Genomic DNA, 288,358 nt, shown 5'->3' with positions numbered 1-288,358 from the left:
ATTTATCAGGATAAAACTACTTTATGCTGTCAATGTTTGAAATGACTTTAGTGGCCTTAGTACAATAGTATTGCATTATAAAAACCAGACACTGCCATTATTTTCCCGTCAGGATGTCATAGACAGTTCAAAATGTTTTATCATAGTTTACATGGCTCATAAACCTTATCTTTTATTTGACATTGCAGGTGTGCTGTTAATAGAATGCAGAAAACCCCTTAAGAAGCTTAAAGAAAATAATTAATTAGCATTTAGATAAAAGAGCTCACTAAGAAACATTTTAAACAGAAAATAAGCTGATTATTTTATAGGTAATAGTAAGCAGTTCTGGAAAAGAACTAAATGGAATGAATAAAAAGTGGAAGGAATTGAAATTATCTGAAGACACATAAGGAAATATTGCAAAATTCTAGAATTACTGAATAAGTGTATATGTCATCATTTGAAATTTGACCATCTTATAATTTTGTGCTCGTTATATCTCATTATTTTGCTTACAAAATGTGTACATGCACAGGTTTCGTAAGCCATTAGACAATCTATCCTTTCCTTTTTCAAGGTGTTAAGACAGAGAAAAAAGCAAGAAATAGGCTGAGATCCCACACTGTTTTGTACCATAGCCTCAAGTGAATAAATGCAAGGATTGTGCATGAAGGATCCAAACACTCATAAAAAAGATTCATGGTGATATTCTTAGAAGAAATTAATAAAACCTAAGAGAACTTACCAGAAAAATGTCCTGAAGATGATTTTATTTCAGTAATTGTTGTATTTTAAATGCTTTCATTTTCTTTTGTGATGTCTTTCATCTTACTTACAGTTATTATTACTCATAAAATATGATATTTTGGTCCAGAAGGCTGTAACTGTAAATGAGACATAATATTCTCATCTAGGAGAGATAAGGGGATTCAAATCTCCTGCTTCACCATGTAAGCTGATTACCACAGAGGTCAGAAAGCTAGTTTCCACTTCCTTTAAGTGCCAGCTGTGATATTTAATGTAACCAACCAGACACCCTTTTTTCTTTTTTACAGTCCCAGCCTCTGATTGGCAGCCTGTCTCAGTGGTTTGTAAGAGGGATTAGGAATTCCGTGCTTTGACAGTTGTGTTAGGGCTTGAGGGTGAGTCTGTGAGGAGTGACCACAAACATCTTTTAGTGTTTATTGGAGATCTACTGTGTGCCAGGTCCTGTGCCTCAACAATGAACAAGATAAATGAGCTCTCAGAACTCAAAGAGCCTGCAGGAGCAACAGGAAACAAGGCTTATTAGTTCATTCTCACGCTGCTAATAAAAACATACCTGAGACTGGGTAATTTATAAAGGAATGAAGTTTAAGTAACTCACAGTTCAGCATGACTAGAAAGGCCTCAGGAAACTTACAATCATGGTGGAAGGGGAAGCAAACACGTCCTTCTTCATATGGTGGCAGGGAGAAGAAGAATGAGTGACCAGCCTAGGGGGAAGCCCCTTATAAAACCATCAGATCTGCTGAGAACTCACTCACTATCACGAGAATAACATGAGAGTAACCTCCCCCATGATTCAATTATCTCTACCTGGTCCCTCCCATGACACATGGGGATTGGGAACTATAATTCAAGATGATATTTGGGTGGGGACATAGCCAAACCACATCATTCTGCCCCTGGCCCCTCCCAAATCTCATATCCTCACATTCATTAATTCACACTCATTAATTCAATACAAATGGAGTAAGTGTAGGTATAAATATAACAGCATAGAACGGAGACCTGCTGTGAATGATGTGAACAACACACTTACGCTTCACAGTCTCTCAGGCTGGAAGAACTTGGCATCTGCAGAGCAGAGAGGAAGCCAGTGGAATTGGGGCACAGATGGGGTTGTCAAAAGGGTCAGATCATGCAGGGCCTTGAAGGCAAAAGAAGGAGTTTGGATTTTATTCAAATGCAGTGGAGGGCCATAAAAGGGTTACGTGGGAGGAACGGTTGCATTTTAAGAATAAGATGACAACTGTGCGCTGCTCCCTTGGTGGAAGAGTGGCCGCACATCACAGAGGACTGGCTGGAGTGTGTCCACCTGGGTCAGGGGTTCATCCTTAGTGGAAGAGTGGTCACACATCACAGTGGACTGGCTGGAGTGTGTGCTCCTGGGTCCAGGGCTCATTTGGCTGATAACTAGCTATGTGACCTAGAACAAGTCATTGACTCTCTTTCTCCCTTATTTTACTTGTTTTCAAATGGGGATAGGAGAGGCAGAGTAAAAGAAAGGGAGTAAATGGGAGAGAGGAAAGAAAAAAAATAAAACAATACTTACAGATGGAAATTTCAGATAGTAAATTGGAAAAGAAAATCCCAAAACTAAGAATTTAGTAATACAATCCTTTAGGCAAAAAGGAGTCATCTCACTTCACTCTTTGGAAAAGCCCCAGACAGGACACATGGAAAAGAATCTAGAAATGTATCAGGATCATTGCCTTTGGTTAAGAATCAATATCAGGGTCTTAGGGAAGAAAAATTCAAGATTTCTGCCAGAATTCTCTCTATATCATTCAGATTTCATCGTATGTAAGTATATACACAATAGAAATTCACTGTACACCCATTCTATCTGTAAATATATTGAAATGCTCTCACACAGATTGGCAAATAATTGCTTCCCAGTCCTCCAAGACCAATCCTCATCACTCTGGCTGTTCATTAGTGTCTTATGGCTGCTGTAACAAATCACCAACTTAATGGCTTAAAATAATACAAATGTGTGATTTCACAGTTATGCAGGTCAGAAGTCTGAAATAGGTCCTTGTAAGCTAAAATCAAACTGCTGCTAGTCTTTCTGGAGGCTCTGACAGGCAATTCCTTTCCTTGTGTTTTCCAGATTGTAAAAGCTGCCCACATCCCTTAGCTCCTGGCCTCTTCCTTCTTTAAGCCAGCAATGTAGCATTCTCAAATCTCTCTGCTGCTCTGACACTTCCACTTCCCTCTTAGAAAGACCTTCATGATCCCACTGGGCCCACCCAGATAATCCAGGACAATCTCGCCATCTCAAAATCCTTAATTTAATCACATCTTCAAAGTCCCTCTTGCTAGGTAAGGTGGCATGTTCACAGGTTCCAGGGATTAAGATGCAGATATCTTTGGGGACCATTATTCTGTCTAGCACAGTGGTTACACACTTTAAATATTGTATTTGAGTATATACAATAAACTACATAGAATTCTCATAAAAGTTTGTCACAGTCAAAAGGTGAAATACGAAAGGAAAGAATCTGAGTCATATAGAAAAAAACATTAAAAGTAGGTCCATGTCTCAAGAACTTTCTGGAACACTATAGACCTTTAATTCCCTCCTCTACTTTAATAGTTACCAGTACCAAATGGATGAAATAGTTCAAAGGAGAAAAGAGTTGGGACAAGACAGAAAAGAGGAAGAAAGAATGGAAGTATCACTTGTAAGTCCCAATCTTCTGTCAGTACTCCAGAGAAGAGGATGGAGGATATAGATCCTGGCAAGGACAAGAAGAGATTCCAGAATCTATCCAAATGATCCCAGCGAGGACAAGAAAACACTCCAGAAACTGATAGTGAGTTTGTATTAGGTAATCACTAAACCTTACAGAGTCAACTGTCTCCTAATCTAGAATATTAAAGGAAAAGAATGTGGAAAAATAATGATCAAAGAAATTAATAACAGTTTGAATGTCCTCTGCAATTAAATGCCCATGGGACTGATTTGATGAGGTCTGGAGATAGTTAATCTAACATAGTTTATCACCTCTTGGAGGGCAGTGAGTTCCCTGCTGAGACTCATCATATTTGATGGGTCTTTGTATATCAAACAGTGGTGTGTGTGTAATGGGAGTAAATATCCTGAAATAAAATCCAGGAGCCACCATCAAATGGTAGCTTCATGAGGCAGTCTTGGGCACACCACTGATTCCCAGCACCTAGAACAGTATCAGGGAAATAGCAATTTCCCAATAACTCTGTGTTGAATGAATGAATAAAGGAAAATGAAGGTATGAAAGGGTTGGCATGAACAATAGTTTTTGGTCTAAACAATGAACATTTAAGTGTTCATTTTAATAACTAGAAAATGCTAGAAACCAATACTGAATTCAGTGTATTGGCATTGTGATACACTGTATCAAATCCTAAGTGATCCAAAGAATTTAAAAGCCTATATTCCTGTCTGTAAATACGATTTCCAAGATTTAGCAAATAAAAATATAGAATTTCCAGTTAAATTTGAATGTCAGGTCTACAATGAATAAGTTTTTAGTGTAAGTTTGTCTCAAATACTGCATGGCAACCTATCTATAATGTCATATTGTATTGTATTTTAGATAAATTATAATTTCATAAAGATACTAGCTTTGTAATGATGGCATTCTTAAGGAAGATAAAAGAGGTGCTTTCACTAGCTTGCGTTCAAGGTGGGGGTATGAGAAGGTGGAGACCTGCTGTGTTGTATTGTGCTGTTTTAAAAGCATGCTTTTCTGTGAGCCAGGGCCCACGGAGGAAGAACTGAAATTTAGCTTCTCATAAATTCTGCAGAGCTACCAGGGAACAGTAATCAGCAAGGATAAAATCTGCAGGGAAGGTCAGTGAGGCAGGTAAGAGCTGCTGCATCCATATTACCTAAAACACACAAAACTCCACAAAACAGGACTAGAAAAGCAAGCAAGGGTGGAAGGCAAGAATCATCCCATGACAGTAGTGTTAGATTGCCTGTAGGAAAAAACAAAAAAACCCTTGTCAGCCCCAACAGCTACTTTAATTGTATGTGCATGTTGTACTAGCTTAGTCAGTAAAACAAGAGTTGAGCATGTTCTATGTACTTTATGGTCTCTCTTCATAATATCCTGCTGTTGTCAAAGTAATTCACTATTTTTCCTAGGAAAGGCATGGTGTTGCTGTGTTCATTTGTGCCTGATCCAAAGAACCAGGATTGTTGCTTTTTTCTTCTATTAGGCATTTACATGCTACCTGGTTGTTAGGCCTGAAAATACCAGATGGAGCTTGGAAGCAGAGCAGACACTGTTGTCATAGAAACGAGATGCTATCCCAACTCTACACAGCTGCCATCTTTTTTTTTTTTTTCTTTTTTTCACCATGAGGAGTTCTGATAGGAGCAAATGCTGATAAAACATAGAGATTCCCAATCCCCAAACCCCCACCACTCATACATCCCACCCACCTTGGAATGCAGGCACCATGAGTACATCCCTCAGCTTATTGAGAACCTAAAACTATAGGAAAATGATTTGATTTCCAGGTCTTTTGGTCAGAGTGTCACAGGTAAGCCCATGCTTTGACATCATCTTCTTCCCTTAAACTGCAATGATGTATTTATCCTGTCCCAAGATAGACAATATCCTTTGTAGCCAGGGAAGCCTCAGCTTTGACATTGCTGGAAATGCAATCTAAGTGTTTGTAATCACTGTGCAATGTCAGTACTCAGCAGGAGAGAGGGGAATGGCCTCTTCTGAATCTCCGAATTCTCCACAGTGGCTAGCAGAATGCTGATCACACAGGAGGGGTATGATGAATTCTGTGGCTTGATGTTCAAACTTGAAGGATGCAGTTATTGGCCATGGTCCCACACTGCTGCCCTGCCTCTTCTGGTAGCTGTGGGGCATTCCCAAGGGAGTGTTACACGGAGGGGAAGTGCTCAACACAAATGGCAAGAGGGGGCAGTAAAATTTCCAGCAGGCAATGCTGCTTTTGTGTCCCTCCACAGTTGGAAACAGGTTAAATTCTAGGGCCTTAAAGTTCTGGCTTGAAGAAATGTGTTTAGCAATAAAGGGATATTAAAATTGACATGGTTTTGGCAATGGTTCTTGTCTTAGATTCCTATTGTTGTTGTCACAAACTGCTACACACTTAGGGGCTTAAAACAAGACACATTTATTCTCTTATAGTTCTAAAGGTCAGAAGTTCAAAATCAGTTTCACTGGGCTGACGTCAAGGTATTAGCAGGGCTGCTTCCTTCTGGGGGCTCTGGAAGTGAATCTTTTTCCTTGCATTTTCCTACTCTCAAGTCCACCTATATCCATTGGCTCATGGACTCTTCCTCTATCTTCAAAGTCAGCTTCATAGCATCCTGCATCTATCATCACTTTACCTTCTTCTTCCACAGTCAAATCTTTCTCTGCCTCCCTCTTGTACACTTTGATTACATTTAGGGCCTACCCAGATAATCCAGGATAACCCCTCCATCCCAAGATTCTTCATGTAATCACATCTGCAACCTCCCTTTTGCCATGTTAGGTATTTTGCCATTCACAGCTTCCAGGAATTAGAACACAGATATCTTTGGAGACCATTGTTCAACCTACAACAGTTCCCAAACTTGGATGATCACCGCTCGGAAAGTTTTTCAGAATTAGATTGCCCAGCCCCGCACTAGATTAGTCCTATCAGAATTTCTTGGGAGGATGGGGGACCTGGGAATCTCTGTTTGTAAGACTCTCCCAGGAGATTCTGTTGAAAACCTTTGTTAAGAGCTTTTTCAGGCTCCTTCCCAAACAGGTGCAGTGATGATTTAGTGACACTGATTTTGTTCTGTGTATCATGTTCAGGGTCAGTGAATGTGTAGGGGAGGTTTTGAAAAGGCATTTATTGGGAGGTCATACAGTCATCCTCTGAGGTTTACAACACTCCCACAGAACAGCTTTGGCAAATGACTGCAGTCACGTGAACTGAGCCTAGCAACCCTTCAATTTAATGGTAAGGATACCAAAATTGTTTGCTAATGCCTCCCTAGACCATCAACCATATGAAATATGTATCTTGATAGCTGGGATCAGCTGGCATTTCTTTTCCTCATGGAGACTTTTCCATATACTGCCTTGGACCATTCTTCTCCTTCGTAGATGATTCCCCATCACTCTCAGAGCCCTTGAAGTTGCCTATTTTGCCTACTTCAAGAAAAATGACTGTGGCAGAGGAAAAATCCCATATAGTATCTTTAGAAAAACTGTAAATATTTTATCATTTCTTACTAAACATACATTATTTACTCTGTAATGTAAATATTTTATGACCTGCAACTGGCAATTTTGGAATATATTGGTATGTTTGGAGAATTGCGGTTCAGTTAAAAATCCTACACCACCCACCCAGCTCATATTTAAATTACACAACTCTTTAAAAAGCATTTAACTCTCAGAATTAGGGGAGTAATAAGATCTATTTTTCAAAGAAGGCTTAAGGACCAAACTCAGACCTGAGACAGCACATTTGTGTGAAAAAGAAAGTTGGAACTGCAACAGCCTGGGACTTCCATCCTCTGTGGGATAACAAGATACAATTACCCATGCCTAAGTGTCTAATTTCATCGAGTGACGAGAAGGGGCAAACATGCCCATAACCAACTCATTAGAGTTTCGCCATACACAAAAAGGAAGAAAAGCTTCCCCAGCTTTAGGAAAAGCACGTGGAGTTGTACATAGGACAAGAAAATTCTTTCATTAAATAAAATGGCTACGTATCAGAACATTTAAACCAGGTTTTCAAGTATAGACCTCAACTGTTTGGAGAATTTTTTTCTGTTTTAATTCCAGTGACTCTCTAATACCGAGGTCATAGAAGCTGCCATCATTCTAAATTACAGCCCATTTCAGAGGTTGGCTATAATCCAAGAGGTTGCATTATTCCAAATTGCCTGTCAAAAACTGTCAAAACACTGCCATTATCCAAAAGTAGTCCTTTTAAATAATTTTCTAACTCTTTTCCCTGAAACTTTACTGGCATTGAGCTTTAATATCATAGCTTATAGGCATAGTAAGTGAAAGCCTCTCAAATGAGAAATGGCAAAACAACAACAACAACAACAAAAACCCATATTCTAGGCATATAACAACATACAAAATTCTAGGTGGAAAATTGAGTCAAATTTGCAGATGCTTTCTGCCCCCAGAGCAATAGCCATTGCTAATCTACATGTGAAATGGTAACTAAAGAATTAAGAAAATATGAGTCCTAGCAGTATTACTGATTTTTCACATTTAACATGTGGAAAGAATTCTATAGTCGCTAGAGTCCATATTTTTTCTTTTTGTTCTTTCCTTCTATACCAAATGTATAATGAAAAATGTTTTACCTCACAGTTTACTGATGTCTATTTTCTTCATTTTATTTATTTATTTTTTTTAATAATACAAATATATTTTATTTGAAATAAACAAAAATGCATACACAGCTCAATGGGTCACCTGGAAACAAACTGTTGCTTGACTGTATTACTGAGCAGAAACAAAACGGAAGCACAAACACCTTTCTTTTTTGACATGTATCTGGAGATAGGTAGGAAGACACTACTTGGTTTTTTAAAAAACTGACCTTCCCTTAAGGCCTGGTCATAGAAGTGTAAACAATGTAAATGAATCCACCATTACCAGTTGTCATATCGTATCTATGTCACCTGTGTATTCTGAGATTACACACATACCTGCCAATATACCTGGGAAAGGTTATTTTATCACAGTTACACTTGAGTTCTTGGCAGGCAGGACTGAGGAAGAGTAATTTGAAATAAGTTTTACATCCTATTTAGAAGAAATCACTAGTATTTCCTTAAATAACAGGTTACAATAGAAAGATACTGCCTGGAAGTTATCCTTTTCACTTTGGTTCATTTTTAGTTTTTGTTTATGATTTACATAGCTGTTTAATTCATTTGCTTATAGTACAATCCTGCCATAAAGTATTAAAGCACAAGATACCTATTATTCCTTCAACATCTGCATTTTTCAAGTTTTATACTCTACATCCACAGTACGTCAGCAGTTCTTGAATGTTTAAAAAAATAAATGGGTAAAATGCTTCTAAAAATGCAGATGTCTATAACTACAATGGTACTAAGATGGGAGGGAGACAATGAGAGAAGGGATAAAAGCAACATGTTCATGTGCAGGGAATGTGGTTCAAGTCTTTGGATTTAAAAACAAGTTCCCCAGAGAAGCTGGCACTTCCTTTGCCCTCCAAAAAGGACCTGAAAAGTCCCAATCCAAACTTTGGAAAATTACAGTTATGAGATGCAGTAAATGATGATCAAAGCAGTCAGAGGGAGAAGGATGAATGTGTCTTCCATTTAGCTAGAGATTGTAGCATAGCCTCTTTAGGTGTTGGTGGATCAGTAAAAACCACTGAAGTACCAGAAGTGCTTGGAAGGATAGGGGTAGAAAGTAATGATCATAATACCTTGTCTAAATCAGTAGCAGGCTTCATGGCTAGGAAACTTTAGTAAAATGTTATTAGGATAGATTGCTCTCTCACCAACATTAAATGTGGCAGAATTAACCAAAAAAAAAAAAAAAAAAAAAAGAGAAAAAAAAAGATTTACACGTAGATATAGCAATAACAGAAAATTACAAGGCAGAAAACACAAAAGAATCAAGATAACGCTACAGGTTCAACAGTATTTCATGAGGCTAGAAAACCGGTTAACTTTGAAAGCCCTAGCAAAATATCACTCTTGTTTATAAATCACTTATTTATCATATGACCACACGTTGAATCCTTGTCTTTCCACATACTGAAGAATCCTACATTCAGCCTTTAAGCATTCTGCATTTCTTTGCCAATCTTGTAGCTGAGTATCTTGTTCCAGTCGATTTTGGTGCGGGTAACTGGAAGCTGCCGGCGCAAGGCCTTGAATGTGGTATCTGACATTGTTTGATAGTTTTCACTAATTGCTGTCTGATACTCATTTTCTGCATTCTCCATGATTTTAATAAACTCCTTGGCAGTTTGGGCTTCATTTGAAACAGTTAGTGAATCCTGTACATCCTTATGACTAACCAACTGAACATTGCCATCTTCATAATAGTGAACCTGAATCTTAAGCACTCCAACCACCTGGGCTGTAGGTGGTGTGATGGTGAACTTCCACTCTGATCTCCAACGACCATTCCAGAAGTTTTTAGGCTGAAACTGGTGGCTTTCAATACATGCAATAATAGTCTGTTGCCCATCGATAGTTTTAGCATAAACAGTACAGAAGCCGTTGGAATAATGGTCTTTCACATAAGCTCTTAAAGCACTGTCACAGGATTCTCTCCAAGATTTCAGACCTCCATCTACTTCTTCTGGCTGGGGATCACTTGCTTCTTTCCGTAAGTGATCAAATTTAAAGGAAATTTTGTTTCTTGGATCTAAAAATCTGCTATTACCCAGGTCACCGTGCTCTGTAATTAAGACCTGATCTTCATATCCTTCTATCTTCACAGGCGTGAACTGATCCATGTTATACTGGGCAAATGCATGTGCTGCCCCTTCCCTGAGGAGATTGTCATTATTAAGTAGTAGCCGAACATCATTGAATACTTCATTAAATTCCCCTGGGGGTGCATGAGTGATGAATTTAGCAGCTATGCGTACCTTCTCCTCATCCGACACACGATCATCGAAGTCGGCCATCTTGGGCTGTTCTCTTCTTCATTTTATAAATGAAGAAATTGACACCTGGACAGCTGCCTGATTTCTCCAAGGCTTCATGGTGAATCTGAACCAAAATCCTGCACTCTTTTTCCCCAGCTTTATTGGTATATATTAGACAAACAAAAATTGTATATATTTAAGGTGAACAACCTGATAATGGTGCTCACATTTGATAATGTGACATGATTACCACAATCAAGCTTATTGACACATCCATCACTTTCCATAGGCACCTTTTGCATATGTGTGGTCTGAACACTTAAGATCTACTCTCAAAGCAAATATTAATTATATAATACAGTGTTATTAACTGTAGTCACTGTGCTGCACATTAGATTTCCCAAATTTATTCATCCTGCACAACTGAAATTTTGTACCCTTTGACTATCATCTTCCATTTCTGAAATGCCCAGCCAACTGGCAACTACCATTCTACCCTGCTTTTATGATTTTTGACTTTTTCAGATTCCGTATTTAAGTAAGATCATGTGGTATTTGTTTTTCAACCTTTGGCTTATTTCACTTAACATAATGTCCATCAGATTCATGCATATTGACACAAATGGTAAGATTTCCTCCTTTTTAAGACAGAATAATATTCCATTTGTATATATTCTTTACCCATTCATCCGTTGTTGGACACTTAGGTTGTTTTCATGTCTTGAATATTGTGAATAATACTGCAAAGAACATACTGTGAATCGGTACAGACATTATGGAAAACAGTGTGGATGGATCCTTAAAAAATTAAAAATAGAATTACCATATGATCCAGCAATCCCACTTCTGGGTATATATCCAAAGGAAATGAGATCAGTATCTTCCAGAGATTCTTGCACTCCTTGTACTCTTTTTAATATGCATTCCAGCTCTCTTTTTGACTTGGAAATTCATCTCCTTTATCTTATCTTTTTTACATCAGACTTAACTCCAGAATTTTATGCTACCTGGATTAGAAACACCTCCCTCAAAAAGAGAAATTGCTGCCACCTACATTTTCTCAAATATAGACCTTGATGTTAAAACTTCAATTCTACAAAGAATTTCAGCAACTACTCCACTTAAGACAATTTATCTTCCAAACAGTATAAGATAACAAATATTATAAAGAGGCTGCTCTTATTTTGAGGCATTACAATTCAAACAACAAATTAGGAAATCAACAGGATCATTCAGTCCTACAATCATTGTGACAGTTGTAATTTCCAACAACTAGTTTTCAGAAGAAATAGAACTCAAAGAAAATGCATATCTTCCAAATTCCAACAAAGAGATATGTAGAAATACTTTTTTAGACTATCAGTAGTTTATTTATAAAGAAAAATTAATGCACGGGTGAAGTCTTTTCACATAAAGACAGTGCTTTGAACAAATGTAGCATAAAGATGTTTCAAAATAGAACTGCAGCTTCTGAGGATACTAGTAATATATGTAATGGTGCTTGATGTCATTAGCAAGCAACTCAAACTCTTCAGCTACCGTAAAATACAAATCACAATCAGCACATTCTCAGGAGCGGTAGATCTGCCTGACCCGACTTCTACTCTGCAGTTTACAATTTTGCTTTAATTCATAAGAAAGAAATTCTTATCACCTCTAAATTGTGCAACTGGGTTCCCAAAAGATCACACTTAAGTCCAATTTCCATGTTCCATGTTGTTCTATGCCTACAACAATCTCTACGACTTGGAAAATGTTAAATCACTGACAAGCCATAATTAACTCGTTATCGATGAAGACAACCCCATGATCTTCCAGTGAAAGATGTAAAATTCTAAGAAATCCCCTTCCCAAAGAGTATTTCATTGAATAATTGTGGTTCTTTACCATCCTGTTATTAAAAAGGTATCAGGCTAAAATATCTGAACTTGAGAAAAATTACATAAAGAAATATTTTCTGAGATGTGCCTTAAAGAATGCCTAATATTCCTCAAGAGTGTCATATTTTCTTTAAAAACAAAAACAGTGATTCCATGTGAAAACAAGTTGGGAAGCTGCATTCTTTAGTCCCCCTGGGGACTCACAATGCACATTGGTTTATTAAAGGTTCTGAGACATCCTGCAATCAAGAAACCTGATTCATTCCGTTTAATATGATCTTCCCAAATTGATTTGGCCACAAAGCCCTTTATTTCATGAAGCATCCTTAACCATGTTTGGATCAACGATGTTCTGCAAAATATGATTAGTTGTTCAAACCCTGGTCTGGATTTCTGTTTAGGCTGCTACTGAGGCCTTGGTCACAGGCCATTTAGCTTCCCTGTGGCCAAAAGTTCCAAAATGTGGGATTCTGGTCTAGGCTAGTATTCTGCTAAACTGTTGGCCATCATAGGGACAGACCATGAGTGCATGTCACTATTTTACAGATCAGGAAACTGAGGTTCTAATTTGCTGAAACGCAGCAGTGACAGAACTGGTTCTAGACTCAAAAGCCCCCACTTTTTAATGGGCCTTTTCTGAACTGAGAAGCCTAAAAGTATACAGCATCTTTGTCCATTTAGAAAAATGCCCTCAATTTCACAATTTTAAGGAAGATGAGAACTCAGCGTAATCACAGCCAAGACTATTGTAATGTCACATGGAAAACTGACCTAAGAAACCAGTATTTAACTATGAATAGAAATCACGGGTTTTACTCATTGTGCATAGTCACCCTTACTTGACTTTGTAAAATTGAATATATCTTTTACGATTTTCCAGTCAAGTATTTTTCCTCAAATTTTATTGTGAATACAAATCATAACATGATCCATTCTATTATTCCAACTTTATGCTCCTCTTTTTCTAAACTGTAACTTCCTTTATACTTAATGTTCATTTGGAATGATAGATAAATAGAAGGATCCATATTTTGCAACAATTCAGATGTTTCAATAAATCACAGTCAACACATCCCTTTAGTGTATATATCCAGCAAAGAGTGAATTTAAATGGCAGGTATGTGAACAAAGTCATGGAGAATTCTGCCCACAGTGTGCACAGTCCTAAGTGCTTCCTTCCAAGTATTTATTTTAATTTTATATCTCTAATCAGGCATACCTAATTCCCTGTATAGTAAATGAGATAAATTACGAATATTTTGGAAGAATTAGATATAAAAATAAGGTTCAGGAAGGTTTATTTACTAGGCAGCTTACTGAAAATTGTCATGACTCCTGTTTCTACCTAAATTCACATGTTAGCTCATTTGTAATAAATAAATTGCAAGTCAAAAGCCCAAAGGGCAAATATAGTTTAAGGACATGCAGCACTGAATTATGTACTTAATTTTGTACTTACTTCTTATGTGCAACATAAAAGGAATGTTCACACTTAGTTTTGAACTATAGACACCACCACTGTTACCCACACTACACTTCAGAAGGAAGCTTAGACTTCCTTCTTCTTTTTTTTTTTTTTTTTTTTTTTTTTTTTTTTTTTTTTTTTTGAGACGGAGTCTCGCTGTGTCGCCTGGGCTGGAGTGCAGTGGCCAGATCTCAGCTCACTGCAAGCTCCGCTGCCTCCCGGGTTCACGCCATTCTCTCGCCTCAGCCTCCCAAGTAGCTGGGACTACAGGCGCCCGCCACCTCGCCCAGCTAGTTTTTTTTTTTTGTATTTTTTAGTAGAGACGGAGTTTCACCATGTTAGCCAGGATGGTCTCGATCTCCTGACCTTGTGATCCACCCGTCTCGGCCTCCCAAAGTGCTGGGATTACAGGCTTGAGCCACCGCGCCCGGCCAGACTTCCTTCTTCTTATAAAGAGAATACAAAACTCAAGGCCAATGTCAAACATTAGCTAATTCTCAAACTTAACGCCCAGAAGATGATGTGTTATATCTGAGGTACATTTTCAGACACCAGAAGTTCTGCCATGGGGTAGGGAAAAGGTCTGTGTCATGGCCTTTTGGACCAAGTGTTAACATCATATTAGGACTTCTTCCCTTCTTCCTTTTCTCTTAACAATCAAACTCTTGTGGTGCCAAATGGCCAAGGTTTTTAGGGAAGGGAGACCAATGCCTCCCCGGCTTTTTTCTCTGTAAATAACAGGAGGGCCCAAATCACTGGCAGTCATTCTTTGGATCTTGGATGGTATCCAACACGGATCAATGTCATAATAACGTCCCCGAATGATGTTAATATCAACACTTTGGTGAAGGAACAAAAATGGTGAAGATGGGATCAATGGTATCAGATTATAATCTTGAGATAATGTCTGCTCTGTGGTTAGTACCAATGCTGGAACAATTTTTTTGTACAGGCAAATGTTGTTTTACTGCACTTCACTTTACTGGGTTTCCCAGATATTGTGCTTTTTACAAAATGAAGGTTTGTGGCAACCCTGCATTAAGCAATTTTACTGGTGTCATTTTTCTAACACCACAGGCTCACTTCATGTCTCTGTGTCATATTTTGGTAATTCTTGCAATATCTCAAACTGTTAAATTATTATATGGTGATCTGTGACCAGTAATTTTTGGTGTTACTACTATAATTGTTTGGGGGCACCATGACTAATGCCTATATAAAATAGTGAACTTAAGCTATCAATATTGTGTATGTTCCAACTGCTCCAACCACCAAGTAGTCCCCTGTCCCTCTTCCCCTCCTCAGGCCTCCCAATTCCTCGAGACACAGTAATATTAACATTAGGCCAACTGATAACCCTACAATGGCTTCTAAGTGTTCAAGCGAAAGGAAGAATCTCACATATCCCACTTTAAATACAAAGCTAGAAATGATTAAGAGTTTTGAGAAAGCCATGCCAAAAGCTAAGGTAAGCCAAAAGCCAGATCTCTTGCACCAAACAGTTAGCTAAGTTGTGAATGCAAAGGAAAAGTTCTTGAAGGAAGTTAAAAATGCTACTCCAGTGAAGGCTTGAATGATAAAAATGCAAAAAACAAACAAAAATGCATAAAAATGCAAAAACAAACAAAAAACAAAACAAGGTTTTCTTGCTGATGTAGAGAAAGCTTCAGCGGTCTGGATAGAAGATCAAACCAGAAACAACATTCCATTAAGCCAAAGTCTAACCCAGGACAAGACCCTAACTCTCTCCAATTCTGTGAAGGCTAAGACAGGTGAGAAAGCTGCAGGAAAATAGTTTGAAGGTAGCAGAGTTTGGTTCATGAGGTTTAAGGAAAGAAGCCATCTCCATAACAGAAAAGCGCAAGGTGAAGTGCTGATGGAGAGGCTGCAGCAAGTTATCCAGAAGATCTAGCTAAGATAACTGATGAAAGTGGCCACATTAATCAACTGATTTTCGATGTAGACAAAACAGCCTTATATGGGAAGCAGATGCCATCTAGAACTTTCATAGCTATGGAGGAAAAGTCAATACCTGACTTTAAAACTTCAAAGGACAGGTTGATTCTTATTAACACAGCTGGCCACTTTAAGTTGAAGCCAATGCTTACTCACCATTCCAAAAATTCTAGGCCCCTCAAGAATTGTGCTAAAGTTACTCAGCTTGTGCTCTTAAAATGGAAAAACAAAGCCTAGATGACGGCATATCTGTTTACAATATGGTTTACTGAATATTTTAAGCCCAATGTTGAAATCTACTCCTCAGGAAAAAAAGATTCTTTTCAAAGTATTACCGCTCATTTGCAATGCACCTTAATATCCAAGAGCCCTGATGGAGATGTACAAGGAGATGAATGTTGTTTTCATGCCTGATAACAAAACATCTATTCTGTAGTCTACAGATCAAGGAGTAATTTTGACTCTCAAGTCTTAACTGATCGAGAGATACATTTTATAAAGTTATAGCTGCCACAGAGAGTGATTCCTCTGATGGATCTGGGCAAAGTAAATTGAAAACCTTCTGGATTGGTTCCAAGTCTTTGCTATTGTGAATAGCGCCACAGTAAACATACGTGTACATGTGTCTTTATAGTAGCATGATTTATAACCCTTTGGGTGTATACCCAATAATGGGATCACTGGGTCAAATGGTATTTCTAGTTCTAGATCCTTGAGGAATTGCCACACTGTCTTCCGCAATGGTTGAACTAGTTTACAGTCCTACCAACAGTGTAAAAGTGTTCCTATTTCTCCACATCCTCTCTAGCATCTGTTGTTTCCTGACTTTTTAATGATTGCCATTCTAACTGGTGTGAGATGGTATCTCATTGTGGTTTTGATTTGCATTTCTCTGATGGCCAGTGATGACGAGCATTTTTTCATGTGTCTGTTGGCTGTATGCATGTCTTCTTTTGAGAAATGTCTATTCATATCCTTTGCCCACTTTTTGATGGGGTTGTTTTTTTCTCGTAAATTTGTTTAAGTTATTTGTAGATTCTGGATATTAGCCCTTTGTCAGATGGGTAGATTGCAAAAATTTTCTCCCATTCTATAGGCTGCCTGTTCACTCTGATGGTAGTTTCTTTTGCTGTGCAGAAGCTCTTTAGTTTAATTGGATCCCATTTGTCTATTTTGGCTTTTGTTGCCATTGCTTTTGGTGTCAGTGATAGACTGGATTAAGAAAATGTGGCACATATACACCAAGGAATATTATGCAGCCATAAAAAAGGATGAGTTCACGTCATTTGTAGGGACATGGATGAAGCTGGAAACCATCATTTTCAGCAAACTATCACAAGGACAGAATACCGAACAGCGCGTGTTCTCACTCATAGGTGAGAACTGAACAACGAGAACACTTGGACACAGGGTGGGGAACATCACACATCAGGGCCTGTTGTGGGGTTGGGGGAGGTGGAAGGGATAGCATTAAGAGAAATACCTAATGTAAATGATGAGTTGATGGATGCAGCACGCCAACATGGCACATGTATACATATGTAACAAACCTGCACGTTGTGCACATGTACCCTAAAACTTAAAGTATAATAATAAAAAAAAAGATAAAAGAAAACCTTCTGGAAAGGATTCACCATTCTAGATGCCACTGAGGACATTTGTGATTCATGGGAGGAGAAAATATCAACGGTAACAAGAGTTTAGAATAAGTTGATTCCAACATTCATGGATGACTTGGAGGGATCCAAGACTTTAGTGGAAGGAGTTACTATGGATATTGTGGGAAAAGTAAATGAAGTAGAATTAGAAGTGAAGCCTGAAGATGGGACTGAATTGCTGCAATCTCATGAGAAAACTTGAACGGATGAGGGTTGCTTCGTATGCATGAGCAAAGAAAGTGCTTTCTTGAGATAAAGTCTACTCCTGGTAAAAATTCCATGAACATCGTTGAAACAGCAGCAAAAGATGTAGCAGAATATTCCATAAACTTAGTTGTTCAAGCAGAGGCAGAGATTGAGAGGATTGATTCCAATTTTGAAAAAAGTTCTACTGTAGGTAAAATGCTACCAAACAGTACAACGTGCTACAGAGAAATCTTTCCTGAAAGGAAGAGTCAATTGATGCACCAAAGTTCATTGCTGTCATATTTTAAGAAATTGTTCCAGCCACCCCAGTCTTCAGCAGCTACCACCCTGATCATTCAGCAGCCATCAACATTGGAGAAAGACCAATCAGTAAAAAGATTTTGACTCACTGAAGGCTCAGATAATTGTTAGCATTTTTTAGCAATAAAGTATTTTTAAATTAAGGCACTTAAATTTTTTAGACATAATACTATTGCACGCTTAATAGACTACAGAATAGTATAAACATACCTTTTTTTTTTTTTTTTTTTTTTTTTGCGATGGAGTCTCACTGTCTCACCCAGGCCAGAGTACAGTGGCTCACTGCAACCTCTGCCTCCTGGGTTCAAGCTATTCTCCTGCCTCAGTCTCCCAAGTAGCTGGGACTACAGACATGTGCCACCATATCTGGCTAATTTTTGTATTTTTAGTAGAGATGGGATTTCACCATGTTAGCCAGGCTGGTCTTCAACTCCTGACCTCAGGTGATCCACCTGCTAAACATAACTTTCATATGCACTAGGCAACCAAAAAAAAAAAATTAATGTAACTTGCTTTATTGTGGTGTTCTGGAACGGAATCTGCAATATCTCAGATGTATGCATGCATGCCATTGCTCTGCTGATTTTAAGATAAAATTGTGGGCCAGGAACTGTGTGTAAATCATTTTTGTATGGATTATTCCTTTCAATCCTCAAAACAACTCTACGCTGTAGGCACTGTCATTTTAAAACTGAGATTTAAAGAGGTGAAGAGACTGTCCAAAGTTGAACAGTTCAGAAATCATAGGTCTGAAACGTAAACTGAGTTCCACTTGGTATCTCTTCATTTGCAGTGCATTTTGTGGACTTTAAGCTGGAATTTCTCCCTCCGTCATGTTTCTACATGCCTTTCTACCAATGTCTTGTTTCATATAAATTTATAGTCTCTTTCTTGCAAGACAAAAATTTAATGTTATTTAATCTTCAAATCTTATTCAAATCTTATTGCATGCTAACAAGCTTCCTGGACATTTGGGGAGATAGGATAATGGAGAAGAGTGTATGGGGAACAATTCTTGGAGTTGCACTTCATTTTGATTCTGATTTTGATGTTAGTGTGTGTGTGTGTGCATGTGTGTGTGTGTGTGTATATATATATACACACACATATATATACATGTATACACATTTTTTTTTTTTGAGACAGAGCCTCACTTTGTCGCCCAGGCTAGAGTGCAGTGGCGCTGATCTTGGCTCACTGCAACCTCCACCTCCCCTGTTCAAGCGATTTGCCTGCCTCAGCCTCCTGAGTAGCTGGGACTACAGGGGCATGCCACCACACCTGGCTAATTTTTGTATTTTTAATAGAGACAGGGTTTCACCATGTTGGCCAGGCTGGTCTTGAACTCCTGACATCAGGTGATCCACCTGCCTTGGCCCCCCATAGTGCTGGGATTACAGGCATGAACCACTACACCTGGCCCATGCTAGTATACTCGTGAAAAAATATTTGAATAATTACATCATCCTACTCCAAGTATTTACTAAGCTTTCACAAAGCAGCAAATGCGTATATACATATGGTTCTTGCTCAATGAACTTGCTATCTCAAGTCAAACTCCCCTCTACCATAAAAAAAGGAACAGGGAAGAATGAATTGAGAGACAAAGACAGAGAAAGATGAGAAAGCTTTTGTTTTCCTTTCTCGTAAAATCTAGTTTTCCCAGTTGAATTCAGGTGCTGTGGTTTTTCTCCATTCTGTCTAAAAAATAATTTTTCTATCACTTAATATTGTGTGGTCTCTGGAATCAAGACTCTTTCTCTTACAAAAGTGCAGCAGTGGCCAGATTTCCACAGCCAGGCAAAAAGGAAAGATTGAGACAGTTTTCTCAATAATTGCTTCAATCCTCCCACTGGTCTTGGAAACTTGGCCAGCAACTACTAAAAAGATGTGGGATTGATTTTCACCCCTCCTTTTTGTTACTGTTTCCTCTGCCTGAAATGCTGTTCTCCTGCTTCTAAGTTGTCACACTCCCTCTCATTCTTCAGGTCATATGCCACCTCCTCTGGGAACTTTCACTGGTGCCCCGCAATCCCACTTTCCTGATGGTGTTCATTCCCTCCACCCCTGGAAAAATGAATCACTCCTCTCTCTGCTCCCTTAACACTTTGTTAGACCATTCTCATAGCACTAATCACATTGTGTGGTAGTTAGCAATTTGCTTTTCTGTGCTTTTCCCCTACATCTGTGAATTTTCTGTGCAGGGATTTTTTGTTCATTTGTTTGTTTGAGATGGAGTCTCGCTCTGTCACCCAGGCTGGAGTGCAGTAGTATGATCTCGGCTCACTGCAACCTCCACTGCCCAGGTTTAAGCAATTCTCCCGCCTCAGCCTCCCGAGTAGCTGGGATTACAGGCACATACCACCATGCCCGGCTAATTTTTGTATTTTTAGGAGAGATGGGGTTTCACCATGTCGGCCAGGATGGTCTCAAACTCCTGACCTCGTGATCCACCTGCCTCAGCCTCTGTGAGTGTTGGGATTACAGGTGTGAGCCACCGCACCTGGCCAGGAATTTTTTTTTAAAAAATTCATGAATATGTACCCATATTGCCTGGTACATAGAGATGCTCAGTGCATCTTTATTTGATGAGGTTTGCACCAGAATTGCCATATTCACTACCTTAGCCAGATTCCAAGGTAAGAGAATTTTCCCCATGCTGAAGCCTCCTCTCCTGTCCTGCCATAACCACCGGCTTCACTACCCCAAAGCTGGGTGCCCTGTCCACATGTTGAAGTCTAGGTACACATGCAAGTTTGAGCAAAGTATTACTGGTGACGTTGGATCTAATGCCACAGCATGAGGAAGAAACAAGCCTTCCTTTCCCCATTTAGCTCCTAGAGAGGGTTTCCAGATTTGACTCATTTCAACTGATTTTATGGCCCTCAGCTAGGCCAGAAAACTAGACTCAGGGAAAATCACATAAAAGAGTAAGTCCTGATTCTTCCCAATGGTTTCAGTAGTTGAGGTAGAGTTTGTTTCTTGTTTGTGTAAGGTAGAACACTTCCTTTTGAGCATTGCTCCCCTTACCCTAATTGTGTGTGTAATTGGTGAGGCTGTCTATCAAAGCAGACTCTATTTCCCATGGAGATGAGCATGTCCTAGGCCTACTAGAATATTCCACCTTGCCAGGCATAGTGATTGGCCAGAGTTAGGGATACTCAATCAGGGCCAGTGGGTGTAATGCCTTGAAATTTGATATAAATTGGGAGGGGCCCGGGAAAAAGACAGACAGACAGAGACAGAGACTGTTACCTAGTGAAATCATAAGTGCAGGACCACAAGCCTATGAGCTAGGCCAAGGAGGGGATGGAGTTGGGAGCATGTGTGTTGGGAGGAAGAAGGGGATAGGAGACAGTACCTGTTACTGGGAAAGAGAGTCCAAAGGAGTCTTCCGGACTCCAGTGTATAGATCAACATAAAGTCAGTTGTAAAGATTGTTTTAAACCAGTTAACCCTTGCTGGAAATGCCTGAAGATAAAACTTTCCTCCAGATCTGCACCAGCTCTCAGCAGCCCTGCCTGTCAAGTGTTCTCCACATGGCTACAGCCAGTTTGGGAATGAATCCCTTACAGAGGAAGCACAGCAGAGAGATGGGAAGAAACAGACACATTCCTGATGACATCATCTGAACCCCTAGATCCAGCCTAACTTGCACTTTCTGATAAGCTGCTACAATAAATTATCTTTTTGGCCTGAGCTGGTCTGAGTTTGGTTTCTGTCGCTTGCAACTAGAAAAGTTCTGACCAATAGATCTTTTCTAATACACAAATATGCTTCTTATTTCCAGGTGTTGGAAGGAGCACTTCAAGTACAATGATGCAGGATTGCTGACTTAATTTTGATGCTGTACTCAACTGTTACTTGTGGGAAGACGTTACCTAAGAACGATTTTGAAGGAGTGGGCAGGTTGAGAGAGCTCAGATTCACACTCTGTTAGAGAACATGTCTCACCTATACATCAGAAGTTAGTCCCCGAGAAAACTTCTTGCCTGCATAAATACAGTCTTGGTCCCTCAAGAGTGATTTCTCTGGCCTGCTAGGATTTCCATTAAGGGATGTCACTGACTATTGATTTTGCCCAAATGTGCACTTCTTCTAATGCAAAGTGAGTTTATATTCTGGCTGAACATCTTGGTACTTTTCAAACTACAATAAAGGTGCCTGGTAAAAAAGGTTTGAAGTTAATGAGATTTCATTTAGTTTGCATTGTATTTTCTATAATCTAAAAAAACCCACCCCCAAACCTTAATAATTTAAAATGACCATTGACCAGTCAAATAGTCCCCATATTTTCAATTTTCCTGTAATATATCATGTCTCTGTTGAAGTGGACTATTATAGCTGCCTGAAAAAGTATTGTTTGATGTCTGTAAGCACAGTCAGCAATCAATAATTTGAAATTTGTACCATTTGTACCTTTAAGTCCTGGCACATCATTTTTTATTTCATTCAATCTGCTTACTGTTGAAGAAAAAGAATTTTGAACTATTGCCACAAAGCACATTTATGTGTGAAACAGAGTTCATTTATACAGCAGGAAGTATATCATTTTGACGTTTATTTGCAATATTAATTGTATATATTGATTTCATTTTTTCAGAAATTGTAAATTTATTATAAATACTACCACTGATGACCTTATTTTGGTGACACTCTTCTTCTGCAGAACTTGAAAAGATTTGACATCTTCATGGCTTTTTAAATTCAGAAAGACAACATATGCTGTAATATTAAATTAAAATTCCGTAATCGGTTGTTAGTTCAAGGACAAACTTCAGCAGGAAGTGCATTTTTTTTCAGTGCTGCCTCTTAGCTGTTAGATGAAGAATGAATGACCTTTCATGATCAGCTCATATTTACTTGTCTCTCTAACTCATTTCTCGTGTGTGATCTTAGCCTAAATATAAATATAGTGTGGAAAGTTATCTTTAGCCATTTCTAAGTATCACCAGTGTTTTTAGTTGGTAATCATAAGAGCAGCCTGTGATTACTTTCAAAACCTTTCTCTGCCCTCATCAAATATACCATCCTCTCCACAAACACACAGGGATAGTATTAAAAAACAAAAACAAAAACAAAAAAAGTCCCTCTTCCCTACAGGTTTGGGGTTTGAAATAACTGAGTACTCTCAGTAATGAACCCTTACAAAGGAGAGCTGAGTTTAGCATGCCCAAGGGAAAAGGAAGGTCAAAGAGTTGCCACCCAAGAATCCTGGGAGCTTCTGCAAAGAAAGGAAGGAAGACTTTAGACTCTTCATGAGGGATGAGATTTCTCAGGCTTTTCAAAGGGATACAGGATTTAGGCTGGGCAGGCCAGCTCGTCCCTAATAATTGCTGCCTAAAAGACAGGAACACCCTTCTGAAAGGATGACTACACTTCGGGACAGAGAGAGTGAGAGAGAGAAAGGTAGTCTGGAGTCTGTTCTTTCACTGACTCAAAGGTACAGTTCAATTACTTTACTTTGCAGACGTCATTTTAAAAAGTCACATTGAGCAATTTAGTGTTCACATTTTTATTGAGGACCTAGTGTATAATGGTATGATAGACATGTGAAAGGGACATTTAAGTTGGGTCTTGAAGGATGGGTAAATACAGATGGAGAAAAGAACGTGAAGCAAAGGGAATAACATAGACGAAAGGTAGAAACATAGATAGATATACAGGAAGCATTGGAGTGAGTAGTCCAGTACATGTGCATATAAGATATATGGAGTGGAGAAGTTGAAGGAAGGACTGGAAAAGCATGTTGGAGCCAATCAGAATTTGAACTTTCCTCTACAGACAACCAGAAGCCACTGAATGTTCTCTGGTAGGAAAGCCAGAATCCTAGGTCGAATCTAGGAAGGTCATCCCCGCAATGAGGGTAGGGGCTGACTGGAGGGAAAAGGGCAGGAGGAAGGGAGTGAGAGCCTGATTGGAGTGGGCAGGTGGAACGAAAAGAAAGGGGGCAATAAAGGAGGAGTGGTAGAAGTTAAACTGTCAGGCTCAGCAGCTGCCTGCGTGGAGGATGCAGAAGACACAAGAGGGTAATAAAAGGACGGCCGGAGGCAATGAATTTGATTCTGGACATGACGACTTAAAGTTTCTGGTGTGATATTTACAAGAGTCTGGCAGACAGCTGGAAATTTAGGCCTGGACCTTGGAAGAGAAGATGGAGAGAAGATAAAGATCTGGGAGTCAACTACGAAGAGGTGTGAGTTGAAGCCATCAAAATGGATGAGATCATCAAGAAAAAACCATATGGAGGGAGGACAGAGGTTGAACACACAGGAAGCTGAACCAGGAAGGAAACAAGAGAAAAAAAAAAAAAAAAGAAGTACTTTGAAAGGATAGAGCATGCCAGAGAAATGCTATGTAATGATCAGGACTCAGAGAATAAAAACATGAGGAGGTAGAGGGGCCAAGATTTGAGTCCAGGCTGTCTGGCTCCAAAGTCTTTAAACATTACACTATGCCGTGTCTCTAAGAAAGAGCTCCATAAATGACACTGCTAGTAATGTTCTTATAAATAATACAGAAAAAGAGGACAGGCCTGGGAAAGGGAGGTGGGAGGACAGGGAACAGTTTTACCTACTTCTCAGTTTGACCTAAGGGCAGCCCATAACCCAGCTGTTGGCCAGCCTAGCTGTAATGTAACCTTTTTTGAGTCTCTGCCTCTTGTCAAATGTAAAGATTGGATCTGTCACTGGCTAGGTGCGGCGGCTCATGCCTGTAATCCCAGCACTTTGGGAGGCCAAGGTGGGCAGATCACCTGAGGTCAGGAGTTTGAGACCAGCCTGGTCAACATGGCTAAACCCCGTCTCTACTAAAAATACAAAAATTAGCTGGGCGTGCCTCTGTAGTCCCAGCTACTTGGGATGCTGAGGCAGGAGAATCACTTGAACCCTGGAGGCAGAGGTTGCAGTGAGCCAAGATCACACTACTGCACTCCAGCCTGGATGACAGAGTGAGACTCCGTCTCAGAAAAAAAATGAATAAATAAATAAATAAACAAAGATTGGATCTGTTGATTGCTAAGGTCTCTTTCAGCGTAAGTTGAGGGATAATATTAGAACCTACCTCATAAGATTGAATAAAATAAATATACAAACTACTTAACAAAGTATGTGAACACAATACACACTCAATAGATAGTGGTAGCTGTTTTTACCATATAGTTGAACTCTCTGATGTTTTTGGTAGTTAACAGTGTTTGTCCTATACAAATAGCAACCGCATAAGGTTCAACTTACAACTAATATGATAATTAGAATATTAGATCGAACCATATGAAACTGCCATTTGGGAGATCAAAAATGGTCAAGTGTTGGCAATTTCATGTGGTTCAAATTAATCAAAACAATATGTTCTTGGCAACATTGAATTAATCCAAAGGGCTGAATAATTAACAATTGTTATATTGGGCAATCACTTCACACGGGCAATTGTTTGCTTCACAAATTAGAAGGCTCTCCCTAATTATGTGTTGTACAATAATTTGCATAATATCATCGCACTCCATTCCACAAACAGTTATGAAGCTTCCCCATTGTGCCAGGTATGGAGTGATGAATAAGAGACCAGATGCCTGCCACAGCATGGACTTGCTTCAGAGCAGAGCGCTCTGGTGACTGAATCTGCACCTCAGGTTGTGTCCATTTAGAAACAAGAAATCACTGGAAGTAGATTGCTGCACATGATCATTTTCTTATGTTGGTAATTTCCAGATTTTTTTAAAAATTCAGTTTTTAGCAGAGCCATTGACATACCAGGAGTGATATATGAGGGAGCATCAGACAGTGGAGAGAAGTTGTTGTCTTGCTGGCTTTAGTCCTGGTTCTATAATATGCAGCCCAGAACAAGGTGAAATGAAGCCTTTGCACTCGATTTTGATTTTCCAACATACACTGTAAGCCCACTCTGTCCAGACTTCTCGAGTCAGCCCCATAAGAAGACAGGATTTAAAAATGTATATAGCATTATACTCACCAGAAACAATATAGTTTAAGTTACAGTACATCAGCCAAATTTCATTTTTGCATTTGGGGAGAATCAGAGGACTTTACAAACTCATCTCTCTGTATTTCCAAGTCTTCTCTCTTGACTACTTAGCATCTCCCTTGACTTTGCTATTTCTGCTTCCCCTAGTTTACAGAGAATTTGGCTTCACCTGAAGTTTCTCTAAAAGTAAGTGTTCCGATTAAATGTAGGCCAAAAAACCGGGAATCACTGGGTCATAGAGGAAAAAGTTCCAGGAAGTCAGTTCCCACGAATCTGTAGAAATAAACAGATTCAAAATTTTTCTTGAATTCCTTCCCATGAAAGCCAGTGAAGCAAGTAACTGGGACATGATTTAGCTCTCAGAAATGGTGGATGGGAGATAAGCAGGTATATGTGAGCTTCAACATAAACAACTTTGGTTGCAAGAATTTTTCTCCCCAAAATGACCAAATATGAAATTATTTTCAAAAAGGTTATTCCAGAAGAAGATGTTTCAAAGTCACTGAAAATAATAGAAGGCTCATCTTTTGTTTTACTGACTGCTTTGTTTTAAGTCACGCTCTTTATCTGGAATAGAAGGGAAAGAAAGAGTCTTTCAAATTTAAGTTAAAACTTCCTCCTTCCTTTTCCTCCGCATCCCTTGTCTTCTACCCTCTTCCTCTTTCCTTACCTACCCTTGAAGAAAGCACTGATTAGGTGTCAATCTGAGTCACTGGGCTCGTCAATGCACAAACTACAAAAAATGTCTACTAGCCTTCTTGGATTCCATAGCCCACACCAAGCAGTCACTTTATTCCAAGCAGCACAGGGTACTCAACTTCTCTCTGCCTGATATTTAATCTGGTTTACCCTTCCAGATCGGAGTATTCACACTTCTGAGAGGGGCTTTTTCTGAAGAATGAATGACAAGCTTCTCGAAGCTTTTTGAAACTCCTTTCCTTTGAAAATAAAGTAAATGTTTTATTTTCAGTATTTTGTTTTTATATTAAATCATTATTTTGCTACCTACTTGGTGTGACACAGAAGTGTGTTTATTTTAAGCAAATGGTAACTCATGTTTGCTTCTTTCCAAATTGTTCTTCCATGAATCATGTTCATTTATTTGTCCAATCATTGAATGTTTATTGGGTATCTATTTTATTATGGAGTGTTTGGTACATGATATATTGTGAGTTATTCAATGCTGGAGGTTACTCAGTGCTAATGCTGAGAGCTATTCAAAGACAAAGATTAAGAAATGGTTCCTACCTTCAAGAAACTTGTACTCTGATAAGGTAAAATAATAATTTTAATACAAGGTAGACTATGATATCAGCTATGTTAAGTGATGTAAATATTCAGAAAAGTGTTCTCCCGAATTTCTTTGAGACCTCTGCAGTCTAAACCTTTTATCTTTGACGTGTGCTTTAAAATTATGTATCATTAGACATTCTTTTCATAATATCAGGCTTTTAAAAAGTAATTTAGTCATAAATGACTTCCTCTATCTTCCCTCTCAAAGAACCACAGCTTTCTATCAATGTGTCAAGATAACTCTTACAGCTTTGATGAACTTTGGTAAATATGCAAGTCATCCTTAAACGTGGAAACCCAGAAATCAATGGTAGCAAAAGGATAGATTAACAGTTGAAATAAAGAATGCCTTAAAAACTCAGCAATGATCACCAATGATAAATTCCATCACCTAGAACTGAGGAAAAAAAATTATCATGTCATCAGCTCAGGAGCCTGCAAATAAGTGTGTAAGCATTAATTCTTTGGTGTTCTCAGGGATCAGCATAGAGAAAAATTATCGACAAATGATATATGTGGATTTTGTAAAAACAGTTAACAAAATTACATAGCACAACAATTCCTATAAGTTTTCAACACCTAGCACATCACCTGACTCACTGGAAGTAAATGGATAAATGGACACGTGATATTTCTTATACCTAACAAGGTGCCTGACATATAGGAGACACTTAGCACATAATTGTTAAGAGTGATTGATTAGTGACACTTGTTTTAATTATTCAACTAAGTTATGACACCTATCTGCAAACCTCGGTGCTGATGAATGTTCCTGTGGCAATTCCAACATCTCAGTATTTCAGGTGAAGTTCAAAATCCACATTTTCAGGTTTCCAGGATCAGTGATGTTACCTCCCCTAACTTGGGCAACTTCTACACATGCTTTGAGACTCAATTTCAATGGCAATTTCTCAGAGAGACTTTCCCTGACCCTTAGATCATCATTGATCAAAGTCTGTCTCGTGACCCACCTGTACAAGATTCGCCTGGGTTATTGGTAAAAGCGCAGATTCCTCAACAAAAGAATCTGACATCAGAGTGAACAGACAACCTACAGAATGGGAGAAAATATTTGCAATGTATCAACCTGAGAAAGGTCTGATGGCCAGACATGATGGCTCATGCCTGTAATCCCAGCACTTTGGGAGGCCGAGGCAGGTGGATCACAAGATCAGGAGATTGAGACCATCCTGGCTAACATGGTGAAACCCTGTCTCTACTAAAAATACAAAAAATTAGCTGGGCGTGGTGGCAGATGCCTGTAGTCCCAGCTACTCGAGGGACTGAGGCAAGAGAATGGTGTGAACCCAGGAGGCGGAGCTTGCAGTGAGCCGAGATCGCACCACTGCACTCCAGCCTGGGCAACAGAGCCAGACTCCATCTCAAAAAAAAAAAAAAAAAAAAAAAAAAAAAAAAAAAAAAAAAAAAAGGTCTGATATCCAGAATCTACAAGGAACTTAAACAAATTTACAAGAAAAAAACAACCCCACTAAAAAGTGGGGAAAGGACATGATCAGACACTTCTCAAAAGAAGACCTTTACACACTCAACAAACATGTGAGCAAAAACTCAACATCACTGATCATTAGAGAAATGTAAAGCAAAACCACAGTGAGATACCATCTTACATCCATCAGAATGGCAATTATTAAAAAGTCAAGAAACAACAGATGCTGGCAAGGCTGTGGAGAAATAGGAACACTTTCACACTGTTGGTGGGAATGTAAATTAGTTCAACCGTTGTAGAAGACAGTGTGGTTCATTCCTCAAAGACCTAGAACCAGAAACACCACTTGACCCAGCAATTCCATTACTGGGTATATATCCAAAGGAATACAAATTGTCGTACCATGAAGACACATGCATGCATATGTTCATTGCAACACTATTCACAATAGCAAAGACATAGAATGAACCTAAATGCCCATCAGTGATAGACTGGATAAAGAAAATGTGATACATATACACCATAAAATACTATGCAGCCATAAAAAAGAATGAGATTATGCCCTTTGCAGGGACATGGATGGAGCTGGAGGCCATTATCCTTAGCAAATTAACGTGGGAACAGAAAACCAAATGCCGCATGTTCTCACTTGTAAGTGGGAGCTAAATGATGAGAACATAGGAACACAAAGAGGGGAACGACACACACTAGGGCCTGAGGGGTGGGGTTGCAGGGGTAGGGAGAGCATCAGGATAAACAGCTAATGCATAGTGGGCTTAATACCTAAGTGATGGGTTGATAGGTGCCACAAACCATAATGGCACACGTTTGTCTATGCAACAAACCTGCACATCCTGCACATGTAACCCAGAACTTAAAATAAAATTTAAGAAATTCCTAAAAAAGAAAAACAAAGTGTAGATTCCCACTTGAACTGGTATTTCTACACCCTTGTTCGTAGCAGCGTTATTCACAGCAGTGCACATCAAGAGATGAATGGATAAAACGTGGCATATACATACAATTGAATATTATCCAGCCTTAAAAAGGAAGGAAATTCTGATACATGCTACAACCTGGATGAACCTTGAGACATTATGCTGCTGGCAGGCATGGAGATGGGGAGCTTTATGGTGTTTCAGATTCCGAAGAAGTTTCAGAAGATCTGGAAAAAGGTTCTAGAGATGGCTGGTGCTGATGGCTGCACAACAATGTGAGTGTACTTAATGCTGTTGAATTGTACACTTAAAAATGTCTATGGGGTAAATTTTTTGTTATCTATACTTCACCACAATTTTGAAAAGTACAGACTCCTGGCCACCCAAGCCTAGATAATCAGAAAACCAAAAGAGAGAGAGAGAAAGAGAGAGAGAGAGAGAGAGAGAGAGAGATAGAGAAGGAGACAGGGAAGCAGGAAGGGAGAGGGAGAGAAGTGGGAGAGAGAAAGGTAAGGGAGGGAGAAAGAGAGAGAGAAGGAGGGAGAGAGAGGGGGAGGAGGAAGGGAGAGGGAGAGAGAGAAGGAAGGAGGAAGGTAGAGAGAGGGAGAGAGAGAAGGAAGAAGGAATGGAGAGAGAGAGAGGGAGAGAGAGAGAGAGACAGAGAGAGAGAGAGAGAGAGAAATGTAGCAGGTAGGGACGCAGGTAGAACCTGCAAGCTCTCCGAGTGACTCTAGTATAAAAATGTGAGGACATTGATACGTACCACATTAGATCCCCCCTGCTTTATACCTGCACAGCAATCTACACGTTTACTTTGTAATCATGCTTGTAATTCAACTGTAAGTTCCATGAGGGCAGGGGCTCTGGCTGCCTTGTTCAGCATTTTATACCCAATATTTAGTACAATACCTGGCTCAGAGTGGCACTCTTTATATATTTTTTGAATTATTTAATTTGAACATAAATCTCATTTTTATTTACAAAATAAATATAATAGTTGTCTTGAATGCTTGATACGAAGACTTGAGACACTGCACATAAAAGACCTTCCACTGTGCTTGACTCATAGTAAGTGTTTAATCACTAGAAGCTTGATTATTATTAGTAGTAGAAGGAGGAATAAAATTATTCACAGTTTAGACCAGGAGTTACAGACATAGATGCCCATAGGCTCCAAGCAGTTTATGTAATTGCATTGAGCATGCTGGCTTTATATTATCCAATATGAAGTGGTGGGGGCTGTGGTGGACTAAACTTTTATTCACCATATAAAGGAGACTACCACTACTTAGCCTATCAGTACTGTATGAGTACTCGGGCCCCGAGTTACCGGATCTTCTGATTTTTCAAGAGAAGCTGGAAATATGAATTTTATCTAAACATTTCTGATCTATGTAAATTGCCTTTAAAGAGAACTATGTAAGCTATTTAAAGGTTTTGAAAGCTCTGTGCAAACCAAACAAAACACATTTGTCCATGGCTGAGAGTTTGTAGCCTCTCATTTATCCCAAGGCTCAGAGCTTTCCAGGTTCCTGGGATAGACTCTCCTTCTACCAAAAATGGAACTGAAATGTCTACCTTGATTGAACTCATTGCACTTTTGAGTTTGAGAGACCATCTAGTTCAAACCAATCAAAACAATAGGGTGCTAATAGTGTCCTTACAACTGATCTGTCAATAAGTTCAGGGTGGTGGGGCTGGGGGCCCAGGACAGATGCCTGTGGATGCTCACAGCTGCGTTGACATTGCCAACCAACCTGAAAGGTAGAACAGTAGTGGAGGATCATGTTGTACGCTCTTGTTTAATCGTGTTCCACTAGATTTCTTGGTGTGCTACTTACTCACTGCCTTTGCAATTAGGTTATCTATACCTAGGAGGACAGAATTCTTTCCAGCAGCTAGGGGGCTCTAGCAGTCCACCTTTCAGACACAAATTTGCTAGAATTTGCAAGTCTAAACATGAATTACTCTTTTTTCATTGTTATCTCTAAATATTACTAGATTAATATAATCTAAACATTTTTCAAAATTCCCATACAAAATTACTGATCTTCTTGGGCAAAAATTATTCTCTTTATTTCATCTTTTTTCTCCTTTTTATTAAAAGTTATTTTCTATATACAATTAAGCTTCTTGGCTTTATGTCCAAAGTGTTCTAAAAATCTAAATTAGAAAGTAAATTTCTACTCATGGGGGAAATTATTGACATGCCTGGTAATCATACTAAGCATTTAGGTTGGTGTATATATATATATATATATATATATATATATATACACTCAATCTCCCGGGCTCAAGCAATTCTCCTGCCTCAGCCTCTCAAGTAGCTGGGATTACAGGCACCTGCCACCGCAACTGGCCTATTTTTGTATTTTTAGTAGAGATGGGGTTTCACCATATTAGCCAGGCTGGTCTCGAACTCCTGACCTCAAATGTGCCTTAGCCTCCCAAAGTGCTGGAATTCCAGGCGTGAGCCACCATGCCCAGCTAGGTTGATATATTTTAACCCAATATATATCTAGCACACTTAGGGAAAAACTGTTCATTGATACTAATATAATAACAAGCAAAATAAATTCTCGCTCCATAAAAATTATATAATTTGACCACTTAAAACCAGAGCAGTGTTTCAGCTTTTTGGGATGTTCAACAGAAGATGTAAGTGGAGCATCTGAAAATGTATCTGCTTGCCACTCCTGCTATTTTTTCTGACATTTCCACTGTCAAGACATTTAAAAGTAATAATTTCACTTTAATTCCCAGTTTCTCTTTCTCATGCCCTCCATTCTGCTCTAGGACATGTTTTGAAAGCACTTAGAGGCACTTAATGGACAGATTTAGCAAAATCTTCATCCTGTTTCCACAGCTCAGTCGCATACAAAAGACTGAATAAACTCTTTCCTCCTCCCGCCTTCATCCCCTAAAAGTATTGATTGTGGTCAAGGGGAGAGGCAGAGGGAGGGAGATTTCCCTTGTGTCAAAGCTACACCAAAAAAAAAAAAAAAAAAAAAAATTGTGTTGTTGTTGAATCAGTTCTTTTCAGATGCAAAATGCCCACTTCCGGTTTCTTATCAGCCACTTTAGTGTAGGATTGGCAATAACGTTACTTAAACAAGTACCCGCACGTATTTTCAGTTTCCTGAATATCTCAAACATCACTGTTTCCCAAGTATACTGACTTCAGGAAAATAGAAAATGGATTTTATTCCAAACCCTTTTTTCCAATTTGCAAGCCCAAGAGAGTTTCAGGGAAACGCAATCCACATGTTTCTGACCATTTCTACTCAAACATCTAAAGTTTTTTGTTGGTGTTGGTGTTAATGAAAGTGATTTGATGCTACAAAGCTTCTAAAATAAATATTGGTTATGCCCCCATTTTTCTCTAAGAAATAAGTTTATTTGGATAAGATTAAGTTAATATGAATCCCTTAAAATCTGACTTTGTCTTTAAATTAAAAAATCATGGCCAGGCACGCTGACTCATGCCTCTAATCCCAGCACTTTGGGAGGCCCAGATGGGTGGATCACGAGGTCAAGAGATTGAGATCATCCTGGCCAACATGGTGAAGCCCCATCTCTACTAAAAATACAAAACATTAGCTGGGCGTGGTGGTGCATGCCTGTAGTCCCAGCTACTTGGGAGGCTGAGGAAGGAGGATCATTTGAACCTAGGAGGCGAAGGTTGCAGTGAGCCAAGATCATGCCACCGCACTCCAGCCCAGAGACAGAGGGAGACTCTGTCAAAAAAAAAAAAAAAAAAAATCATTTCGGTAAGGGTGGGTTCTAAACTCACTTCTAAATATATCATGTTATCTAGCCCCTCATCTATTTTTATCATTTTCTTTACTACATTCTTTCAAGTCCTTTTTATATAGTAAATCATTCATTCATTCAACAGACACAAATGCCTACCTGTCCCAGGCTGTGCTAAGTGCTGGGGATACAAGAACATGGTAGACTTGTTCCCTGCCTTCATGGACGCAGAGTCCAGCAGAGAAGAAAGAGATTGCACAAGGGTTTGTACATCTGATGAGAGAATGCCAGGATAATAGAGAAGGCTTTCCAGAGGAAGTATCCTGTGTGCAGCAACTCTCAGCCAAGCAAAACAGGGACCATGTCAAAAGCTAGACCAAGGGAACAGCAGGTGCAAAGCTCTGGAGTGGAACACAAAGAAGGTCAATAGGACTGGAGCTTAAGAAAGTGAGCAGGGAGGGGAGCAGGATGAGGCTGGGGAAGACCATGCAAGACCCCGTTTGCCCATCTGCCTCTTAGAAGTCATAGCACACTCAAGGCCACTAATGGGGACAAAACAGGATCCTTCCAGCCTGACACATCTCCAGACTAGCCCTCCGTGAGCATTTCACCCAAACACAGAGTCTGTACTATGTTAATGTACATCCCCAAATCACCAGCAAGGCAAAGCAAAGGCCCCTCCTCTGAGATTCTTTTAATTATATGGGGATATAGAGATAGAGCTTTATTATATATACCTATATATACATAGATGCATATCTTAGGTTGGTGCAAAAGTAATTAAACCGCACTTAATTGTGCCCCAAGCTAAGCTAATACATGGCTATGAATGTGTGTGTGCATCTTTGCATTTTCTACTTTTCAGGCTGAGCCTTCCTCCTTCGCTGAGGCCATTACTTTGGCTCAGGCTTTCTTTTCTTCCCTCCGCCAGGTGTTAAAATGACCTCTCAGTCTTCCTGCCTCCAGTCTCTCAACTCTTCAATCTCCAAGCTGCTGCCTTATTTCATAATGCCATTTCCCTCTTAGAAATCCCTGAGAAGTCCTGGTGAATCTCTGATGAATCTGCTTTGGCCAGAGTACAGAATCCAGAGTAGTTTCTGGCCCAAACCAACCTCAGTGGCCTACCTCCCACCCCTCCTCTTCCCACCTTTCCCCACCTCCCCAACCCTGTACTGCAGCGCCCCCAGCCACATGGACTTTTCTGTCTTCATCTGATGGAGGATCTCTGGTTCTATGCTGTGAAACGCTGGTTCCATGAGATGTTAATGGTAGTTAGGCCAGCCCCCAATAGTCAAATGTGTTGGGAAAATATAATAAAATTTAATTGTATCACCCCTAATTTATATGTTGAAATCTTAACCCCCAGTAGCTCCGAATGTGACCTTATTCCGAAATGGGTCTTTACAGAGGACATCAAGTTAAAATGAGGTCATTAGGGTGGGCCCAGATCCAATACTGACTGGTGTTCTTACAAAAAGGAAAAGTGGGACATCGACACACACACACACACACACACACACACACACACACACACGGAAAAGCCCAGGTAAACATGAAGGCAGAGATCAGAGTGATCATCTACAAACCAAGGAACACTAAAGATTGCCAGCAATCCACCAGGAGAGAGGCATGGAATAGATTCTCCCTCACAGCCCTCAGAAGGAACCAACTCTGCCAACACTGGCCTCCAGAACGGAAACAGTAAATTTCTGCCCAGTTTATGGCACTTTGCTAGGGCAGCCCTGGGAAACGAATACATAGTTAAACACGTTATTTCAGTGCAAGACTTTACAGAGTGTGTACTAAGCTCATGTGCCCTAAATCTCCAAGAGAGGGGACAGAGCATCCCAAACCTATTTGACAACAACATCCCCTCCCCGCTTGCATCTCACAAGGATGATTATTCTAAAGAACAGACTTTGGGAAGTACTGACCCAGGACTCTGAACTCAGCTAAGGGTTAAGGACTAGAACGTGCAGGGACGGAATGAGTAAATAGGTTCACCCGAAGTTGTGAATAACTGACAGCCATTTAACCTTCCCGGGACATTCTCCTCCACAAAGCGAATCTATAATGGGTAGATTTTAGGCCCTCTGGAAAGGTAAGTGAATAATTCCCAGCAGAGACAAAGTTAGCATCTGAGGCAGTAAGATGTTCCATTCTTTTATCTCTAAGTATCACCATGACTTGGCATCAGTTTTATAATTTACAGGACCCAGTGCAAAGTGAAAATTCAGGACCATTTGTTCATAGCTTATTAAGAATTTCAAAATGGTGACAGCAGAGCATGAAACCAAGCTCAGGGACCTTCTAAGCGTGGGATGCTGTGTGACTGCACAGGTCTCACGTTTATAAAGCCAGCTACACCTTGGTCAGTCCAATATAATCCTTTACAATCGTACACCGCTGTCTATTTATTTTATGAACTATATTAAGAACATTTCTGCGTTGGGTGCCCCAAGACCACCCCAAGATTTGATGATTCTCTGGGAGGACTCATGGGAGTTGGTGTATAGTTGTATTGATGGCTATGATTTATTATAAGGAAAGGAGCAAAACAAGCTCCGCAGAGGAAAAGGCTCATGGAGCAAGGTCCAGGGGAAACCAGGTGCACGCTTCCAAGAGTCCTCCCAGAGAGGAGTCACACAGAGCATGCTTAATTCCCCCAGCGAGGAGTTTTGACAACATGTAAAATGTTATCTACCGAGGACGCTCATCAGGGATTCAGTGTCCAGGCTTTCCACTGGTGGCTGGTCATAGAGTCACCCTGTGCCTGGCATGTGTCCAAATTCTAATTGTGCTCCTCAGTGTTTACACTAACAGGAAATAGCCAGTTCAGGCCCAAAACAGCTTCTCTGACACTTTCTTCCGCTCAGGCTCAGTGGATGCACTCAATCAATTCAGATTTCTTCTGTTCAACAATTTAAGGTGATTCTTCTAGAAGCTTGTAAAAGATGATACACAAGGGCATTTCAGTTATTTGGCAAGGAAACCTTTCTATCTCTGCTTCTAGAATATACTTTGTCACGAAGTGGAAGTCAGTGTTCAATGCACCTTTATTAGAAGTGTTACCTTGAAGCATTCGAGTGCTGAGAGACGTGGCTCTTGCACACCAATCCAAGCCTGACCACTAGTTTCCAGAAATGAGTCTCTTTCAAGGAGCTCAGAGCTCATCCACTCTAGAGCATCATGTATGATGGTGTTGCAGCCCTTTCTCCTTCCAACAAAGGGGCTAGAAGCTCGTTCATGCTAAAGTACCATTAACCAAAAATGTTTCTGCATTAATTGTCCCAAGGATGATTATGTTTTGGCAGGTGACACTAATTATACGGAAGCTTTAAAGATAGACCCTCAGCCTGCAAGGTAGGGAGTCATTTTGGTGGGACAATCATTGGGTAAGCCACTCAACGGACATTCACTGTGGAACTGGAAGCACTCAACAGAAGTCTGAGTTAAGTCCATTGAAAGGCTGTAATTGACTTGACATTCTAAATTATGTTTTAGTCTTCACTGTAATTACAGTGAGAATAACTCAGGTTAAGTCAAATATCTACTAATATTTTGGAGAGGCAAGGAGGGAAAGGGTCTGTGATAACTCTCTAAATTATCCAGATCTCTATTTATATAGATCATGTTTGGTTTTGATCAATCCATATGTATAAGTTTCCTACCTTAGACTTTCATGAAGACAGAAGTTATACAATTCACCAATAATTTTTCCAAAGATAAATTATGACTTATTTAACATTTATCAATCCAATGTGCTAGCTAGTGCATATAGAATATAAAAACTTGGCTTTTGCTTTACAGGATATTGAGACTCCTGGACATACAGTGTGGCACACAGAAAGGGACCTTGGACTTGGAATTTGGCTCCTTGACTAAGAAGCTGGGTGGCTTTGGGCAAGTAAGTAGACAACTCTGGGCTTCAGTTTCCTCATCTGCTCAATGAAGAAAGTAACCTCTCCTTCATCACAGAGTAGGAATAAAGATCAATAATGTAATTGGATTCATATGAAAGTGATTGATAAACTATAAGTCATCTGTGTGTGTGTATGTGTGGGTGGGTGGGTGGGTGTGGGGGGTATGCATGCTTAAAGAATAAGGGAAAACTGCATTTAAGAAAACCAGCACATTTAATAAATGATGGCAATAACCCAGCCCCATTATGGGGAGCAGTTACTGTCATTGTCTAGATCACTGATGGCACAATTAACTTAATTAATACATACCTCTGTGGCAAGTCTGCTGAAATAACACTTTTCCTTTTAACATACCCCAGCCTTGCCAGCAAGGAATCTCCGAGTCATGCATCTTCCAAGGAGAGAGGCCTGTGTGTCAAATGGCTTTTAGCTGGTATGCAGAAAACTGAATTCCAGAATATCCACATCATTAGCAGCTCAAATTACTTGGAGAAATATTAGAAGCCTCACCAAAGTCTTGTAGAAAAGGGCAAAGACCAATGCATCCTCAAGCAGAGGTGTGTCTGGGTAGACGGGCTTCCTCCCCACGAGGAAGTCATTCTCACCAAATCCAGAGTGACTTCCCACAGAGAGAGCATCCTCTTCTGCATAAGATTGTGATGAAGGAGGGTGGAGCATTTGATCTGCCTGGTGTTGAGAGGGTTTTTAACAAGTGAGCATGAGTCTGTGTCTAGGTGAAGAGCATGAGTCTGTGTCTAGGTGAAGAGCATGCCTGTAGATTGCAGCTTTGCCATAGCATGGACTCCTGCTGATCACCTTGGTTGAGTACTGTTTAGGGCTGGAATGGGGAGGCCTGGGATAAAGAGATGTACCCCTTCTATTTCAGAGACCTTCAATTTCGTTTAGCTCTCAGGAATGTTTCTCCTACTCTGTTACTGTCTCTTTTCCCCTTCTCTCAATGACATGACTCCATTTCATTTTCTACCTTTCTTCTTATCTGCTCTGACTTTTATTTTTATTTCTACTCATGTTGACAATTATTCCTACACTTCTTTACAACATGGTTTGACTATTTCAGATGTGCAGCTCATCTCCCTAGTGAAATTACACTTTCCTTCAGAGTCAATATTCTTCTGTATTTCCCATAGCAGTCTAACAGAGGGCTGGTCCATGATAGATATTCAATAAATAATTGTTTTTTGAATTTATTTTCCTTTACTTCTCTTTCATTAGAATTTGGGTATATGAGCTCTACAAAGACTGTCTGGATGTATTGAAGACCCAATATAATACTGGCTTAAATATGACAAGTTTATTTGTCTCTCACATTATAGTATGTGATGCAAGGCCCTGGGCAGGCAGACAGCTGTACTCCAGGCAGTCATTCTGGGACTCAGGCCTCTTGTATCTTGTTGCTCTGCCATCCCTGGTGTGTAGTTCTTGCATGCCTGGTCCAGCGCAGCACAAAGATGCAGGATGGTGGGAATATGTAGAGGGAGGGCACCTCCTCAGAGCTTCTTTGCATCCTTTCTGCCACATCTGATTCATCAGATCTGGCCACGTGACCATAACTGGCTGCAGTGGAGGATGGGAAATGTAGCCTTAATACTGGGTGGCAAATGTTTAAATAAAACATCAGAGTACCATTAATAAAATGCAGTAGCTTTCGAAATTTTAAAACCAAGATTCATAATAAAAAATGTATTTTACCTAATGACCCAATACAAGCACCATGAACACATAGAAAACTTTTATGAAACAATACTTACCACTACTTTAAGTGATGCATTCAATATTTTTATTATTAATTAATTAATTTATTTGAGACAGAGTCTCTCTTCGTTGCGGGTTGGAGTGCAGTGGCACCATCTTGGCTCATTGCAACCTCTGCTTCCTGGGTTCAAGTGATTCTCATGCCTCAGCCTCTTGAGTAGCTGGGATTACAGGTGCCTGCCACCATGCCTGGTTAATTTTTGTATATTTAGTAGAAATGGGGTTTCACCATGTCAGCCAGGCTGGTCTCAAACTCCTGGCCTCAAGTGATCCACCCACCTTGACCTCCCAAAATGCTGGGATTACAGGCATGGGTCACCATACTCTGCCAACATTTAACATTTTTATAGTTTATAAAATAAATGTTGTTTGTGACTAACGAATGGGGGGTGCCTGCAATTTGACGGGTGCTACTACAGAAGGATGAAAGAGGAATTCAAGAGAGTAACTAGGAGTCTCCACCATGGAGAAGGAAGTACTTGAGCATAGGCAAAATAATTTACCTGAATTCCTTGCAGTGCACATCACAGTATTAGACACTGGATAGATACAAGAAAATAGTCAACCAAAGCAATCAGTCCATAAATCAAACAATCAACGAAATATTACACGGCAGAGGTGTAGTCTTTACTGATACTTCAGACACACACAAAAAAAGAAGGCCAGAGGGGCCTTTACAAAGAGATCCTCTAGGGGTGTGAGCAGAAGAAATTCTGCTTGTCTCTTAATATGAGTTGTGTGTAGAAAAAATACGCACAAAAACATCCATCCCATTGATCCTTCTGTACTTTAAGCTTAACAGATAATTCAGATCAAAACCAAATGGATGTAATTTTAATTCTTTGTCATGGCCTCAAATTTATGAGCTGTGTCAAGGGAAACCTCATATATGTATTGTGATAGTGTATCTCCTAGACTTTCCTAATTTGCTTTTGTGCTAGAGCAATCTATATAACAGATTTGTCATTCCTTCCATAGACTTCAAACTTGAGGAAAACCTCATATTTCTGTGATGTTTTTCCTTGACAGTTTCAACTGACTTTTGTCAGATTTTTGACAGTAGAAAATAAAACCAACAACTCTAAGAACATTATACCACATTTGTTTTCAGAGGAATAGTTTTGGAGTTTGGAGGAGTTTGAAATGACTTCTAAATGATGTCACAATTGATGCTTTAAAACAGGCCCCAATCTTTTGTGCTACAAGCACCACTGGCTTAATTAGTTCTGGTGGGGGCATCGTCATTAACTGCGAGTTAATTGTGTTAGTGCGCTCATACTATAGCGCTTCCAGAGGTTTTGGTTTTGGTAAACAGTGCATTTCCATGGCATTTCTTGAAAGATGCTGGGGTAAGTGGCATAACAAGAACAGTGCTGCGTTACAGAGCCTTCATTGTTGCAGAGGGGCCTCGGGTCACTTATCCCCACGTCTTTGGTGATCTCTGCTTCTTCTCTTGCTTCATCAGCGATGGGAGAGGCCCCATCCCACCACTCAGAACAAACGTGCATCAATAGAAATCAGAGGTTGCTGCTGTCTTCGAGGCTACTAAAAGGCTTCTGAAGAAGTGAGTCAGTGTTTTCAGTCTTGTTTTCATTCCACGTCCCAAAGCTCATCCGGATTGGCATCTGTGTTTGCTGCCTCCAGAGAGAGAGAGGCTAATTACTGGACAAAGCTGGGGATTAAGCTTCCCTCTTGCCCTTATGAAGGAACAATCCCATTGGAACAAGGTTTAGGGCTTATTAGGAGAGTGGTGGAGAGAAAAGATGTTTTCTCCGTGCAGGCGTTCTCCATCCTTACTGGATAAAGAAGACTGAAATGTACAGGGCTTTTAATCCAACACCTTTGGCAATCACGAGAAAAGCCTTCCAAGTCCCCCGAAGATGGGGTATCTTTTGCCATATATTCAGGCAATAAGACATGACAGGCACTTTATTTCATCAGGGCTACACACCTTGAATGCATTTTGTGGCATAAGGCCAAAGTACAAATGACTTCAACTCTCACGAAATGCAATATCCTTCCACAAAGGCATTAAAATCATTGCACTGGCTTATTAGTATAAGAAATAAAAATTACTTGAAAACTAAGGAGGAAGAAAGATTTCCTAAGATAGGTTCCCGGGGGTCAGGTGCCCAGATTGCCAATAAGAAACTTCCATTCGCAAATAATGCTCAAAAGACACTCCTTAATATAGTCAGCCTGGAAAAGGGCTCTGAAATCTGAGAGCAACTGGTTCTCCTTGCATTGCCAAAGGGCAAATGTCAAAGCATAGCATTAGAAGGTGAGATCTGTGTCAGCACATAGACCCACAAACCAGCTTTCTGCGTGTAGACAGTTCCTATTTTCTCATTTCTCCTAAAATATTGCAAGAGGGTTCGTGTGTTTATAAAAGAATTTTTAATACTTTGGGATCAATTTGCCTTTTAAAAATTTGCCTTTTTGAATGAATGCTCCAGGGTAGTCATAATCTAGCCCTTCTAAATCCCTGCCTCCCAGCCAGAAAGAGGCACATTTCTAGATGATTAGAGAACTTCAGGTGGGAACCTTACTCTGCTTCTGGCTTTATGCCTTAAAATATGACCTAAGGCAAGCTATCATTTCCCAGAAATGAAATATGTCATATGTTGCTATTAAAGTGAACCTGAAAAAGAGCATTCTATTACAATAATGGGTTTTGTTTAAAAAAATTCAAATGTCAAATCCCCAAAGGAATAATACATATTTGATACTATTATTAGAACAGCAATACCAGTAATTGTATGAGGTACTTACATTTTGCATTGTTCATCCAGTAAAGGGATTTTATGTAAACCTTTCAGTAAAATTATTGTGTCAGAGGAAAATGAGGAACAGCATCAGTGATTATTCATGCAATCGATATACATTTACTGGGGGTGACTGTGTCTTGGTTATCAGTCTAAATATTGGGGATGAAAAAAAAAAAGACTAGGACAGTTTCCTGCCTTCAAGGAGCACACATTCCAGATGTGGAGACAGATGCAGCAACTAATTACAATGCAATGTTATGATAGATATGGCAGAGACTTCGATGAGGCCATGGAGTATACTACAGGGAACTATGAATTCTGACCAAAGAGGCCTGTATTATCCTAGTGTCCTGTTTGAGCTGAGCTGAACCTTGAAATATCAGGATGAAGCATGCATTAGGCAGATGGAAATGAATGGGCAAAGGTATAGCAGTCAACAACGTCATGGTACACTTAGGGACTGGTGAGTGGTTTTTTTTGTAACTACAGTGGTAAATCTGTCAAGCTGTCTGATGTCAAACGTTGAACGTTCATGGACTAGAATGAGTTAAAAAAATCTGAACGCTTTTTGAGCAGTAGAATTTTACAAAATGAAGAGCCAAGGAAAGCAATGAAAGAAAGAGACAAAATGCTGCATGGAATAAAACTGTCATTCTCATCCTGACTCATCTGTTAACTTAGGAAAATACACTTACATCAAGAAATGCCAGAAAATTGCTCACTTCACGTGCTTACGGGTAGATTGAACCCAATTTTGTGGCATTAAAACCAATTTTCTGCTGAGAAAACATGTCACAGAGGATTACATGAACCTTTATAATTATTAATAATATTTGATACTTTGATGTCACCTTTCATCCTGAGATCAGTGCCATACACACAGAAACAGATAAGCTCCAAGGAAACAGAGATGATATTAATACATTAAGTCACAATGCTTTTCTCTCTTCCATATTCCAAGGGCTTTCTGGCCGTGTGTTTCTCTCACCTTTGGAAGTTAGTGGATGTAGGCCGGGCGTGGTGGCTCACGCCTATAATCCCAGCACTTTGGGAGGCTGAGGTGGGGGGATCACGAGGTCAGGAGTTTGAGACCAGCCTGGCCAACATAGTGAAACTCCGTCTCTACTAAAAATACAAAAAAATAAGCTGGGTGTGGTGGTGGGTGCCTGTAATCCCAGCTATTTAGGAGGGGCTGAGACAGGAGAATCCCTTGAACCCAGGAGGTGGAGGTTGCAGTGAGCTGAGATCACGCCACTGCACTCCAGCCCAGGCGACAGTTTAAGACTCTGTCTCAAAAAAAAAAAAAAAAAAAAAAAAAAGTTACTGGATGTAGTTATAAAGCAGTGATTTTTTTATTTTTGTTTTTATTAGCTCCTACTACAAGAAGTCTTAGGCTGCAGTACAGGCCACATCTTTCTGTTCACAGCTTTCCTTGGAAGATCAGCTTTTGACATATTGGTTCTCCTACTCCTTGGCTTCTTTGCCTGCTGATCTCATCCTGACATACCAGAAGTGGGGTGTGTCTTCATGGATTCTTTGACTTCCACAAGAGACTAAGAAGGCATCATCATCTTTGTCAACATCATCATCATCATCATCATCATCGTTATCATTATCCTTCCAACTACAACCCCCACTACTGCTGCTGCTTATGAAGTAAGCACTCTATGCACTATTCTACTATTATAAAAAATTTATATATATATATATCACATTAACTAATTCCACACCAACATTATAGGGTAGTGCTGTCCACTATAGCTTGCTGCAATGATGGGAGTGTTCTATATCTGTGTTGTCCAATATGGTAGCCACCAGCCACATGTAGCTATTGAGCACTTGAAATACGGTTAATGCGACTGAGGAACCGCATTTTTCTTTTATTTAATTTTAATTAATTTCATTGACATAGCCACATGGCTAGTGACTATTGTATTGGAAAACACAGTTATAGCCTCTGGGGGTTATTGTTATCTTTTTAAAAACAAAGCTCTGTTTTCATCAGTAGCACGAACTTAATAAGGACTAGTGTGAGTGAATGGTTCAGAAATATGTTATTGAAGCTAAAAATACAGATGCTCCTTGACTTCCAATGAGGCTTATGCCCTGATAAACTCATCATAAGTTGAAAATATCACAGGTCAAAAATGTATTTAATATACCTTAAACTACCAAGCCTCACAGCCTAGCCTAGCTTACCTTAAACATGCTCAAAACACTTACAGTAGCCTACAGTTGGGGAAAATTATCTAACATGAAGCTAATTTATAGTAAAGTGTTGACTATCTCATGTAACTTATTCAATACTGAACTGAAAGTGAAAAACAGAATGATTTTATGGTCCACAATCAAAATATGGTTTCTACTGAATGTATATGGTTTTTGCACCACAGTAAAGTCTAAAAATATAAGTAGAAGCATCATAAATTGGAGGTCATCTGTATTTTAAAAAGAAGTCCCATATTCTACATTTGGAGAGCTTTTAGTTCACCCTTCCCCGACCCTATTAAAATTTGATTCAAAAGAATTCTGTGGAATATATAGAGTAACATAAATTCATTTCTAAACCAAGAACATTTACAAAAGATGTGGATGATGTCTTAAACCTCATTGTAGTCCAACTATCCCAAGTAGCCAGCACCGGTAAGGACTAGTCCCTCTATTGAAAATTGAGATTCCAATTACTGATTTTCCAAAAGAAGACATTCTCTTCCACTTAAGAAATGGTACAATGAAAGAGGGTTTTCTGTTTCTGGTGACCAGGGAGAAACGGAGTCTTCACACAAAGTCTTAGTTCATATTCAGCCCTCCTTTCCCTGAAACCACATCCCCAGGATTTATCTGGTTTGTTCGTGGAAATATGGGAAAACACTTTAAGGAGAAGAAACTGATCAGATGACTTAATTACATTTCTGCTTAGTCCACCCTGTAACTTAGACTGTTAGAGAGAACTTAAGTAGCCCTTGGTTTGAACCATCTGTCGCGAAAATGTGACATATGTTTGCTTTGTTTACTCAACAACCAAGTGTAAACTGATACACTGAACTAGAGGAACCCTGAATGGTGTGGCTATGGGTGTGTGTGTATTGGAGGAGGGGTGTCTAATGAGGGCGTCCGTCTCCTCATACCTACCCCGGAGGAACACGCGTACAGCACAAGAGGAGTGCGGATCCGTAGGATGTCCTCCGGATTTGGGGCGCGCCCCGAGAGGCAGACCCTCTTTGGCGACTCCACACAATGTGCAGCCTGCCTGCAAGCAGCCGCTGCAGCCTAGGGGCGCGCCTGGCTGATGTGTGGTTGAATGGAGAGCGGCCCAATCCTCCTCCTTCCTCCTCTTCTCCTCGCCCTGACACCCGGGCCTCAAACTTCAAAGCCCGTGCCCTTTTCAATTAACCCCCCTCGATCAAAATGAGCCATTCTTTTCTGTCCTCTGCGGCGGCCCATTGTCTGGCGTGATAGGTTTGCTGATTTGACAGCTGGGCGCACACAGATTTGATTCAAACTCGGTCTCCCCGAGAGATGAACTTGGACATCAGCAAAGATCCCGAGCACTGCGGGCTGGCTCCTAGAACAGTCTCCGGACCCAGTGTAGACTTCGGTGCCCCGGGCGCCCCCCGGCGTGCGGGAAGGGGAGTGTGTGTCAGAGGTGGGGGGCGGGGAGTGAGCAGCACAACTGGGAACGAGGGCTGTGTACATGTTAGGCTTTTTTAGGCTTTCTTTCTTTCTTTCTTTCTTTCTTTTTTTTTTTTTTATTCACTCTCCAAACAGCCAAGATGGAGGTCAGCTTATAAATTTCCTAAAGCCAGGTCTGGTCGGGTTTAAATGCAGTGGGTTGGGGGCTCCGCTTTTGTCTCCTTGTCGGAGCTCGAGGAGAGAGGTAGAGACTGCGTGTGCATGTGTGCGTGTGAGTGTGAGTGTGCACGCGCTGGCATGGACGAACGGGTGGGCGCATCCCAGGATCGCCGCTCCGGCGTCCTGGGTCTGAGTGTGTCTTCTACGCACCAAGTCTTGAATCACAGCCACTAGTGACGTGGGGGGAAAACTTTGCGTTCCAAAGAAGGGTCTGGCTCGATTGCCCTAAGAAGAAAGAGCCCTTGTGCCCGTATGTGTGTGTGTGTGTGTGTGTGTCAGAGAGAGAGAGAGAGAGAGAGAGAGAGAGAGAGAGAGAGAGAGAGAGAGAGAGAGAAAGTGTCTGGCAGCACCCGCGGCCGGCTGCAGAACGCTGCGTGTCCTGTGCGCGCGTGCGGTCCGTCCGCGGGTCTCACCACAAGCGAGCGTATGCAGCTGCGGCTGCCTGGAGGGCGAGCTTTGGAGGGGGCTGGAGCTGCGCGGCAGCGGGAGCAGGAACAGGCCGAGGGTCCGCTGGCCAGAAGAAATCTGGCCTCGGAACACGCCATTCCCCGCGCCACTTCCAATAACCACTAACATCCCTAATGAGCATCCGAGCCAAGGGCTCTGCTCGGAAATCGTCCTGGTCCAACTCGGCCCTTGGAGCTCTAGAAGATTGCCGCATCTATTTTTTTTTTCTTTCTTTTTCTTTTTTTTCCTAGGGCAGATAAAGTGAGCCCGGAAAGGGAAGGAGGGGGCGGGGACACCATTCCCCCCGAAAGAATAAATAAGTAAATAAACTGGCTCCTCGCCGCAGCTGGACGCGGTCGGTTGAGTCCAGGTTGGTGGCATTTGGAGCTTTTTTCGTTCTGTTTGGGAACCATTGCCGCTTCCTGTCCCTCTTCCCCACTCCTTCTTCCTCCCTCCCCCGGCCACCTCTTTCCGTTCTGCGGGCGTCTCCCAACTTTGGGGCCCGGGGGGCGCTCGGTGGCGCCGGGCTGCACCTGCCGGGGCGCGCGGGGACTGCGGGCCGGCGCGCTGGCCCTGGGCGGGGGTGCGGAAGCGCCCGAGTCCGGGCACCGGGCGAGGGTGTGAGAGGTGCGGACACTCAGGAGGGAGCCGAGGACACGCGGTGGGCAGGGGCGCAAGAACTGGGTTTCAGCCCCAGTCGGGACATCGTTTCCCCCTGGCTTGGCGGCCTCTGGAGGGAGAGGAGTCCCGGGGAGAGGGAGGGCGGCGACAGGGGCTAGGGATTGGCGATCTGAGTGGGGAGGGCAGGCGGCTGAGGGAGCTCGGTGGCTGACGGAGGAGGGGGAGGCCAACTTCCCGGGAGAAGGGGCTCTTTCGGCGCCAGGGCTGGCTGGGGAGCTGCCGCCGCTGCCACCGAGGGCTCGTATTCCAGGCAGCGGCCGGCTCAGCTCGCGGCGCTCGGAAAGTACCGTTTATTTATTTATTTGCTTGCGTTCAGCCTCTCGGGTTGAACCCAACAGACACCCCCTTGGACTTTAGGAACCCTCTTCAGACCTCTCCAGCCCTCACCCCCATTCCCGTGTCAGCGGCCCCTGGAATACACGCACATGCACCCCGACCCGGGTGGGGGTGGGTCTTCACCCTGGCGTTGGAAAGTCTCCAAAGGCGAGAACGGGGGAGGGGAGAGGGGCTGTGGGGGGAGTCTGCGGCGCTCTCCACTCTCGTCTCAAAGTGCGCCCTCCCTTCCAGGTTGGGTCGGACCTGAACCCCTAAAAGCAGAACCGCCTCCCGCCCTCGCCAGCCTGGAGCTGAGTCGCCGGCGGCGGTGGCGGCTGCCAGACCCGGAGTTTCCTCTTTAACTGGATGGAGCTGAACTTTGGGCGGCCAGAGCAGCACAGCTGTCCGGGGATCGCTGCATGCTGAGCTCCCTCGGCAAGACCCAGCGGCGGCTCAGGATTTTTTTTGCGGGGGGGGCGGGGACCAGCCCCGCGCCGGCACCATGTTCCTGGCGACCCTGTACTTCGCGCTGCCACTCTTGGGTAAGTCGAGGCCCGCCGCGGGCTTTCTTACCCGCTGAGTCTTTCCTAGGGTCGTTTGCAGCAGCCCACTCCGCCCCCCGCACCAAAATTGGGGCGCGGGTGCGGTGGATGTGGGAGGAAGAAGTTTGGTTTTGGGGAAGGGGATCGCGAATCCCCGGGTTAGGGAGGCGGTGGCGGTGCGGCGCTGCCCGAAGCTTTTCGGGCTTGGTTTGGATTTCCTGTGGTTTTTAATGACCCAGCTTGGCGGGGGACTAAGGAGCCCTCCAGCCCAGGGCCCTGCAACCCCAGAGAGTCTCCGGCAGCTCGCGCAGCCGCGGTGGGCAGGTGGAGTTGGGGAGCATTGGGGCCGGGAGACCAAACTTGGAAGAGAAAAGTTTTTCCCGAGTAGCTTCTGGGCGTTCTCCGCCCGGCCGACCGCTGACCACGGCAGGCCTGCCCCGCGCCCAGCGCGCGCCGGGCGCCTAGTCCGCCGCCGCGCTACTCCTCGGAAAGACCCTGAGTTTTAGTCGGGAGGAGCGGGTGGCTGGAGCCGGGGGTGGCCCAGGAGCCCGGGTGGTCGCTCAGGCCAGGATGCCGCGGGGCGGAGGGCCGACGTGCACGGTGGGCAGCGCAGGCTCTGGAGCAATCCCTTAAAGCCCGCGGGCTGAGCCTGCGCCACCCTTCCCTACCGGCCCGGAAGGGAGAGGAGCTGGAGTTCCAGGGGGCGGGAAAATGGACTCCCGGATGGTCGAGAGGTGGACCAGCTCGCTGCCTGAGCAGGACGCCCCCGAAGGCTGGTCAAGCATCCCTGACCTGGGCGCGCGCCCTCGCCCGGATCAGGGGCGTCCCGGGTCCCCGCCCGCCGCACTCAGGCTCCCTCCCCTCTACCCCGCAGACTTGCTCCTGTCGGCCAAAGTGAGCGGCGGAGACCGCCTGGACTGCGTGAAAGCCAGTGATCAGTGCCTGAAGGAGCAGAGCTGCAGCACCAAGTACCGCACGCTGAGGCAGTGTGTGGCGGGCAAGGAGACCAACTTTAGCCTGGCATCCGGCCTTGAGGCCAAGGATGAGTGCCGCAGCGCCATGGAGGCCCTGAAGCAGAAGTCGCTCTACAACTGCCGCTGCAAGCGGGGTATGAAGAAAGAGAAGAACTGTCTGCGCATTTACTGGAGCATGTACCAGAGCCTGCAGGGTACGCCCGGAACCTCCCCACACCACCCCGCGTCCCTCCCCGAAGGCAGGCGGGCCCTTCGTCCCCCGGCCAGCTGATCTCATCCTAAACTCACTTCTCCCCAGCTGCGGAATGAGGACCTTTCATTGGCCCCCAGGGACAACAGCAGCTGGTGTTTGCTGGGCTGACCAGCATTGTTGAGCCTGGTTGTTGGAAAACCCATGAGGAAGTCGGGGGCGCGGCGGGGGGCACCCCTGGGACCCCACTGACCTCTCTGAAACCTGGTCAGAGCATGGGAGGAGGATCCCACTCAAGGACCCCAAGGAACCCACAACTTCTTTCCAAGGAGAGCCAGCCTGGAGCTTTCGGTGGCCTCAGAATAATAATAGGAAGGCTTGCCCTGCATCTGGTCTGGACTTTCCCCCTGTCTTGTTCCCTTTAGTCTGCTCTGACCTAAGATAAAGCATTGTAAAAGGTCCAGGAAAATCCATTCTACCTTCACCCTCCCCACCAAACGTGATCAAAGGCAGATGTGTGAAAAACCGTTTGTCATCTTACATTAGCTGAGTCTTGAACCAGCTGGTGTGGTTCAACCTTGGTTATCACAGAAGTAGCTCAGGGAGAGAAAGAACCACTTGTCACAACCATCCAGTCCAATGGGAATGTTTTGGTCCTCGTAAGCCAGAGGGGGCTCATGTTTGTAAACCTAACACAAACACCTTGTGTGTTCATTCTCGACTGAGACTCACACTGGAGATTTGTATTATACAGATTTGACCTGTCAGCAGCCACTTCCTCCAGAGTCTATTAATGAAAACCTGTTTCAGAGGTGGGCTGTTTAATAGTCATGGTACCTGCTTTCCAACCATATGCCAAGTTTTGGGAGCAAGCAGAAATGTGGGTCTTTCCTGGGTCACCTTTCTTCCATTGGCTCCTGGAGGCAAGCAGGGCTCGTGACGTCATCGGCTCCAGCTTTCCTCTCTGATTTCTATTCCTTTGCAAAGAGTGGGAGAGTTTTCTGGCAAGATCGGGCTGGGTTGTTCTCCAATGTTTTCATGGCACTCTGGGGAGAACAAGGACAACAAAAGCAGAGGGAATGAAAAGAAATCACCATAGAGTAAGAGATGCATTTGAAATCTTTCAAAGTTTCAGCATCTTTTTGTTGCACAATCATAACGTAATTAGAATTCAGATTCAGCAGCAAAAACCTGCTTGAAATATATGATTTTCATATCTGAGCCCAGTCTTTCTGTTGTTTTTAGGAAATGATCTGCTGGAGGATTCCCCATATGAACCAGTTAACAGCAGATTGTCAGATATATTCCGGGTGGTCCCATTCATATCAGGTAAGCAGATTCATAGTTCCACGCCGATGCTTTTGTGTGCTTGAATTCATTGGCTTGCATTCTCTTTGGCTCTCAAAGAGCGTATAAGTAGATAGTTGAATGGCACAGTGTTTCTGGGAAATTAGAAATAGGATGATGATAATGAAGAGGCAGAATGCCTAGAGATGATTGTATGACTTGAAAGTAATTCTAAATGAAGTAATGTGGTGTGGTGATTTGGAAGAGGTTCGAGGGAGGTGACTTGGTTGAGTTTTTTTTTTTTTCCACATTAAAATATGATTGGCCATCTCTTGCAAAGGGAGTGCCACTTCTGTCTGTAGGTGGCAATCGTATTCTCTTTTGCTGCATACCTTACATAGTGCCTCCCTGGAAATGGGATCTGTTCAGATTATGCCACTTACTTTACAAGAGGCCTGAAGATAATCTTAGATTGTTGAAAAATTTAGGATGATTCTCTTGTCTGCCTTTGATTTAAAAGATTAAGCTCTGCCATTTGTTAACAATTCTTTCGCTTCTATTTTTTCCTGAGCAAGTGTGTGCATTTATGAGAGAATGTACTCCTGCCCCAACGGCCCTTTGAAATGTAGTCTCGCTTCCCATGGTTTGTTTTGTCTCTCTTTGCAGTTCTATGTGTGGTTTGGAAATGAACTTCGTTTTAGAATTAAGTTTTTCATAACATCTGCATTCAGACAGCCCATAAATAAGCAAGGCAGTAATTTATCTTTATGACATACAGATTCCAGACTAATGTTATCTTTATTTATTTACAGTTTAGACATTTTCTCAAGTATATATAGTCACCACAAATTATATGTCTCTCAGTGGTTAAACGTGATGGTTAATGTTGAATTTGATTCTATGAGATTATGGTTTGTAACTGGTGAGAGTGTCCTGGTGTTCTAAATGTTGTGTGTGTGTGTGTGTGTGTGTGTGTGTGTTTTGTTTTGTTTTGTTTTGTTTTTTGCAGAAAAGCCACAGGATCAAGGGAGTGTATAAATACTGATATTTTATTTAGGTGTATTATACATGCATTCATCCATTCACCAAACATCCATTGAGCCCCTACTATGTTCTAGCTATTGCGGTTTGGGCAGTGAGCCAGTCTTTACCTTGCTCTCATGAATCTTAGAGATAGACAGGAACTGGCATTTATCAAGCCTTATTATTTGCCAAGCGCTGTATTAACAGTGTTATATCATTAATTTATATAATCATCAAGTGCTTCTTAGGTATTAATGTTTCCATTTTATAGATGATTAAATTGAGGCATAGTGAAGTTAGGAAACCAGCGCCAAATCACGAAAGTCTTAAATGGTAGAACCAGAATTGAAACTTGGATTTCTTTGATTCTAAGCTTTTGTAACATCTACCCTTTGCCACTCAGAGTGTGGTTTTTATACCGGCATCATTGACATTGCCAGGGAATTCATTAGAAATACGGGATCTCATTTTAACTACTGAATCAGAATACACATTTTAACAAGATCCCTGGGCTGGGTGCTTCATATGCACATGAAGCTTGAGAAGCATTCCTCTACATCATTCTGTCTTTTCCTTCAGAGGAAAAGTGTGTGTGTGTGTGTGTGTGTGTGTGTGTGTGTGTGAGAGAGAGAGAGAGAGAGAGAGAGAGAGAGAGAGAGAGAGAGAGAGTCTGTTTTGGCTAAGATATAAGGATACAAGTTTAGTATAAGAGGAATTCAAATGTTTCTCTGTGTAATGCCAATAATTTCCACTCCGTGTCACTTCTAGTGCTTTCTGTCCCTTTGATCCAGCCAGGACAGTGTTTTAAGCAGTGGAGAGGAGATGTACAGACAAACGTATGTGACCACCTAAGCTCTCCTGGGAGCAGATCTGTAGAAACTAGGATGCAGTGTGGCCAGTGGAGTGCCAGACGCAAATCTGACCTTCATCCTGCTTTTGAGGGACAATGCCTCTTACCTACTGTCTGCCCTGTGGACTCCTCAGTCTTTGTACTGATCCCTTGGAAGGGTATGAACCTCTCCATGGTCACTGATAGTGAGGAAGCAGGCAAGGAAGAAGGGCCATTGGGTTTTAATTTCAGAATTTCTACGAGCAACGGGTTTTTGTTTGTTTGTTTCTTGCACTGCCGCCCAGGGCCCAGGCTGGAGTGCAGTGCCATGATCTCGGCGCACTGCTACCTTTGCCTCCCGGGTTCAAGTGATTCTCCTGCCTCAGCCTCCCGAGTGGCTGGATTGCAAGCGCCTGCCACCATGTCTGGATAATTTTTGTACGTTTAGTAGAGAAATACATGTCACCATGTTGGCCAGGCTGGTCTTGAACACCTGACCTCAAGAGATTCGCCCGCCTCGGCTTCCCAAAGTGCTGGGATTATAGGTGTGTGCCACCATGCCTGGCCACAATGGGGTTTTTATTATTTTTTTTTAAACTTTTTTTTTAGAGACAGGGTCTTGATCTGTTGCCCAGGCTAGAGTGTGGTGGCTTGATCACAGGTCACTGCTGCCCCGAACTCCTGGGCTCAAGCGATCCTCCTATCTTAGTCTCCCGAGTAGCTAGGACTACAGGTGTGCCACTACACTGGCTAGCAATTGAGTTTTTTAACACTCATTTTCCCTCTCAGAGTTGCTCTTTCATTTGTATAATGAAGCAATTGGAGTAAATAATCTCTAATCGTTACAGTCCGTGGATCTGAGAAAAGGTTGGGCTCATCTCTAGAATTCTTCCACAGTTCTCTTACGTCACCTTCTCCAGCCTTGCAATCATTTCAACTCTTAAGGAGGCATGGTCATTCTCAGATACCACAGGTTTGTCTGAATTTATGAGTATTGGACATTCTTCTGCATGGGCCGAGTTTCACTTATGCATTCCTTGGATCCCATTCGCAGGCCAGGTTTGTTTTCACAGAAAGTATGATCTGGAGTTTGTGAGCCCTTCCTGCCTAGAACCCAGAAATCATAATGAATCAGCCAGAGCCAGAAAGGCCTTGTCTAGAGCTCCATTTTCTATCTCAAGGGCATTGGCTTTAGGTTCCAGCACTAATGAGCTTTGACCTCGGACAGTGACTGTGCTCCTTAAGTGGGATAGTAAAGCCAAATGGAACCTCGAGAGGCTTTAAGTCATTGAATAATGCATATTATCCAGTTTGGCCTTTGCAGGATGGAAAAAGATGGAGGAACAGGACGATAAATATTGCTTTTCACGGTTTGAATCTGAGCTTTCTAGAACATCCCTTCTGTCTTGAAAATTTGTCTGAGGAAACCAGGACAACAGTGTCTCTGCTTTTCACAGATATGGTAGCAATCAGAGTTTCCATATTTGGATATCTTTGCCCAACATGAAGAACGTGTTTATCCACATACACTAAGGGTGAGCTGAATCTTCCCAAGGAACAAGACATGTTTGACATTCTTGTGTTTCCATTTTCCTTGGATTCCTCAAACCCACGGTCATTTAAGCCATTGTTTGCTTGCTAACCACATGAAAGGCCTTGCTGATGTATTATCAGTGGTCTGTTGGGAATAAGCAGGAGAACAAAAATAAGGTGGAATCTAAAAACTGTCCTCTCTGTTTTGAAGCTTGAAATGCAGAAGGGAAACCAAGTAGCCACGTCAGGAGAGAACTGCAGAGGGAGGGTGGAGGGCAGCTTTCCAGAAACCTGAGAGCGGAAGCCTTTGGCCTCTGGGGCATGATTAAGGGCTTGAGGAGGTGTGTTTCCTGTGGGGTGAGGCTAGTGTGGGTTTTAGGGGCCTGGAACATGAAGTGAGCAGGAGGACACACAGGAAAAAGTAAGCCAGTGCAAGAGAATGTCGGAGGAGAGTCAGGAACACAGAAGCGTCCTGGGATCCCAGAGGGCAGAGCTGTGTGGGCGCTCAGGGGCTCAGAGGCAGAAGCTAGTATACACAATGCACTGTTTAGCATCTGCGTCTCTCTCAGCCAAGCTCTCTGCTCTTGCACCTCTGTTCTGCCCTTGCTTTTCTTCCTCAGAAAAGTTCAAGACACAGCAAGAAGTAAATAGGGATTTGAAAGGATAATGAACCAATTGGCAATTTTTTTTTTTTTTTTTTTTTTTGGACTCTCTGGAGTGGAAGAGCAAAGCAGTGAGAAATTTTGAAAGTACAGTGAGTGCTAAGAAAAGCCTGAGGATGGGGATCAGAGGGAGGACAGAAGCACCTCTTTGGCAGCAAGGTTTAAAACTATTGATTGGGAGACTGGATTTTTGTAGAGAAGTCAGGAGATGCCAGGCCTTCCTTAAAATGCAAGTTAATGATATTGCATGCAAGAATCAAGTGAATAGATTGTAGGGAAAGAGTAATGTTAGGTTTTGAACATTCTGATTTTCTGGAAGAAAAAGTCCCAGCTTCTGGCACTCATCATTTTCCTACCAAGTCCTAGGAGTGACTTTGACCTTCCTGGGAAGCCTTAGGATCTCCAGATTGGTTCCCAAGTAATTGGAAGTGGTTTGCTCCAGGATGAGATGTGCCTAAACTCTCTTTTGAGTCTTGCCTCTTTTTTTCTGAGTGATTCTGTGACTAATTAGCCATGTTTAGCATTTCTGTTCAAATGCACCATCATATTTAAGTCATTATTTTTAAAAAAGTTATTACACAGTTTACATGTTGGAGAAGAGCCTTGTAACATCACCTGCTTTCTTGTCAGGTCATAACGAGAGAAAGCCTTGTAAATATCAGCTACTAGGGGTCCTGGTGGTCCTTTTCTTGCCACTCAGCTGTCTAATCCTGGTTGCTATACTTGAGAACCCCCATTCATTTCCTGTTATTTACTCTGGCATATGGTAAACTCCTTAGTGGGCCAGTGGAGTCCCTGCTCTCCATCTTGAAGCCCCACACCCGCCTCCACTCAAGCTCACTGAGCTGAACAATTCCCCAAGTATTTCATGTACATTCACTTTCCTGTGCCTTTGCACATGGCCTTGCCTTTACTTAGAAAACTTCTATCAGTTCTTTAAAACCAAGATCAGATTTCACCTCTGAAGGTGTTTGCTGGAGTCCCCCCAAACAGGCAATTCCACTCAGGACTCCCTCATGCTCCGTCGTGCTCTTGCCTTTATGGTAGCCATTAATCACAGCATATCGAGAGGACTTATTTATGTGTCTGTTTTTCCCACTGGAAAGTCGGAGACTTGCTTGTTATGCCGGGTGTCAACTCAGCACCATGCATCCTTCTTGATCCTAAGCCAGCATTCTGTCAATCACGAGTGGTTGAATGTTAGAGAAGAAGGGTCCCTAGAGATCTAGTCCAGCACTCTGTTTTATAGACTTGAAGCTCAGAGAGGGGAGGGGATTGGACAGGGTCACAGTGCTTGAGGGTAGGCTTGGGGACCTTTGCCAGGTCATGGCACTGGTGTAGGGGGAGCCAGCGTTGGCTCCTTTCTGTCTGCATACTCTCTGGACAAGCCTCATTTATTCTGGAGACCTCAGCCACCACTTACATCGATGACTCAGAGCCTTCCTTCCTAGTGCAGCCTCTCCTGAGCACTAAACCAGCATTTCCAGCTGAGTCCTGGACGACTCCATCTGGCGGTGTATCAGTTAACTCAAACTTAGCATGTCCAGAATGGATCTCAACATCTCTCCTTTGCTCCTTATACTCCCTCTTCCTGGATCTCCAGTTTTATTTAATAGCATTATTGTCTTCCTAGTGATCTGCACTATAAGTTGTGGAGTCATCTCCGTCCTTTCCACTGTCTTCAACCCCTCAGTCTGACCCATCACCAAGCCCTGCTGAAATTACCTGCTGTCTTTTGAATTGCTCCTTTCTTTCCACATCATGGATATAACTGTCTTATCTCTCATTTGAACTCGGCATGGGCTTTTCCAACTGACTTCCCTAGCTTCTCCCAGTCCAACCTGACCTCCTCATTTCCAGGTCTTGTGCACCTTGGTGACTTCCAGGAACACTCTGGCTTCAGTCTTCCTTCATTCCTTTACTAACTGGCTTTTGATCTCACCCCAGCCACCATGTATCATAGACAAGACAGGTTGAGCAGCTGCCGTTCTACCAGCACTCTGGGCAGCTTCATCCCTCCATATCTTTGCACCTGCCATTGCTGGGAGAAAGAACGCATGCTCTGGAGTTCCACCAACCTGGGTGAATGAATCCCAGCTCTGCCACTCACCTTATCTTGAGCTCACTGTGCCTCAGGTTCCATGGGTGTAAAATGGGATGATGATAATGCCTACTGTATAGGTTCTTGTGGATTAAAGATGCCATATGTCAAATATCCAGTATAGTGCCTGAAACATACTTGGTCCTCAATAAATCTTAGTCCTTTTTAAAGCTACGCTAAGGCGATGTGGCTTGCTCCTGACTCAAGATTGGGACTCTTTTCAGCAGACCACATTGCCTCATCAGAGAACGATGATTCTATGTCTTGCAAACGGTAGCAAACCTGAGCCTTCAGGAAATGAAAAATCTATCCTCTATCCAAAAGGCCCTAGAGCCAAGTCCTGTCTCTTAATCACCCGGCCTGAGGCTTAGCTACCCTGTGGGGAAGGTCTTCCTTATTCCTGTACCGAATCTCTCCTTTTCCCTTGGACCCCTGTCCTTATGCCCTGTGGTTGAAAGTGAGTTGGTTGCAGCTGGAGATCACCTGGGGTGGGAGCTTTTCCTGTGCTTAAGGATTCTTGTGATCAGCCTTCCCTTCCAAGCTTGGCTGATTCCTATTCCTCTAACCTCTCCCCATAAATCTTCTTTCCAGTACCCCTCATAGCGGCAAGAATTACTGCTCCCTGAGAAGGGCATGCCTTAAACCTGGGAGATGCTTCTGTCTGCAAAGGCTCTGCTAAGTACACTTACATTTCACTTTCACAGACCACTACTTTTGGTTTTTATTCTCTCCCTCTCCTGCCCCTCAGCAATCCATTTTTATTGTAGAACAGTAGGAAATTGCAAACAGGTAAAAAAGGAAAAGAAATTTTAATCACCCAGCGTCCTACCACCCCAAAATAACCGCTGTAAACATGCTAATGGGAGCCTTTTCCAATTTTTGCTATATATGTAAATATGCATAGATATGTATGTACATACATGCATACATACATATATGTTTTTTACAAAAATGGTGTCATAATTTACATCTACTCTCTGATTACCTGCTTATGATCTGAAAAACCTATGTCTTTCTGTCTCACTGACCAGTTCCTAAAGGCAATATTTTATTATTTAGATTAAATGTCAACCTCAAGAAGGTCCATGAATAAAGGAGTAGGACAAGCTAGTATCTGTACACTTGTGGCAAAGACCCGAATGTTCCAGTGGAGGCTGTGAAGGTACAGACAGTTAAATATTTTGCATAGAGTCACTGTAGGTCCTGTTACCAGAAGAAGGGAGATAAAACATCAGTGAGTGACAGGTAATTGCGTGAACTGAAGATTGTTACAAGGTGCAAATTATTTATAGCCAGTATGTCTGTCCTCATTCCTTCTTCTTACTCCTCTGAAGTATTTCTTTTTGCCATCTCTCAATTTTTCTGCTGTCGAAGCTTGTTCTTTCCAAGGGATGTCCTTTTTGTTTTTGTTCTCTGGGACACAGTAGCAAATTCTCAAGAGGACGTATCAAATTGGGGCTTGTTTGGTAAAAGAGTATGGATCCAGCAGTCAGGAGATCTGTGTTCTGCTTCCAGCATCATTTACCCCTAACTAGCTGGGTGACCTTGGGCCAGTGTCTGCAGGTCCTGCGAGTCATCTGCTCCTTTTGTAATTTGAGGGCAGGGGCCTAGAGTGAACTTTAACATATTAGGTTGGTGCAAAAGTAATTACTGTTTTTACCATTACTTTTAATATTTTCCTTCCTTTTTGAAGAGCCTGTATATTGAATCTTGTGTAGATATTCAGTTAACTATTCTGGAACTATTTTTCTTTCTAGCATTTTATTCATGCCAAGAAAACTTGGGATCTTGGCATATGTTTTTCATGTTAATAACCTTTATAGAATATGATTTATTCAATGTATACCTTACTTTGAACTAGAATGGCATCTTATTTGAATACATGGAAGAAGATAAAGTACAAAAGATAATAAATGGAGAAAATGGAGAAAAGCGAAAATGAGAGTAGAAAAGAGAAAATGAAGCCAGGAGTGAGCTCAGTACACAAATGCATGCTACAAGATTATATTTCAATAAATTAAATGATCGGAAGTGCCGCGTTTGTTTCACAAAGGGATAAATAAAATCACTGGATTTGTAGATGCAGTAGGACGTCTGGAGGTCATCCTAGTCCTGTCCCCTTATTTTACTGATAAGAAAGCAGAATTCCATAAATTGATAGGGCAATGGAACATAAATTGTCTAGAATAGTGATGACAAGTAAAATTAGGTGTGCGTTTGCTTTTAAATGGGTCTTTGAAACTCTCCATATCTTGGCATTTCCCCACCTAGTTCAGTTGTCTTTCACCTCTTCAAATCTGTGGCCCCCGCTTAGGATACAACACTTTTTTTTCTTTGTTTCTTTTAGCTTGAGAGCCACAGTCTTTGACTTTAGTTAAGGAGGTAGTTGTCCATTGTTTTGGAACAAGCGTTAATTAATAGGTCTCTGGCAACAAGAACTAGTGGCTGGAATGTTAATTTTCATATTTCTTGGCACCCTTCAGGGTTGTCTGTAAGGAAAAGTGAGAAATTATTTGTTGCTTTAAGCCCTGTCAGACCTCAGATTTTTTTTTTTAAAGATAATCTTTCATTCAGAGTTTTTTGTTAAAGGAGCTAACCACTTCCTGTAATTTAGAGACTCAACTAGCTGGGTCAGTGATGACAATGAATGGGTAATTTGCATAAGGGGCTAATTTATTGTGTCTCCTGGGCATTTCTTTCATCTCTCTTTCCATTCTAATTAATGTTCTAAGAGGGTCTATCGCCATATCAGAAATTAGGGGTGAAAGTAGCTATTGTTAACCTTTATTATTATGATTTTTTATCTTCTGTAATCTTTTAACCATTTTCTTTTCATATCCAGGATTTACATAGACAGGGCTGTGGGGTATACAGAGAGATTTTAGGGGTGTTCTCTTTTACAATCTTTCTTCAAATAGTAGGCTGTTGTAAAAATAAAAATGACTCAGGATAGCTCTCCAGCCACAGGAGGATTTGCAAACCATATAGAAGTATGCAGCCATGGTGGCAGAATTGTTTCTAAATACAAGCTCTCAAAAACATCTTTATAAACAGGTATGCAGACACACAGGCATACATACATTTGTATATTTGCCTGCTTACATGTGCATGTTTTTATAGTGTGTGTTAAGTGTGGATATGATAAAAAATTTTGCCTCAAAAAGATCTTCTTTGACACATGTTTCAGTTGGTCCTGGCTGTGACAAAGGCAGCTGTGTGTGCGAGTGTGACACAGCTGAGGAAAGGCAAGAGAACAAGCAATTTCTTCGAAAATCAATTGCAATTTACTCCTACTAAATTGACCGAGGGTCTGTCCCATCCACGCATTAGCATATGACAGACTTTTAATCATTTGGTCAAGTGGCCTATTTTTGGTCAAACTGCAGTTCCTTTTGGAACTCTGCCCATCCCAGAACCGTGTATTCTCCTCATTGAATCCTCAGTCTCTTGAAAGGGGAGATGAGTGAGCAAAGAGGAATCCCGCTGGGGAAGCCCCTACCCTGGTCCCCTTACCGTGCTGTGTGTCCTGCAAGCTGCCCTTTCACAGACTTACATTCTTCTGGTCCTCCACCATGCTAAAAGGTACGTATTGTGCCCTCTGATTTCTGAGGAGGAAAGCTGGGATCAGAGAGGTTGAGTAACTTTCTTAAGGCCACATAGCTGATACGTGGAAGAGCTCAGATTCACTTCTTGTTCCTGTGACTCCAAAACCTGTGCTCTTTCTACTGTTAGGTGATGAAATTTTAAGCACAGACCAGGATCCCTTATTTAGAAGGAGCTATCTACTCCCTTTTCTCCGTCCTTAGTTCCCAGCTTTCTCCTCAGTCTTCCACCCTAAAACACTGTTTGACAAAGGGCCTTTAAAGTTGCAATATACACCACTACCTGTTATTTTAATATTTGGGCCTGCAGTCTGATGGGTTATTAATTGACAACCAAAATCCAGAGCACGTCTGCTATTAAAACCATTCCTGCGGAACTGCAGAAATATTAACCAAAGAAGCAATTTCTGGATTGTATCTTTTTTCATTTCAGCATGAGATGGAAGGCTTCGAAAGTGGAGCAGAATGCCTAGGGCCATTTTTTTTTGTCATGTTGTCGTATAAACAGCATTACACAGTGATAAAAAAAAAAAGGAATACATAGTTTAGTCCCACTTTAAGGTGACCTAATGTGCTATTCATTTGTCTTCCACCATGCTGGTGCCACTTTCCTCTAGGTCCCTGTGAACTGTGTAAGAAGCACCATGCTGGCTGTGATTTCTGTTGCCCTTTGCACATGATCGTTTTGTGTACGGTTAATAATGTATGAAAATAAGTATTGATTGCATTCTTTGTGGGAGAAGGCCAGCAGGTTTCTTAAAGCCCATGTTTATGAAATGTTTCATTGATTCCTGTTGCTACGAGATTTGAATAAAACACTTGATGAGGAAGATACCAGGAGATCCCTGAATTCCGGAGAGTTCTCAATGGAACCACTATATATATTCTTCTAAGTTTGGGAATGGCAAGTGGCATTTGAATGGGAAAAGAAGCGATCAGGCTGAACATACTCCCAATTCGAAATAGTTGCCTTCCCCATGATACTTAAAGAGAAGTAAAAATAATAATTACAGCAGCTGTGAGTTGCAGCGAGCTAGGTGTTTTATGTGTCATAACTTGCTTAAGCCTTGTTCAGTAGAGGTACTCTTAGCCCCACTTGGTTGGTGGATAAGGGAACTGGGGCTCAAGTGAGAAACTTGTCTTGAGGGCACACACCTAAGAAGTGGTAGAGCCAGCATTCTTGTCCAGGAAGCCTGGCTTCAGAACTCATGCAGTAGCACCTATTTGCATGTATATAACATGCATGGGAGAAATAGCCCATGAAAATATCCTATGAAAGTGAAGTGCACGAACTGCATAAAGGATTATTAGATATTTTTTACTGAGTGATATGTATGTGGGTATATGATGCATATAATATGTATAACATGTTACGTTATGTATGTTACATATATGTTATATATACATTACATATTATATATGTTACATATATATTTATATTTATTTTGGAATGAAGAGAAGAAGAGGTAAGTTTTTATAGTCTCTATCAGTTTTCAGTTTTTCAGTATCACAGAATTTCATTTCTGCCAAATTCATTCATCAGATATTTATTGAGAACTTACTATGAGCACAGTGGGAGGCCCAGGTGATTCAGAGGTAAATAGGAATTGTCCTCTAAGAATTCCCTTTTTTGCTTTAGAGATAGATATAAACAAGATAAATTATGATGAATGAGTAGAACCCTGTAGAAAGCTCACATGTGGCCCTAAGATGGGAATAATGGACTGGATGGTGTTGTGGGTCAGAGAAGCCTTGCAAAAGGGGACTTTTCAGCTGGCTTTTATGGAATGGATAGGAGCGTGGTGAGTAGAGCTGACTGGTGAGAGCATTCCAGGCAGAGGCAACAGCCTGGGCAAAGGCACAGTGTGTCCAGGGTTTGCCGTGGCTTGAGCAGCAGGTATGAGGAGTGGTGGGAGAAGAGCTGAGCAGAGAGGCAGGTTTGTCACACTCAGGGGCTTGGCCTTTGCCATAGAAGATAGGAAAGGAAGATGGCTAACTTGTCTCAGCATTGCTGAAATTTTTAGATTGAATCACATGAAATTGCCATTTTAGTAGGTCAACATGGTAGAATAGCAACAATTTCAGACAGTTCAACTTAATATAGTTTTGTGTCATAAAAGCACACGCAGGGGCTCTGGATGCTTCTAGACCAGAGAAGGACATAAGACCTGCTGTGGGTGAGTAACCCCTCCTCATAGAAGGTACCTTCTGGGAAAACAAAAAATGAGGCCAGGAGCACTGTGCTATTAGCCTCAGCTCCAGGTGGAAATGGAGCAAGAGCAAGTGTGGGTCAAGTTCAAGCTCCTCCCTTCCGGATGCACCTTCTTGAGGAGAAAGCATGCACAGGCTCGGAAGGCAAAGGCCAAGTGCACAGAGCCCACCATTTAGGTGCCGATGGCAGCGAGGACAGAGGAGCAGGAGTCCCTGAGGCAGGCTGGCTGCGTCTCCCTGGGTGGTCCTGGGAAGGTGTGGTGGGGGCGAGGTGGGGGAGTACAGGTAAACAGAAAGACAGCAGAGCAGACAGGGGCCAGGAGGAATCAATCTAGGAAGCTGGGTCATCCTGAAGGGCCTTGGCTGCTAGGAGGCGTTTTGGCTTGTGGTAGGAGAAAGGTGGTCTCTGACAACGGTTCATTGGGACCCTGCGGATGCTGAGTGGCATGGCTGGCGTTAGGAGGCCTCCCCTGGTGGACAGTGGGGATGTGCACAGTATGGGTCCCTGAGAAGATGGCTCCCATCTGCCTTTCTGCAGGGTCCCAGCCTCAACCCCAGCACTGCCCTTTGTCCTGGGCTCAGGGCGGACTTCTGCTCTCTCACTTGGGAGCGGTGGCCCAGGTGTGGGTGCCTGGCTCCCTAGGCAGTGTCGTCCTCCTGCCTGGGAGGGATGGTGCTGTCCAGCCTTTCCTGGACCTCTGGAAACCTGCTGGCACCCGTTTGGAGGACTTGAGGTATGGGCTTGTTTATTCATCTATTTTGTATTTACTGTTTTCTTCCTCTGACTCTCCAGTCTTCTGCCTCGCCTAGCTGTTTACTGTGCCAAATTCTCAACTGGATTCAGAACATTTCGCAAGAGAATGTCTCAATGAAAACTCAAGGGTTCTAAATAAAGGGAGTTGTGTTAATTGAAAGCAGTGCCCACTCACCCCAGGGAGCACCTGCTCCAGGGGAGAGGATGGGGAGGAAGGGAGGGAGGGCTGGGAGTGCCTATGCAGCCCAGAGAACTGGCTCCTGAGAAGCTACTGAACCCTCTCTGTGTGTCCTACCCTGCGCCCATGCTGTGTTATGACATTGTTTTGATGACCGATGACATCAATGGGGCTGGGGTGGGAAGAGGTGGTGCTGCCCTTTTCAGCTGCTGATGATCCCTGGGAGGAAGGGCAACACGTTCCTAGGTCAGGACCTACCGGGCTAACCCTCTGCATTCATCCCAGAGATAGGGCTGGGAATGGGGAGGGGCAGGGGAGGAGGTCCTGATGATCCCAAAAAATATTGTGCTGCAGAATAGCACAGTGGCAGGGAGCAAAAGCCTTGGAATTAAGCGCACTCGGGTTTGAATTCCATGTTCCAGCACCTGGTAGCTGTGAGACCACAGGTAAATACTTACAAAGTTCTAGGTCCTGTATGTGTAAATGGAGCTAATAATAGTATCCAGTTCATAGGGTTGCTTGAAGTAACACTTAGGGAATGTTTCGTTCGTTTTTGGCCCTCCTGAACTGTGCAGGAAACAGGGGTGGGCGGGTGGGGTGACTGCCAGCGCCTTCCTTTCCTATGCATTCTCACTCCCTTTCTCCTCCTCCCTCAATTTATTAGCATGAAACAGGAATAGTGGATGATTTGAGTGCATGCAGATCTCTTCTGCTCTGAAAAGAAAAGAAACACCAATAGCCATACCCGAAATTACAATTACCAGTCAGTCCAAAACATTGGTTTTCTACTCTACGCCTAAGCAGTAACTCAGGTTTTTTGCAAACTTACTGTGCGCCAGAGAATGTGCTAGCTGCTGGGGAGATGGTGGTGAGCCAGAAAGTGCAGAGTGCAATGCCATGTAAAGGAAGGGGAGAAGGAGAGAGGAAGAGAACTAGGATGCAGGAAGGAAAGTTCTGGAAGGGGATGGCAGAGAACTAGGATGCAGGAAGGAAAGTTCTGGAAGGGGATGGCAGAGAACTAGGATGCAGGAAGGAAAGTTCTGGAAGGGGATGGCAGAGACCAGAATGCGGGGATGTGGGGAGTGGATTCCAGGTGAGCTAACCCATCAGTGGGAAAGGAAAGGTCGTGTACCCAGCCAGCACAGAAAATTAATACTGAATATGCTAGCCCTGTGTTGAGTGGATGTGAACATGGTGGAAACCTAGTGTTTTTTTTTCTGATGATTCTCAAGAATGTTTAAAAAATGCAATGTTTGCAAACAAAGTAGAAACAGTTGAAGCATTGTTTTCTATTAGCAGTATAAGGTTCACTGGCTATGGGTATTTTTTCCTTCTTGCTTTCCAAATTGTAATTTTAAAAGATGAGGCATTTCATATTCAAGAATTTCCTTTGTCTGAAATAAATTATTCATTTCTACTCAGTTTCAGAAACAATGAACATAATACTTAATGCATCACAATTAAGCGGGTGTAGCTTCATATAAAATTATGTTCCATGCATTTTGGTGGCAAATAGAGCAGCATACCCTATATCTTGTCGACATTTGTTCCTCATAAGCAAAATATAAAGAAGCTGAAGCCCAGAAATGTGTTTTCTTTCCTCTCATGGTGGAGGAGGGGGTAACTTTAGACCCAGGCAGCCTTGTTTTTGACATTCCACAGCTGTTGGTGGCTTTGTCAGTCTGCAGAGAAAGTGAACTTACTGCAACTATCTTGTGCATGGGGTCAGGTGAGGGTCAGAATTCTTGAGCACCACACATTTATCTCAGTCTTCTTTGTCTGGGTTTGAGATCTCTCTAGAATCCTCTTGTGGAAGGGCATTGCCTGGAAATGACTTCCTTTGGGGTTTGGTGGCAGCTGTTTTTTTGAATACTGGCTGGTCATGTGGCAGTTTTCTGAGGATCTGGCCCTGAGATATTCTTCCTGTGACAAGGTTCCTCTTTAGGAAAATAGGCATTGCCAGCAAGGATCAAGATGTCCATGGACGTCCACTTTAGACTTGAAGATTTAGCTGTTCTGGTTCCCAGGAGCATTTTTTGGGATGCCTCCGACTCAAGTTGCAGCCCTGAGGTCAGAGTGACAGCTGGCTCTGGTTGCCAAAGGGCAGTTGTCAAAGAACATTAATTGTGAAATGTGTGCTGGGCTCCCATCAGTAGGGTAGGGGATTCCTTCCCTTCTTTCCTTCCTTCCTTCCTTCCTTCCTTCCTTCCTTCCTTCCTTCCTTCCTTCCTTCCTTCCTTCCTTCCTCCCTCCCTCCCTCCCTCCCTCCCTCCCTCCCTCCCTCCCTCCCTCCCTCCCTCCCTCCTTCCTTCCTTCCTTCCTTCCTTCCTTCCTTCCTTCCTTCCTTCCAGTCAGGGTCTCACTATGTTGCTCAGGATGGTCTCAAACTTCTGTCTCAAGCAATCCTCCTGCCTTGTCCTCTCAAAGTGTTGGGATTATAGGCATAAGCCACCATGCCTAAACAGGAGATGCTTTCATAGGCTATTTCTTTTTTCTTTTCTTTTTTTTTTTTAATTTATTTTTTGTTTGTTTTGTTTTAAGACAGTCTCTCTTTGTTGCCTAGGCTGGAATGCAATGGTACGATCTTGGCTCACTGCAGCCTCTGCCTCCAAGGTTCACGAAATTCTCCTGCTTCAGCCTCCCGAGTAGCTGGGATTACAGGCACCTGCCACCACGCCTAGCTCATTTTTTTTTTATTTTTAGTAGAGACGGGTTTCACCATGTTGGCCAGGCTGGTCTCGAACTCCTGACCTCAGGTGATCTGCCTGCCTTGGCCTCCCAAAGTACTGGGATTACAGGCATGAGCCATTGCACCCAGTCTCGTAGGCTATTTCATTTAATCTTCACAAAAGCCTGAGTGTTAGCCTTGAGTGTGCATGAGGGGCATTATTCACATTTTGCATAAGAGGAAACCAAAACTCGGAGAAGTCCAGTGACCTGCCTAAGGCTACATAGCTAGTTGGTGGCAAATCCTGAATTCGAGCCAAGTTTGTTCAGCTGCAAAGGCCTAGCCCCTTGCATGCTATCCCCCTTGTTGCTGTTTTGATTGTCAAGAACAAAAGTAGCTAGATGCAAGATGGATCCTCAGCTACCTCTGGTCTAAGCACCATTTGTATTTGAATAGCAAAAAAAATTACCTGTTTTTTATTTTAGAGAGGCTTAGGAAGAAGGCCCCGGACTTGGCCAGAAGTTTTCCTGGATGCCTCTCTGTCCTTGACCCCGGTTTCTTTCTTTCTTCTTTTATTTTTTTCACTTATGAGACAGAGTCTCACTCTCTCGCCCAGGCTGCAGTGCAGTGGTGCGATCTTGGCTCACTGTAACCTCAGCCTCCCAGGTTCACGCGATTCTCCTGCTCAGCCTCCCGAGTAGCTGGGACTACAGGCATGCACCCCTATGCCTGGCTAATTTTTGTGTTTTTAGTACAGATGGGGTTTCACTATGTTGGCCGGGCTGTTTTTGAACTCCTGACCTCAAATGATCCACCCATCTCGGCTTCCTAAAGTGCTGGGTTTACAGGCCTCAGCCACCGCAACTGGTCTTGACCCTGATTTCTGTCCGGTGCCTGCCCTGGCTGGCTGGACTCACTGCAGAGCCCTCCAGGGATCCTGGCACTCTGTGCTTCTACCTAGGTGCCCATGACGTCCAGTTCTGCAGTTTCTGTGGCATCTGTTGCTCTGTTATTTCCTGTGTGGCAGAGGCCTCCGGGGAATTTGTGGATGAACTCTGATTTTTGTGAAGACCTCGTTTCGAACAGGTCTAGCCAGCTGCGTGCTAGGTAGTCCCATCTAGATATCCTGGCCATAACTCAAACATGGTCTGTATTGAGCTTGCCTTCTCTTTTAATCTTGTGGACTGAGGAAGAGGCACATTAGAACCTTAGAGAGATATTTTTATATTGCGGGAGGCGGGGGGAGCAGTGCTATAGTAGAAAGGATGTAGATTTGGAGTCAGACTAAGTTTGCATCCTGACTTCATCCTTTCATAACTTAAGGAGGTTGTTTAATATCTTTAAGCCTCAGTTTCCTGATTGGTAAAATGTAGACAGTATCCGCCGTACCGTGTCATTGTTAGGACTGGATCTGTGTTATGAGACAGCGTGTTGAAGCCTATCACCCAATCACCGTGATAGAAGTTGTTAGTTGAAGACAAGACTCTGTTTACTGGCCTTGAGAGATCGCACTGCACCTGGGAAGGGCAGGTGGTCCGTGTGCTGGTCCTTCCAGCTTTCCAGGGCAGAAGTGGTGAGGGTGCGTTTCAGACTTCGTGGCTGCTCTCTGGAGACTGCTCAGTACATTTGTACTTGCCACCTGAGATGCATGACCACTGATAGCCTGGCTTGCCTATAAGACAAAGCAGCCCCATCATGCTGCAATAGGCACCAGCTGTATACCTCACTTGGTATCACCTGCAGCCTTGCCTTAGGGTTACTACATTTTCCCACATTTCTTGCAGCCTGGTGGAGCTGAGGCAGATGCACCTGAGCGTGAGGGCAGCCATTGACCTGTTCCTCCACGTGCTTACCCTTCATTAAGAGAAAGTGCAGTCGACGTAGATAGAAACAGCCCCTCAGAAATGGCTCTCATGCAGATCCGGCTTGCTGCTCGTGTTGTGGGCGAGCCTTGGAGACTGAGGGAAGGTGAAGTGCTTGTGAGTTCCTAGGCAGAGTGAGTACCCTGCGTTGGATGTAGAATTTTCCTATTAAGAGCAGAACAAAGCAGGTTTTTAGATAAGCACTCTGACGTGGGCCAGAAATGCACGGCAAATATTTACCCTAGATGTAAAACACTCACAAAGTCAAATGTTGTTTAGAAAACCCTAAAATAGAAAATTTATGCTCAGGGTTTTATATTTGGTAACTGTAAAAAAAAAAAAAAAAAAAGGTATATTGTTGTCTGTGTCCTCTAAGCTGGCTTTTACAACATGGAATAACGACAAAGCCTCCTTTGCCCACCCTCCTGCCCATTTTTGCTCCTCTGCCCTTACTCAGTCAGCCTCATGACTGCATTTCCAGCCCCTTCTCAGATGCGTACCTCCTCCGCCCATCCAGGTGACTGTGGCGTGTTTTGCTTGGTAAGCCCTGGTTGTGGGCCTGGCACCATTTCACCTACTTCTCTTGAAATTGAGCATGGGATGCTGGAATTGACAGATTTGCCTCCCCACCAGCTCCCAGGTATAAAGGAACTCTACTGGCTGAAGTGTTTAAACACCTAGAAGGCTGACATTTGACTTGAGATATTCTTTGTATGTGTCAGACACCTGAGTTAGACTCTCTGAATGTCCCATTATACGTTTTTTGCTAGACTCTTCTGTTCCTCTCTGGCAAAGCACAGTGTTTGGACCATACCAGTGGTTCTAATGTGTGAGGCAACCTCACACATTTTGTGCATCAGTGTCTCGTGGGGGAGGTGTATGATATTCTGAGACATCCACCCCCACCCTTACCCCAGGTGTGCTGTCTTAGGTGAAAACTGCTGTGCTATGGTGGATGATTTGCCCAGGAATTTTCTGGCTCTGACCTGCCATGTGCTCCTCGGAGCTTGGTCAAGGATCTTTGGATGACTTCTTCCTTCAGTCCTGGGGACATTGGCATGGGCAGGATGAACTCATGAAACTTATGGTCTAGTAGAGGAGACATATGAATTAAAATGCACGTGTTTTGATGGCAGTCAGTACTCTGAAGAAGAAAACTGACCAATATGATAGGGAAGGGAACAGAGGGGAGAAGGGGACCCTTTTTACACATGGAAGTCAGAATGTGCCTCTCTGAGAAGGTGACTTTGAGCTGGGACCTAAATGACAAGGGGGAACTGGCCATTCTGAGCACTGCTGAAGAGCATTGTGGCAGAGCTCCAAGGACCCCAGGTGGACCAAGCCTGGTACATTCCCCAGAAACAGGGGGCTAATAAGGTGGGAGCCTGGTCACTTTTTACCAGTGATTATCTCCTGCTGCTGCCCTGCGCAGGGGCCAGTAATATGACCAGGCCACCACCAGGGCTCAGGAGGGAGCTATGGCCAGGGGACACCAGGAAGCTTCAAAGCGATGGCACCTGCTTTTTGGGTAGTGGGGCTCATGAACTGTACCCAGAAAAGTATCTGTGGCTGTGTTTCACTATCCTAGAATTCTGAGACATGAGTGAAACAGCCGTCTGAACTGGAGACTTTGTGCTCGAGTGTGACTTGGAGGAGCCAGCTTTGCCCTGTTGTACTTCAGATGTTCACTTTGAAATGTAATCCTTAAATGATAGCTCTCCTCTAGTGCTGGGCTCATGTTTTGTATTGATTTATCTCATTCTTTTAAAAATATAACACAAAGCAAGATAATTATAGAATCCTGATGTTGGAAGAGTCTTTTGTGATCATCAAGTTCATCATCAAATCCTTACTTGATGGATGGATAACAGAATTAAAGACCAGAATGGTTGAGGGCTGTGCTAGGAGACAAAATGGGGTGGAAGCGGGGACCCAGCACCCTGGGTCCTCTCTCCTTGGTTGACATATGTAGTGTCCATGTAGGACAGGCCTGAAGAATGGCGACGCCCCAGGAGATGAAGGCAATCCATGCACACATCTGTATTATCATTGGAGAAATTCTTAAAGAATCAGGTCCTTGCCCACTTTTCTGGCCTCATCGAGCCCCATTTCCCACGAAGGATCGTAGATCTGAAGACAGTCTGCCTTTCTGCTCCCTGGTACACACATCTCGCTTGTTCTGCCTCGAAGCCTTTGCTCTTGCCTTCCCCTGTCATCTGGAATGTTCTCCATGATCTTCAGTTAGCTGGCTCCTCCTTGTCATTTTCAACCCAGAGGTCTTCCATAAAAAGAAGACCACTTTGCTAAATATCACTCCCTCCTTGTTCATTCTTTATTACATTTTCCTGTTTCATTATCTGCACAGACCCTACCACTGTCCTCAGCTATTTTGTAGACTTACTTCTGTCGTGTGCCTGTTTCTTTAACTAATGTTAGGTTGCGTGCAAGCCAAGGACCCCATCTGGCTTGTTCAATTCTCTGTACCTGGGTAGTTTTCCCAAGAAAACTATGTAGTGGGTGCTAAGTAGATATTTGTTGAATAAATGAATGAATGAATGAACAAATACATAGTAAGTGGGAGCTAGGTAAGTAGAGGATGCTTACTAAATAGCCACTTGGTGCCCAGCACTTAGCTGAAGCAGGGCAGAGGTGTACAGGTCATGACATGAGGGAGCCTACGGTCTTGCCAGGGAGGTGCATCTGTCAGGAGCCTTTCTTTCATGAAGGACAGAAAACTCATCTCAAGCATACTTGGATGATAAAATTTGTCAGCACTTAGGACTTATCAGAAGGCCAGAAGTAGGACAGGATTCTGGCATATTGCTGTCACCAGGACCATGCCTCCTGGACTTCCAGTTCTTGGATGTGCTCTTTGTGTTGGGGCGACATCTGCAGCGCCAACATAGTAGGACCTCCCAACAGTGCCACACTTGTCTCTTGTGTTCAGTAACGGACCCAAGCAATTGCAGGCCTCACAGCCTCATATACATCATCCTGGACTCAGTACTTGGCTGTAGAATGGCGACCAAAGTCAGATTGGCCCCTCCCCCCATGGAGCTTATAGTCTAGCAGAGGGGAGAGACACAAATACTTAGAAAATCCAAGTGTAAAAAGTGATCCCAAAGAGAAACAGGTGATGCTCTGAGCACCAGTGTTAAGGCTTAGGGTGGGAAGAATGTTCCAGCAAAGGAAAGGCCAAGGTTGTGTGGGGTGAGGGAGCAGGCCAGAGTGGCCAGTGTGAGATGAGACTGGACGTGTCATCTCGAGCTGGCTAGGAACTGGGGGAAGGAGTGGGACCATGTGGCAGCCCTGGAACTGGCCTGCAGACTCAGCCTGGATGCCTAAATCTTGGAATTCACCGTGGCAGGAATTGCAGGGTGTGCATGGTTTTCTCAGCCCACTGTCGTCATTGTCACATTTGAGAAGGACCAACTACACCCATCTGGGGAAAAGAGGCCCCTGGAGCATTAGTGCTGGTATGCTAGAGATTTAATTCGCTGCTTTTCGAACAGACCCCGTGCTCTTAGGCCAGTCCTTAAACTGCCCACCCCACCCCGCAGCCTCAGTTTTCTCTGCTGTGAACTGGGGTTATGGACTTGTTGGCAGGCCTACAGGAGCTGACACATAACAAAATGCTTTGCAAACTCCACAGTTCTAAAGCAAGTCACTTTTGGTTGTTTTGACTTTCCTTCAACTGTGGGAAGAGAATGGATTCAAGACAATTAGAAACAATGAACCCTAGCACTTTGGAGCTGGAAGGAGCCTGAGGAACCTTCTAGTGAAAGTTGTGGGGCCTGTTGGAGATTTGAAGTTGTCTGGAGATCAGCTGCTTCTCCTCCCCTGAGCATCCCCTTCATGTCCCTTAAGGGTCCAGGGAAAGGAACAGCACTCCCTTTCCTGTCTGATTGCCTTAATTAAGCCTGGCATGGTGGAGGTGCAGCTCAGGTCTAGTGGGTGCAGGCCTCTATGAGACTTGGCCCAGCCTCATAGCAAGTGGCAGGCCAAGCCCCATGAGCCTGAGATCTCCAGCTCTGAGGCTGCTCCCTTGCTGTCCCCTTTTGCCCTTGCCACACCCAGGCCACATTCTAGAAGAAGTTCAGGGCCACAGATCTGGTCGGATTCAGCCTGTGGAACACAAAGTCAGCTCCCCAGTTGGCGGGGAATTACCGTCTCATGTCAAATATCCGAAAAGTCAAGAGGACAGCAAACCCCTGTGTACCCACCACCCAGAATGAACCAATGTAACTATTTGCCTTTTAAAACCATATCATTTAAAAAAGAAACTATTACAGGGAAAGTTGAAGTCTACTTAAAGTATCATTGCGTAAGTGATTCATTCTACAAGTATTTTCAGAGTGCCTTCTGTGGGCCAAGTATATTGGAGATACGATGGGGAACCAGCCATTAAAAGCCTTTGTCCTCAAGGAGTCTGCATTCTGTCTAGGGGGAGACAGATGATACATCAATATATAATGAAGGCAAATAGAGGAGGGTGGGGAGTAGAGAGTGATGGGAGTGGGTACTATTTTAGATAGAGGAAGTCTTCTCTGCTGAGACATTTGAGACAGTGAAATCAAGGTCCCAAGCTTGTGAAGTCTGGGAAAGAGCCTCTGAGATGGAGGGACCAGTCAGTGCCCAGCCTCAGACGTGGAAAGAGGCTGGTGAGTCCAAGGAGCAAGCTGAGCAGTGGAAATGCACCCTGGTAAGTGAGGGCTGGGAGAGCCAGCCAGGGGCTCCAGCACATGGCCGCAGGGCCTTAAAGACCACGGGATAAGGACTCTGGTGTTTGTTCCAAAACTGATGAAGGACTCTTTGAAGGACTGGGGGGGTTTTGAAGAAGATAATGTCATAATCTCACTTATGTTTCAGAAGAATCTCTTAACTGTAAATAGGCAAGAGGAGAAACAGAAAAAGAAGTATGTTGTAGCATCAACTCCAGAACTGATAGGGGCTTGCACTTGGGTTAGTGATGAGAAGCAGTTGGATTCAAGGGACCCACATGTTGTACTGATGAATTGGAGACAGGGAGTGAGAGAAGGAGAGAAGCCAGGGATGGCTTCTAGGAATTTTGATGTTGTCATTCACCTGGGTGAATGACAGTGCCATTTTCTGAGATGGGGCAGGGGTGGGGGGCCAGTGCTATTTTTGCATACAGCGGTGCAGACTTAGAGTTCCATTTTGGACACATTAAAATACTTTTTGTAAATCTGAACATCTTTGCCTCTGCAGAGCTGTTCGTGCTATCCCCATTTTTATGTTTTACCATATGTACTTGCATGAACAATATTCCACTCTTGATGGGCATTCCTTGTTTTTGAAATTACAAATAATACTGTTGTTTTTATTCTGGTTTCTCTGTGCATATCAAGGAAATTGATAATTAGAAATAGGACTCCTGAGTTATGAGGCATGCACGTTTTATTTTTTATTTTTTGGTAACAGCTTTATTGAGATATAATTCACATACTATACAAGGGGATATGCATTTTCCCCTCATTTTTAAATCCTTCAAAATTCACTTTTGTTTTTAAGTAGTCAAGGCATCTTTTAATTTACTAATTGCTATTTGGCTTTTGATTTACTATTTTAGTTTATTAGCCTATTTCTTTGCTTATGCCTCCGTGTTGAGTGTCCTTTTTGCTGATGCATATCTTTTAATAGTCCATTCAATGTCTATGCATGGTAATTACTGTCTTTTTTTTTTCCTTTTCATTTTTTTCTAATTACTAGACTATATTTTTAGAACAGTTTCAAATCTACAGAAAAATTGAGCAGATAGTACAAAGTATTCGCATATACCCTCTGCCCCCAAAATTTCTCCTATTATTATTAGTATTATTATTATTGAGATGGAGTCTGGCTCTTGTTGCCCAGGCTGGAGTGCAATGGTGCAACCTCGTCTCACTGCAACTTCTGCCTCCTGGGTTCAAGCGATTCTCCTGCCTCAGCCTTCTGAGTAGCTGGGATTACAGGCAGCTGCCACCATGCCTGGTTAACTTTTTGTACTTTTTAGTAGAGACAGGTTTCACTATGTTGGCCAGGCTGGTCTCAAAGTCCTGACCTCATGATCTGCCCGCCTCAGCCTCCCAAAGTGCTGGGATGACAGGAGTGAGCCACCATGCCCAGTTTCTCCTATTAGTGTGGTGCATTTGTTACAATTAATGAGTCATTGATACATTATCATTAACCAAAGTTCATAGTTTACAGTAGTGTTGCCTCTTTATGTTAAACAGTTCTATGAGTTTTGACAAATGTACAGTGCCATGTATCCACCATCACAGTATCACACAGAAGAGTGTCACTGCCCTAAAACCGCCTGGGCTTTCCCTATTTATCCCTCCTCTTCTAAGCCTCTGGCAGCCACTGATCTTTTTACTGTCTCCATAGTTTTCTTTTTCCAGAATGTGATATGGTTGGAATCACAGAGCCCTGAGGACTGGTTTCTTTCACCTAGTAATGTGCACTTAAGTTTCCTCTGTCTTTTTGTGGCTTCTTAGTTCACTTCTTTCAACTGCTGAATAATCGTGTTCCATCATATAGATGGAACACACTTTGTTTATACATTCGCTTACTGAAGGATGTCTTCTTTCCAGTTTTGGCTGTTGTCCGTTTTGTTATGAATAAAGCTATAAACATTTGTGTTCTGTTTTTTGTGTGGACCTAACTTTTCAACTCAGTTGGGTAAGTACCTAGGAGTGTGATTTCTGGATCATATTTAAAGTCTATATTTAGCTTTGTAAAAACTGTCCAAACTGTCTTGCAAAGTGGCTGTACCATTTTGCATTCCCAGTAGCTTTAAGGGAAAGTCCTTGGTCTCGGTGCCCTCATCAGCATTTGGTATTGTCAGGCTTTTGGATTTTAGCCATTCTAATAGGTGTGTGGGGTATCTCATGGTTGTTTTTATTTTACTTTGTAAGTCCCTCATGGCATATGGTGTGGAATATCTTTTCATATGCTTATTTGCCATCTGTGTATCTTCTTTGGTGAGATGTCTGCTCAGATCTCTTACTCATTTTAAAAATTGAGTTGTTTTCTTATTGTCACATTTTAAGAGTTCTTTGTATATTTTGGATACAAACTCATTTTCAGATATGTATTTCACTGGGTCTTTTCAGGTTGAAAACGTCTTCATTTGGTCTTCATTCTTGAATAATTATTTACTTGGGTATAATATTCTAGTTTGGCAATTATTTTCTTTTAGCATTTTTATAATATTATTCCACTGCCAGCTGGCATCTGTAGTTGCTGATAGAGTCTAGAATGTCTAACTATTGTTTCTTGAAGCTCTCTTTTTAGCTTTCTTTCTCATACTTTAAGGTTTCCCTGTTGGCTTTTGATTACTAATTTCATTGGTATTTAGGTGTGATTTTTAAAAACATTCCTCATTTTTGGCATTAGGTATGATTTTATTTCTCCTATGTGAATACATGTATTTTTGTTTAGTTCTGGAAAATTTTGCAGTTATCCTCTTCTAATACTTCTCTGTTCTTTCACTTCTCTTCCTTTTGAACTTCTATCAGACAAAGCTTCTTCCTCTTTCCTCTATTTCACTCAACTTTGGAATCCTATTTTCAGTTTCCTTATTTCTCTGACATACATTTGGGATCAGGTGTGTTCAAGTCTTTCCTCCTAGTCATTAATTCTCTCTCCTTCTATGTTTTGTTGAACCCATATATTGAGTTTTTAAAATTTTAATGCCTATATATCTTAGTTTTAGAATTCCTATATATTTTGATATATAGGATTATATATATTAAATTATTAAAAATTATTATATATTAAATTATATAAAATTAAATCAAATCATTAAAATTAAATTAGATTAATTATTATAATTATTAAAATTATATATTATATATTACAATTTTTCTTCTTTTTGATGAGATGAGTTCTTATAGTTTCTATTGCTTCTCTATCTCACTGGAAATATTTACTATAAGGCATTTTTTCAGATCAATCTTTAATAAATCTGTAATAGATCAATGGATCTGTAATAGATCAATCTGAAATATTCTCCCATATCTTGTTCATGTAGGCTCTGTCATGACTGTTTTTTTCTGTGTGTTTTGTTATTTCAACTATAAGTTCATCTTTAGTAACGGTGATTTTCTCTAGTAGTCCTACATAGGATCTTTAAGGCAAACTTATGCAGTCATCTATATTTTCTTTGCTGGGCCTTACAGGTTTCATGGATGCTGGGCCATTTTTAAGTTAATTCCTCACTCCATGGAGGAATATCTTTGGGACTCCACTCGTACAAGATTCATGTTTCTTTCTGTTTCTTGTCCCCAGACCAGTGAGTAGAGATATTCTGAGCCTATTTTCAAGATATGTCTCTTCTGGGCTGCTGGTTTTACGCAGGGAGCTCTGTGAGAGTTTCCTTGACCAAGGCCTGTGGCTGTAGTGGCTGCTCTCTCAAGGCCTTGTCACAGTGGTTCTCAAGACAGTCTGTAGGTTGGAATCAACTGGAAGCTTTAGTGCCCTGATACCTGGACCCCACCCCCAGACATATTTTTTTAAAGCTTCTTGGTGATTCTAAATGTGCAGCCCAGGTTGAAAAGTGTTGCCTTATAGACACGTGCCCAGTTTCCCATTTTTTTTCTTTAAAAACAAACAAACAAACAAAAAAACAAAACCCCTTTTTGTTATATCACATTTACTATTCTATTTTTTCTTTTCTTTTTCTTTTTTTGGGGGGCAGGGTTGGGGGAAGATTGTCTATATACGTGTATCATTTCAGGTTACCATACTGACCAGAAATGAGAAGTACCAAATTCTAACCAGCATGCTTAGATAAAAGGATTCGAACAGAAGGTTTCTAGATGCCTTCTTGGGTTATTGAATTCTTCCTGTGATTTGTAATTTCTCTGTAAAAGATAACTCTTTTTTTTTGGCATCCTCCCTCCCCACTTCATTTCTTTCAGCATGGGTGCTTATCAAATATCTTTAATTAAAATGAATTTATAGTTTGGGGCTGCATTTGAGTTAGTGGCATTCTCTGCTTCTCCTTTGTGATACAAATATTTGAATATATTCTACAGCTGGGGAATATATTAAAAAATAAGTTAAATTTGAGACGCATAAATGTAGTAAGATTTTAAATGCAATGTAAGAAATGACGTAGATATTTTCCTTGGTGGGGATAAAGTAGATCGTTCAAAAGTGACGCTGAAAGGAAGTGATATTTGGAAGGGAGATAGTTTTTCCAGCTGATTTAAGAAAACAGATGGGTATATTAATTTGCTTGACTGTAGTAGTAATTTCACTATGTTTATGCATATCAAAACAACATGTTGTGCACCTTAAATATAAAAAAGAAAGAAAACATATTTGATGGAAATGTGGTTTCTGAAGCCAAAAGGGGCCAGTTTGGGTAAGGACTCTGTTATTAAAAATTCTGTTTTTGGCCAGGCGCGGTGGCTTATGCCTGTAATCCCAGCACTTTGGGAGGCCGAGGTGGGCAGATCACCTGAGGTCAGGAGTTCAAGACCAGCCTGGCCAACATAGTGAAACCCCATCTCTACTAAAATTACAAAAATTAGCCAGGTGTGGCGGTGGGTGCCTGTAGTCCCAGCTACTTGGGAGGCTGAGGCAGGAGAATTGCTTGAACTCAGAGTCAGAGGTTACAGTGAGCTAAGACTGTACAACTGCACTCCAGCCTGGGCAACACACCGAGACTCTGTCTCAAAAAACAAACAAATACACACACACACACACACACACACACACACACACACACACACACGTTTTTATGGATACCTTCTCAAAATCAAAATAGGACAGTTTTAAGGAAATCATTTAGTGTATATTGTTTAGCTTTTTGGGAACAAATTATCATTACCCGCTTATGTGACTTTTTATAGAATGTTGTGTTTAAAAAGAAGTTATCTCTGCTTATGGTCACATTTTCAAAATAGGCTTCCAAAAATTTAAACTTGAAGCCAGTCTATGCTGAGTTACATCTGCACGTAATTGTAACCATAGACACTTGTCTCCCTAAGTATGCGCATCTGCAAATAATTGTGCTTTCAATTGCCAACGCACAGGGTTTTAGACTGTGTCTAAACAAGAATAGTGGAGAGATGAAGCAGTTATCTGAATAATTCAAGCCGAAAAATAAGAATGCCCCCATATCATATCTTCAATTTTCTGGGTATTTCAGTTGAGGGGATGTTTTGATTAAAATCATCTGGGTAACTGCCTGAGTTTTCTACTTCAGTTTGTATGTGTAAACACAGCTGTTTTATGATTGACAACTTTTTTTTTTTAATAGCTCCCTTTTGGAAATGGCCATTTTTTCAAGCTCACAACTCTTGTTTAGGGTTTGTCAGCTCACTTTCGGGATCCTTGGCTACTATGTGCTGCCTTCCAGTGAGAATGGCTGGGCAGCGAGTTGATTCTCCTGTTTTTAGTGTTGAAACTTCCTTCTGGATCTAGTGATATTTCTAGCTAGCCTGCAGAACAAATACAACAGTAGTCAGCCAGTGCAGCCCAATCCTGTACATAACAACAAAAGCGTCAGTCTCCACCTGTGTCTGAAAATCACAAGGAGCATGGCAAATGCTTCCATGTTTAGAAAAATACCCAATTTGACCATCCTATCAGTTCTAGATGAACCCGTTTCCTGCCAAAGTGGAACTTCAGCCAATGCATTTTATTTCCATTCCCAAACTCATCTGCATCATGTGGCAATACGTATTAATGCCCATCGAGCTGCCACTTGGATCAGGTGAGGATGCTCATGTCGGGAAGGAAGACATTGCAGAGACAGTCAGCTGAGAGGCTTCTGAGACCATGCATTTTCATGTCAGGATGAACGAAGCAGCACACAAACTAAAATTGTGTGGTTGAGATTTGTTTTGACAGGTTCGGTTCTCCAAGGCCTCTCTGTTTTCTCACTTGCTTCCAGGAAATTTGAAATGCTTGCAAGATAGTTGGACGAAAGTATGGGGACCATGAACCTCTTGGTGACAGGTTCTTGGACACGTGTAAATTGGTTTTCTCCCCATGTTGTTGGTTTTAAAAGTTCTGGCAAAAGACACTATCACTTCAATATCTGAGAGTACTGGCTTGCAAAAACACACATGTTTTAGAAATCTAATGTATTATGAAATTCTAAATTATCCAGTATGTGAAAATACGTGAATCTTAAATAAGGGCTTGTTTTTGAGGATTGAGATTCGTCTATTATGTACTTTAGTACAGTGGTTGAGAACTTAAGGTCTGCAGCAGATGATTTGGTTTCAGATGTCAACTCTGCAAGCCTCAGTTTCATTCTCTGTAAAATGGGACGATCGTAACTATAGCTACCTGTTAGGATTGTTTTGAAGATTAAAATTCTTAGCATCATCCCTCACAAAGAGTGTGCACCCTGTGTGTTAGCTGCTATTCATTCGTTTATTCCTTTCAGTCTGCAGATGTTTGTCGAGGCAGCCCACTCTATGCCAAGCACTGTGTGGAATGCCAGGTGGCTAAGATGCAGACGGTTTCGTTTTCCTCCTTCATCAAGCAGTTGAGGGGCGGGTGAATGGGCTAAAGAGTTAACTGTGGGCCGGGCGCGGTGGCTCAAGCCTGTAATCCCAGCACTTTGGGAGGCCGAGACGGGCGGATCACGAGGTCAGGAGATCGAGACCATCCTGGCTAACACGGTGAAACCCCGTCTCTACTAAAAAATACAAAAAACTAGCCGGGCGAGGTGGCGGGCGCCTGTAGTCCCAGCTACTCGGGAGGCTGAGGCAGGAGAATGGCGTAAACCCAGGAGGCGGAGCTTGCAGTGAGCTGAGATCCGGCCACTGCACTCCAGCCTGGGCGGCAGAGCGAGACTCCGTCTCAAAAAAAAAAAAAAAAAAAAAAAAAAAAAAAGAGTTAACTGTGATGCCATGTTGGAGGGCAGATCATGCCGGAGTTCTTTAGACATAATTCTTTCTAGTCATTTCCCACATATTTAAGGGCCTTCGTTTCACTCTGCCCAAGTAAAAAGTTCAAAATGATTCATTTTCTCTTTAGATGCTTTGGTTTTTGAGAAATGGTAGGACTCACACCCTTCAAAAGAAATCCATTTCTAGAAAATCCTTCTTTGCGAATGTGATTTTGTTATAGCTTATGAGAAAGAAAACAGTCAGTGGGTGCCAAGGATTCGGTCTTAATTTTCACTGCATAGGGAGATGGGTGGAGAGCCAGCTGAGCTACAGGAAGGATGATGCTAGGATGACGTTCAGCCATGGAGCACGGTGATAAGAGGTCTTCTCCTCCAGCAAGAACCCAAGCCATGGAGTAGTTGGGTCACCATAATGGGGGTAGGAGGCCGGTACCTTAGGTCAGCCTGTGGAACAACAGTGGTGGCTTTGTCCTGAAGATTTAAGATTATACCAGCTGCTTCCTAAATTAGCTCAACGGTCACTTGAATTTTCTTGGTGGCTTGATGAACCAGATATGGAATTTGAAAATGCAATGATTTCCGTTTTTTAAAATAATACATCGTAGAGAAATCGACGAACACCTGCTTGTAGATATCCTTTCTCCCTCTGTGAATTGCTGTGCTTTCCTGGATCCAGTTAAGCTCCGAGGGACATGTTGTGTGACCTTTCAGTCTGATGAACCTCGACTCGTGTAACAAGGATCCATGTTAACAGGGTGCTATTGTGAACATGTTCAAAACTGTTTTGATAGTTTTGCTCAAATTTAACTCTCAAATATTTTGGTAAATCCTAGGAGACTCAGCTATCAGCTTAAGGCTTTTGTTGTTACGTTTTTTAAAAACCCAAGTATAAATTATCTTTTAATGAAGATCAGCAACCTCCTTTTGTTGAAGATGATACGTGTTTATCACAAGATAAATAATAATTTTAATTATTACTGTGGCATGGGAAACTACTTTTTAAAAAGAATTTCATTCTAAATATATGACAGACAAAATTAGTGTTTAGGAAGTACTAAAAGGAATTTATTGTTAAGTTACGTTTGTATCTTCCATTTTCTCTGGCTTTCTTTATTTAATTGTATGTTATTATTTTGGACCTCCTAATATTTACTGTGGGTAGAATAACAATAACTCATTAGATTCGCTGCCTCTGCATGAGATCAATAACAAAATTTCCATTATTTATTTTCCCAAAAGACCTTTAGACACTGCAGTTCCAGCATGGTATAAAGGAAAGGGATTTTATAGTGATTTACTTTAAAAAGGTTTTTACTTCTGATATATATCCGGCAACGCCCTGTGGGAATTTCACTGTGATAATAATAATTATAAAACAAAACTGTCAAGGAGTTGTTCCATCGTGATCTGTATTTTGACTATATATGAGAAATACAAGTTGTGCAATGCCTAACAGTGTTTAGACACCGGCTTTGAACAGAATTTATCAATATGATATGTTAGGAAGAACCATAAATATAAACATTTTAAACGGAAACCCACAAATGAAGATGAGATGTTTGTTCGTTAGTTGGCTAGCTGATGCCTTTTTCTCTGTCTCTGGTCACCTTGGTAAAAATGCATGTTCTGATTTGCTTCCAATACAACTGGACATGGCTGATGATACTCTTGCTTTGAGATTTCTATTTCACATATTTCAGTGTGAACCCAGTCAAGGGAACTGAAAAACATACAAGCTTTAAAATGTTCTCACTTAAGGGCAATTGCAAATGCTAGGCTAATCCTATAGCTCATAAGCCAGCCTTCTACATGGGCAAAAATTATAGATTTTTTTTGGCATCGTAGCATTTTAAAAAAATGACCATTTGTTTTACATGTCAATAGTTGAAAGTTAAACATGGAGGAAGAGATTTAAATATTCTCTCTTGGAGAAATCTGTAATGTCCTATAGATTTTAGATTAAATGGATTAGATTGGAATAATTGCAGAGGACATTATTCCTTCATTGAGCAGATTATAACCAATTAAGTCATAATTCTGAGCCCTTGTTAAATAAATATTGCTTATTATCCATCATGACAGCAAAACATCAGAGGAAAGACGGGTGTGCATTTTCCGATCAGTCCCTTGCTCTCCAGAAATTCCATATATATGGAACATTCACAGACAATGTGGACAAGGAATAGTGTATATTGCATGTGTAAATATATGTGACATGCACATTCTGCGTTGTTTTACATCTGGCCCTTTGGAAGGCAGGCCTTCCATGTGTTTTGAGGGTCTTGCAGGCTGAATGCAGATAGTAAAGTTTGCAATGTTCTTCTAACACTTAGAAGTCAGATGAAGTAAACCTTTCTGATACCTTGAGAGGTCACTGGGAGGTTACCTGGCAGACGGCATTCCCCAGGGCCTGCCACATTGAAAGACATGGCTTTCCTGTTGTCAAACGCTGCACCTTCCTGGCAGCTGCGCACAAAAGAGCCTGTGAAGAAATCAGCTGGGTTTGCATGCACTTAATGTTGTATATAATTCCGGTGTTAAATTTATTGGAAGACTGAGCCTAATGTAAAACACAGAGTAAAAACGAGGCTCTGTGTGTCAGCTTTACAGCGCATTTGGAAGGAGTTGAAGGTTTTCAAGATGTCTGCTTGGTTGAGGAAGAGCTGTGCCGCAAGCACCCAAGAAAGGAGTGAAAGTTGGCTGTCTCATCAGCGCTGATGCTCAGCTTGGATGTGTCCCTGTGATGCCTGGAGGTGGAAGCACAGGTGTTGTTTGCCCCAGGAACCCTTTTCCCCACTTCCTCGTGACCTTTTTGCGCAGAGCTTTGGTGCTTTTGGCCAGCAAAGGCAAAGCTTGCATACATTCTAGGATGTCCTTTATCCAGGGCTTAGCTGGGATTAAGTAAGTATGGGGAATCAGGCAGGACCCAGGTCTTTGCAGGATGCTGAATGGCTGAAAACTTCTTTGTTCTACTGCTCTGATAATACACAGGGGGTAGGTGCCTGTGGATGTAGCTAACTAGAGAGGAAGAACAGGAAGTATAGAAGAAAGACAGCAGAGTCGTTCTTCTTGATTTTTTTTTTTTTTTTTTTTTGGTGTTTAGTTTATTGGTTCATTAATCTATTCAAGTATGTACTCAGTGTCTGCTGCATAACAGGCATCGTGCCAGGCAGTAAATATAGCAAATTGCTTAAGAGCTTTGGTTGGAATCTAACCAACTTCAACCATAATCTTTCCTCTGCCACATAGCAGCTGTGTGACTTTGCACAAGACACTTAACCTCTCTGAGGCTCATTTTTCTCATCTGTAAACTACAGTAACAGAAGAATCCATGTGTTCATCATCAAGAGATGTGGTTAAATGTTTTATGGTTCAACCACAGAGCAGAATACTACAAAGCTGTATAAAGGTATGAGCTAGCTGTCTATGTAAAGACCTTCAAGATAAGTGAACATCTCAAAGTGCAGAGCAGTTCGTATAGCTTGCTACCTTTTGTAAATAAAAAGATGCTTGCATATACCCAAAGAAACTATGGATGGATTCATAAGACACTAATAATAATTGTAATTGTATGTGAAGGCAGTGTGGAAACTTGGCGTATGTATAGTACATGTACTACATGTAGTGCATATACATATATTACTTCTTGTAAAATAATAATAGTACAGTTTTGCAAGTTTGTGGTGAGGGTTCAATGCGATAATGCACTTTAAGTTCTGATTTGAAGGCCTGGCCCAAAATAAGCAGGCAGGTTACATTTTTGCTATTATTGTTGCCCTGGTAGTATTGAAACAAAGTTGCATATAAGAAGTAATCTTTTCCTGTTTAGTGGAGAAGACAAATAATCGCATGATCTCACCAAGACCGTTGCAGAGGAAGGTACAAAATGCTAAGGGAGCCCAGACGAGGTTGTACCCCAGCTTTTAGGGGTAAGACAGGAAATCGTTCTGTGAGGTGGTAAACTTCCATTCTCCTTCTTCAACTCCATTCTTGGTTAAATAAATATGTTATTTAATCCTAACAGTTGCCCCTTCCCTCATATGAGAGACACATGGTATATGTTTAATTTGTATATACATTAGGGGTTTATTCAATATTTTTCATCAGTTGTCTGCTTCTAATCTTTTTTTTTTTTTTTTTTTCTGGGTCTGTTTTTTCTCAGATTGCCTGCTTCCTGGGAGGCAGGGACCATATTCATTTAGTTCTTATTCACAGTGTTTTGTTCTTTCTGGGTGATTTTTATAAATATGGAACTTTTCTCCTTTTGCATCTGAGAAAGTCCTGGCAGCCTTTTTGAGCATGGAGGGGAAATTTTCCACCTCAGGCACCTTTCTCTGCTGAAAGGGGGCTGTTGTTTCCAGTTCTGTGGTTCCTGGCAGAGGCAGTGTCTTCAGGGCTTATAGGAAGTGATTTGGGCAGAGCAGAGTTGGCGAGGCATGCAGGTCCCCCTTGGGCACCATGGGTTGGGGTTGTTATCCTCAGAGGGCAGTAGGGGTTGTCCATGTTCGTGGCCAGTTGGTTATGTGCTTGTAGCAATCGCCAAAGCAAAGGTGAATTTTGGTCAGAACAGAGGTGGCACCTTTGTTGTTCTCATCCTTGAATTCTTCTCCTGTCATTGTTTCGAGGGCAGTGACAAAGCTCACAGAGATAGGCTGTGTCTTAATCTGTGTCGGCTGCCATAGCAAAGTACCATAAACTGGGTGGCTAAGACAATGGAAAATTATTTCTCATAGTTTTGGAGGCTGGAAGTCCAAGATCAGTGTGCCTGCAAGGTGAATTTCATTCTGAGGCCTTTCCTACAGGATGGGAGCCACCATCTTGCTGTGTGCTCACATGACCTCTTCTTCATGTGGAAGATGACAAATAAGTCAAGCTGTCTGGTATCTTCTTATAAGGGCACTAATCCAATCTTGACGACCGTACCCTTATGACCCCATCTAACTCGAATTACCACCCAAAGGCTCCACTTCCAAATACCATCACATTGGGGTTAGGGCTTCAACATATGACTTAAAAGGCGAACATAGATCTCCAGTCTGTAACAGGAGGGATGTGGATTTGCCAGCTTTAGGGAGGGGCAGTTGCTGGAGCTGAATTATGGTGGACCATTCCCCACACTCTCAACCCAGTGTGAGACAGTAACAGGCAGAATCTTCCAGAGGTTGGGGGTGGGTAATGGTGATGGGTGGTGATGGTGGGTGATTTCTTGGTGCTTAGAGGGGCAGCAGCTTTGCTGCAGGACTTTAGTAAGGCATTTGGATATCCAATCAAATATTGTCAACACCGTTTTATTCCTTGTTAGGCAAAGAGGGAATAGGCACCTCAAGATTCGCTTCCTGTGAAAAGAAACTCATGAGTCAGAAAACCAAACTTTAACAGCCTAAAAATACTGTAGCTAACCATAAGTTTCGGGCAAGCCACAGTGGCCATTTTAGCCACATGTGTCTTCCCTCTACCTGGCCTTGGCAAACCCGTTTCAGGGATATCACTGGATTTGGTTGCTCGCCGAGAGAGGCATAGATATTCCTGACTCAGTCGATCTAGTGCCGCATTAGTCCATTCTCACAGTGCTAATAAAAACATACCTGCGACTGGGTAATTTATAAAGGAAAGAAATTTAATTGACTCACAGTTTGGTATGGCTGGGGAGGCTTCAGGAAACTTACAATCATGGCAGAAGCGGAAGCAAATACGTTCTTCACATGGCGACAGCAAGGAGAAGGGCCAAACTAAAGGGGGAAAAGACCCTTATAAAACCATCAGATCTCGTGAGAACTCACTCACTATCATGAGAATAGCATGAGGGAACCCCCCCCCACCCATGATTAAATTACCTCCCATTGGGTCCCTCCCATGAAATGTGGGGATTATGGGAACTACAATTCAAGATGAGATTCGAGTGGAGACACAGCCAAACCATATCTCACATATTGAGAGTGTCCCGGTTCTCCAGATTAGTGGCACAGGTCTATGTTCCACCCCAGAGCTCTCTCCAGTAGCCCTGAGTAGTACATTTTTTGTATATACGTAATGTAATTTACATTATAGAATGTTCATATATTCTAGAGAAACATTAAGAGGCCAAGTAGTGCTGCCCAAGGCCACGGAATGATCCACCAGAGGGCCATGACTAGGTTTACAGCCCCACGTCTATGATGAATGGGCTAAATTGGATCCAAATGAATGGACCTTCTTTGAGTGAGGTCTCTTTTGCTGTGTATCCTAAGTTGAAGCTATATCCTATGGATTCAGAAACACCTGTTCCAGGTGAAAAATACTGGCTGCATTTTAGGATTCTAGACCCTGTTTCACCTCACCAGCTGGAGCTGGTTTCTTCTTTACACTTGTTCCTTCATTTCACTGGATCCTCAGGATGCTGTCCAGTCAAGAGTAGGTTTGACCCAAGCCAGATGAGAATTGAATAGGTTTCCACATCTAGTTTTTCCAGGGACTTTAGAAGTTGCACTGAAGGGGAAAAAAAGGCAAAGCTATTATAGGTGTTTTCCTTAAAAAGGTAACAACAACAACAACAACAAAGACAGTTGAATAGCTGAGCTCTGTTCTGGTTTAGCACAAAAAGCCTGCATTTATCAGAGTTGTAAACATAAGTACGGTTCAGCCTTCTCCCAAAGAGTAGAGAGAATTTAAAATGCTCATTCAACCCGGGGGCTGAGGAAAGAGGAAAAAGGAACCATATCCAAAAATGAATTGATATGCAGCTGTCTGTTCCTGATATCCCTGGCAAGAGGCATCAATTATAGTAAATGACAGTCTTCCCCAAAGCCATGTTCAGTGGAGTCTAAGGAAAATAATTTTTTCCCCTTTTATATAAGATGGGCCTTTAGACATAATTTGTATTGGGGGGAAACATCAAGTGTGTTTGTTAAAAGAAATCAGGCAAAGTATTTAGATCGCCCAGTTTTGAAAGAGTAAGCCAGTTGAGCAGAATAGATGACCTTGAACGAGGAAGATCCTGATAGATGGGGAGCACCTGATGAGTCACAGCACTGTCGGGGCCATGGGCTGTGGGTGCTCAAAACAAGGTGACTTGCATCCAGGCTGGATCAGGCCAGGCTGCAGTAGTATCAGCCCAGGGTGTCTGTGCAGGAAATCATAAACTCGATTGCTCTGAGATGCTGGGAATTAATCCTGAGAACTCCCTAAGGCAGGGAATCCTTATATTTTAATATGCTTACACATTTCCAAGTGTACTCAGAAAGCTGATTAACTCAATTAAAAATAAGTTTGTTTTTTTTTTTTTTTGAGATGGAGTCTCACTCTGTCACCCAGGCTGGGGTGCCATGGTGCGATCTTGGCTCACCGCAACCTCTGCTTCTCAGGTTCAAGGGATGCTCCTGCCTCAGCCTCCTGAGTGGCTGGGATTACAGGTGTGCACCACCATGCCCAGCTAATTTTGTATATTTTAAGTAGAGACAGGGTTTCGCCATGTTGGCCAGGCTGATCTCGAACTCCTGACCTCAAGTGATCTGCCCATCTCGGCCTCCTAAACTGCTGGGATTACAGACATGAGCCACTGCTCCTGGCCCAAGCATACTTTTTAAATAATAAGAAAGAAGTAAAGGTGGCTTGTTAGAATCCTGATTTAGGCCTGAACTTAAAATAACTTGTTCTTTGGCCTGAACTAGCAATCTATATTTAATTAAAGGTCAGAGATCTCTGTGCCCCCCATTAAGGGTTCCCAAAACAGAAAAACCATGAGAAGTGGGCTTCCCTGCAGTTATCTCTGAATGGACTTATCAAAGACGGGGCCTCAGCCCGGCGACAGTGCTTAGCTGGAGACCCTGGCAAGATCTGAGGCTTTGGAGCCCTGGAATTGGAGGTTATCACATAACCTGTTCTGATTACCTTTTAACACCTCTGAGGAGTTTAATGATTAAAATACGTTCCACTTCAGAAAACTTCAGAACAAGCTGTAAAAAGTAATTCGCAATTCTCCTTTTCTCTCTATCTATGCCGAATGTGGTGTTTAATTACCCCATAATAGCTTTTTGTTCTGGCGATTTGTTACAAAAATAGACAAGTCCTTTATCATCATTAAACACCAGGATTAGTTTTGTGTGTGTGTGTTAGGATTCATTCAAATGTCTTAAAAGGTTCAAAGAAAAATGGCCAAGAACTTTTTTTAGGTATAAAAATGTAAACACAATGCCTTGATATTTACAATAAATGGATTCATTCAAATGATGTCTATTTAAAGAGAAGTCGAGGCACTAAAATATTCGTCCTTTAAGATCACCCAACTGCTATCTGAGACAAGATTCTGGAGGGATGCCAACTTACACCCTATAACGGTACATTCCTTGGGAGGATGAAATCACTGGTGTTTTTGCTCACATTAATTCTGCATAGTATGGAATATGTTTACTTTTTAACATGTTTGTTTTAGTAGGTTGCAGAGTCCAACTATCCAGGTATGGATGGTTTGACATAAAAGGGCGGCACTCTTGCCTAAAATTCTCACCAGTCTGAATTATCAGATTATTTGTTGGAGAGAAGAGAATATAAGCCATCGAGGAAGAAGAAGATGGTCAGTGTGCCTTCTCCTTTCTTTCTCTCTTGTTCGCCCTCTCCATACTGGGGTCTTAATTTGATCCCAGAATAACATCTACTTGTTCAACTCTAGACAGGGCCATATTTTAAGGAAATTCTTCTGCCATAGCCCCTATTTGCCGAAGGAAGTGCAGTTGATTCACAACTTGGTTGAAATCGTTTTAAATAAGCTTGTGTGCCCAGGTCTTGATTTAGGGTGTTGTGGAAATGTGAAGTAATGCCTGTCACAGAGCATTAGCTTTTATATTGTAGTTAGAATTTAAATTTATGGTGTATTACAACAGATTATTTTTCTTCACTAAGCAGGTGAGTCCAGAAAAGGCTAGCAGCTGTTTTCAGTTAAAGCAGAAGACAAAGGTCTAGAATTTGGGAAAAGGAAAAGGAGAATGCTTTTTAAGAATGGAAAGCATTGTTTAATCTAAATCTAATGTAGAATTCAGAAAATAAAAGCTTTACCTTGGATTTACCTAACATAGGCACACTTCAAAAAATGCTTTGTATCGATTATATAATTTGAATTCAAAATTAGATTCAAGTAATTTTAGGAATACTTATCCCCATGCCTTATATAATATGAGGTCATTTTTCTGTCTTGTATATAAATTTATGACTTTTAATTATAATATTTTGGAGGAAGATATGATTTGAGCCACTATTTAGTTTAACCTTATCGTGTAAGACATGAGGAAACTGAGGCTCAGGAAATTCATATAACTGAATTCATGTCACGGAGCCAGCCTAGAAACCCAGGTTGTCTGTCAGACCTGGCTGACTCCTGGGACAAAGTCGTTAGGACAGGTCTTGTGCCCGGTTGGTCATCTACTTGTGGACCCATCTGCCTCTGCCAATCCCTGCGTCTTTTTCAGGCATTGGCTTAAAGCCCAGCTGTGAACACTTCACTTCTCTGCTAAGAAGTGTTCATGACCCCTCATGCCATGAATTCAAAATACATAGTAATGTTTTTTAAATAAAAAATAAAAATCCCAACTTTCCTTAACATGATATTCAAAGTCCTTTTCCCCATCAGTAAGCTAGCCCTGTCCTACCCACCTTTTCAGACTCCTCCTCATTCTCTTCTCTCCTAAGAACACTGGGCTGCTCCATCCATCTGGAGATATTCCGTCTTTCTACAGCCCCATATTTTCCTTCTGCTTCTACTTTGAGTGTTCCTTCTCTCTGACTTATTGAAATAATTGCTATGGCTGCTACTTGTTTCCATAACAGTTTACTCATTGATAGCTTTGATAAAGCACTTATTCTTTTTCTTGTGTTAAATTGTGTGTGTGTGTGTGTGTGTGTGTCCACATGTGCCTAGTTTCTTTAATAGAAGGGGGCGCTGGCCTGTTTGTATGTATGGCCTCTGTCTAATAGTTGCTCAATAAATACTTTCAGAGTTGAAACCAGTCTTGTTTATATCATCAAGAACTCTTCCCTCCACTATCTGGAAAAGCTAGATTTCTACTGAGAATTGACTTGTAACAGCCTTTATATATGTGGGTGTCTTCACTGTAGCATGTTTCCAGGAACTTACGAGGAGCAAATAATTTCCATCTTGGAAAGCCACTCAACATAATGAGAAGAGCGTGGCCTTTGGCATGAGAGAGACTAATTTGGAATCCAGCTCCTTCATTTGCTAGTCACTGTGATCTTAAACAAGTTGTCAGCATCAGTTTTCTCAGCTCTAAAATGAGATAACAGTACTCATCTTTCAGGGATAGCATAAGAATTACATCAGAAAAATACACAGGAGGTGCTTGGAATAGAGGAGCCACTAAGACCATCACGATGTATCAGGTATCCTTTTTTTAGGAACCATACTTTAGACAGATTTCCAAGTCCTCAGGTACCCTGTTTCCTTTTTGATGATGCCCTTTGGGTTGATGAGATTAAACACTGCTGTGACCTTCAGAAAGTGGCCAAATGGGTGGGCGATTACACTCTTGGATGGATGCTTTCGTAAAATAGAGAAGGGTAAAAAGAAGCTCCTTGGAAAGCTTGAATCAAAGACACAGCAAGGATTTGCTCAGGTAACAACCCAGGGAAACCCATGGAGAAGGCAGCTCCCCAAGGTGTGCCTGGTAGGAATACACCATCCTGCAGAGCAGCCTCCTTTCCAACACGACTGCCCGTACCAAGTGAGAGCTGGTTAAAATAAACTATTGTCTCATCTGTCAGGTAAAAGGAAGGAGAAGGAGGCCCAGCCATCCCTCCCACCACCCAGCCTTCCATCATTGACTGAGTCCCAACAGTGTAACATATTTGCTTAAAATGTGGATGTATCAGGGGAAGGGCAGCTCTACAGCTGACTGTCCATATGAAAGCATCGTAAGTCTGTTTTTAACCTTGCAGGGGAGCCACCTCCTCATCTTCATGTGCTCCAAATACCTGTTCTTCACAGAACATCATGCTGCTCCTAAGGAGGGGTGGAAAGGGTTGCACTCTTAGGAATAAGATTCTGGGAACACCACCCTTCTTTTCTCTAATCTCTTTCCACTTGAGAAGAGTTCTCTCTCATGCTATTGTTGGCATTGGGTGAGCCCCAGATGAAGGAGGGCTGAGGATTCTGTAGGGCCTACAAGAACAAACATAATTTCGATGATCCAGTGCTTTGATGCAATTTGTACTTGCAATCTCATCTTAGACTGGGTCATTCTATAGAAATACTTGAGTTTTCTTTTGGATAAAATTGATTAGTTACGCTGGCTGTTTTTCTGTGTAATCACTTTCCTTGTCACTTGCCCTCATTGCCTGGCCACCCCACTGTTTGGTTGTATATAACCAGTGTATTAATTTCCTACTGCTTCTGCAACAAATTACCCTAAATGTAGTAGCCTAACCAATACGAATTTATTAGTGTACAGTTTTGTAGGCCATAGGTCCAACATGGGTCTCACTGGACTAAACTCAAGGAGTCAGGAGGACTGTGTTACTTTTGGAGGCCCTGATAGAGAATCTGTCTTCTTGCCTTTTCCATTTTCTAGAGGCCCACTTGACTTTTTTTCTTTCTTCCTTTTTTTTTGAGACAGAGTCTTGGTCTGTCACCAAGGTTGGAGTGCAGTGACACTATCTTGGCTCACTGAAACCTGTATCTCCCAGGTTCAAGCAATTCTCTGCCTCAGCCTCCCAAGCAACTGGGATTACAGGCGCCTGCCACCACGCCTGGCTATTTTTTGTATTTTTAGTAGAGACGGGGTTTCACCATCTTGGCCAGGCTGGTCTTGAACTCCTGACCTCATGATCCACCCATCTTGGCCACCCAAAGTGCTGGGATTACAGGCGTGAGCCGCTGCGCCTGGCCCCACCTGCCTTTCTTGACTTGTGGCTTCCCTACCCATCTTCAAAGTCAGCAACACAGCATCTCTCTGCCCCTTTTTTCACCATTATAACTCTTTGGGGGAAGATTCTCCAACTTTAGGGATTCATGTAATTAGGCTGGGCCCACCTGAATAATATAGGAAAACATCCTCATCTCCAGATCCTTAATTTAATCATATCTGCAAAGTCTCATTTGCCATGTAAAGTAACCTCTTCACAGATTCCAGGGATTAGAACATGGGCATCTTGGGCAGGGGGCATTGGTCTGTGCACCATAGCCAGAAATAGAGAGTAGGTTGGACCTCCTGACCAACTGTTGGAGCAATCCTGGCTGTCTTCCTAGGCATCTCCAGCTGCAAGATGATGAAGACACCTTTAAACTTCTTTATCAGAGGCCTCTGGACTTTTGGTGGTTTGCAATGACATTTTCATCATAATTCCCTTAACTTTCTAAATCACACCATGTGGGCTTGCGAAGCCGGCCAATTGCTTACTGACTACCAGGCCCGGGAGATAATGGGAGTGGTGGGAGGAGAGTGGAAAATGAGGGCTTTGATTACCCAGGCCCTGAACAAGTCCATCTAGAAATAGTCATGTTCCAGCCAGTTCTTTTGAAATGCGAAGTCAGGTACATTTTGTAACAACTGCTATAATTTGAAGATGCCTCAAGCCATAGACTGGCTCCAGAAATGAGCTTTGTTCTTTATAGCACACTTTGCCCAAAACATAGGCACTTTAAAATTACTTGATAGCCTCTAACTGAGGAACATTCCAGAGGGCAGAGATTGTGGCATATTCATCTTTGGATATGCCCAGTACAGAGCAGGTTGCATGGCCCATTCTAAGTGCCAGAACAAGCGTGATACTTGGTACACTCTCATTTATGAGCACGTGGAGGAAATGGATCTGATGTGACAGGAGATGAAATTAAGCTGTGTTTCCCACCTGGACCCACTGTGTGCCCAGAAGAGATTAAGGACTCCTGGATATCTTGTCTCTGTTTCCATAATACACAGAACAGAGATGAGCCAATGAGACTGCCTTCTACTTCAGTTTACTGGAGATGCTGAACAAAAGTAGATACAGGAATTTAAGATTGTCTCGTTTGAGAAGGCAGGATGCTGGTTTATATAAATCACTCTAATCTTCTATTCCTGCAGCACCCAGCAGGGAATAGTGTTTGTGGAAGGAAATAATGACAGTATAGCTCTGTGCTTATTAAAGGCGTTAGCTTTGGGATCAGGCAAACTCAAATTTGAATCATGGCTGTGCCACTTGCCAGTACTGTGACTCTGGCCACATTACTTCACCTCCACTTCTTTCTTAACTCCAAAGAGTAAGTTTGAAAAAGGCAGTAAACATAGTTCCTTGGGCATTGGCTGGCTACTGAAGCAACCAGACAGTTTGGTAGGGGTTCTTGGCTCAGCTACTTAATGATAACTATTTGATCCCTAGAGCCTACCACATCTAAGGTCCATTTCTGTTTCCTCTCTTTGGGTACAGACATACCTGTGGATTCTTTATAAAGTTCCAGCTGGGCCAGAGGTTTAGAGCTTGCTGCTGTCCTATAGGTCCTATTTGCCATGCCCTGGACATGTGGCTCAAAGAGTAATTTAGAGCAGGGGTTTCCAACCCTGGACAGTAGGAACCAGGCTGCACAGCAGGAGGTGAGTAGCAGGGCAAGTGAATGAAGCTTCATCTGTATTTACAGCTGCTCCTCATTGCTTACATTACCACCTGAGCTCCACCACCTGTCAGATTAGAGGCAGCATTAGATTCTCATAGGAGGGCAAACCCTTTTGTGAACTGCACATGAGAGGGATCCATGTTGCATGCTCCTTATGAGAATCTTAATACCTGATGATCTGTCACTCTTTCCTATCACTCCCAGGTAGGACCCAGTAATTGCAGGAAAACAAGGTCAGGGCTCCCACTGGTTCTAGAATACATTATGGTGAGTTGTATAATTATTTCATTATGTATTACAATGTAGTAATAATAGAAATAAAGTGCACAATAAATGTAATGCACTATGTCATCCAGAACCACTCCCCATACACACTCACATACACCCCCTGCATGTGGAAAAACTGTCTTCCATGAAACCGGTCCTTGGTGCCAAAAAGGTCGGGGACTGCCGATCTAGAGAAGGAGAAGCAAAAGCCCCTCTGAACAATACAGAGCTCACAAATGTGGAGCTAAACGGGGAAGCCCTCACGGTGACACGCAAGGCCCCTTCTCGATGAAATCCCTTTTAGAAGAACTTTCCTTTCTGTGAATAGTGGTTTATCATCTCAGCCTCATCTTTCATCATTTTCAAAAGGCAACCCTTTGATCACGACTCTTCGAGAGTGCAGTTGACGTTTTCTGGGCCTGGCTTATTTGGGAAACATTTGTGCTTTGTAAAGACTTGGGGCATGCCAGTATTTAAAAGGCCATACCGACCATCTTCCACCCTAGTTCAAGGATCCAGTTGGCAGAGGGCAGCAAACAAGGGACCGTTTGTACCTCCGTAATCACAGAGCAGAGGGCATTTTATAACTGCTGAGTGGACTTCAAAGTTAATTACCACTGAGAAGTCTGAATAAAATACCCCTCTAAAACCTTGGGGATCAAGAAAATTTCATTTCTTTATTTTTAAAAATCAGTACTAGATCTGAAAGTACTTTAAAGGTCAGTACTAGACCAACACCGTCCAATAGAAATGTATGGTGAGTCACATCTGTAATTGGACATTTTCCAGTACCATGTTCAAAAAATAGCAACAGCACAGGTGAAATTAGTTTTAATGATAATATTTAATTTCGGGTGGGTACAGTGACTCACCCCTGTAATCCCAGCACTTTGGGAGGCTGAGGCAGGTGGATCACTTGAAGCCAGGAGTTCGAGACCAGGCTGGCCAACATGGTGAAATCCCATTTCTACTAAAAATACAAAATGAGCCGGGTGTTGTGGTGGGTGCCTGTAGTCCCAGCTACTTGGGAGGCTGAGGCAGGAGAACCGCTTGAACTCAGGAGGCAGAGGCTGCAGTGAGCCGAGATCACACCACTGCATTCCAGCCTGGACAAGAGAGCAAGACTCCATCTCAAAAAAATAAAATAAATAAAAAATTTCACCCAGATCATTTAAAGTATCATTTTCCTTTTTGTTTTTTTGTTTTTTTTTTTTTTTGAGATGGACTCTTGCTCTGTCACCAGGCTGAGCGCGGTGGCGCGATCTTGGCTCACTGCAACCTCCCCCTGCCGGGTTCAAGCAGTTCTCCTGCCTCAGCCTCCCAAGTAGCGGGGACTATAAGCGCACACCACCACGCCCAGCTACTTTTTGTATTTTTAGTAGAGACGGTGTTTCACCATGTTGGCCAGGATGGTCTCAATCTCATGATCTCATGATCCGCCTGCCTCGGCCTCCCAAAGTGCTGGGATTACAGGCATGAGCCACCACGCCTGGCCCCAAAATATTATTTTAGCATGTAATTTAATATAAAAAAATTATGAACAAGCAATTTTACCTTTTTTGGTGACCCAAGTTTTGAAATCTGGTGTCGGAGTTTTACTTAGATCATATTACAATTCCCACTCACCACTTTTCAAGGGCTTAGTGGGCACATGTGGCTGGGGGCTACTGTATTGAACAGCACAGATGTCCATAGAGGCACCAGACTGTGACCCCTGAGGAGAGGAGATGCTGTCTTTCATCTGAGCATAGTTTTCTCTAGCTATAGTGTCTAGCATCTGAGTGTGGTTCTTCAGATGTGTTCATAGGATGAAAAGCTGGATGCATTTGTGAGACTGGCTTGCCTAGCTGTATTTAAAGTGTACAGTTAAATGGATTTGAGTATATTCAGAGTTTTATATTCAGCATACAGTCAATTGTGGAGTGTTTTCATTACCTCCTTAAAAATCTGGCACATCCTTAGCTGTCACCCCCTCATCCCCTCCACCTCTAGGCAACCATTACTCTATTTCCTGTCTCTTGATTTACCAATTCTGAATATTTCATGTAAGTGGAACCATATTGTAATATGTAGTCTTTGTGTCTGGCTTCTTTCACTTAGGATCGTGATTTCAAGGTTCATCCATGTTGTAGCACATATCAATACTTCATGTCTTCTCGTTGTCAAATATTATTTCATTGTGTGGATGTGCTACATTTTATTTATCCATTTGTCAGTTGATGGAAATTTGTATTATTTCCACTTTTTGGTTATTACGGCTTATGCTTCTATGAACTCTTGTGTACAGATTTTTGCACAGACATGTTTTCATTTCTCTGGGGTATATACCCAGGAGTGGAATTGCTGGATCGTATGATAAACTCTATTCGTAACTATTTGAGGACCTGCCAGACTGTTTTCCAAAGTGGCTATACCATTTGACATTCCCATCAGCAGTGTATGTGCTTCCAGTTTCTCTACATAATCACCAGCACTTGTTATTATCTTTTTGAGTATAGCCATCTCTTCGTTTGTGCTGCTGTAAGAAACTACCAAGGCTAGGCAATTTATAAAGAACAGAATCTCTGTTCTTTCAGCTCTGGAGGCTGAGAAGTCCAAGATCGAGGTGCCAGCATGTTCGATTGCCTAGTGAGGAATGCTCTGTTTCCAAGATGGCACCTTGCTGCCATATTCTCTTGAGGGAAGGAACGCTGTGTCAACTGTGATGCTTGAAGAAGTATATGTAGAAAGAACAATTAACATTTTTTTAAGCTCTGTAAGATGCTGGAATCCCTTTTTATTTTCAGGGAATTTCTGGCAAGCCTGCCACCTAAATTCTTCATGAAAATGACATTTACATTTCATGATTGTGTTGAGCCAGTGAATGATATCATACAGATTTAAAAGAATCTTAAACTGCCAAATGAACTTTCCCTTCTGTGTTGCAGAGGCACTCAGTGGGGTATGAGCTGTGGTGATCACATTTACTGCTTGTTGACTGTTCTTCCCAAGGAGGGAAACGTTTTTGCTGGTGGTCCTCCCTGTGTGCAACTGGGGAGGTTTTTGCAAGGTGTTCTCAGCTCTCTGGTTACTCTCATTTCTGAAATGTTTGACTTCAATGTAGAGGAGCCCAGCCCAGTATGCGGTCCTGCCATGCACAGTCATGACATGGGACGAGGGAGAGGGAGGAGCCACATAGGCTACTTAAGCCTGTAAGTGGGTGACTCTAGAAATTGTACTACCTTCTGGCAGAAAGGCCTGTGCTCTGAAAGATTCGTGAAATACCTGTAGTTTACATTTAATAACTTGCTTACAACTACTTCTGAAAAATACTAGCACTTACGTGATATCGAGTGTAGGGTAATATGTCTGGTTTTAGTGCTTGTTCACATGGTAAACATTGATCCTGCTTCCAGAGAAACAAATATGACTAGGAGAATATGAATGTTCTATTGCTAGAGATGTTCTCTCACATTTTTTTCGTGGACGATATCATTCCTACAGCTGGGGGGCTAGTAGGCAGAGGGAGGAGGCTGTGATATTTTGCTGCACACCTCTGATTTTTTATTTTTGAGTTTTAGAATCCAGGCAAGTATAGTCATTCCTCGGTATCCACAGGAGATTGATTCCTGGACCCCTTATATAAAATGGTGTGGGATTTGCATTTAATTACTTGTGTATGCGCCTCGTCCTGTATACAGTTAATTTAAACTGTAGGTTACCTGTAATACATGATACAATATAAATACTATGTAAATGTTGTTATAGTTTATTGTTTTAGTTTGTATTATTTTTTATTGTAGTATTATTAATTTTACTTTTTATTTTTTCAAATATTTTCAATCAGTGGTTGGTTGAATCTGTGGATGCAAAACCTGTGGATATAGAGGTCTGACTGTATATTTTATTCATCATGACAAGCGCAGTTGCCAGCATGCCAAATAATTTGGTTGATCTTGATGATATCCTGCAACTTGATTTCTTATAAATCTCTGTCCAATTGCCTGCTTCTGTGAAGTGCCTTCTATGTGTCAGGCACTATGTCAAGTCTTTATTAACTTGATTTCCTGTAATCTTCACAACAGCCCCATATCACTATTGCCCCACTGTGGAGATGTTGAGGCTCAGAACAGAAAGATTGCTTTCCCAGTGGCAGATCCAGGGTCAAAATACAATCCCTGACTGGGCACGGTGTTTCACGCCTATAATCCCAGCACTTTGGGAGCCTCAGGGGGGCGGATCACCTGAGGTCAGGAGTTCGTGACCAGCCTGGCCAACATGGTGAAACCCCCTCTCTACTAAAAATAGAAAAATTAGCTGGGCATGGTGGTGGGCACCTGTAATCTCAGCTACTTTGGAGGCTGAGGCAGGAGAATAGCTTGAATCTGGAAGAGGGAGGTTGCAGTGAGCCGAGATCATGCCACTGCACTCCAGCCTGGGTGACAGGGCAAAAAAAAAATAAGAAGAAGAAGAAGAAAAGAAAGCCCTCTGGCTGCTGCACTCATATGTGCATTGCCTGCACTGCATTACCTCCCACCTGGCTCTTTCCCCTTCTACCGCCTCTCACACCCTCCTTTTCGTAAACCCAAGTAGGATGGCCCTGGATCAGGGCAGCTGCACAGATCTTTGTAGCTCGGTCATATTTCCTTGTATTGTATTGTTCTCTTCTTCCTCACTCTCTTCTTGGAATTCTCATTTTTTAGTCCAGGGAGACATCCTTTCCCCATGTCCTTACCTTACCTTAGCAATTGCCATAAACCTATTGAAACAGTTGCAATCTTTTAGAAAGAGAATTTGTAAAGTTTTAAAAAGTTAATGTGTATCTAGGCAGTTTCTGCAATGGGACCCGAAATCCACAGAGAATAAAGTTACAGAAAAAAAAAAATGTGGTTGGGGATCTAGAAACATGGAGATTATTGTATTAAAAGTATTATGAACACAGGCCAGGTGTGGTGATTCACACCTGTAATCCCAGCACTTTGGGAGGCCAGGGTGGGCAGATCACCTGAGGTCAGGAGTTTGAGACCAGCCTGGCCAACATAGTGAAACCACATCTCTGCTAAAATTACAAAAATTAGCTGGGCATGGTGGTACATGCCTGTAATGCCAGCTACTTGGGAGGTTGAGGCATGAGAATTTCTTGAACCTGGGAGACAGAGGTTGCAGTGAGCCGAGGTCGAACCCCTGCACTCCAGCCCAGGCAACAGAATGAGACTCTGCCTTAAAAAAAGGTATTGGGCAACCCGCTCGGGTCCCCTTCCATGCTGTGGAAGCTTCGTCCTTTTGCTCTTCGCAATAAATCTTGCTGCTGCTCACTCTTTGGTTCCGCATCTCCTTAAAAAAAAAAAAAGAAAAAAATAGGTATTATGAACATGAATTTGCTTCTCTGCCTGGGGTGTCTTAGAAGGGATGAGGCATATTTATTTGTTCCTTCTTCCTTCCACACATCTATCAATGGTGTATTCATTGAGAGACAGTGTAGCAAAGTGGTTAAGAGTTTGGATTCTGAAGCCAGACTGCTTGGGTTGAATTTCAGCTCACTTGCTTCCCTTTGACCTTTGGCGACTTTAGTTAACCTTTGTGGACCTATATGTGTGTGTGTGTGTGTGTGTGTGTGTGTGTGTATGTGTTTTTTTGAGATGGAGTCTCACTCTGTCGCCCAGGCTGGAGTGCAGTGGCTTGGTCTCGGCTCACTGCAAGCTCCGCCTCCCGGGTTCACGCCATTCTCCTGCCTCAGCCTCTTGAGTAGCTGGGACTACAGGCACCTGCCACCATGCCCGGCTAATTTTTTTTTTGCATTTTTTAGTACAGACGGGATTTCACTGTGTTAGCCAGGATGGTCTCGATCTCCTGACCTCGTGATCCACCTGCCTTGGCCTCCCAAAGTGCTGGGATTACAGGCAGGAGCCACTGCGCCCAGCCGGGCCTGTGTTTCTTTATCTGTAAAAGGAGGATAATGAGAATAGCTACCTTTTACGGTGATTGAGAGGATTCAGGCAGTCTATGTAAAACTACTTAAAATACTACCTGATGTACAGAAAAGTCTGAAAATATATTAGTTATTATTAATGTTAATATGGACTTTTATGCTCTAATATTCTGCCCTGGGCTTTGGGACTACAATGGACAGAATGTCCCTGACATCATGGTCCTTTCAGCTTAGGTGGAGAGAAAGAGAAAGAAAATAACAGGTGTATATTAGGGCACCAAGGAGATGTACAGTAGATATGGGAGCATATAGCAGGGAGTTCTAATGAAAGGTCCTGGTAGTGTTCATTATAGAACTTTAGAACTGGAAAAGATTGCAGCTATTTTCTTGTCAGCTGCTCCTTTGAAACTCAGAGTGCTTAAATGATTTAAGTTCATTCAGGTGATTTATAGTAGAGCCAGGCCAGAACCTGTACCTCCTGAAACTGAGGTCAAGCTAGAGTGTATTACATCATCAAAGCCCCTCCTAGAAATCTTGGGCCCATTTCATGATGATCAACAATGCTTGATTTTAGAGCAGCTTCTCAGAATTCAAACTTGCATTGTCTCTGGCTCCTGGGAGCTGTCCTGATGGTTATTTATGCCAAGCATCAAGTAATAATGATAATCATTGTCTTCTGTTTACTTTAAAGTTGTCCATCCTGATAATGGTTGGTTACCCAGTTTCCAAAATTCAAACTGGATGTTTACAAATGGCCAGCAGAATAAATCTCTCTCTTTACCAGGTGATCATTATCAGGAGAGATTTATTCTGCTGGCCATTTGTAAACATCCAGTTTGAATTTTGGAAACTGGGTAACCAACCTGATTAAAACCTGGATCACGCAGAGCTGGCTGAGGAATACATGTCGATAAAATGTATCATTTGACTTGGAAATGGAGATGAAAAAGCATCTTTCAGGAAGTGTATGTTGGGTGGGCAGGTTGGGGGATTAAAACCTGATTCAAGAAGGTGATAGAACCTTAAAGGTTTCAGATGGCTTATAATTTAACTGTAATGGGAAAAATACTTTACCACTGAGATAATATCTTGGAATAAATTTGAAATCACAGGCTGTATTATGGATGTGTTTGTGGGTGTATGTGAATTGCAAAGAATGAAATTTTTTTGTGAATGTAATTTAGCATGCGTAAGATGACAAATAAGCTATATGCAGTAAGAGTCCATTTAATACAATGTGTGTAATTTTAAACTTAAAATCGTCATGCTTTAGAACTGGAAGGGACCTTAGAGATCATCTAGTAGGAATCATTTTGCAAATAGAAGAACCGGAATCCCAGGGAAGGTGAGTGGCTTTGCCTGCACTGCAAACTAGAATGCAGATGTTTAGACAACTGCATTTGGAGACTTTTTACAATGTAAAGCTTGATGTCCAGGGGCTCACTTTTAGTATTTTAGCAGTATTAGTTTTATGTCATTGCTAATCACAGCCATAATGTAATTTCTTCTGGAAGATGGGCCATCTCTTCAGCCCTTTGCATATATGGATACTTAATACAAATACTTTTTGTGACTCCTAATTAATACTCCAATTAATATCTAATGATAGAAGTTTAGGAAAATTAAAGCAATGTTACTTGTCAACTTCTTTTGTTTAGGCTCTTAATGTGGCTTCTTCTGATTTCTCAGCTGATGCAAAAGAATTCAGAGGAGGTCATGTGTGCTGCTCTTTTCATAGGAAAACACTGGTTGCTAGAGGGATCAATTTTAACATAGTTTCATATCATAGAGATTTTAATAATGCAGTCTAAAATATTTGTACATGAATTCATTAAGCCCAGATTAGTCTTATTATAATTACTCAAAAAGTAATTCAATTTAAGAGAAAACATTTTAAATGGATATAAAATACACTGTGAGCTGGGAAGCCACACTGTTCTACTTTATCAGCTCTATAAAGTACTAGCAGACTTGAACATAACTTTCATAGTATACAGAATGCAATCATAAAAAGTATTATTCCTAAATCTATTTTTTTATGTTCTTTCAGTAGTTAAGAGCTTTATTCCTCTGTGCTAGGAATGAGATATACTAGGGATAGGATGTCGTAAACATGGTAGGGGCTTACCAGCTCGTGTCTCTTGCACTGCCTTTCCAAGTCAGCGCAGGTTGATGGGTTACAAGCATACAGCCCAAGATTGATGTTGGTAGTACATTCCCTAGTAAATGTAGCGCGAAGATTCTTTGAGGCTTTTTTAAATATTTTTTTCTTATCCACAAATAAAAGACATTTACTGAGCACTCGGTGCCTTCAGAGGTACAACAGTGACAGGCAAAGTATTGGTCTTCATTTCTAATATGATAAAAGGTGAAGGGAGGCCAGAAGCAAGGAAAATGGGAGAACTTTCTCCAGCCTACATCCAAAACCAGGTAGAGAAGAAAAGGCAGAGTGAGATAAAAGATCTTGCAGCATTAAAGAGCGGTTGTCGTTTTTGGCTTAGAGAGCTGGAGATGCGGAGCAAGGCCTTCCGGTTAGTCCTTAAAGCTATTACCAAGGCTCACTGGGGCTCTGTTCAGTTTGAGCAACCTTAGTGTGCCTGGAGGAAGCAGGAGGGTCATGAATATTGGCCGTGTGGCTACATGGTTGCCTGAGCTGTCTGGCTTTGGAGACACAGAAAACTAATCACAGCCCCGATGTGGTGCCACTGAGGCTGAGCGGGGACTCTGGAGGAGCTCTGGACTCTGGCCATGCTCCCGGAGAGACAGACCTGCACCTGGGCAGGAAGGGGCTCTGCTTCAGTGGTTTGTTGTGCTCAAACTTTATTTAATAAAACAATGGAACCCTTTTCTCAGGCAAATTCTCCATAGAACCCCGTTATAGGGAACAGAACAGCTCTGAGTGCTGCCAATTCAGCTGCCCCCATACAGTTCCTACCTCTTTTGACCCTTACCCACCAGGGAGTGTGGCTTGAGATGCTGATCAAAGCCCGGGACAGGGCTAGCTGAACCCCCTAAATGGTATCTTGAGAAACAAAGACAAGTCCAGAGGAGACGGGCAATGTTAAAGGAATGAGTGGTACCCAAAACAAAGGTCAGGCCTTGGGTTTCTGGCCCCTCTGGGTTCTAACCACAACTCCTTAGATTGCTGGTGTTTGAAGGTAGGATGTCATTGGATCACTGATGTCAGGGCTTAAAAATAATTCATTCATAGGTAATATCTGAGAATTGATTTGGGGCTTCTGAGTGGCATATAGCTACAAGATGACAAGAAGGAATTAGAAGGATCATTTTATTTTCATAAATTTTCCTCTCATGATTCCTTTACAGTCCTATGCAAGTCACAGAGGTTTTTCAAATAGTAGACAACCATTAATGTTTTTTGAATAATAATACTATAATTTATAGAAGACTTTCTGGGTGCCAGTCATCCTGTTCTCTTATAGGCAATCTCTCATTCAGTCTCCATGGCAAATTCTGTCTCCACAAAAATTACCTATTGTTACTGGCATGTTGCTGATGAAAAAAATCGAGGCTTGAGGAGATAAAATAATTTGCCCAAGATCGCACAGGCGGACATAGGACCAGCTCTGACATCAGAACCTGAGTTTTTATGACCCTGTTTCTATTGCTTATTGTTACAACATTGACTTTCACCTATTGAACATGCAGCATAAACCAACCACCATGTGCTAAGTGCTTTACATATATGCTTTTGACTGTCCTCGTAGGCATTCTGCAAGATCAATTTTATTATCCTCATTCTACAAGTGAGGAAATGAAGAATCATAGAATTTAAATAGCTAGTCCAGTGTGGCTAGGATGCTGACCTTTTCCAGGATTGAACGAATATTATTTGACTACAAAGTACTTGTGCTCTGTGCTGATTAAATTATCCCACTTGATCCTCATGATATTCCTATGGTAGGGAAAAAGCTCTTCACTACTGTTGCCATTTTATAGATAGGAACGTAACTACAACATGTTGAGTGATTACTCCGGGTGTCCATTTGGTAAGGGGTTGGGACTTGATCCCAGATCATTAAGATCCAGTGGCCATAATCCTGTGGTGCCACAGCACTGGATCAAATAAGGACTCATCCTGTCACCTTTGGAGAGCCCACCTGCAGGTTTGGACCTGAGCTTTGTCAATTGAAAACAGAACTTCCCTGGAGTGCCACGGGTACTCAACAAGTAGGGAGGCATTGATGGGCCACACTTTTCAACATAAAAAGGAAAAATTCACTCCATTCACAGAGATTTGCAGAAGAAATGTACCGACTGAATTCTCATTACTCTTCGTGTCTACGTACAGAGCTTGGTGGTTTTTTAAACTTGGTGAGGGGGACAGCTCAGCTGATTGTGAAACTGACTTTGGTTAATGGTGAACTGACTCCATCAAGAAAGCCGCGTTCATTCCAGCTGTTTCCTTCCTCGGCCCTGGTTAGTTGGGTCCCAGTAAAATTCGCAGCGCTTTACTGTAAAAGCACTTGTACTTGAAAGAGAATTTTCTTTCTGTAGCTCAAACCACAGGAGGACTCGCAAGACAGCTGTCTCCCCAGGTGAGACTTCTTAAATGGGAGTTAAGTGCATGCATTTCAAGAAACTAAACTCTCCTCATCTATAATTTAACCTAGAAAAGAAAGCAAAATTGAGAGTAGTATGATTACATTGTTTGAGAACTAGTAACTTTACCTCCCCCAGTTTTATGGAAGTCATGCTCGGTTTCACTGTTTGCCATACCTTTAATACTGTGGGGTGTGGGCTAAGTGTGATATTGTAATAATAGTGAGAGTTTCTCTAACCATAGTTATGGACTATGGCTTGAAATAGTAAATGATTCCTGGCAGACTGAATGGGTAATAAGACTGCCATCCAGTGCTCCTCATAAAACAAAGCAATAGATAAATAAAGCAGAGCCAACTTACTTAACCTGCGTGGCTCTGTGCACTGCTAATTATTAACCCAGGCACAAGAGAGGGGTTCACCCAGAGTGTAGTTAAGTCATTTTTAATCGAGGTAAACACTAGTCATGTGGATGAGTAGCACTCAAGAAAGTTTTAATCAGCAACATTTAGGAATCACCCAGCCTAATTGCCATAACTTATTAATAATAATAAATGATCAAGTCTTTTTATGGCCCCTGTCTCTGGAGGACTCAGTGCATTAAAGACCTCTAGGGTGTGAATCTCTTAGTAGCTGTGGGGAAGGGGCGAGTACCCTTGATGCTCATTCCTAACTGAAGAAATTGGACAGCAGGGCTAAGAAAGGCAATCTGAGTTCCTTCTTTCTTATTTTCTTCCTCCCACATCTGAATCACCAACTTATACACGCCCTTTCATCTATCTATAGGACCAGAATGGCTCCAGGGGCCAGTGGGGCTGGGGAGGCGGGGCAGGCGGAAGAACAGGCTTTCCTTTGTCCACGTGAATGATTGGGGTTGGGGTTTTCTCCCTTGGGAAGTGAGTAAGAGCAGAGCTTTGTCTGAAGGAGTTCATTTCCTCTGTACCAGTGTCCCTGGTGTCCTTTGGGCTCAACCTGATTCTGGCTAGAGCAGCCACTGGCAATTCCCCACTCCATACTGGTGTGATTTCCAACTCCTGCAAGAGCAGAAAAGATGGTCCTGAGTCTTATTCTCAGAGTAATTCTCCACAGCAGCGGATGGAATGGGAAAACATTTGTTGTATATCTAACTTTACCTTCTCACCACGATAGGGGTATTAGAATATGCCTGGGTTTTCAACAAGGAAACTCGAGCTCAGCAAGTGTAATGGATGGACTCCTGACTTTGTGGTTGGTTAGATTGAAAGAAGAATATCACACTCAAATTTGAGGTCTTTTGATTTTTGTAAGTGACTACTCCCTATAGTTTAGGAGATGGGGGTGGTGGACAGGAACACCAGTGTAGCGAATGGTAAGAATATTTCAATGGCTGATATCCTTTGACATCCACAGTTTGGGAGAGGAAGTTAAAATATAGCCAACAGCACAAAAACCACCACCTTCTCCTTTATTTCCCGTTTGTCTGCCCATGAATCATGTGTGCATGAGCCAGGATTGCCATTTCATTCTGGAAAAGTGAAATTTTAAAGAAGGTACCCAAACTATTATTAGAACAAAAAGATAATAAGAATGGAGTGATTTATACCTCAGACAACGAAAGACATAAACTTTGAGTGTTAAGTTCCAAGATAATTCATGTGCAAAATTGTTGCAATATTCATACTAATGTTTATTAAAATTTACAGTTGAATAAAACAGTGTAAAATGTAAACAAAGCTGAAAAAGAGTTTTTGGAAAAATCTAAAATAGTTACCGTGAGTTTTTAGAATAGAAGATATGAATAGTTACTCCATGTATATTTGTCTGCTAAAGCGTGAAATATACAATGGAATTGGACAGAATAAGGTCACTAAATCCCTCCCTGAATTTCCATCCTCCCTGTCCACTGATACTTTTCAGTGATTCAGATCAGTACTGAATTTTGAAGGAAGTGCTCCTTGTCAAAACCACGCAGAGGAGGTTGAGGATTCTGGACGGACGTCGAGACTGAATCCGTATTTCAAAGACTAATCTTATTTCACTAATGTTTTCAGGGTTGGAAATTTTTGTCTGTATTCATTAGAGGGGAATGATAAATCTCTAATTTGTACTTTGCTAATAATAGTCATGAGCTTTTGTGCTTCATTAAGGTTAAATGAATCTCATGTAGTCCTGGCTCAGTCTTTAACTCCATGTGTGATCTGGAGAAAAATCTCTGAATTGTCGGGGACTCAGTTTCCTCATCTGTAAAATGAGGAGGTTGGATCAGATGAGTGCTAAGACAGACCAGCCCTCTTTCCCTCCCTCGTAGGTGGGAGCTTGTCATGCCCAGGCGGGTAGGATCCACAAAGGTGTTTAGGAGACATTGCTCTTATCCTCAGGAGCTCATGGTCTATAGAAATAACTCATTATAATAAGAGCTATAATTGCAACATGCACAAATTACTCCAGGGGCACAGAAGCGGAAACAGTGAATTCCCTCTCTGTGGGAATAAACTTCACAGTGGCTGTGACATTTGAAGGCTGAGTAGGAGGGCTCCTCCAGGTGTGCTGGCTGGTCAGAGGGTGGGTGGTGCAGACTATGGGTTCCAGGAAGCAAGTGCCTGTGAAAGTGGTATATTTAGGGAGCTGCACATGATTCTCACAGTCTCTGGGCAGTGGCATCCCACAGACTGCTGGATCAGAATTTGTACTAATGATGAATTACTGAGTTTAGAGACTACTGTACAGTGTATATCAATTAGAGCAGAGTCAAGGTTTCCTGTAGTGGCACTGATAGGACCCATTTACATCCCAGTTGGCTTTGTTGAGTGTAAAAGAAATGGTGGTGTTTTTGCCAATTCCCTGGGAATTATGAGCCTGCAATCTGTTTTACCTGCACCACAACCACTGGCCTCAGTGTGCCCTTGGGAGTATGAACAACTCCCTGTGGGGTCACGTGTGCCCAAGTGGAGTGAAAACTGCCACCATAGATCTTCTCTTCTTGCAGGCTGTTAACCTACAAGGTGCATGTCTCAGCCACACCACTGATGGACCCTTGGTTCTTTGTGACTATGTAGGAGCTGATGTTTCTGGTAATGACAGAGCAAAATTAGATGTTGATGATTATAGTTCCTACTTAATTGTTAAGATGAAAATAACATTAGCTTTAAAATTTGGGTTGTAAATGTAAGGCATGTTCATTGCTAAAAATTAATACAGAAATGCTTGCATAAAATGTAAAAAAGGTAACCCTAAATTCCATCTCCTGAAAATAATCAATATTTCTGTGACCATTGTCACAGATCTCTCTTCATACAGGTACATAAATGGGCTCAGGATTATATGTGCCATTTTGCTATCTAATATTTTCATTCAAAATAATCAAGGTCTTTAAATAGCCATTTAAATATACAACCATGTCATCTGAGATCACTTGGACTCGGGAAGGGGAACATCACACACTGGGGCATATCATGGGGAGGGGGGAGGGGGGAGGGATTGCATCGGGGAGTTATACATGATATAAATGATGAATTGATGGGTGCTGACGAGTTGATGGGTGCAGCACACCAACATGGCACAAATATACATATGTAACAAACCTGTACGTTATGCACATGTACCCTAGAACTTAAAGTATAATAAAAATAAATAAATAATAGCCATTTAAAACAGCTGCACAATAATCCATTGTGTGAGATATATTATATTTGGCTTGATTCCTTATTGCCAGACAATCAGGCAATATCCAGTGTCTTGCCAGTATAAACAATGTCATAAGGAACATTCATGTAGATTTCTTTTATATATTTTGTTATTTCATTAGATTAAAGTCCTAGGAGTGGTATTGTTGGGCCAAGGAGTGCATATTTAATATTTTTTATATACCATCAAACTATCTTCTAGAAGTTTCATTCCTTTTTACAGTCCTACCATCAGAGCAGGAACTGGCTTATGTCTGAGTAGTGCTGTCTGTATCTCTGCTGGTGTTCTTTTGTCTTTAAGTTACTGAGTGAGAAAGCATGAGCAAATGAGAGTACTTTTGGAGTGAGTGGGAGGTGGTATAAACAGGGTGAACCTGAATCCACGTGGGAGATGTCAAAAAGTACTTGGCATTTGTACATATGTTTATCAAAAGATATGTACGGAAATGTTCATCACAATTCCTAATTTCCAAACGTTGAGAACAACCCAATATCCACCAACAGTCAAGTGGAGAAATAAACTGTAGTATAACCCCACAGTGAAATACCACATGGCAGTGAGAATGAATGAGCTACCATGTGCTACGGTATGGATGACTCCAAAAGAAGCCAAGAAAAGAATTCATGTTGTATCATTCCATTTACATAAAATTCAAAACCAGGCCATTGAATTTCTTGTGGGGTGGTAGTTAGTGACTGCTTGTTTATTTTTTTAACTAGAGAGAGAGAGAGAGAGAGAGAGAGTGTGTGTGTGTGTGTGTGTGTATGTGTATGTGTGTTGAGATGGAATTTCGCTCTTGTTCCCCAGGCTGGAGTGCAATGGCGTGATCTTGGCTCACTGCAACCTCCGCCTCCTGGGTTCAAGTGATTCTCCTGCCTCAGCCTCCCAAGTAGCTGGGATTACAGGCACCCACCACCACGCCTGGCTAATTTTTGTATTTTTAGTAGAGATGGGGTTTCACCATGTTGGCCATACTGATCTCAAACTCCTGACCTCAGGTGATCCTCCTGCCTCAGCCTCCCAAAGTGCTGGGATTACAGGCATGAGCCACCGTGCCTGGCCCTAGATTTGTGTTTCCTGGTGTCAGTGTAATTGGCATTTAGGGTATTTGGTAGCTTCTCAATATTTGCTGGAAAAAATACATTAATTTTTTTTAACTTTTCTAACAGACTTGTTCCTCTATGGTGTTGAATGAGTTACTTAACTTTCTGGAGCCTCAGTTTCCCCATCTATAAAATGAGAACTATAATAAAACTTACTTTATAAGATTGTTGTGAAAGTAATATCAATATAAATAATAGCTGCTGATTTTTCTATGTTTACTATGTACTGGGCATAGGTCTAAGCTCTTAAAATGTATGTCATCATTTGTTTAATTTTTCCCATACTTAGATCTATTTTGTGGTTTAGGGAACTGTAAGTCACAGAGTTAGTAAGTGTGAGGCCAGGACTGAAATGCAAGCAGTCTCATTCCAGAGCTTGAGCTCTTAAGCACTGTCTCCTGAATTGAAGGAAATATGCATAGAGTGCTTAGCAAAGTCAGCATATGTTATCATCATACTGTGACTTTCAACATTGTTACTAATATTTTTTCTCCTCTCTTTCTCCCCTCTCCCCTCCCCTATTTTTCTTCTCTCCTGGCAGATGTTTTTCAGCAAGGTAAGTTCACTGTTTCCTGCCTGCGTTTTCACTGGCTGTGTGCTCTTTGGGGAATATGGGTGTGGTCTGTGTGCAGAGGGTTATAGGGCTTCTCATTCTATGGACACGTCATGTGGGACCTCAGGGACACCGTGAGGACAGTGGCTTAAAGTGCCATCAACCTCCCTGGGCCTCTGCTGTCCAACCTCTGCTTCTTCCTCTGCACCATGCTTTGGGGTAGGATGTAGACTGGACAGCTGGGCAGGGACACTTGGAGAGGGGTCTGTGGCTGGGCCCCGGAAGGAGGGAGGGATGCTGTGGGCGTGGTGAGGACTGAGATTCTGGAGGGGAGTCTGGGGGAAGGCCCCTGTCCGTTGGGGCTCCTGCATCTGGGTCAGCTGCTGCTCCCTGTAGCAGAGCCAGTGGAGATTTCTTTGCCAAGCAAACATGCCACTGTTGTAGAGGTGTGGCAAGGCCATGGCTGGCTGGCCACCTCATGCCTTTCAACCTCACCAACTGGGTCTGTGACTGAGATAGTGTCACCCAGGTGAGGGTGTACAGTGTCGTCTGTTTTACTGGGCAAGGTCATGTGCTCTGAAGAGCTGGAGGTGAAATCCTAACCCCACACTGGCCCATGTTTTAATCCCCACTTAGGATGCAGAGCAGTTGTGCTCTGGGATGCAGCAGGAGACTCATGGATCATGGCCTCCTCGGACCTTCTGGATATACGTCAAGGGGGAATTGCCTTTTTAATCACAGCTTGACACTACTGGGTAAAAGTAGCAGGATATCACTGTTTGTAGTCAAGCTGGGAAATATGTTGGTAGCACACATCTGCTGTGTCTTTCTGGAATCTAAGGCTGGCTTAGAATAAAAGAGACTGGTTTAAAAATATACCCAGGCATTCCATAAATAGCTTCCAAATAATCTTACAGGCTTGGTATTTTCACAACTGTTATTTCACCCCAAACATGCAGCATGTGTTATGGAGAATATCTGCTTTCTCTGATAGAACTGCAGTTGTGGATAACAATGAGGGTACTGTTGTATTGTCTTTTAAGAGTCTGGAGTCATAGACTTACTTTTATAAATAATTCATAAATCCCAACAAGCTATAAGTAATAAGTTCCATTTGGCTAGAGACTAAGAGATGAGCAAAATTGAAAAGGTGTCGTGACTGTTCGTGTAATGAAAGTGCTGCTGTCAGGGCCTGTTGCTGCAGTGAGTTTTCTTCCTTGACAAACTGGGGGGTCGGTGGGGCACTCTAGGCAGATCATGTTTTTTCTGTGAACTAGAATGTAAGCAACCCCACGCTGGATTGCATGTTTCCTCTTGAAACACGAAACATTTGAGTTTGGAAAGTCTTTCTGGAACATGTGTGTTGAGGCTTCTGGAGAATGGGGAGAGGAGAGGCTGGTGTCAGATCTGGCTTTTCTATACACAATGGTGAGCGTTCATGGTGGTTGTAATTGGCAGAAAAAAAAATGGCTTACCAGACTGCCTCTGTCAAGTTTGCCTTCTTTTTTAATCAGTCATGCCATTCGATTGATGGGATTTGCCTGTCAGTAACAATGATATGCAGAGCAAAAGTTATAATCATCTACAAATCACCGGCTATGGAGACTTCATAACAACTGCCAGAGATGGAAGCTGCCAGCTACCCATTGCTCTGTGTGTCGGTGGGCAGCAGCTCCCTTATAAGGTATTACTCCGATTTCAAAGGGAAGGAACTGAACTTGCTTTTGTGCATTATTTACATGGCTCGGGCCGTATTGGACCATTTCATATGGAGACATTCTCTAAAATAATGGCAAAGAGCTCGCCTGCTGGTGCCCCCTCCTTACCTTTGTTTCTGGCCATCCTGTTTATGAAAATATTGCTCCGTAAAATGTTCAGCCGGTGACAGTCACATCAGCTCTGTGTCTTACAGGCGGAATCTAAAACCGTGATCTCCACAAGGTCTTCTGTGGTTGAAACTCAGGGCCAGAATTGTACCATTAAGTTGAAATATGGGGATGATGAATTGTGCTGGAAATCCACAAGCAGAAAATGACTTAGCTTCAAATGAACAGATGCCACTGCGTTGTCTGAGGCCCATGCACACAATAGCAACATTGAGTGGCCCTGCCTTCCTGGACACGCCATGGGCATCCAGGCCCTGCTTGCTTTGACGTGGCCAAGGAGTCACGGGCAGTTGGGGGAAACACTGCTTGATAAATGTGTGCTTCTGGCAGTGAGGGAGGGAGGACTCTGCCCAGTGGAGTCCCTGCTTATTTGGGCTGCTGTGCACTGTGGCAGGCAGAAGAGGGAAGCAGGCTTGCAGCTGACAACATCAGACGTTCTCAGAGGAAACAGCAGTTATTTCCTCTGGATTGCATTATCTTATATTTCACTACAGATCAATCTTGTTATAGTAGGTGACAGCACAGCAGTTACTGCTGGGTTTTCTCTGCTGTAGCTGTGGCATGTGCACGTGAGAATGTGCTTCTACCCTGCTCTCATGCCATTTTATAGCTTCTTTCTGTTCTTTCATCTGTAAATGCCACTTGCTGTGACGTTGAGACCATAGAGTCTGAGGACGGTCAAGGACCAGCAGGCCTGCAGCTGGGCCTTTCTACATACGAGTTCCGGGGCCACGGGGCCATGTTTTCAAGGAGCCTTAATTGACCTACATTCCCTGTTGTCCACAGAGACGTTGGGTGGCTCTCAGGAATTCCAAAGTGCCATAGAATTGCTCTTCACAACTTCAAATGCAATTGAAAATTCAATATGTGCATGCGTGTCTAGAGTCTTGAGTTTTAGAGCACTTTAATACCAATCGTTTACTAATGATGAAGTCAGGACCACACAGACACACATGCACGCCTCATTTGAAGTTACTGAAGCACCTTTTGAATGCTCATCCGTTGCCTCAACCTTGATTCTGAAATCGAACAGAAACTGAGCAAGCTGCTTGGAAATCACAGCAGTACCACTCAGCAGAGCATTTTAAAGTGTAAGTGGGCATAGTATAAAGATTTCACCATTTAGTTAATCCTCCCTGCACTGCCAGCTGAAGTCCCTTAAAGACTCTGAGCCCAGGGAAGCATAACCTTTCCTCCTCCCTTGTTCTCATCTGGATCCAGAATCTTGTTAATGGAGAGATTTTTCTTCTGGCTTCAGTAATTTGCGATACCCCTCAAACACAGGGCATGACATGTTTATTCTGCAGCTGGTACATATGTGCAGGGCACTTTCTAGACTTTGAGAATAAGTGAATAAGACAGCACAGGGTCCTGTTTTCAGAGAACTTATAGTCTAGCTTGAGGGACATTCTGCAGCCAAGTTTACAAATAAACTTGGTAAATTCAAACAGGGATGAATGAAGAAAATATCTCAGGGTGATGTGCTAGTGGCTACCGGGGCCACTGCAGGAGGAGTGGCCAGAGAATGACAAGTAGCGCCAGTTATTGAAGTATCTTGGTGAAGGACAGAAGGATTTACAAGATAGGAACACCCGATGTTCCAGGCTCAGAAGAAAGCCTGGGGTGTGTCTGGAGCTCGCCAGTGAAGGAGAAAGTTGTGTGAAATGAACAATGAGAACAGGGCAGGCATCTGGGGGGCTGAGAGAAAGGGAGTCAGAGATGAGTTTTAAGCAGGAGAATGGCATGATCTTATTCACATTTAAAAATGACCACTCTGGATGCTGTGAAAACGCAAAAAACGGTACACGAGAAATACAAATCAGGACCAGGGCTGAGTGCTGAGTGGGAGGCTCTAACTGCCTTGCTCCGTGAGTCTCTGCGCTCTCAGGCGGTGGGAACGGGTAGCCCCATTCCCAGCCAGCTCACCTCTGCTGAGTGCCCACTTTCTGCTCGCTTTGCCTCAAAAGGGTCTTGTGCCCATGACTTACATCTGCTCTCCTTAAGGCTGGCAAATTATGCTCATCAAGACATCATTAAAATATTCCTATATGTATCTTCAGATTTTAAATAGCCACTTTTCTGCAATACATACATACATGTGTGTATCATGTGTATTACATGCATATGAGGTAAAAAATATATATATATACCATATATTTTTTAGCCTCAGCTGAGTATAATGCAGAGGAAAGACACCAATTCCAAGGTCTCCAGGACCATTGGCAACAAAGAAAGGGGTTTTTTGCGGGGCTGTAGCACCGCATGCCCATTTGCCATGGGCAGCTACTCCCCAGCCCTGCCGAGTGAGGCAGGAATTTGGACCCATGATTGCCACATAGCCAGGATTTTCAAGAGAAGCCAGGAATCTGGAATGGTGTGCCAAACCTTACAATGTTTAAGCTTTTAATTAAAGGTTAAACAAACAAAGTGAACTCATCTATGGCCAGAATGGCTTCTGATCTCAGATTGGTGGCTGGTGATGAGGAAACCTCAGTTTTTCTCCAGCAGGGTTGCTGCATTTGCAGGGGGAGTTTGGGCTAGGTGCTTTGGCCTCTGGCCTCAGTTTTCTCATCTGTAAAATGAGAGAATTGAAGAGATCCTGTTTGTCTTTCTGTAGATGCTCTATCTTGAGAAGTTTTAAGTGGACTTGAGTTAATAGAGTACAGAAATATCCCTTGTGCAGGTTTTGGCTCTACACTAGATAACCTGGGTAAAAGCGGAGGCTTCCCTCATGGTGGTGAATTAAGGTTAAAAGAATGTGGTTTCAGAAGTATAACCTGTTCACGTGGCCATTTTGAAACATCAGCTCTTTCTCACATGGGTAAATACTGGAATCCACAGTGGACGGCATTGTTTTATTAATTTGAAGAGAACAATAAATCATAGTTTGGTTTCTGGCAGCCGAGCGCCAAGCCTGTTAATTGTTGGGGTGGGCTTGTGGTGACAGGCCCACTGCCATTTATCAGGAGCTTGACTTGAGCTCTTTTGCATATTTCAAACTTACGGGTCAAACTGCTGGGCCTTCGTCTTAGGTTTACTCGTCACTTCTGAAAACCCATCTATCATTATAAAGGTACAACCCCTCAGCCATGCATTATGCTCCCGCTGATAATGTTTTACATTATGAAGGATTGTTTTCTTTATGAGTGCGGGATTTGAGTGAATAAATGAAATCTGTTGTTATCACTTCCAGGTAAACATTCCAAGTTGTTATGTGATGGCAAACTAGGAAATGAGAAAAATGCATGAGCACTTTTATGGTGGAAAGTGGTTGGTTCCCCAGTCACGCTCCTCTGTGCAAATGTTTCAATAGAATCAGTAGAATATTCGAAGTCATGTAGGAAATGCATCCATCTTTCCGGCACAAACGGAACAACATTACCATTTAATTTTGCATAGATTCACTTTGTGTGTGTGTGTGTGTGTGTGTGTGTGTGTGTGTGTGTGTGTGTGATGTATGAGGAAAATGATAACCGGATTTAAATAATCACATTCTCTGAGATGTTGTATCACATTCCATGGGGGCTGTGTGAGGCTGCCTCTTCCCTGCCAGGTGACCTCGGGGTGGAGCTTTCCTTGTCGCAGATTCATTGTGTGCCCACTGCCATCTGAGGGCATAAGTTTGGGGTGAGGTTTTAGAGGGTCTCCTACCACTAACTTGTCTTCCAAAATTCCTAATCAGGAAAGAAGGAAACTTTTAGATTTTTTAGTCGAGGTGGTGTCTATAAAAGAAGAGCAGTTTGTCCTTTAAAAACACACACACACACACACACACACACGCATACATATATATGTGTATATATATTTTTTCCTGAGGCAAAGTCTAGTTCTGTCGCCAGGCTGGAGTGCAGTGGTGTGATCTTGGCTCACTGCAACCTCTGCCTCCCAGGTTCAAGTGATTCTCCTGCCTCAGCCTCCCGAGTAGCTGGGATTACAGGCACGCGCCGCTATGCCCAGCTATATTGTATTTTTACTAGAGATGGGGTTTCACCTTGTTGGCGAGATGATCTTGATCTCCTGACTTTGTGATCCACTCACCTTGGCCTCCTAAAGTGATGGGATTACAGGTGTGAGTCACCGTGCCCAGCCCCTTTTAAAAATTTTGTTGGGATAATAATAATGCTAGTATTTGTGTGCCCCTGTATTCCAGACATTGAGCTAAGTATTTTGCACATGTTTCCTCACTGAATCTACCCCCAAACTTTGTAAGGAACGGTCATGTGCTGCATAACAATAGTTCCGTCAATGACAGCCTAAATGATGGTGGTCCCATAAGATTATAATATTGGATTTTTGCTATGCCTTTTCTATGTTTATGTATACGTAGATTCTTATCATTGTGTTACAATTGCCTGCAATATTCAGTGCAGTAACATGCTGTACAGGTATGTAGTCTAGGAGCGATACACTATGCCATATAGCCTCGGTGTGGAGTAGGCAACACGTCCTAGGTTTGTATAGGTATACTCTGACATTTGCACAAATGAGATCATTGCCTGATGAGGCATTTCTCAGATCATATCCCCATCATTAGGTGACACATGATTACAGTTTTAACTGATAATCCAATTTCACAGAGGAGAAAACAAAGGCACAGTATAGAATTGACCTAATGATGGTTAGAGAACTAGTGAGTGGTAGAGCCAGGATTAATATTTTTTTTCTTTTTTTTTTTTTTTTTTTTTGAGATAGAGTCTCTCTGTGTCACCCAGGCTAGGGTACAGTGGCACCATCTTGGCTCACTGCAAGCTCCACCTCCCGGGTTCATGCCATTCTCCTGCCTCAGTCGCCTGAGTAGCTGGGACTACAGGCACCCGCCACCATGCCTGGCTAATTATTTGTATTTTTAGTAGAGATGAGGTTTCACCGTGTTAGCCAGGATGGTCTCGATCTCCTGACCTCATGATCTGCCTGCCTTGGCCTCCCAAAGTGCTGGGATTACAGGCGTGAGCAACTGCACCTGGCCAGGATTATTTTTTAATTGTTAGGCTTTATTTCACAGAAAAGCTTGAAAGATATAAAAAATTATGAAGATAGTACAGTGTGTTTTCATATACCTGGTACTCAGTTTCCCCTCTCATTAGCATCTTACGTTTGTCTGGTGTATTTGTTAAAATACGGATACTTTATTACTAAGGTCCATAGTTTATTCAGCTCCTCTGAGTTTTTTATTCTGATATCCTTTTTTCTATTCTGAAATCCCATCCAGGATCCCACCATCACATTTAGTTATCATGTCTCCTTAGGTTTCTCTTGGCTGTGACAGTGACTTAGTCCCTTCCTGCTGCTATAACAAAATCCCAGGTAGACTGGATAATTTATAAATAACAGAAATGCATTACTCACAGCTCTGGAGGCTGGGAAGTTCAAGATTAAGGTGCCAGCAGATGTGGTGTCTGGTGAGGGCTTGTTCTCCGCTTCATGGATGGCACCTTCTAGCTGTGTCCTCACATGGCAAAAGGGCAAAATGGTGGCCCCAAACCTCTTTTAAAGGGCACTAACCCCATTTGTGAGGGCAGAGCCCTTATACCTCATCATCTCCTAAAAACCCCTCCTATTAATACTATCACACTAGGGATTAACTTTCAACATGTGAAAGGGGTAGGAGGAGCCTAACATTCAGACCACAGTAGACAGTTTCTTAGACGTTCCTTGATTTGGAATGACCTTGAGAGTTTTAAGGAGTACTGGTCAGGTATATTGTAGGTGCTCCTCTCTTGGAATTAGTCCAATTTTTTTTTTTTTTTTTTTTTTAAGAGACAAGGTCTCTGTTGTCCAGGCTGGAGTGCAGTGGTGCAACCATAGCTCGCTGCAACCTTCAACTCCTGGGTTCAAGTGATCCTCCTGCCTCAGCCTCGTGAGTAGCTGGGACTACAGGCATGCACCACCATGCCTGGCTAAATTTTAAACACTTTTTTGTAGAGACAGAGGTCTCGCTGTCACTCAGGCTGGAGTACAGTGTGTGATCATAGCTCACTGCAAACTTCAACTCCTGGCTTCAAGAGATTCTCCCACTTCAGCCTCCCAAAGTGTTAGGATTACAAGCCTGAGCCACCGCACCTGGCCTGATGTTTTTCTTATTGGTTAGACTGGGTTATGGGTCTTTGTGAGGAATATCACAGAGGCAAAGCGCCATTTTCATCACATCCTATCAAGGGCACATACTATCAGTGTGATTTATGGCAGCTGATGTTGATCTTGATCACTTGGCTAAAATAGTGTGTGTCAAGTTTCACCACTGGTGTGGTTACATTCCTCCTCCTTTCCATACTATACACTTTGGAAGGAAATCTAGGCACAGCCTACCTTTAAGGAGTGGGGAGTTATGTTCTACCTCATTGAGGGTCGCGTATCTACATAAATTATTCTTCTGCATTGGAGACTTGCCTCTTATCCCTCATGTATTAATTATTCAATAACTTACATCAATATGAACTCATAGATATTTACATTATGCTTTGAGTTCTAATCTATTACTATTTTATTTTGTTGCTCAAATTGTTCCCGCTTTGGCCACTTGGAGCTCTTTCAGCTGGCTTCTATGCCCCTTTGACATATTCCTTAACAAAAGTAACTTTTTGAGCACTTCTATAATACTTATGGCACTAGAAGATGCTCCAGGCTCATCATTTATTTTTCCCACCGCAATCCCACAATCAATAGGATTGTACAATCATTTCTCCAAGGAGTTATGGTTCTGATCATTGAAGAATCATACAAGAAACCAAGATCTGGGTGTTAGGTGTGCTTATTGCTACCGGGGTGTCCTTTCTTTTAGGCCCTCCTAGCTGACAGAGCAAATAAGTAGATGCATGTACACCGACCTGTGTAAATACACATATCTGTAAATATGTATATATATAACCAGGTATATAAATATTAAATTAAGCATGAGTTCCTCTTGATGTGTTCAACTCTAACCCATTACCACATGGAACATTCTAGCCTCCTCTAATATGGTTATTTGTAAACTCCCACTCCCACGGTAAGTCATCTGGACCAGGATTTTGACTTCGGGTCAGTCTACCTGGGTTCAGTCTGCTTTCTTGACACCTAGAGAAGGGCTTTCATCTACCCACAGTGGGACAGAATCACAGATCCTTGACCCTTTCCGAGGCCAGACCTGACTGCTCAGAAGTAGAAGTACAAGTTTATCGCATGCCCTTCTGCTTCTACGCCAGACCCAGGCTTATTCTCAGGACTTCTCAGCCAATTCTAGCTTTGCTAGCTTCTCAGTGGGTTTGCCTTTTTTTTTTTTTTTTTTTTTTTTTTGAGACGGAGTCTCACTCTGTCGCCCAGGCTGGAGTACAGTGGCCGGATCTCAGCTCACTGCAAGCTCCGCCTCCCGGGTTCACGCCATTCTCCTGCCTCAGCCTCCCGAGTAGCTGGGACTACAGGCGCCCGCCAGGTCGTCCAGCTAGTTTTTTTGTATTTTTAGTAGAGATGGGGTTTCACCATGTTAGCCAGGATGGTCTTGATCTCCTGACCTCGTGATCCGCCCGTCTCGGCCTCCCAAAGTGCTGGGATTACAGGCTTGAGCCACCGCGCCTGGCCGGGTTTGCCTTATCTAGAGCAGAGGCCAATTGCATAGTGTCTTGTTTCTGTGCAAAGTCATTTGTACTTTTCCCGTAGCCTAGGCAAGCCAGGGACAAAACAACAGAACTGTTTATAATACTCCAGCTGTTGAGTGCTTAAACCCTCTGTACCTTCCCTAATTGATTGAGTGCTTAAACCCTCTGTACCTTTTTCTCAATTGAGATTGTTGCTCTCTGGGAACCATGATAGAGCCATCTTTTAAGTCTCTGAGTTTGCCCTGGGGCTAGATTATGAGGCTTCTGGGAATTTGCTTGGGCAGGAGGGTGGTTGTATGCATGATTGGTTGAGCATGTTTGTCTGTTTGGACTGGCACCCATGTGTCAACTTCCCCCAGCTGCCTCTCTCTGATGCCCCTTCCCAGATGCCTGTGCTGGTGCACAGTCCTCTCCAGCCAGAGCTGTTATTATTTGGAGACCTGCTGTGAAGGCTGCATCTATCAGCCGGCTGACACGGGTGCCTGTGGAGATATGTGGAGCCTATTTTCTGATTCTTTCTGCTGCCTCTGGTGCACCTGGTTCCCTTCAGCCCAGCAGTCAGAAAGTGGGGGCTTCTTGGACCCCTGATGTCTGGGAGCCCCACTTGCATTGTTTTTGGAGCCTGGCTTGCTGGAAGTCACAGAGAATTACAAACAATTGTAGTTGATTCATGCGAATTTTTTGTTTGTGGCTGAAGTGATCTTTTGTAATGAATTTTGGGAGTCGATAGAAATGTGTTCTTTACACTTGACAGTAGGTTTGGTAATATGCTCTGCTGATGGCTGGGTGTGACCACTCATTGACAAGTGGCTTTCTTCTAGGGGATACTGGGCCTGGGCCGGACCTCCTCCAGCCCTAATACCTGCCTTCATTTCTAGCACTCCTCCCCCACCTCACCCCATTCATCTCCATAAGGCTTGGCCAGATTGATCCCTGTTCTTCAAAATGCTCATCCACGCCTGCTCCTATGCCTTTGGATGGATTGGTTGCTCTACCTGGAGTTCTTTTACCTCTTTTCAACACCCCATCCTCAGAAAAGTAGCCAGAGTCTGCCATTAATGGGGCTGGCTCAGCTGGGGATATAACATGATTTGGATTTGTGTCCTCCCCTTAATCTCAAATCTCATATCAAACTGGAGGAGGGGCCTGGTGGGAGGTGATTAGATCATGAGGGTGAATTTCCCCACTGCTGCTCTCATGATAGTGAGTAAGTTCTCACGAGGTGTAATGGTTTAAAAGTGTGTGGCACGTCCCCCTTAGCTCCCTTTCTCTCCTGCTCCGCCATGGTAAGACGTGCTTGCTTCCCTTTCCACTATGACTATAAGTTTCCTAAGGCCTCCCAACCATGTTTCCTGTTCAGCCTGTGAGTCAATGAAAGTCTTTTCTTCATAAATTACCCAGTCTCAGTTAGTTCTTTATAGCAGTGTGAGAATGGACGAATACAAGATGCTTGTCTCTGGTGTGTGTGGGGAGAGCATACTCTCATTTCCACACGGTTCTCTAATGTCTTACTATGACCATATTCACAGCCACTGTGACATTTTCCTTTGAAATCTTTGAGAAGGTGCCACCCAATGCCCCTTATAGATATACTGCTGCTTTTGCTTATTCTTCAAAACTCAGCCCAAATCCTTTCTGCTGGAAGTCAGGTTGCCTCTGACTCACCCCACCCCCCAAGTGGGAGTTCTGCCCACCCCTCTGTTAGCACTTTTCTCCCACTCTCAGAATGATCTGTCTGCACATCTGGATTCCCACACCAGATTGAGCTCCTAGAGATGATGGATCTTGTCTTTTATTTTGAATCCCTGGCACCCAGTGCAGTGCTGAGCACATAGTAGGGGCTCAATAGATGTCTGATGAACGAAAGTGGAAAAGTTGACAAAGTTTGGAGGAATCAGTGTTTTGTGTGGGCTGAGTGTATGCACATGCTGCTTGTGCATTTGTATTTGATAGCCTAGGTTCTTTTATGAGGGTGAGGCAGAACTCTGGTAGTATAATCGATGATCATGTTGACAGTGAATCCAAATCTTATCTTATTCTTGAATCTAAAAATCTTTCTCCATTTTATTCCCTCACTACCATTTTTTGGAGTGGGTGGCAGAGGTGAGGGGGGCGGGGACAGTGTTTGGACCTAGAATGAATCAGCAAGTATTTACTTTCCCAGGTTTGTACAAGACATGAGCAGGGACTCCAGGGGACTTAGCAGATACTGCCTCTGTTTTGTAAGCACCAACAGTTTCACTGGAGACCCAAGGCTGGTTGGTCTGTGGGTGCCGTCCTCTTCCAGTGCAGGAGGAAGCTTTACAGATAGGTGACCCTGAAGGAGAGACTACTACAAGAATGGTTTGGGAGATGGTTTTGAAGGAAGCTGAATGTCTAATTGGGCAGGATAAGGGCAACCCCGGGGAGCAGGAGGTGGGAGGAGGACAGTCTGAACGGAGGTGGAGACCAAAACAAGTACAGTGTTGTGTTTATGGGATGTTGAGAGGGCAGCAAACCTGGCAGACTCTGGGTTAGGATTGGATGGAGCCAGTTATGGAGCCTTTGTGTTTACTGTGTTTAATGTGTTTACTGCAAAAAAAAAAAAAAAAAAAACCCTCTCTTTTCTTCTGCCCCCTAACACTCTCAGTATGATTGAAGAGATTTTTGTCTACCAAGTGAGTAGTATTGGCTATTGAGTTTTCCCGTTTATATTACTCATTTTTATTACTCCTTTAGTTACTCACGGACTACCAGTCAGTGACTCAGCACTCCCAATCAGCATGAGTATCATACTCCTGAGTTGATGAAATTCCACCTCCTTAAGAGGGAAACAAATGATATTTTAGATAGCTTGAACAATGATTTTCTTGGTTATTTGAAAACCTAGGCAGCAGAGTTTAGACTTGTTCTAGAAAGCCCAAGGAAGTCATTGCAGCTCTTTAAACAGAGAAATAGCATGCACTGTCAGCACACCATAAAACTGTCCATATTGTATGTGGGGTGGTAGAAGATAATGGTTGTTTCTGCTGACTAACTGACTTAGTGTGTGCCAGGCATGTCAATGAGCGCTCCACATACATTAACTCACTTTCTCCCCAAAATGACCCTGGTATAAACTAAATGTTTTTATTTTCCCCAGAGTCATATGTTAAAATACTAACCCCAATGTGTGCATTAGAAAGTGGGGCCTTTGGGTATAATTAGGTCATAGGGTAGAGCTCTCATGAATGGGATTAGCACCCTTATAAAAAAAGAGTAGAGAGCTTCAGCTTTCTGCTCTTTGCCATGTGAGGACACAGGAAGAAAGCCGCCATCTGCAAGCCAGGAAGAGAGTCCTTGCCAAGATCCCCACCCTATTGGCACCAGGATCTTGGACTTCCAATCTCCAGAACTGTGAGAAATAAATATTAGTTGCTAAATAAATCTTTGTGGTTTCAGATATTTTGCTACAGCAGATCAAGCTGACTAAGAGAATCCCCGTAGGAGTTACATACTCACTAATCTCCATTTCCATCCCCAGGTCTCAGATGCTGAAATAGATTCCCAAAACTTAAGTAGAAGTTAAGAAGTCAAACTTTGCAGAAGGTCTTACAGCTAGTGAAGGACTGAATCTGAGTTCAGACCCAGAAAATTGGTCTGAATTCTTTATGACTACATTACACAGTCATCTTGGAGGGGACCAGTAAGCTGAGTGGTGCTTGCCACTGGATCAAGATAGACAGTGCCATAATCGGGTCAGAGATCTCACCCAGACCCCAGAGAAATGAAAGCATGTGTCTAAGAAGGAGACTTGTACATGAATCTTCATAGCAGCTTTATTCATAATAGCCTCAAACTGGAAAAAGTCCAGGTGTCCATCAGTAGGAGAAAGGACAAACTGTGATACTCATCAAATGGAACACTACTCAACTATAAAAAGGAACAAAGGTTGCACACAACATGATGAATTTCAGAAACATTACACTCAGTGAAGGCAGTCCTTCGCAAAAGGGGGCAACATTCTATATGGTTCCATTTATGTGAAATTCTTAAAACTAAACTATGATGAAAAAACTCAACATTGTTTGCTTCTGGGGAAGTGAAAGTAGAGATTGACTTGAAAGGCAAGAGGGAATCTTGTGGGATGGTGGTAGTGTTCTCTATCTTAGTAGGGTTTTGGCTATAGAGGTGTATACATTTGTCAAAACTCAGCGAACATACACTTAAGATTTGTGCATTTCACTGTATGTAAATTTCACTTTAAAAGGAAAAAAATGAAACAAATACCAACCCTGGTCAATGATGTGTTAACTGAAATGTTTAGGGACAAGTATACTGGTATCTGCCATTTACTTTGAAATGCATATGAAATAAGATGTATTTATATTTACTGCTGGATGGATAGAGAGGTGGATGGATGGATACCTTTGTGGTAAAGCAAGTATAGAACAACATTAGTGGTAGAGTCTGGGGGTAGGAGTATGAGTGTTCATTGTAATAGTCATTCAACTTTGCTACATATTTGAAAACTTTATAGTAAAATGTTGAGGAAAAAGAGATCCCATCCAGTTGGAGTCCTCTAGATAAAGAGAAATTATGTGGCCTCCATAGGCATAAATGCAGAGGTCTGTCAGAGGTGGACTACCTCAGAGGAGGAGGCAGGTTTGGGGTCTGGCTGCAGAGCATCAGGCGAGAAGAAAGCTTGGGGCCAAAATGCCTGAGGGATGGCTGCAGAGTAGGCTCTGGACTTAGATGCTGCAGTTACTTAGGAAGCTATAATAAAGGATCACAAAAGAGGCGGTGTAAAGCAACAGAAATCTATTCCCTCTCTGTCCTAGAAATTGGGAGTCTGAAATCAAGGTGTCAGCAGGCCGTGCTCTCTCTGAAGGCTCTAGGAGAGGATCTGTCCTGGCCACTTACAGCTCCTGGGGATTCTCAGCAGTCCGTAGTATTCCCTGGCCTGTAGCTGCATCACTCCCATCTCTGCCTCTGTCATCACGTGGTCTTTGTCTCTGCATGTCTCTGAATGTCTTCTCCTTTTCTTATGAGGACACTAGTCATTTGGGATTTAGAGCTTACCCTAATCCATCGTGATCTCATTTTAACTTAATTACCTCTGCAAAGACCCTATTTCCAAATAGGATCACATTCTGAGGTTCGAGGGGACAAGAATTTTGGGAAAGAACTCTTCAACCACTACAGATGGATGACCAGCCAATGTGGGTGGCCCAGAATAAAAGAGAAGCATCAAGGGAGGACTGGGGCAAGAAAGAGAGTCCAGGGCTGGCAGATAGGGAAGACGCCCTAAGGAAGGTAGAAAAGGAAACCAGGTTACATTTGGCAACAGAAGGAAACCAGGGCTTGGAAGAGAGGAAAACAAGGCGACTATCTTTACGGGAAAGGGCTGTGTCTCAACCTGGGCCTCTCTATCCATTTATCTCCTGCGTATCTTAAAGAATTAAAATGTAAATCTCGGAAATTAAATCCATGGGTACAGTGTAAATAGAGGAGGCTTTTACAGAACAGACAAAGCTGTTCTTTTTCCTCATTAAACAGCCATGGGTGGGAAAGCACGTCTGTATGCACAGGTTTTATTTGAGATGGATTAAGGTTCGTGATGAGTGAATCTCTGAAGGATTGCAGGTGCAGTTCTCATAAGCCCGCAAAAGTTCAGCTCCTTATCTGAGGCTTATCCAAACCTGACGAAACCTTTTAGGCCAGCATGGAGGTTTGGGACCTCCAGCAGCTGAAAGTTAATATCCTGCATCAGGAAACCACCTGTATTGTGTGGGGGCGTGGGGGAGAGACGTCTATAAATTAATGCAGACTCTGATCAGAAGCCTGCTGTGGTTTGGGGCTTCCTAGGCTTGGACCACCCACTCTCTTTGGTGGATGGATTACAAGTTCAGCCCTTTTAGCCCTTGCGGAGGAGGAGTTAATGCATCCTAGTTCTTGGGATCTTTTACCACATTTAGTTCTCACATCAGCTTATAGGATCTGGCCCCATGACCCACCGCTGCTGCCACGGCACTGGCCTTCCTGCAGTGTGACTCCCTCACCTGCTCACTCACTTCCATGGGCCTCCATCTGGTCCCTGGGACCTGTTGTCCAAGCCCACGTGTGCCTCAGCACTCTGGAACAATCCACGTGTAGCTGGTCACTCTTCATTAGGCAGTCACCTCCTCAGAGATGCTTGCTGTGGCCATCGTGGCTAAAGTATACCCTCAACACACTGCCCCGAAACTCCACCCCATGTTCCTGTTTAATTTCTTTGCAGCACTTCTAGTGGGTTTAGTTGTGTCCCCCGCAAAATTCACGTCCACCTGGAACCTCAGAATGTGACCTCATTTGGAAATAGGGTTAGTTCAATGTCTTACTTCATCTGGAACTCTGTGTGTGCGTGCATATATTATATATGTAATACATATACAGATATACACACATACATATGCAGATACACATGTGCACACATATATATAAATGATATACACATAAACAATATATACACATACATTCCAAACTATGATAAAATACCATAAATTGGGTAGCTTATAAACAACTGAGCTTTATTTCTGACAGTTCTAGAGGCTGGGAGGTCCAAGATCAAGGTGCTGGCAGATTCCGTGTTTGGTGAGGGCTTAATTTCTGGTTCATAGGTGGCACCTTCTAGCTGTGTTCTTATATGCTCAAAGGGGTAAAGCAGATCTCTGGTGCCTTTGTGTAGCCCTAAGGGCCCTAATCTCATTCCTGAAGGCTCTGCTTCCATGACTTAATCACCTCCCAAAGCCCCCACCTCCTAATACTATTGCCTTGGTCATTAGGTTTCAACCTGTGAACTTTGGGAAGACACCAACATTCAGACCCTAGCAATGAAGGATCTTGAGAGAAAATCATCCAGGATTTAGGATAGGCCACAAATCCAATGACTGGTTGTTCTTTTAAGAGGAGAGGATATGGAGAGAAGGCCACATGAAAACAGAGGCAAAGACTGGAGATGTACTGCCACCAGAAGCAGGAAGAAGCAAAGAAGAGTGATTTCTTAGAACCTTCAGAGAAACCTTCAGCATAGCCCTTAATTTTGATCTTCTGAACTCCAGAACTGTGAAAAAAACATATAAATATATATATATTTAGATATTGAGATATAAATTATACTATATATTTATATATATTTATTTATATATATATATATACACACATTTTTTTTTTGAGATGGAGTCTCGCATCATCACCCTGACTGGAGTGCAGTGGCACGGTCTTGGCTCACTGCAACCTTCATCTCCCAGGTTCAAGCGATTCTCCTGCCTCAGCCTCCCTAGTAGCTGAGATTACAGGCGCCTGCCACCACATCCAGCTAATTTTTTGTATTTTTAGTAGAGACGAGGTTTCACTATGTTGGCCAGGCTGGTCTTGAACTCCTGACCTTATGATCCACTTGGGTCAGCCTCCCAAAGTACTGGGATTACAGGCATGAGCCACTGTGCCTGGCCTTTTTTTCTTTGAGACATCAAATTTGTAGTAATTTGTTGCAGTAGTCCTAGTAAGCAAATACAGTACTCAATACTGTCTGAAATTACTTTTCATTTTTTGGTTTACTTGTTCCTTGCTAGAATACAAGCTACAGAAGAGCAGGGCCCTGGCTGTGATATTCATCCCCATATTGCAGTGTCTAGAACAGGGCCAGGTATTATTGAATCAGGTGTATTGAACCTTATGAGTGTTCAGTAAGTAATTGTCAAAATAATTAACCTTGTGAGATAGGACTGGTTGTCTTCATCTCTAGTTGATGAAACATACATTAAGAGAAGTTTAGTAACTCACCCCAAATCAAATGTTTGGCAGAATCAGGATTCAAACTCAGACTTTCTGTTCTTAGGTTTCACTGAGTAGGGTTTGCAAGTTTGGGCCTGAGCTGAATTGCTGGGAACCAGGCAGGAAAATTTGAGTGCCCAAATGATGGTCTCTCTTACCTTTCCCTGACATAGCAATCAGTTTTCCCTCTACAACAGGAGTTGGAGATCCCCGGGCCATGGACTGGTACTGGTCTGTGGCCAGTTAGAAACCAGGTTGCACAGTAGGAGGTGAGTGACCGGCAAAGGAGCATTACCACCAGAGCATCACCTCCTGTCAGATGAGCACTGGCATTAGATTCTTATAGGAGCATGAACCCTGTTGTGAACTGCACATGTGAGGGATCTAGGTTGCATGCTCCTTATGAGAATTGTCTGATTATCTGAGGTGGAACAGTTTCATCCTTAAGCAATACCCCTGCCCCTTCCATGGGACAGTTGTCTTCCATGAAACCTATCTCTGGTGCCAAAAAGGTTGGTGACCACTGCTCTCAAGAATGTTAAGCAAATATTAAAAGGCCGTGAGTTTGAAGGACACAGAATTCGCAGTCTGGCATGCTGTGTGTCTCAGTCTGGCTGTGAAAGTATAACAAAAGAGATAATATTAAGTTAGCAGGGCAATTTAAAACAAAAGGAGTTCTTTGTAAAAGTATTAAAGAAAGCTCAGTGGGGGAAGTTTTTCCTATGCTTGGCCATGAAGGAAAAGGAAACAGTACTTTAGTGCAGGGGTTGGCAACCTATGGCCTAAATGTTGACCACCTATTTTTATAAATAAAGTTTTATCGAAACACAACCACACCCATTCATTTACATATTGTTTCTGGCTACTTTTGCACTACTGTGGCAGAGTTGAATGATTTCCACAAAGACTGACCGGCCTGCGAGATGAACGCTGAAAACATTTATTACCTGGCTCTTTACAGAAAATGCCAGGGAAACATCTCTTGTTCCTTGTCTGACTTCTTTCCTGTGTCTTCATAGCAGGTTTTTAATCAGAAGTCATAAAGAGTGGAAATTTCAGAAATGGTTCTCAGTCTGTGTAGGGAATTAAGATGAAGATATTGATGATGAAATGAGCTGACCAATGGCTCAAAGGTGCTCCTAAATGCTGGTGTGTCTTCTTAATTCAGGCATGTAGCAAACACTTATTGATGCCCTGCTATGTGTGAATCAGTAGGCCAAGGGTTGAATCACCAAAAAAAGTTAAAGTTGCTCAGTGTGTTTGTTTCTTTTCTAATTACTGAACATCGGTAATCCATATATGTAGGGTAATTCTAGATCAACCAGAATACTTAATCATTCAGAAACCTAGCTCTTGATCTAGCTAAATATTGTATACTTAGTTGCATGTTGACAAAATCTATACGAGAAATTTTAATTAACCTTTCAAATTCCCTTTCGATTTCTTCAGGATAAATTAGAAAACACAGAGTGTCTACTGGGTTCGTCTGCAGACAGGGGTAGTTTATATTTGACCCAGCAAGGTGAGGGTGGGGGTCAAGAATGATTCATTGGAAATGGCTTTGTTTGCTTGACTATCTGGTGGGGAATAATTCATGGGTTATTTTTAGATATTCTGTTCTTATTTATCAGTCCACTTTGGCAACATTGATTTACCGAAGAGACTCAATTTGTAAATAGTAAAACAAACTCACGGGATATTTAGAAACTACTTTCTGCATATTCAGCAGGTCAAGAAACTGAAAATTATTAGTAATTCACCAGCTATCCTGAGGCTCCTCATTTAAGGTTTTATCCTGAGACACCTTTTTATAGAAGGTTGACTCTCCTTGGCTCAGGTCCAGTGCTGGCACAGGTAATTTGGGGAGGCAGGGTGGTCTGTAAGCAGGTCTAGATGCAAGAGTACCCCCTTCATGGTTGGGTTAGAGAGGGTCTGCATCCCTCTGTCTGTCTTCTCAGGTAACAGGACACAGAATTTTCCCAACAAAAGCAGGATTTGTGTCTCTTAGGATACTGGTTCTTCTCTGCTGGCTACATCAGAAAATACAACACAGATGTGATTGATGGTGAGGGATTAGTGACATTTCCGTGAACTTGGGACTTGATGAAACCCTTTATCTTTTATTCCCAAAGTGTAGTTTTGTTCATCTCACCTCCCCAAAGTGTGTTTGGTTTTATTTCCCTTTGAATGGTAAAGGATATGTTAATAGATTTTTAAGAATCAACTCAAAAAACCCCAAAGTCTTAAAAACACTTTCTGTTTTTTTTCCTTCCCAAACTTTAATAGCCCCTGGAGTGGGTGTGGAGGTGGCAGGAGTCTTTTGTATTTTCCAAACCTGCTGTTTGTAGAAGTGGCTGTTATGACTGCAGCAACATAATTGCTCTTAAAATGCCTCAATAAAAAAAAAAAAAATCTATTTTTATTTTGTAATCTTGAGGCTCCTTGGCTTCCATTTTTCCAGGCCACTTTAGTAACTTCTGAAAATTAGCCTGACAAACACAGTTTCCCAGCTTGACCAAGGAACAGTTGTTTGTTGAGGGGGTTGGCTGTGTGTGTGGAGGGGTCTGGGAGAGATGGAGGGGGTAGGAGTTATACAAAGGTGGTGGGGATTTGAGTCCTAGATGGCAGCTGTTTCTGCCTTCGTTTGACCACTTCAAAGGAAGCATAAAGTATAGAAAATGCACTTTCCAACACTCCCCCGGGACTGCCTCTGTTTCCCCAGCCTTGGCTGAAAATGGAAGGGAATCATCTCTGATTCCTGTTCTATCCTTGGTGCCCATAACTGCTTGCAGGGCTAGCCGGGTGGGGTTTCCAGTACTGTGGAGGGTCCAGCCCCACACTCCCATGGAATTGTCTTTGCTTTTCTGAAACCATGCTTTTAAGAGGATGTGCTCAGGGTGACACCAGATGGGCAGGAGCTGGTCAACTTTGAGATAGGGGATTGCTACAGGGGCGAAGGTGCTCCAGGCAGCCTCTTTCAATTCTCAGAGTCTGCAGTTTGACTCTGTGGATTCAGCCTCCAAACAAAGCGAGTTCTGTGTTTGCCTTGGACGATTCATTCACCCTTCACCAGGCCATGAATTGTGTTGATGTGATTTGGAATGACCCTGAAAGTGGGGGCTTTTGGGGGGAACCATTCAGATGGGTTTTCTGGAGCTGGTGGTGATGCTGAGGGCAGGTCCACGGAATGCCCTTAACACCTGGGGTTCCCTAGCAGCCTATGCTACCTGCTTTCTGCAGGCAAACGGCCTCATATGCACACATGTGCACACCCAACCAGCAAACCTAAACTCTTAGTCTTTGGTAGGAATGAAGATTTATTTGTGTGCATTCAGGTAGATACTCCTGGCCCATAGGGACAAGGAATGGGGGTGCCCATGCAAAGCTTGCATTGATATCAGAGCAGGCAAAAAGCCCCAAACTACTAAGAAATTAAATTACTCCTTAAGTCACAGACAAGGACAAAAGAAATGATTCATTTAGACTATGTAGTGTTAGGCACCTCCTAACCTTTTTTTTTTTTTTTTTTTTTTTTTTTAAGACGAAGTCTTGCTTTTGTCCCCGAGGCTGGAGTGCAATGGCACGATCTCAGCTTACTGCAACCGCCGCCTCCTGGGTTCAAGCGATTCTTGTGCCTCAGCCTTCAGAGTAGCTGGGATTATAGGTGGCTCCACCATGCCTGGCTAATTTTTTTATTTTTAGTAGAGACAGGGTTTTACCACGTTAGCCAGGCTGGTCTTGAACTCCTGACCTCAGGTGATCTGCCTGCCTCTGCCTCCCAAAGTGCTGGGATTACAGGCATGAGCCACCGCACCTGGCCACCTAACCTAGCTTTAACTGAAAACTAACTCAACTTGCTCACACTGCCCTGATCCCTGAATAACTAGGCCTTTATTTTTCTTTTACATGCTTTAGCTCACTTTAAGATGTTTTGAGGATATTTGGAGACTTGAGGAGACAGTCTAGTTAAAAGCTTGTGCTTTTTTGCCCCTGGCAATTTGTAAGTTGCCCTTTCTTGTAGACAGAAAAGGTAGAGTTACAATTAAGTCAGTCCATGTGATGCTGTACTATGTACAGCGTCAGTTTTTCACAATGTGCTGAAAAGTTTATTGCCTGGTGACAAAAAAGCCACTCTGATTTCATTTTCAAAAGTTGAATTTAAAACTCAGAATCTACTTTCTTTATAATTATGCTTCTTATTTGGCAACATATGGTGAAAATGTATATGGCCTATCAATGTGAAAGAACAGAGCCGAGGCTCTAGCCTTTTATGGTGATTACATCTACCTGTATGGGGGCTTTATGTACTTACAATTTGAATCATTTATAGATGCACGCTCAACAGAGTTCTAGCATAACTAGTACTGTGGGGTTTTTTTGCTGACTAAATGATAGGCAAAGCAATTTTCAACAAATATCTCCCAGTAGGCTGTCATCATAGAAGGCTTGTAATATTGCTTTTTAACCTTAGCATTGGCAGCTATTCAGAAATTATTGCATTGATACCAAACTGCCTTGCACCAGGCAGTTGCCCTTTTCTCCATGGGAACCCAGTGAACTCTCAAGTAGGTGCCTGCTCCCCTCCCCTTGGGCTGTCTTGTTTTTTATTTCAGGAAGATCTTTTACCTGTTCTTGTTCAGCTGTAGGTAGCCAAGCACATTGGAAGTTTAAAAATACAGCAAAATAATTCTCTGGATTGTGTTATTATGCCTTTAATGCATTCAATTAACATTTGGAGCTTTGTCACCAAATAAACAGTGCCCATTGGTGCACAAAGAGAAAAGGAAGAGCTTTGTTTCCTACCCCTCTTAGACAAAGACAGATCTAACTTTCTTCTCTCTTTCTCCTTCTCTTTTCCTTTCTTTCACTTTCAGAACCTCTTGAAATGGCTTTGAGGAATTGGTAGATCATGAGTCTGTGGTTTTGGGAAGAATTTGTTGAGACTTCTGGGAAAGTACTTGAATATCCTGGAGTTTTCCCAAAGGGGAGGTGGAGTGGAGGGTGGGATCCTGGCAACATTCTTCAGGCTTCTGCAGGATCTTTAGTTTCTGGGCCTGCATCTTTAGGGGAGCTCTGGGGAAGGCCATGTACCCAGGCTCCCCTTCCTTCTCCTGTCTGTAGAGCACTGGCTTGGGATGGAGGCCGACTTCTTGAGAGCCCATTGCTCTTTGTGAATTTCAGCAAGTGGAGTCCATTGATCCACTCTCATGTCCAGGTAGTGAGAGGAGCCATCTAGTGACTACCGACCTCTAGAAGTTTGATTTCAAACACCCTCTAAGTGTTGAGTACACCTGCTCTGTGCCATGTTGAGCACCAAGCACTTGAAAGGTTTGGCTTTATGAGTGCAGGGGAGTTGCCAGCAGTTGACACAGGGCTTATTGAAGAGAAGCACAGTCAATGTGTTGAATGAATAATGGCTTCTCATTCGGTAGGAGAATGCTGTTGTGTCCAGTGCCATGTTGGCTACAGGCTTGGCTCATGAAGCATTCCCCAGCTGCATCCCAGTTGATGTTCTTTGGTTTTCTCCTGAGTTCTGGTCCCCCTCTCTGCCTCGTCTGGGGCTCTCATCAGGCTGGAAATGCCTCCCTAGGGAGCATTTGTCTTCTCATAGAGAGCTTTGACCATCTTCACCTTCATCAGGAAAAGAGACCTTAAAAAAAAAAACCCTGGCCTAATGCATTTGCCTTGACCTTCTATAATGATGAGTGTTATAAATGGAGAAGTAGATAACTATTATATATTGATGGTTTAAAGAAAATTCTGTCTTTGGCTAAGAAAAAAAGTGTTGTACTGGATAACACTGGAAATATAAACTGTAATAGAAAATCAAACTCAAAGCATTGAATAAAATTGTAGAAGTCAGTGGTTCTCAACCTCCTTCTCTTATTTCCATTGCTTAAAAGATATTTCATTCAATAATATGAATGCATGAATGAATTTCAGAACCTGTTTATGTAATAATTCTGCTATGATGTAATAATTCTGCTATGATGGACACTTAAAGAGAATTAAACTTGAGGTAGTTCATTTATCTAGTGACAAATGTAAATGTTGCACCGAAGTGTGAAACGTGTTTGGAGCGTAGCTGGAGTGAAGGTGGTGGGGGAATCAGAAAAGGAGGGAAGAAGGGATGAGTGTCACTTCTCTAAGACAGGTGGGAAGAGAAACATACATGAAGACACCAAAGAGCATGCTGGGGCTCAGGGGACGTTATTCCTTGGGTAAACAGGATGTGTTGGTCAAGGAAGTTCCTTGGAAATAGTATTTCTTGAGTTACGATTTGAATGAACAAAGGCACTGTGGCATTAGGTGCCACCTGATAAGATCTACCCCCTCAAAACAGTTGCCCTCTGTAGGGGAAGAAGATGTATTCCACCTTTAAGTCTATGAAGAGGCATAACCACTTTTCAGCCTGCAGGTAATTCATTATCTGGACCAAGGAGCATGCTGCAATCACTTGTCTACTTTTTTTTTTTTTTTTTAAGAGACAAGGTCTCCCTGTGTTGGCCAAGATGGCCTGGAACTCCTGGCCTCAAGCAATCCTCCTGCCTCAGCCTCCCAAAGTGTTAGAATTGCAGTTGTGAGCCACCATGCCTGCCCCCGACCCTTATTTTTCTTAAATTGTGGTAATAAATACTGTAGAGAACATAACATTTACACATTTACTTTTTTTTTTTTTTGGACAGAGTCTCACTCTATCACTCAGACTGGAGTGCAGTGGTCCTATCTCGGCTCACTGCAACCTCTGCCTCCCAGGTTCAGGTGATTCTCATGTCTCAGCCTCCCATGTAGCTGGGATTACAGGCATGCACCACCATGCCCGGCTAAGTTTTTTGTATTTTTAGCAGGGTTTCACCATGTTGGCCAAGTTGGTCTCAAACTCCTTACCTCAAATGATCTGCTTACCTAGGCCTCCCAAAGTGTTGGGATTACAGGTGTGAGCCACTGTGCCTGGCCCAACACTGACCGTTTTAATACGTTTGTGAGTGGACAATCAGTGGCATTAAGTATATTCACATTGTTGTGCAGTCATCACCACCATCCATCTCCAGGACTTTGTCATCATCCTAAACTGAAACTCTGTACCCATTGAACAGAGAGTCCTCATTCTCCCCTCCACCCAAAAGCTGGCAACCACTGTTCTACTTTCTAGCTCCATGAATTGGACTGTTCTAAATACCTTTTCTAAGTAGAATGATAAACAATTTGTCCTTTTATGTCCAGCCTGTTCCACTATCGCCCACCTTTTTGAAGACAGGTTTATCACAGATAAAGAGACTGCATACCAGGGAGCAGGGATGCAGGTCCTCATTCCTCTGAACCCTCAGATCCCATGGGCACCTCTGCATGGGGCTGACTCCCCATCCCATACGTCTCAGCTTAAATACTGCAGAGAGGTCCCTCCCCCAACCATTCCATCTGAACAAGTCCTCTTCTGCTGGCCCCTACGTCCTACTTGTTCCCTTTCATTTCCTCTGTCCCAGTATGTATTATATATAGGGTTATGGTTTTCTCCTGATGGGCTGACTGGGCAACCAGATTATAAGATCTGAGAGGCCTGGGATGTCTACTGTCCAGATTCATATCTGCCAGTTACACTCAGTACTTACCACCCAGTCAGTGCTCAGTAAGTACTTGCAGGGCGTGAGGAGGGGTGAAGAACGCATCTCTGTCTCCAGCCCTGGCCAGGGCTCTGCTTTGGGGACCTCAGAGGTCAACGCAAACTTACTGCTGCCTTTTTTACTAGAATCCTCGCTGCCTTCATCTAGATTTTCCATGGCAAATGTTGAGATTTCAACAGTTAGATTTCAACTGCTCCCCTTTCGTAGCCTGACAAGGGTCTGGATGCTTTCTTTGTGCCCATCTGTGGATGGGTGCTCAGGGAAGGTAAATGAATTTTAATATTAACCTAAAGAAAACACAGTTAAAGCTAAAACCTGCTATAGAAAAGTCAGCCCTTGCATTCTTGGGCTAGATAAAATGGCTTTTGGGTGAGTTCCGTCATTGGATTATCCATGCCACTAACTCGTAGATTATCATGTTAATTTGACTTTATTAATATTAAAAATAAGATACCAGTTCTCAGGCCTGGAGAATTAGAACATAACTCCTTGAATAAGGCTGATGTCTTAGACTGTTAATTTTAGAAGGGATGTCACTGAGCACCTCATCCAACTTATTGTATGAAGAAAATTGCAGGCAGGTGACATCAGGGGCCACACAGGGTCCTCCAGAGATGCTGGTCGAGCAGACACTGGAGCCTAGGGCTCCAGCCTCATGACCTCAAATGGACATTTTTGAATGAAAAAATAATAGACAAATATGAAATATTCACAGAATATTTGCATTCAGGAGGAGTTAAGCCTTTTTCCAGACTACTTGGTGCTTTTATTAACTAATGCAAGTATTGCAGTCATCATTTTTTCTACTTTGTTGCCTTTAAAACCCTGTTTTCCATTCAAATGTAATACTTTGACCATTTAAATAGCACAGTTATCTGAACACAACTGTGAAAACCTCACGTTACTCCTTCATTGAATTTTAACATTAAAATTCCCAGGACCATTAGTGGTTCTTGAAAAAGGGACAGAGACGTGACCCTGTGCGAGCAGGTTGCCTTCCAGTGGTCACCATAACAGCGTGGAGGGGCACTAGCTTGAGCTGAGGTGCAAGAAACACTTGAAGTTTGCTTAAAGCTCACAAGGGCTGGGGTATGAATTGCAGTGAAAATTGTTCCATTTCTCTGGGGAAAAAGTCCTAATCCTTATAAATGCAGTACTCTCATTTGTCAAGAGAACCTTATTTCTTTTATGTTATGTTCACCTGAAATACAATAGGAGTTTGCTTGTGATTAATTAAGCAGATGATAAATGGCACTTAAAATGAACAGTCAGCACCTCCTGCTACCCCCCACGTTTAGACAGAGTACAGAGGTAATTGGATGGGAAACAGTATGGCATTTAAACATGGGCTGGTTTTGTTTTTGTTTGTTTTGTTTTTTTAAGAGCCTTTCCTCTGCCTTATACACGTAAAGAAAGAAGGGCCTTTCAGAATTGTGTAATGTCACAGACATATGTGGAAACCAATCATTGTGCCTGCCCCATGCCCTCATTTTGTAATTGTGTCTGCTCAATTGACTGTTGGCAAAACTTTGCTTAGTGGCACATCAGTCGTTAGGAGCTGCCACCACCTCTGCGTGAAGTAATGTGGCTTTTCTCTCTTGTCACTTAGTTCCTTGGGGAGGTTGCATCAGGGAGTTACATTTCATCACTGGTGAAACACAAGCCTGTTTGGAAAAGGCAAGGTTGTCTGGGACTGTGCTAACCACATTAACCCTCAGAAGCACCTCTCCTTCCCGGGGACTGTCACTGGCACAGCGAAGCCTGGTGCCCTCTCCGTGAGTGCTGGGGGCTCTCCTCCCTGTACTGCCACTCTGGGCCCTGCACTCAGGGTCTGGGCAAGCTGTACAATAGCTGCCACAGGCTGCTCCTGTATTCCAAAGCTCTGGGAAGGAATTCCCCTGGGTTCTTGCTCTCCCACCTACTACCCCCAACCTCCCAAAAAAGAATAAAGTAAAATAAAATTTAAAAGATAGAAAGGGCAGCTTTCCTGGAAGTATACCAGACTCCCTGTCTGGATATCAACTTGGGGTGCACCAGAGTCCATGCCTAGATATCAATCCAGTCCTGTGGGACATTGTGAGCAGCACCATTATAATTAAAACAGCGACAATAATAATGGCACCTAGCCTTTATTGCCCTGCTGGTGTTCCGCAGACTCTGAGATTAGAATTCCTGTGCAAATGATTTATTAAGGAAGCGCTGCCTGAAGAAACTAATAACGGAGTTGGGGTGGGGAGCAGGGCAGGGAGGGGGAGAAGCCACGCATGGGAGCAGATTCAAATGAGGCCCTGTCTGATCCCAGGAGGGGCTCCAGAGCATAAATAATCCCCGAGATGTGTCCTGCCCAGATGCAAAGAGCTGGGCTTCTGAATCCAACACTAGTCAGTCACTGGTTAATGGGGCACCTGGCCTCAGTGGGGAGTGGGAGTGTTAACAGGCTGGGCAGCTTGGTGCCAGGGGTGCTCCTTTGAGGGCCACAGGTGCAGGCTCTGAGCAGCAACAAGCACAGAAGCTGGTGAGTGGGTTCAAAGGAGGTCCGCCAGGATGGGGTGCTGTCTTATGTATCATCACAATTAATGTGGGTGGCACTATTAATAGCCTGTCTTACAGATCATCAGCCTAGCACCTCTGTGCATCAAATACACAGCTCCTCCAAAGCCTGGAGATTTCATAAACCAGGCGAGGAAACTGAGGCTGTGAGAGGTTAGGTAAGGCATCCAAGATCACAAAGTTAGGAAGTAGCAGAGCTGGGATTTAAGTCCAGGTCCTCTCTCCTCTCAGTCGCTCTCTGTCTGCTTCCCTTACCGACGCATTCTCATACCACGGTGCTGTATGTTATGCTGCATAGTTACAGCCCTTCACTTGAACAAGGTTCTTTCCTTACATTCAGAACAGCTACACTCTGCAGACTTTAAAAGCCTCAAGAAAAATATAGATATTTTTTGATGGAAAACACACAAAAAAAGCTTGTATTTTGAGGCGCAGAGGTGCTGGATTATGATCACGCCTCTGGAGCTACATGAGGGCCTAGAAAAGGCCTGTGTCCTGCACTGCCTGCAGATGGACTGTGTCTCCCTTGGTGAGAGCTGTCCCACCAGGGAGACTCTACCCCGGGTTCTGGTTAAACAGCCAGAAACATCGGTGACCAATGTGACCGATTTTCCCGGGACATCCTCCTTTGAGAACTGGAACTAGCCTTGTGTCCAGGCAGAGAAATTGCCCTGAGACAGGCCCCAGCTCTCTGCTGTGACCCTCTGATGAGACATGAAATAGAGCCTGAGCAGCTGGCTGGGAGGCCCACCTGTAGTGCCACCTCCTCTTGAGGTCAGAGCCTGGTGAGCGAAGCAGCTTTTTCTGGTGGCCAGATGTCACCCCCGGCCTGTTGGGAGTTGGTTTGGGGCTGTACACAGGGCCACAGGTCCCTGCCAGGCCTCATGAAGGAAGATGTGTTGCTCCTCTGGGGAAGCACAGTCACTGGTCATTAGCATGGAGAATGAGGGAATCTCTGGGAACTGGGGACACTGATGGATGCTGGCATGTGGGCCCAGGGATAAGGTTGTCATCTGCCCTCCTCCAAGCTGCGTGAACCTCTCCATTGGCAGCTGGCCAGGAGGTGACTGGCCTGGGCAGCCCATGACATTTGAGGGCTCCCCTATGCCATCTGGGGGCTTTGGTGGGCAGCTCCTCCGATGCCTGGAAATTTCATGAACCAGTTACTGGAGGGTCAGGAAAACTGCCTGTCTGAGTCAGTCTTTACAGTGTAGGGAGAATCACAGGGTCTGTTACTATGCATTTCATGAACAATTGGGCTGTCACAAAAACAAATAACTTTCTTAGAAGACTTCCAGAAGAAGTGGGTACCACATTTTGTGAAAATGTTCCATGCAGCCTCGGGAAGCACTTCCAGCAGCCAGTGCCCTGGAGTGCTCCCAAGCAGTGCTGTGTAGGGTAGCTGGCCTGAGGCAGTGACCTTCACCTAGTAAATTCCAAGGGAGGCAGTGGAGTGATTCATCTGGGGAACTGGAGACCTGTCCCAGGTCCTGATAATGAGACTGAAGCATATCCCTGGGGATAACGAGAGGAACCAAACACTCTCTCAGCCTTCAGGAGCTTAGATGGAAGTTGGGATTGGTAAGTGGGCAGAGATGCTGTCCTGCCTGCCCTGTTACAGAGGAGCCTGGGAGCAAGGTGCTAAGTGTAAGAGTAGGTGAGCGAGCAAGAGGCAGAGAAGGAAGAGGAAGCAAAAGAAGAGAGAGGACCAAGTGTGCCAGCCTGCCAGAGCCCAGGGCCTTTCTGGAGAGGAGAGGGCTGGGGAAAGGGAGAACCAGCGGTGCTGTTCTCTACCCTCCCTGTGCCATGCCTTGGTCTTCATCCATCAGGCTCTGTCCTCTTGGTGCCTAAAACTACTCTGGGGTGCGAGTGGGGCCATGATTTCAGGCTACCCAGGTTTCACATTCACATAACTTGCCCTTGATTTTGAGGAAGTGAACCTCTGTGAGCCTGCAATTCCCCGTGGAATGGATATAATAGAGGGAAGCTCATGGGGCTGTGGAGATGATTCCCTGGCAAACACATTTAAAGTCTCAGTGAGGATAGGCTTTTAGAATTGGGTTGGACCCATTGTGGTAAGCTCCCTGAATGGGAGTTGATTTCCAGTGCGAGGTACTGTCTGTACTCACCAAGTCTTGTCTGACTGAGGAGAGTCAACCTTGAACCCCAGGCCCAGCAGCAAAACAACTTTCCTCGTGTTTCTGAAGAGCACTGAGGAAGGATGAAAGGAAATTGATCAACACATGCTGTACTTGTTCCCTATGAAGAAAATAATGCATGTTTCCCTTCAATACTCAAGACTTGGGAAAAGTCAAGAAGGCAAAGAGAAATGAAGAGGGCAAAATGTGTCTGTCCAGCCATTTAGGAAGGCTCTTGAGCAGCCTTGATTCCGAAAGGTTGGTTACACTGTGCCAGGTCATGACAGACACCTGGGCTGCCTTTGGCTGGATGGATGCATAGGGGAAACCAGCATCTGGAGATGTCTTCCTGGAGTGCTTAGCTCTGGCTGATACTTGAAAGTGGATGTCATTGTTTGATACCTTAGTGACTGTAACTTTCAGACCTGGGCTTTGTTTACTTCCTGCTGCCCATCTAAGAATGGACCTGGGCATCTCTTGGAACTGGCAAAGAGAGTCAGGTTCCTTGCATTTATCTCCCTTTCTGATATTTGGGAATGGGATGAGCTGGATTTCTAGCGCTCCTAGAAATCTGACATGAAGCAGATGGCAGTTTGTTGACACCTGTGTTACTGAGCTACTTTTGGGTCATTTCTGATTTAGGAGATGGGAACAGTTTGATCTGGTTGGAACCAGTCTTAGCATCTAGGGAGCTCCTGAATGTAGTTCGGTGAATGTTACTCGCCATAGTATCAAGGGCTCTCCAGATCTGCTCATTCTGCAACTTTCACAAGTGTTTGTTTAGGCTTTTGACTTCTGGGGGTTGCGGGTGTGGAAGAGGGTGATTACAAAAAGAGTGAGGTTCAGTCCAAGCTCTGCCACTGAAAACATTTGCTCTTAACTAAATATACAATCCATGTGGTTTCTGCACAAAATATAGTTCCAGCAAGTTAGCTGTTGTGTTAATTGCTATTATTGCAATCATTAGGTCAGTTAGTCATTCCCCTTGGCTTATGGAATATCATCATTGCAGTAACAAGGGACAGTCCTTTTCATTGGTTTATCTGGATTTTTCTCCCTGCACTCCCCATTTCTGCCCTCCCCGCCTTTGCCCTCCACATCTCTGACCTCCCCACCAACCCCAGACCCCAGTTACATGTGTTAAATCTGTGTTCTTTAATATATATGCATCCTTCAGCAAGATACTCATGTGCCCATCTTTTAAAAAATGCAAATGATATTTCACTACAGAGCTTGCTTAGTTTCTTTCCATTTTTACTCAAAAAAAAAAAAAAAAATCAACTTGGCTGGCGGCAGTGGCTCACGCCTGTAATCCCAGCACTTTGGGAGGCCGAGGCGGGTGGATCACGAGGTCAGGAGATCGAGACCATCCTGTCTAACATGGTGGAACCCTGTCTCTATTAAAAATACAAAAAATTAGCAAGGCGTGGTGGCGGGTGCCTGTAGTCCCAGCTACTCAGGAGGCTGAGGCAGGAGAATGGCGTGAACCTGGGAGGTGGAACTTGCAGTGAGCCGAAATAGTGCCACTGCACTCTAGCCTGGGTGACAGAGCAAGACTCCATTTCAAAAAAAAAAAAAAAAAAAAAAGAACAACTCATATTTTTGTGTATTTAGCTAGCTCACTGCCTCTGCTTCAGAATGTTTCTGATAAATTCTTAAAAGAAAAAATGAATAGCTCGTTGAGATATTATTGTGGCCACTTTATAGATAACTAAACTAAGAAGCTCAGTCCTCCAGCATGAGGACACATGTTGAGATGGATGGCAGAGCTGGGCCTTCCTCCTGTCTCCTGGCCCAGCGCCCTTTCCATTGTGAGGCTGGCAGTGGTGACTTGTGTCTGTAAGAGTCTGGCCTTCGTGGTCCTATGGGTGCATCGTTTTCAACTCCTTGGGCCAGAGGCTGAGTGCCTGGGCTCTTGGCCTCTCCTTGCTCCATTCTCTCAGTCTGCACACGTGACTGCCTGCAAGCATTTCTGCCCCCATTTCCTGATCTCTGCTTCTCGACAAGAGATAGCAGTACCTCCCACACACTAGGGCAGAAAGTAATAGCACAAGCACTTTATGATACCTATAGGCATTAGAATAATAACATCCGGCTGGGCGCGGTGGCTCACGCCTGTAATCCCAGCACTTTGGGAGGGTGAGACAGACGGATCAGGAGGTCAGGAGATCGAGACCATCCTGGCCAACATGGTGAAACCCCGTCTCTACTAAAAATACAAAAAAAAATTAGCCGGGCGTAGTGGTGGGTGCCTGTAGTTCCAGCTACTCAGGAGGCTGAGGCAGGAGAATGGCGTGAACCCGGGAGGCAGAGCTTGCAATGAGCCAAGATCGTGCCATTGCACTCCAGCCCGGGTGACTGAGCGAGACTCTGTCTCAAAAAAAAAAAAAAAAAAAAAAAAAAAAAGTAATAGTAACATCCTTGTACGTGGGTTCCCAGAAATGGAGTCCAGTAGGCTTATTTCAGCTCATTATTGTCATCTACCTCAAGAGCTTCATCAAAATTGACTCTCTACCAGGAACAACATTATTTATGGACTATAACTTCGTGGGGTGATTTAGAAGGACAGAAACGATTGGGCTTCTGAACCCAATCCCTTTTCTTGCTAAAATTATGGATCCATAAAAGGCTTATAGAAAGTATTCAGAAATAGAACAAAGATCTCAAGAAAAGGATGCTTTCTAGAAAAAGAGACTGCAGACACAGCTTATGGAAGGGTCTAGAAAGAACGTTATTTGGAGGGGTGGTGGAAACCCAGAGGGGATGGAACGTCCAAATGGAATGAACTCCGACCCCAGATTCAAAACCCAAACAGAGCACTTAAAAAGAAACCATGAAAGAAAGGGATAGAAGCAACCTAGAGAGGGGCCAATGATTGGCCATGGGTGGGTGTAGAATCTAGGAAGTGAGGATAGGATAATTAGCTGTAGAGAGAAAAGTTACGAAGTTGGTGACAGAATTGGTAGTGACTGAATATTGAGTGAAGGTTGATACATAACTTTAATTATATCATTCTGTTATTTGTTACTCTGTTACCATCCTTTTTATTTAGTAACTGAATAATGAGCAAGAGAGTTGATATTGATGAAGACCTTCAAGGCACAATATTTATCATGGGACCCAACTTCCTTGGAATATGTGTCAGGGAGCATAGATTCACAAAAGAAAATTTTATATTTGTGAGGACAGTATAAGTATTTGGCTTTTATTTATGTCCTCACATGCTACACAAATAGGTTTTCTGTCCAGTGTGCCAGAATTTATGCTGCAGAGTCTTATTACAATATTGTAAATTGAGCTATGTATGAATTTTCCTTTGGTAATACCATTATTTTTTCTGAGTGTTCACCTCAGCCAGGCACTTTAAAACCTTTGAGTCAAAAAGGTGGTGTCTGAATTAAGTATGTATTTGTTCAGAAAGAAATATTTGCTGACTGGCAGGGTTTGGAATAATGGTTATTAAAGAATCTAATTCATTTGACAAATTGTGGATTGCCAGAGATACAAAATTCTCAGTGTGGGAAACGAAATATCTCCTTTGCCGGGTCTTGCTCGGTGAGTGACACCAAGAATCCCTGTTTCATTTCCAGGGCATGGTGTGCAAGGCCAACCTCTCTGGGCTAATGACCCTGGAAACTCTAGAATTTGCACCTTGCCTTTCTGTAGGCACAAAACGTGCACCTCTATGTATAGCATCTGCTCGCTTCCAAACCCCTGCTGACTCTTCTGAACCTTCAGGAATGGGACAGTTCACCTCTAGCCACCATTTAGAGGTTTTCCTAATGCTGTCTTTGTGTGGAGTGTCCTTTCCAAGCCCTCTCTTCCTACCAAAAACCCATTTATCATTCTATGCCCAAAGCACATCTCTGTGTCCTAAACCATTCAACCCAAAAGGCCCACCATATCTTCTGTCCCCAGTGTCCAGCTCAGGTGTCTGTGTAAGCAAAAGGCAGTATATTGAGGTGGTGAAGAGCATGGATTCTGCAACCAGAACGCCCAGGTTTAAATCTTGGCACTACCACTTACCAGCTACGAGACCTTGGGCCTGTCACTTCATCTCCATACTTCAGTTTTCTTATTGTAGTAAGACTCTGCAGCATAAATTCTGGCACACGGGACAGAAAACCTATTTGAGTGCTGCGTGAGGACATAAATAAAAGCCAGATACTTATACTGTCCTCACAAATGTAACATTTTCTTTTTTTTTTTTTTTTTTTTTTTTTTTTGAGGCAGACACTCACTCTGTCGCCGGGGCTGGAGTGCAGTGGCCGGATCTCAGCTCACTGCAAGCTCCGCCTCCCGGGTTTACGCCATTCTCCTGCCTCAGCCTCCCGAGTAGCTGGGACTACAGGCGCCCGCCACTTCGCCCGGCTAGTTTTTTTGTATTTTTTTTTTAGTAGAGACGGGGTTTCACCGTGTTAGCCAGGATGGTCTCGATCTCCTGACCTCGTGATCCGCCCGTCTCGGCCTCCCAAAGTGCTGGGATTACAGGCTTGAGCCACCGCGCCCGGCCAAATGTAACATTTTCTTTTGTGAATCTATGCTCCCTGACAATAGTGATGAAAATAGTGATGAAAGTACTTACTTCATAGGGTTTGTATGAAGAGTTAATTAGTTACCATTTTGAAGGTGCTTAGATCAGTGCCTTCCAGACAGCAGGATTAATATATGAATTAAAATCCAGAGCATATAGCCATTTGGTGCTGAGGCTGTGATTGGCTGGGTTTTGGGTTGTATTTGGTCTTCTCATCTGGACTGTAAGTTGCTGAAGGACTGGCCAGCCTTTGCTTCTGCTGTGTAACTTCCTCTGCATGAACACTACACTGTGTGCATTGGCAGTCAGTAACGAGGGGAGCAGAAGGGATCCAACCAGGTAGCAGGTACCTGGCTTGGGGAGAGCTTCAGGCTCCTGAAGCAAGTGCTGTCCACCACAGGACAGAGTGCTTCGATGCATACCAGGGCTTCAGAGGACTGACTGACATTCTTCTCTTAGTGCCCTGGAGAAGATGATCCCATCAGAGAAGGACCCTAAAAGAGAATGAGAGAGAAGGCCCTCAGTCTGCAGAAGAGATCAGATGGTATTTTTCGGTTACAGTACTGCTCTTCCTTCTGGAGTATGTTTCTCCAGCCTCGCTCAGGGCTCCCTTGGTTTGAGTGTATTTGCCGACGCTGGTGAAGACACACACCGTGGGTGACCCCAGTCAGATCAGAGTGGGGATTCATCTCTGCCCTCTTCTGGGCGTCTACTGCAGTGTTCACCTCTCCTAGAACTCTTAGTGAAGTTGTTCATTGGGCATGAATGTGTTTTCTGCACCCAATTTTGAAAGCTTAGATTGCATCCCTAGACTGCTGCATTCAATTTTTGAAGGGGTGCACTCGCTGACTACCTACTCTGTAACACACGGAGAAGTGTAACTCAGCCTGTTCTCAAGAAGCTTGACATCTGGCCAAGAGACAATCAAATAACAATAAACTCAAGACATAGTTAATTAACAGCACAAGACAGTACAGACAGGACATACCATAGGAGTTTGAGGGGAGTAAAAGTCCCCCCTGACCCCTTGTGGGCTGGTATGCTCCAGGGAAGGGCTCTTGGCACAGCCAGGATCCTTGTGTTTAGGGGATGCAAAACAAATAGTTTGTAATTCAGCTTTATTTGAAAACTTTCCAGTTTCCCAGTTGGGAAGGAGCCAAGCCCAGACAAGATCTGCATGCAGTTCAACCTTAGGAACACGACAGGCGAACTGTCCTCTGCTTTCAAAGTGTGCGTTTTATACATCTAAGTTTATATGTCAACTGCGCATACTCAGAGAAATATACCAAAGTCTAGATTTTGAAAATGCAACTGTAACAGTAACTGTTGGATTCTGCCATTAGTGGATATGGCAGAATTAGCTCAGGGGTCTGCGGTCTCTAGGGGGTTTTCTTCTGGCTTTGAGTAGGTACCATGACCCTGGCTCTTTGGTGGACAGTTTCATGGCACATTCACTTTCCATCTCAGGTGTTGGGACACTTGGCTTTGTCCTCAGTGGGCCAAAGTGTGCAAGTGTGTACCCTTCTTTGTCAGTAGAGAGAAATAGCAGGGAGGGGGCAAGTTGTGTGTCATTAAGTTATAGGGATATTTCTCGGATATTCAGGAAGTACTTTTATGTTTCTTCTGCATGTATTTCATTTTCCCAGCTAATTGCCATTTCCTGGTCCTTTGGAGAATGGGAGTGGAGAATTTGTGCCTCCTTTCCCCATTCTTCATACTATCATCTACTGCCAGGGTTTCAATTACCCACCCGTGTTATGACAACAGCCAACACTAGCCAAGACCCTCCTCCCAAGGTCCAGGTCCTTATTTCTAAAGCTTCTCCCTGAGCCTCCTAGGCTCATGAGCACCGCTAACCCCAAGGCCTGCCCTGTTGCTGTGTTTCCTATTGCAGATGGTGATGCTACCTTGTCCTGAGCCTGTTCTGCCATTCCTGTGTCTGTTCTCTTAGCCCAGGGCCTCATTATTTTGCCTAGACCATTGCATGAGCCTCCTGATAGGCCATTTTCTCTCTGTCTGCCACATCCTTCTTCTACACCGTCACTCAGGTCACCTTTCTAATTCATAGATGTGCTCCTGTCATTGTCTAGTCAGAGGACCCTGGATGACTCCTCATTGTCTGAGAAGGAAGCCTGCATTTCTTTTTTTTTCTTTTTTCTTTTTTTTTTTTTTGAGACGGAGTCTCGCTCTGCTGCCCAGGCTGGAGTGCAGTGGCGCGATCTCAGCTCACTGCAAGCTCCGCCTCCCGGGTTCACACCTTTCTCCTGCCTCAGCCTCCCGAGTAGCTGGGACTACAGGCGCCCACCACTACGCCCAGCTAATTTTTTTGTATTTTTAGTAGAGACAGGGTTTCACTGTGTTAGCCAGGATGGTCCCGATCTCCTGACCTTGTGATCCGCCCACCTCAGCCTCCCAAAATGCTGGGATTACAGGCATGAGCCACCGTGCCTGGCCGGAAGCCTGCATTTCTTATCAGAGCCTGTGATATTCATCATAGTCAGGCCTCCACCTTTCTTTCGAGCCTCATTTTCTGCCCCATCCTCTGTGTTCTAGACACACCTGACTTTTTACCTGGCCCTAAACAAGTTAGGTAAATTACAGCCTCTCTGTTTTTGTTCCCACTGTCCATTGGTCTCTGTCTCCCTTGTTTACCTAATGAAAGCCAGTTCATTCTTCAAGACCAGCTTAAAAGTTTCTTCTCTGTGAAGTCATGTGCCTGGACCACCGCTCCACTACAGCATCTGCTACTGCCACATTACATGGTGATCCCTTGCTTGTCTATTTGTTCATGGAAGTTAACTTCCTGAGGACTATCACAGAGTCTTATCTTTTTAAATCCAATGCCTTGTCCATGGTAGGCCCAACATTGCTGGTGGTGAAGGAAGGAAGGAAGGAAGGAAGGAAGGAAGGAAGGAAGGAAGGAAGGAAGGAAGGAAGGAAGGGAGGGAGGGAGGGAGGGAGGGAGGGAGGGAGGGAGGGAGGGAGGGAAGGAAGGAAGGAGGGAAAGAAGGAATGAAGTTCGAGAAGGAGGGAAGGAAGGAAGGAGGGAAAGAAGGAAGGAAGGAAGGAGAAGGAGGGAAGGAAGGAAGAGGGGAAGGGAGGGAGGGAGAAAGGGGTGTGTTAGGCCATTCTTGTGTTGCTATAAAAAATATGTGAGACTGGGGAATTTATAAAGAAAAGAAATGTGCACGGTTCTGGTGTCTGTACAGGAAGCATGGTGCTAGGCATCTGCTCGGCTTCTGTGAGGCCTCAGGAAGCTTTCAATCATGGTAGAAGGTAAAGGGAGAGTGGCATTTGACATGGTAAGAGCCAGAGCAAGAGATGGAGTGGTGGTGCCCCACACTCTTAAGCAACCAGATCTCCCGAGAACACCATTGCAAGGACAGCAACACCAAGCCATGAGGGATCTGTCCCGTGACCCAAACGCCTCCCACCAGGCTGCACCTCCAGCATGGGGATTACATCTCAACATGGGATTTGGAGGGTACGTCCAGACTATGTCAAGGAGTGAAAGATGGAAGAAGGGAATAAGGGATTGCCTTTGAGAGTCCTGAAATGTTCATGCAGGCACTTCTGCTCCATCTTCCCAAGGTCTAAACATGTCACATAATTTTTTCAGAGCACTAACACATAGTAGGCTCTTAGTAAATATTGGCAGATTGACACATGCTTGTGAAAAATGTCACAAATGTGACATTTATAGCTTTAAAATCCGTGGGCTATAAAAGCATAGGTTGATACTCTTTCTGCTGATAAATTAACATTTCTGTTTGTCATCTTCTCCAAATGATACTGCATTTGCTGCATTGTGGTGGAAACAGTCAGCCTGCATCAGACATTAGTAGCCCCTATTTTTTTTTTTTTTTCATCCACTTAGGAAAAAGCTGAAGACAGATCATTTGGTAACCAGCTGGGAACTCCATCTCACATGCGGGTCTGTTTTTCGACTTCATGCTTAGGCCCTGCAAAGTTCAAGTGGGTAGGTCCCTTTGGAAAATAAGGCAATACACATAAAAGGAGAATAACCAAGACTTTCATTTCCTCCTGAATTTGAAAAGCAGTGCAGCTGAATGCTTGTTTCCTTTTATTACCATATTGACATTTACATTTTGTAACTATGGTCATGGAGTAGTCCCTTGGTGAGGGGTGGGAGGTCACCCTTTCCCCAGGATAGGACAATGCCAAACGAAGGGACCCTGGCGATGGTAGAGGTCTGGGCTAGCTACCTTACCGATTTTTCTGAAACTTTGAATGTAGCTCTTGAAGCAAAGCTAGCAAGGAAATTCTGGATGAGGTTCCCAGGCAAGGATTGTAACGAGTATAAAATCAACTAACATTAATCTCATCCTTTAGTGATCTATGCATGGTAATCTAACATTGCATTTTTTTCCCCTGCGTCTTCTGTCGTTGGCGGAAGGCAGCCTGCTGAGCTCCTGCTTGCTCAGGCTTCCTGATAAATGTCAAGCCATCTCTTGGAGCTGGGATGTAGTTAGACAGCTAAGAAGTCACATATTTCCTCTAAGTCATCCTCTTTCCCAAGGATATGGCACCGTGTTGAGGGTAAAGCATTCCACACTAGGCACAGAACAAACACTATTAACCTGAAGGAAAGCTGACATTTCTGCCGGCTGCTGCAGTGTTGGTATTTTATTTGCTTCCCTTGGGGCCTGACTGCATCCTTCCTCTTCCTGGTGATGTGCCTGGGTGAAGCTTAAATGCCACGTACAGGATTTCTAACAGGTTGCGGAAGAAAGAAGCCCCAACACATGGGGTGTGCCTGAGTGAGATTTCATTTTGAGTCCTAGGATAGAGGGAGCGAGGATTGTGCACCTGCCCCTTTAAATTGATTAGGACAGCGCATTTGCAGGCAGGATCCATGATGGGGCCTTTCTCATCAGTTATAAGGAACGGTGGTGCAAATCTTTTGGAAAAAATGCAATAAATCCATAGCTCACTCAGAGCCAATTCTATATTATATTTTGCTTTCAACGTTGAGAGAGAAAAATCATGTTTTAAAGCTTATTAAAATGTTACCCATATAGATAGTTTTTAAAGATAATTTATATTAGCACTGGTGCATAACCTTTTAAATTAATAATTCAGAGCTGTGACTAGAGGTTTCAGTAATCTCTAGTAGTATATTATCTGACTGTTCCACTGAGAAATTAGCACTTATGGACTAAGGTATAAAATTGAAAAATCTAACCCATTTGGTAGTCTGTTCTCAGCTACGAGAGCCTTCTTAAATGAAAGCCTATTAGTGTGAGAATTCTGATTTCTAGAATCAAATCTGTTTTAGGTCATTATGGAGTTTTATAAAGAAAGGCCTCTGCTGCCTAACAACACATTGAAGTCTTAAAAGTAGGCAGGCTATTGATTTTTGGCAAGAGTTTTACTGCCCCAGACGCTGAAGAATGATTCTCGTGACTAAAATTTATAGGTTATTAAGGAGAAGAATGCAGGGAAAAGACTAGTTGGAAGATTCACAAAATTAGCTCATTTTGTCCGTTAGATTCCACTTAGCACTCTTTTCTGAAATATAGACATATCTGAAGCTGAAAAGTGTTACTTGGTTACATGGCAAATTTATATAGACCAAAAATATACTGGAATCATATTTTAGCCCACAAGGACACAATCACTTTTTGGTAGGTTTGCAGAGAAAGGGAAAAGCAATTTTTTTTTTTTTTGAGAAGGCCTAATTGGTTGAAAAGATCAGGGTTGGCAGACCTAGCCACTGACTGACTTTTTTTTTTTTTTTTTGGAAATGGAGTTTCACAGTTGTTGCCCAGGCTGGAGTGCAATAGCGCGATCTCGGCTCACCGCAGCCTCCGTCTCCCGGGTTCAAGCAATTCTCCTGCCTCAGCCTCCCAAGTAGCTGGGATTACGGGCATGCACCACCATGCCCAGCTAGTTTTGTATTCTTAGTAGAGACAGGGTTTCTCCATGTTGGTCAGGCTGGTCTCAAACTCCCGACCTCAGGTGATCTGCCTGCCTTGGCCTCCCAAAGTGCTGGGATGATAGGTGTGAACCACTGCACCAGCCAATTGACTTTTTTTACTTGGGGGAAAAAAACCTGTTCAGCCCAACTAAATAGATATATGTCAGAAAACTTTCTCTAGTTAGGGTTGGTATTTAAGGCAGCGGTTCTGTTCTGTTTTGTTTTAAATCAGTTTCTAGGCCTCCATTTAGAATAGAGGAGCCGTTCTGAATACCTTTGGAGTCATGGTCTATCTTGTGCCCTTAAAAACAATGAATAGTTATTGGAAAGGGATATGGTGAAAGCAGTAGGTATACTCTTCATCATATATGGGTTAAAATATGAAGTGTACCATATGCCAGAGGCAATGTTGTATAGGAGAAATGGCAGAACTAGGAAAATTAGAAGGGGGCATATTGCCTAAGCCCCCTTGTGCAGGTGTAACACTGGATACTTTGTGCCTCATGTGTCTCATCTGTCAAACGGAAGCCACGTCATACCCCCATCAAGCCTCCATTCAGCAGAGCCTTAGGACTGTCATCCAGCCTCTCCCATACAGGGTTGGCAGACAGCATGAGCTCAGCCACCAGGAAAAGCAGTGGTCCCACAGCACTGGTCCCCAGGTTCTGAGGTGTGCCCAGCATCCACGGCTGCTCAGGTGAGGACGAGATGGAATCATCTACGTGGAAGTGCTTTTAAATGTGTATTGATGTAAGAAACTTAACATACAGCAATTTCCAATTTAAAAAAGAAATACTTGCATTCAATACCAGGCTCATAGAATATATTCCACAAATGTGTGTGTTATGACAGGAGAATTTCTGTATCCAGATTATTGTTGTCTCCTTTAAAGCAGACCTCTGCTCGAAGGGTCATTCAGGATGATTTCACGTCAGTTTTATATTCTCATACCTCTGAGTGTCTGCAGCAGTCTCGCGCTCTTGGCTTCTGACTATGCATTTTCTTAGACCTACCTCCTCATGACTGCCAGAGATGTTCCAAAGTGCAAACTGAGCCAGCAGGTCTGTCCCCACTGTGAGGTGCTGGGACGTGGGCACCCTCAGGTGGTGACTGACCCATTCTGTGAGGTTAAGGCCCCCACACCTCAGCCTGGATACACAGCCCTGTATCTGCTGAGTCCTGCTGACCCTCCACCTTCCCCTTACACATGCCCATCCGCCAGCCAGCCGGAGCTACTAGAATGCCCCACACGTGCCCTGCCTGGCTGCCTCCTGCATTCATTCCCTTCAACCTGGCCCTCCTTCTCTGAACCCTCTGCCCCCCAACCCGTTCTTCCTTCAAGAAGGGACTCAAGTGCCATTTCCTCTTAGAAGCCTTTGCATCCCCTCTTCCGACTGAATCTAGAGTTCCTCCTCATCTCCCACTGACAACTTTACTATTTGACAGACTAATTTTTAGTCTCTATGTCTGCCTTCCTTAATGTACTCTGAACCTATTGAGAATAGGGTTCCTGGGCCCTCCTTGCTCGCCCACACCACTTCAATGGGGAACAGATCATAGGCTCTTGGTAAACATTTCCCGAGTAGGTGGGCAGATGGATGGGTGGGTATGTGTAAGCTCCCTTGTCTTACCTCTAATGTCTAGTGTGTCAGTTGTCGTGAGCGAACAGCACAGCAGAGGGATTAGGAATTGTATATTCTATTAATATTCTTAAGTAATCCTGGCTCCTGCTTGTCTTCCAGCAAAGCTCCAAAGGCTTTGTAAAGATGATAGAATTGGGAACGTTTAATCGGGTCTCATCTTCTGAAGAGTTCTCAGGACTGAGGGTAAACACAGTGGAAGGACTTGACGTGTATCCTCGGGACAAGGGAAACATTCAGAATGGAGCTTTGGGGATCCGAGTGATTACAGGAGAGGGAAGAAGAAAAACCACTAAGCTGGGCATTCAATGATTACATCGGGGCTAAACAGAGTTCCTTTGCTGAGCCTCCCTCTGCTGATACCACACTGATACCAGCAGAGTGACCTCTCATGAGGACCCTTCTTTAATTGTGAGCAGGAGTGACTCAGTAGGTAGAAGCCTTCAGAACCTCAGGGACCATGGGAGATGGCAGGTGAAACCGATGACTCCTTGAGCAGAAGGAAAATTCAAGGAAAGCCACTGCCAAGATGTGCTTGTGTCTCAGCAGCTGCTAACAGTCACCATCATTCCAGCTGTGTGTGTGTGCTGTTTCAGGAAGCTTAATAAATCTGGTGATTTAATTACACTAAATTACTTAATCAGAGAAATTTTATGCTACAAATTATTACTTTAATAAACCAGAGAGAATAAAGAAAAATTTCTTGAATATCTTTGCCAAATCAGTCTAGGCATCCATTTTCAATTTAATAACTAATAGCAGAGGAGATTGAAATAGATGTTATTACAGATTTTTACAAGGCAAAATATATTTAAGCAGGATCAGAAGGTTAATTAAAATTATAGTTGGGTCTTGTCATTACCAAGCTACTCTTTTTCTTTGGTATGGTTGCTTCGAGTGTAGCATCTGTTTGATAAAAATGCTTAAAATGGAATCCTCATTTAAAAGAGAATTATACTCCGTATTATTTCTGAGCCTGATCTCATGTACCTACGTCGGAAATAAATGCATAATTAACCCTTTTTCATGATAAATTAACATTCATTTTCCTAGGATTAGTCGGAAATAGCATAATCCAGGGCAGGGTTTGCTTTCATTCTAACAGTCCCCTAGGACCTCTAACACTCTTAAAGGATTAGTAAAGCCTGTGATTCATTGTGTGTCTATGTACATGAAAATAGGATGCAGTTCCTGACTGTCAGAGAGAGAGGTTTTCCTAATTGACAGCTTTTATAAGTAAATGTAGAAAGATTAGCTTGCAAATACTGTGAGGGTGACTTTGGAGACCTGGCTGGGATGTGTTAGCAAAAGGATGTGTCCTGTGAATATTGAAAATTCCAAATGCATTCTACCAGGATTTTTAGACAGGAGGTTACAGCAGCTGTTGAAATCAAGTCCCCTAGAGAACAGATAAGCTTTCAGGGGAAGTTCTTTGTCTGGTCTAAACTCTTGGGGTTTTCTTGCTTATCTGAGCCCACTTTTATGAACCAGTAGGTTTACATTTACATAAACAGTGTGGGTTATTTTATTTGATTTATTAAGATCAGGTTAAAAAAAAAGCGGAGGCCTATCGGAGAACTGAATCTGAGCTTCCCTGAGTTTTTAATTCAAAATTCCCAAAGCCTTAATGAATGTGAATAAATTTCCATGAAAAGTCATGGGGTAGGGAGCCTGTATTTTAAATGCTCAAAGGGGAAAAAGGAGTCCAAAGAGACTTCTGCTCCATTACTCAGTAACAAATAGGGTATAGGTTTCCTTTGGTTTGGTCCAAAACACAGAAATTTAGAAGAGCAAATTGAAACACCATCTGTTAAGTAGGTACGATACCCGGTCGTATTCCAGGCATTTTACATGAATTATCTCAATAGAGAACTTGAAAGTAAAGAGAAGATATTTGTGAGCAGTGTAACCCAGAGAGAGAATGGAGTTGACTGCCCCACTTCCTTTTCAATGCCACACAACTAGTAGAAGATTAAAACATGTTAAGAATTCTCCTTGGATTTGTGCTTTTAGTTGAATTCCTATCAAGACAGGCTCAGCATCACATAGCAGATAACTGTGGTGGTGACTCTCTTCCTGTCCTAAACTTCGATGTTGCTCATAGGAGGCCTTTGATTAGCAATTGAGACAGGAGAGCTCCCTTGACCCTCTGGTGGGACTTGCAACAGAGGTGGCTCCTTTGCTCAGCTGCTTACGTGTGCTCAAACCCCTTATGGTGGGTGGTGCATGCAGGTGAGTGGGTGCAGGAACTGGGGCGAGTGCCTTTGGGCCCCGGCAGGAACAAACCCCTGTACGAGCCCACGGCAATGTCTAGGGGTTGCCAGCAACCTCTGGAGCCCCAGAGGGTGTGTTTTCTAATCAGTGCTCTTTTAGCATGTGCTGTCTGTGGATGGCTAAGTGTTAAACAGCTCAGTGGAGGGTCACTGTGACAGCTTCTTGCAACTGCACCTGGGTCCTTGTCCAGGCCCAAGAGGAATGAGGTCACATGGACTTAAAGGATGGTGAATGTGGAGATTTTATTGAGTGGTGGAAGTGACTTTCAGTGGGATGGGGAGTTGGAAAGGGGATGGAGTGGGAAGATAATCTTTCCTGGAGTTTGGCTGGGGACAGAACTCTTCTCCACCTGACCTTGGCCAAACTCTGTGACCGTAGTCTCTGCCGTCCAGCTGCCTCTTCTCCTCTTGACATTTGGACACTTCTTCTCTTCTCTCCTTTTCTGCCACAGCACTCTGCTCCTCTGCCAGTGGAGCTTTCGGTTTTTATGGGCACAGGATATGGGCCATGGTGGGCCAAAAATCAATATTCGGGGAGAAAACAGGGATGTGAAGTTCTCGTTTAGGGCTGCAGGTCCAGCTTGAGGGTGGAGCCCTCGCCAGGGACCCCACCATCTTCTACCTGGTATTTCCCTGCCTCCTGTTCATATCAAAATGATTAGGATCAGCTTTGGGGGAAGGTACTTTTTAGTTTATGTTTTAACAGTTAAGATCTAGCATAGCCTTTGGAAGGCAAAAAGTGAACTCTATTCATCAAGGCAGGGGATCTTGATGTTCTTAGGGGCACTGGTTGAGTTTGTCAGATTCGTGTCTCATAAAGACAGTGGTCCCTCTTGGCAAATGGCCCTGGAGTTAGTCCTGTGTCCTGGAGTTGGAGGCATCCTCCCTCAGGGGTGATGAGGGAAATCAGTGGGAGGTGACCGAGGGGATGGGGCCCAGCCCACCGCCCTTGCTGCAGAGAAACTTCCCAGGGGCAAGGTATACTTAACTGCCCTATCTGGAACCCATGTCTAAATATCACTAAGGGTTTTGTTTTCAAAGAGAAGCTATTAAAGTTATCTGAAGTACTGAGAAATTGTTTATAGAGCAGAGTTCATTGTGGGTTTTATATGTGAAAGAAAAGCTGGTATGAGTATAATCTGCATGCTGGATGCAGATGGCTTCAAGAAATGGTTGGATCAAATAAAACTAATGATGAATAAAACAACCCTAGCAGCAGACAATACATATGAAATATTCAGCAGAGCCCACGGCCTCTGCTGGACAGATGGTGAGAAGGGGAAGCTCTTTGGGGGCCCTAAAAGAATTTCTTGTTCAGCCCCCCAAGACTGGCCCTTCCTCCCCACTGCCCATGATCCACCTGAAGGGAGCTTGAGCATTCAGTTCAACAGACCAGCACGATACCCTTCCTCCTGTTGCCTGATGAGCAAGTGGAGTGAGTCCAGGCCTGCAGAGTGACACAACAGCAGGTAGACAGTTGCAGAAGGAAATAGCCCACCCAGAAGGACTCTGGGCCAGGACCACCCAGCATGGGAACTGGTTTACACATGCTGTGGAAACTCTGTTTTGATCCCATGGGAAACTGCAGGAGACGATTTTTCCCTGCCTTGCTCAATCTTCTTTTGAACCCTATCTTAATGGTAACGTGGTAGCGGGACGGGGCAACTCTTTCAGAAGGCAAACCCCAGGAAGGCAGACATTTCTGCTTTGTCTGTGTAATTCACTGCCCTATTCCAAGAACCTAGAGCAGTGCCTTGTACTTAGTAGGTCCTCAATAAATAATTGTTGAATGACAATCACACTTGCCTGTCTGACATAAAAAAAAAAAAAAAAAATTCACTGGTTTTTGAAGGTTTGAATCACTGACTCTTATTTATGTATTATTTATTATTTTAATAGGATACAAGTGGTTTGGGGTTGCATTGATGAACGTTATAGCAGTGAATCCTGAGATTTTAGTGCACCCATCACCGAAGCACCGAAGCAGTGTACGCTGTACCCAATATGTTGTTTATATCCCTCACCCTCCTCCCAACCTTCCCCACCAAGTCCCCAAAGTCCATTATATGGACTCTTAACAATTTAAGATTTCATGAATCAGGAGTGGATTTTGCACTTGACATGAAGCCTGACTCTCATGAGTATTTCATAGCAGTGCTTCTCTGAGGATCATGGATGTAAAGCAGCATTCCTCAGGTTGTGTCCTGGTCACTTAGAATGCTTGATAAAAATGTTCTCTCCTGGGATCCTCCCTAGACCTGCAACTTGAGAGTATCTAAGGTTGGAGCCCGGGGACCTCTATTTTAAAAGTCAGGCCCTCTGGAGTATTCTGCACATTAAAACTGAGAGTTTTGGTCTTTGGCTTGTGCCAAGTGAGAGTCTAATGCAGAAACTGGGAAGGAAAAAAAAGGACTTTGGTTACAACTAATTTTGAAAAGGAACTAATTTGGCCTTCTGCAGACATTACATACCAGGCATTGGGCCCAATCCACAGGGATTTTAACAGGATTGAGACAGTCTTCACCCTCCATAAGCTTAGGATCTGGCCAGAGAGAGATGAAACTAGGGATCACCACCAAGGAGAAAGTAGGAGGCTTATGCCAGACCATATGTTAGAGTTGTTCCAAGGAGAAAATGTGAAGGGGCAAAGCGAAGGCCTCTTGGAGCCCCACCTGCAATGCTGGGTAGGATTTAAATCATTGGTGATGGGAGGATAAGGTTGAGTCCTGGGAAGTATTCATTTGGGAAAGGCTTTTGGAGCCATTGGCAAATTAGGAAAACCTTGAAAGTCTGATGTTGGGGAGGAAGTTCTTCTGCTATTTAAAGGTCAAAGAAAATATGGCTTGAGAAGACACAGTTGAATTTGAGATTAAGAAGATTGTTGGGATCCTTCAAGGGAGGGAATTCCATGTTTTGGCTGGAATCAGAGTTTAAGGAGTAGGAGGAGCTGGCAGGGGAGGAAAGGAGACTGAAGTGCACTGGAGCCTCCTCCCTTCCTGTCTCTAGGGTGTGATAGAAGACACTTGGCAGTGGGATGGCAGTCACAGTAAGACTGAGGCTCAGGGTCACATAGTAGAGGCTGCGGGGGCCAGGGGAAGGTGTTTTTAGGAAAAGGAGATCCGAATGTGTTTATGCCCAGAAGAAACCATTTTGGACAGAGATTTGATGAAGAGGCAAGAGAGAAGAAAAGTGGTGCCACGGAACGGTTGTAGACCCAGGAGCAGTGGTGTAGTTGATTTAAATAGCCACAAGATAAATTAGTTCAGCCAATGTGGAAGACAGTGCAGTGACTCCTCAAACAACTAAAGACAAAAATACCATTTGACTCAACATTCCCACTACTGGGTATGTACCCAAAGGAATATAAATCATTCTCCCATAGACACATGCATGTTTATGTTCACTGCAGCACTATTCACAATAGCAAAGACATGGAATCAACCCAGATGCCCATCAATGATAGACTGGATAAAGAAAATGTTGTACACATACACCATGGAATATTATGCACCCATAAACAAGACTGCGATCACGTCCTTTGAAGGGGCATGGATGGAGCTGGAGGCCATTATCCTTGGTAAACGAATGCAGGAACAGAAAACCAAATACCGCATGTTCTCACTTGTAAGTGGGAGACACATAGAGGGGAACAACACACAATGGGACCTTTTAGAGGGTGGAGGGTGAGAAGAGGGAGAAGATCAGAAAAAATAACCAATAGGTACTAGGCTTAATACCTGGGTGATGAAATAATCTGTACAACAAACCCCCATGACACAAGTTTATCTGTGTAACAAACATCCACTTGTACCCTTGAACTTAAAAGTAAAAAACAGAATAAAATAAAAATACATCACCACAAGGTCCTGTTTTCCTCTCCTTGCTACCCCCTCTCTCTGTCTCTCTCTTTCCCTCATGAGAGAGAATGTGAGTTTCTCTCTTGTGAGTGTGTGTGTGTGTGTGTGTGTGAGAGAGAGAGAGAGAGAGAGAGAGAGAGAGAGAGAGAGCGCGCGAAAGAGAGAGAAACAGAGACACCAAGGCAGAACAACTAGAAACCTCATACGTACACAGTGAGGGCCAGGGTTTCTTGAGCTTTGAGAGTAATCACAATTCACCAGGTTGATTTCTGATTGGAAGTGATTTCAGGGACCAAGGGAAATGCTGTTTATGGCTGTGATTGGGTAGCTGATCTACATTATTATGTGAGAGAAGAGGAAGTAAGTTTCATGTGAGTTATAGCCTGGCCCTGTGCTTGAATAAGAGTTTTTCCCTTGGGACAGCCTCAGTTTTATAAGGAGAGAAATGGACCCAACCTTTCAAACATATGGAAGTGACTTCTTATTATCCACAATACGGGGAGGATAGTTGAAAGATGGAGACAACATGTCGCCACACAGTCTCCATGTGTGGCTGCTGTTTTGAGCATTCCTGAGCTGCGTTTGGGGACTAGGACGTGTTAAAGGCAGAATGAAACTTAAGATAGAATTGCTGAAGACACTGAGTTTCTGCTTGATTCAAAATTCACCTCAGACTCCGAGATTTCAGGACCCAAAACTCTTAGAAGCTCCATGTTTCCAGAGAATACAAAGTCTGAAGGATAGTTCTAAAATCCAGTAACACATTATTAAGAACTGTCTATCCCTTGCAAGGTGGAATGAGAAGGCACAATATTGGAAAGGAGTGCTGGTTACATACTTAAAAAGAGCAACAGTTATTATGAAAAACTTATTTTAAAAATCGTATAAATGGTTTCACAGGTGGAGGACAGAATGCCTGCAATACTTTGCAGTGACCTCTCTGAGTAGAAAGAAAATAGGAAAATGAGGGCCGGCTTCAGAGGGATGGCAGGGTCTGGTAGGGCTTAAATTCCACTAAAGGCAACACTGGGTTGCTGCTAAAGTGAAGTAAAGACCTTATTTTTCAAGTGCAAATCATATGTGACTTTAATAGTATGAATTCTGTCAAGTAGTCCATAGAATAAATTTGCACACAGTTTAACATAACACAAGTATATTAAATAGGATCTGGCATTAAAAGACCCAACACTGAATGAGAATCCGAAAATAAATGCCCACGTTCTCTCCAAAAGACTGTTCACCCTGAGGCTTTGGGCATTAATTTAGCTGAATGAGGAAGCCACTGGGGCAGCTGCCCGGAGCTTATTTGATTTGTGAATAAACAATGCCTTCATTTCAAATGCTGTTCACTCTTACCCAAACCAAAGCAGGACCAAGAGCACAAAAGAGACTAATTGGTTACACAAAAACTGAAAAGCAAAACAATATGAGATTTTGGAGGTTAGTGTTGGATTGTTGTTGTTGTTTTTTTTTTTTTTTTTTTTTTTTTTGTTAGGAAAATGCAGAACTTGTCTAGTACTGCTAATTTTTAAACCCAGTGAATGGTAGGATGCCACAGGTTATGTCTTGCTGTTAGTTCATACAGAACATTGAGACATCCAGCAATGAGGAGTTGGGGTGTGAAGGCCATCCGGTAAAGTCTAGTCTGTGGGCTTGTCAGCTTGAGTTAGCCAGCATTCCATCTGTGGCAAGCAGGGCCTGTGTGACATTGGAGAAGGACTGAGAAGAGTGGCCGTCCTTTGCTGGTTCCCTTAGGGATCTCCTGACCTACTGCTGCCACAGGCCTCTTTGGGAGTGGGAATGGTGTCAGCACAAAGGAAGCACCAAGGGGTTCGATGGGAGCATTTATGAAGCATATCCAGCAAGGACTTCCTGACATTGCACAATGTCTGGTGGCATCCCATGTCTAACATCTCCCTGGTGCTGGGACAGACAGATCAAACTCGGGGACACAGACCTTTGGAGGTTCACTCAAGTTAGAACCCCTCAATGAGTGGAGCAATGGGGAAGAAATGTGTGGCCAGCATTGGTGGAGAGTGTGACCTTATGGCTCATCCAGATCCCCTCCCTCGGTGGCTCACAGACTTACCGTGTGCATTCCACTCTGAAAAGGGAAGCTAAAGACCAGGCTGTGCGAGCGGGGACTGTGTGCTCTGGGTCTGTGGCCCTGCTGCAGGTCACCCCATGCTGGTGGAGTGACCGCAGCACAGCCCGCGGGGATGGTAGCCTTGTGGGAAAGGCGAAGGTATGCTTCCAATGAGCAAATTGTATTTATTCATGAATTTGCATGAATTTCAAGATGCTGCTTGGAGTTTGCACTTAGCAACTGACAGCCCAAGAAGAAATGGGCCTTGAAGGCACCACGGGGATGCTGGAAATCTGAGTCTGTGGATAAATTGTTTCCCAACAACGTCTTCAATGGGTTGAGAACAAATGGCTTGTTTGCAATGTCGAGCTATGCTTTGGCTTCTGGTGTTTCTTGAGCAAGTGCCTGGCATGTGAGCACTTGGTGTGGACAGGAATGAGGAAGAAAATGTTGGCATGAGCACCCATGAGTCTTTTTCCTCCCCAAATCATGTGTGTTAATGGAGCATGGGGTTATGCCCTACCCATAGATTTTTATGGTATTTTCTTTCCTTAGAGCCAGAGAATAACTAGAGGTGTGTAGTGACCTTCTTTATGAACAGATTCCTCTTATGGGTCATTACATCGATTTTCCTCATCCAGGCCTGGGGTGATTAAGAGCGAGGCAGGTGGCCTTTCCCACACTGTGGACCAGGGGTCGCCTGCCAGCAGCAGCATGTGACATTACAATGGTCAGCAGCACATGTGACTGTTACAGAGAATGAGGTGTCGTCTCCCCATCCTGTTTCGCATGCAGGTATATGTTCAGACAGGCGACTGAGAGCCCAAATCTGTCCTTGTGACTCAAGACATATTGCTCATCTACCAAAGGCAGGCACAACTCTTGCAAGCACTTTTTTCTAAGTCACAGTCCTTTTTTTCTTTCTTTCTTTTATACTGAGATATCATCTACATACCATAGAATCCACTCTTTAAAATGGTTTTTAAGTATATTCATAAGGTTGTGCAATCATCACAAGACAAAGTTCTTTGGAACAATGTATAATGGTCTTTTTAAAAATCTGTCTTATTAGTGGAAAGTTTTCAACACGGATTTTTGGCTGTGAGCTCCTCCATTAAGTACAGTGTCCAAGTGCATATGTATGTGCACATGCAACCCTGTACATTCACATGCTCCAGAGCCTCCACAGATGAACCTCTTTGCAGAGGAACCTGTGAAGCCTGATCACGGGAGCATGGCAAGAAGGGACCCCAGAGCCAGTTGAGGGTAGGAAGTCCTGCCAAGGATGTGAGTACTGCTTGGAGAGGTGGTTGGGGAGGCCCCAGTCCTCCAACCACCCCATGACCACCATTAACGTGGCTTCGGCCTGTGGAGAGATACATCCCCTAGACTCAGACTAGTTAATGCTCTTGTGGGTCCTTTCAGATCTCTGGTCTCTTTCTCCCTAGACTCTGGTCCCTGACTCTTCTCCAGCTTGATGCTGCCTGCTTAGATCCATGATATGGGTCAAATCAGGGCTGGCTCGGCTGCCTCCAGGTCCAACTGCTGATGAACCCAGTCTTGGTGCCTTTTAGATTCTGGAAGAGCTGATGAAACATGATGTGGGCTGCACTTGGGAAAGTTCCAGCAAACAGAGTCAGGAAAGAGAATGTTGTTCAGAACTTGAGCTTGAAAAAGAGCTGGCAAATAGAAAACATTCTGGAAGACTATCCTCTTCCCAGCAAGGGGGTTATTATCTGAGATTGGAGCCTGAAATAATTCTCAATGTTATAAACGGCCATAAATGGTGCTTCTTGTTTGTACAGGGCCAAGTGGCCCATTTGAACATTGGCCTATAATTTTTTCTTTTGCACAAATGGCAGTGAAATTATATATAGGTGTATTCGTCTGTTTTCACACTGCTAATAAAAACATAGCCAAAACTGAGTAATTTATAAAGGAAAGAACTTTAATGGACTCACAGTTCTACATGGCTGGGGGAGCCTCACAATCATGGCAGGTGAAGGCAGAACAAAGGGACGTCTTTCATGGTGGCAAGCAAGAGACCTTGTGCAGGGGAACTCCCATATATAAAACCATCATATCTCATGAGACTTACTACCAAGAGAACAGTATGGGGGAAACCGCCCCCATGACTCAATTTTCTCCACCTGGCCCCACCCTTGACATGTGGGGATTATTACAATTCAAGGTGAGATTTGAGTGGGGACACAGCCAAACCATATCAATAGAGTATACATTTTCATGTCAAAGTTGTCATCAACTTCCTTTTTGATGTAAGAAGCTTCCCATGTTCTTTTTATTATGGAGACGCTGCTGCTTCCAAATTGGTTCTTGCAGAACATGGTGGATCTCATCATAAATGAGAATCTCCATATTTGGGAGTTAGAAAGTGAGGATCTTGGAAAAACATAGCACATCAAATACTGTGTGTTGGGGCAGAAGCACTGGGCTGGAGAACTGACCTTCCAGTGACCACACGGAGAAAGCCTAGAGTTTCAGAAAATTATGGAGCATCTGCTTCCCAGACTGTGCTTAAAGATGCCTGTCCTAGTCCTCTTCTCTATCCAGTCACCCTCATAAGATGAAGCCCAGCACCAAGGCTCACCTCTCACCTCCCAGTTGGCATCCCAACTCTGATTTCTGCTCCTGAGTTCTGCCTCCCAGTCTCCTCCTCCAGGTTGGAAGCCATCTGGTCTCTCTAACTGCATGAGACCATCTTGCCCAGAATTCTCCTGAGAAAGGAGTATGTCCTGGTTTCTACTTTTGCATGGATTTCCTTTGAGGAGTTCAGCAGTAAATTAAGATCCTGTAACCCAAGAATTAATAATTTATTGTTGTTATTGACAGGTGCCCTCCTTTCTAAGTAGTTGAGGAACCCACACTGGCTTGCGTAGGATTGGATGTGGCATGTGAGTGGATATCCAGATGTATTCATGGCTGTGTGCCTGGTGGTCCCCGCCACTTGGGGGTTGTCTAGATGCATGATTTGTTAAAGGCAATACATCCTTTTGTGAAACTTATATTGCCCATTAATTGGTCATTGATCTCCAACCCATTTAGGACAGTTATTCTTGCAGATAATTGTATGCCTTTGTCATGTTGTATAACACTGGATCTTAGTTTATTGCTTGTGGATTATGGTTTCATCCCAGGCACTTGAATGATGTCTAATGATTTCTTACTGACATTCATTCAGCAAATATTCCTTGAGCATCTACTGTGAGTGAGATGAAATACCAAGGACGTGAATACACAGAGATGGATAAGTGGTGTTTGCTGCCTTCAGGGCATTTTCTGACTGATTGCAGAAAAAGACATATACCGAAATAACTATTATGGGAAAGTGCTAAGCACCCTTCTTTTGTCATGTTGGTGGGAATGTAAAATAGTTATAGGAGTTTTGGAGTATAATTTGACAATATCTTTTGAAATTAAAAATATCTTTCCTTTGACTCTGTAGTACTGTTTCTAGGAATTTAGTGTACAGAAATGTGGTACATAAAGACATAAATTCCCGAATGTTTCCTGCCACATTATTTGTAACAACTAATAATAAAAACCAAAAGACAAAAACCAAAAGGCTTTTATATCCTGCAGTAGGAGACTGGGGAATAAATGACAGTTTCTCACAATGGATTTGAATGAAGCTGATAGCATGGATGAGGCAGGTTTATATGTTGGCCAGGAAAAATGTCCCTGATATACTGGTTAGTGAAGAAAAAGTAAATTTCACGTGATTTTGTTTTTGTAAAGAAAAGAACTTCTGTCTATTGGAATCCTTATGGTTCAGTTATCAGTAGGAGGTGGGATTAGTGACCATTTTATATGATTGATAAGCTGTGGAATGATAGGTGGTCTTCACGTTTTGTTTTCTGAATTGACCTAAGGGCAGCTCTCATGGGTGGGAAGACAAGGAGGATGTGCTATCCCCTCAAACCTCTGTGTGTGGTTACCTGTGGCCCGCACACCGCAGGGCTTCTGGCCTCAGCCTCCTGTGCAGCCAGAGTCTCCCACTTCACTTGTTCATGCAGGGCTGTGAACCTAACAAAAGCAGTGCAGGGTGTAGTGCAAAGTCAAAGTGCCCATTTCCAGTCAGCCCTCCGCATTCACAGCCAGAGCCAGAGCCCAGGAAACACTGAAGTTTACACGTTGAAATGAGGGCCTTGCTGTGGGGACACCCTGACACTAAGCTCTGTGTGTGGCGTCAGATCAGTACTTCCCCTGTTCTGTGAAGTAAGAGTGGGGAACACAGCAGACAGCATAGTGTGGCCTGCATGAGGACCCACTACATGGTAACATATAAAGGCTCCAACAAGTTCTGCAGTGATGAAAAGTGCTAAGCTTTCTTTAAACCAGAATGACCCAGTGACCTCTTTATTCAGTTCCAAGGGACACACTTGGGAACTTCTGGGTTAGGGAAGAGATGAGACTAGAACAAGCTGGGCCAGTGTGGGGTCCTGAAGACACTGCCCTCCTCAGAGAGGTAGGGTCAGAAGGTAACTGAAGTTGTCTACTAGGGACCCTGACTTTAGTAACTCTGAAGTCGGGTGAGAAACTGGTTTGTGTTTTGGTCCCTTCTCACTGACTCTGGTCCTTAGTTGGATTGTCCATAGTTGAATATAGCCAGGTTGCATGTTCACACTTTTTTAAAAAAAATGTGGCTGTATCACGCCTGATGACTTAGAGGATGGCAATGCACCATTTCCTTCAAACGCAAAGTCTTTGCTGCGGAGGATGGGATGCCCCTGCATTTGGTGAGAACCAGGGGTCCAGTCTGTGTGCCGTGATTGGAAGGACCATGTGCATGGCTCACAGGGGCTGAGACTGTGTTGAGGCCTCAGTGCTGCTGACAGAGCTGTCCTTGTGCCCCTGTAAGCTTGCCTTGGCACCCACTGCCTTTGCAGCCAGGGTGACCCCCTCTGGTACTGGGCTCTAGCTTTCTGCAGAACACCTCATTGTTTTGCTCACTGTGAGTGCCTCTTGCAGTGGGGCGAATCTCCCTGACTTCCTTGTTCATGGTGGCTTCCAGCATCCTGCTGAGTAGTGGCTAGACATCACTGTTCGCAGACTGATCATGTCCTCCCAGCACTGGTGGCTTTTTCTCTGGAATAATGGTATCCCTTCCTGTGGACTGGCCTTACTCCACACTCCACGGCCTTCCCGCTCCTGACCTACCACTGGAGGCTTGAAGTGTAATTCTATGCTGCATAGAGCAATCTCTTTGGGCATGCAGAGTTTTCTCATGAATAAAATGGGGAAGCCGGCTTTTCTACCCTTTCCTAAGATTTTTTTCCTGAATCATTCATTCATTCACTCAACAAGTATCTTTTGAGCTAGGCACTGTGCCCATCCACAGTGCCAGCCCTCATGGAGCTTACAATCTATTTATAATTGTATATTTTCTTTATGTACTTGGTGATCCTGGCAGCAGGGAAACCTTCAATCCTGGGGTGACTCTCACTAAATTGCCTTCTGGGCAGCTTACCAACCGGGAATAATGATTCCGCTTTCCAGCCGCATGGCCATTTACTCTTTGCAGAGAACATCTTACTTCCTTTGCTGGTGAGGGGAAGTGATCTGATGGGAGGTCCACATCAACACAATTCAGGGATTATTCCTGAGGAAGTAGGAATGACAAGCCATGTACCACTAGGACTAGATAGTGAGATTAACCCAGAGACCAGGAACTTCCTACAAGGAAGGCTTCTGACCCACCAGGCTTACAGAGTAAGGAATGGAGGACTTTTGTGTGTTCACATTGCAGTGTTTGTGCAAAGCCAGGGGACCATCAGAGCATCTAAGAGATGCTCCTCTCACCCAATCACCAGCTCTGAGGTTCAGGACAAAAAATTGGACAATGGCAGTTCATTCATCCATTCCTTTATTCCTCTATCAGGCTGTCGTTCATTGTATACAGTGCTGGAAATAGAAAGCTTACTAAGGTAGCTCTATAGCAAGGAACTCCCAATTTCACATTCAATTCATGTGAACAGATACTGTGACAAGTACCACTGACCATGTGATGGTGTTGTGCACAGGAGGGGGAGGAGGAGTCTCATGGGAGGAGAGGACAGATTGGTGAGGAGAGGCGGGGGATGCTTCTTTCTTCAAGGATGAATAGGAAATTACCTGGAGATGTTCAAGGCATAGGGACAGCATATTCGGAAGCATGAAGGCTTGAATGAACAGAGAACTCTATCCCTTCTGAGGGGCTGGAAGGCATGGATTCGTGGGTATTGTGGTGGGTAGGATGGTGCCTTTAGCTACCAGTCACTAGACTGCTGGTGTGCCAGATATGCCGAAGCATTGCCAAGCAGCTGGTTCCACAAGGGGCGATCAGCAGCGTGTCTGCCCCTTCTGGACATTTGATACCCAGATCTAGCAGCTTTTGAGTATTGGGCCCTTAAAAGAAGTCATTAAAATTCTACTTTGGCATAGACATTGAAGACAATTTGATTTCAAGTCAGCCAGCAGCATTTCCTCAATAAATGACTTCCAAATGTTCTACTTCCAGACTTCACTGTCCACTCACAAATGGTGCTCAGAGAGCTAATGCCAGAGGAAATGTTTGGATTAACCTTTCCTTTAAATTCTTAATGTTTAAAAGCACCTTTTCACTGAGTTCCCACCTTATTGTATCTGGGAGAGCAATGCGGGTTGCAGCTGAGTCCATTGTTGTCTGATCATTTGAAGACAGCTCTGTTGCTAGACTCTGCAAAGGAGTTATTTCGGCAGTTGAGAGTAGCTAGTTATAATTAGCTGGCATTGGCAATGTTAAATTTATAAATGAGGGCACCCCCTTGCAATGCGTTGGGGGAGGAGATAATGAACCCTCCACCTAGTTTGGAAACACAATGGGTACAGCTCAAATTAAAGAACAAAAGGGAAACAGTGTAAAGCCTGCAATGAAATATCATCTCTAATTGGGTTTTCCTTCCACAATAGCACAGATTAAATGCAGAATATCAACTTAACCTTTCCATTTGCCGCTTTTATCAGCCAAAAACAGATGGTTAACATGATTTATATTTTTATTCTTATTGTAGATCTTCACCATTTAATTGGAATCAGATTATCAGACTATTTGGTAAACAACCTGGAATTGAGGTGTTTGTTTTATCACTGAATATGATAAAGAATGAGTGGGGATGGATAACATGTTTGGCTGAACCAGAAACACATTGCATGGGCCACGTTGGGGCAAAACAGATTTTTGAAGCAGTTCTAGTTGTACTCCAGAATTCAGGCCTCCACATTGGGGTACATGAAAGGTTTGCAAAAGCATATAAATATCATTTGTTCCCTGAATGAAACATGCAAAATAAAATTCTGCTTAAATTCTCTACAAAACTGAAGAAAAGCATTTAAACCAATAACTTCATTTGAAATTCCTCCTAATGACCTGTCATTTCCTCCTTTTGAAATGATCCTATTACATTAATCAGATTGATGTAGTGGTGATAGATTATGCTCATTCAAAGGAATATTCTTGTGTTGTCCTTCCCAATCTACCATCTAGAATCTCTCACCAAGGAGCGTTCAGAAAGCGATGGCTCTGTTCTCTGCTTTTAGGAGCACACAGTTTTGCTTGGTTTGATTGGAGCTTTGTGTTGCCTCCTTTCAGTGGTGAAAGAGGCCTGTTTCTGAATGGAAATGTTGTCTCCTTCGGTACCTGCTCCAAGTGAGGCTGATTCACATGGGCCACTCAGGCCTGCACAGGACAGATCGTGGCCTTCTTTGTTTTCTAGCGTTTGCTTTTGGTGGGTGTGCTGGAGAGCCTGTCCCGGGAGAAGGCTTCTCCCTTTCTAACTGGCCAGATTCATAAAGCAGAGTTGGTTTTACAACCATCTATTTTTCACCAAGCCCATAAACATCTCTGTCTCTGGCACTCTCTGTGGCTCCGGCATGCGTCCAGCGTGATGATTTGGTGGCACAGAGAGGAGCTTTTTATACCCCAACAGCCAAACCTTCCATTTTTCATGAGGCACTAGGAAAATAATTGTGCTCCTTCCCATTTTCCTCAGCATTGGTTTCCAAGCTTTGCCTTTGTTACCATGTTTTGCTGAACCTGACCGTGCTTTAAGGATAAAAGGTGCTCGGAAAAATTGACTAATTTTGTGGCGATATGTACAATCATATTTTATAATTGTAAAAAATTCCATTGATATGTATCAGTTCTGGGTTGTGGGAGAAAAGCCTTTGTTTTCCTTGAGGCCTTCTCTAGCTGCTTTCAGGTGACTTGCAGCAAATCATTTTCATCTTCGGACCTTCTATCAGCACCCTATGAGGAAAAACAGGTGACAGGTGGTGTCAGCTGCTTGCCTCTTCCTTCCCTCCACTAGAGGGGGAAGATTTAGAGGGAGGGTATGTGGCTGTGTTTGGAATGGCTCTGTTAATTGCTAACAGGGTTTGAGAGCCCAAGAGACTGGATGAAGTAATTTTGCTCTGCCAGTCATCAGCTTGGTGACCTTGGCAAGTTATTTTGCCTATTTTAAATCTATTTCCCTATTTTTAATATGGGAATTATAATACGTAACCATAGGATTGTCGTGAGTATTAAATGAGATAAAGTTCTTGACACATTAGAGTTTTGGGAAGCTATTCACAGTATCATTATTTTTAAATGGAGCTAAAAATGGCAAGGATTTTTGCTTTACTTTTAATATATGTTATACATAAATATCCTCCTCCAGAAAGTATGTAAGGTCTCAAGCAGTCAATTGTATTTTCTGAAGAAGCCCTAGCAGGGTTCCTTTGAGTAGGAGCTCCCTATGCATGGAATCATCTCCACTGACGAGTCAGCAGTGGCCAAGAGCACGGAGGTGCAGAGACCTCAAAGCTGAAAGGTCCACTCTGGCCGGGACCTGGTCTTATGTATAGGCAGATCCCCATTCCTCTCTGTGCCAGCCTAGGACCTGGTCTACTGTAGGTGTTCAAAAACGGCTTGTGGTGAAGGCATTAGGAGTCACTATTTTTAAAGTTAACTTTCATTGCCATTCACAGAATAGTGAACAAATCATAACTATACAGCTAGATGCAATTTTACAAAGTGAACACAGCTATTGAAGCCCACCCAATGGAGAAATAAATCGTGACCAGGATCCAGAAGCACCCTCCTAACTCCTTCTAGTCACTTTCCCCACAGAGGTAGCCACCATTCTGCCTTCTGTCGCATGGATTAAGTTTACCTGTTTGAACTTTATATAAATGGAATAATAAAATACATACTTTTTGAGACTCGCTTCTTTTGCCCAACATGAGTTCATAGGACTCAGCCGTGTTGTTGCATGTAGCGATAGTTTGTTAATTTTAATTGCTGTATAGTTTTCTATCATATGACTACCTTGCAGTTTATCCTTTCTACAGTTGGATATTTTGTCGTATCCAGTTTGGGACTATAAATCAAGCAGCAATGAAAATTCTCATTTGTGTCTTTTGGTGAACATATAGACACATTCCTGTTGAGTAAAATTGCTAGGTCGTAGGAGAATGCTTATATTCAACTTTAGTACTGCCAAACAGTTTAGACTTCCGAAGTGATTCTACCAGTTGACACGCCCACCAGTAGATTGTAAGAGTGACAGACGGACATACTCATGTTTGTTTTTGTGTCTTCGTTTTAGCCATCTTGGTGGGTGTGTAGTGGCATCTCACTGTGGTTTTATTTTTGCATTTCCCTGATGACTAATGATGTTAAGCACCTTTCTGTATGTTTCTTTGTCCATTTAAATGTTCTCTTTTGTTTGTTTGAGTGCATGTTTGAGTGCTTTGCTTATTGTTTGTTTACTTTTTTAACTGGGTTGCTTGTCTTTTTCTGATTGATTTATAGAGTGCTTATAAAATCTGGATATAAGTCCTTTGTCAGATAAATGTATTACAAATATCTCCTCCTACGTGGTAGCTTGCCTTTCACTTTTCAAATGGTATCATTTGATGAACAAAAGTTTGTTTACTTAATACAGTCAAATTTGTCAGTTTTCCCTTATGCTAGGCATTCTTTGTGTTTTGTTGAAGAAATCTTTGCTTACTCCAAGTCATTAATATAGTTTCTCATTTCTTAGAAGCTATAGTTTACTTCCACACTACTTTTTAAAGGGTTCTCAAATAAATGGAAGATAGCCAAAAAGTGATATCTTAAGGCAATGGTGGTTTAATTTCTAAACCAGCAAATAGCACTCAACCTGTCAGGAACTCTGGGGTGGTTTAAGTGGGATGTAGCTGAGAAAGCCTGTTGCTCTGCAACAGCTTGACCCTGACCAGGTAACCAGAGGAGGCTAATCACTTTTCACATGTGTCCTAGTCCTCTTGTGCACAAACCTACTCCTGCTCTAGAAATTCCGGAAGGGTGCATAAAGGGAGGAAGGATGGTGAAATGGTAACCCTGGGTGCTCTGGGAAATGCTTCATTTTTTGTTTAGCAGTCAGAGCGTAGCTCATTCTGTCTCTGCATCATTTGAGAACCTTCGTGTCCAACCTCTAAAGCCAGTCTCCTGTCTCTAGAACTTCATAGATGACTGGCTTTGTAGTGTTAAACAAATCCCCTAACTACCTCAGCCTATTTCTTGATCTGTAAAATTGGGACAATAAGGAGGCCCCCTCGGAGTTTTTATTTGTTGGATGGATGAATGGATGGATGGGTAGATGGATGCATGGATGGATGGATGGTTGGTTTTACTAACCATTAAATAAGACCAGGTTTATAACACACTTAGTCCAGCTCTGACACACAGTTCAGTGGTTAGTAAAAGCACTTGTCATCTACTGTCTTCCTAGTAAACAGTAATTACTTGCTGAATACTAAAATGTTATCAGCTTAGCGAATCTAACGTAGCACATACTAAAAGAAACCTAAATTCTTTTAAGAAGTTCACAGTACCTCTTTGCCTCGTGATCATGGTCACAAATGTGTGTGAGTTTGAAACATCATCAAAACAAAAGACACTTCCTTGGATATTTACATTGGAGCATATCCAACTGCTGCTGAGGGCATGTGATATGGTTTGGATGTTTGTTCCATCTGAATCGCTTGTTGAAATGTGATTTCCAATATTGGAGGTGGGGCCTGGTGGGAGGTGATTGGGTCAGGCAGGCAGATCCCTCATGAATGGTTTAGTACCATCCCCTTGGTGATGAGTGAGTTGTCACTCGGTACACATGAGATCTGGTTGCTTAAGAGTCTGGTGCCTGCCCCCTGCCGGGCCTCTTGCCCCTACTCCCACCATGTGACACCACCTGTTCCTCTTTGCCTTCCACCATGACTGTAAGCTTGCTGAGCCCAGCCTCAGGTACTTCTTTACAGCAGCACAAGAACAGACAGACACAGTGTGCATGTGCTTTCTGGTGAACGTTTCTAAAAGGTCATGAAGACGGTGCTGTGTGATTCCACAGTGTGGGGTACTAGCTTATTGCAATACCCTCCAAACTGGTGCTCCTGCTTCTTCTCTGGTCCACCTTACATCACCATGCCCATCCATCCATTAAAATTATCTCTTTAAAACATGAATTGAATCGTGATTTCCCATTGCACTTAGAATCATATCCAAACTCCTTTCCACACAGATGATTCAGTGTCTAATCTTGCCCCGTCAGCCTTTCCCACCTGGTTTCCTACCACTGCCCACTAACACGCGTGCTCTAGACACAGCAGTCTCCTTCCTCGTTTCTCCAAATCGCCAAGCTTTACCCCACCCTAGGGCTTGCCTCCACTCACCCCACCTCTCAACTCACCCCACCTCTCAACTCACCTCTTGGGGAGCTCTTCCCTGATTACTCTCCCTAAAGTGGAGTAGAGGAGTCGTCTCCTCATTTATCATATTATTCCTTCCATAAAATGAATCTTGTTTATTTATTTGCTTGTTTGCCTGGCTTCTGTCTTCCACTAGTATCTAAAATGTATGCCTCGTTTCAGGAACACAGTTGATCCTCAATAAACAAAGAAATGAATGGCCATTGGCTATCCTTAAGGCCAACGGTCTGCCAGGTCTTCACCGTGTGGTGCGTACCCTCCTGCTTCTTTCCCTTGCTAACCACCAGTTCCTGGTGCCCCGTTCTATGTCATTTGCAAATTCCACATGAGCTCTCCCTCTTCCTTCTATTTTCCCATGGGAGCTTACAGCCCCTCAACTCCCTAGCAGATCTATGTTTTCATTCAAGTCTCTCCTTAAATTCCATTTTATCCAATGACTAAAGTTACTGCTCTGGTCTCTAGTTAATGATCACTGGCCACATCCCCCCAAAAGAAGAGTCAGTGGTTATGATGTAGTGGGGTGCCCCTTTGCCATTTGGCCTTCTAACAGGTGTGGGGATTCCTGACATCTCTGCCAGGGGTTTCCTGTTACCAATTCAGTAACATAAACTGCCAGAGTGTCCCCTTGGAATGTTTCTTAGTCACTGGTTTCTTGATTGCAGCTAACAGAGACCAACCCAACTTGCTTCATTCACAGAGAGGAATAAGAACCCAGGCGTGTCTCTGGAAACCTAGGAGCAGAAAGCATATCTGGAGCTTGTGCAGGTGCTTGCCTTGATATCTGTTCTAACTGTAAGCAGTCCACAGACAGTAGCAGTACCAGGTTTCTGGGAGAACAGTATTCCATTGATCCAGGTGGTACGTCCCAGTTTAGTCAGATGTGGCTCATGGGAAGGACTCCCAGGGGATGCTCTTTAACCCTTTCTCCCGTTTAGGGAAAAAAAATGTGCAGCTCACTGCCAGTGCTCATTTAATTGTACATAAACATGCTCTTTAAGGCTGAAGCAAATCTGACTGATTTTTGATGTGAAAATAAAATATAAAAACTGTTCTTGGAGTTATTTCTAAACAGAACTAACATCTGAATCATCTGAATCATCTATTTCAGAAAAATCAGATTCATCAAATGAATTTTTGGCCAACAACTGTTCGAGAACAATGTTAACATCAAGTGTAGGAATGTTACATTTTCTAGGATTTGACATTTTTCAGCAATCGAGAATTACTGTATTTTGTAAATGGAAATGTCACTACTAAAAACAGAATGCTATAAATAAAACGATGTGTTTTGTTTCCAAAGTCAATACACTAGAGTTATGCAAACATAATAATAAAAGCAAGATATTTCATGGCAGAGTTATCTCAGGGTAAATGCTGCAGCCGCAAGTGCTACTGGCGAATATTCTGGGGGCAGACAGGAAGATGGTTACATGGGAAACCGTTCTTAGAAAGGCATGGACTGTTCAGAAACCCAGAGGAGCACGTCCTATGAGATGCCTCAGACGCATTTCCATGACTCCCACCTCCTAAGAGATCACATATTGGCCAGGAACTGCAGCAGGAAAGGATGACCAGCCTGATCTGGGAAGGTTCCTGAAGGAAATGAAGTAGGGCCAGAGTTTTTCTTTAAGGAAGAGCAGTGTGACAGCAAGGACATTAGAGGAAGCTCGGTTATCAGGGTAGAAGGAGGAGGTGCCATCTGAACTCCAAGGACCACTACTGGGATGGCTTGGAGGATGGCGGTAGTGGGAGAGGAGGAGTAACTACGCCATCAGGAATGCAGCAGACCCAGAGGTTAGTTCTGGTGTTCATCTGCCTGAATTCAAATCCCAGCCCTACCACTTAGCCTTTCTGGGCCTCCACTTCCTTGCTTTGAAAATGGAGGAACAGTGTCCAAAGAAGAATCCATGAAGAGTGGTGAGTTGGTACTACGTTGGACATTTAGTTAGCCATCAGCAAATACTAATAATTAAGCTCTAGAAGGATATAACTGCATCTGCCTTCCAGGGATCTTTTGTGGAGTGCTTGGAACATACTAAGAAGAGGAACGTCTGCATGAGTCTCTCCCAGCCCCTGGGACCCTGATTTCAAGCTTTAAAATAATAGTGGTTTTGTTTTTAATCATAATGGTTTGATAATAGGAAGTCACACTCATATCCTACCCAGCCTGAGGAATTAAGGGACTGGTACTTGTTTTTACATAACTAAAATGTACATAGGAGGGAAAGTCCTACATCAATTCCTTCATTGATATCCTCAATTAAATCGTTGGAATCAGTATCATTAAGATAGACTGAGTCCATTAGGTAGACAGGCAGGTTAAATCTACCTGAACTTATTCAAAATGCTTGGAAATTGTTCATCAGTAATGATGTATTAACGAAACAATAGACTTTATATTTCTAAAATTATAGGCGTCTTCCTGCAGGGGGGAATGTGTCTTCTTCCTTCAGTGTGTAGTGAGCAGTTTGCCTGCACACAGCTTAACACCCCTTCAGCTATGTGTTCCCTTTGATCCCTAGCTTATTAAAAAATGCAAATCCAAATTGTATCTTATTAATGTGAGCTTTTGTGTTAAAGCTGTGTGGGGCTGAAAATCCCTGTTTCTCTAACACGTTTGGATTTTTAATGTGCAAAGAGCTTGATTTTCCGCCGGACATATTTTCTAATCAACCGTTATGAAGGATTTTTTATTGTGCCGCTATTTCTTGCTTTGTTGGAATTCAAGGGATAAAGAGTAATGACTTCATTGTTATACCCTAAGTGTTCTCGAGCATATTTAGATCCTTAATTATTGGCTATAACATCTCCCATTTTCCAGGAGCATCCTGGAAGCATATTTTAAAGATGTGTCTAATGTTGGAGGTAGTTGATCCAGAGAACTCGCTGCTCATTGCCACAGGCTTGTGGGACATATGGGAGGTGACAGTGCCCAGCCAGTCCCTTGTCTGAATGTGTGCAACAGTCCTTAGACCCAGTGTGCTCTTGTTATTAGAACAATTTCTTTCCTTTAAAAAATAAGGTGCTTGAAATTTAATTTGAATCAAGTTAAAAATTGATCCCATTAGAATACAGCTGCATTTTTCTCACTTGTCCCATTTCTCTTTCAGCCAACTCTTTATTCTCTCATCCTTCTTCTCTTTTCTTCATGCCCTGGAATAAGCTTCTTCTTGTGTTTAATGATTATTTTTCTTAAGATCAAAGCCAATTACTTCAAAAAAGCCATCACATGGAAATGATCATTTTATATTTATGAGGCTGTCCATGTGCACCCCCTAGTAAAGCTCATTCTGGAACAGTCTTTTGAGCGTGGGAGTCCTGGCAGGATGGAAGAAGCAAGTGACTGGTGAATGATAGAACTAACAACAGCCAAGACTATTAGCGTCTGCTATGTGCTGGGCATATATTATCTCATTTAATCCTTGAACCAACCCTCTGAGCTTTGTACTGTTGTTATCATATCCCCATTTCATGGATGAGGAAATGGAGGCACAGAGGTGAATGACTTGCCCACATTTGCATGAGCGCAGGGGTCAGGAGTGGGATACAGCCCCGGGAGTCCTGTTGAGAGTCTTCACCCTTAATCACCGCACACCACACATGCTTCCAGCTGTGGGAAGAAGTTCTGGGTTCTTCTCCTGACTCTGCCATTAGCTAGCTAACTACTGTTCCTCACCTTTAAATGAGAATGTTGGACTAGATTCTCTCTGAGGTCACATTTGGCCCTAAAGTTTTTAATTCTTAGTAACTATTTTAAAGTGTTGTAAGGTGAAACTGCAAGACAAAAGGCAAAATCCTCAAAACGGTCCCTACCCCCCGCCCCCCCCCCACACACATGCACACACATACACATGCAGACACACAAAAACACGCATGCACACACGCATGTACACACACACGTTCTTTGCTTTCACACTAGATAAAACCACAGTAAAAAGAATCTCAGCTGTCACATCCTACTGTCCTTCATTTTAGGCGGAAAATGTTACAACTTGTATTCCAAAAAAAAAAAAGCCACCTGTGGCTTTTTGACACCTCCACTGGGGTCCCCAGGAAGCAGATATCTGAGGGAGGAGCGTGTGTGAGGTTTATGAGTGAGAATAGTAGAGGGTCTATTTTTAACCTGAGACCTTTTGCAGAGTCGATGCCTCCTCTCTTGTCTCCAGTTCTAGGAAAGGAGCTTTCACCTCTGCTCTCATTCAGAGATGGCTCTGTGGTTCATAAAGGAAATTTTCTCTTGGTTGCTGTTGAAGTGTTTTACAAAAAGAAGTTTGATGTGCTCTGTGTGAAGATGGCAGGTGGCAGCTTTCTGTGTCATTCTTTGACATGTGCCAGCTGACGTGAAGTGTCTTGTGGTGACAGAGTCACACTAGGCGCTAGCGCTTTCTTTTTTCTTGATAAAACAGGTAGCCCTTTCTGTGGGGAGTCAAGAGCTGGGGCATAAGCTGGTGTCTTCCAGGAAAAAAAAAAAAAAAAAGGACTCAACACCATGCGTGTTTTTAGATGCGGTGGTGCAGTGTGAACCATCAGCTCCAATCAATTATGCAGATGTGTTTGACCTTTGGTGACTGACAGCTGCCACAGGATCTGTCAGGCTGCCACTCCTACTACTCCCCTCCCTCTTGGGCCAAAGGGCTCTCTCAAAGCTATGTCTGCAGAGCTCCCGTCAGCTGCTCCCCAGGAGATTTCGGGACACAAGCACACTCCTTGTGTTCTCTGTTTCTCTCTCTGTTTCTATCTCTACCTCTTAATGGAACATTTCAAATATGCAAACAAGTATAAACAACAATAATAGAAATGTATATACAAGCCCACCTTTATCAAATCTTAGCATTTTGACATATTTGCATCTGATCTCTCTCTCTCGTCACACACACACACACAAATAAATGAATCACTACAGATCTTTTTTCATCCCATGATCCCCAGGGGTGTATTTCCTGTGAAGCGAATGAAGTTTAAGATTGTGGCACCTCCCTTCCACAAGCCCTAGGAGAGTCTCTTGTAGTGCATTTACACGAATATATGTTGTTGTAAAAATTTGTAAAATTTGCGGAAGTCAGAGATTTTAGCTGCAATTCGTGAAGATCACTGTTGCTTTTCACTCTGAGCTTTCTTCTCTCCGTGTTCCCTGCTGTCCAGCAGTATTGGACAGGTCTCAGATATGTGAGCATCTGGCTAAGGGGCAGTTGATGTTGGGGATACATTGGGTTTTGGTTTAGCAGGATAGAGTTATAGAGCTCCCAGTTACTTCATGTATTTATTATTATTTTTTTTTTAGTGTATGTATACTTTAAGTTCTAGAATACATGTGCACAACGTGCAGATTTGTTACATATGTATACATGTGCCATGATGGTTTGCTTCACCCATTAATTTGTCATTTACATAAGGTCTATCTCCTAATGCTATCCCTCCCCCCTCCCTCCACCCCACAACAGGCCCCCGTGTATGAGGTTCCCCTTCCTGTGTCCAAGTGTTCTCATTGTTTAATTCCCACCTATGAGTGAGAACATGTGGTGTTTGGTTTTCTGTCCTTGCGATAGTTTGCTGAGAATGATGGTTTCCAGCTTCATCCATGTCCCTACAAAGGACATGAACTCATCCTTCTTTATGGCTGCATAGTATTCCATGGGGTATATGTGCCACATTTTCTTAATCCAGTCTATAATTGATGGGCATTTGGGTTGGTTCCAAGTCTTTGCTATTGTGAAGAGTACCGCAGTAAACATACCGGTGCATGTGTCTTTATAGCAGCATGATTTATAATCCTTTGGGTATATACCCAGTAATGGGATGGCTGGGTCAAATGGTATTTCTAGTTCTAGATCCTTGAGGAACTGCCACACTGTCTTCCATAAAAATGCTAGAAGAAAACCTAGGCAATACCATTCAGGACATAGGCATGGGCAAGGACTTCATGTGTAAAACACCAAAAGCAATGGCAACAAAAGTCAAAATTGACAAATGGGATCTAATTAAACTAAAGAGCTTCTGCACAGCAAAAGAAACTACCATCAGAGTGAACAGGCAACCTGCAGAATGGGAGAAAATTTTTGCAATCTACCCATCTGACAAAGGGCTAATATCTAGAATCTATAAATAACTCAAATTTACAAGAAAAAAATCAAATAACCCATCAAAAAGTGGGTGAAGAATATGAACAGACACTTCTCAAAAGAAGACATTTATGCAGCCAACAGACACATGAAAAAATGCTCCTCATCACTGGCCATCAGAGAAATGCAAATCAAAACCACAATGAGATACCATCTCACACCAGTTAGAATGGCGATCATTAAAAAGTCAGGAAACAACAGGTGCTGGAGAGGATGTGGAGAAATAGGAACACTTTTACACTGTTGGTGGGACTGTAAACTAGTTCAACCATTGTGGAAGACAGTGTGGCGATTCCATGTATTGTTAAGTTATTGCTAGATGTCCCTGTGGAGTGGTGGATGGCTTCCAGGAATACTCCCACTGTCTATGGTTCTGACTCACCAGCAACATGACATGGAGGAACAGGATTAGAGATCATACAGGGATGTGAATGTGTCCTGTGGTGCCAAAACTTGATGCTTGAGAAGCAGAGTTTGAAATGTGTAGAGCCATTAGCTTGTCTACGGAAGATAAATTAAATCATTAAATATGTCAAATTATAAGCAAATGATTCTAATCTCATTGACAATTACTCAAACTAATATGGTTCTCCTATCAGGAATGTACTTGATGATGTAGCGTATACAAAATTATATAAACACATTATATTTTTTTCTGTTTAAATTTCTCTATTCTTTTTCTTAAAGAGAGTCTCCTAAATTGTAAATGCTTCTATCCTCATAAAACCTGGGATCTACTCAGATAGTGAATTCTGTTTTCCTTCTGATTTGTTGGTGTTCATCATTCTCTTGCATGTTTTAATACATTCATATGTATGAAATAGATAAAATTATCATGTATTCTCACATGTGTATAAATATATAAATATGTGAATAAATATATAAATATGTATAAGTATATATTATTTATACACAAATGTGAATGGTGTATGTGTGTGTGTATGCTTTGTTTCTAGGTTTGTATTCTTTAAATAAATGTTACCATTCAGTACAAATACTTCTACAACTTGCCTCCTTTCCAAACATTGAGGTTTATCCATCTTGATATGCTATAGCTCTTGTTCATTCATTTTCATTGCCATTTGTAGTATTTCATTGTGTGAATATACCATAATTTATTTGTCCTGTCTTCCATCAGTGGGCATTTGGGTTATAATAGTGACTAATTGGAAGTAAACAATGTACAATAACAATCTTGTACATACTAATATGTGTGAGAAGTTCTCTATAGCTATTGTCTTTAAATTCTTTTGCTCAGGTATTCTCTAAGAGAATTTTGGAAAGCTGCCTCCTGATACATTTTTACATTAACATATAAAATATGCTAACATAAGTTTATGTAGTTGGAAAGGATGTAATTTGCATGATATTGTAATACAGATATTTAAAGATAAAACTAAAGATCACCCTTCTCAATGCAACCAGTGAAAATAGTGTAACGATTTGACTCTCACTAGCATCCATTTAAACAATACACTACTAAGCTTTTCCTTAATAATGAAGTTCCCTTTGTTCTTTGAAATTGAAATTCTATTCTTTCCTGTCCTCAGAATTTTCTCTTGGTGCAACATATCTTTATGCTTGACAGTCTTTTTTATTGATTATCTCCTCATATTTCTCTCCTTCATGTTGATTCATAGGAGTTCTATGTGATTCTGGAAATCATTATTTTGTCATTTTGTGAGTCCATCTATCTTTTCCTAGTCTGTGGCTTATCTGTTTACTTTGCCTTTAGAATTTTTTTGTTGTTGTTGTAAGTTTTTAATCTTTTTTTTATTTAGACAGAGTCTTGCTCTGTTGCCCAGGCTGGAGCGCACTGGCGCAATCTCAACTCACTACAACCTCCACCTCCCAGGTTCAAGAGATTCTCTTGTCTCAGCCTCCCAAGTAGCTGGGATTACATGTGTGTGCCACCATGCTGGGCTAATTTTTGTATTTTTAGTAGAGCTGGGGTTTCGCCATGTGGACCAGGCTGGTTTCGAACTCCTGACCTCAGGTGGTCCTCCCTCAGCCTCCCAAAGTGCTGGGATTACAAGTGGAAGCCACCACCCTGGCCAAGATTTTAACCTTAATGTGGTTAATTTATCAGTCTTTTCTTTATGGTGTGGAGGTATATGTCTTGTTTAAAAATTGCTTTACTATCTCAAAATCGTAATCTACGTTTTCTTCTAAAAGTTTTAACATTTTGTTTTTCACATTTTAATTAATTTATTTAGAATTTATTTTCGTGCATGGATACCTTAGAAATCTAATTTTATCTTTTTTCAAGGGAATACTCAGTTGTCACAGGGTTGTTTTTAAGTAGTTCATTCTTGCCAGCTGATAGTATTTGTCAATTCATACATATAGATTATGAATATTATATTCTGATATCTATATCATTCCTTGGGTATATTTGCTTCTTTAGTTTTAAACAAGAAAGGGCTATGTTTTGCTTAGCTGACATTATCTTGTATTCCTCATAGGTAACTAGCACAGCATTTATACCATATCATTTGTTTAGTTAATATTCACTAGCTTGAAGTGAATTTGAATGTGTAGTTTGGAATACTAGGGTCAAAATTTATATGGCCTGGCATGTTAGTAAATACTGTGAATGAATGAATGAGTTAATGTGATAGAATTATTGAAACATACTTCTTATAACTTAGATTTTTATTGGCTTATGTGCTTTTATATACAGAAAATATATCTATCTCATTAATGAACTTAGCTTTCTAGGAAGTCATTTTCTTTTAGCAGTACAGTATTTCTTAAAACATGGTCTAGCAGAGTCACATGCAAAGTGTGTTAAAAGGCAGATTTCAAGGTCTAACCTCAGACCAGCTCACTAAATCAGTCTATGTGGGAGTCAGATGCAAGCTCCCCAGGGGACTCTGAATGCTCAAAAAAATTTAAGCATCACTAGTTTAATGGGATGTCATTTAGAGCCTCTATTCAGATGTTCTACCAAACCGAGCAGTGACAAAGAACATTTAGGCCAGCACACCTCTTTTAGCAAAGCTGTCAACACTTGTGGGTTATAACACATTGGAGTGGAGAGAACATTGGCCTAGGACCAGGATACTTGAGCTTTATATCACAGCCCCCTTCTAAGGTGGCTGATAACTTCATCGTGTGACCTCCTGCAAATTTCTTAGTTCTCTGTATGTTAATTTCCCATCTGTGGCTCTTCCAGCTTGTTAGAGAGTTAGAGTTAAATTTGCCATGTTCATTGCATGGGGGGGAGAGAGAGAGAGAGAGAGAATGAGAGAATGAGAGAGAATGAATGAGAATTAAACTAGGACAAGGAACCCTGCCAGCTGGTATCTTTTTCTCTCTCCATAAATCTAAATAACATTCAAGTAGCAGTTGCAATGTATGGATATTTTGTCATCGGCACAGAGCAAAGTGACCCTTTCAGAAAGTTGGCTTGGGCAACTGCCATTGCTGCTGTTTGTAGCTTGTCTTGGGCACTCAGACAGTTGTTTACACAAACTGCCTGGAGGTTAGGGTATCCGTCATCCTATACTAAAGACAACTAAGGAATTTCATTTAAACCACCCTCTGTAGTAGAGTCTTCAAGGCTTCTAGGTACTTTTTTTTTTTTTTAATTAAAAAAAAATTGAACTGACAGTTCCAGTTTGTCTGAGAAGTGCTCTGCCCAGTATCCTAAAACCCAGCCTCAGGAACTGCTTCATCACAAGTCTCTGAAATACTCCAGCTTTCCCTCTTTGTAGTAATTCAATTGGAATGAACATACACTTGGAGTATATGAACCGTACAACTGGTTTTAAGTAGGGACAAAGCTGGCATCGTCCCCACCTCCATCCTGTATGGCACAATCATTTTTTATTTCATTCTGTTCAGCACTGGCAGCAATTAAAGCTCCCAAAATATGGAGTGTTTTCATCAAGTAAAGCATTAAAAATACCGGCCTGTCAGAGCAGGAAGTGGACCTGTGCTTTACTGCAACTATTCTTCAGCTCCAATAGGGCATGAAGTGGTGAATAGCATTCATTTCATGCAGTGGAAAAATAAGGCCAATTTCAGCTTTAATCTTTATTACGAGGAGTCTAGTCCCTGTTGGAATGTAATGAGTGGATGCACCCCATTTAGCTTAAAGTAACAGATCTATATAGAGTTGTTAATTTGTAGATAAATATGGGTTTTCTACTGTTGATGTTTCTTGATCCACACAAAGTGGTTATATTAATACTGAAACATTATTAATCAATAGTTTGCTCTTTAAAAATACATCAGTTAGACTACCCAATTACCTTTAAGTATATATCAAAGGCCACAAAGCAATCTGACGTACACGCAAAGTCCATTAGAAGCTACCAGACATGTTAATTAAAATTTTTAGTTACAATGAACCTTACAGTGTGGGGACACATTTCTACTTTTGGTAATAAACAGTTACTGGCTAACTGAAATATTGAAATTTGCAAATAACATTTTGGAGCACACAAAGGTCTTGGGGATTTTGTGAAAATGAAATCCACAGATGACTTTATTTTACTTGAATCCAACTTATAAAAGGGCTTTAACTCAGGGCTGTGAACTCAAAGATGCATAGGGCTTTTCTCCTATTTGTTGAAGGGGAAACGGGAATTCTCGTATTTTGAAATTAAACATGACCAGAGTGGAAGTGGCTTTCAAAGAGTGCATACAAACCCTCCTTTGAGATTAAAACACAACACACCAAAATACCGAGATGGGTGTAACAAACACAGCCATTTTTCCCTCCTGCTGCATGGCGGGGCATTGCTGATCAATGTAGTTGTGGCAAATGCCCACAATGAATAATCCTGCGCAGTTGGTCCACGTCCATTCAGCAACCATTCATACTAATGGAAGGCTCTGAATTTGTGCTGAGAGGTAAGTAATCTTTTGTTTGGTCATCTAGCAACAGCAATAAGCTTTCCTTTCAAACTTCAATTCTCATTGCTAACAGCCCAGCTATACATCTCTTGTCTAAGAAGATCTGCCTAACCAACTTATTTACCAGCCTGGCACCTAGCATTCACAGATGTTCTTAGAGCTTAAAAAAAAAAAAAGAAAAGAAAAGAAACAGAAGAGGTAGGGCGTAGTGGCTCATGCCTGTAATCCCAGCACTTTGGGAGGCTGAATTGGGTGGATCACCTGAGGTCAGGAGTTTGAAACCAGCCTGGACAACTTGGCAAAACCCCGTCTCTACTAAAAATACAAAAACTAGCCAGGCATGGTGGCGGGTGCCTGTAATCCCAGCTACTCAGTAGGCTGAGTCAGGAGAATCGCTTGAACCCGGAAGGTGGATGTTGCAGTGAGCCGAGATTGCACCACTGCACTCCAGCCTGGGTGACAGAGCGAGACTCTGCCTCAAAAAAAAAAAAAAAAAAAGAGGACAGAGGTCCAAAATCTGTGAATGCTGTTCTTCTCTCCCCCAACCCCCTTGGTTTCTCTGCCTCTAGTTACTCATTGCCAGGAGACAGAGCATGTACTCTCAAGGTACAGGAATGTGATTTATAGTACTAGGCTCACTAAACAAAGCTCACGACTAAGACCTGGATGCCCTGAGGAGCTTGCTATAATGGTACTGGACTCCGCAGCCGCTTACATTTCTAATTGGGTTACTTTGTCAGAAAGTGGCAGCCTCATCACATCTAAAGGAGGTGGCCAAGAAGAAACATACCCAAGACCCACATTTCAACATCACATACCTGTGTTGTTCGTTTTGGGATATACTCTCCCTCTCCACCTTGGTGTCTGTCCCTGGGCCATTATATCCAGTGCAAGCCATTTACTGAATCGTGTGAGGTGTAACTGATTGTCATTCAACACAAGTGAAATCTTTACGTGAACATTAGTCACTGTTTTAGACATGTTAGCTTCAAGTGGAAGCAGTCAATTATAGACTAGAGGTTTTATGGCTACATTATTACCATCATACTGTTAGGTTTTCAGCAGTAGCATTCTGCTTGATCGATCTGTGCCAGGACATTGATGGATAGCTTTGTTCTTCAAATGTCAAATATGTGGGACTTCTGTACTTTATGTATTTACTGACACACTAATCTCCTGTAGATACCTTTTCCCCCTCTGCAGTGTTCAGTTTCAGCAGGTGATTGTGATTCCCTTCCTTAGAAGACCATGTAGGGCTTGTAATCACATTTATAATTTCCTTTCTATTCTCTCTCAAATGCGGAAGCACTCCTGAGTTATTGACAGTTTAAAGAAGTCTTTAGCACACAAAGAGGACCACTTGCTGGTGTCAAGAAATAGATTTAGACATTTGCTTTTTTTTTTTTCTTTCTACCATGCAGACTCCATACCAGAAATGAATTACCAATTTCAGAGTATATGTTAGATTTCCAGAACTTTGGCTTTCTGTGAAATTATGCTATTTCACCTGTCTTTCCTAATGCCACATTTAATTTTCAATTTTTTTTACAAATGTATTTCTAAGCCAAATCTTTGAACTGCATACACTTCAACCACTACTGCTTCAATCCCCAAACATCACTAAATGTGGTCCCACTTATACTATCAAATAGAACTTCTTATGTGCGGTACTTGAAGGGCTTGCAGAAGATTCTAAGGGATGGATTTCCTTTCGGTTAAAACTAACAGCTCGTAAATCTGCCATTGGAGATCATCTGTTTCACATAATAGATCAAACAGAAACTTTGAGAAAGCCTTGCTCTCCACCAAAAAGCCACTGGACTTCCATTTTGTTTTTATTCAAGAACTTCCTGGGAGGCTCACTATAGTCCTTGGAAATGCCGGTTTCCTTCCTGAGTCAAGCCAGTCCCCACTTCCAGCCTTCACACTCCTACCTTAAGAATTGTATTCTACCATATTTCCTACCTTAGTACTCTCTCAGTTCTCTTGGGTCAGTTCATTAGCTAATGCCATAGGAATAAGATTGCCCAATCTTTCCTGGCACTGGAGGCAGTTCTAGACACACCAGGAGAAATTCTCAGGGGCTATTTATCATTCATTTTTTGAAGGCCAAAGGGTAAAAGGCTAATTAGTACCTGTGTTGGCAATATCATGGTAAGAATGCTAAATGATGGAAATTTGGCTTTGTGTGAGTATTCCTGTGTCTTAAAACAGGACCTCCGGTAATCCAGAGCCTCATCCATCCAGTGCAAGTGCAGGGAACCCGGCTGTCCCCCGATGGAGCAGGAATCCACTGCTGCTCTCAGCCCTCTATCCCCTCCCCACTGAAGGGCAGCATGGCTGACCATTCTGAGGCCAATAGTCCTCATTCCTCTCATCCCTGAATGCCCTAGCCAAAGAGCGACCCTTTCCCTTTGGCATGTCCTGGGGTGCTGCTGGAAGCATTAGCAGCTGGAAGCATTAGCAGCTGGACTGAGCCCAGGCACTTGTGCTGAATGTGATTCTGATCTCTCCAGGCATAAAGTAGAGGGAATCATCTTGACCCCAACACTCACATTTGGCTTCAGCCTCACCCATGCTTAAATGGAAACATTCAAGGAAGCATTTCTCACAAAAACTAGCTAGTGTGCAAGTCCAAATCTCTGTTAGAAAAGGCACACTTTGAAGCCTGAAGGAGTCCTTGGTAGAACACATGCATTTTACCTAAACTGTATACCTACTTTCTTACTGAGCAAATCACTAGGTGGAAATGTCAGTTCTGAATGCTGGGCTTGTTCTTATTTAGCCCTGGGATCTTAATTGATGTGGTGCTCATGTAATCAGGGACACAACAACCCCAAAACCAACACACTTGTGTGAAAAGCTCAGGAATGCCATGTTCTATTAGGTTGGTGCAAAAGTAATGGCAAAAACCACAAGTACTTTTACACCAACCTATAGAAGCAACCTGAGAGTGCTGGATTACTCACCTGCTTCTACCTGCCTCAGCAAACTCTCAGCCACATTCGATGGGCAGGAGCCAGTTGGGAGAGCACCTCCTGTGGAGAGGTGGCTTGGTGCCCAACACCACGAGAATATTGCTGAATTTACTCTGCAATTCCTGTGGGAGACAGAGTGGCAGATTAAGCTGCAGAGACACAATGGAGGTCCTGACTAAGGAATTTTAATGTAAAAATTCCAGGGCTTAAACTTCATTCTAAAGCTAACTGGTGTCGTCCTTCCAATGGGGATCTAACAAGAGTTATATCAGGGCTCAAACAGTAAGTGTGTGAATGCATTTGGAACCAATTTAAAGCTTGAAACAAAATGAACAGGAAGACTCGCCAACACTCCATTAAAGTAAAACATGAAGGCTCACTGAGGCATGCAGCTGGGCCGCCAGTTCTGCTGTTCTTCCTTCATCTCAAGCTCATGAGAGGCCATGGGGTGTTGGTGGGGCAGTTGTGGAGGTGTGTGTGTGTGTTGGGGGAGAGGGGGTCCTACCATCTTGCTTTGTTTTAATCTACCTGGAAATATATGTTCTAGGACCCCCTGGTAAATCTAGTCTAGTCTTAATTATGAAGTCACACGTGAAACATGGGCAAAGAAAACCTTCCCATCAATGAGATCTTCATGGAATGAAGACGGAATATACTGTCCACTAGCAGGTAGCTCTTAAGGACCATATTCCTGAAAGCCAAATTAGAAAGCCAGGATTTAGTACGAAAATAAGTAAGAGTGCAGGTGGGTATAAAAAGAAAGTTTTAACCTACAGAAAGCGAATTCCAAGTCTGATCATCGGAAGTGCCTAGGAGTTGTATAAAAATACACATTTTCAGATGGTGGCCAGGCTTGGCCACTGAAAGAACCAAATTTTGGAACACTTAAAACCTGTTTATATGAATGAGAAATAATGTACTAATAGGTGATGAAAAAGCACTTAACCAAACAAAGTTTTATCAACCCAAAGGGACAGGAAGCACCTTCATGAATGAAGCAAAACACCATTAAAATATATATATACAGGCCGGGCACGGTGACTCACACCTGTAATCCCAGCACTTTGGGAGGCTGAGGCGGGCAGATCACAAGGTCAAGAGTTTGAGACCAGCCTGACCAACGTGGAGAAACCCCATCTCTACTAAAAATATAAAAAATTAGCCGGGTGTGGTGTTGGGCACTCGTAATCCCAGCTACTGGGGAGGCTGAGGCAGGAGAATTGCCTGAACCCAGGAAGCGGAGGTTGCAGTGAGCCTAGATCGCGCCATTGCACTCTAGCCTGGGCGACAGAGCGAGACTCCGTCTCAATAATAAACACACAAATGCACACACACACACACAGCCCAGAATTCACATATCTATTAAGATGGACCTTTCTGTTCCCTTGGTCCTCTTGAGTGCAGCTCCATTTACTCTAGACTTTCTGCCCAGCTCCTGGCTCTCTCCTCACAAACTGACCAAGCTTTTGGCTACTGTCTTTTAAGAACCCTGTAAATGTGAAGGGCTGCAATTATTATTCATGCAGCTTTTGTTGATCTTTCCGGAAGAAACAATTGAGCTGTAGCAGATGAGTGATGGTTGCAGGGCTGTGGTGAAGGTAGAAGCCACCACAGGTGGAGTGGCTTAATGGGGTATTAATTGGGAAGCAGGTGAAGGCGAATAGGTAGCACAGCAGGTATGTAAATAGGCTCGTGGGAGGAAAGGCATTGAATTTTATGCTCTTTAACTAAAAATAAAGACCTGATACTTAGCTTATCTTTGCTGAAATCCACACCGTGAGGGCCCTGACAACTGCCGACATCATCAATGATTCATTATTATCTCAGCATCATCTAGGCTACTTAATAGGATCTTCAGCCTCTTCATTTTTCATTGTTTCAGCTGATTCTTTGGCTTTAGAATGCATGCTTTTCCTTCTCTTTATGCATACTGAGGCCAGAACAATGTTTGTAGACTGTGTAGTAGAAGTGACATTCGGACATGTAGCCTGCCTTCTGGTGGCATCTTTTTGCTCTAGCTGTTTGGAGGAACACAGCAAATGTACAATGTGACTATGGATAGTGAGCTTACTAAGAACACATACATTCAAATGAATATTCTCCTTCAAAGTAGTCACCTTGAGAAGCAAAGCACTTATTCCTGGACCATCTTTGGTGCAATGGCTTTTTGGGAAAGCCAGTGATTGTTTTCAGAGCTGACATCTCAGTCACCCATAGGAAAAAGTCCTTACATATATTCATTCCTTGTTTTCTACTCCTGTGCATTGTCCAACATCATGGCCTCCTTTATTCATCACACTTAGTACTAAATGACATTTGGCTTTTAAAGTCCATCCTCCATGCCGGGGACTCGATGTTGTTCAAGGATTCCAAAGAACATGCCTCAGGCTTCCAGGAAAGAGTTCCGTGAAATGTCCCAAGCACTGGCAGCCTCTTTGGGACAAGTGTTGTCTAGCTACTCAGCATGGCACACACAGAGATACTCTGAAAGCTGGGTATGCTAGTTTATAAGTGCATACACATTATTTTAAGGATACCTTTTTATTTAGTAGCAACTTAGAAAATTGTTAAAAGCAAATCACTCCATATTTCTCTTCCAATTAGTCTTCTCCATGGCAATACATTGGTGGAAAGGGAGGGGGAAGGGGGGGTTGGATTCTTTGTTACTCGGCTGGCTCACATTTGTTGTTTTCTCTGGGGAGAAGCAGCGTTGGTTTTAAAGACATGTTTAGCCTTTTACTGTTGAAATAGCTAAGTATCAGTGGCGCTTGCACAGGCTAAATATTAGTGGAGCTACAGTTTGTACCCCATAAAATGAATTAGGTTTATATTATCATGCAGATCTTTTCCTGTAGTTGAAGTACTCATTAATTTTACTGCTAATGAGATGTTAGCAATTAAATACCTTTAATTAATGAAAATCAGACAAAAGCAAGGGCTGATCTCTGAGCCTTCATAAAAACAGGGGAAATGTTTGTAGATCTCATTGTGAATTTTGTCTGTAGAAGGACCACAAATCTGAGCTATTTTTTTCTGGTCCAGAGAAAGTCATTAAAAAATTTCACTTTTAGAAAATTAAACGAATAGGCATTTTGAGATGTTATAAAGATGATCTGAGATCGGGAAAAAAAACTATCCATAACTGAGAGCCAGTCCTACATGTAATAGCAAATTTCATGGTTGAAGATGCAACAGGATTGAGTACAATTAATAGTTCTGTAGCCATTGTAGAGTTCTGGGTAGGCCCTGAACACATAATTAGATTATTAAAAATGGCCTGTCTTAGACTGGCTATTACTAAATTGAAATCCAATTATGGTTTTATGATTTTGCTGAAAAATATTTAGCTGTTGTGCTTGAGTCCTCCTAGAAGATCATTTCCTCTTTGCATCACCATTTGCACATGTCACAATACATTTTCCAAACAAATCTGACCTCAATTATCTCAGAATCAATCTTACATTAGATAAAATCTATTTTAATGAGTGTTTTTATGTCTAATATTATAATTGTACCTCTCCGTACTTGAGGAATTAAAAGATGGCCATAGAAGTCTTTGCAAAATATCTTTTTAATGGGAGACATGGCATATTTTAGAAATAACTAAATTGTGCCATCTTAATACACAGAAAGGCATTATGCTCAAATATGTGCCTGAGTGTGCGGCAAGACAAACTTGGTTTAGTTTTCAGTAATTGGCAATGGAACTGTAATAAAGCAGTTGTTTGCGAAGAGACAGGCTCAGAAATTTCATGCACTCCTGCAGTGTGGATTTAAATGCTAAGTTAAATATTTATGAACCTGAGATTTTTATAATTGATCATTGTATGATTTATACACCGTAATTATAATTAGGTTGAAAGAGATTTTAAAAAGCCAGTTTCCTGGTAGCCAAGGCCATTAAATAACGCTAAGCTGCCAAAACAAAAATTAGGTGGGAACCCAGCCACCAAGTTCCAAGCGCCTGTCCCTCCATCTGATGTACAATGAGGCACTGCACCCTACCAGGCATCTCACCTGAAGCATCGACTCCTGTGTCACCTGCAACCATTTTTCATGTCTTTGTTTCAAACCTAGTTGAACATAAACAAGTAGAAAACTTCAGAGATCCAATGTATAACAAAAGGAAAAGGTGGAGGAGGTTGGAAAGGTTAATTAAAAATGTAATGATCCCATTTTCTGGGACAGCACTATTAATCATTGTGCAGCAGCAAGCATGTGACTTGCACACCACTTACAGGAGACATCCAATTTTTTAACGTTTGCACAGCAGAGGGTGCAGGCTGGCGACAGAATGTGCATTAAGGAAATGGAAGCTCTAATGGATAAGGCTAGCCTGTGACTTGTGGTTAACATGGGGAACTGTCTTCATCAGACCAAATAATTATTTCCAAACTTACAGGTATTGAAAATAATTCAGTTACCGTGAGCCCCAGAGAAAACTTGGGTATGGCTTGCAGCTTAATATAGTTGTATAAGGTATGAAAAATCAGAACTAGGAGGAATTTCATCATCATGTAATACAGTATGTCTGAAACAGTGTACGAATGACAAAATGGGTTCCAAACAGCCAACATGTGCTTTTTAAATGTAATTTTTAGCACCCTAGCTGGAAAATACCAAACTCTTGAAGGATCATTTACAGGGGTCACAACCTGTATGATCAAATTTGCCATAGGATCCATGTGGATATCAGAAGCCCAGACTGTCACTGTGAGCTTCCAGAAAAGTTTGCCTCTACCTGTGAAGATTTGGCATCTTTTACCCATTTTTTAATTTTCTGGAACAACACATTAGAGGGAGCCTATTAGAAGAAGAACGGTAGTTATATTAACATAGTAATTAATCAAGTCAGAAAGAAAAAGAGGAAACGAGTTGTGAATTCAATTCTGCAGCCTTAAAAAGAAAGGCAGAAAGATACCAGAAATCGGCAAGCATTTGCAAACAAATGTTCTTTTACTGTCTTGTGAATTTTTGCTTCGTAAATCATATCTCATGCAGGCCATGCAGATTTTACTATATTTACTGTTTTATTCCATCTCATAATCTATAGAAATGGATTTCTAGTTGCTTGCATCTGTGTTTCATTCTGAATCGTTTCAACTGGTTAGTTGGCCCTGGTGTTTGCCAATAACGGTGGCATTTTCTAAGTGTAAATAATCAGGGCTGCCGGCCACAGTGATAGCCTCTTACTTGGGACAGTGTGAGGATTGTATTTGGGATAAAGGCAGTTCCTTGCTCCAGAGGAGTTTAGAATATGAAAGCTTCTCCCATTATATAATTCATCCCTGACACTTCCACATCTCACGGTGTTGGAGGGACCTTTTATATTTGCTCTGCCTGCAAGTCAGGGCTGAAATCATTGGTCCATGTACTCCTTTGGAGTAGCAGACTGCTGAGAGGCCAGTGCCTTCAAGTGCATAGAGCCTCTGGCTGGGATTTTTACATTCTGTCCCTCATCACCATATTTTATTCTAAATATCTGACATTATACTTAGAAAAGGCAAATTATATTAGAACCATTAAATCAAAGAGCCTTAAGGCTTGAAGGGACCTTAGATATATCATCCCACAAATAGGGAAACTGACGTCCACGGGGGGAAAGCTGACGATACAAAGACTCTCAGATGATTGGACCACATTTAAAACCCAGATGCCCCTCACTTCTAATCCATGCCTCCTTCAGCAGCACCTGACCCTTTTCATCGCAGGTTTTGGGATCTCGCCCTCAAGTTGCCATGAATGTTATACCTCCCATGGCCAAGAACACAAGAAACAAGTCACCACCAGATGTGATCACAGCCAGAAAGGCTTAGAATGATGGTAAAGAAAGCAATACGTAACCGGCAAAGTAACAACGTGGCTGTATGGAATTCGAAATGAAAATCTGGTTAAATGGCATTCTCCGTAATACAGAGCCAAGGCTGGAGAGGAGCACATTAGCTGAGCACAACCCACTCGCATATGCACTCCCCCAAGAAAAAAGGATTTCTAGTAAACAGCGTTCATTCTGAGAATACTTCCCATTCAGACAGCATCCCAGACGTTCTACCAAGTTAAAGAATGAATAACAGCAGATGGAGGGAGAGATTAGAGGGGGAGGGGAGGGGGAAAAGCAACATTTTAATGCTGAGCTCTAAAATGAGCTGTGGAGAGGATGGCAGTTAGAGTTATGGTAAAGCTGTTCAGAAGCCTTCCCACGCAGGCGAGAAGGCGCTTGTGCGCAGACCGTAAAACACAGGCGGGCTCCTGATCCTCCGTGCGGTGTGCGAGCTGATGGAAGGCTGGCTTTGACTCCAAGGGTGTAAATCGAATCATTCTCCCCTCTCCTCCCGGTGCCCTCAAGTCATTGAGGTAGTATTTTCGTGCACTGGGGGATCCATTTAATAGATATAGAGGATCAGTCTTCTTACCAGGTGAAAACTCGACCCTAATTTATATATCCTGTGATTTCAGCAGTGTTTATTTTGAACTTCATTGCAGTAGGATACGCAGCATCAGGGCCCCGGAGAGAGCTGGAGGTGGATTTGTGAGGGACTAAGTTAGCAGGCGAAAGGAGGGGAGGGGCCAAGAGTGATTTCCCATGTGCCGTGCGCAATTGCCCATGTGAAACTTTTTGAAAAGAGTAATAATAAGGTAGGCATGAATTTATTTTTTCCAATATTTTATTATGAACATTTTCGAACATACAGAAAAGTGGAAAAAATATGGTTAATGCATATACCCAGCACCTGTATTCCATATTCACATCTAAATGTGGTTGCTGTATGAGCGCCCATATATCCATCTTCTAAATTTTTAAAATTCATTTATCAATATACTGCCCCTAAATGCTTCAGCACACATATCACTAACCAGTGTTCAATATTTGTTTAGGCTATTTCTTTTCATGGTTTGTTCTTTTGTTGGTGGTGTTTGTTTTTTGAGACACAATCTCTCTCTTGTCACCCAGGTTGGAGTGCAGTGGTGTGGATCATGGCTCACTGCAGCGTTGACCTTCTGGGCTCAAGTAATCCTCCCACCTCAGCCTCCTGAGTATCTAGGACTACAGGCACATGCCACCATGCCTGGGTGATTTTTAAATTTTTTTGTAGAGACAGTGCCTCCTTATATTGCTCAAGCTGGTCTCAATCTTCTGGTCTCAAGCAATCCTCCCACCTCAGCCTCCCAAAGTGCTGGGATTACAAGCATGAGCCACCATTCCTGGCTTTCCCCCCCACCCCCTTTTTGAGATAATGTTTACATAGGCACAAACCTTAAGCATACTATTCTCTGAGTTTTGGCTCAAACTGTGCAACACAAGCCGTTCTCAAGGTAGAGAATATTACCATCACCCCCCCTAGAAAGTTACCTCTTATTCCTTGCTAGCCAATCCTCACCCCCATTCCCTGGAAGTAGCCAGTCTTTTAATTTTTTTAAAAATCATAAATTAGTTTTGCCTATTCTAGAACTACATATATAATCATACTGTGTGTACTTCTGTGTGTAGTCTTTTATTTTTTTTCACTCAACAGAGTGTTTTTGAGATTCATCCACACTATTTTGTGTATCAATAGTTCATCTCGTCTTATTTCCGAGTAGTAGTCCAGGTGGATAACTGTGGATAGACCACCGTTGGTTAAGCCGTTTTCCTATTAACGGATACATGGGCTGTCTCCAGTTTTTATTATTATCAATATGCTGGTATAATATTCTTGTCCAAGTCTTTTGTGGACGTATGTTCACAGTTCTCTTGGATGAAAACCTAAAAGTAGAATTTCTGGGTCATAGGGTAATTGTCTGTTTAGTTTCGTAAAAAGCTACCCAGCGTTTTTCTAAAGTGGTTGAACCATTTTCCATTCCCACCAACAATGTATGAGAATTCTAGAGACATCACATTTTTAAAATACCATTTGATGTCAAATTTTAACCATTGTGGTGAGTGTAGAATGTATCTCATTGTGGTTTTATTTTGCATTTCTCTGATGACTAATGATGTTGAACACATTTCAGATGCTACTTGGCCATTCATTTATCTTATTCTGTGAAGTGTCTGTTCAAAGATTTGGCCCATTTTTAATTGGGTTGTTTTCTTATATTGAGGTTTGGGCATTTTTAATATATTTTAGATACCAGTCCTTTGTCAGACGTATGTTTTGTGAATATTTTCTCCCAGTCTGTGGTTTGTCTATTCATTGTCTTAGCAGTGTCCTTTGTGATCAGAAGTGTTTAATTTTGATGAACTCTACCTTACCAATGTTTTATCTTTTATGGTTATTGCTTTCTGTGTTCCTGTCTCAGAAATGTTTGTCTATCTCCAGGATTATCTTATGTTTCTTCTAAAAGCTTTATGATTTTAGCTTTTATGTTTAAGCCTGTGATCCATATTACATTAGTTTTGTGTATGGTGTGAGGTAGGGATTGAGGTTTTTTGTTTCTATTTGGGTTTTTCTTTTTTAAAAATTATTATCCAATTATTCTAGTACCGTATGTTGAAAAGACTTTCTTCCCCCATTGGATTTCTTCAGTGCTGCTTTCAAAAAAATCAAATGACTGTAGGTGTATGGGATATTTATGAGTTCTATCTTCTTTTCCATTGTTCAATTTGTCTATGCCTATACCATACCACACTGTCTTGATAACTTAAGCTTTATAGTAAAACTTGAGAAGCGTTAGTGTGAATCCTTCAACTTTGTTTTCCTTGTTCCAATCGCTTTAGTTATTCTGTGTCCTTTTCCTTTCTATATAAGCTTTAGAATCTGTTTGACAATTTCAAAATGTATTATAATTTGGAGATAATTATCTATAGGCTTATTTATAAGCTTAAAAAATTGGCCTAGTGTATACCTTCTTTGTTATAATAATATTAGTTGCCTTTTTAAAGTTGTTAAAACTACATAAGCTATTAAGTTTTAATAACATTGAGCCTTAATAATCATAACAGTATTGAGTATTTTGATCCATGAACATGGTATATATTTCCATTTATCAAGCCTTCAATTTTTGTTAGCAGTGTTTTTAGTTTTCAATGTAGAGGTCTTGTATGTCTTTTGTTACATTCATTTTAAGTGCTTTTTATATTTTTTATTCATTGATCCTGCTGTAAATAAAATTACTTTTTAAAATTTCATTTTCTAATTTTTTGCAGCTAACATATGAAAGTGATGGCTATGTTAATTAGCTTGATTTAGTCATTCCATAACATTAAACATATATCAAAGCATTACATATATATGTAATTATTATTTACTAATTACAAATAAAATTTTAAAAAATGAAGCTTGTAGACTCAAAAAAATCCTAAATACTCTGACTTGATCATTACACATTTTATGCATTAATGAAAAATCACATATGCCTTATAAATATGTACAAACACTATGTATCAATAAAAATAGTATATCTTTTTCAAAGTACAATTACTTTTTACATATTAACTTTGTATCATGTGACTTTGCTAAATTCATTTATTATTTCTAATAGTTGTTTTGTGGATTCTTTAGAGATGTATAGGACATCCAAAGCAACATTGACTATAAGCAGTAAGAAGGGGAATCCTTTGTTCTTGATCTTAGTATTTTACCATGAAATATGACTTTAGTTATAGGTTTTTCATAGCTGCTCTGTATCAGATTGAAGAGATTTTTTCCATTCTTAATTTGCTGAACTTTTTTCAGCAAATTATGGATGAGTATTGAAATTTATTGAATGCTTTTTCTTTATCTATTGAAATAATTGTACGGTTTTCGTACTGTATTCTGTTAGTGTGGTGAATTACATATATTTTTAAGTATTAAACTACCCTTGCATTATTGAGATAAACCCAAGTTGGTCATGATGCATTAGCCTTTTAACATATTGCTCAATACAGTTTACTAAATTTTGGGGAATATTGTTGCATCTGTATTTGTAAGCAATGTCAGTCTATTATTTTCTTCTTTTGTCTTTGTTCAGTTCTGATATTTGGGTAATGCTGACCTCAAATGTCAAGTTGGGAAAGGTTATAAAAATATTTTGTGTGAATGAGAATCTGAAACAAAAAGGAAGTCGCATGTTCACCTGTGAGCTAGAAATGAATTAATAGTTTTTTCTCCTTTGAATGTACCAGGTTGTGCATTCTAGAATTTGTCATGGGCTCTGAAATAATGTAAGGAGATGGTGCTGTGGCAAGAGTTATACATAGATGAAAATAGAATCAGTAGAAAGTGAGGCTAAGTCACACCCACTGCTACATGAAGTAAACTTTGAGCAATTGGTTTAGACATAAAATTATTCACCCTGTTCCAACTTTGTACAAAGCCTTTTTTTTTAAAAAAAAAAATTGCTTTTCTGATAACATTAAGAGGAAAACCTTAATGGCATATGTAGTTTTAACAACTTTAAAAAGGTATTATTATAACAAAAAAGGCATACACTAGGTCAATTTTTTTTTTTTCTTGAGACAGAGTCTCATTCTGTCGCCCAGGCTGAAGTGCAGTGATGCAGTCTCAGCTCACTGCAAGCTCTGCCTCCCAGGTTCACGCCATTCTCCGGCCTCAGCCTCCTGAGTAGCTGGGACTACAGGCACCGGCCACCATACCCAGCTAATGTTTTTATATTTTTAGTAGAGACGGGGTTTCACCAGTGTTAGCTAGGATGGTCTCCGTCTCCTGACCTCGTGATCCACCTGCCTCGGCCTCCCAAAGTGCTGGGATTACAGGCGTGAGCCACCGCACCTGGCACACTAGGCCAATTTTTTTAAAGCCTATGTATAAGTTTGTAGACTCCTTACAGAGAAAAATTGATTTCCTAGATGTTACGTGTTGACTTTCATTATTTTTATTATGATGTTATTTGAAATTTATAAACATACAACTGTAAGCTCTTATTCTTGGCTTTTACACAACTATGAAAATGACACACATTAATACGAACAGACCTTTGAAAACAATGAAATGCAGGCTAATAACATTAATTTAGTGTAAGAGATAATATTATTTTGCTGAAACTAAATTGGTGCTTACAGTTTGAATGCAGTGCTCAGCTTCTCCATGGGTCCTTCTGAGTTTGGCAGGCCTGTATTACTGGGTGCCACGTATTGACACCATTCTTCAGGCATTTTTCTCCATTTGAACTGTTTGTTCTTATCTCACTGGCCACTTCCTGTAAGTATTCATCTAGCTCTGTGCCTCTGTTCTTTCCCTTTTAGCTAGAGATTATAAAGTGCCATTCAACATCAATACAAATGTAAGTGCAGGTAGTGAAATTGTGTACCAGTACCCAGCCTTAAAAGTCTGATCTAGAATATGGTCATCTTAATTTGTTTTAGATTATCATCAAAAATGCATAATTTAGAAATCTAGAGAACTGTTGACTTTCAATTATATAAATCACTGCCCTTGGGCTCAATAGCAAAATATTAGAAGTCTCAAAAGAGGAGAAGGCTAGAAGTGTCACCAAGGCCCAGAGGCCCTTGTGGCCCTGTCAGGGCACATGGTGAATATTTCACTCCTGAGTCCTGGGAAGCCTGAGTGTAGAAATAGAGGAGCCAGAGAGGAGCAGACATAGAAAGAGCGAGATGGAGAAACAGTACTAGGTGTGCTTGTTAAAGCCAGGATGGATGTGCAGCTGCCAGCTTCCTGTACTCCACACCCAAGAAGGGCTCCTGTCTTGCTCATTGCCTTCTACAGCAAAATTCTTTTTTCTTTTATTATTATTATTGTTATTTTTTTATTATACTTCAAGCTCCAGGGTACACGTGCACAACGTGCAGGTTTGTTACATATGTATACATGTGCCATGTTGGTGTGCTGCACCCATTAACTCGTCATTTATATTAGGTATATCTCCTAATGCTATCCCTCCCCGCTCCTCCCACCCCACGACAGGCCCCGGTGTGTGATGTTTCCCTTCCTGTGTCCAAGTGTTCTCATTGTTCAATTCCCACCTATGAGTGAGAACATGCAGTGTTTGGTTTCTTGTCCTTCTGATAGTTTGCCGAGAATGATGGTTTCCAGCTTCATCTATGTGCCTACAAAGGACACGAACTCATCCTTTTTTATGGCTGCATAGTATTCCATGGTATATATGTGCCACATTTTCTTAATCCAGTCTATCATTGATGGACATTCAGGTTGGTTCCAAGTCTTTGCTATTGTGAATAGTGCCCACAACAAACATACATGTGCATGTGTCTTTATAGCAGCATGATTCATAATTCTTTGGGTATATACCCAGTAGTGGGATGGCTGGGTCAAATGGTATTTCTAGTTCTAGATCCTTAAGGAACCGCCACATTGTCTTCCACAATGGTTGAACTAGTTTACAGTCCCACCAACAGTGTAAAAGTGTCCCTATTTCTCCACATCCTCTCCAGCACCTCTTGTTTCCCGACTTTTTAATGATCGCCATTCTAACTGGTGTGAGATGATCTCTCATTGTGGTTTTGATTTGCATTTCTTTGATGGCCAGTGATGATGAGCATTTTTTCATGTGTCTGTTGGCTGCATAAATGTCTTCTTTTGAGAACTGTTTGTTCATATCTTTTGCCCACTTTTTGATAGGGTTGTTTGGTTTTTTCTTGTAAAGTTGTTTGAGTTCTTTGTAGCTTCTGGATATTAGCCCTTTGTCAGATAAGTAGATTGCAAAAATTTTCTCCCATTCTGTAGGTTGCCTGTTCACTCTGATGGTAGTTTCTTTTGCTGTGCAGAAGCTCTTTAGTTTAATTAGATCCCATTTGTCAATTTTGGCTTTTGTTGCCATTGCTTTTGGTGATTTAGACATGAAGTCCTTGCCCATGCCTATGTCCTGAATGGTATTGCCTAGGTTTTCTTCTAGGGTTTTTATGGTTTTAGGTCTAACATTTAAGTCTTTAATCCATCTTGAATTAATTTTTGTGTCAGGTGTAAGGAAGGGATCCAGTTTCAGCTTTCCACGTATGGCTAGCCAGTTTTCCCAGCACCATTTACTAAATAGAGAATCCTTTTCCCATTTACAGATGTTTGTAGATGTGTGGTATTATTTCTGAGGGCTCTGTTCTGTTCCATTGGTCTATATCTCTCTACAGCAAGTTTCTTGGACTCTGATGTCACGGGAAGACACATGAACCTGGAGCACAATAAAATATGACTCATGGTGCCAGGGTATAATGGTATGATTTCAGATATTTACATACGGGTTTTCTGAAAGCAAGACGCATCTTCAGTAGAACAGGGAGAGTTGTTCTTTTCCTAAAATGTTGGACTTGCTTTGTGTGCCCTTTGTTTATTTATGTACAATTTTTAAAATTGTAGCAAGAACATTTTGCATGCAATCTACCCTCTTAACAGAGTTTTCAGTGTACAATACAATATTGATAATAATTGGCACAGTGTTGTAGAGCATGTCTCTAGAACTTATTCATCTTGCATGACTGAAACTTTATTCCCTTTGAAGAGCAGCTCCCCATTTTCTTTTCATTTTCTTCTCCAGCCCCTGGCAACCATCATTCCACTCTCTGCTTCTATGAGTTTGACTATTTTAGATGCCTCCTATGCGTGGAATCAGGCAGTATTTGTCCTTCTGTGACTGGTTTATTTTACTTAGCTTAATGTCCTCAAGGTTTATCCATGTTGTCACGCATTGCAGGATATCCTTCTTTTTCTAAGGCTGAATAATATACCGTGTGCCCTTTAGACAGGCAGCAAATACACTGCCCTATCTTTCAGTCCCACCTAACACAACTATTCCTTGTCTCTTGTCAATTTTTTAGCCTTTTGTCTTTCCTAAATGCCTTCCTGGCCCCTATCAACTGGAGGCATATAAACAGAATGAAAGGCAGTCATAGAATCCATGGAAGGGCTGAGGCCTGAGGAGGAACTTGCTTGGGCCTCTCATCCCACAGCAGCGCAGTGCTGGTCCAACAGCTCCCTGCTCGCTCCAGAGAATCACTCCTACACCTCATCATCAGTACTCTATGGACCACCTTACCACATTGTTTCTGGAAGGTTTTTCCATCAGTTCCCTCTCCCTGCAGAAACATCCTTCTAATGGGGACGGGGCTGAATTCCTGTTGTCCATTCATCCTTTAACCTCCCTGTTGGGCTTGGCCTTGGCCTTGGCCTTGGCCTGCCTGCCCAGCACCGAATGGGCCCTGCCTCCACCATGCTTTTGCTGCAGACAGCAGAGGACAGGCAGTGTGGACAGCACAGGGCAGGCAGTGTAGACAGCATTGGCTTCTCTGGTGGTGTGAGTGCATAGGTTGTGAGTTTCCTGGAGCCCATTGAAATTCTATTCAAAATACAAGCTGAATTTTTCTAATCTAGAACCTTAGTACTCACAGAGCCCACGTGCTGTCTATGGTAAGTTAAGTGGTAATTGAGAGGTTTGCCAATTTTTATGTGATTTATGCTGGTTTTCTTTCAACATCCTGCGAACTAAAACTTAAATACAGCTTCGTTGTGGTTGCTTCTTCCTGTTTAGAGAATCTGGCATAATATTTTGTCTTCTGGGCTCAAATAACCATGTAATTACTCTGTAATCATATAGTAATTAGCATGTACTATATGCATTTATTACATAATTATATTCTTGGAGGATTGTATGGCAATTATACTTGCATTCAGCATATCATGAACAAGTATATAATTTGTTGTTTTTTTCTTTTATCCTCATTTCAGTTTACTAACCCAAGGGCTGGAAGCTTATTCTCCTGTTGCCTCGTATGTACATTGCCAGGCAGGTGTCTGTGTTTTGGCCTCACCTAGCACCTCCTAATTCTACATCTGTGGGAATATTAGGGGCTTTTGTGCTGCTGTAGACTCCTGGTATTTGTACTCCTAGCTTTCTCTTGTCATGAAGTCATTAAGTTATTAGCTTCAAAACTCATTAAGTTCTAGAGCCACTGGCAATGCCAGATAAATGGCAAGATCTCAATTAAAACAGAGTAGGTGAGAACACAGAGCCGAGCACTGTGACCATGCCTGTCTTTCTCTGCATTTGCAGTGGAGCACATTCCCAAAGGGAACAACTGCCTGGATGCAGCCAAGGCCTGCAACCTCGACGACACTTGCAAGAAGTACAGATCAGCGTACATCACCCCGTGCACCACCAGCGTGTCCAACGATGTCTGCAACCGCCGCAAGTGCCACAAGGCCCTCCGGCAGTTCTTTGACAAGGTCCCGGCCAAGCACAGCTATGGAATGCTCTTCTGCTCCTGCCGGGACATCGCCTGCACAGAGCGGAGGCGACAGACCATCGTGCCTGTGTGCTCCTATGAAGAGAGGGAGAAGCCCAACTGTTTGAATTTGCAGGACTCCTGCAAGACGAATTACATCTGCAGGTAAGCGGGCAGCCGGTGATTAATGAGGTGACAGGGAAAGTCTTGGTGGCTGCATCGGCTGCTAAACTCCCTTTTCTGTGCTTCTACCAAGGCAGAGGAGGGAGGGGAACCCAGTTCATTTGAAGGAATTGGCAAAACTCTGACCTCTGTGTCTGCCACGGAGTTCTTCAGAAGCTGTTCCGGCCTCTGTGCTGGCGAAAGTGCCCTTCCTTAACCCGGGAATGCTTTGAGGGATGCCAGAATGAGGTAAAATGCCACTGCCTTGCCTGGATACCTCTCAGTGAGAGGGTCACCTGGGGTGCAGTGACCTCAAGGCACACACCTGCTCCTCAAGTCCTGAGGGCTGCCAGGGATTAAGTAAAGAGGAGCTGGCTGGAGCTTTGGAGGCTCTTAAGCTTCAGGGGCAGAAACCTGGAAGAGACCAGTGAGCGGGATTGAGCAGTGTCCAGCCTTGGGGAGAACTTTCAATGCCTGGGTCTGTTCTGGACTGTTCTGTGGCTGTGAAGAGGTCACCCTCCCACTTAGCTGATCTCCCAGATCTCAGCCTCCATCAGAAACTTGATGAGCCTGGACCATGTTGTTAAAAATATTCACTTCCTTTTGCTTTTTGGCCATTTCTGAATTTACTTTGATATCTGAAGGAGTCCATGAATACACTTTCTGTGTTTAAAAAACAAAAAGCTGGCTGGGCATGGTGGCTCACACCTGAAATCTCAGCACTTTGGGAGGCTGAGATGGGTGGATCACCTGAGGTCAGGAGTTTGAGACCAGCCTGGCCAACATGGCGAAATCCTATGTCTAGTAAAAATACAAAAAATTAGCCAGGCGTGGTGGCAGGCGCCTGTAATCCCAGCTACTTGGGAGGCTGAGACAGGAGAATCACTTGAGCCTAGGAGGTGGAGGTTGCAGTGAGGCGAGATGGCACCATTGCACTCCTGCCTGGAGGACAAGAGCGAAAATCTGTCTCAAAAGAAAAACAAGAAAAACCACAGGCCTGGCACAGTGGCTTACACCTGTAATCCCAACGGTTTGGGAGGCTGAGGCAGGCAGATTGCTTGAGGTCAGGAATTCGAGATCAGCCTGGCCTACATGGTGGAATCCCTGCCTCTACCGAAAACACAAAAGATAGCCAGGCGTGGTAGTACATACCTTTGGTCCCAGCTACTCAGGAGGCTGAGGCAGGAGAATTTTTTGAACCTGGGAAGTGAAGGTTGCAGTGAGCAGAGATCATGCCACTGCCCTACAGCCTGGGTAAAAGAGTAAGACCTTGTCTCAAAACAAACAAATCAACAAACACAAACCACAAACAGCAGTATAGATGTAGGTAGAGTGAAAAGAGAAAGTGACCCTTCACTCTGCTCCCATTCACCCCCAAGCTTCAGGCAGTCACTGTTAACCATTTCGTGTGTGTCCTCCCAGAACTTAGTGTTGAATTCAGTTGCTGATTGAAGCAAGTAGAGTAGAGTTGGGGTATCATATTGAAAAACAACTGTACTTTGTCCCCAGGTAGAAGCCCTCAATATATGCTAAGCCAGTGGACAAAAGCAGATGGGAATATGACCATGTACTTGTTTCCTATTGGTTCCCCATTTCTAAAAAGCCAAGAGCAGAAAGAAAAAAAAAAAAAAAAAAGTCTGCGATGTTGAAGATTCTGAGTTTCTGTTCAACTTAAGTTTTATTCCGGTAGAATAGGAACCCACTCTTTCCTTAAACCAGCTGTAATGACCAAAGAAAATTGTAAGTCCTTGTTATCTGCATAACCCTCTCATGCTGAAGACTTTCTGGGCGTAATGTTTCTCCTCCTTTCTAAAACAAGTTGGAAGCAAGTGACCTGCTGTATGAGGAAGGACTCGGATGACCAAGCGTCTTATGAACTGAGTTTGCATCTTGGGAAGAAACAGGTGTTCCAGCAACACAATACAAGGACGCTTCCTCACTTCCAAGACCCTGGTTCATTAAGGCACTCTTAGCTGTGGGCTAGGAGCAGGATTGGGTGTGCTAGAAGGGTCCTGAGAAAGAGGCAGAGCCTCAGCAAGCCAGGAACCTGGGGAAGCCAATCAGTTAGGGTGTCGAAGCACCTTCTGCTGAAGATGAATAAAATGAATGCAGCCAAGAAGCTGCAGGGAGCTTTGCTCGGGGTCCAGGGATAGGATGGAGCAGAGATCTTGAAGATTTCTGGATGTGAAACCCCAATTCCTGGGGCCCCTTTAGTCTCTGAGCAGAAGGGATCCCTCTTCTGAGAGCAGGACTGGATTTCTAGGGTCTTACTTGGCTTAATGCTAGACAGGTCCTCTGTGTCTCTGTAATAAGATGTGATCTTGTCCACTGATGGTTCCAAGCCAGGAGACCTGGGCTTTTGGTCCTGCCTCAAGATGGGAAGCTGTATAGGGCAGAAATGGAGCTGTGGATGAGTATTCCATCTATGGAGTGATGGCTGGGAGGTGGGAGAGGTGGTGGTGATGGAGCTTTTCCTTCCTCTTCTCCCAGGTTTATCTTACACAAGATGGCCAGAGAAGGTCTGGGACCTCCCCTGCACATATTGAGAAAGCTCATATTGAGCAGATAATTTGCATTCTCTGGCTTGTTCTTCTAAAAAAGAGATAATCATTTGAGGGTTGGTGAGAATTCATTAGATCAAATTGCTTTCCTGCTAAGCTGTAGTGAGAATAGCTGGGAGTTGAGAACTTAGAGGGCTCTGGAGGAGGTGATAGGAGGAACCTGCAGATAACAGGATGGTTTAGGTGCTGTCTGGGGCCTCAGACTGAGGAAGGAACAAGTTCCAGGAACTGTTTGTGACATCCTTTTTGACATCCATGACAGCAGGGAGTGGACTCAGCTGACAGCACAGAAATGTACAACAGGAAGCAGACGGCCCTTGTCTATGTATTGACTTTGCCTGATCTTCCTGGAGTGGACAGCAGCCACCGTGCACTGGGGTGAAGGATCCCTAGGCTGGATGGTGGGACTAGAGGCATGTTTGTGCTGCTGCCACATTTCTGGCTCTGGGAGAAACTCAGAGGCTGTTTAGGAATCCAGATCTAGACTGTCCTGGGGCCGTACCCAGTGAAATTTGTCTCAGTGTGATTGATGGGTTTTATACACTGTCTTGAGCCTTTCCTGGGAAGCTGAATCCATGACTTCCCTGGTGTTGCCCATTGTCAAGTGATTTAGCCCATAATTTCTTTCCAGAGCCTGGATTTATTACTCGTGATTACCCCCTCCCTGTCGGAGGTGCTAAATGTAATTTGAGCTGCTAGGTTGGCTAGCAGTGTTTGCTTCCATCACATTTTATTACTCTTGCCTTTAATTTTATGCCTTTTATCCCATCCCTTCTCAATCCATCTGTGTGAGGCCATTGCTGTTCTACCCAGAGTAGCAGCTGGTACTAGCTGGAGCTGGGGGTTCTTTGGGTCTCACATTATAGTTGCTATAACCCTAACCCCACCACTGATGTGATGACTTGAGGTCTCATTTGAATAGCCCCAAAGGGAAGGGATGGCAAGAGGGAAACCTGCTTCCTAAAAACCATATTCTTGGAAAGCTCACACTTTCAAATGCTCCATTTACATCTTAACATCAGCAACCATCAAAGAGCTGTTCAAGCTCATTAAAAGCTCCCTGAATTTAATATTTTCCAACTGAGGGCCTACAGGTTTCCTTCCCCAGGGTCCAACAATGCCTCTGCACAGAACCTGTCTCTCTTCCGCCTTATGCCTTCAAACAGATGAGAGGCAACATTAGCTTTTCTGTTTGACTTTGTTTTCCTTTTTCCTTTTCCCTTTTAGGGAAGCTGACGGATTCCTTTCCCCTTGAGGTAGTTGGGGAGAGTCAGAGCCTGACTGTTTGGGCCTCCAAGCTTGTCTACAGAAAAGCAAATGCAGAGGTATTATTAGAAGGGTGTGATGGAATTTCAAAGCCTCACAGTCTTCCCCCCAAGCAATGTCTCCCCTGCCAGGTTTCCTCTGGTTGCTTTTCTTAGTGCCTGGAAAGATGTCAGGACTGGTTTGGGCCGAATGGAAGCATAACCTGTTGTTCCTGATGCAAATCTGTATAATTTAAACATATCTTCCCTCCTGTCTAAGCACTGGCTCGGGTGCCACAAATAAGTTCCTATCTCTTTATTGTAATTAATCGCTCAAGTACTTCAGCTATTCTTCATTACCAGGCAGTCCAGCGCCTTCCCCCTGGGCAAGTTCCCTCATGTTTTCATCGAAGAACCACAGAGGTAGACTCCAAAATCCTTTCTGCTTCCAGTGCCAAGCAAAGAGGGAACCCAAGTCTGCTAAGCAGCCCGCTTGCCTGTGGCTTTAGCTGCTGCCACATGGTGTCGCTGTTGAGAAAAAACTCAGGGTATGCTTGGTGGTTTAGTGGCCTTGTCTGTCTGGGGCATTCAGCATGTGCAGCAGAGCTGCTGCATCCTTGGGGCGCCTGAGTGACAACACCTAGTTTATACTCACGTATGCAGCCATTGTTTCCAAAGCATGACATTTTGCTCTGGGGAGCTACGTTCTAAGGGGTTCCAATCAGAGCCAGCCCTCCACCTTGAACACCAGTAGCTCAGGCTCTACGTTTTCTGGCAGTGTGTTACTAGGTAGAATTGAATGCTTCTCTTTTTTCTTTTATTTAATTATTATTTTTTTGGAGACAGAGTCTCATTCTGTTACCCAGGCTGGAGTACAGTATTGCAGTCGAGGCTCTCTGTAGCCTCTAACTCCTGGGTTCTAGTGATCCCCTCATCTCAGCCTCCCATGTAGCTGGGACTACAGGTGCATGCTACCGTGCCTGGCTAATTTATTTTAACTATTTATTTATTTATTTTTAGAGACAGGGTCTTGCTATGTTGCCCAGGCTACTCTTGGGCTCCTGGCCTGGAGTGATCCTACTGCCTCAGCCTTCTGAGTAGCTGGAAATTGAATGTTACATTTGCATTCCTATCGCCAATAGTGCTGGGTTAAGGGTATCTCCCTCCTTTTAGAAAGATTCTGATAATGCTGAACCTCAAAAGGAAATGGGTCAGGGGCTCTATGTCCTCGGTCCCCAAAGTTCTCTTGACCCTGCTGGAGATATGATACACTTGTTCTTCCTGGTGTCCTCCTCTCTGTCCCCATAGTCTCCAAGAGTGGTGGCTTTGACGAAATCACCATATATGGTTTTCCCATTCCCCAGGGATCGAGGACCCTGTAATTGTGTCCTGTATGCTTGGGGGATTTTTAGCAGAACCAAGAAGGCCTTCCTTGGCGTAACTCCAGGAGAACAGCACATGCAATTTCCAAAATTCTGCCCTCACCAGCACGGCATTTGCCACACTGGGGTTGACCCCGTGACACTTAGAGGAAATGTAATGTTGTTAGTTGGTTGATCAGGGCAGCTGGGGAAATGTGTCATAAAACCGTGCAGCGAATTTCTGCTCCCATAATTTATTTGGTCTGACAGTGTTAGTGCAACTTTAAAAGGTGAGAAATGTGTTTCATTTGCCTGGAATGAGACCCCCTTTGCACAATAAACTGTGGATCTTAGAGATCAAGGACATCCTCTACTGTTTGGGCTTAAATTCCTGAGTCAAATACTGGATCCCACATCACTATATCCAGGCTTGCCTTGACATGCAGCAAGCGCAGGAGAAAATGGCTCAGAGGATAATTAATGCCTAAAACTAGATGGGTAGATTAATTTGGCACTTAATTTTATTTTACACTGATTCATTCACAAATGGAAATCAGCAATTAGACAATGCAAACTTTTGAACCGTGGAAAGAAAGGTTCGGGAATATGAGAAAATACAAGTAAAACATTTTCCAGTTCATTTGAGAAGTTTTCATTTCAAATGATTACATGGGTGTCTCTAGCAATGCGTTCGGAGTGCCGAATGGCTCGTTTTTAATATGCCCCACCTGCACAAGCCACCCGCCACCCTGTCTGCTCTGGGGGCTGCTGGACTCCTCTGTGACTGCAGCAGATTCATCATATTCTCTCATCAAGACCTTGAGAGAAGAGCAAGCAGGTTCTCTGACATCTGCTACCACCCGCCCTCGTGCTCTTTGACTCCATCCTGTGGGGAGGGGCACCTTCCTGCTGGCTCTTCCAGCCTGCCCCTTCTGCCTGCACCACCTCTTGATGTGTGGCCCTTCAGCTCCACTCAGCAGCGGCAGAGCTCTATCAGCTCGGGCTCTCAGAGGTAACCTGAGCCCTGGACCAGACAGGAGCCAGCTATGACCTGCCCCATCTTGCCTTCTATCTCATTCCTTATCTCTCTGTTGGCAGAGGTGGGTGTGAAGCCATTGGTCTGCCCCTGCTGGAGCCTGTCCCTGTCTAGTTTTACTCCCTGTTCTCCCTCTCTCCAGCCGGTCCCCTCCCTGCATCTGCCCAAGCTCAGGGTCTCTGCCTCATTTTCCTTGCTATGTCTTCCTTCACCTGCCCAAGTCCTCCCAATCACTTTTTCCACTCTTGGCTCAGAGAGAGAAAGAAGCAGGGACTCCTTGTCTTTGCATTTGCATATTGTGTTGATCATTGGATCTGTGTGGACAGATGGACTCTTGGCACCAGACCATCTTTTATCGTCTTTGAGTGTGAATGCGGATGGAAAAGGAATGGAATGGAATCCACCCAGGAGGCCCCCCGTATTTCTTTGGGGAAGGGGTGTCACAGCAGAGGGTCTCAGGAGCCATGTTCAGATCAGGCCTTGGTGGCCAAGGAGTGGGGAAGGGGATACAGTGGTTGAGGTGGGAAGAAGGGGCCTTGGGAACTGTCATGGCGGCAGAGAAGAAAACTCAGTGCCATAGAAAGGCGAGCTCTTGGGGCCTCCTGTGTCAGAGGGGTGCTGGATTTTATCCATCAAAGGTTTAGGAGAGCATCAGAGAACTCCCAGGTGGGAGCAACATGGAGGGAGGGTTGGAGTGGTAGATATAGTGGCTGGGATCAAGTTAGGAAGCTCTTGCAGTTGACCCCATGAGAAGTGATGAGCACAGAGGCCCACATGAACAGGACAGGAATTTGGGGGACCCGCTGGACACTGTGGAGGTACTGACTAAATCTTTACTGAATGAATACATTTAAAACATGACTAGATCTCAGAGAAGGGGCTGGGATATAGGGATCGGATTACAATCATCCACATAGAGGTTATCGTAAAAGATGCTTGGTAAGATTTGTCCTCTAGAGAAAGTGGGTGAGATGAGAAATGGGCCAAAGTCTGAACCTTGGGAGCACCAGGTGTATGGTGGGGGTGTCTGAAGAGGACTTAGAAGTTGGAGAGTTGGAGAACCCAGCAAAGGGCCTTGAAAAGCCAAAGGGGAACAGAGTCTTAAGAAGAAAAGGGAGATGGTCATTGGTGTCGATCACTCAGAGAGCACAGGAGAACTCAGAGGGAAACAATTTAGTACGTAGGAAGTATATCCTTCCATCTGTTTCTCCCACCCATTTCTCTCTCCTTCCATTTATCCATTCAGTTTTCCATTCATCTATCTGTCCATCCATCATCCATCTATGCATACCTTCATTCATCTCTCCATCAGTCTATACCTACTTCCATCCCCCCATCCCACCATCTATCCACCCATTCATCTATCCACTCATCCATGTATCTATCCATCCACCCACCCACCCATCCATCTCTCCCTCCCTCGCTCCACCCATCCATCCATCTGGCCGGCACTTACTGTGCTAGGAATAACAACCTGATATCTCAGCTACAGTGCAGAGAGGAAGGCAAGCACACACAGTCATGACAGCATGGTGTGACAGTCTCTGGCAGGAAGGGATGAAGTGCTGAGAACAGCCAGCTTAGTGTGGCTGTTAGCAAGGCTTCTTGGAAAAGCCGCCATCTGAGCTGGACTAACCAATGACTGGCATGGAAGAGAGTCACAAGGCAAAGGCCCAGGGCTGTGGGTTTGAGGAAGGCACAGGAAGTAAAAAAAACGAAACAACAAAAACAGTGCATTCACTGGGTGCTGTTGATGATCAGCACTGAGGTACACACCTCACAAACATGATCTCTCATCAGCCCAGCCACCCTGCAAGGGGGGTGATCAGTGGAGTGGCCAGCCCAAGGGTCACCCCGCTCCCACACAGAGGACATAGGAATCAACGCAGTCTTGCTAACTCTGAAAGCTGGTTTCTGTCACTATTTCCAGATGACTGTCTTTCATGATGGGAATACAATGTTCTTACACTGTTCAGCCTTTACTATGTTTAGTTCCAGACAGCCAGAATGATAATTCTGGCCAGCCTCTGAATCCAGACACTCTTTATGGCTCAGTAACTAAGACAGCATCAGTGTTAAAGGCAGTTTTTAAAGAGAGGTAGAACATCATGTCCATAAGAGCCTCTTAGCATCGTTTAACAAATAAAAGCTACTCAGGTAATACAAGCTCATTAGGTTCTTTATCTAATTTCCTTTTGAACACTCATTGCTTATTATAGTGGTTTCTCTGTGACAGCTTACTGATTTCAAAAGAGTCGTTTCTACAAATAGGAAAAAAATACCCCTCCAGACCACTCTGGCTTTACTATTAATATTATTAGCTTAATTATTTGGTCCAGGCACATTTATTGGGCACAATCCCCTGGACAGTGAGGGTCCTGCATGTGTGGGTGGTGCACCCCCTCCCAGGCATGCACACTCACCTAGTTTGGATTCCTTAACTCCCTGCTGAACTGTCACTGGCCGTCAGTGTCCTCAACCCTAACCTACCTGAAGGCAGTGGACATCTGGCACCTGGCTGTGTCTCACAGAGCAAATGAATTCTTTGCTGTCACAGAGCAACAACCAGCTCTAAATAATCCATGGTGTCACCAGTTTGGGGTCATCCAGGTGTTTCAGCTTCCTGCCTTCTCCCTGGCTTGTGGCCATTACGTGAATCATCAGGAAACCCTCCATTTTATGGATTGCATCTTGAGAGTACAGTGCTGCGCCTGTAATCCCAGCTACTCCAGAGGCTGAGGTAGGAGAATAGCTTGAACCTGGGAGGCGGAGGTTGCAGTGAGCCGAGATCGTACCATTGCCCTCCAGCCTGGGCAACAAGAGCGAAACTCGATCTCAAAAAAGAAAAAAGAGAGAGAGTACAGTGCTGGTGAAAGGGGTGGTGGACGCAAGACCTCTGGATCTTTACCAGACGTGAAGAAGAGGAGGTGGGCGGGGGGACTCCAAGGGGGTCTATGGGTCCCTGGACTCCAGACCACCTTGTTCAACTGCAGGTGGCTGAGAGAGACCTCCGCTGATCCCCTCTACTGCTCTGTGCAGCTTGTCTCTCTTCAAAGAGGACCCTTCTGCTCTGCCCACCAGCCACCTCCTGCTAGCACTCATGAAGTTCACAGGCATGCTACACCAGCTGCAGGCCACTCAAGCCCAGGCCCGACCTAACCCAACCAGATTTCATGATCTTTTTTTTCTAATTCCCAGGGAAGGGGGTGTTTCTATTTCCTATATATATTTCTGTTTTCAAAGGTGTTTCATCCACAGAGCAACAAATTGGGGTGCAAAAGAATGGGGAGAAGGAAGACATCAATAGCCTGTGACCCAGAGCAGTCTCATCTTTGCATGGGGAAATCTGCCCCCTTAGTTACAGGCTGGCTGTATTTAAGGAGAGGAGCATGTCCTGTGTTTAATTAACATTCAGTGACTTAAGGAGGGCTCCGTGGAGGGCAGGGCTGGGCTGGGCTGGGCTGGGCAGTGCGACACCAGAGCACCTCCTCCCATGCGTGGGCTCATCTCACCCCGGGAGCCTGACCCTGGGAACCTGCCAGGACCCTCTTCCATACTGCTAGGAGGGTCCTCTGGTAGTCACCTCTTCCCCTGGCCTTCCCACCTGCCAGGCCAGTGTGGGCCTGGGTCTCACAGCCAGGCTTAGAATCCTGCTCTACCCAGGGAGACTCCAGACTCCCCCACACCCATCCCAGACATTACCACAAGTGAGGATCCTGCAGTCACATTGCCATTTACATTTCTACAGGGCATTTCCAACTCAGTGAATGGGAAATTGCTCGTCATTTCCAAAGGCAATTAATTATGCAGAAAATTTTGCATCCAAGAAAAACAAGAATTTAAAAGAACCATCAATGTGAAAAAGTACCATACCATGCTGGAGTCTTGGGATTTTTTTCCCTTCCCCAGTAGTTGTCAGTGTAAGCGTTTGTGAGTTAGGTGGACCTGGGCTTGCATTGCGATTTTGTTAGTTCTATGACACCAGCTGCTGGAGGCCTCAGTTTCCCATCCATAAATGGAGATAATGACTCCATCTTCATAGGGCTGCGGTGAGGACTAAATGAGATATTTTTGTGCAAGTACATCAGCATGTGCCTGCCATCTAACCCAGAAAACTCTCAGTGAATATGTCTTTCTTTCTCTTTCACTTTTCCCCACAAGTTTTTATCAGGGAGGACAAAGCTTAAGATTCTAAATGTGATATCTCCCAGAACAGACAGAGACCTTTGAAGTAGAAGTTGTGAGCTGGTGTGTTGGTATGTGCCTGTAGTCTCAGCTGCTCAGGAGGCTGAGGTGGGAGGATCACGTGTGTCCAGGAGTTCAAGTCCAGCCTGGACTACACAGCAAGACCTTGTCCCTAAAAATAATAATAATAATAATAATTAAAGTAGGATTTATGAGCGGGCAGATTCCCATTACTCTACACTTCTCTGCACCCACAGCACTAAACGTCATGTGGAAATGCCACATGGCTAAGCTTGATAATCACCCTCTTTCAGCCTTTGTACCATTAGGGAAAACGGAGGGGTGGAGGCGGAGGCAGACAGAGTCTAGAGGTGTTTGGAGCATGTGTCATCTCAAGAACATTTCTGCCCAGAATATACAATTATTGGCACACAAAGATACACAGTAAGATGTGAGCAGAGCTGGCCCTGAGACTACTGGGCACAGAGTGGGGAGATTCACTATTGTCTGGACTGAATAGGCAGTGGGAGTCCTCTGGCAGCCTCTCAGCCACGTGCTTCTTCTGTGACCTGGAGTAACTGTGAATCAGGGGCTCTCAGAGGTGCTTGTGTCTGAGTCAGTGATGTGAGGGATCCAGCAAAGGGCAGCCACTGACTCAGTGAGACTGAATCTGAAGCCCCCTCCCTCTGGATGTTTCCATGTTGTGAATCACCCCATCTTCCCCTTAGGAAGCAAAGCTGGGGGCAGAGTGGCTTGTCATATAGAACTCAGGAGCTCAGAATGTGCAGAGCTGGGGACATGGTTATAGGAACGAGTGGATGGCGGTGACGGTGGTGCGGGTGATGACGAGACGAGCAACACATACTTGACATTTACTTTGTGCCAGGCCCTGGGCTGAGCTCTTTGCAGCAACCTTGGAAGTGGGAGCTGTTATCCTCCCTGTCACTGGATGAGGAGGTGAGATCTTGAACAACTTCCACATCACCCAAGTGGTGCTGCTGGACCCAAAAGCCATTAATTATGCTGCAGGTTCAGCCCCTCTCTGCTGCCCCTCTCCACAGTCAAGGAACCCAGAGGGTCTGTGGGGCTGCGGAGCTCATGTTGCTGAATGCTGCACTGCCCATTTCTGTACACAATGCGCCTGTCTTGTAAACCACCCACAGAACTTCCAGAGACACCCAGGGACAGTGGAATTGGATACTGGGGGTGACTTTACTTTTTACTTCTTATTTATTTTAAAACAAAAATTTTAAAATAAGGGACCGTTCGGTCTTGTCAAAATAGGGCTTAAGTGCTCCTTGGCAAACACAGTTCATTTATCATTAAAACAGCTGTTTTCAAACTTTTTGGTTTCTGGAATCCTTTACACCCTTAGAAAATTACTGAGTATCTCAACGGGCTTTTATTTATGTGGGCTAAATCTATAGGTACTTACCACAGTGGATTGAAGGTGAAAAGCAGTTTACATATTTATTACTTCATTTAAAAATAACATCAAGCAGCTCATTACATGTTACCGTAAATAACAGAACATGCTTTTATTAACAATCATTATATTTTCCAAAAAAAATAATTAGGGAAAAAGGTGGCATTGTTATTACATTTTTACAAATTTAGCATCTGGCTGGAAGGCAGCTGGGAGAGAGAGAAAGAGAGAGAAAAGGGTCATTAAGGTCTTAGTATGCTAGGAAAATAGTTTTGGTCTCACTGACCCCCTACGAGGTTCCCTGAGACTGCCGGGATCCCTGGACCTCTCTTTGAGAACTGCTGTGCTAGATGGATCAGAGTAATCTTGGACTGGAAGACTTGCGTGTGCACCAGCGCTCCTGTGGTCTCCTTGAACCAGCACAGTCTGGGGTGTGTGCCTGCCTTGTGCCCAGCAACTTTAGCCACAGTGGGTCAGGATGCCGAGGCTGTGAGATGTCTGCCCCAGCCAAGCGCTGGAGTCCCTCCAGGTGGAAATGGGTTGAGTAATTAGAGAACCTTGCAGCATGTAGCATTAGCTATGCAGTCACTTCAGGGCTGCTTGGCAGGCTGGAGCACTGAGCCCAGCTTGGTTTCTTGCTCTGAGAGATGCCCTCCTGACAGCTCCTTTGTAGATGGTTCTTCTCTTTTCTAGCATGCCAAAAGATTTCACCGTCATATTCAGCTTGATCAGGCAGAACTCTGAGCTGCAGTGTAAAAACCTTTGTGTCCAGAAGGGCTCAGCGGAGCTTTTCTCTTACCAAGTAAGGGTTTGGGGAGAGTGCCACAGGTCAGCCTCTCGTGCTTAGAATGCTGGCTGGTACCTTGATGTGGGCCATCTCAGGGGCAGCCCCCCTCTGCTCTTTCTGATACATAATCATTTGCCACAGGAACAACTAAATGATGACAATGACAGTATCCCTGGGCTAACCCTTAGAAGTGGAAAACCCGGGAAGCTGGAAGTTTCAGGTGCCAGGGAGCAGCCAGCAGTTGGAATTCCTATTGGAGAGTGAGCTGGCTTCATCTAACAGCTTGGAGAGGGAATGCCGCGTCTCCAAGAATGTTCACTCAGCAAAGGAGCTTGACACTGTCCCAGGAAACCTTTCCGTGGAAATAAGGCAAAAGCGAATGTGGATACAGCTCTTTCACACTCAAATATTCAAGTGAAACATATTTAGTTACAAATGCGGTATTACGGCTTGATAACATTTGCTTTTTGCCTATTGGACCGGCTGGTGTTTTGTCATTGCTGGAGATTGGTTTGTTCACTGGTTCAGTTGGACCAGATTTCCAGGTGCTTTGTAGGGCCCCAAGGGCCAGAGATGAGGGAGGCACCTGTGCCCACAGAGTGCACATGCAGGGACAGTCACCGGTGCTGTGCCAGCCCAGCTTCGTGGGGAAGGGTGGGCTCAGGGACTTCTCAGAGGCGCCTTTGCTCTGGGGTTGTGGATCTCCAGCTTTTGCCTATGTTGGGATTTGTTTTCTTTTCATGAGGTCTAAGGCCTGAGAATTTGCATTTCTAAAGCATTCCCAGAGCTGCTGCTGCTGCTGGTCTGGGTTCACCATTCCGTGCTGCCTTAGAGAATGTTGGCCAGGTGATCTAGGCTGATGGCTTCATCCTGCTCTCAATTGGGTCTGCAAAGCTGAAAATGAGAAGTAGGCACCAGATGGGAGTAGGCTTAGGAGAGGACACAGGAGAGGGAGCCCCTGCTGTGGTTGGGTGTGGGCTGGCAGCCCAGGTTGGGTATGGGGCACAGAGGGTGCATCGCAGCCCAGGAAGTCAGAGCTGTGGGTAGGGACAACACATGGAAAGTTTCCATGCTGCATCAAGGTTGGGCTCTATTTGGAAGGCTGTGGGGACCACTGGAAGGGCTCTATTGCCTGCTGGTAGTTCCTCAGACACAAAGGATACTAAGACAAGCTGATGGTATCTCTATTTAGTCACTGCCTGGGCTGGCACCTTGGGACCAAGTTGGGACCTTGCCCTCACTGCACATGAAGAAGTAGACAGTCTGTTGTCTCTAGGCTGACCTTGGCCTCAGATTGGAATCTGTTTGGCTGGGTTCTACCTGAAAATGCAAAGCAAAACAGAGGGTTTTAAGGTAATTAAATCCTTCTAAAATGGCCTTTGGAGCAGTCTTTGGTCTGGGCTATTCGAATAAGGAAGCTGCCATGTTTGCTCTACTCTTCTTGTCACTTTTTGCATGTAGAAGCACCCTTGGTTGTCAGGAGGGAACGTGGGAGGGACAGTGTCTATCCTCAGTACCTGCAGTGGAGCTAGGATGCAGATGACTCAAGCAAACACACACGTGTGTTCAAGATGCAAAAGTGCTGTGATTCTGTGAACCAAGGTTGCTATGAACCCTTGCCTGTACAAGTACATGGTACATCTCACCCCTCAGTTCACAGATGGGTCCTAGGCAAGGGCAGGTGGTGGATGCAGGTGGTAGGAGGTTGGATTCCATATCCTAAAGGGACTGCACCTCCTTCATCTTTGTTCCTGTCCCACCACGGCCGCCACCTTTTACACGGCATCTTACATTGTGGGTGCTTAGTGATCACGGTCATTGAACGGTTGGTTGCCTTTCGAACCCTGGGCCAGGCATGCGCTAGGTGCCAGGTTACAAAGCTGAAGATGAACAGTCTCTGTCCTGGGTTGCTGCATGCTGAAGTATTTTATGAGTCCATCCTGGAAGGCTTGGGCTGAGGACTGTCTCTAGGTGGCTCCCCAGTATTCCCAGGCTTAGAGAAAGCCAGAAGGGGTGTGTTCTGGTGTACAAGAGATGCCACCAAATACTCCCTGTGCATGGGATTTTATTACCAACCCATGAATGAGAGTGTCCTCTCCTACTGGTGGGCAGGAACCCTGACGTCAGACCAAACCCCAGCTGTCCTGTAGGCATGTTTCTTCTCTCTGCACCTCAGTCTCCCTGCATATAAAACACAGACACTACCAGCATCTCTTCCACAGGCAGTGGTGAGGATTAAAGCCCGTAGCCCGGTGCCTGGCACAGAGTTCAGGGCTCAGTGAAATTCCTTGTCATCATGGGCAGCAGAGGGTACTGACCTCAGGTGCATCCAGAACTTAGCTGAAGTCTCGTCCCCCTGCCAGGTCAGCTTCCCAGGCTGAGGATTCCAAAGTCTGCCTGATTCCTCTGCTCTTGTCCCCTGTTGGGAAGGAGACAACACCTGCTGCATCCCTGCCTCTCAGGGCTGTGGTTGGAGAGAGGCAGCAGGCACAGGAAGCACCTTGAGTGTAGTAACAGCAATATTGACAGGTAGCATTTCACTGAGCACTGAACTCTGTGCCAGACACTGGAATACGGGCTCTAATCCTCACCTTTGCCCGTGAAGGAGATACTGGTAGTGTCTGTGTTTTATATGGGGGGACACTGAGATACAGAGACACCCCTGCAGGACAGTTGGGATTTGATCTGACATTTGGTGCTCGTGCCCACCAGCTCTGGGAAGGTTCTGCATGTACGTCTGCTATTCCAGGGCAGATGCCCACGATGGTGGTCCCGGCCAGGCCAGCCCCTCCTGGGTTACTCTGTCTCCAGCCTCAGGAGTGGTCCCTGTGGTGAAGGAGGGCTGCTTGGGGTGTGGGTTTCTCCCCATGGTCCCAGGGAGCCCTACTTCCCAGTGTGTGGGGAAGACTTTCGTGTCCTCACTTCTTGACTTCTGGGTGCCCTCTGGGAAACACAGCCCGGGGAAGGGGTACCCAGAGAGGCAAGGCCTAGGCCCGGATGATTTCCCCGCACAGCTGTGTCGCAGGACTGCATTTGAGCCCTACTGAACAGTAACAACAGATATTATTTTTTATGTTTTTAAACTACAAGTGCTATTAACCAAAAAGAATGTCCCCTAATTCTGTCATTCTTTTATTGAACCTAGTAAAGATCACATATCCACCTAAATCAGATTTGGGCTTCTGCAGCACACAATTCACATTAAAATGGCAGCCAAAGGCCAAGAATTAAAATGAAAAGAGGGAACATTAATTCTTGTTCAGTGCTGTGTGGGCGCGTATGAGCTCAAGAAGCTGCAGCTTCTTGCCAAAACCTGGCTCTGACTCTTGCCTGCTCCATGACTTTGGGCTGGTTGTAGACCTCTCTGGGACCTCCTGTCCTCAACTGTAAAATAAGGCAAACCTGGCGAGTACGGTTACTGCACAAAAATGACACAGGTTTTAAAGCACCGGGCACAGTGACAGGTTCTATGTCAATGTAGTTGGAGCATTTAGAGTTGGGCTGCTGTTTGTCCTCAGCTGTACCTGTTAATGTTGCTGAACCTTCAGCACCAAGTGTCCGTGATGAGTGTTGATCTGTAGGTGATTGGAGCCTTAGTCTGTGGCAGTCAGATTCGTTCATTCATTAACTCATTCAATGTTATTTAAGCGATACCCGCTCTGTGCCGGGCATAATTCTAGGTGCTCTCCTTCTCTGCCTGGTGTAAGCAAGACCATCAGCAATGTGAAGATACAGAATAGAAGGTGACAGAGATGAGGTGTGGGCAGCAAGGCTGAAGCTGGCACCCTGCTCTGGGTGCAGAGCCAGTGAGGGGACTTGGTGGGAGGGCTCTGGGAGACCTTTGGGATCACTGTGAATGGATCCAAATAAGCCTTGGGATCACTCGGCTGGGAGGAGGTGTGGAGGGGCCAGTGTATTAGAAAATGGCTTATGTGGACTCTGGAAATCAGCTTCTTTGCCCTAAAGAAATAAAAAAGGGAGAAATGTTAAATGCAGCACTAAGAGCTTTAGGGAAAATGTGGAAAATGGGGCTGGGGCTGAGGTGCTGTTGACAAGAGGATGCTAAGCGTGAGAATGGGTTACTAATAGGAGTTATGGAATTTCCCAAAAGGGGGGAATTATCATCTGGTGGCAATGGAGTGATTTATTCATTTGACGTCTAATGCCACCATTGCCTGTCTCCTGAGCAACATTGATACTCTCAATGCCTTATCTAGGAAGGAAGATATTAGGAACTAGTTGTTTGCTAAGCTCAAAATCTCTGTTGACCTTAAAACAACTTGCCTGAAAGAAAAATGACCTAGTGTATATTTACTATTGAATATAATTTTCCTTAGGACGTCTGCAAGCCTATTAAAGATTAATAGGGAATCTCATTTTAATGTGTTTCTGTTTAAAGCGAACTTGTGCAAGTGTAGGTTGTTAGCCTTTCAGAAAGCCATTTGCCTCCCCCTTCCCCACCCCCTCCCAGGGCTCTCAGAAACTAGGCTCCTTTAAGTAGTGGAAGGTAAATTAATATTCCGCAGAGTGGAACTTGGGACTTATGTACACAGAGATATTTAGCTCTTGTCTTTTGGGGACTGGAGAAAGTTGGGGGGGGGGGTGTTTCACAAATTATTTAAATCAAGAGAACCCATGCCATTTTAATTTTGCATATTCTGGGAACCTCCGAAGAAGCAAAGTTTAACTGAAGAAGACCAGGTAGCATTAGGGATAATTTCCATAATTTACCTGTGTTTTTTCCGAAGCTCATTGGAGTTCAGTTCCTCTGACTATAAACATCAAGATGCTACGATGCCTACCTCAACACTTCCTCCTGAAGGTACAGACAGCACCTCCTTAAATGAACACAGCTTGATGCTTCAATTGCCAGACCAGTAGAGGGTCCACAGGTAGTGGCCTGTAGAATTGCTTAGACCTGTTTAGGGAGTATGATTTCGTTGGTCTATAACACACATTGGGCTACTTGAGGATGTTGGAAGACTCACAGGAGAAATCTCTCTTTGGTCTTAATGGTGGGAATAAAGTTGATATTCATCATGACTTTCCTAAAAAAGTGTATCAATATCCTTAGGACAAAGCATTTCATATGCCAGGTTATTTGATGAATTCTAAGGGAATTCATCCAGCATGGTCATCTCTCCCTAGGATTTCATAAGGTCTCAGGGTCAGTGTGGACCCCCTGAGCTGATCCAGAGAAGAAGAGAAGACACCAGCTGTGATGAGGTACTGTTCATCTAGGAATCAGGAATAGATGTCAACAGGTGCTAAGGTGCCAGGTACATTTAACCCTACCAGGAACATTTTGAGGGACTTACTATCACTCAACCTGAGTGTATTAGGTGTGTTAGGCCATTCTTGCATTGCTATAAAGAGATAACCGGAGGCTGAGTAATTTACAAAGAAAAGAGGTTTAATTGGCTCATGGTTCTACAGGCTGTACAGGAAGCAAGGTGCTGGCATTTGCTCAGCTTCTACAGAGGCCTCAGGAACATTATAATCATGGCAGTAGGCAAAGGGAGTGCCAGCGTCTCACACGGCAAGAACTAGAGCAAGAGAGACAGTGGAGGAAGAGGTGCTACACACTTTTAAATAACTGAGCTCCTGAGAACACTATCACAAGGACAGTACTAAGCCATGAGGGATCTGCCTCTGTGACCCAGACACCTCCCATTAGGCCCCATCTCCAACACTGGGAGTTCCATCTCAACGTGAGATTTGGAGGGGATGTCCAACCTATATCAAGTGGTGAAAGATGGAAGACAGGAACGAGAGAATTCTTTGAGAGTCCAAAAGTATTCCTCATGCAGACATGACACATGGTCAGAGCAGAAGCAAGAGAAAGTGGAGGGAGTTGCCACACACTTGCAAAGGATCAGGTCTCACAAGAACCTACTCGCTATCCAAGAGGATGGTACTAAACCATTCATAAGAAGTCCACCCCTGGGATCCAATCACCTCCCACCATTTCCCACCTCCAACACTGAGGATCGTGTTTCAGCGTGAGATTTGGGTGGGGACACACATCCAAACTATATCACTAGGCTTCAGAGAAGTTAAGATACTTGCCCAGAATGTCATGGCTAGTAAGCAACTGAGCTGAAATTTAAGTCCTAGTGCATCTTGAAGTTCTGTATGAAAAACCCCTACCGTATACTGCTTTTTAGTAGTCTTAGTTTTCTATTGGTGCTGTAACAAATTACCACAAACTTCAAACAACACACATTTATTCTCTTACTGATCTATAGGGTCAGAAGTCTGACACGGCTCTCACTGGGCTGAAATCAAGGTGTCATCAGGGCTGAGTTCTTTCTGGAGGCTGCAGGGGAGGATCCATTTCTTTACCTTTCCCCACGCAGGCTTGTGGCTCCTTCTTCCATTTTCAGAACCAGCAAGGGCCAGTAGTCTCACATGACATCACGATGACACCCTCACCTGCCTCCCTGTTCCGCTTTTAAAGACTCTTGTGATTCTACAGGTCCTACCGGGAAAATCCAGGATACTCTCCCTACCTCAAGATCCATAACCATGATTGCATCTGCAAAGTCCATTTTGCCATGAACAGTAATGGTCTCAGGTTTTAGGAATTCAGGTCCAGATGCCTTTGAGAGCCTACCCAAAGATAAGCATTCTGCCTGCCACAAGCTGTTTTTCTTCTGAGCATCTATCTTGTTTTTAATTTGGGGGATATCATGAACTAGTTGTGGAACTAGTTATGAATATCTTAACCCCCTTCCCAGTGGTTGCTGGAAATCTCCAAGCCAAATATGTAGTTTTCATCTAGCCAGGGGCATGTGTACATTTTGTACTAGCTGAACTACTGCCTCTATCTTACCTTTCTGTGGCTCCCAATTCTCTCACTAATTTTTATATTTATTCTGCCACATCACAGCTACGTCTGAATGCACTTCAAAATTCCTTCTGAAGATAGGGTGTGTGTAAATAATTAAATGAAGCCATGGTGGGTGACCTTTGCAGCCCAGGGTTCCTGAGCAGTTGACATGGAGCCTCTTAGGGTTCCAGAATAAATATCAGGCAACTTCAGGCATTTACTTCTGAAGGTGGAGGTGCTACCAAATTCTGCATGAAGCAAGTCCACACTGTGTTGCTCTAGAGTTTTAGGGTGTGGTTCTGCTGGTGAAAGATTGATTGAACATCTAGATTTCCATTTTTTCTTGTGGCCAAAAGCCACAAAACTGATTTCTAAAGTTTGCCTGCAGAACTATAAAAGACTTATTGGGTAAGGTTTACTCTTAAAGAGTTTCATCATATTTGTCACCTGCAGTTATCCCATTGAATATCGGAGAGCTTTACGATCCTTTCATCATCCAGAAAACTTTACATTTCTTTTCTTCTTCAATTTCTTCCCTTAAAAACAAGTACTACCAAAGCTGAAGCTAGGTTTTCTGCATGAATGGACGTAGCATAGTATGGGTAATATAAAACAATTTTATTTGACTTCATGATGCAGCACAGGGTTGTTTGAGATCTTGCTGTGCTCCCATTACTACTTAGAATTTGCTTGTACCATGACCATCGGTTTGCACATTGGGAGAAATAGGTGGAGGGCGGTGGATTCCTGGCCAAAGGGCAGCTCGGGGACATCGGATCTGAGGCTGCTGAAAGCCCCTTCCAGGTTGGAATGGATTTTCTTGCCAACTACCATGACTTGCTTTTCAAATTTGCCAGGTAGAGAGTACCTGTCAAGCCCTGTCAGCTGCTCTGTCGATGTTGACTGATGGCTGTCAATGTTCATGCAAGGTGGCTTCGGGAGGGATGCCAAAATTGATCAGATGCCAACCTAGACTTCCCTCAGGGGTCTACTGCAGTTTGATGCAATCAGAAAGGCTAAGGAAGCATCACCTCTGTGTCCTGCAGCATGCTTTTGCTGAAACCTCAACCTGCAGAGATACCCAAGGGAGGACGCAGCGACCGTACAATGGGGGACTCCATCTGTATCCCCGGAACTCCTTTCTCAGCCCATGAAGCTTTGTTAGAGCCCCTGTGTGTTAGGCTCAGAGTGCAGTGACAGCAGCCTCCATGGCCCATGTGCTGGGCAAACTGTAAGGAGAACCCTTGCAGCCAAGAGCTGCCAAGGAGCCCGGCCAAGGAGCCAGAGGAGCAACAGTGATCGGGGAAGCCCCACGTATCAGGATGAGGCTGAGCAGGGATTTAAGGGGAGCAGGAATTGATCTGTACTTGGCCACAGGTGCCTTCCTGTCCCAGGAAACAAAGGCATTAGGAAAGGCTTGAAGGCTGCTTAGACCTTATGGTACTGTTTCTCACCAACATGTGGCCACAGTCTTGCTAAATTGCCATATGCTCATCAGTTGGCAAGGCTTTAATAATCCCACTACCAGTGGGAACCTGTGTTAAGGGACTGATGAACACAAGATGTGCAGAGCTTTGCATATCTGCACCTGGGGTATGTGGACCTCCCCAGGGCCTTTGTGTCTCTACACTCAGTCCTAGGCAGGGAGAGAATCTCGGCTCAGCTCCCCAGCTCCTGAGCTCTGCAGCCTACTCCTAGGCAAATACTAGGCCTTTGCTCCAGGAAGCCAGATGCACAGCACAGAGAGAAAGAGCGACACAAAATAACACCGCCTGCAAAATGTATTTAATACAGGCCCTGGTTTCCTGAAGGATGCTTTCCAGATGTGTGTTACAGCAGACTGTGAGAGAATGGGGGCTAAGGTAATTTTCTAAAAACAGAAAGAGGAAAAATATGTTTTGTGTCACTATACCAGACAATTACTGTTCCAGTGTTCTAGCCTTTTCATTCCTGGTCTAATATTAGCAGCATGTTTTTCTAATTGTTTTTTTCTGCAAAAGGTATTAGCAGTTTTAACAAACTTACTGATATTTGGTCCTTTTTAAAATATATCCTTTTGCTCTAAGTCCCTGGGAAAAAGTAGCTTTTCTTAAAGAGACTTTATTTTATGAGTTCATGTAATGGAGAGGCTTTAAGTAACACCACAGATTCCTCACTTCAGACTTCTCAAATTTGTTTTGGTCAAAGTTGATGCCTTTAGTTACATAGACGTAGCCTGTTGAAAGTATGTAATATAAGTGCCAGCAAAAGATAGACTAAGACATAGTATATGTTTCTCTTTATTGAGCTTGTTGTGTGTTTTTGCAGCAAAGGCTGAACATTAGAATGAACCAGGAATTGGGGAACATATGAAGGGATGGAAGTAAAAATTTTGGGGGCAACTGGTGTATTCTGGGTTCTGGGTGAGAAGCTTTATATAATTGTCATTTAAGTCTCATAGCAGACGTTTAAAGTGACTCTACATAGCACCTGATATGGCACCATAGCACTGGTGCCATTTTCCAGGTAAGGAAACTGAGACTTGGGGAAGTTGAATAATTTGCTAAGATGTGAGAGGCTGCGTGAAAAGTGGAGCTGGGATTAGACACGAGATTGTGTCACTCCCAAGCCTGTGCACCTTCTTATCTGTCATACTTTCTTTCCTCTAACTGACCCACTGAGAAAGCTTTCAGAAACTAAATGGTTTGAACTGAAAGCCAAGACTTTGAAGCTCTAATGTCCACGTTGGGTTTAGAGAAAAACTCCAGTGACTTATACAAGTAGATTGATAAGGGGATCCTGTCCCAAAGTTCTGGGTTTCTCCTGAGTGGTCGATATGGTCTGGCTGTGTCCCCACCCAAATCTCATCTTGAATTGTAGCTTCCATAATTCCCATGTGTTGTGGGAGGGATCCGGTGGGAGATAATTGAATCATGGGGGCAGTTTCCCCCATACTCTTCTCATGGTAGTGAATAAGTCTCACGAGATCTGATGGTTTTATAAGGGGAAACCTCTTTTGCTTGGTTCTCATTCTTCTCTTGCCTGCCACCATGTAAGATGTGCCTTTCACCTTCTGCCATGATTGTGAGACCTCCCCAGCCATGTGGAACTGTGAATGCATTAAACCTCTTTTTCTTTATAAATTACCCAGTCTCAGGTATGTCTTTCTCAGCAGCATAAAAACAGACTAATACAGTGATCAAACCCTGCAGTGCTGTGCAGTACCTGGTGGGGTACAACAGACTCATTTATAAAGGGGGGCCTGATTCACTGATAGACTCAGTACTCTCCTGTCCCGTCTGCATCCTCTGGCCCCTGCTGTGCTCCTACAATACATTCAAAGTGACTGTCACATCTCTAAGGCCAGCAGAACATTAGAAAGAACGATGTAGTCAATGGTGGCAGGGGAAAGCAGGTATACACTTGATGACTGTAATAAAATCCCAGAAAAATTTAAGTCAGCTCCCATGCTTCTACCCTCCAGAGCCATTTTGGGCCGTTGGCCGTTCCTGTTCCTGTGAATGTCATCTGTGGCCACCTGCCATGTGACTCTGAGCAAGGCTTAACCTCTTTGGCCCTCAGCTGTCTTGTATGTGAGACAAGGGATCCACTAGAAAAATCTCGTTCTCAAGACTCGAAGAAAACAAATCCCTTGACACTGAAATCATGAGTAACAGTAGGATGGAATATGGGTAAGAATAATAATGCTTTGAAAACAAGTGGGTTTTCCGCCCCTCTATGTTGCTTTGAGGATCTCATAGATTGTGTTTCTGAGGTGGAAGGGAAAGCTAGGAGCTTAAACATAAAGCAACAGATTCAGGAATTCTGGTTCATTAGAGTCAGAGCCTGGATCCCATTCAAGATCTTACAATTCTCAGTTGAAGGCTCAATTCCACCAACCACATGGCTTGTATCCAAGTATGGGATTTATTCTGGAAGAATATTTAAAGGATTATGATAATCCAGGATGAGTTAAATTGGGCATTACTGGTATGTTTTTACCTGTTTTCTATCATACTACTTTCCTAAAACTTTCACAGAGAAAGTAGGTAAATAATTTTCTCCCCATTGTCAGAAGACCATCTGCTGTTTGAGACAAGTCTCCTAGATATTATCATTTTAATTTTTCTATTTCCAGTTAGCAGTGTACTTCCTTTAATATGATGCTTTCTGCATAAACCATGGTTTCTGGAGACTTCCTAAGGCCATCTTGGTATTTTGTCTGCCTTTTCCTCTTCTTTAAGGGTGGGAGATTTTCTCTTACTGAGAGCGATACATTTCTACATTAGTACCTATTCATTTCCTTTTCATTTTCTCAGAGAAAAACAATCAGAGCTCATCATTACTGTCGTCATGGAGATTTCATGTCTCCAGAAGAAATCCAGTTGAGGAGTTTCTTTGTTAATCCCATACTGGACATTTAAGCTTTCTTGTTTGTATTCCAGCAGCCCAGGCAGGGAAGCCATTGACATTGATTACAGTGTGATTCATAACCCAGGGTGGGCAGGGGGAAGTGTGCACAAAAGGAGCTGTCCTGGGGCACTGGAGCTGTGCATACAGTAGGTGCTCAGGCAGCAGTTGGTGACTGGACAGAAGCAGCAGCCAGAGCTCTAACAACATGTCAGCATCTTGGCTGTCCACAGAATCATGAACTCAACACAGCCACCGCCAGCCTCATTATCTTCCTGGGAAACCTGTCCTCCCCCACCTTTCCCACCAGAGGCCCACTGTCTGCTGAGCTGTCCTCGTCCCGATTCTGTTCTCGCCCCTCCGGTCTGAAGTCTTGACTTTCATTCTATTGATATCCACATTTCCGGGCATCCTCCTTTCTTTCTCCTTTTCTGGCCCTCGGTTCTTTGCTCTGGTTCAGGCTGCGGTCTCTTAGGGAACCATCCCTTCCCCTCCTGGCAATTTTCTTCCTCTTCCCATTGCTGCTGGAACAGTGAGGGCACAGAGTAGGTCTGAAGCATATCTTTGCTAACAGTGGTGAGATCGAAGAGTCTTCCTAATGTGCAAATCTGATCATGTTACTTCTGGGTTTAAAATCCTTCAGTGGCTCCTACTGCTTTTAAGATACAAACCTAAACGCTTGGATCATTCAAGGCTTTCAAGACCTCATCAACATCTTTTCCCATCACTACCCATTTGTATCTTGTGGCCTGGGCATCCTGAGTGAGTGACCAGTGATGTTCTGGGCGATGCAGCTATTCAGTGCAGCAGTTGAGAATGATCTCCGGCTCTGGCATCAGATTGAATGTGGTCATGTTCCAGCTCCATCACAGAGCTCTACAACCTAAAGGAGTTTCTTAAAGGCTCTGTGCCTCAGTTTCCTCATCTGTAAAATGGGCTTGATTGGAAGTATCACCTAATAAGGTTGTTGTGAGAATCCAATGTATGAATATATATCAAGTCGTTAAATCAGTACCTGGCATGTACAAATACTTCGTAGTTGTTATGCAAGTCTTATTATGAATGTGATTACTTTATACTTTGCTACTTCCGTCTGTCTGGAATACCCTACTCTATCTCTAACCAATTCTACCCATCCTTTAAGTCTCAATCCCAATATCACAGCTTCTTAGAAACCAGCTTCTGCAGCTGTGTAATAGTAAAACCTTAAGTGGTAGACTCAGAATGTATGACTTTAAATCCTCGTTCTGCTACTCACTCTTTTATTCTAGTCTAACTTCACTAAGCCTTGGTTTCCTTGTCTATAGAATTAGGATAATAAAATAATAATACCAATTATTTTGCTGTCATAAAAAGTTTGTAAAGATATACCTAACATGTACTGAACACTTCATTCATGCCAGGTATTGGCTTTTGTTAGCAGCCATTCATTCTTACCTTTTATCAAGAACAAATCACTGTATTATAATAATCTTTTTACTTGTTTTTCTTGGCACCTAGATTGCAGTTTATATAAGTTCAAGGACAGGGTCTTTTTCATCATTTTATCTTGGCACTTGACACATCAGTCAGTGGGATGGACAGGAATCCACTGTTGTGTCAATACATGTGACTATTTGCATGCATAATTTAGGAGATGTTAGAGGATTATGATGGTAGGAGAAGGAGATGTTGGGAAGGAAGGATGTTTTAGTGGGATGGGGGAGTGGAGCTGTTTTCTTTCTTTGGAAAGTACTGAAGAGCGGAGGTTAATTGCTATTGCCCTATTTCATTTGGCACAAGGGTGACTGGTGATGGGAGAGGAAGCCTGTCTGAGAAGGGCTGGGACTCAACTGGAGACATGATGCATGCATTATCAGTGAGATTTACTAACATCATACTAGTTCTTAAATAGAGTCATGCCAGTAAATATTTAACAACCGGTGCTCCAAGAACAACACAAAGCCCTGATTTATAGTGTTTGCTGGTTACTGTGGTGTAAATCCCCCACCATGGCCACTCTCAAGCTGCCACTGCACTGTTATTAACCAACCTGCAAAATTCCTGAAATTGTACCAGTTCACCAGTGATGAGCTGGCCCCAGCATAGCGCTGTATAAACTTCTTACTTCAGTGTTTCCATCTGTAACATGTGAATCCTATAATGTGAGCATCCTGTCTCCAAGTATAGCTGCCAGGGGGAGATGGTCAAATGTGATGAAACGTGGAAATGTTAGTGTTTTAACAGTGCCGCATGTGCTCACCCTTACATGGAAACTCTCTTCCCATTCACTGGCTGTGTGTCATAAGGCCAGGATATGTGCCGATGATCTCTCAAAAAGCAGCCTGTCCAGAGTTCTGCTCAGAGCAGTATATTTTGTTTTATCCTCCCAATCGGGGCTATGCTTTCTGCAGCAGACTGACTCAATTAGCCTTTCATTCCAGAGTCCAATTGTGAGTCAATTCCGAGGTTGTTAAGCAAAATGAGTCTGGTGGCATTAGTCTCTCACTGAAGGACAGTAATCCTCATCACAGTGTTGTTCAGTTAATAGTCTGCTGGAGAGACTGTGATGAGAAGCAGGAGATGTGGAGACGGAGCGACCTTTTGTCTATCTCTGGGGAACAAGCCGGGAGCATGGGACTGCCAGGTCAGAGAGCTGTTCAGCAGCCAGGTTGTGTGTAGAACCGGAGCCCCAGCTGCCTGAACCTGCAGTTGGCCTTTGCAAAGTTAGAAACCCAGTGCCACTAGATCATTAACTTTCATGACCAGGAAAATTCTTTTGAAATTAACGCTCAATCCAAGCTGGATGCCATTGGAGCCAGTTGAGTAAGCCCGAGCCATCTTTAGGGATTTCCTCTGAAAAATAAATCCTTTAGCCAGGCTACAGAAAATAGGCAGGTTTTATATCTTTCAGTGTGTTCCATTAAAGTCAGGAAACACCAGCGAGGCACGGACCACGGCTGCTACTCAGGCGCGTACACCTGCGCACACCCCAGCCACATTCGGAGGATTTTGCCAAGGCACTTAGCTTTGGCACATGGCCATTTGGGGAGCCTTATACAGGAGCTCTCTGAGGAGTGTCAGGTGCTGTGCAAAGGAAATGAAGCAGACCTCCAGCCTCTGCCCCGGGCATCCACCGCAATGGAGTCAGGCCCCCAGAACATAGAGAGCACAGAAGATAGGCTCAGATAGGGAAGCTTGGGCAAGCCTTGTTTACAAGGGTTCAAGGAGAGAACCCCACACGAACATGGCTTTGCAGCGTACTGCGGACTTGGATAATTTCATCAGGTCTTTGAATGCCCTTTCTAGTTAAAATTGCAGGAGATGGATGTGTAACGTGCTTCCTGTGGGCCTCTCAGAAACCTTTGTGATTCCTACACATCCTACCCGTCTTGGTTCCACGCAACCAAGCTTGTTTATGTCATACACAGCGTGCCAAGAAAATACAGCCTCTTAGGTGGAAAGAAGTAAAACAGCTCTGGGTGTGTCGACATCCAATTCTGGGGTGAACTGAAGACAGAAGAAAACTGAGACAGCCTCCCATTGTCTCCCATAATTGCCAGATAATTTAAATTCTTGTGAAGTCCATTGTGTTCTTCCATAGAAACAGAGCAGTTGTCTGCAGAGATGACCTCAGAGGTGGCCCAGCTCTCATTCAGGATTTCTCCAACAATATCCTCTTCAGACTGAAAAACAGCCAGTTGGCCACAGAGAGCCCTCTTCTCCCCAGACCAGCGTGTCTGCGGCTTCTGTCACCTTCTGGGCCGCTGCATCTTCACTGCCACCCAGGGCTTCTGTGTGGACTGCTACGGCCCCTGGAGAGATTCCACCGTGCAGGCAGCTGTTGCATCTTGCAGCGGCCTCTCCAGGCACAGCCTTGACCACAGGCCCACCCGCCCAGAGCAAGCCTCTCTGTCCCTCTTTCCTTCCCCTTCTGTTCCCCAAAGGCAGGCTCCTCCTCAGTGCCACTCGGCTGGAATAAATCACTACCCCTGGGCTGGTGGATGAGAGGTGACTTACAAGACAGAAACACACATTCTTAAAGCCAGTGGGAATTAGAGGAGCAGATGGGCTGTAGGATCCTATTTTGACGCCAGGGACATGTTTCTGTATAAAGTAAATATTTTCCTAATGTGGCTCTCCGGTGAGTGTGTGAAGAAGCATATTTCCTAAAGATGCAAATAAGTCTAGTCAGAAATAAATATTGAATGGAAACTTCAAAGCCTCTAGATTCCTCCAGTTATAGGCCCTGAAGACTTCTATCTGAATAAACAGACACACAGGTGGGCGAGGGCTGGGGAAAGGGACATTAGGTGGTTGAATGAGAAAGGATGCCAACAGTTTCTTAGCTCACGTTTTCTATGTGTTTTGTGTGTATGTGTGTGTGCGAGTGTGCAGAGAAAGGCATATCAACAAAGGAATAAAGAAAACATGTCTGTCCAGAGGCTTAGGATGTTTTAAACCACATTTCCACTGCCCCCCACCCTTTTTTTCCTATTGTAGATCTCGCCTTGCGGATTTTTTTACCAACTGCCAGCCAGAGTCAAGGTCTGTCAGCAGCTGTCTAAAGGAAAACTATGCTGACTGCCTCCTCGCCTACTCGGGGCTTATTGGTAAGATCCGGGAGAAGCAGGATGGGAGAAGAGTGTGGTTTGCAAATAGCTGTGTTCTTTCCATTGCACCCTGCTGATGTCTGCAGAAGTGAAAATCTCACAGTAACCTCTGGGATGGGGTTTGGCTGTTAAATCCTTGAGGACATGCCTGTAAAAAAAAAAAAAAAAAAAAAAAGAAGAAGAAGAAGAAAAGAAAAAAATGAGATAATGGATGCGCAAAAGGCAGAGGCAGGAAGCGGGGATTATTAAGGAGTGGGGAGGCTATGAGTGCTCAGACGGGCGAGGCGTCTCAGTTGGGAAACTGACCACGTGGAACAAAAGCAGAGAAAAAAGCGCTTGGTTATGGAAGAAGAAAGTGAGTCAAACAAAGTTAATTGAATTAGGGAACTTTGGAGAAAGGGAAGTCAGTCAGGGTGGGGAAATCAAAAAGGCTGTTTCCCAGAAACAGCCCTTTGGAAATAAAAACCCTAAATACAGAGGCCCTGCTTGCTGTTAATGTTCTTGGTAATTCAACACCCAGTGCGCAGAGGGTGATTTAGGCTAAATTTTTTTTCCTGAAAACAGACATAGCAGAAACAGTATTTTCTGTCTTTCAAGACCCAAGACTTTAGAAGAACCATGTTCTCAGCATTCTGAGCAGTGTGATTACACATGACCACCGTGAGAGACAGAGGGGAAGCAAACTTGGACCCCTGGATACCAGGGCTGTCAGGGGGAAGGCAGGTGTCCCAGGTACCAGGGACAGCAGAAGCCTTGGTGGCAGGGCTCATCTCAACTGGCATTTGAGAAGGAACACGCAGTGAAGGCTATGGAAGGGTGAGGAAAATCACAGTTGTCAGAAGCACAGTGGCTCAGCCAGGGTGTGTGTTCCTGCCGGCTGTCTGTGTCAGGGTCACACACGTCACCAGCAGGAAGAACCTACCCTGAGAATGACAGCACAGACTACATTCTTTGTCACCAGAGCATCTTCAGCAGGCAGCTTTGGGAAAATCAGCAACAGTACTTAATGCAGGGATAGGACAGGTTCCTGGTACACTCTTTACTCCCAACTTTTTGGGAGGATACCTGCCCTGCTGTGGGTAACAGCTTTCCCTGGATTCCCAAGTATTTTCTGTTTTTATTGATTGGGCCAATGAGTGTACCTTCCTTAAGCCAATACTCCAAACTTGCATTCACTCTCTCCTTTTCCTGAGTAAGTTCATCTCTACTAGGGATTACTTACCAACTATGGAATTGCAGAAATAACAAAAGTAGTCAAAGCATTCTCATTGTAAAAAGTGTTTTTAAAATACAGAGAAGCCCACAGAAGAAAATGTTGAGTATCTCCAACTCAACTCTAGCTGTATCTGCTAACAGTGTCTACATCTTATGGACATAAGATGTAATAGGTGGTCAGTAATCCGCAGGATATATTTGGTTCACAAACAAAAGCAATTTTTTTCCAAGCTCCTCTAAGTCAATGGATGTAGTCCCTGTTAACACTTCAGTCAGTGCCCTTCCCAGATGTACCTGTTCCTTAACCCCTTTAGGAGGGGCCAAGGCCAGGTACTGCCAGCATTTCCGTGAAGTTATTCCTAGACTTGGCAAACCCTTGAACACCTAAGGATGGTGAATGGAGGGCCCAATGGCAGAGGCAATGCATTGCATAGACCAAAATGTCTTTTTCTCTTGGGTCTGGATCTCTTTCTCCAACTTCTTTCTGTACAAGGCTTATTCCTACTTCTTCCATATATGCCAGGGGCCCACCGTGGCACCAGGCATATCCAGTGGCCTTAACCTCCTCCCCTAGTGTTTAGGGTACCAGTTCCTTTCTCAATCAAAGTTAGGAGTTCCCTGTATGCAGTAGATTAAAATGTTCATCCCAAGGTATCATGCGGTATTATTTAGTTTAAGTCAGTAAAGAATATAGGGCAAAGACAGTATGCGCTTTACTCAGAGAAGTTTAGAACAAAATTATTTTTCTGTTTGTGATCCAAATACACCCTGTGGACTATTGACCACCTATTACTTCTTACATCCAGAAAATATATGAAAACAAAAGCCTTCTTGTCATCAGTGGGCATTGCCTGGTGTCAGCCACCCAGGAGAAGACAGTTGTTTTGGATTAAGTATAAATGCTTTGTGTGTTTGCGCCAGTGTAGAACTCATCAGAAATATCACGACAAGATGTAGGCAGGAGGGACCACCCAGCATTTCTGTTAGCACCATTGAGAGTCCACAGGCAAGACTCTAGGAGCCCTTGGCTTAGAGAATTTCCATTGTTTGTTTCCAGTTTTTTTCACAATGTGGAAGACTTTATTTAGATCAGCTGAGAAGACCCCATGTATACTTATATACATTCAGGGTGCGGGCTAACCACTAGGAAGCTTCTAGCTTCCCTATGTCACTGTAAAGAAACCATTTGCTTCTGGGAGAAGTGGACTCAAAGTCCTAAACAAAATTGTTTAAGATATGTAAACCCAGCTGTATCTGTTTATGAAGATTAATGACATTTTTAAGAAAATGCAAGGGATTTGGCAACTCATGCATTCTCTAAGTTAATTCTTTCCTACTCCACGGCATCCATACCATTTGTGCACAAAAGAATACCCTAAGTGCAGCTCAAGGAGTTCTGTTATAATTTTTAAAGTAAATGTGTAAATTATTTTATGTGCTCAAGATAAATTGCTGAGAAAATGCACTGCTTAACATAATTTCCCACTCAGCAAACACAATGTTTGTAATTATCCATGGCGCATCTGCCGTCAGAGGAATATTGGTTTCCTTTTAGGCTCTGGAAAAGTATCATGGTACAACAGTAAATTGCCTTGTTTTTATTCTTTTAGGCACAGTCATGACCCCCAACTACATAGACTCCAGTAGCCTCAGTGTGGCCCCATGGTGTGACTGCAGCAACAGTGGGAATGACCTAGAAGAGTGCTCGAAATTTTTGAATTTCTTCAAGGACAATACATGTCTTAGTGAGTTTGTAAAAAATAAGAAACAAATGAGGAAATGCGCTTTCTTCTCCGAGCTCCAGCTGTACCTCTTGTACCTTGTGCCTGTACCTCTTGTTTCTTGTGCCTGCTTCCTCTCTCTGTCTGTCTCTCTCCCTTTCCTCTTAGTCACTGACGGTAAATCCAGCTCCTTTTGTGGCCACCCCGTGTCATGCAGCAGGGAACCCAGCAAGTGATGAACTGGGTGCCGCTAAGACTGTGAATCCAAAGGCCTGAGAGAGCAAGAGATTCAAATAACTGAGGGTACATTATGTGGGAAAGAACGCTTCTACCCGCAGATCAAATTTTGATCTTGGCAGCCTGCGGAGAGTCTGTTCCAAAGGTTCTTGAAACCTGGGCGGAATATACAATGTGAGAAGCTCAGACAAATTAGATGGGGATAGGCCTCCAAGGACTCTCTGAGAAAAATTAGAATGTTAACATCAATAGCCCCTTGGATGCTCAGGGCTGGCTCAGAGGAGAAGCAACAATTCTTGAGTAGGATAAACTGGCGATGCAGGCAGGAGGCTCGGGATGCCTGTTATCTCTGGAGGCGAGATAAGCACTGGGGAGGAGGGAGGGGGCTCCTGCTTGAAAGCAGAATCAGTTCTTATTGCAATGTCCTTTAGGCAGTTTGGAAACATGTTTCCCAAAGGGACAGGGATAGAGAGAAATGGACGGTTGCGAACAATGGGCATTCATCAAACTCCAAAAGCACAGTGCCAGGACTCACATATATCCACCCAGATGTGCACGCCCTAGATGATGATCCAGCTGAGATACTTGAAAATTTCAACCTACTCTGTGGCAGCTACCATTTATTGGGTATCTTCTATGTGTTCAAACTCACTCTATAGCGAGTGTAAAATATACATTCTCATTTACTGTAATCTACACAAGAGTCCTCATAGACATAGGTGGTTTTATCCTGCCATACAGCTGAGTACAGCCTGGTAATTCACATAGGCCATGCATGCCAGAGTTAGGATCCAAAGTGCGAATCCTTTTGCAGCCCCCTGTGTCCTTAGGGCTTTGTTCACCCCGATGTTGAAGAGCCTGTTGGATGAGAACATAGGCCTGAACTTCAGGAACCAGGTTAGTCTGACTTCCTGGTGGGAGGGGTGGACTAAGTTTATAGGAATCAAGGCTCAGCCACCCACCCCTCTGAGAGCCCTGTCTTCAAGTGACAATTTCTCCATGATGCTTGGTTGGTAGCTAATAATTTACTGTGCACACACACACACAAAAAGCTTTTGAGTGTTATTCTAAAACTCCCTCATCATTTACTTTGTTGAAAGTCATTTGCTTACTAGGCACTTCAAATAATGTGGCTGTAGTCAATTGCTTTGGTCCTCTTAAAAATAAAACAAGCTTTTGGATTCTTAAGTGAAATTCACACCCACAAAAGAAGTGTCAGGTGTCGAGTAAGGAAACCTTCACTATGACATTGGGGCATACCAAGGAATCACAACTTGGACCTCTTGTTTGGTCTTGACCGAAAGTGTGTGTGTGTGTGTGTGTGTGTGTGTGTGTGTGTGTGTGTGTGTGTGTGTATTTCCTCTTTTTCACATCCCACAGTCTTCTGGCAGAATGCAAGTTTTAACAAAGATAAAGCAATGACGATGGAGGTCAGTGTAGGAAAAGATTTTGCTCACACTGGCTGGAAAACTTCTCCCTCCCAAGGAAATTAAAGTTGTTCCTGCTGTATAACCTTTTTGATGAAGGAGAGAATAGTCTGATATCTCATTGTTAATGACTTTTCAATAAAAATAAATGCATTTTGTCTGCATCAGGGGCCAAAGGCAGCCAGAATTTTCCACAGTCATTCCGTTTCCACTGTGACTAGATGGGGCACAGAGCCCCAAAGACACAGGGCCATCAGTTCAATCTCTTGCAAGTAGAAGGAATTGCAATTTGTAGATTCCAGCCCAAATGTAGAAACTTAATTCCACTCCCTTCAGATTAAGCCTAACCTCTCCCAGATTTTCCTGTCATGAACACAACTCTAGCCAATTGTTTATTTCTAGTTTGGGGGAGGAAAGAGTTGTTTTTAAGCCATGTGCATGACAGATGTATGGGGAAAAGACAAATGGGATGGAGCTGAGGTTAGACATCAGTGGCCTTCACTGAGGTCTTTATTCAGATGGCACCTTCACCAGAAGGTCTTCCTGGATCCGTTTATCTAAGTACCAACTCCCTCTCCCTACTCAGTGCTTCTGGTGCTCCCTCGCTTCATTTTCTCCAAGCATTTCTCACTGCCTAATGTATTATATATTTCACTTATTTGCCTGCACAACCAGAATGTGACCTCCATGAGGGCATGGACTTTTATCTTTTGTTGCTGTTGTTGTTCACTACTGTGTGCCCCATGCATAGTTCAGTGCCTGGCACTTAGCAGATATTCTGTTAACATTTGAATGAATGACTGAGCAAGTAAACAACTGAACCACTGATTTGGCAAGGCAAACACACTGGGAAAAGCACAGGTAGTTGCAAGAAACTGTGAGTCTCTTGAATGTACATGTTTTAAGCAAAAGCAAGGGTAGCAGTGGTGGTTCTTTTGGGCATTTAAGGGAACTGGCCCCTGTGCGTCTTTTTCTCTGCCTCACACTCACCAGTTAAGCCATGGAACATAGCTGGGAGCATAAAAAGCATTTACATTAATTTGAAGCTGTTTCTTACAGCCCCCAAAAACGTAAAGGTGCAGAAAAAACAAGCTTCCAATTTACTGAACTTAAAGGATAACAATTTTAGAACAAAATGTCACTTCTAAGAGGAAGATTAGGCTTAAATTATTCTGTCTTGTATATTGAAAAATGCCAACTAAGAGTCATATATTAACAATTTGCACATTCAGGTCCCAAATGGAGGAGTTTGGTTTTTTTATACAATGAATATGAGATTTAAAAAAAAATCCTAAATCCAGGCCAAATCCCCAAAGACCTGATTAGAAACTGTTTTTTATTCATTTTGGGGAGGGGAACAACACACAACCAATTTACTCTTGCCGTAAAAACAATCTAATCCTATGAAATTGTAATAAGCTTTTAAAGTTTTACGTTTTAAACTTTTCATTTAAGCAGGGCTGCTTCTACCTAATTATGCAGATTTTGTTTGGAAGACTGGAGCAGAAAAGGAAAAAAATAATCTTACTTAAATGTTTACTAGATATTGATGAGATTTGGGGTAGATTTTTTTTTTAAGAAACTGGTTCCATTTTGCCTGCCATATTAATGGGAATGCCATTGAATTGCCTCAGTCTCGTGATTAGGATTTTTTTTAAAAAGCACTAGTTTCCTTTTAATATAGAATATTGACAGAGCACAAGAATTTTCTTGGAAAATGGCACAGTTATGATCCCAAGTAACAGTACTGAGTCTGCGTTTCAAAGGGCTTGACTGATAGATATTTCAGGGCAAGGATCTTGCTCAGCACCTGGCACATAAATAGGAACATAATAAATATTCGTTGCATTCTGAGCATAGCTAAGTGTCCAGCTCAGGGTTTAATGACTGAATTGATTTTTGAACACCTGACCCCAAAGACTGGCTCTCAGTACGTATAGGGCAAATGGATGGATGCATTTTGTTCAGAAAAGTCCAATGCTATAATCAGAATTTCTAGTGTGCCTCTCTGGCTGTGTATATCCTGTCTGTTACATTTGCTGCTTGACTTTGAAATTGGATTTCCTCCTGTTTTACTGCAGAAAATGCAATTCAAGCCTTTGGCAATGGCTCCGATGTGACTGCGTGGCAGCCAGCCCTCCCAGTACAGACCACCACTACCACTACCACCACTGCCTTCCGGATCAAGAACAAGCCCCTGGGGCCAGCAGGCTCTGAGAATGAAATTCCCACTCACGTTTTGCCACCGTGTGCAAATTTACAGGTGAGAAATGCATCCCGATTCCTTGTTAGGACTCCCTTCCTGGTGTGGGAGAAACACGGGCAGACTCATTTTCCGAAGTGTATGCAGAGATGGATGACAAATGGTGCTCAGGTTTGAGTCTTAAAACTGCATTTTAAACACAACCAGTGAAGACTGTGATGTGTCTTATAGTGGAGAGAAAGTCAGACTATGGAACTGACTCTGTCATTTACTGGGAGTGTGGCTTGTTTCTGGCCCTACTTTCTTTACCTATAAAATGAGTGCTCTGGGGAGATGCGTCTCTGAAGTTTTTGTGCGTGGGGTTGTCAAGTTGGCTTGGTTACACACTTATTATGCTGATTCTGTGTTCTCTGCAAAGCAGCAGCATAATAAAATGAAAGGAGCTGTTGAGTTTGACATCACATGGCATGGAGTATTTAACTGTCTCTAAAGGTAAACCAGAGACAGTGTTGCTGGTTAACTCCCATGCAGAGCTGTTGATGGGTTGGTTCTTCAGAAGCAAAAGCAAGTGCTCCTTGGCAGTAGGAAGTGCTGCGAGGAGGCACAAGCTGCCCTGCAAACTCCGCATGTGGACACAGTCCAGTGAGAACGGTCAAGAATATTCTTTGGGGTTAATCCAGGTCTGCGAGGGCAGAACCACAGCAAGATAGAAGTGGTGATTTCCTGTCTTCGGTCAAAAGCAGTCTTTATCCTGCCTTTTTATTGATTTTTCATAGTAATGAGTACTCAGCTATTTGGCAAGACATTTCTTATTTGTATGTTCACAGGGTACCCTCACATTCTTTACCCCTTTGAGTGTTATCCTCCTGACGACTGCAGGAGAGATGCTATCACTACAGTATTGTAGCTTCTTTGGTTTGAGGACACAGGGGATCAGAGAAGGATCACTCTTGCTCAAGTCTGCAGAGCTAATGCGTCACAGAGCCAGCAATGGAACCCAGGAGCCTCGTTCTTTCCATGATTTTTCCTGTATTTTGAGGGCAATGGTGACCACATGGTGACTTCTGCCTCCCGCTATGCTAGAGAAGGGGATGTTTGGTGGCCTTTGTGCCAAGCACTGTGCTGTTGCCTCATGCTCATCACTGGAGCACATCGAGGCCCCCAGCCCCCGTCAAGGGTCAGTCTCACTAGAATTCTCACAAGACGCCTTTTTTCACCAAATATCACCTTGACCTACAACCCACTTCATTCCCTAGAAAGTGTCGGAAGCTGGTTTTGATTTCCTTGGTATCTTAAGACCCCTCTTCATCTTGGATGTCCTCCATGCCATTCATCTGAGCTTGTGTGTCCTTCGTCCTCCTGGTTCTCCACCCCAGACACACAGTCTCAAAGACACTCACACAAAACACTAAGGAGAGGCCGATAAGGAAATGGCACAGCCCAAGGTCAACCAGATGTGCTTCATACTTCTAAAGCATTTCCTGGGCATTTGCTCTCTCCAAAGCACTGTGCAGAGAAAGCCAGAGCCAGGAGGAGCTCTGGGAAATACTAGGGCATGGAATTGCTCCATCCTGCAGCGAGGGCCTGAGTTTCAGAGCAGGGAAGTGATGTGTTCAGAATCCTCCAGCGAGTTGAAGGCAGGCCTAGAGCCAGGCAGGGAACATAGTCTCTTCTCCATCTCCAGCAGGTGCTCTGTACCCTGCTTCCTCCTAGGTCAGCTTTCCAAGCTACTTGGGCACTTTCAGATTCTGGTGTCAGTAAAGACAAGTGGCCAGGTGAGGGGCAGGGTCCTATTATCATAAGGTGATCATAGGAAGCCAGCGGTGGTTTCTGGAAAGAAAAAGCAAGTTCTGGCTACCGCAAAACCAGCTTCTTTTCTGCACGTGTCTCAGTGCACAGAGGGTGACTGCAGAGGCAGTGTTCAGTGTTCAGTGTTCAGCCTGTTATTAAGTCCCTTCTCTGTTTTAGAAACTTTGTGGAGACAGGCATTCAAAAACAAAAGTTGCCTTGTCAGTAAACTTAGAATACCGGGCGAGATGCAACTTGTCCACATTTTTGGAAGTTAATATGTGACATCTCAGAATAGTCATCATTGGAAACTCCATGAAATTGGAGTTTCCCACATGAGAGGAGAGGGGTCTGTCAGCCATAGGAAGTGTTCTCTTCCACACCGCCCGCCCCTACCCCACCGTCCAAATCCTAGCTCCTAACTTGAGCTCCCTGTGGTACAGTGAAGTACATGGCTTGGCCACATAGACAGCCAAGGCTTTGCCCCTAACACAGATCTGTCCAAACACCTTTCCCTGCAAAGAGGATCTGTACTGCCTCAGGGTTGTCCCAGCAATATCAGGGAACACAGGAGCTCTATTCCCCAGAAACCATGCCTTTCCTTTCCTGTTAGTGATAGGAACTCTGCTTTCTAAAGAGAAGGACAAAAGTAAAATTAGGAGTTTGTGACTGCCTGGCCAACATGGTAAAATCCTGTCTCTACTAAAAATACAAAAATTAGCTGGGCATGGTGGTGCATGCCTGTAATCCCAGCTACTCGGGAGGCTGAGGCAAGAGAATCCCTTGAACCCTGGAGGCAGAGGTTGCAGTGAGCTGTGATCATGCCACTGCACTCTAGCCTGGGTGACAGAGCAAGACTCTGTCTCAAAACAAAAACAGAACAAAAAGTAAAGCATGACGTTTATCTCTGGGCTGCTGTTTAACTCCTTGGCAGAGGGGGACATGAAGACTTGGGTCTGTCGAGGAATAAAGGTGGCTCTAATCACACCTCTCCTCCCTGTGATACGCACCGTCTCCACATATCCTGGAGCTAAACAGCATTTCACTCCCAGGGAGCCCTTAGGGTTCCATGGAACCTCACTTTGACTTCTAAGATGATGACCTGCATGAGGCCCTTTTTGCATAAATGAGGCAGGGAATAAGGGATAAGGGCAGGGGAGGCAGCCAAGTTTGTTTCAGACCCTGCTCTTGTCCTCAGCAGTATGGTAGCCTCTGAAAGCGTGCTAACCTCTCTAAGCCTCAGCTTCCTCATCTACAAAGCACATATATGGCTTAGCTGCTGGAGTTAGAATTCAGTGGAGCAGAGTGAATGTTCCAGAATGGTGCTTTATGAATGTCACATACAATTTGGTGTCTGATCCCAAGTCAGTGGCCACTTAGTCCCTTTACAACAGATGGAAGTTGGTGCTGTGCTTCCTTGGGGACGGGTGTTGGGTGTGTGCTAGGAACGTGGTAGGTTACACTAACACGTGTGTAGTTTACTTTGTTTTTCAAAACCTTCTGTGTGCTTTGCCCTCTGTACTCCTCACAGCAGCCCCGTGAGTCAGGTGTGGCAGATATCCTTGCCTTTTACAAATGGAGCAACTGAGGCAGGGAGAGGTTTGTGACATATCCAGGATCACACAGTAATTCTCTAGCAGACCAAGATTTCTAACTTTGAGGCCAAGGCACTTTTGCCTTGCTCCATGACCCTTGGACAACTGGGATTCTTTCTCTGGATGAAGAACAGACAGCAGGGAAGAAGGAAAGAATAAGAAAGGAGAAGCTGGTTTTAAGAGCGCTGCATGTCCTAATTCCTCCTGAGGTTCACGAATGCAAATAAGGGGGACAGAGGCGAAGTTCTGACTTCAGACCGGGTTTCTTTCTTCATGCCTCAATTCCAGGAGACAGTATAGGGGAAGGACTGAAAAGTTTGCCAGTAACATTTTTGCAGCTGCTGATTTTCTAGGGTGACCTCTATGAAGAATGGTTGAAAGGATCATCTGCGGCTAGAGGATCGGGGGAATGAGAGAGTGATGAGTGAAGGGCCTTCATCCCGAGAACATGGTCCCTCCAGCTGATTTAGGATTCTTGCCTGGGTGGACGGCTCCCAGGAGACTCATTCTCCCCATCTGACCCTCCTCTGCCTGCATGGCCGTCTCCAGATGAATTACCATTTGCTGGAGAGGAGGGAGGGGGTCCTAGAAATATCTTAGAATGGCGTTTGTCCCAGCCACATGTGTCATTACTCAGAATAGAACTGACTTTAACCAGCTTGGGATCCATTGGTAACAGATTCAGAGAAAGTCAACTATCTTTGGCAGCTCTAAAGTTCACTTCCCTTGAGAAGCGCCCTCTTGTAATATTTTAAAATATACAATAATATGAGAAAACTCTTGAGGACTTGAGTTTCAGTCTTAACATTTGAGATAGATTTCCCTCTTGGAAGGGAAGAAACACGAATAAACATTTTCCAAAGTCTGCTCCGAAGTGTAATTATCAACAAACCAAATGCAGTTCTGTTTGGGGAACTAGGTGGCTTTGGTTGTGGAGAATATAGGACACATCCATGGTTCCTATGAAAGGCTCTGCTTTAAAAAAGGAAAGTTGATTGATTAGTATAAAATGTTACAGAAATGTCCAAGTGCTAACCCCCTGAGGTGATAAAATACTGGGTTTTGGGTAACCCGCCAAGCTCCCATGTCAGGATTAATTGGCAGTCATATTACTGACAAGCATAGCACAGGCTGTGCTATTGTTGGCCTGTTCCTTCGACTTGTACAAAATGGTCATATGGAAGACAAAGAAACATTAATAATCCTACCAATTACTTCATCTTCCGTGCACTGGAGTGGTCTGGTAGCTGGAAAAAGCTCAGGATATTTAAACCAAATGGACTGTGTATGTGTGTGTGACTTATTTAAAGTAAATATCTTTGCAGTGTTAGAAAAATTCTCTATTTTGCATCACTGTACACTGCTTAACTCTGGTGGCTTACAGTGAAGACGTCTTAACGTGGTGTTGGTCAACCTCTGATTTCTGTGGTCAAATAGAGTAACAAGGATTGGGAGCTACAGCCTTAGGACTCCGGCCCCCTGAGAAGGTTTCACTGCCTCTATCCCCCTTCAGCCCCTTGCCCCTGGAAATGCTGTGACAGACCATAGGGCACACGCTCAGCCCCAGGGCGAGCAGGGTAGGTGAGGATAGCTGTGGGCAGTTGGCAGGGGCTCCAGTAAAAGGTACTAACCACATTCAAAGTTAGATCATTTTTTTGTGAGTCACATAAAACACATCTGTGGGTGAGACATGGAGGACCAGTGTGACAGAGCTCATCCTGGTGGGACTTTTAAAACAGTATTCTAGAAAGAAACCACAAAGCAGCTCGCCCAATCATGAAAGAGATGAAGGGTTCATGCGGATAATCTTTGAAAGCATGCTTCTTGTTAAAATCAACCATGCAGAGGGCAGCCGCCCTGCCCCGCCACCACTCCACCAGTAGCTGCCTGGTCTTCTCTGGCCGTCAGACCATGCTAGCCCTAAGGGGTTCAGAGTAGAGACACCGCAGGCCCCTCTTTGTGTGGGGTGAGGGCAGAGGCCTGGGGGTGGGCATCCGCCTGGAGCAGAGAACCTGCCACATTCACTGGATTTCAGCCTAGGTCCACTCCTTCCCAACCTCCCAGCAAAGCCTCAGTACATTTCCTTCTCTCCCCAGAGTCATGTCAAGCTTAGAAAACAGGTACTTGTAGGATGCAGCCTAATGTTTGCAGAGTGGCAGGAGGGATGGAGGGCAGACCTAATCTGTTTAACTCCTACATCTTCTGCATTTGAATATTGAAAATAATCTATATTTAGATGGTCCCTTCCACCCTCTCCCCACGGCCCCGGTACTTCCTCAGATCCAAAGTCCATTTGTTCCAGATAGGGCCAGACCAGACCTGAAATGATTTCAAAACTCTTCTTTGTGGAGGTCAACCCCCAAAGTCTAGATGCGGCGGGAAGGCGATTATCCAAGCCTACCAAATACCCAGGACTCCACTGGCTGTGACCAAGTGAAAATTTTAAGTGTCGAGTTTTAAAAGGAAAGCTGCCAATGGGTGTTCTGTAAATCATTTGTGCCAGCAGACTGACCCCATTATGTCAGCTAATCCTGGAAATACAGGAGGTAAATTTCAATCTTCTAGCACGGAGCACTTAATCAATATTCTAAATGTTTTTCTTGCAATTTATGCTAGCAGAGCAATGGGGTGCTTTGGCGGCCCGTTAATCTTCCACCAGAGAAGAGGCACTTGAGAGTGAGTCTAGGGTGCTGGGATTTTGCACAGGGTGATAGACCGGGAGGAGAGCAGGCCTAGGAAGATGGAAGCGAGGAAAGAGAGGTGCTTATTTCCACATCAAACTCCAGGAAGGGGGTTAACCCCCTCTCCTTACCTCTCCCCTCCAAGTAGGGTGAAGCAACCCTGAGAGCATTTCTTCTGCACTTTCCTTTTCACCCATTGTTGACAGTCTAAGAGTTGGTTTTCCAGGAAAAGCTTCAGCTTTGGAGTTAGTTGGACCTGAGTGAGAATCCTGGCTCACCTTCTGTGGCTCCATGACCATTGCTTGGTTTTTACCCTGAATCTCTGCTGTAAAATACCACTGAGCTCTTGGTTTTTTGTGAGGAATAAAGAACAGTGCAAGTATGCAAAGAGCCCAGGCACAACAATGGGCTGACCCTTGGCACTGGGGGAAGCGGCCTCCACTATTGGCCTGGTTGGTGAGATGCATTAGAGATTTTGACACAGGACGCTGGGGCCAGAAAGGAAGAGCTGCTCTCAGGAGCGGGGTTGGGGGCGGGGCACAGAGGAAGAAAGATGGAGCTCTTTAGATTGTATTGTGCCTTCTTAATTAATAAGAAGGGTTTGAAGCCGGGTGCGGTGGCTCATGCCTGTAATCCCAGCACTTTGGGAAGCCAAGGCGGGCGGATCACGGAGGCCAGGAGTTTGAGACTAGCCTGACCAACATGGAGAAACCCCATCTCTACTAAAAATACAAAATTAGCCAGCGTGGTGGCACATGCCTGTAATCTCAGCTACTCGGGAGGCTGAGCCAGGAGAATTGCTTGAACCCAGGAGGCGAAGGTTGCAGTGAGCCAAGATCGCACCATTGCACTCCAGCCTGGGCAGCAAGAGCAAAACTCCATCTCAAAAAAAAAAAAAAAGGGTTTAAGCTGAATGATATCCTGCCAGTTCTAAGATGTGGTCTTGGTAGAAAGTCCCAGGGAGGAGGGGAAGGAGGAGAATATTCTTTGGACACCAGACCAAGAAGGAAGGGAAACCAAAGGCAATTAAAAAAGGACTAGGTCTTGAGGGATTAGAACTGATCCAAATTCCATCTCTCCGTGCATCTCCTGGGAGCTTCATCTTGACTAATCTGCTTCTTGGAGCTGTGACTTGGAACTGCCACTCTGCTCAGATCTTGGTCCAGCCTGGTGACCAGAGTGGAACTGGCTGCCAGGGTCCCTGCCACATCTTTTTAACCAATGCTGACATTGGGAAGAGGTGATGTAGTTGTTAACAGGAAACATTCTTGGTTGCAGAAAAGACAGTATTTGAGAACTAGCCCTGCCTCTTAGCCTCAAAGCCCAGGACTTTGCAGTCTTTGCCATATCTGCACTCCACTGATCCTATTATTTGCTTCATCTTTATCTTTAAATTCAATTATGAGCTATACTTATTTATATGCACACTACTGCCTTTGAGACTCATCTGAAGCTGTTACTAACATATGTGAAAGCATGAGTTCAATGTGCTTTCTCTATATTAAAATCAATATATAAATATTAAAATTAAAACCATAAAAAAGTTTGCATGCTACCTAAAATGATGTCGTGTACCACCCGCAGTCCCCAAGCCCCACTTTGGAAAACATTATAAACCATCTAATCCTATGACAGATCCCAGAACAATTCGCTTTGATAACTTAGGTCACCCCAGCTTTTTATGGCCAGGCATAAATAAAACAAATGCATACACAGTGCCTCCCCTGAGTAATCCTCACAGTAACCTCAGAAGGTCAGTACTATTATCATTCCCATTTTTCAGACAAGAGACCCGAGGCACAGAGATACTTGATCAGAAGAGGAGCAAGAGCAAAGCAACGTTCCTCCCCGCCCTCTGTTATAAATGGCTACACTGTATTGCCGAAACCAGAACACTTTAAAAATTGTGTTTCTGGGTAACATTATGTATTGCTATAGATTAAATCAGTCCCTAAATTCTTGTTGAACATCTGGCAGACTGAAGTGTCAGATTGGTTCATAAATGAGCATAAAGAAAAGTAATGATGCCTATTCTGACACCAACTGGTAGAACGCAGTACAACTCAATTCCGAGCTAACCTCTCAGGGTGTTAGTGTCAGACTCCACAGGTTATGGGCGTGGTCCCCAACAAGATGGCCCTTGCTTCAGATGCCAGCCACACTTCGGGGTTCCCAGGCCACCTGCACTTCTGACCAACTAGTTACAAATTCAGGGGTTCCCATGACCCCCTCAAGTTCATTTCACTAGAATGATTCACAGAAATCAGGAAAGTGCTACAAGACCTAGGATTACAGCTTTATGATCAGGGTACAGATCAGAACCAGCTAGACGAAGAGATGCCTAGGGCAAGATCTTGGGCGGGGGGGAGTCTCCAATGGAGAACTTCTCTGCCTTCTCCCCGTGGAATTAGGGCTTGTCACCCCCTTACCGCATTAATGTATTTGCTGCCCAGGAGCTCAGTTTCCAAAGTTTTTGTTAGGGTTTTATTAAGTAGGCACTATTGATTGAATCATTGACCATATGACTGGCAGTCATCAGCCCTCCTCCCCAAACCATGGGGATCGGGAGGTCAGGCTGACCTACTGTGGCTCAAAGTCTCAACCTGTGACCCATGGTTGGTCTTTGTGGTAACCTGACCTAATCCTGAGTCATCCCATTACTTGCACACTCAGGTGTGATCTGGAGAACTCGTGAATAATAGGCACTCCTAGCACTCAAGAAATTCCAAGGATTTAGAAGTTATCTCTCAGGAACCAAGGACAAAAGCCAGTCAAATTCTTAATTATGCAACAACGCCTCATCAGAGTTGGTTGTTTTAAAATATAATTTTGATTCTAGAGATGCACTGTGAAACTTCTTTTATTTTTTAAATGTTTTATTTCCATCGGTTTTTTGGGAACAGGTCATATTTGGTTACATGAGTAAGTTCTTTAGTGGTGATTTGTGAGATTTTGGTGCACCCATCACCCAAGCAGTGTACACTGAACTCCATTTGTAGCACTGTGAAACTTCTCATAAGGATGCTGGAGTTGAAATTTTGCACTCTACCACTTAGTAGCCATTAAACTTTGGAGAAATTCTTATCTTTTCTGCCTCAGTTTCCTCATCTTTAACATGGAGGTGACAGTAGAAGAGCTTCCTGGGGTGTTTGCAGATTAAATGTGTCTGTGAGTGTAAAGCATGCTCAGAATGGTGCCCAGCTCAAAAGTGGTACTATGTAAATTTTTATTAGTTGTAAGTTTCAAGGGGCTTTCGGCCCAGCAATTGGCTACATCCCACCTTCAGTGTCAGAGAAGTGCTGAAGGATCAGGTTGGGTTATGGGACTCAGGAGGCATTGCTTTATGGGGCCTGTTTTCCAGTAGGCTTTCTGGTCTTTGTGACCTGTGGAGCTCCAGTGTGTGGAGTGGAACTTGTTATGGATAAGACAAAGGATGAGGTCTTGTTAGAGTGGGGGTTTTGAAATGGAGTCTGGAGATAGATGCTTCTCCATGGGAAGTCACTTGCTTTCCCTGGTATTATTCTCTGCTGAAGGTGGGCTGCACACCCCTATGCCAACCCTGTTGATTTCAGGGAGGATTGTTTAGTAACCTCTTGCCTATGAGTTGAATGGTTCCTCCAGGCCAGGCTTCCTTGACATTGGCACTATTGACATTTTGGTCTCCATAATTGTTACAGGGGGCTGTCCTGTGCATTGCTGGGTATTTAGCAGCATCCCTGGCCTCTACCTTCCAGATGCCAGTAGCACCTTTCCTCAACTATGACAGCCAAAAATGTCCTTCCAACATTGCCAAATGTCTCCAGGGGGCAGAAGCGCAACTGCTTGACAATCACTGCCCAAAGCGAAGGGTGCCTCAGAGACCCCCTTTTCCTTTACAGTAACAAAGAAAATGGGGGGTGTTTGAGAATCCTCATGTTTCTTCCTCCTTATGTGGCAAGGAGCATAGGAAGATATAAGTGTAAACTGGTGCAATGGACCAAATCTTTCCTAGGTAGTGTAGGCAGGGACAAGGAAGGGAAGCTGTGGTTACTACTTGTCTTTGTCCATCTGGGTTATCATAACAAAATACTGTAGACTGGGTGGCTTAAGCAACAGAAATTTATTTCTCATAGCTCTGGAGGCTGGCAAGTTCAAGGTCAAGGTGTGGGCAGATTGCGTTCCCAGTGAGGGCTCTCTCCCAGGTTGCAGATGGCCATCTTCCTGCTGTATCCTCACACGGAGGAGAGAAAGAGCTCTGGTGTCTCATCCTCACACCATCACCTTCTGGTGTTGTTATGTATCCAGCGTGCTGGATGATGACCCTGCAGAGAACATCTCAAAGGAGACTTTTGCCCAACGACCCTAGTGGATGGAAGTGTTGTGCCAAACGATGGTCAGGCTTCTCACACATGGCTTTGAGGACAGAGGAGCTTTAAGAGGGGTGGGATTGAATGGGATTAGAAAACTAGCACCAGACATGTCAACACTGAGCCCATAGCACAGGCATAGAATCTGACTGTAGCAACATGGATACCATTGCCTGGGCCTTTTATCTAAGAGAATGGTCTTGGGGCTGCATGTTATTTGTGGTGTTTGGTTTATGGTGTTTGTGACGTTTTCATCGTCTCTGTGTGATACAGACTGCTTTCTAGCACCCGCTGTTGTTTTTGTCACATAGAAAAAATCCAAACCTTGGCTATACCCAGCGTTTTCTCTGCGTAATGGTCTCCTGCTCTGGCTGAGTTTATTTCCCCACTCTGGGAGGAATGAACTGTTGGGGGATCTTCCCTTAGCAGAAGTGTTAAGCTGCAGGGCCCCTCACCCAGACTACTTTCTTCTGGGCCCTCCTGGAAGCTTCATCACAGAGCTCTGGACCAGGCTGCCAAGTGGTCCCAGGCCCTGTGTGGTGAACCTGCTGCTCCCAGCATGGACAGGCTACCAGTGACCTCCTTGGACTTCATCTTCTTGGCTCCAAGTGCCAGCAGAGGAGCTTAGAGGGAAGCTGAATCCCAGAATCCACCCACGTCAGCCTTGGGAGGAAAGAGATTGTTGTAAAAACACCAGTTGTAATAACTGCTTAAATAGTAGTTATTCAAAGCCCTTCAGCCAAGAAAGTGCTTGAATTCAGAGCTCAGAACTGGGTATTACCCTGTTAAGGCTGCCATACAAGCCAGCATGCTCAACTACATTTTCAATTGTGTATTCAACTCGATTGGAAATGGATGCATGCAGGGTATAACCGGTACAAAAAAATAGGAATTTAATCTTGGGGGCCAGGCCTCATGATAGGTACGTATGTGTGGCACCCTACATCGTAGGTATCATACATGTAAGTGGCAGCTGTTCAGTAACTAAGCATTTTGCATTTACAAAATCTCACTCATGGGGAGATGTTAAAGGAAAACAGCGCCGTTACTGCAAGCCTTTTCTTGATCCCCGGGTCCCTACTAAGCGTCCCTTGTGGGGACTTTAAAACAAGAGGCTGACTCTTAGTCCTGTGGTTGCAGGAACTTGGCAAAAGGCAGCTCCCATGGAGGACAAGCTGTCCTGCCCAGCCTGCAGACATCAGGTGCTGGGCTGCCTTGCTGAAGCAGCTGTTATCAGATTGCCAGCTTCTGCAAACTTAATTCAAAAACTGATTTCTTTGTGATTGGCATGTTTGCATTGTAGCAAACTTTGGTTCAACATATTGTTAGAATACATAATACTGTAATTTAAGATTATTTTATCAGCAGTAAAGGGTTTTATAATTCATTTTAAAAGTTGTAATGGGCTTGAGCATCTTCAGTATAGTTTAATAATACAGCATTTTATAGCTGGCTGTAAAATTTCAGATTACGGTTTTAGCAATTGTGCAATTCTATTTTATAGTTTAATAATTGTTCAAATGAAGGAGAGTGTAAAGTTCCTAAAAACCAATTTAATGACTTAGAAAAATAGCTTTTATCAAAATCTATGGCACACCTTTAATGAACCCAGATGTCACCTTTTCAACAAAGGCAGGTCATGGGATCTATTTTTCTCTGCAGCAATGTAGCCAGATGCCCTCTCAATTAAGCACACACAGTGCAGTATCTCTAAATTATAATTTTTCTCTTTTTAAAAACTCTTTTATCCCTAATCTCCTATAGCTAGAATAAGCCTATTTTCCAAGCACTAGGTGAACACCAGTGAGGCCAGGAGAATTCCAGCTTAAACAGGCGATAAATTGGTTCTCTCCAGAGAAGATTTTCATTTTACAGATGGCCTCTTGATCACACTGCCTGAACCCCAGCTCCTAACTCTTATAAAGTCTCTTATGAATGCCTCCAAATAACTCATAGTTTACTATTCTATAAAGTGGATAGCAGAAAGGGAGCCCTACCTGATCATTTAATTATATATTCTCGTTACTAGTAATACAAGTGTTATCATATATTATAGCATCTGGGAGAAGGCATGATCTCATTGTCATTGGAATTATAGTTCATGCTATTTATATTTCTGGAATTTGCCATGGGTATATTTTCAGGCAACAAAAGCCAGTGAAAGAGGTGGCCCAGGGATACAAACACAGTTATCACATAGCTTAGGGAGCACATCATGGGGAATTAGGTCCCAGGACCCTTGGATACAGTGTGATTATTGAGTGAACCAGCTCTGGCTCAGAGCCTGTTTCTGCTACACAGAAATGGAAAAGGTCAAAGGAAGGCCCATGTGGCTGGGCTGTTTCCTCTCTGAGGTGCAGTCTGGTGACCTGGGGTTCACAGCCCATTACCACTCTACTATAAGCAGTGGTACCTTTATGTAAACAAAGGGCAGGCTGATTTTGAACTCTCCACCTGGTAAATACTTTGAGAAGAGGTCACCTGCAGCGCCTAGAACCCCTTTGTTCTATCACCCTGAAATGACACAGGCTTCCTTTTTTCTGTTTCTCATTCAGTTCTGTAGTCGTCTGACCCATCTTTGTCAGCTTGGCTCCAGGGTGTTTCTGTGGAAATTTGGTGTTCCTTGGGACACCAATGTAAAGTTGTCCGTGTCTGTCTTTTGGATATCTTTTGGCAGGTTTCAGTCATCTCAGCAAAGATGCCGCAACTGGAAGACATTCTTGCTGCCTAGACGGGCATTAGCTCTGTGCTTCAGCTGTTGTCTCCTCTTACTCCTCGCCCCAGAACACCCCAGTACTATGTTATAGTACCCCAGTACTATGTTAGTACTAGGTAATGGACAGCATTTAGTGATTTTGTGTTCCCATGGAGAATGGAGGCAATACCATCCTTTGTTTTGCTCCAGTCCAACACTCACTTTAAGATAATAGAGCTCAAGCAAAATACAGCATCAGTTGTACTAATGCCTGACAAGTGATCATGCAAAGAAGTACAGGGTGGTTAGTTTCCAATGTTGATTTTTTTAAGAAAAGGAGGCTGTTGTACTTAGGAGAAGATACTGAAGGGCCAGGCCTCTTGCTACAATAAAATTCAAACCCTCTGCGGGCTAAGATGGAGAGTAGCTTAATCTCTTTGGTCCTTGGATTTATCACCTAAAATATGAGAATGATAAATGCTACTGCCTAGGAGTGTTATAATTATTAAACAAATTAAAACCCTTCATCACAGTAACTCAGCCTCCAGGACGGTAACTATTTATACCATTATTTTATTCTCCTGGGCGGTCTTTGCTGATGATGACATAGGAGGAGCCCATGCTGAGGTGGCATCCAGTGACCTTTACCCCAAAATTCATCTGAGAAGTGAACTTGAGCATCATATATGTGTGCTACCTTGCAAAAATAGACCAATTATTTGATCCCCAATTATTTGATCACCCATTTATGATGTCTTCTCCTAAGCACTTTTTTTTTTAAACCACTATTCTCAAAAAATGAGAAAGGCTTAGAGAGGGGATGGGAAGACAAGGTCCTCCTCAGTGCATTATGGGAAAAGCCATTAGGCCACCTGCACCTGTGGTCCAGAGGGCACTGAGGTCAGCCCATCAGAAGGACAGTAATTCAGCCCTTGGACAATTGCTTAACCCAATTGCTGGGTAATAAACATGCTTAATAAAAAGGAATAGGATGTCTGCACCATCTTAGCTATAAATATGCTTCTTGTTCTGGGCAACCTGTGAGAATACCTCTGAGCACACTTAGATCACATACTATAAATAAATCCAATTTCTTATATCCCGTACTGACCTTTTATCCTTAGGACTTCTAGCCAACCATGTTCCCCTGAATAATAGGTTCTGCCTGTTCTTGAACCATGGAACTCCCTTATGTGGAAGCAAACAACCCTGGTTCTCTTATTGGGTAAAATTCAACCAAGAGCATCCCTCCTCTCTGCCCCTTATATTTCAAACCCAAGGAAATGAGACTGTCTAGAGAGAAAACTCAAGACAGTGGACATTGAGTTGACATTTTGGGAGTTTCCCCCAGGGTGGCTGTCCCCTGCCTGCCCCTCCGCTGCAGGGACCTCAGAGAGGCACTCACCACTGGCGTCTCGGAGGAGCAGAAGCCTCCTGGCCTGGCTTGACCTCTGACTTCCTACAGAAACTGCATTTGCAGAAGTTGCTCCTGGTTTCTGGGATGAAGCTTGGGAGGACACCCTTGGGCTCTGTATTCCTTTTCAGACTCTGTTGATTCTGCACTGCCTGAGCTGTCTCTGTCCATGCTGGCTGTGTGAGCCTGGGCTTATGACTGCACCTCTCAGAACCTTCCTTAGCTGTCACCAGGATGATGAGCTGTTTCTGAGGGTTGATGTAAGATCTGGGAGATAATGAACAGTGTATCTAGCATGGAGTCAATATGCATTGATTTTTAGAGTCAGAGTGACTGGGTTCAAATCTCAGCACAGCCTCTTCAAGCTGTGGAAACCTGAGCAAGTCATCACCTCTCAGAACCCCTGTTCCTGACCCATATAAAAGGGGAGTGTCCCCCTCAGAAAGAAAGTTGTTTCAGCGATGGGTGTATTTGGTAACAGGCAGATCAGACCATCATCGGTGAAGGCTATTTGTGATAGTAATGATCACAGTCATCATCACTGTTCATCTACCTGTTTTCCCTATACTTTCGAGAATATTTTTCTCTAAAAGCACATATTCTAAAAAATTTTTAAAGGTTCTTTGCTTTTACCTTGTTTTTTTGCAGCACCAACCATGTTCCATCTTCTGAACCAGAGGATGAACAAAAGCCCCTCGTCCGTTATGTCTCCAAACCATGGTGTTTTATATCAAACCTTAGTTACCACCATAAGTCACAGAGCCATTACGGGGCCGCACTCAGCTGCACATAAATGCACAGGAGAATGAGAGCCTTAATAAATATTATCTGATGGTGATGAGGATGTGTGTCTGATGAGATAGGCTTCATGCACTTCTCATCAGGGACAACAATGAATCTTTTCTGTTGCTCTTGCACATTTGCATTCCCAACTGCACATTCTGAGAAAACAAATGTTTCATTTTAGGGCCGTCCCTCCTAGTTGCTTTATACCATTAATGCTGAATGTTCGCTATACAAAACAGCCACCCTCACCCCAAACCACAACGTCTTCAAAATGTCTTTCACACATTTTTGTCATTATCTTATTGTTAATTGCGCATAATTTTCTAAAATGCAGCTCATAATTGCTTCTTGTCTGAATATTTTACTAATCAAGCAAGCTAACCATGAATGAAAACAAACAGTTCTCTAATGTATTTCTGCAACCTGTGTTTGCCCCAGCGTGGGTAAAAGCAAAAGAGATGTAAGGTGATCCTGTGAAGGTATGAAAAGAAGAAGTAAGCCCAGCTAGGGCACCCTGTGAAGCTCCATGCTGTAGACAGAGTCTGCACGCAACACTCCTTGCCATCTTGCCATTAGTGTTAAATTACAAGTGCAAAGCTGCAGGCATCCTTTTATGGTGCGCTGGAGACTGACAGGGAAGCCCGAGGGAATGCTTAGCTAATGGAGGACTGTTGATATATCTTACTGGACTGTGTCTCTTTCATTGCATTCATTTTCAAATCTGAGGAATCACAGATGATCACAAGCTGGTTCTCTTCAATACAGTGTTCACAAGCCCAATTAGCGTGAGGTTTTGCATTTTTCCCACTTTTGCCTTGATCAAAGAATGACCATCAACCACAGAGAGGCTAAGAAAAACTTGAATTTTGAAAGGACTTCCATCTAGAGTATCACATTAGATTTTCACAACCCTGTGATTTAGACAGTAGGGCAGGAATGATTGGAATCATGGATGATGGTTGGAAAGCTAGGACTAGGAACCTTGTAACCTGTGCTCTTTTTTTTTTTTTTTTTGGAGACGAGTCTCTCTCTATCACCCAGGCTGGAGTGCAGTGGTGCGATCTCGACTCACTGCAACCTCCGCCTCCTGGAATCAAGCAATTCTCCTGCCTCAGCCTCCTAAGTAGCTGGGATTACAGGTGTGTGCCACCATGCCCAGCTAATTTTTTTATATTTTTAGTAGAGATGCATTTTTAGTAGAGATGGATTTTCACCATGCTGGCCAGGCTGGTCTCAAACTCCTGACCTCATGATCCACCCGCCTCGGCCTTCCAAAGTGCTGGGATTACAGGCGTGAGCCACCACGCCTGGCCAGCCTGTGCTCTTTTTACCATACCATATCAATCAAGCCAGTACCAGGAGCAAGTTCTAAATTGTACCAGAAGTTCTCTTAACTGACACTCATTTAGCCAGCTCACCATAGAAGCCAACCTGTCCCTTCCCCTGCAAACATACTGGCTACTGCACAAGACTCACTGCACGGACCACACTAGCAGGCTTCGCTTCTTCTGCCCACAAGTGCCCCTCACTCTCTCCAGTTGGGATGCAGTCTTAACAAGCATCAACTGTATTTGTTCTTATGCCCTTTTGTGCTGGTTGTAGTTGGTATTTTTGCTTACATCATTTGCTAAATATTATGTAAATCACTGAAATAGGAGCCCAAAAAAAAGGGTAATCCCTTCAATGCACACTAAGTTGAATATATCTGAAAAGGCAAATTCCTAAAAACAAAAAAAAAGCCTTTGGATTAGGTGTGGGTGAGATGACTATAAAGGACCGAGGGCAATTATAAAAACACAGGAATATTGTGTACTGAGATTCTTCTGCGAGTGTCAAACGTCACTCCTGTTTTAAGGAAACTGCAACCGGGAACTGTAGACCAGGAATTATAGACGTGGCTTATGCAAAACATAAGCCAGGGAACTCCAATCAATAGACTCTTTAAAAAAAAATAGAATAAAGGTGGTCCTGGTCGTATAATCCAAAAATCAGTAAAGGAATGATATTTAGATGTTAAAGTTTCATATAGATATACCATTTCTAAGTGATTTTATTCTTTCATTTAATTTCCCAATTGACCACCTAGGGGCCCAGTCCCCAATCAGGTCGAAGAAGAGGGTTTCTGATCTAGGCTTGGCACTAAGCTCAAACTAAATTGCACAGTTCAACTCTGACTGTCCCATTGGTGCCAGGAATCTAAGACCTTTGCTACTAGAGCCTGTCTGTCAGCTTCAAGGCTAGGATCCCCACACCCAAACACACACATCTGGAATCTGGCTTTATTTCAACTCGCTATGCACCCATTATTGGAGGCTTCACCTAAACGTAGCCCAACCTGTCTGAGCTATGCCTCCTCTGAGTAAGAAAGTATGACTGCAGGTCCCTCATCCTGCGACTCGCCCTGCCCAGACTAACGAAACTTGGCACCCCGAGCCTTCCTGAAACTTGCGCTGAGTGAAATATCTTTACAAGGCCTTCTAAGAGCTTAATGTAATGAAAGCCTCTGGCTGAGGTTCAGGCAACACAGAGACAAAGCATCTTCAGGGGGAGCAGACAGAGGAGACCAGACAGTCTCAGGCTCAGTGGTAGAAGAGCCACCCAGGGCTACTCCAGCCCCTTCTCAGAAGCACGCTTGCCCAAACTCATCCTGGCTGCCCTCACAGCGCCTGGTTTTCTTCCTGGCCTGGGCCAGGGTCCGTGGGGCTTGGCAGAATTCAATTTGGAGGAAATGCATCCCTTCCTTGCTGAACTCAGGCTCTGGAAGAAAAATGCCCAAGCCCACAGGCTCAGAGCAGGCTTTATTTATGTGTCCACTTGTTTTATGCAGCTGACTTTACTGGACATTATTCAGACCAGTGGTTGCAAGTGATTGTTACCAAGTTTGTAGGAAAAGCAAACCTCCAGGAAGGTGAGTTTCAAAATAGACAGTGCCAGACGTTTTAGAAAGGCTGGCCAACTGCTTGGGACGAGACCAGCAATAAAACTTCTCCCAGCAATCCCAGACGTCAATAGGCAAAATCCAAAAGTCAAAGAAAACAAAAAAAAGGCTCCAGACCACTGGGTGGGCCACCATTACTTAGCTTGGATTCACTAGCAAGGAGCTTCTTTTTTGTGTCTTCTTTATATGTACAGAAATTAATTTGCGCAAATTGGTATCATGTACACAATAGAATTGTTATATAGTATTACCTATTGAAGTCTATAAGCAGGTGAGTCTATCTGACTAAAATACAATGTGAATGATGCTTACTTGGTAGCCAGTTCCTCTGCTCAGTTAACCTCAATTAAGTACATACTCTTCTTTCCATGGCTTGTCTTACAAGGGAGCATAAAATATGTAGATTTAAACTGAGAAATGGCTTTGAGTTCTGGACTTCTGCTTCTGGACTGTTGTGTGAAAAACTCATACAGTGGTTTTCCCTAGCAAAGGTCCAGTTTGTGCTGCAGAAGAGACTCGTATGCTAATAAACGGGTATTGACAAGTGTGATAGATGCAGCTAGGTACTTAGTGAGTGCTGGAGAGCAAAGTTGATTGCATTTTACAGTCTGTGTATTTCTCTGTTTATTGCTTGTATTCTGTCATTAAGCAAACAGGTTCCTAATATAGCAAATCTCTCTAATCAGTAAAGCAAGGAAGAAAAGAACCAGAGCATCATTAATTATGACTATCTGGCTGCACCCCGGACAGTCTGTTGCTATTGGATTGGGCAACTTCCCCTGGTTTTATTTTCTGGAGGTAGAGCAGAAACTGGCTTTTCTTATGCGTGGAGGAGAACAGAGAAATGTTCCATGCCCTGCTGGCTGACAGCTGCCTAAAATCTGGAGATTAAACACTGGCTTCTCTACAGAAATGGAGTCTTGGGGCAGCAAAGGCCAGGCTCCGGGCGAGTGCGCTTTTAAGCCTCCAATTCCATAATCAGAGTGAGCATGCTGCTCACAAGCCTGACCTGTCCCCAGAGCTTGGGGAGAGCCTGCTGTGGGCAGAACCCGCGTGGGGACTGGACTGAGAGCTATAAATGATGTGTGCATCTCTGCGTTCTGCACAGAAAAGCTGCTGGCACCCCGGCAGGCTTTCCAAATGCTAATCACTGGGGTAAAAAGCAGGAGAGGCACTGCTCTGACTCCAGGTAACAGAGGTTAACAGCATCTAATGCATTTATTAACCCTCTGGTGCCAGGGACTGGCGAGGTCTGGCCTCCCATAGTTACAGTGCCCTGGAAATTCATTTATGCTACGTGCCTGGACTTGGGGATTACCACCAGTGACACTTTTATAATATGAGAGCAACGACTGCTGGAGAGATGAGGCTTCATGTGCCTAAATAACAGGTTTCCCTGGTTTTCCAGAATGTAGGGAAGGCGCTTGGTTTGGGGACAGGCTTCTCTAGTATGATTTTCATCTTCCCGTTCTCAAGATGAAAACCTTGAGGTGTGCTGTATTTCGGTGGTGGTGTTTCCCCCAACTCAGAGTCAGGCAGCTTCCCCTAAACCTTATAGCTATAAATTAGAGTTAAGAAACACCTTTTCTTAAAAAGGATTAAATAATTCATTTTTCGACATACTGTAAGAATAGTTCAAATTGATGTTTTGAAAAATGAAATGCATCTTCTCTTCTTCATCTCTTTTTAAAAGGCATATTATGTTAAAACCACAAACTGTAAGGCATGGTGTCTGCATAGGTACTGGCTGGCTGAGCTCTTTGTCAGCTCTCTGCATTTCTCATAATCATCAGGGCTGTGAGGTTCACTGAAGGGCCCCTGAACACTGTGCCAGCCCTTCTATTACTGCACCCTTCATTTTACCAGTTTGTAACTCAGGGATAAAAGGTGGTCTTCCAGTTTCTAATTTACCTTATACCTTACAAAGTCTCAGGAGTTTGGGGTTTATTTTTTCCTTTTAATTTTCCTGGGACGTCCCACTTTGCAGCAACTGAAACAGCATTTAAAGTGTGTAAGGACTTTTTTTGTGATAGTTGAAAGCAGGGGATGCCCTGTAATTTTATCTGTTTGCATTTAGCATACCTGACTAGCACAGCAGTGATAGCTTGATGATGTTTTCAGAAATGCTGGGGATAAAAGCCTTTAAAATGTGGAAATAACAGGTTTCTCAGGCTTCCAAAGTGGGTTTTAAGATGCAGATTTTCTTAAGTAGACTCTGGATCTGCAGAGGTAGATTTCTGACCCTCAGTGGTCACAGGAAGTTCACACTGCATACAGGACTCAGCAGCATGCAACTAGCCAGAAGTTCACAGGTCTGCATCCCAGGCTGTGTCCCTCTTTCAACAGCAGGCCCACTGTGAGAGGTTCTGAACTCTAAGCCTGATGACGTCTGTTGTTGACCCTATCCAGTCTAGACAGCCAACACACTCTGGCCCTCATCTCATTTGGTGTACGATTTAAAGAGATCTCAAACCTATATGCAATCCTTTGGTTCTGCTAATCAGACTCACAGAGCTGACAGTGGCCCGTGCCAGGTTTGGGTGGAGCTCCAGAGCCTCTCTGCTCAGCCTCTGCTGCTGTAGGGCTTTCCTGCGCACCCAGACAGCTCTGTAGGAAGCTTGTTAACACGCAATGTAAGCAGAGTCTTTAGAGTCCTGTGTGTGGACTGCTAAGCCTCTGGAGTGCTGAGTGCCTCTGGGGGCTGGGAAGATGTTTAACGGGAGAGAAGGCATTTTCTCAGAGCATCCCCTGTGAGGATGTGGCTGCACATTCTTACTTGGACTCATCAGTTCCTCCAGTTATGCCAATCGAATTGAGCCTGAGAGGCGCTGCTTCCAGCTTTAGCCAATGGGACTCCATGGAGACAAGGCCAGAAACTGACCTTTTCCTTTATACAGAGGCCAATGGGGTACCCACTTTGGGGGAACAAGAACTTAGAGACTGCACAGACTTGGAGCTGATCTAAATGCATTTTCCTGTGTAATTGAAGTTATGCCTGCCATTTCCAGATAGAAGACAAGATCCTCAGAGTTTACACCTGTGCGCGTCTCCCTGGTTGAAAGCTTATAAATTCTGAATGTAGTGTGAAACCCTCCATGACTACTGAGGGTCAGAAATCTACCTATGCAGGCAGAGTCCACTTAAGAAAACCTGTTAAGATAGAGGCCTTTTCTAGTCCATTGATGAAAGCCCCTTTCTAATCATTTAATAATGGTAGGATTATACTCCTGCAGTATAGCTAATGAGTGTCACAGATTGAGTATACAATGAATAAAACACTGTCTGCTAGTGCTAATCATACCTAACAAAGTAGGAAAGAAGCCTTCCCAGCCCTTGGAACTCTTAGAAGCTACTGTGGTCTAGGACACTGAGGTGCAACTTAGCTGTGACCGCAAGCATAGAAAGAACTTGAGAGCATAATGCATCCCAGTCTAGAAATCACGCTGCCTCCCCTGTGCAATTCAGTAAATTTGTTAGTTATGCAAAGGCCCTTAGCAAGGGCTTATGTCTTTTGTAGATTATGGCCTAGAAAAGGCAGAATGTGAGGTTTTAGGGCCATTTTGGTGTCTGGGCACAATTCCAAACTTGAACAGAAATAAAACATGTAAAGCACTACACATTACTCTCTGTAGGTGACAATGCAGTGGACCAGATTTGCTATTAATATAGATTAAAAGTAGGCTTTTGAATCAGGTTCAATTCCTCTTCCAATTTCCCCTCTGATCTTCTTATACATAACATTTAGTGACCTTTGAACAGCCCAGGGATGCTTCACAGTGTCTTATTCTTGATGCTGTTTAAAGGTTTCTATTTCATATTCACAGCTGGCATATGCAAATATAGGTAAAGATTATGATGCCTCCCAAGTAGCATTATGGTCAATAAATTACTCCTTGGGTGAACATGCTATCATTTTAGCTTAGCATGTCTTCCAGGAGTTGCAAAAGTCACAACAGGCAGCCTGCCAGTGCCAGCCACACAGAGCTGGTTGCTCAGGTCCTCCTTGATTCAAGTGTAACGCTTAACCAGGGCTCAGCCCATTGACAAGTAAGCTCTCTGTCTGTCAATGCCAAATGGCTCCTGTTGCTGGGGATGAGGGAGGAGCGTTGTGGGAGTTGTTTGTGTGGATTTTGGGGAGAAACACTGTGATGCAGGAGGCAGCACATTTTCATTTAGGAATTGAAGAGACTGAGTTTGCATCCTGAGTCTGTAAGTAAATTGCTGTGTGACCTTGAATTAGTCACTTAACTTGTCTGGGTATGAGAGGGTTGTACCAGGGTCAGTAGTTTTCACATGCATTTACACTGTCATTATTTGAGCAATGGGACGTTTCCTATGATGAAATTATCAGGTAGAAGCCCAGTGGAGGGCTGTTCCAGTTGAGGAGAAACAGGGAACTCAGTGCCTTCACAGCCCAGTCCCCTTGCAACTGCTCGGGAAGCCATTTTCAAATGGCTACATTGAGGATCTGTAATGCTCTGTGTGACTCTTTGAGGATGCCCATCTGAAAGGGTCCCTGCCCTGTGCCTTAGCCCCTGATTCTATGTGATCCTAAACAGTGACGAGTGAGTAGTTTCCTCACTAGAGAGGAGCCCCAAGAACCCAGGGACCAGGTCCTATTTTGTTCATCACCATATACCCAGCATTGGTAAACAGGTAGTAAGGGTTTGTTGACTGGAACAACAAATAAACAAATGAACAAATAAACAAGCTCAGGAAGGCCTCTGTCTATATTACTCACAAATGCAGATGTTTATTGCCATATTTTTACCTAGAAGGAGGTACTTCCCAACAATTCACTTGAAGAAATGAGGGATGACTTCAAAACGTTTTCTTTAGTAACCTAGTCCTGGGCTGCTCCTTCAGGAGCCACTCGGCTTTGAAATGGGGTAAGTTGGAATTGAGATGTGCCATGCCAAACGCACCAGATTCTGAACACGTAGAATGGATAAAAAGAATGTAAAGTATCTTATTAATAGTGAGTACATTTTGAAATGGTAATATATTGGGTTAAATAAAACATATTAAAATTAACTTCACCTGATATCTCTTTATTACATGGCTACTAGAAAATGTTCAATTATATATGGAGCTCACAGCTGCGTCTCACATATTTATCAGAGAGCATTGCCCTAGACAGCTGATTAATGGATCATCAGTAATTACTCTTCTGTATTATGTTTGAGCATTTTTTTTTTTTCTTTTCTTGTCTCTCTCCAGGCACAGAAGCTAAAATCCAATGTGTCGGGCAATACACACCTCTGTATTTCCAATGTAAGTATGTTTCTTTTGGAGGCTTCCTGCATTTATAGAAACATAGCCTTTGGGCCCCTGGGGCAGGGTATCATATAAAGCATTCAAAGACAAGAAGGTATCCAGTCTACAAGAAATCTAAGCCACCCTCCATGACCATCTGCCCTTTGAGCAAGGTGAAGACTTTGAATTCCAGTTCACAAAGTTGGAAGTAAGCCTGGGACCCAGGATCTTTGTCCCAGGATTAATACAAGTGTTCCAGGGCCCTGAGCCTCTCTGTAATCACAGTCATGTAAAATCATCCAGCACAGAGAAGATACATAGCAAATCTCACTGCTACCAGATGTTCTCTATCTGTGGTGCCTCTGACCTCCACAGGCCCCCATGGTACTTACATTACTCAATCCAGTTTACTGGTGAGGAGACCGATAATTCTGCTGTGTGTGGGCCCTGGTTCCTTGTGTAGGAGGTTGGCATTATGGGATTAAGCAGGTGCTGGCGAAGGGGATGGAGGATTCTGTCCTGAGGAAGGACAGCTGTGCTGGCTGGGAGTCCAGAAGCTGGAGTTGTGGTTTGGTTCTCCCAGCAATGAGCAAGCAAGCGCTTGCTCTCTCCAACTCCTCATCTATAAAATCTGGGATTGAACTGGCTCATGCAGGGAGAGGCTGCTCTGCCTGTCTCCAATGCTGTCTGTGACCCATCTCTACACAAACTGTCACTTGTTCGGGCAAGTTTCCTGAGATGACTCTGCTGTCCTCCTTCCCTGATGGGGAGAGACAGCGAGCATTCCTTTTCAGCCAGAGATAGGAGAAGCGTTCCGTGCTGCACAGCTAACAGTTACCTGTGCAACATGGAACCCTGGAGAGAGAGGTAAAGAATGGCAGGGGTACCTGAACTCAGATATCTTCCCCCCAAATGAATTTAATAATCCCTAACGGGAGAGCAAGCAGTAAGCATTGACCAATTTATCAAAAGTATCTGGTTCTAATCCAGATTCATGGTTTCTTCCCATAAAACTGCAAGTCAGTGAATTTGAGTCTCAGTGGTAAAATCTTGGTCAGCTTTGGTGAGTGGGTCAGCCAGTGGGGAGCTGGGGGGAGAGAGAGTGTAAAGTATACTGTGGTAGAGAGAAGACATGCAGTGAATGATAATGAAACCATTCTTTCTTACAGGGTAATTATGAAAAAGAAGGTCTCGGTGCTTCCAGCCACATAACCACAAAATCAATGGCTGCTCCTCCAAGCTGCGGTCTGAGCCCACTGCTGGTTCTGGTGGTAACCGCTCTGTCTACCCTATTATCTTTATCTTTAGCAGAAACATCGTAGCTGCATTTAAAAAAATACAATATGGACATGTAAAAAGACAAAAACCAAGTTATCTGTTTCCTGTTCTCTTGTATAGCTGAAATTCCAGTTTTAGGAGCTCAGTTGAGAACCAGTTCCATCCAACTGGAACATTTTTTTTTTTTAAGACAGCTTCTTGTGATCCTTTGGGGCTTCTGTGAAAAACCTGATGCAGTGCTCCATTCCAGACTCAGAAGGCTTTGGGATATGCTGTATTTTAAAAGGACAGTTTGTAAATTGGGCTGTAAAGCAAACTGGGGCTGTGTTTTTGATGATGATGATGATGATTTTAACAGTTTTACTTCTGGCCTTTCCTAGCTAGAGAAGGAGTTAATATTTCTAAGGTAACTCCCATATCTCATCTAATGACATTGATTTCTAATGATATAAATTTCAACCTGACATTGATGCCACGCTTTTTTGCCACAAAGAAGATTCTTATCAAGAGTGGGCCTTGTGGAAACAGCTGGTACTGATGTTCACCTTTCTATATGTACTAGCATTTTCCATGCTGATGTTTATGTACTGTAAACAGTTCTGCGCTCTTGTACAAAAGAAAAAACACCTGTCACATCTAAATATAGTATCCGTCTTTTAGTCAAAATAGAGAGTGGGGAATGAGTGTGCCGAGTCAGTACCTCAATCCCTGAACAGCACTCTTCTAATCCTAAGCCTTACCTGAGTGAGAAGCCCTTTACCTAACAAGAGTCCAATATAGCCGAAACGTCGCTCTAATACTCTTTACACTTATGAGATTATATGTAGAAAAAATTTTACTACTAAATGATTTCAACTATTGGCTTTCTATATTTTGAAAGTAATGATATTGTCTCATTTTTTTACTGATGGTTTATTACAAAAATACAGAGCTTGTTTCCCCTCATAAGTAGTGTTCGCTCCGATATGAACTTCACAAATATAGCTCTTCAAAAGCAGACTCTGAGAAGCCTCGTGCTGTAGTAGAAAGTTCTGCATCACATGACCGTGGACAGGCAGGAGGAAACAGAGCAGACAAGCATTGTCTTTTATTATTTCTTGAAGTGCAAGCATGCATACCGGTGGAGGGAACTGGTGGCTGCTTGCAAATGTTCTGCAGCATCTCATGGCACCCTTGTCATGATGCAATCCGGCACCTTGGTTTTCAGGTTATCTGACAAAGGCAGCTTTGATTGGGACACATGGGCATGGGCAGGTTGTCCTTTCTTTGGAAGTACATCCATGCTGGGATGCCCAGTTCTTTTCCTAAGGATTGTCCTTAGTCCTGACTGCAATGTCTTGGCCACTGTTTGGAGCCGTTTGGTCTGAAGGTCATTAAGGATCTGCTTGCATCTTGTTTTATGTCCTCCGTGACAGACTGCAGACCATGTTAGAAAAGAAGGAAGGTTTGTGGATCAAGAGGGTTGACATTAGGTTTGGTGAGATGAGTTGGTTGGCACAGATCAGCAGAACAGGACCCTGGTGATAATGCATCTGGCTTTGCTAACCACATATCATCTTCCATTATTCTCTTTCTTGACTAAGTAGACCCGAAAGTGCACTGTCGAAGTCTGGTTTAGATGGCGAGATTCTGAATCTACAGTGGTGGCCACTTTTCTCCAACATTAAGTAAAGAAGCAGAGATCCCACCTTGATAAAGTGCTGGGGAGCACTGGCTTTTTTCCCACATTGGTAGAGAGGTGGAGGAGGAAACCAGGGTGCACGTTTCTACAGATCCCCTTTGCCTGCTGGTGTTTGCCTTGTAAGATTAGTCAAATCACTAGGGGGAAGGGGAAATCTATGAAATCCAAGATAAAGGCATAGTCTTTTAGCTCTATTGGTGTTCAAAGTGCATTTGTGTCCAAATGTTAATCAACACAAATATACAGTACTCGGTACTGACTTTTTTCACTTCAAAATGTTTTCAAGGGAAATTCCGCAGACACTCAACTGTATTTAATTAGTGAAAAGTTCTATAAAGACTCTTACTTTGAATAAACACATTAAATGTGTCAAAATATTTGGAATGCCAGTTATCTATGAGCGCATATCTCTTACAGAGCATATTTTGTTTTCATTAAGTTATCTCTGTGTATCTACACTGGACTAATTGCATAGGGATCTGATTCTATGTGATCCACTGTAGAAAACTATTGATTACTTCTGCAGTAACAGCAGCTCTAATTAGCTTCAGATGACCAAAGAGGAAATGGGAGTTTCAGTGCTAACAAGGGCAGCCCTCATTGAAGAATGCATGGGTAGGCAACATATAAATTAAATTTTGAAAAGCCTCATCTGTCACCAACAAAGATCTCATTTTTCTTCAGTGATAAAAGCATAAAAGCATATTCAAGTTACCAAATCCTCAATTTGAAAATCAGTTGCTGATTAAATAAATAGGGGGAAGCATCTCGTTCAGGGACAACACGTTGGAGAGATTCTTATCAAAGCAAGCCAAGCAAGGTTTCTGCCACTCAGTGTGATCTTAGTTTGACACAGTGACCCTCAAACACCACCATTTGCCCCAAAACTGGAGCACAATGATTTCAATCATTTACCTGTCTCACTTCTTCTTGGCATGCTTAAAAGCAAAAATGATTCACTACTTCCTGTCCTTCAGTCCGGGCATTTGGGGTGCCAGTGAAGACAGGGATTATCTGCTGAGGTTTGGGTGTCTTGCAGGAAGTATCTCATTGCAGTTAATTTTGATGAAATGAAACAGTAACTAGGGTCCATGCAGCCCATGACTCCCTGATTACATCTAGCCATGCCCTACTTATTATTTCAGAAAGAAAGAGAGGGGGAATAAAGGCAATATTGCCACACTGATTAGAAGCACATTCATTCCACTTTGATGTTGAATATTTTTGACCGATATATGCTTGAGTATCTTTTTAATAGAGCACATGAAGGAAGAAGCGCACAACATAGAGAAGGAATTGAGAATGCCAATTACATATTTATTTTTCCATACCTGATTTTTTTCAAGTCTCTAATAAAAAAAGTATAAGTTGAGATTAACATAGGTTATTTTTCATGAAGTATAGCAAACGATCTAGAATGTGATAGGAGTGTGATTTCCATTCCATTTTTTTTTAAACACATTTTTTTGCTGTAGTAAGAATGTCTTAGAAGTTGTGTCTTCAGGTTACTCAAACACCAGACAGGGCTCCTCCAGAGCTGCCCCAGCCTTTGATTTGGTCCATATTCAGACACTTCCTATCTTGCATACACTCTGAGGATGGGCCGCTTCTAGCTGCTGCCCGTCTCCCCCTTGCCTTCTTGTCTCTAAATCAGACACTCCCAAGCACTCCATCTGCTGTACTAGGAGTGTGGGAGAGCCAAAGCATTTTGGAGTCCGTGTAAAGTGCCTGGGAAAAGAGATGTAAGAGCAGTGGGAGTTTATATAATTAGCAAATTCTTTTCTCAGAATTCAGCAGAAATGTATTTCTGTTGTTATTATTTACAAAATTGTGGCCTCAGAGGAGCTGTCTTTTGGAAAATAAGTTTTCATTCATGCAGTTAGACATGCACGATGTATTTGAATCAATAAACTACAGACCAGAAAAGGGCTGCTTAAATGAATTCACATGTTCTAATTCTCTTTCGAGGCTGTTGATGATCTCCTGGATTCATAACCCCATGATCTGTGTTGCTTTTGCCTCTGCTCTTTGATAAAGCAAATCAGACTGTGTGACACCCATCTTTTCAAGAACAACCTAAAAGCGATGACAACAGGCAGGAGTGAATTACCACTGGCCTGGGCACAGTGACAGCAGAAGGCCCATCTGAGCTTGGAGAGTTGGAGCAATAAGGCAAAATCAAGGTGCAATAGTGGGCCATGTTCGAAGGGTGAATGGATCAGAGTCCGCTGATGTTCCTTACTGATCAGAATAGGAACCTTCTAACAGAACAGCCAGAGTTCCTTGAATCAGGCAGAAGTTATTTAGAGACAGGAAGCCAGAGCTAATAATAATATTCGAATGACAGAGGAAGGAATTTCTTATTAGAAATTCTAAAATAAAACAAGTGGAGATTTGGTTGGATACCCTTAGAAGCTACATTTTTCTCTCATCCCTAAGATAGATATCTCAAGTGTATATCTGACACCTCTTGACTTTGACACAGCTCTGCTTCTCAAGTGACCATTTGTTTTAAGTCTGTTGTCTAGAATTCTTTGTAAGGGCTGGACCTCTGAAAAAGATTCTCACTGCAGAGGCCTTAAATCTGTGGTTTTTGCCAATCCCTCCGTCCTGGGATGTATTCTGTAGGACATTTCATTTATATCAGGATATTGGCTGATTCAGCTCTCTTTCATCGTTATTATTCAGGCCTCCCTCCACCACCTTGTTCTTTATTGCCTAAGTATTGCCCTCCCCAATTCTTCATCGTAATTGCTCTAAATTTAGTTCGACCCAAATTACTTTCTGTTCCAACAGATATCTTTTAACACAGAGAAGCCTCTCTCAGGAGCCAGATGATCTGAAGATGATGCTAATCCCCAAATACAAAGTTCCTCCAGCTAACTCTCCTCTGAGCTCTCTCTTCTTAGCTTTGGGATTGGGGATGGTCTTATCCTTGCCAGGAATCCCTTTGTTGCTCCCAGTGTCTCTGATGAGCTTCTCCTCCCTCCCAGAGACCATGCAGGGGTGGTTTTCAGCAGAATGTGCCACCTGCACTTCTGATTGTTCTGAGACCCAGCCCAGAGGGGTGGAGAAGGCGCACAAACCCTATTCCAATAAACTGCCTGCAGAGAACCACAGCCTGCTAATAGTCATTGAGGTCTCAGCCCCCTAAGGTCTCCAAGCTCATTTGACCAGCGCAGCTGCGACTTCGGCTGTCTGCCTCTGGCAGGTGCCAATATCAGCATCTTGTCCCACTGCCATGGGGAGTAAATTTTTGCTCCAGGGCAGCTGCCAAGCCCAGCACCAGCATCAATAGAAGGTTTTCTCTGATTTTCTTCTCTTCGTCTCAGGCTAGGCTTTCTTACCAATCCCCAGTTTTGTTTTGTAGGGTGCCAGGAGACTGGCCAGAGATCTTTAGTTTTTCCTTAGTTTGAACATCTCTTGCTGCTCACACCCATGCTTCTTCAGCAGAAAGCATGACCCATAGTAGGTACTCAGAAACTGGTTAAATGAAAAACCTTGACATTTAAGGGCTTTATTCTGTCATACAGTAGCAAAAACTGACCTATTGGCATCATATTCCTGGCATTGGGCTGTATTGATCCTGAATGTGTCCTCCTGAGGTTTTTGAGGGTGACCTGGGAGAAAGGGTCTGAGAAAGCATTGGGATCCAAGTGACTTTAAATCTGCCCATGGCATTTCCTGCTGAGAGGTGAGAAACTAGCATCTTTCCCAGCAGGCTCACATCTGCCAGAAAGGACAGAGCCCAAAATGGGGGTAGACTTTGTGAAAAATTCGCCAGTTAGTCCGCTGAGATTTTAATCTGCCTCAAGCACAGGATGCTGACAAGAAAGGTAAGACGACTCCCCCAATCCCAGACGAATACCAGGGATGACAAGTTCTCCATCAGTATCCTGAGAAGCCACATCAAATGCTTATCCAGTCAGCACATTTATTGAGTGAGTACTCTGACAGAATGAACTAGCATTTGGAGCTGAACTTGAGAACACAGGGCCCTCTGACAGCAGCTTAGGGAAACCCATCCCTTCCAGATTGGCAGAATCCTTCCATTTCACGTCCTTCGGAGACGCTGTATTCTCTTTACAAAATCATTCATGAAACTTAGACTCAGTCTCCCAGGGGGTAAGTCCTGTGCCATGTGCAAACAATGACAAATCCAGCTCTTCCATGATAGAGAAAGCAAACACACCCACCTTCATCCTGAGCCTAAAAGGCCACCTTGGGGCACTTAGGCGGCCACTCGTCTGGGCCTCAGAGGGCCATGAGCTTGGCCAGGTAGGCACAGCGGTGGGGAAGTCACAACTGTCAGGTACCGGCCATGGTGCAGGTGGGAATTAGAGATGCCAGAGCTGCTTTAGCTGAGGAAAGCAAACAATCAGCAGGGCTCAAAGGAGCAAAACTTCGACTGTGCACATTGACCCCGATACCTGCAAGCATAGCACAGATCCTAAGACTAGAGTGAAGTAGGAAGAAGAATGAGAAAATCCAGTGGATGTCCTGAATATAGGGAACCAGGGTTGTTGAAAATCAGTAAAGGTTGATTACCTGGGGCCAGACCAGGTGACTGTGGCAGTGCAGGTGAAGGTACCCTGGGCCTTCTCAGTTCACTGGCTCATAAGGCTCCACCAATAATACGTGATTCTCTCTCTTTCTCTCTCTCTCTGTCTCACACAGACACACACACACACACAGACACACACACATTGGAGGGTTATATGATCCAGCCTTATCTTCCTGGTGCGCTTGATCAAGCATGCTTGATCTGGAATTGTTTATTATTATTATTACTATTATTTAGCTGTAGCTGATGGCATTTCTCAAATGTGGAGAAGGAGAATGGAAATTGCAGAACCAAATCAGTTTGCCCTGCCATATTTGGCTGTGGTCTTACTGTCATTGGGCATTTCTGATGTGCTCTTCTGGATTCAGAAAGAGCTGATTGTCCTCCGAGGGTTGAAAAAAACAGTTTCAGAAACCTGAATCCAGGGCCTTATAGTTCTCATTATCTATCTTCTTCTCCCTTCCCTCGCCCAAGGGAGTGGGGGAAACACTTTTCACTGCAGAGTTTGCTTTAAAGAGTTTTCCCATCTTGCGTGCATTATCCCTTGATATTGAAATTATTTTCTCAGTTTAATCCAACTCCTGCTGAGAAGCTGTGTGAGATTTAGGTTGTGGGATTTTTTTCTTGTACTCTTTTGGATGGTGTTGCATTTTTCACTCTTAACCTGAGGGTATGTTTCAGCTTATGTTCGTTCTGTTTCATGCAGGTTTATAGTACGGTGGAGTAGAGAAGGCGGCTTCTGATTTTTAGGGTATTTTTAGAATTCCTTCCTGAGTGAGGGGTTCAGACAACCAGTCTCCTCAGAACAGGGGTGAGGGGTTGACTGAGCTTTGTTGAGAAGCCTCTGGTTAGGCTTCAGGCACGTCTCCATGTTCTATTGTGTGTTTACTGAGCTTCCCACTGGTAGAAGATGACACATTTGTCTCGTCGTCCTGTGTATCTGCTTTCCAGAGGACACTGGGACATTCTCCTGGGGTCACTCCCACACGGCTTCCTCACACAGCTGTTTTGCAACAGCCTTTATTGCCAACACCCGTGGAAGAACATCTCCTGTAGGAGTACAAGTTTTGCAATTTGGACTTTGGAAGTGGTTTTGTGATGTTTGAATTTTCTGTTAGCCTATTGCTCAAGCACTACAGAATGTACATAGTCCCTTTGGCCATCCTCGCACCCCAGAATATCCTAATAAACATTGTTTCCTTTTTTAAAAAAAAAAAAAAGAAAAATCATTGTGGTGTCTTTTTCTTTTATCCCATTCACCGGAAAACGCTCTTGAAATCTGCAAACATGTAGAAATCCCCAGTGTCAAAACAATGGGTTTTCTTGACAACAGATCAGAAGGACTAAGTGTGGCTGCCACAAATACTTCCAGACCATGTTTCCGAACCTTGGTACTATTGACACTCAGGACCAGATAATTATATTTTGGGTGAATGGGCTTGTCAGATCTTATACATTGTTGATGTTCAGCAGCATCCTTTGGTAGCCCCCCATCTACACATGTGGTCAAAGCTATCTCTAGACATTGCCAAGGGTCCTCTGAGCCTAGGCAAAATCACCCTTGCTTGAGAACCACTATTTCAGAGTCAACCTTTTGCTCATATATGAGTTGCAAAAGGCAGCAGGGTGTAGTGTAGGAGCCTGCAGGGCAGACAGCACTGGGCTTTACCCCACACCTGACATTTATATTATGTTCTCAAAATACAACGTTATAATTAGAGGATAGGGTTGGTGGATTCCTAGTTACCATCATATGTGTATTGTATGATTTCTATAGACTTATAAATAGTATTTTGATAAAAGATAAAGACTTAGAATGAGGTGGTTGTTCTTGTTTCCAGCATCTAGCTCAGTGCCTGGCCAAGAAGAATCATTTAACATCACATGAGGCCATGAATTAGGATGGTGAAGGTGGCTGCGCAAAATATGACTCCCCTATTTCCCTGAGGAAGTTATCATCTTTGGCATCCTTATCACTGCCAGGAACTTTTAAGGCAAAATGTTAAGACATAAAACATAGTAATTAATATTGCCACTGTTGTTTGCTTCAGTATGCAACTAATAGTCCCTGAAACAGCAAGAAGACCTTGCTTGCTCTAAGACAGAAGCCTGTATTTCACTTGGGATTCTGCAGGACACGCTTTTGTTCTCTCGTGATTTTTCTTTTAGCTGGGCTTTCCTATTGTCTTGCTTCCTGGCTCTGCTTTCAGATGACCAAGTTTAGAATGATTCCACAGAATCCCCAAGTTGGTTCAGATGAAAAATTTGTGTGAACATTTGGACCTCGGCCTGGTGTTTTAAAGGTATAACAAAAGCCTAGATTCCAGCAGCTCACCTGGCTCTGGGCTTCTCGGGACAGCTTTTGCAGAAATCCCCAAGTTCATTCCCGGAGAAATGAACCCCAGCTGTCAGCACAGATGGTACAGGGCCTGTGGGGATGGGCAGGACTAGAACACTCCCAGAATCATCAAGCAGAAGTGGGAGACAGAGCCGCAGCGAGCGCCCTGGGGACCTTCAGGGTCCTCCTACCCCTGTCCGTTCATATTCTAATCATCTTCGGAATGCAACCAAATCCCTGGGATGCAGGTGATAGAAAATTTAGGAGCTGGAACAAGAAATGACTAATAAAACCCTGAGAGAAATGCCAAGAAAGTGAATAAAATCTGTGACAGAAACAAGATACAAGACTGCTTGTGTTTGGTGACATAAATAAAACATAAACGAGAACACAGTGATGCGAAGATATGAGCAGGGGTATCCATAAAAGTCCCATAAACTGGCAGTGCTGGATGCCCTGATGGGCTTTAGCCTCACAGAGATGTCTGCCATCCAGGCTGGTAGACAGATAATTCACCATATTTAAAAGATAAGGTGAGCGTTTGGCCTGGCTGGTTATATAAATAAGGACAATCTTTAAGAAAAAAGCAAAAACTGTATGACAATATGTATCAGAATTTAAAATCTACATCTCCTTTGAACCAACAATTTCACTGCAAGGAATTTGCCCTTCATTCTTATACCGGGTGTCAAGACACATGCAATACTATTTTTACCACAGAATAATTTGTAATAACAAACGACTTGAAACAACCTGAATGCCCATCAATAGTGATCTGGTTAAAGAACTTATAGCGCAGCTAGATGAGGGAATATTAAGCAACTATTTTAAAAAGGGAGACGTACATCCACTAAACCAAAAGGGGTCTATAGTGTGTTGAGTGAAATGGCAAGGTACAGGACGGTGAAAAATATTGTCCTACTTGTATAGAGTTTAAAAAGATAGATGGTAGACAAATATTGATGATAGAGATAGATCATAGATAGATGATTGACAGAGAGAGGGATGATATACTCTACATCGATATAGGTAGACAGGTATAGATATAGGTAGGTATAGATAGATGATTGATAGATGGTAAATAGATGACAGCTAGATGTACGTAGATCAATAGCTATATAGATGATACAGGTAGGCAATAGATGCTAGGTAGATAATAGAGAGGTAGATAAGTATAAATAACTATAGATAAATAATAGATGATGGATAGATAATTGATGTAGATATAAATAGGTAGAGATAGAGATATTAATAGATGATAGATGATAAATTTCTATAGATAATTGACCATAAATAGATAGGTAGCTAGAAAGATAATAGACAGACATGAATATTCCCTAGATATAGTTTTTACCTAGTTTTTACTCTATCCATATATTATTTGTACCCATTGTTTTTGGAGAATAAAAAGTAAAGGAAGGACAAGCTGTGCAACTTCTGGAACCCAGCTCAGATTCTGAGCCCTGCTCTTCGGAGGAGAGAGGCTGACGCAGCCCTGACTCAGAGCGCTCCCAGGGCTCTGCAGAGTTCCCTACTGCAGTCAGCCAAGCCCTGCACAGCCCAAGAAGCAGTGAGTGGCTGCCCCCACCAGCACCTCCTGCAAGATTAATTGCCGCAATTTAGGGAAGAGGCACCTTAGGGGCACCTGCTGTGCACTGTGTTGTATAGGAGGGTTTTAAAATAACTCCTCTCCCTATGATTGACAACCTAAGGCTGAGTCATTTCCATGCAGGGCCTTCCCAGCCCAAGGGGAGGCTGGGTCAGCTCTTCCAAGAATGAACCCCACCCTGCAGACGGTACTCTCAGAAGGCTCATGATAGTAACAGCTGTCAGTTGCTGGGTGCTCACCATGCACCAAGCCTGGGGATGGATGGGCTGTATGCACATGATCTCATTCAGTCCTCACAGCAGCTCAGATACATTTAATTTCATTTTGCAATTGAGGAGACTGAGGCTCAGAGAGAGCAAATGACTGATGCAAAGTCACACAGCCAGGGTGGAATTCCAATTCTGTTGTCTGATGTCAGAGCCCATTTAGACATCCTCTTCTGCTCTCAGGCCTGTGGGGAGAAAGTCTCCTGGCTTCTGAGCAGGAAAGCTCGCAGGTACACCCACACCCCTCGGCCCTACCACATTTCCCTCCATCCACACTTGGGGCTATGTTCTGAGAGCTGCCCAAGTCAGCATAATGCGGCATAAGTTTGTCTTCAAAAGATAATTAGATTACCTCCCTTGCCTTAAGGAAAAGAACAGCAGATTTTAAAAGAAATATGACAAGCCATCTGAGTGCCGGGACTGCTCCCCTTAGACTCACGCTTCCATTTCAGTCCCTCATTCCAGACATAAAACCAATTAAAGCAGTGGCAACGTATACAGTTAACACCAAGTGACAAAAGCCTGCCTAAGTGTTTTAAAGAATCTCATTTACCCACAGGCTCTGCCCGGAGAAACCTTGCTGGCCTGGTATCCTACAACTTGGGAAGTGCATGACCCAGCTCTGACTTCTGGGGGTGCTCAGCCACCCTCCTCAGAATCTCCTTCCAGCTGTCACCCTCTGAGCCTGGTCTGTCTTCAGTCTGGGGACAGCAGACAAGGGGAGGTGGTAGGGGCAGGTCTTAAATGTCTGACCCTGGCTGGCTTAGGAAAATGTTTTGGTCCCTAGTCTCCATCTGATTCTAGATCTCGAGCTCTCCCACTCCTGCCCATGCCCAGACAACCCGCAGGGGAGAAAGCACTGGACTTGACGGTCCTCACCTTGAGGTCCGCCACAGAATGGCAGAAGCAGCTTCCTCTGCCTTAGCACCTCAGGACCAGGGCGTCTCCCTTTGAAGTGAGCAGATCAAGAAATTCAGCTTTTGGAAAGGAGCTACAAAAACTAGGACCCAAACTGAGAAGAAATTATAAACCAGGCAATAAGAAAAACGTGGCTTCTGGGATGCGTTGTTCTGGCATAAGTTTGCTTCCCTTCCAGGTAACAGAAAGTGAATCCCCAGGCCCATCAGTTGGGAAGGTCCAGTATCAGAATAGGAGAGCAGCCACACTCTGATACAAGCCTGGTTTGTTTTCCTTCTTCCAAACATATCCATCACTGGAGGATGCTTCAGGTGCTCAGATGAAGTCACCAAGCTTGGGAGCAGTTCAGAGTCCACAGCGCACCTTCACAGGCAGGCATGTTCTCCCTGGACACCCCCGCTGGTGGGTGGGGAGCTGGTTGATCGTCCCCATTCCAGGATGTGTCTGTCTGACCGGTGGCAGAGGGGACCCTGCAGTCCAGGAGTCCTTCTCCCAGCCCCATTCCCCTGTGTCATGGCCTCTCCTCCAGCTCCCTGTCTTCTTTTCTGACATCTTCCCACTCATGCCAGAATTGCAAAATATTTTAATTTACTATCTGCTTTTGCAGAGCACACCCATACAGTCTACTGTATTTTTCTCTTCTACTGAGTTTTTCAAGGCAGTTTTTATGTGGTATTGAATAACCCCTGCTATCATTCAGAAAATAGGCAACTTCATGTGCCTAGCCTGGGGTTCCAGAGATCTCACAGCATGCTGTTCACTTGCTCAGGGGCCTCAGCCCTGGTGGATCACCAAAGGGAGCAGAGGGCGGTGGCTTCCTCACTGGACACTTAAATGACTCAAGGTTGCAAACCCAGGTGTGGGGACCAGGTCAATGAGGGGGGCTGCCAGTACTGGCCCCAGTGGAGCCGATGACCTCCAGGTGTTATGCGAGCAGGGAGCCCCTACATCCAGTTGCACTTCACCCCCAGAACTAGCACCAAGCCAGCAAAGCCCAGATTTCTCAGACACTGGCACCTCCAGATCTGTTCACAGGCCTCTGTCCTCCCCTAACACACCTCCCCACCAAACAGTCCTTTTCTGTTTGGGTCTCTGCTTGGTCTCTATCTCTTCACATTTGGAATCAAAGACTTGTTTCCAGAGGGCCCCTACTTTCATCGGTGGTTCCTCTTCTAAGCATGATGATTACATTGGGTCTTCAGGGCAGCCTACGAGGCAGGTACTGCAGTCTCTATTTTGCCAATGAAGAAATAGAGGTTAAGTAACTTGGCAAAGTCCCATGAATCAGAGGGGACCATGGGGTCTGAATCCAGGCAGCCTGATTCAAGGGTCTGCTTTGTAACCTCTGTGTCATCCTGCGACAGCCTGAAGAGGTTTCCTGCAAATCGCATCATTTTCAAGGCCATGAAAGGAAAAGATCTTTAAAGAAACGTGAGGTGTTACATTGGTCATCCTTTAGGATGGTGAATAACCAACCAATGCACGTGCTTGGATTTTTTCTTAATTTGGGATTTCCAAGAGTGAAACAGGACTTCCTTAAGTGGTCATTTCATGGGCAACATTTTAAAAGTCTGACTCCAGACTCAGCCTGTAAGTCTCATATCCAGCTCCACTGCCAGAAGGTGAAAAGCGAACAACAGTCACTCCCAGGCAGGACTCCAGCAGTCAAGTGCACATGGTTCCTTTGCAGGGGAGGGCTACATCGAGGGAGCAGCAGATCCCAGGAGGATGGAGAGGATCCCACGGTGGCCTTGTTAAGTTCAGGATGCCTATGACCTCCCCAGTCACCAGCGTCAGGTTCCATCATTCAGGTTGACTTATTCCTCTCCTCCCTGCCTGTATCCCATTGGCCAGCAAGCCTCCGCCCTCCCTTCTGTCCCTGCACCTCCACCTGTGGGCTCTCCCCTGCGACAGCATCTGGCCTTTCCTCTCCACACTGATTTTCTCAAAGTCCACTGTCACCAGGCTCTCAAGGCTTCCCAGGTTCTGACTCCAAACTACCTCTCTACTTCTACTCCTACTTTCCCCTTGCACCCAAATAAGCAGATCTCCTCACCACTTTCTCCACTGCCCCATCCATCCACCTCCCCTGCTCACCGACCCATCCCTCAGCTCCTCTCTGGGAAGCCTTCCAAGTCACTCCAGTTGACAATGAGTTTTCCATCTTTGGGAGCCCAACTCTCATGGGCTCGCTCCTATGCTCCCATGTGACCTGTGGTTCTGTGAACATGAGCCTCCCCTCCCCAGCAAGGCTGGAAATGTTACTAGTGGAGGGTGTCCAGGTTCTTGGCGCTTTGAACAAAGAATTGGACAAAACACACAAAGCAAGGAAAGAATGAAGCAACAAAAGCAGAGATTTATTGAAAATGAAAACATGCTCCACAGGATGAGAGCAGGCCTGAGCAAGCAGCTCAAGGGCCCAGTTACAGAATTTTCCAGGGTTTAAATACCCTCTGGTGGTTTCCTATTTGTTTCTTGGTGTACACTGTGTTAAAGTGAAGTCCTGGCATGCAATCAGTCTGGTTGGTTGGGAAAAGTAACCAATCAACGGCTAAAGTGAAGTTACAAAGTTACACTCCTATGCAAATGAAGAATTGGCCTGCAACCAGCCTGACTGGTTGTGGGAGGGGACCAATCAGAGGTACTTTCAATGTTTCATCTGCCATGCAGAAAAAGAGGGGGGTTGCAAAGGGAGTAGCCTCTGGCCCTTTTGTTACTTGGGTGTGGAAAGTTGGAGTTTTCCTTTTGATTTAGTTCTAGGAAGTCAGCCTGAATAGGCCTTAGGTTCCCTGCCTTCCAGACTCTATTCCCCTGCCTCAGAAACACCCCCAAAAAGAGAGAACAGACTTCTCTGTGTGTTCCCAGACCACAGACTCTGAAGATACAGACTTTGGAGATGAAGTGGCTTGACTTCTCTGAGCCTCAGTTTCCCCCATGTTGTCAAATGGAGTAAATACAAGAACCTGCCTCAGGGAGTTGCTGTGAAGTTACTGTGTTGGTAACAGCTGCTGTTGTAAAGAAGATGACAACAAAAACTGATGGTGACACTAACAGTAAAACTGAACGTGATGCTGGGACCCAGGAGAGCATTTAGGGCATTTAGTAGGAGTCTGAATGTGCACTTTTTCATTTTTTGAGACCTGGTCTCACTCTGTCTTCCAGGCTGGGGTGCAGTGGTGCTATCTCTGATCACTGCAATCCCCACCTCCTAGGTTCAAGCGATCCTCCTGCCTCAGCCTCCTGAGCTGAGACTACAAGTGCATGCCACATACACAGTTAATTTTTGTATGTTTTGTAGAGACAGGGTTTCATCATGTTGGCCAGGCTGGTCTTGAACTCCTGGGTTCAAGCGATCCACCTACCTCAGCCTCCCAAAGTGCTGGGATTATAGGTGTGAGCTACTGCGCCTGGCCACTAACTTATTCTTGAAAGAATAGATGAACTGGGTTTCCCTCAGGCTCATTCCTTCCTCCATTAGCAAGTTCGCTGGAGGCCTATCATGTGATGGATGCTATCTTTGGGAAACAGAGAAATATGATTCCTGCCCTACTGGAAGTTTATGTGCTTTTCTCTTTTCCCTCTGTTCAGACCTTGAAGAATTCAGACTTTTCAGGGAATGGAGGGAGCCTCTCACTCTAGGGAGGTCATTCCATCTGATCTGCCTTAGGGACATATGACAGAACCTATGACATCCCAAAAGACAGCTGGTTCTTCTAATACACAATAACAATCTTGTGGGAGTAAGATTCTCCTGAGTTACGATGCCTCATGTGCCCTCGTTCATTGATTTTGTTAGGAGAGACTGAAGTCTTCAAAAGATTGCCAAGTGCCTGCTACCATTTACTCAATTCTTGCAAGACAGGCTTTAGTAACTCATAACGCCTCAGCGTGTTTACCGAGTTAAATGACATTGTTTCAGCATTTGGTAGAGAAGAGCCATTTCTGCATCTACTCACATCCTGTCACTTAATTGTCATTGTATAGGAGTTCATTAACATTGCCTTAATTTGCTATGAAGAGTTAAAAGGTTTTCAAATCTAGTCAAATTCAAAACCGGTTTATTTGCCTTTTATGATGATGGAAATGATGTGCACTATAAATAACCTTATGTTCAACACTCAGTGATATTAATTTCACTTGACTTCATGACTTAAGGTCAAATATGTTAATCAAAGCTGCTGTCATTAACACAGTTTCCTTTTCTATTAAGTGATTATGATCACTTACTATTAATGAGTCGTGAAGTTTTAATAAATTTTTGCTGGTGTGAAATTACAAAACAGTAATTATGACACATACTGTATGGATGGCTTGTTCCATGATGTAAATTTGGCCCAGTGTTGGTAAAATACAAAAGAACCGCAAATAATTAATTAGTTGCTGCCATGGCACCAAAATAAGCCTTCACTGTGAAAGCAAATGAATGACAAATGAAGAGCCTTTTGTTGTTATTAGTGAACTGTTACACAGTGAGACCTGGGCTCTCAAAAAGGCCTGATCCCTCAAAAACGACATTTGACTAAAGCCAGAGGAAAAATATCTGCAAGAATTCTTCTGGGTTGCAGTCAGTTTTTCTGGCATGGGGCTGATTGTATGACAGTATGGGACAGGAGGAGGATTTTGAAATAAAATTGAAATAAAATTAAATGTTGATGCAGATGGATTGATGGGAATGGTACTTTGGAATTAGCATCTCAAAGCTGAGAGAGCTCCTGTGAGCCTGGGAGAGAAACAGAGGCCTCAAGGATTTACCACCTACATTGAGAGTTGGTTGCAGAACACATCACAGTCCCTAGAGGATTAGTCAAAATGAAGATTCCTGGGCACTACCCCCAGAAATGTTGGTTCAGTGAGTCTGGAATAGGCCCAGGTGCCTGCACACACTCAGGACAATTCTGATACAGGTGGTCTCTGTCACACACTTTGAGAAATAATCATCTAGAAGGCCTAAACCACAATTCTTCAAAACTATATAGGAATCAAAATCCTCACCGCAAACACTAATGTACCAGGCCCCATATTAGGCACAAGATTGTACATTTTCTACATTGTTTACAATAAAGTAAGAAAGGGGTATGTATATAAATAACAAATATATCATCATCTAAGATTTCCTGAGCATTTGCTTATAATGTGCCACACACAGAGCTGAGTATTTTATATGCACAATCAGATTTGACCTCAACACAACCCCATTTTTCAAATCTGGAAACTGAGTCACAGAAAGATTACATAACTTGCCCAAGGTCACACAGCCAGCAAGTGTCAATGCCAAGCTAAGAAGTGGGCTGTATTATGCAGGCAGCAGGCAGCAACTGCACATGTTTAGATAGGGGAGAAACACAACCAGAGGGCTTAGGAATGTCTCCCGGGACAGCGCTGTGAAGCAGAGACTGGAGTGGATGCAGGTGAGCCCCCTGGGTAGCAGTTTCAGTTGTCCAGGGCAGTGGTTTGCAAACTGCTCCCCAGAGCCTTGGAGGCTTTGGGGTGTGTTCAAGGGTCAATGCTGAGGTGGAGGTTTAAGTAGAGTTCCTTATCCTTTTGCTGTCCCCTTGACACCCCCGTTCACATTTTATATCTGCTGTTGGAGAATGCTGTCATGTGACAAAATGTCTGAAAACCCCTGGCCTGGGGCACGCAAGGAAAGGCGCAGAAGGTAGAAGTGCAGGCTCAGAAATACTTCCAGGATAGGACAGGTGGGGGCCATGAGACGGAGTTGGAAGTTGGGCCTGGGTTGTTTAAGCTGCTGGCACAGGGTTTGGTGAGACAGTTCATCTGGAAGTCAAGAGACAGGTCTGGAGTTTGGGGATGGAAGATTTGATTTTTAATTGTGGAGTCATCTGTGGCCAGGGAATTTATTCTAGAAGGAACATAGCCAGCCAGTTTCTGAGTGAGGCTGAGAAAGACCCAAGTGACTGTTTGTTCTGGGTACCGTGCCAGGGACGGTAAACATCTATCACTAGCCCTAGGAGGTCTGCACTCCTAGGGCGGATGCTGTGCCCACCTGGCAGAGGAGGCTTACTGAGTTGCAGCAGAGAAGGTTGCACCATCGACACAGCAGCTACCCTCACTGAGCACCCACATGTGCCATGCACTTTAAATATCATCTCATTTTCTCCTTAGGAAAGCCCAGGAGGAAGACATGGTTATTTCCTCCATTTTAAAGATGAGACTAATAAACATATCTCATGTGGGTGAGATTCCAAAGCTTGTGTTCTTTTCTCTCCACCTGTGATGACATTGATAAGACCAGAATCTATCTTAAGAATTAAACAACAAAAGACAGGGCAGCTTCCATTATACAATGTAACCCAGACAGATGGGACCTGCCAGTTATGCTAATTCACAACTACACAGCTGAGCCTTGCAAACACTTTTCAAAGCCAGCCCCAGCTTGGGGTCACCCCTCCTGCAAGGAGAGGCAGTTTGTTTAAATTCAAAAATAGACAAAAGGGGTCCAAGAAGCAGAACTCCCACCCAAGGTGGTCAAAGTAAGAGGGAAGGAATACAAAATATGTCAGAAACTGGGTAAGGCATTTCCTATTACCCATCAAACACCTTATTACACTGAATAGGTTATGTGGGAAAGGTTTCTTTCCCTTAACCATTGCAATTGTCAACGTGAAGCACGAGTCTTCCAAGAATTTTCTGTCAAGCTCCTAACAAGTCTCAGACCTCACAACCGGAACCACAGTGTCTCTGCCCCATGCGTGCCCCATCTGAAGGCTTGTCCTGGTTTGCCAAGATCAGTGTAAGAGCCAAGCCAATGCTACTGTCTGTGTTCTTCACACATAGCATCATCACCCTTATTCTTAGCAAGACTAGTGTCATTTAGCCTTACTTTATTAAGTTTTTATCCTTCTTTACCTGGACAGGAGGCAAAAACTGGTAAGTGACTTGAAGACAAGGTAGGGCCAATGTGGAAACAAAAATAAAGATGCAGTCATCTGTAAATAGCTCCAGGGAAACATGTTTCCAAAGAGAGAGAGAAAAGCTAAGATGGCCCATTGCCCAGATTCCAGGGTAGGACTGCCTGTGATGTGGGAATTGCCCCTCTCTGGCCACAGGAAAGCTTGGCTCAAGTATGTAACAACTCGACCCCCAGGGACTATCCTAGAATAGTCACTGGTTTCATTTTAAATGGTGAAAACAAGAATGAATATCTAATTTTTGTTGAGCACTAACTGCATACCAAGAACGCTGCTCAGTGCTCCTGGGTACACCTCCTCTGAGGCAAGGTGCACCTGCAGGGTCCAGTAGATCCACGTTTCTCAGAATGAGAAGACTGCACAGGTCTCAGTGTCAAAGACTTCTGTTGGGTTTGTCAGTCCTGGAAGTCTCCAGGGCTCCAGGGCACAATATTAACAGTGATTCTTTCCAGGTGGCAGGACCTTGGACGATTTCTCTCAACTTTTTCATAAATTTTAAATGTTCAATATGGAACAATTAGTTTACACCATGAAAAGCACATCAAATTCTACTTTTTAAAAGTGTGCCAATCTATTAATTTGTCAGCTATCATAAGGAGAGTAAGGCTTTGCTATCAATGTGAACCACTGAACAACTACTAAGAAAAGGGCCCTAGGTCTTCCAGCACAGCCTGGAACAATCACTCAGGAGTTGCCGAGTTCTCTTTCAGCTACTTTCCTATTCCATCTATTAGTCTATTGTCCTATTTATTTAGCTAACGCTTGCTTGGTTCCTGTATTAGTCTGTTTTCACACTGCTATAAAGAACTTCCTGAGACCTGGTAATTTATGATGAAAAGTTTAATTGACTCACAGTTCCACATGGCTGGGAGGCCTCAGGAAACTTACAGTCATGACAGAAGGCGAAGGGGAGGCAGGCACAGTCTTCGCATGTCAGAGCAGGAGAGAGAGAGAGAGTGAAGGAGGAAGTGCCATGGTTTTAAACCATCAGATCTTGTGAGAAGTCACTCACTATCATGAGAGCAGCACGGGGAAACCACCTCCATGATCCAATCACCTTCTACCAGGTCCCTCCCTAGACACATGGAGATTACAATTCAAGACAACATTTGTGTGGGACACAGAGCCAAACCATATCAGTTCCAAAAAGGATATTGACAGCTTCCATACAATTTAGCCAGATAAAAACTCGAAGTGGGTGAGAAACAAGGGGCAAAGTGAAATAGCAGGTGAACCCAGCACATGGGCCACACAAGACCTGGTCACTTTCAACTGGGCCGTAAACATGGCTGCAGCAGACAACAGTAAAGGCACACTAATTGCAGTTATACTGATGAAGAGTACTCCTGAGATCAAGAGAAAGCTTCTTAGAAGGGGCATGACTATTCCCAAGACTATGATGGGAAAGTATTTGTTGCAGAGTACCTGGTAAAAATGACACTTGGTGACATAAGAATGATCGATGTGCTCAACAACATCCCTACTCTATGTCAGCCACGCTTCTCAGGGGGATTCTCTTACAGAGACAGACCAAAGGCATTGCTCCAACACACTGTTCAGAAAAGGAAATTCTAAGGGGCCATGCAATTGGGTCCAAGACCTTTATTCACTAGTGGTCTGAATTAATGCAGGTTTTAGGGTATCTTGAGCAATAGCACCCCAGGAGGTATGCAAATGTTTATTTTAAATTTTACCTTCAATACCTTTTAAATATCATAAATCTCTCAAATCATATCATAAATATAATCAAATTACCTTGACTCAAATGTGCTATATAATAAATTCTAACATTTTGGAAACTACTAAATTGATGAATCATGCATCTGGGTTGATGTGTTCTTTTGTAGCCCTGACAATGAAGCCCTTACCATACTGGTTTAATTGAAAAGTTTTCTGAGATGGCCAGGTACCCTGTGGAAGAAATAAATATTGCCAAGTGTACCCTCTTATCTATGTGAATTGTGACATTCTTAACCCACATGAACAAAACCTAAGGTAGTTACAAATTAGATGGGAAGGTGAATGTTAGAACGTGGCTGTCCTCTTAACTCCTTTTTTTTTTTTTTTTTTTTTTTTTTTTTGAGACGGAGTCTCGCTCTGTCACCCAAGCTGGAGTGCACTGGCCAGATCTCAGCTCACTGCAAGCTCCGCCTCCCGGGTTCACGCCATTCTCCTGCCTCAGCCTCCCCGAGTAGCTGGTACTACAGGTGCCCGCCACCTCGCCCGGCTAGTTTTTTGTATTTTTTAGTAGAGACGGGGTTTCACGGTGTTAGCCAGGATGGTCTCGATCTCCTGACCTTGTGATCCGCCCGCCTCGGCCTCCCAAAGTGCTGGGATTACAGGCTTGAGCCACCGCGCCCGGCCTGTCCCCTTAACTGTTAATTTCAGTTTTGGAGTCATTAAAGCAACCTCTTTGACTAGGAAGACATAATAACTAAATGCTATGTGGTTCTCGGATCCTGGAGACAAAAAAGAATATTAATGGAAATACTAGTAAAATCTAAAGAAAGTCTATAGTTTAGTTAATTGTATTATAATAATATTAATGTCAGTTTTGAAAGTGTACCAGTTATATAAGATGTCAACATTGAAAGAAATTGGTGAAGAATATACTTCTCTCTATACTATCTTTGCAAATCTAAAATTATTGCAAAATAAAGAGTTTAAAAAATTTAAACAATCTCATTGTTTTCATTTATTAACTTTGTAAAAGCATATTATACATTTGAGTTAACAACATGGTTACATAATACATTACAATGCCATGTGACTCTGTTTCATATATTAATGATCCATGTAAGATTTCATTTGAAGAAAGGATTCTGTGGTATAAATTTGATAAATTGTCCTTCCCCTTTACCAATAATTTAGTCCAAAAGACATTAGAGGGAATTGGGCAAGGAAGGTGAGCTTGCCAGTGTGGTGAGGGGAACCTGGGTGGTGCAGGACATGGGCAGGGTGTCAAATGCCAACTGGAGTAAGGAGGATGTCCACACAGGTGGGCAGCTTTGTGCATGGAGTCGGGTCCAAGTGGGGAAGAAACGCTACCCAATGCAGAACGTCAGAACTGAGAGGAGCAAGGGGAGCTTTCACGTGCAGGGGTGGCTCAGCATGGAGAGTCAATGCTCAAGAGGGTTGAGCAAGGCGTCCATGCAAGCAGGCAGGATGGGGGTGCAGAGGCCAAACACAGTGACCGAGGAGAGCTTCTGTGTAAGGGTGCAGCCAGCATGGGGAGTCAGAGCCTACATACGGTGAGCAGGGGCACCCTAGCAGAGGACTTTTGTATGGCAGGGCGCCATGGCAAGGGGGCAGTTAGACAGGAGGATGAGGCCAGTTGGAGAGCAGGCCATGCTTGGAATAGGGGTGCAGTAGGCACCAGTGACAGGAGACTGGATGCATACAGGTTACTAGTCAAAAAAGTTGATATACTAAGGATAATAAGAGTCAAGTTTTTTATTGTCAGAGAGTTACAAATAAAGTGAGAACATTAGAAGGAATTTTGTGGTATTACATCAGAATTGGAAGTGTCACTGTAAACTCTTGTTTTTCAACATATAATATTGAAATAAATAAAAATGTAAATATGCATGTGTCTGTATTATACATACATATAACCCCTTGCTCTGTCCATGAGAAGGCTGAGAACAGCAATGTCCCAACAGCCGTGAATACACCTACTGGTCAGACCTCGTTTTTGAAATACCATCATCTATTAAAAGAAACCAGGGATCCCTGGAGAAACAGCTGATTCTAGGGCTGGAAATGCGAGGAGTCTGGAATATTTTGTCATGTCAAAAGTTAGGAAATAGTCAAAGAATAATGGGAATGTGTCAAATGAAAGGGCAACCACTGGTCACATCTGGGAAAATGTGGATATCAAAATATATAAATAGGAATAAAATAGGAAACTATGGGCCCATACTGACATAACTACAGGAATAAATTCAAAGTTTGATACAGAGTAGGGTGTTTACATAGTCTCAGAGAATGTCTCCATAAATTAATACTTTCTAATTACAAGCAAGTGTCAAGGGAGTAACTTTATACTAGAGAAGCTTGATAGATACCTTAATCTAGTGATTTAATTTAACACTGTTAGAAATAGGAGGAGTCGGCCAGGCGCGGTGGCTCAAGCCTGTAATCCCAGCACTTTGGGAGGCCGAGACGGGCAGATCACGAGGTCAGAAGATCGAGACCATCCTGGCTAACACGGTGAAACCGTCTCTACTAAAAAATACAAAAAACTAGCCGGGCGAGGTGGCGGGCGCCTGTAGTCCCAGCTACTCGGGAGGCTGAGGCAGGAGAATGGCGTAGACCCGGGAGGCGGAGCTTGCAGTGAGCTGAGATCCAGCCACTGCACTCCAGCCTGGGCGACAGAGCGAGACTCTGTCTCAAAAAAAAAAAAAAAAAAAAAAAAGAAATAGGAGAAGTCAACATTTGGTGTCACCTGATTGGAGGCTTAGGAAGAACTCATTGTTGCTTTTGTAAGATTCCCACTGAAGATACATCGCCTAAATCTAATCATAAGGAAATATCAAACAAACCCAAATTGAGATACATTCCGCAAAACATCTGACCTGTAATTTTCAGAAGCTTCATTGTCATAAAAGCTTCAGAAAGACTAAGTAAAAAGACAGCAAAAAGGCAGGACAACAAAATGCAACACGTGTTCCCGAACTTAATCTTTTTCCATAAAAGACATTATTGGGACACTTCACAAAATGTGAATGAGGCCTGAGGATTTGATGGTAGGAATTTAGCAGAACCAACTTTCTGATCTTGTTGGTTATATTGTAGTAATGTGGAAGAATGTCCTGATGTATAGGAGGTGCACAAAAATGGTATCCAAGAGTGATGGGGTATTCATGTCAGCAACTTATTCTCATCTCTTCAGGACCAAAAAAACGTATTTGTAAAACTTTTCAGTAGGCTTGAAATTGATTCACAAAAATATTTGAAAATCATTGAGGTAGCAGAACAGATAAGATATACGTCAAGGTCCCAAACCTACAAAAGGAGGTTACCCCATCTCTACTCAGAGATGACCATCTGAGTGGACATATCGCAGAATGAAGAATTCCTTAGAGTATACCCCAAAAGATCTTCTCTTACAGACATATAGATATTGATGAGTTTCATGTCATAGAGCATAATTATGATCATTTTATCTTAGAACATTTTTGTAGTAAGAGAACTATACACCCACCTTATCCATAGGAACACACCATTGAAAGGCCCATGAAGTACAAGGCTGATGGTCCCACCTACATGAGCTACTTGATAAAACTGATGCCAGGAGGACTGAAAGAGGTGAATTGCTGAAGTGGTTTATTAGCTATAAAGAAATTATTAATGAGTTTTGATTCTGGCAACAATTAAATAGCAGGGGCAGTTGTTTATGAGATTAATTAGATGAGATCATCTGAATCCATTAATCCAAGTAAGTGCTGAGCCTGGTGAATGGTACAAAGTACAGGAACACACTGTCATCGTCATCCTCGTTATGATTATTATTATTGCTGTTACTGGTCATTCCCAGCTAGTAACAGCAAACTATCTCCATGGCAAATTTTTATATTCTTCATCACAGGTGGGCATACTTCAAGCTCATTCAAAAGTAGCATGCAATCACCAAGAAACAAGATAACAACTGTTTCCTCAGTTTTTGAAATCATTAACTGATCAGCTCAGCAACGATTTGTGCTGAGACAGTGATTTACGTGGGGTTATCCCAGCGCAAGCCTCAGTAACTGGGGGACTACATTATGTTCACACATGTTGGCCTATAATTGGTTCCAGCTAGAGAGTCAAAGGCGAAGGAAAGGTCTGTGAAAACAGCAATCTAATAGTGCTTCTAGTTTATTTCTCCATCTGAAACTCTGTAAAACACTGACCTAAGAAATTCAGGCTAGCTGTGTACTGAGGATAAGACAGATAGAGTCTTAAATGGCACACCAAATAAACTAATTTGTTTGTAACTGGGAAAAGAACAAAAAGGTAACTCAATATCTATGCTAGCAAAATAACAAACTAGGTACTTTGACCAATTTTCTCACTGAAAATAACGAAAAATACTGGCAAAAATGGTAAACACCTTCTGAAGTGCATTGATGAGCTGGCAAGGAAATAAGAAACATTAAGAAAAAAAGTAAAGTGAAGGTCTGAACCCAAGAATTAGGCAGAAAATGGATTAGCTTTCACCCTGGGGGCATTTGCAGAACCAAGAATATTGAGCTTAGAGTTTCACAGCCTCACGAGGCACCAGAGACAAAATACAAGGTCCACCTGGGATGAGAAAGTCAAATAAGAGACCTTAATTAGTAAAATCCGGATCCCACAAGCAGGATTTTCAGAGTAGAACGGATTATATGTAAGTCCACTACCTCCTTACCACCAATGGGGCTACCAGAAATGTTACCATTCTTGAACCTCAAAACAGAGGAAAAAGGGAAAACCGTCCCTGAGAATTGATACACACAAGCTGGGCTTCACTCAGGTTTGCAGCCTAAATTCTTATGACCTGGGAGTCTGAAAATCCTGAAACCAACAATTTAAATGGTTCTACAGTAGTAGTGATCTCACGCATCCAGTAGAAGCTAAATGAAATCCTCTCTGAAGAAAACCATCTACATTCCACAGATAAAGAATTGCCACACACAAAGTTCCAAGGAAAATGAGCAAGTCTTGCTCAGCACACAGGAAAATAAAGGACCATAAATAAGAATCAGCAAGAGCAAAAATCAGTAACTACGACTTCAGATCCTGAAATTAGCCACAGAACATAAAATCATTGTTCACAGAAATCAAAGATAAATTTGAATATAAGGAGAGACAAAGAAACCGACAAAAATATAAAACTATAAAACTTTGTAAACATAGACTATAAAAATAAACTAATAAAGCTGAAGACAGAAGTAGTGAAGAAATTATCCAAATTTCTGTTCAGAGATGACAAAGGTTTGGAATACACTAATGAAACATGAAGAAACAGGAAACGCGGATTAAAAAGTTTAACATATGTCTAAATTAATGGTGTTCAACCAGGGGCAACTTTGCCTTCCAGGGAACATTTGGCAATGTCTGGAGACATTTTTGGTTGTCACAACTGGCAGGGATGGTGGGTGTGTGCTACTAGCATACAGTGAATAGAGGCCAGGAATGTTACCAAACATCCTACAATATTTTGGACAGCCCTGCACAAACACGAATTATGTCAACAGTGCTGAGTTTGAAAAATTGCGGTCCACGTGGAGTTCTGGTATTAAAGTATAGTGAAAATGGGGGAAAAAGTAATATCTGAAGAAGTTAAAAGAATCAATTCCAATGAATCCCCCCCAAAAAAAGATATACATAAAAAGTACACACATAAAAGTTTAATACATCAAAGGGAAAGAGCAAATGTTTTAAGAACCAGAGAACACTAGGGGTCTTTATACTATTCTATGCTCTTAGAAATGTTCCATATTAAGAAGTTAAAATTTTTTTTATAAGACCAGCCAAAGAACAAAGACAGACCACCTTTAAAAAACTGATAGCTGGCCGGGCCCGGTGGCTCAAGCCTGTAATCCCAGCACTTTGGGAGGCCGAGACGGGTGGATCACGAGGTCAGGAGATCAAGACCATCCTGGCTAACACAGTGAAACCCCGTCTCTAGTAAAAAATACAAAAAAAAAAAAAAAAAACTAGCTGGGCGAGGTGGCGGGCGCCTGTATTCCCGGCTACTCGGGAGGCTGAGGCAGGAGAATGGCGTAAACCCGGGAGGCGGAGCTTGCAGTGAGCTGAGATCCGGCCGCTGCACTCCAGCCCGGGCGACAGAGCGAGACTCCGTTTCAAAAAAAAAAAAAAAAAAAAAGAAACTGATAGCTAACTTTCCAACAGCAAAAATGAAAACAAAAATGCAATAGAATGATATTGTCAATGTAGTCAGAGAAAGATTTTACTGTCAATTATAATTTTATACCTCGTGAAAGTATATTTCAAGATTGAGGGAAAAAGCACTTTCAGATAAACAAAAATGGAGTTTTTTGACTACAGATCTTCAATAAAGGAAATTCTGAGGGATATACTTCAGGAAGAAGAAAAGAGATTCCACACAGAAGGCCTGAGATCCAAGAAGAAATAAAGGGAAAAAAATTTGATTATTCAAAATAATAATAATAATAATGCCCTGAGGGTTAAACTGTCACCAAATAGTTACTTGAAGAAAGCTTGTGTATAAAGCACTGCACCAGGCAAATGCATAATACGTATTCTTTTCAAATGCACATGAAACATTTAAAAATTTGATCACATACTCAGCCATAAATAGGGTAAGATACATTGTAGTTTCAGGGTAGTATCAATTTACATCTCTTGCCTTAACATCTATCTGTTGTCATAGATAGCAATCCAAAGACCAAGAGATCCAAAGACACATCAGAGATAACATGTTAAAATGAAAACACAAGGGCAAATCTTAAAAGCAGAAAGAGGAAAGAGACTCGTTACATATAAAGGAACCTCAATGAGATTAATGGCTAATTTCTCATCAGAAACAATGGGGGTCAGAAGTCTGTGGTACGACATATTTGAAAGTCTGAAAAATTTTTTAAATTGTCAACCAAAGATTTTATGTCTAGCAAAACTAGCAAAAATGAAGGGGAAATGCAATCCTAGATAAATAAAAACGGAGATAATTTGTTGTTAGCAAAACTGCCTTATAAGAAATGCTGAGGCCGGGCGCGGTGGCTCAAGCCTGTAATCCCAGCACTTTGGGAGGCCGAGACGGGCGGATCACGAGGTCAGGAGATCAAGACCATCCTGGCTAACACGGTGAAACCCCGTCTCTACTAAAAATACAAAAACTAGCCGGGCGAGGTGGCGGGCGCCTGTAGTCCCAGCTACTCCGGAGGCTGAGGCAGGAGAATGGCGTAAACCCAGGAGGCGGAGCTTGCAGTGAGCTGAGATCTGGCCACTGCACTCCAGTCCGGGCGACAGAGCGAGACTCTGCCTCAAAAAAAAAAAAAAAAAAAAAAAAAAAAGAAATGCTGAAGTTAGTTCTTCAACTTTGCTGAGAGCAAGTGACCTTAGATGGTAATTAGAATCAATGTGAAAAAATAAAGAATGTCAATAAAGGTAATTATGTATGTAATTATAAAAGACAGTATAATTGTATATACTTTCTTCATTGTTATTGACTAATATAAAATATACTTGTATAAACCATGTACATAATTGCATTGTTGGGGCTACAACATAAAGAAATATAAAATATTTGACAATAACAGCTCAAAGAAGTGAGTGGAAACAAAGCTGCATCAGAGTAAGAAAATGACGGCAGTTAACTAAATCCACAGGAAAAAAGAAAGAGAACCAGAAACAGTAAGTAAGAAGGTTAATATAATCAACTCTATAAATATATATTTGTGATCCACTCTTATTTTTAAGGACATATTATAAAATTATAAAATTATTACAGTATATTGCTGGGTTTGTAACATAGATAGATGTAATATGCATAATAATAACAGTACAAAAAAGCAGAGGAATAAATAGAGATATCTAGGAGCAACATTTGTGTATCTCATTGGAATTTAGTTAGTATAATAATGACATAGATTATAAAAAGATGTATATTGTAAGACTTAGAGCAACTGCTAATAAAATAACCTTTAAAATATGGTAAAATGAATCATAAAAAGAGTTAAGATTATACACTAGAAAATAGTCACTTAATGCAAAAGAAATCAGAAAGGTGGAACAGAGGAATAAAAAAGGCATAAGACATATAGGAACAGAAATCTAAATGGCAGACATATATCCAATTATATCAACAGTAACATTAAATGAAAATAGACAAAACAATCTAATCGAAAGGCAGAGGTTGTCAGACTGGATAAAACAAACAAGATCTATTTGCTGTCTGTCTACAGAAGACACATTTTAGGTTCAAAGACACAAAGAGATGGAAAGTTAAAGGATGGCAAAAAAGATATAATGTAAACAACAATTCCAGGAAAGCTGGGGTTGCTAGACTACTAGCAGGCAAAGTAGAATTTAAGACAAAAAAGTTACTAGTAATAAAGAGGGGCATTTTATAATGTAAAAAAGTCAATCCATCAGGAAGATATAAGAATTATAAACACATATGCACTTGACAACAAAGCCCCAAAATACCTGAAGCAAAAACTGACAATGATGAAGGGAGAATAGACAGTTCAACAACAATAGCTGGAGACTTCACTACCCCACTGTCAATAATGAATAACATCTAGGCACAATGTCAATGAGGAAA

At 43.2% G+C, this 288,358-nt stretch overlaps 2 protein-coding genes across 5 annotated transcripts; one reads left to right on the top strand and one right to left on the bottom strand.

The window, feature by feature from the left end:
• Positions 1 to 8,132: 8,132 nt before the first annotated feature.
• LOC104682323 (F-actin-capping protein subunit alpha-1) lies at positions 8,133 to 10,416 on the bottom strand. Its single transcript, XM_010388906.2, has one exon. It carries the CDS (start codon positions 10,405 to 10,407, stop codon positions 9,547 to 9,549), a length of 861 nt encoding a protein of 286 aa, XP_010387208.1. The 5' UTR covers positions 10,408 to 10,416; the 3' UTR covers positions 8,133 to 9,546.
• Positions 10,417 to 45,900: 35,484 nt separating this feature from the next.
• On the top strand, positions 45,901 to 267,230 carry GFRA1 (GDNF family receptor alpha 1). 4 transcript variants are annotated; one of them, XM_010388907.2, is made up of 11 exons: positions 45,901 to 46,381; positions 47,260 to 47,549; positions 48,424 to 48,717; positions 49,959 to 50,042; positions 108,920 to 108,934; positions 199,454 to 199,790; positions 228,091 to 228,200; positions 231,026 to 231,160; positions 234,882 to 235,063; positions 258,467 to 258,520; positions 259,672 to 267,230. In XM_010388907.2, the coding sequence occupies exons 2-11, from the start codon at positions 47,510 to 47,512 to the stop codon at positions 259,822 to 259,824; spliced, it is 1,404 nt and encodes a 467-aa protein (XP_010387209.1). In that variant the 5' UTR covers positions 45,901 to 46,381; positions 47,260 to 47,509; the 3' UTR covers positions 259,825 to 267,230. The 4 variants fall into 4 exon arrangements, with proteins under 4 accessions (XP_010387209.1, XP_030797162.1, XP_030797161.1 ...); XM_030941301.1 differs by lacking the exon at positions 45,901 to 46,381 and adding an exon at positions 46,527 to 46,638; XM_030941299.1 differs by lacking the exon at positions 45,901 to 46,381 and adding an exon at positions 46,875 to 46,975.
• The last annotated feature ends 21,128 nt before the right edge of the window (positions 267,231 to 288,358 follow it).

The sequence above is a fragment of the Rhinopithecus roxellana genome, chromosome 11 (genome assembly GCF_007565055.1).
Source record: "Rhinopithecus roxellana isolate Shanxi Qingling chromosome 11, ASM756505v1, whole genome shotgun sequence".
NCBI classification, from domain to species: domain Eukaryota; kingdom Metazoa; phylum Chordata; class Mammalia; order Primates; family Cercopithecidae; genus Rhinopithecus; species Rhinopithecus roxellana.
Note: the sequence above shows the minus strand (reverse complement) of the source record. Positions and strands in the feature narration are given on the sequence as shown.

Coding starts and splice junctions, on each gene's coding strand:
- LOC104682323 (XM_010388906.2), bottom strand. CDS start 10,407: ATGGCCGACTTCGATGATCGTGTGTCGGATGAGGAGAAGGTACGCATA.
- GFRA1 (XM_010388907.2), top strand. CDS start 47,510: ATGTTCCTGGCGACCCTGTACTTCGCGCTGCCACTCTTGG. Junction 47,550..48,423: donor CTTCGCGCTGCCACTCTTGG/GTAAGTCGAGGC, acceptor TCTACCCCGCAG/ACTTGCTCCTGTCGGCCAAA. Junction 235,064..258,466: donor CACCGTGTGCAAATTTACAG/GTGAGAAATGCA, acceptor GTCTCTCTCCAG/GCACAGAAGCTAAAATCCAA.